At 43.1% G+C, this 288,358-nt stretch overlaps 4 protein-coding genes, 3 long non-coding RNA genes, 1 other non-coding gene and 1 pseudogene across 10 annotated transcripts in view; 6 read left to right on the top strand and 3 right to left on the bottom strand.

Annotated features, from left to right (window-relative positions):
• Positions 1 to 21,915, bottom strand: part of IFT56 (intraflagellar transport 56) — a 36,434-nt gene extending 14,519 nt beyond the window's left edge. The window contains exons 1-10 of one of the 3 annotated variants that reach the window (XM_073809975.1): positions 21,785 to 21,915; positions 21,141 to 21,278; positions 18,712 to 18,804; positions 16,681 to 16,795; positions 15,159 to 15,208; positions 12,870 to 13,015; positions 11,777 to 11,948; positions 5,808 to 5,882; positions 1,941 to 2,043; positions 589 to 644 (exon numbers count right to left, since the gene is read on the bottom strand). In XM_073809975.1, the coding sequence (XP_073666076.1) occupies positions 589 to 644; positions 1,941 to 2,043; positions 5,808 to 5,882; positions 11,777 to 11,948; positions 12,870 to 13,015; positions 15,159 to 15,208; positions 16,681 to 16,795; positions 18,712 to 18,804; positions 21,141 to 21,278; positions 21,785 to 21,787 (951 nt within the window). In that variant the 5' untranslated portion in view covers positions 21,788 to 21,915. The remainder of the gene's footprint in view (positions 1 to 588; positions 645 to 1,940; positions 2,044 to 5,807; positions 5,883 to 11,776; positions 11,949 to 12,869; positions 13,016 to 15,158; positions 15,209 to 16,680; positions 16,796 to 18,711; positions 18,805 to 21,140; positions 21,279 to 21,784) is intronic. The other 2 variants (XM_019948177.3, XM_073809976.1) reach the window with 2 other exon arrangements.
• Positions 9,645 to 11,372, top strand: LOC117313545 (large ribosomal subunit protein eL36 pseudogene; annotated as a pseudogene).
• An 88-nt stretch (positions 21,916 to 22,003) lies between the features above and the next one.
• LOC109549254 (uncharacterized) lies at positions 22,004 to 23,908 on the top strand. Its single transcript, XR_002175485.3, has 2 exons — positions 22,004 to 22,446; positions 23,615 to 23,908. It is a non-coding gene; the product is annotated as an uncharacterized lncRNA (long non-coding RNA).
• A 7,120-nt stretch (positions 23,909 to 31,028) lies between these two features.
• Positions 31,029 to 34,014, bottom strand: LOC141279582 (uncharacterized). The gene is made up of 2 exons (XR_012334100.1): positions 33,904 to 34,014; positions 31,029 to 33,317 (listed from the first exon to the last, which is right to left on the bottom strand). It is a non-coding gene; the product is annotated as an uncharacterized lncRNA (long non-coding RNA).
• Positions 34,015 to 34,936: 922 nt separating this feature from the next.
• On the top strand, positions 34,937 to 102,141 carry ZC3HAV1 (zinc finger CCCH-type containing, antiviral 1). The gene is given in 16 exon segments (XM_019948846.3): positions 34,937 to 35,347; positions 35,349 to 35,608; positions 57,151 to 57,184; positions 57,186 to 57,233; positions 57,235 to 57,288; positions 62,345 to 62,597; positions 70,859 to 71,623; positions 72,429 to 72,527; positions 74,924 to 75,047; positions 76,874 to 77,048; positions 82,541 to 82,661; positions 86,178 to 86,280; positions 88,971 to 89,061; positions 89,892 to 90,022; positions 90,396 to 90,526; positions 98,008 to 102,141. Coding segments are annotated over 16 exon segments (2,700 nt in total). The 5' UTR covers positions 34,937 to 35,299; the 3' UTR covers positions 98,271 to 102,141.
• On the top strand, positions 94,851 to 94,957 carry LOC117313703 (U6 spliceosomal RNA). The gene has a single exon (XR_004528286.1). It is a non-coding gene; the product is annotated as a U6 spliceosomal RNA (small nuclear RNA).
• Positions 102,142 to 103,885: 1,744 nt separating the features above from the next.
• On the bottom strand, positions 103,886 to 105,398 carry LOC117313623 (uncharacterized). The gene is made up of 2 exons (XR_004528188.2): positions 105,262 to 105,398; positions 103,886 to 104,449 (listed from the first exon to the last, which is right to left on the bottom strand). It is a non-coding gene; the product is annotated as an uncharacterized lncRNA (long non-coding RNA).
• On the top strand, positions 104,704 to 117,084 carry ZC3HAV1L (ZC3HAV1 like). The gene is made up of 4 exons (XM_004316052.4): positions 104,704 to 105,609; positions 106,596 to 106,731; positions 110,918 to 111,176; positions 112,370 to 117,084. The coding sequence occupies exons 1-4, from the start codon at positions 105,230 to 105,232 to the stop codon at positions 112,504 to 112,506; spliced, it is 912 nt and encodes a 303-aa protein (XP_004316100.3). The 5' UTR covers positions 104,704 to 105,229; the 3' UTR covers positions 112,507 to 117,084.
• A 19,509-nt stretch (positions 117,085 to 136,593) lies between these two features.
• KIAA1549 (KIAA1549 ortholog) lies at positions 136,594 to 287,585 on the top strand. Its single transcript, XM_033863337.2, has 20 exons — positions 136,594 to 137,049; positions 196,935 to 199,628; positions 200,733 to 200,821; positions 202,123 to 202,300; positions 204,185 to 204,315; positions 206,535 to 206,718; positions 207,822 to 207,881; positions 209,081 to 209,229; positions 217,212 to 217,389; positions 220,374 to 220,561; positions 229,935 to 230,131; positions 231,860 to 231,975; positions 243,337 to 243,539; positions 246,173 to 246,396; positions 247,341 to 247,494; positions 253,368 to 253,685; positions 264,153 to 264,199; positions 270,053 to 270,213; positions 274,854 to 274,999; positions 283,372 to 287,585. The coding sequence occupies exons 1-20, from the start codon at positions 136,881 to 136,883 to the stop codon at positions 283,621 to 283,623; spliced, it is 5,838 nt and encodes a 1,945-aa protein (XP_033719228.2). The 5' UTR covers positions 136,594 to 136,880; the 3' UTR covers positions 283,624 to 287,585.
• Positions 287,586 to 288,358: the final 773 nt, after the last annotated feature.

The following is a 288,358-nucleotide window of genomic DNA, read 5'->3' as shown; positions in this document are numbered from 1 at the left end:
TGTTCTTTAATAGATACTCTCCTTAGCTTTATCAATTTTTATGTGGGTACTATTTTTATTTAAGAGGGCTCATAAAAAGAACAGAAGATGCTGAAGCCTTTAATACACTGGAGAAATATACCTGTTTAGATCTAGAAACAGTTTTCAGTCAGTCTTTCACTCAGTGAGTGGGATGCCTACTATGTGCTTAGTATACATAGTGTTGGAGATGCAATACAGACACAATCCCTGACCGCAAGGAGCTAACAACCTAACAGGGGACAAAGACATAGTACAGACAATCATACTGCTGACATAAGTTTCTATATCTAGTTTCATCAGAATTCTAGATTTCAGTATTTTCAAACATCAACCCTTTTGAGGAGATGACCACATATACAGGAGTTTACAAATATCAAAAAGCCCAGGATATTCATTCTCATCTCAAAAGTCTCACATAAAAAAAAAAAAAGTCTCACCTAACATTCCTAGATCAATATATACGATCTTTCCTGAGATTCTACAAGCAAGAATCGTCTCTAAGATGCCTTCTGAAATTCCACTTTCAACAGAACTTGGTTAGTAAAAATGCAACACATTCGCAATTACCTGAGGAGTAGTAGGTTCCAGATCCTTAATTAAGTTGTAAGCTTCTTGTACATCATCTGAAATATAAGAAATAAGTAGCTATACTAATCTGTATCCTAGCAAACTCTTCTGAAACAGTCTCCCAAACGATAAGATCCTTCAAACATTCATGGGAAGTATGATTTGTTTTTTTTGTCTCTTAACTCTCCATCAAGTTCAATGTTGAGTAGTAGATAATCAAGTATCTGTAGGAAACCCATATTAAGCCATGGAGCACCTAAAAGTTCAAGCCAAAAATAAGGAATGGGGAAGTATATGCCAATGGCATTGTAATTATATAAGGAAAACAACCATTTTTTTAAAAGATATATAAAGTATGTAGGAGTGAAATGACATGAAGTCTGGGATTTGCTTTAAAATATTTCAGCAACAAAAATGGGAGAGGGAGGACAAATGAAAAAAGACTGGCAATATCTAGAAGACTGTTGAATCTGGGATGCATATTTGGGTGTTCATTTTGGATGTTCATACTATTAACTTGTTTTGTTTATGTTTGAAAATTTTTAGAATAAAAATTAATTTATAAAATATATAAAGTGTTTCTTTAATTCTCGTCCAAAAGCATATTTCTTTGTGCTTATATATCAAATTAGAGAGAACTATTTGCAAGTTCATGTTCTTATGCTAATAAACACTTACATTTTCCTCGATGAGGAATATGTTGTCTGGTTGGTTTCTACCATGCACCTAAAAAGGCCCACACTGTTAGTCCGAGGTCCATGACAGAGTGCCAGCACCACTGCATGGTAACTCCTACCCTGTACTCACAACTGTTAGATAAAAGACTGTTTTAGGCATGTGTCTAACAATTTTATCCTTACTTAGGGGAAACAAATATCACGTTCTCTTTGCATCATACTATTTCTCATGAGAAGCTGGGGGTACAAATAAACAGAAAGGCAGACAATTAGAGCAAATAAAAAACAATTAATGATGAAAAAGAAAAGACTCAAGAAAATGCAGATGTACATTACACATAGGGGAACACAAGAAAAAGAAGAAACAAGGGAGGGGAAGAAAAAAAAACAGAAAAACTGAAATAGAATGAATAGAGAACAAAGGGCAGAAAAATAAGAGGAAAAGAAAAGAACAGAATGAGTGAGAGATTGGAAGCAACAGAACAGGAAAGAAAGAATAAAGAGAAAAGGCACGACAAATAAATACCAATAAATTTGTTCTGTCCTACGAACCTGTTGCAAACATATTTTTGGAAGTACTATGAATTGATTTTAAAGATTAAGCAAGTAGTTCAGTTAGAGATTAAATGTTCTAAAATATCTTAAATAGGCAAGACCAAGACACAGTTTTCTTACCTTGACGAAGGTAGTAAATCACTAAGTTTAGCCTAGCTTCAGGAATGACATCAACCAGGGGAGGCAAAACCTGCAAAGCCCCTTCACCTCCTCGGAAAACAACCTAAAGACAGAGAAACTCTGCATTATGGCAAAAACTATGAGTTCACTTATTGGTAGAAATGTGTAAGCAGCTGACACAACAGTTATTCTTTGAAAGGATGAATATATTTTTGAAGCCCTCTCTATAAACACATGACCCTGACCTAATTAAAACCATCCTAAATTATAAGAAATAGAATAAAGGCATAACCTTATTGCATACATTTCCTTCTCTCCTCGTAAGAACTGTAGAAAACTCATAAAGTACCCAATAATTACTGAAACTTTTTTTCTAGACAGATATTCTCTATCAAAAACTCCATGAAGGAATTTATATACTCTTTCTGAGACCGTTGCCTCACCTCTAAATGGCATTAGTAATGTCTACCTTTCAGGGTTATCATGAGGATTAAATGAGTTAAAGTGGGCTAAATGTGTGGCTCATAGTAGGTAATATTTCATTTAGTTTTTCAGTAAATATTCATTAGCACTTACTATATGCTTGGTATTGTAATAGCAGGGCTACATCAGGAACAAGTCACGCCCCTGTCACTATATAGGCTATACTCAGGTGGGGAGAGACCCTCAAAGAGCAAACTTAAGTATGCTGTCGTATGATAATAAATGCTACAGAGAATAGCTAAAACAAAAGCACCATTCATGAAGGACAGTTTTGCATACTGTTCTGTACTCAGAGCCTAGCACAGTATCTGGCACACAGTTGTTTCACAAATAAATATACAGAAATCAAGGCAATCAGGCATAAACTACCTAATCTCTTTGTTCTACATCAAAATATCCATATGGTCACCTTATTTGCTTCCTCCTTGTCTGAGATACTCCCTTCTCCTGCCAAGATTAATTCCTACATCTATCTTCTTTGATGTCATAACTTCTGACTCCATCTAGATCTTGTTTCTGCATTAATCAATCATTCTATTTCATTAATCCCGGTCCCATTTCTCAACTTCAAACATGCACAAAGGTTTCTGCTCTCTTGAAAAATCTTCCACTTGGTGCCACTGTTCCCTCTGGATAGCACCTTATTTTTCTCCTTTCTTTCAATGCCACACTTTAAAAGTATGTAGTTCCCTGCTTCAACTTTCTTCTCATCCTCTCACTCCTTAAGTTCCCAGAAAACTTGCTTCTGCTCTCTGCACACTAGTAAACTCACTCTACAAGTCACAAATTAACCCCTTTGGCCAAATTCAATGGACTATTCTGTCCTCTTGCTCCATGACATACCTGTAGTTTTGACACTGATGGAATAGCATGACAACAATAGCACTGTCTACTATATGCTTACTATATGCTGCATACTGCTTGAGGTACCTTATACACATTACCTCATTTCATCTTCACAAGGGAATAAGGTAGGTACTGTAATTTCCCCTATTCTACATATGAGAACATGGAGACTCATCAATGTTTTGTGACTTACCCAATGTTACAAAGCTAGTACATGGTATAACTTGATTTTGACCTCAGATCTGACTCCAAAAGTAGATGTTAATAACAACAATTTATATTGCTTAATATTTTTCAGGTTTTGTTTTAGACATTAAGGTAATCTGTATTCATTGGAAAAAACTTACATATACTATTAACAACAGGAAAAAGGAAAATTTCCATTTTTTCACTTTTCTCTTTAATCCCACCCTCCAAGAATAATTCCTATTGCTAGCTAATATGCATCTCCCAGTTATACATACATATAACAGTTCTTTATTCTGGCTGTATATTATGTCCACTTGGGAAACTTTTAAGAAAAGTACTCATGGCCGAACCCTAGCCAACCATTCAGTAAAAATCTCACCCATCATTATTTTAAAAAATCTCCCAGGTGATTAAAATGTGTACCTGTAATGACATTACAGTTAGAAGCAATCTAAGTGTCCATCAACAGATGAATGGGCAAAGAAGATGTGGTCTATATATACAATGGAATATTACTCAGCCATAAAAAAGAACGAAACTTTGCCATTTGCAGCAACATGGATGGACTTGGAGGGCATTACGCTAAGTGAAATAAGTCAGACAAAGAAAGACAAATACTGTATGATAACACCTATATGTGGAATCTAAAAAATGCAGCACACTAGCGAATATAACAAAAAAGAAGCAGACTCACAGATATTGAGAACAAACTAGTGGTTACCAGTGGAGGGTGGGGCAATATAGGGGTGGGAGAATGGGAGGTATAAACTACTGGGTGTAAGATAGGATACAAAGATGTATTGGTACAATGCAGAGAACATAGCCAACATTTTGTAATAACTGTAAATGGAGTGTAACCTTTAAAAATTGTATAAAAATCAGAAAAAAATTTTAAAATGACATTACTGTTGACCCTTGACAACGGTGGAGCGGGTGGTTTACAGGCACTGACCATCCACACACTTGAGAATCCAAGTATGATTTATAGTCAGCCACCCACATCCACGGTTCCTCCACATCCGAGGATTCAACCAACCTCAGACCGTGCAGTATTTACGACTGAAAAAATTCTGTGTATAAGTGGACTCATGCAGTTCAAACCCGTGTTGTAGAAGGGTCAACTGTACATTCTAGGTGCTTTTTCTCGCCTGCCCTTTCTTGAGATATTTTCTTATCTTCCTTCTTCCAGCCACTTAAATACAAATGCTCTCCTGGAGCCATGTTTTTCTCTGTTTTTAACCCTTTCTTCAACTATCACTACTCTTAAGAAAACTCTTAAACCTGTTCTCTGGTCTTAATCTCTTTCCAAGTTTAATTTCCAGACTACTACCTCTAACACATCATTTTCCACAAAAATTAATCTGTCTTTAATTTGTAAGCTAGACTAGAAGTGAAAAGATTAGAGGCAGAAGCTTATAATAAAAAATAACCACAGAAAATGCTATCTGTGATGGAGGTCTGAATTAGAGGAGGAATGGAATGAATATAAGACAATACCAACAAAGAATTAATAAGATTAAGTGACTGAGTAGCTATCAGAGATAAAGGGGAAGAGAAGTCTAAAACAACTATAGTTTTCAGCATTCATACTCAGAGACTTGGTGCCAAAGAAGGTACAGAGAAATCAGAAGGAAAAGTAGTAGTCATTATTATTGCCATTTTCAGATGAGGAATCTGAAACTCAACAATATTAAATAATTTTCTCAATGTCCCGGGTGTCTGAGTTGAATGCAGCTGCTTTGCACCCACTCTACTGCATAGTCAATGGAATCAAACTTGAAACTGCATCTGAATGTTTTTTTTTTTTAGCAATGGCCATCACAATCCAGTCCTAAACCTAACCCCCTTTTTACTTTTTCACTAAGTAAAACTTTAATTTTTCACTGTGCCCCAGTACACTTTCTGTTCTAGTAAATTCAAACTGCTCACAACCTATCACATATGTCTTCTTCATTCATTCATCCATGTCCCTGCCACAAATGAACCCTATAAATCCCAGCCATCTTCCAAAGACCAGCTCAAGTTTTACTTTCATCAGAATATCCTTCCCATTTATTATAACCCAAAGGGATATGTTCCTTTGTCTTTGCCAACAAAATGAACACGTGGATCTCACTGCCTTACACTTCTTTCTAAATGTTATGTATTACTGCCCTCCCAATAAGGATTTGCTTGAGGAAAGAACCTGATACCTTAAACTCATTCTCTCTCCTCCACAGCAAGAAAGAGTTTACTTAAAGTAGAGAAATAACTTGTTGAGATAACTCCCTTCATTCATCTTTCTAACCACTGTGATGTACCAAAATAGGGTAGGCCTCAAGTCAGTCAAGACTGCAAACTATTATTCACCAGATTGTGCCTGATGAGCTCTTTAGCAAATTCAAAGGAAGAAGAAGCGTTGTCCATCAAGCTTTTGAGTTCTGCCTGAAATTAAAAAAGGAAAGCCTTATGAAAATGAGAACTGTATAGTTCTTATATCACATATAAAATGTTACAACATTTTATAGTTGACAAAGAATTTAACATGCTGTTCCACTTGTTCTGCAGGACTCTAAGAAATGATCAATGTAATTACTATTATCCTCATTTTACAGATGAGAACATTGAGGCTTATAAACATTAAGTGACTGAACCTTACACTAAGTAGCAAGTCTGAAACTGGTGAACCCAAGTTTGTAGACTCACAGAGTTAGTCTTTTCTTTCAGGTGACAAACTTTTAACAACTAAGGTTGATTCTTATAGCTGACCATTCCACCTATGTCTTGAATTTTCATACTATCTTCTTCCTGCTGAATTGGCCTTAATTTACATGATGCAATTAACATAAATTCTCCCCTCTATGTTATTATTTATTAGACCTATCAGATCTCTTCTGTATTGTCGTGCATCCTTAACTTCCCTTAGAAGAAATGGTCAGCCATTTCCACAGCGTCTTCACTAATGTCCTAGACTCACTTATCCCCTTCCTCAGCTTTCTGCTATTCCCATCTTGCCACTCTATAATTTTTTTTTTTTTTTCCCAGCACGCGGGCCTCTCACTGTTGTGGCCTCCCCCGCTGCGGAGCACAGGCTCCGGACGCACAGGCTCAGCGGCCATGGCTCACGGGTCCAGCCGCTCCTTGGCATGTGGGACCTTCCCGGACCGGGGCACGAACCCGCGTCCCCTGCATCGGCCGGCGGACTCTCAACCACTGCGCCACCAGGGAAGCCCCGCCACTCTATAATTTTGATTAAACCTCCTCACCTCCTTTTTCTACTTCCATCAGTGGGTACCTAAGTTTTTCCGGATAAAATAATTAAATCCTTGATTATTCTCACTAAGCACTACAAACTTTTTCTACCTGATGTCACGTAGGAATGCACACTTATTCAGCAATCCATTTACTAATCTCCTCTCTTGTCCACAGCAGTAATTCCAAAGCCTTGGGTCAGGGGTCCCCAACCTTTTTGGCACTGGGGACCAGTTTCGTGGAAGACAATTTTTCCACAGATGGGGGGCAGGGGGATGGTTCAGGCAGTAATGGGAGCAATGGGGAGCGCAGATGAAGCTTCGCTCGCTTGCCTTCCACTCACGTCCTGCTGTGCGGCCCGGTTCCTAGCAGGCAGCGGACCAATACCGGACTGTGGCCTGGGGCTTGGGGACCCCTGCCTTGGGTAATATTAGGCTAGTTCAGCAGTTTTCAAGCTTTTGGATCTCAAGATCTTTTTTAAATCTTAAAAATTATTAAGGATCCCAAAGAGTTTTTGTTTATGTGGGTTATAGCCATTCATATTTATTGTATTAGAAATTAAAACAGAAATTTTAAGTAATCAATTAATCAAAAGTAGTAATAAACCCACTACACATTAACACAAATAACATATTTTTCATTAAAAAAACTGTATTTACCAAAACAAAAATTTAGTGAGAAGAGTGCTGTTTTATATTTTTGCAAATCTCTTTAATGTCTGGCTTAACAGATGACAGCTGGATTGACATATCTGTATCTGCAATCAATCTATTTTGAAATCATGTTGTCCCTGGAAAACTTCACTGCACACTTGAGTGAAAAAACAAAATCTTTTAGTATTATGATAGCTTTGATCTCAGGCAGGGCCAGCCAGGAATAAAGGTGAGGCAAGTGAGCTACCTAGGGCGCAAAATTTAAAGCAGCACTCACTGCACATGAAAAGATGTTCAACTTCATTAGTTATCAGGGAAATACAAATCAAAATTACAATGAGCTTCCACTTCACATCCACTGGTATAGCTAGAATAAAAAAGTCAGATAAGAAAAAAAAGTCAGATAACAACAACTGTTGGCAAGGATGTAGAAAAATTGAAACTCTTATACATTGCTAGTGGAAATGTAAACTGGTGCAGCCACTCTGGAAAACAGTATGACCCAACAATTCCACTCCTAGGTATATACCCAAGAGAAATGAAAACATGTTCAAAACATGTCCAAAAACATGTATACAAATGTTTACAGCAGCATTATTCATGATAGGAAGAAGGTGGAAACAATCCAAATAACCATCCCCTGACAACTGGAAAAATAAAATGTGGTATACCCACACAATGGAATATTATTTGGTCATAAAAATGAATGAAGTACTAAAACATGCTATAACATGATGAACTTTATAAACATTACGGTAAAGTAAAAGAAGCCAGTCATAAAAGATCACATAGTATATGATTCCTTTTACAGGAAATATCCCAAACAGGCAAATCCATAGAGACAGAAAGTAGATTAAGTAGTTGCTTAGGGCTTGGTGAATGGGGGTTGATAGCTATAGGGTATGGAGTTTCTTTCTGAGGTAATGGAAATGTTCTAAAATTGACTGTGGTGGGAATTCCCTGGTGGTCCAGTGGATAGGACTCCGTGATTTCACTGCCGAGGCCGAGGGTTCGATCCCCCATCAGGGAACTAAGATCCCGCAAGCCTCATGGCACAGCCAAAAATAGAGGGGGAAAAAAAAAAGAAGTGCTTAAAAATAAATAAATAAAATTGTCCATGATGAAGATTGCACATAGTGGTGAATATACTAAAAACCACCGAATTGTATACTTTAAAAGGGTGAACTGTATGGTATGTTACATATATCTCAATAAAGCTGTTAAAACATAAAATTATAAATAGAAGATGTAGGTCATCTTATAATATGTTAGAGTGAAAATGACCTTTCTAAAAGCACGACAACTTGATAGAAATCATGTAAGAAATATTCCTCATGAAACATCAATACGTGATTTTACGTTCAAATTTTCTGTGTCCTATATTAGGGTTTTGTCTTTGCAATCTAATTCATCAATCTTTGTCTTTAATTGAGAAATCAAACCTTTTAAATGTAATTACAGATAAGCTGGATTTGAAAAAGGCAAAACAATAGGTGTTTAGAAGCCTATAAATGTGACTGTGTTCCAGCCTATGAAATCTTTGATAATTGCTCCGTTCGCTGAGAGTTTACAATGTATATGAAGGTAAGGACTTTGCAGACATCACAGAAACCTACAATAATGCAGTACTATTAGCTTGCATATTTTGCAGATAATGCTTAAGGAGGTTAAGTAGTGCACTGAAAGCCACATAGCTGGTAAGCTAGGATTGGAATACGGTCTATCTGATTTCAAAGCTCCTGCTCTTAATCACTACCGGAGCCCTCCCAGTTTGAGAGGATAAAATTTCTTTATCCTCTGAAACCAGTTCTTCTTCCTTTTACCAGCATCCTATATTCACTGCTTCTACTTCTTCATCATCTACTTGTCATCCCTCTGCCATATCCTTCAGGACAATTCTCAACCCAAGTGATTACTCATTCACTCTTTATCTCCTTGCCACCTAGCTTCAACACCCAATAATAATGATACCCTAGTCAGAGTAGGAAACCCCAGTTAGGAAATCCAATGGCTTTTTCTCAATCTGCATCTTTATTGACTTCTTTTGAACCTCCTCCTTCTTCTAATGTGATTCACCCTTAATTTGTTAGTCATATTTTAAATTTCTCATTCAACCATTACTTAGTTGGCAGCAACTTTGTGTGTGCATTGTGCCAGGTCCTGGGATACAAATGTCAAAGGACAGTCTCAACCCTCAATGAGCTTGTCTAGATTAAAGATAATTAAAGCAGGTTAATGAGGCCTTGCTCAGGTAGGATCCGCCACCATCTGGACCCTCAGGGCCCCAGTGCAGCTCAGGGCCATGGCTCTGTGCTGGCCCATGGCCATTGGCCTCAACAAAGGCCACAAGGTGACTAATAACATGAGCAAGCCGAGGCCTAGCCACCGCCACGGGCGCCTCACCAAGTATACCAACTGTGTGTGAGACGTGATCCAAGAGGTATGCAGCTTTGCCCCTTAAGAACGGCGGGCCACGGAGCTGCTCAAGGTCTCCAAGGACACGTGGGCCCTCAAGTTCATCAAGAAAAGGGTGGGGACACACTTCCATGCCAAAAGGAAGAGACAGGAGCTGAGTAATGTCCTGGCAGCCAGGAGGAAAGCAGCAGCCAAGAAGGATGGAGCTCCCTCCCCTCAGTGCGTAATAAAACCTCTTCAGAGAAAAAAAAAGAAAATTAGGCAACTACCAAATAATAAGTATGATTTTATACATAGATATAAAATCATATATAATAGCCATATTATTACCAATTACTTGTTGGTAAGATATAATAACCATATTATTTGATTACATTTAAATAATCATGCTTATTACTTGGTAGCTATATTATTATGTATATATATAAATTAAGAGCAAGAGGAATGTACACCTAAGTTTGCAGTAAATTTTAGTGGTTAAGTCTCTGGGCTTTAGAGTCAGGGTTTGAGACCTGAATTTCTCACTTGTTAGTTGTATAACCTTGGGTAAATTGTTCAAAGTACTTTAAGAATTGAGTGAGGGCTTCCCTGGTGGCGCAGTGGTTGAGAGTCCACCTGCCAATGCAGGGGACACGGGTTCGTGCCCCGGTCCGGGAGGATCCCACATGCCGCGGAGCGGCTAGGCCCGTGAGCCATGGCCACTGAGCCTGCGCGTCCGGAGCCTGTGCTCCGCAACGGGAGAGGCCACAACAGTGAGAGGCCCGCGTACCGCAAAAAAAAAAAAAGAATTGAGTGAATCATTACAGATTATTTCATGTTTACTATAGAAGATCAGAATGCTTTGGTGTCTGGGGAGAGAATGAACTATACAATATAGAGCCCATTATAAAAATTACTAGAGGAATGTCTGCTTTTAAATGGTTTAATAAAATTAACATAGGTAAACACAAACTATATCCTCTCGCTACCAAAAAAAAAAAAAAGCTTCTTCAGGTACCTTTGACATAGTCATCTACTGCTGGAGAACTTTACCAAATCAACATGCAATCTACATGGACACAATTTCAAATGAAAAAGCATGCCTTTAGTGCAGTCTGGTATCCTGACATGGACACCGTCAGACCTACAGCAGATTGGTTAGCCATGCCACCCATACCAGACTCTGGAAAGAACATGTGCGGACAAATTGTAAACATGTAATAGGTTGGACCTTATACTAAAATTGGCAAGGTCCCCAAGACTGACTCAAGGTAGAAAGGCAAGAATACACTTCTCTTCTTTCATTTATTCTAAACAAAACTCTAATGAGATCAAATTGCAAATCCAGTTTACTATTAAACTGCTGATGCTGGGAACTAGCCAATTAGGCAGACTCCAGGGACTCTAGTTGAAATGAGTATTCCAAGAATGTATTTTATATAATATCGATATATAAATAGACCACTCCATTGCATATTAAGCAATTTAATTGATAGGCATTTCTTTTGCCACAACTGACCACCTTTATCGACATAAACCATGAAAAGTGAATCTGGGCATATGTTAAGGACGTGTTCTCCAACCACCAGCTGCTAAACACTGTTTTACCCAGCAGTTGAATCTGCTGTTGGTGTAAAGTATGTTTACATACTTTATAGGGAAATACAGGGTAATTCAAACTGGAATTAAGTAAATTAAGAACCAATTATGGGACTTCCCTGGTGGTGCAGTGGTTAAGAATCCGCCTGCCAATGCGGGGGAAACGTGTTTGATCCCTGGTCCGGGAAGATCCCACATGCTGTGGAGCAACTAAGCCCGTGTGCCACAACTACTGAGCCCGCATGCCACAACTATTGAAGCCTGCGCACCTAGAGCCCGTGTTCCACAAGAGAAGCCACCGCCATGAGAAGCCTGCGCACCGCAACGAAGAGTAGCCCCCACTTGCTGCAACTAGAGAGAGCCCGCGCACAGCAACGAAGACCCAATACAGCCAAAATAGAAATTAAAAAAAAAAAAAAAAAGAACAAATTTCATCACTACCTCAGCAGCTTTGCCATTGTAAAGGCGAAAATGATTACAGGCCTTAAGATTGAGTGCGATGGTACTATCAGGAATTTGCTGAAGATAAACAGCCAGAACTTCTTGAGACACATCATAGTAATCCAGCTTGTAGTAACACAGGGCCACATAAACATTGAGGGCAAGGTACTCCCTATTAGATGAAAGAATTAAGGATTAACAATTTAAGTCTACTTCATAGAAATGTTGTCAAGCTACAGACCTTTTTAATGGCTCAAATGGACAGCAAGGCAAAGAGGACATTTCTTCTTTTAAAGAAAAAAGAAGAATATAATCAGTGTAGCATCTTTCTTTTTGTATTATAATATTTAAGTGTTTTGACATAAGCAGAGTAAAAGATGACAACTAGAGGAGAAAGGGAAAAGTTCAACTACTACCTATTCATGTTTAAAAAAACTTACATAATCAGTAATCGAGTATAAACTCAAATAAGCAGGCAAGGCAAGTAGATTTGACGACTGAGAATGGGAATGGGTGGGAGATTGTGACAGTAAAGCAAAGGAAGGGAGAAGGGAAGTGTATGAGATATTTTGGGGATGCAGGAGAGAAGCCAAGTGGTCAGTGATAGAGTTGGAACATTAATTCTTCAGAATGATTTGTTTCCAATTTTGTCAGCAAGTTACCTACAGTGTAACCAAAACACTGAAATTGATACACCTAGACCATGCATTTCCAACAGGTGTGATATCACCCACAAAGGGGCAAAAATTGGTTCTTATGGAGAGGTGGAAAATCATACTCATTTTATATATAAAGCATAGATATACATGCAGTACATAAACAGATATACAATATATCTATGGTACTGAAACTTCATGGGAGGGCAATTAACGGGAGAAAAATCTAAAAAGCCTCCTTGGTAGGTCAATAATGAAATAAAGGTGGAGAAACCCTGATCTAGACAATAAGGAGTTCTTAATCTCACCAGATTATTAGCTAAATAGATTTGAACACATGGTGATATTAGATCCAAAGGACACTAGGTCCTCAGCCAAACTAGGTACAGAAGAAAGTAACAAAATGAGATTTCAAGGAGGCATAAATGGACACAGACCTGTTATCTAGCAGTATTCGCTTATAAATATCAATAGCTTCTTGGTAGTGAGATCGCATATAGTGGATTGAGGCCAAACTGAGTTGATCTTCTGTGATATCCTGAAGATTCTGATGAAAGTTCATCAATTTCTTCTCATCATTAAACTAAAATTGTAAGACAGCAAAAGACGTGTAAAGATTCACATTAGAGTACGGTTACAGAAATCAACACCTACGTAATGGATATTTTAACTTCCCCTTCTCCTTCAGCCATTTGTCTCTGTTCTATTTCCCTTCAGCTCCTGGTGGTCTTTACCTCTCCTTCAGAGAAAGAATAAAAATAGTCTCTGGGGACTTCCCTGGCAGTACAGTGGTTAAGAATCTGCCTGCCAATGCAGGGGACACGGGTTCGAGCCCTGGTCCAGGTAGATCCCACATGCCGCGGAGCAACTAAGCCTGTGTGCCACAACAACTGAGCCTGCGCTCTAGAGCCCGTGAGCCACAACTACTGAAGCCCGCGCGCCACAACTACTGAGCCCGCATGCCACAACTACTGAAGCCCATGCACCTAGAGCCTGTGCTCCGCAACAAGAGAAGCCACCGCAATGAGAAGCCCGTGCGCTGCAACGAAGAGTAGCGACTGCTCGCCGCAACTAGAGAAAGTCCACGTGCAGCAACAAAGATCCAACGCAGCCAAAATAAATAAATAAATATTAAAAAAAAATTTTTTTTAAATAGTCTCTGGAGGCAGAGCCTTAACAATGGAAAGCCTTTAAGTTACAGCTCATATTAATTACTTGACACTCTTCTTCTTACCTTCTTTTCTTTTCTATTTCTTTCTTTATATCTTCTCCCTTTCTTTTTTCTCTCTGTCTCTATCTTTTTTACATGCTGTTTATAAGAGAGACATTTAAAATAGAAGGACACAGAAAGATAGAGAGTGAAAGGATGGGAAAAGATACAATAAGCAAACACTAACCAAAAGGGAGCTGGTGGAGCTACACAAGTACGACAAAGTAGTCTTTACATGAAGAGAGATTTTTGGAGATAAAGAGAGACATTTCATAATGATAAATGTTTCAGTCCACTAGATGGACATAACAATTCTAAATCTGTAACACTTAATGATAGTCTGCAAAACATGTAAAGCAAAAATCGAAAGAACTAAACAGAGAGACAGATAATTATAGCATGAAGGTTTTTTTGTTTCCCCCCGCACTGCCTGGCTTGCAGGATCTAGCTCCCTGGCCAGGGACTGAACCCGTGCCCTTGGCAGTGAAAGAGCAGAGTCCCAACCACTGGACCAACAAGGAATTCCCCAAATTTTTAAATGCACCAAAAATAATTATTTTCAAATACTACCTTTGCACAATTAGATAAACTTCCTGTAAAATAATTTAGTACTATCAATTAAAAGCTTTAAATTTTTATTGTTCATACTCAGTAACTCAGTAAGTCCATTTTAGGATGTTAGAATCACATTTTTATCATTAAAATTAAAAGCAATCTGGAAGTTAAATAACTAGAAGTGTTGAATGAATTGTGGCACATGCATATGATGGATTGTTATTTTAAAAAGTCTGGTTTTTAAGACTAGTGACTCAGGGGTACACTCGTACTACAAAGATAAGTTAAAAAAAAAGCAGAATACAAAAATATATATTTAACATGAATCCCATTCTGCAAAACAAATGAACAAAAATACAAATATGCATATAAAAAATAATTACCCCAAAAGGAGATATGCCAAAACGTTGAAATTCAGTTAGCTTTAAATATGGTAGATGTTATATCCTTTTATTGCATATTTATATTTTGCTTAATAGAATGTGTAATTTTATAATATGAAAAATGATTTTAAAAATTATTTTATGACATGATCAAAATTATTGCTATAAGGCAATTCTGAAAGGTATGTATTTACTTTCAGGAGTCAGGACAAGGTGTCTTTGATTCTGTTTCCTAAGAGACAATAAGATGGTGGAAACAAACTAATCTTAAATGACTACTGCTTAAGAAGAACTAAAACCTAACATTTCTGAATAAATAAACAGAGTAAAAAAACATTAATGGGGGAGAAAGTCCTATAAAATTAACACCTGTATTCTACTTGTTCTAGAAATACCATTAACGAGACTTTCTACTTAATTTTCTTTCACCCTTGTTGGTAACAAGAAGAAAGAGAAATATATTTTAAAAACAAAAAGTGTGAAGTCAATTACACGTCAATTAAAAAAAGATATACATAAAAAATTTTTTTTAATCTTACCACATTAAAACAAAAAGTGTGAAATAGGAACGGAAGTACCTTGTGAGCCAAGTGGAAGAGGAGGCGGTTTTGAAGTCGGCTTTTTGGAGCTGTGAAAAAAATCCAAGGTGCTTATTAAAGAACTCAATTGTCTATGGCACTTAGTCCCTTGCAGGAATGACACGAGACAGATAAATCTTCCCAAATCCTTACCTACTGGATCCTGCTACGTCTCTGCTATAATATATTAATGTATTATTTTAGTCTAGTCCTACTGCAGTAGCAGCGACATCACCAAGAACCAGAAGGAAAATGCTCTAAGGTTCCGCTCTTGCCCACACTTCTTCCTCCTCACTCTATGGTGCTGAAGCACAGCACGGCACTCCTCCCAGTTCCAGCAGCAGCCCACCCTGTGTAGTTCACACACTGAAGCAAACACCGGAAGCAAATGGTTACGGTCATCTCAGTACATGTAGGAATCCACTCTCATTCAGCTGGTCTTCCAGTGTTCTTTGTCGATTCCTTCTGAAATCCCCTTTTCATAATTACAGTGCCATATTTTCCTAAATACTAGCCCCGTCTCCATTTCATAGATCTTCTGGCATGATAATCTACCATCTAAAACAGGGAGCCAAGCAAAAAGGTGAACACCTCTTAAGTTCCAGATGTGCTCTTGGAGAATTTTCCTAATTCTAGACACTCAATCTTATATCTCTTTACAACAAAAAGTCATACTTCAATGTATAAAAAAGAAAGACATATATAGAAAGAGAGATAGCTACCTTGATCACCTTACATGTGTCTAACTGTTCTAGGCATAGATAAAGTCTAGAAACGTGAGATAAATAACTCAAAGACCTTTATAACTAAATTAGGAAAATTAGAATTCCATGACTCTGAACTAGAATTCTATCTAAATATGTATATATCAGTTAATTCTCTAAGATTTCTACCCTGAAATACATTCTTCCCTAACATATTTCCTAACAAACATTCTTTTGCCCACTTTCTCTACTTTTCTTTGAATTTAATTTGATTCATACTCTAATTATTCTTAATCTTTCCTCCCATAGTTCCCTTTTGCCCTACTCTATTTGCAAATTTGAGTCCAGCTCTCCTAAGTTGACTGTCCTGGTAAGTAAAGCAAAAGGGAAGAAATCTGGATTCTTCAAGTTGAAATTACTTGGCTTCTCATTCAGAAGCAGGAAAAGAAGCTATAAAATGCACATTCGTAACAGCTTGAACAACTATACCCAACTCCTACCAACAGCATGAACTTCCTACCACAGTGGAGCCTAAGAAAGGCACCTTGCCCTTTTTCTTCTCTCATCCTTCTGCTTTTTGGCTTTAGCTTCTGAGGAGGTGAACTGGGGAGGGTAAGTAGCACACAGATTAACTCTCTTTTTAAACATAAAGTTGCTAAGATCCAATAGTCTTTCAAGAGTAAAGCTTTTTTTTTTTTTTTAGCTTTCTAATGTCACTTGATTTTCCTCAATAGAAAAAGGAATTAAATAAGTTTTAAAATCTTCAAAATGACTCTTACTATTAGTGAGAATACCAGATATTAAAAGGGCCCATTTACCTTTAAATCCAGCTGCTTCGGCTTGTTTATACATTCCAAGAAAAAAGTAGGTACAGGCTAGGTTCACCCAGACTTCAGGATTGCAATTTTCCTCTTTCGTTGCATTTTCATATTCCTGAAACATACATTAAGCAGTGATCCCTTTCAGCAGTAGGGTAATCAATGGGCCATTCCTTTATGTATAATGGAATAGGAGTTCTTACTGTGACTGGGCAACTTCACATTTAGGGACTTCTATATGCTCCTTACCTATTCTATACCTGTAATATTAAATACTGAAGCTGGGCTTCCCTGGTGGCGCAGTGGTTGAGAGTCCACCTGCCGATGCAGGGGACACGGGTTTGTGCCCTGGTCCGGGAAGATCCCACATGCCGCGGAGCGGCTGGGCCCGTGGGCCATGGCCGCTGAGCCTGCGCGTCCAGAGCCTGTGCTCCGCAACGGGAGAGGCTGCGACAGTGAGAGGCCCGCGTACCACAAAAAAAAAAAAAAAAAAAATTCTGAAGCTAAGGCTCAATCCTACCCATGCAGGGCTGTTGTCCACATAACCTTACACTTGTTTTCTTTTTCCCCTTTTAATATTGACATGGGCTAACAAACTGCAGAAATGAAAAGCAACTAAAACAATTTTTTTGCTAACTTAAAAAGACATAAAAAAGATGCCTTATTAAAAATGCATAGGTTCAGTTAACTTAAAATCTGATAACCTTAATACCCCACAAATTTCATTTCATTCTAATTGTTCTCTGGCTTTGTTTATTTGGCTTTCCACTTTTAAAATTTGGTGTGTTCTTCTGTTTTTTTTCCTTTTAAGGACAGTTTCTGAGATTCATTTTATTTTTAAAATAAAAATAAAATTTATTTTATTTTTGGCTCCATTGGGTCTTCGTTGCTGCACGCGGGCTTTCTTTAGTTGCGGTGACCGGGGGCTACTCTTCGTTGCAGTGTGCAGGCTTCTCATTGTGGTGGCTTCTCTTGTTGCGGAGCACGGGTTCTAGGTGCACGGGCTTCAGTAGTTATGGCACACGGGCTCTAGAGCGCAGGATCAGTAGTTGTGGCACACGGGCCTAGCTGCTCCGCAGCATGTGGGATCTTCCCGGACCAGGGATCGAACCCATGTCCCCTGCGTTGGCAGGCAGACTCTTAACAACTGTGCCACCAGGGAAGTCCCTCCATAAACTCTTTTACTATTAATCAGTCTTCCCCAGATGCCCTTTTTCTTTCTTACTCTGTTTGGGCTACTCTCTTTTCTCCTTTATCTTTCACATATACTACCAGCTCCTATTCTGCCCTTTTCACATCTTCACTTTTCCTTCACTGATTTTGTTGCTTTTGTTCATATCACTTCCTCATTACCTGATCTTGGATACTTTTCATTTTAGTAGTGCAGGTTATTTTAATATCCTTAGATTACACTTTGATAGTAAGAATATGTGGGAAAGTTCCAAACAATTTCATTTATGAATTAAAAATTATTTGACATAAGGCATCTACAATTTTATCTAGATCCATAATTCCATAGATTGTTAATTACATTGCAGGGTTTACAATGACCAAGAAAAAAAACTTTCAAAGCTATACTTAAAAAATATAAAGATAATATAATCTTTCCTATGTCTAAAATTAACCACACAAAACAACAATGAACTTCTTTTTGAGAAAAGAATCGTGAAATTTTTTATCAAAAGGGCTTATTTTTCTTCTCCTGAAGACTTCCTTAAGAAAGACTAATATTAATATATTGAACAATCTCATTAGTATATATTTAAAAGGAAAAAGTAAACAGACATAGATAAATATGCTTGAACATATACAGAAGATTTCTGAGGCAACACATCAAAAAAGAGCCAATGGTTACTTCTGTTAACAAAGAAATAGGATTGAGGAAAGCATACAGGGTGACTTTTTTTCCTTTTTCCTTTGTTTCGTTCTATATTGTTTGAATTTTACCATTAGCGTGTATTATTATAATACAAAGCTTAATAACTTTTCAAAACCCTTCTGTTATAAAAAGAAAAGTTTCTTTAAACTAACCTCTAAAGCTCTCTTGTAGTCACCCAGATGAAAAGCACAGTATCCAATCCACAAATTAGTGTCCTCTTCTTGTTCCCCAACATGACGTTTGAACTTCACGTTAAAATTTCATGAAAAAAAAAATCATGAATACTTTGAATAGTACACTCTCTGTTAAACACTGCTATGTTAAGTTATTAATGAACAATAGGAAATCACAAATTGTAGAAGCAAGGTAATCTCAGTTTAATTAAACTGATACCTACAGAACTCAGCACAATTACCTTTATCTCAAATATTTCACAATTGTTTTTCTGTGTTTACTGACACCCTACTCCAGAAAGTATTTAAGAGTTATCCTCATAACAATTCTGGGTGATATATAAGGAACATAAGAATTATGTGAAATATTTAATGCCAAATAACTGAAAGTTAGTGAAATTAAGTGATGGACTCAAGGCCACATACAGCCAGTAGGTGTGGTGGCAGGGACCACCGTAGCCCATGGACTCCAAAGCCCATGTTTTCACCCCTCCATGCTCTACCCCGCATTCATCTTCATGCTTCAAACCTGCCCCGTGAGCACACACGTACATTTATTCATAGGTTATAACCTTTCACTGAGGACAAGCCATTAAATCATTCTATTACCCTTCAACAGGCTTACCAGGGCCTGCAAGAATTAAAGATGTTTAGAAGACCACCTAATCATTTATGTCCATTATGAAAAAATATTCATGAATTCATCAGCCAATGAAAGAAAAGCCCTGTTTTGGAGGAAAGGAGTGAGACCTTGAAGGAGGAGTCTGAATGACCATGGCAAGGTGAGATTTTTTTTTTTCACTCTATATGGTGGTAAGTCAAAAACATGGGTAAAAAAAGTAAAAATTAAACAGATCATCATTAACTGTGGTGACCTAAATAGGAAGGAAATCTAAAAGAGTGGATATATGTATACATATAACTGATTCACTTTGCTGTACAGCAGAAACTAACACAACACTGTAAAGCAACTATACTCCAATAAAAATTAATTTAAAAATAAATTAAAAATTAAAGAAAAACAGATCATTGTTACAAAACCTCAGGTGCCTCGACCATTACAAGATGAAGACATCTGTTGATACTTTCTTGTCTGAATAAGAACTTACTCCTGTAGCTAACTCCATAATATTAGAAATTCTCCTCTCACCAAATACTGTGAATTTGAGTACAGTGCCTTAAGTCTGAAAAAATTCTTATTTGAGGTCTCCCTGAATTTGCCCCAGGAATTCCCTGGAGCCACAGGAGAGCTCACGACACCTCCTCATCCTAAACCACGGCAGTTCCCATTCCCATCCATCATGGCACTTTGGCTACCTAAGAATGAAAGCGTAGCGCAGAACCTCCCTGACAACTTACAGGCAGCGTGGGATTACACAGTAAGGAAAGTGTGGTCACTGCCTCAAAGAAAAGAGAGAAGAGAAAACAGACTGACAAAAATTACACATGCATCTACCACTCAGTCCACTGATTTACAGAGCTAGATGGTCCTTCCAAGTCAACTCCCCCACTTTAAAGATGAGAAAGCTGATGCCAGAAGAGTTAAGCAATGTGCTCAATACCAGAGCACTGGCAAGAAACACAGGACTATACGTGAAAGACTGAGAAAGATACATAAAGCTAATTAAAACACTTATTGTTGATAGAGTAATAAGGCTGTTGTAGTGCTTTAGAGAAATGATTATGGAACAACACAGCCAGGCTGTGCTGTCAAAACTCTTCATCTCTTCATTCTTTGGTGTACCCTTTCATTCTTTTATAACATATGCTTCCCAGAAAGCCGTTTCCCAAAGTGCAGCATCTTTGGAACATCTACATCAGAAGCACTTAGGCTACTTGCCCAAAATACGGGTTCCTGAGAACCACTGTAGGCTGATTCTGTAAAGAATCAGAATCCCTAGGGCAGGAGTCCAGGAATGTACATTTTAATAAGTACCCTAATTCTGATGCATATTAAAAGTTGAGAACTACTGCCATAGAGATTTGAAATATCTTCTGAAGATACAGTATTTTTAGACAGTAAGCATGCAACATGGTAGAATTATTTAAATTTGATCAGAATGTTACAACATATAATAGGAATAAACCATAAATTGGTCAGGGGGTGGAATGAACAACATGTGAACTGACACTGTATTAAATGTCTCTCTACATTTTTAGGCTGGATTCATCATCAGTGGGACTAGATATAATTAAAACTGTCCCTCGAGAAATAAGTCTATCATTTTAGTTCACCTTTAATCAGGTTTATAGTTAACTTGGAATCTGGAATCTGGGCCTGACAAGATTTACAGAAAGTCCCAGAAGGCACCCACCTGTTCCAACAGCATAGCAACCAGCATTCACCCATGCATTCCTCTATATTCTGGTTTTTCACCTCCTAAGAAGCAACCTTCTTTGGACATTACCTCCAACAGGGTAATAGCTCCAGTGAAATCTCTTTGTGAAAGTAGCTCCTCTAGTTTTGGAATCTTCCTACCTTTCTTCTTTCTTTTGTCAGTATGCGGTAGGTCCCTGCCTACAGCAGGTTTGGCCCTTGAAAGCATCTGTGAAAGAAACAACAAAGACAGCTGTATGATCCCATTCCGATGGTCAATATTAAACTGAGAGTGACGGCTCCAGGATTTATAAGTCAAATCCGTAACAACGAACCCCAGGTAAGCGTATTCAAATTCTTTCTGTAACATGTTATTTTACTAAAAGGGCCATCACCCTGTGTTTGAGCTAACGAAACTGCTACTCCCTAGTTCTTTATCTCCCCCAATTAGAGTGAGGTAAGAGATGCTTTCGCGCAGCTGCTGTCATCTCAGCCTTCCCTCGGTCCGCTTTCCAGCCCACGCGCAGCTCAGGAGTGGGGAAATGGAGAAGCAGGAGGGAAGAAAGCAACGATGTATTTACAACTGCATCCCTGTCCCCCGTGGGAACACGGGGAGGGCACAGACACCATCCTCTGCTGACAATCCTAGACTTAACCCAGAAGTATGTCTGGAACCTCTAATCTCCAGTCCCAGGACCTACTCAGAGTTCTCCCTCACTGTTCAAAGCCACTAACCATCTTGGCGTCAGTCTTATGAATCCCCTCTGCAGACAAACAGAAGGCCGGGCCTCAGCGCGCCTCGGCATCCACAAAGCTGGCTCGGTCTCCACAGCAACCCCGCTGGGGGACTGGTCCGTGCAGGAGTAGCGCCCGCCGGAGAACCGGTGCCCTCCACGTCTTGGTTCCCCTAGGCTTTCACCGCTGCAGGAGTGAAAGTTTCTCCGGAGGAGAGCGTTGTTCTCTGTGCTGACAGCGAGAGTTTGACTCTATCTCCGTGAGTTTACTTTAGGAAAAAGCGAATTAGAATGGCATTGTTTTTCAAATACAAGTTTCCCGGGAAAGTAATTTTCAAGGACCACTTCCGGTTTGGATCGCGTTGGGCTCCTGAGCAACACCGGGCGCTGACTGGCACGTGATCGCCGTCTCTTGTGCAGTGCCTGAAAGCTTAGGAAAAAAATTCTGCCGAACCGAGGAAGCCGATGTTTGGAGGCGGGAGTTCACCAGAATACGGTTTCTTATTTCCATAGAGAAAGCTACCCTTGTGATGTGACGTTATATTGTGATTCCTGCTCATAGAATTTAGAATAGAACCTCTGATTTGTTATAAATAGGAAAACCCAACATGGAGTCACAGTGGCCAGTGTGGCACCCATCTTGATTGTTTCTAAAGATCTGATGTAAGATTTGGAATATGTAAATTAAGATAACTGGAGTGTGAAGTCAAATAAGTAAATTGATTTTTTTTTTTTTTTTTGGTGGTGGGAGTTGGCTGTGTCACAGGGCTTGTGGGATCTGAGTTACCCAACCAGGGATCAAACTCAGGCCCTCGTCAGTGAAAGCCTGGAGTTCTAACGGCTGGACCACCTGGGTCCAGTAAATTGTTTTTAAAGGTGTGGGGAAAGACTTAAAGAAAGATGCATAACATGAGTTGTGCGTTTAAGTTTTATTCGGGATCTTTCTGAGGACTAAAGCCTGGGAGACAGCCACTCAGTAAACTGTGGCGACTACTTGGTAGAGGTAGGGGAGAAACCAGTTTATACATGATTTTTGGCCAGGGCATACCTGAAGTCAAGCATATATCTTGGTAAGATTACTACTAATCGTAAAGAACAGATGTCTCCAGTTAATCTTTTCAGCTTTTCTGTGTATGGGAACATGCAAGAATCTAGGGTCATTAAAATTCTTCCTGAGATATACATCTAACTATCTGTGGGACCTGCCTGTTCGTGTGCGTCCAAAGCACAGATGCCTCATTCTGTGTTCACCTTAAATTCCTCTAAGAGTCCTACTGTCAGTCAGCAACTGCGGTGGGTTACAACTGAACTCTTGTGGAAATGGGTGGTGAGCAATGCTCTTTGTCTTAGCGATCCTAATTTTTCGGGGTCCACCCCTGTATGTTGACTTTAAAAAATGAACAACCTAAAGTTGACAGTTATGTTTTATTTGGGGAACCTTACTAAGGACTATAGTCCGGGAATTAGCTTCTCAGATGGCTCTGAAGAACTGTTCCAAGAGGTGAGTGAGGAGCCAGGATATATAGGAGTTTTTTGCTGGGAAAAAAAAAATGTAGTCAGACTTCAAAAGATTAGTGCTAATTACAAAAAACAGACATCTCAAGTAAAGGGTTTAATGCTTTTTCTATGTATGGGAAGATGCAAGTGTCTGGGCTCATTGATATTATTCCTTTGATATGCATCTTAACTAACTAGGGCCAGTACCCTCTTTTTCTCCACCCTGAATTCCCCTCAGGATGCACTGTCAGGGCAGCTGCAGTGACCGTTGGCTTGATGGCAGACAGCATTTTTTGTTTACTGAAATAGCAGGCAACATCTTTTTTGTCCACAGGTAAGGCTCCTTGCTGCTGGGGTTGTAACTTTTGCACCCTAGGGATTGTACCTCACAAAGACAGGGTCTGAGTGCAGTTGCTGGAGAAGGGTCTCGATGGACCGCATGCACTACGCTCGCTGGAGACTGCCCGTGTCAGAAGCTGCCGGAAGTAGAAGGTGATTGCTGAGAAAGCCAGCGCCATGCAGGTTGCCGCTGCCTACATCTAGAACCCGTGCCTGCCATTTGCGTTGAGGATGCCTCCCTTCCCCTATCTCTCTTCAAAGTGGTTCCTTAAACCCTTTATTTTCTTTACTGTTGGGTGTGACTAATTTGAGTGTGTTGAGTGCAATAAGCCAAGTGATTTTAGCCTCTTATACAATTGGCTTATGACATGTTTTACGACTTCTCAATCCCACCATTCTTCCCTGGCCTTGTTGCTTTGGCTTGTGGCCAACACCACACCACAGTAAGGAACTATAATATGTGCTGGGTGGATGACTTAATTTATCTGTCTTACTCCTGAACCCAGTTAACACAGATGCAAGGGTAGTCTAAAATCACCGAATCATGGAGTACTAGAGCTGGAAGGGACCTTTTAAAGGACAATCTAGTCCAACCCTCAGAATTAACAGACTAAGGAACTAACATCTGGAGAAGTGAAGTAATTCTCCCAAGTGTATAGATAGTTGTGTTGTAGTCGAATTACATTACATACCCCCTGAATAACTAGCCCTGTAGAGACTCAGGTGTACCATAAGCTCATAGAAGGCAGGTATGACTTCTTAGATTCTTTCTCATCCTCCTTGCACTCTAGCTCCTGTCCCCGCCCCTCACCCTCACCCACAATCACTTGGAGAGTAAATGGGTGACTGCATATCTTCATTGCCAGATGTATACACTTTTGTATACATGCAAACATGGATAAAGACTCATACCACAGGCACATGAATAGTTTCCCCTCCGGCCCCCACCCTCTGGGAACCACTAACCCATCTTCTCTCCGTGTGGATTTGCCTGTTTTGGACATTTCGTATAAATGAAACCATACAAAGAGAGGTCCACACACCGGATGTCTAAATACTGAAAAATTTAAAATCAGCCTAGCAGACTGTTAAAATGTTTTATCCTCTTGCCTTGACAAATACACCATCACGAAGAGGGTCACGTTCCAATTTAGAATTCTCAGACTTCTTGGAATGCTGTTGGGGGAGGTGGCAGTGTGGAGAGAGCTACCCCCGGTGCTCACTCAGCCCACGCCCTTCTCTTTTCAGCCCATCTCTTCTCTTCTCCATCCTGCACCATGAGAGGCTCTGCATGTGTGTGGCCACCCAGCCCCCAAGTGCAAGGGTAGTCACCCGCTCTCCAGTGAGCAGTCACCCCCAATAGCCCTAAAGGGAGGACACACGCTGGGAAGAGACTGGCTCAGGTATGGAAACAGGCTTGGGGTGGTATGGGCAGGGAATTCCGAGTCCTGGGCACCGTAGTGTGGTGCGGAGGGCTGCAGGAACCCCTCAGCTCCATTGCCTCTTCACACCTGGTGCAGGGTGCAGTCAGGGCACCGAGCCCAGGGCAGGGACCCCTTTCACCAAGGTCTAAGGGCATTGTTGCTTATTATGCTGTATACAACTTTGTCGATCTTGCTAAATCCATTAAAATGATCTCTGGGGCTTCCCTGGTGGCGCAGTGGTTGGGAGTCCCGCCTGCCGATGCAGGGGACACGGGTTCGTGCCCCGGTCCGGGAAGATCCCACATGCCTGCGGAGTGGCTGGGCCCGTGAGCCATGGCCACTGAGCCTGCGCGTCCGGAGACTGTGCTCCGCAACGGGAGAGGCCACAGCAGTGAGAGGCCCGCGTACCACAAAAAAAAAAAAAAAAAAGGATCTCTGATTTCCAGTAGTTTGTGATACTGCTTTAAACCTCTAAATCCCTGTAGAAGCTGTTTGAACTGTAGCTGTAATTATGAAGGGCAGAATATGGCATTGAGAGTACTTGAGAAGAAGCTATTGTTCCCAGCTATAGCTCTAAGAATCTAATGTGTTACGAAACATGTAATAACATAGACACACAAAAGCTGGTTGCACGGGTAAGAGATAAAGTTGGAATTTGGCAACTTTATTGCAGTTGCAATAGAACAGCAGTTTCTGAAGAATTGTTAAAATGACCCAGGTTGTGATGATGGTTGTATGCCTATGTTAAATTTACTGAAAAACTGATTGGTGGTTCAACTGATATCACATAGCCTGATGTCACGCTAATGTGCCCCGGTCCGGGAAGATCCCACATGCCGCGGAGCGGCTGGGCCCATGAGTCATGGCTGCTGAGCCTGCGCGTCCGGAGCCTGTGCTCCCACAATGGAGAGGTCACAACAGTGAGAAGCCGCATACCGCAAAAAAAAAAAAAAAAAAAAAAAAAAAGAAAATGTAAATTATCTATAAATTTATAACCACTTATTAACACCTGTTAACATTTTGCCTTTTAAAAAGTGATTTAACCAGTACTAAAGGATAATGTAATCATAGCTGAACTACTGATAAATTGGAGAACTATGTAATAAGAAATCTATAGGTGATAATTGTTGAAGCTAGGTGATGGGTACATGAGTGCTTATTATACCATTCTATTTTATATAGAAAATTTCCATAATCCAAAAATAAAAAAGAGGTACCTATTTGAGAACTCGCAAATTTTTCTGTATGGCCAAATTTTTAACTGAAATGAATTAAAAACATAGGAGTCAATATTTATTTCAATATAAAAGTTAACTTGCATTTATCCTAGTTAAAACTAAGTCTATGTGAGGATACTGAGCAAACGCATTTTCAACTTCTGATTTGCTAATGTAATTGTTTATTTGGTGAAAAGATAATTGGAAGATGAGAAAGCAATATAGACATCATAACATGTACACAGGAAAAGTACTAGGTGTTGCAATCCCATGATTCCTAAAAGAAGAAGCTTCCCTGTGTCAGCCCGCTGCTGAGGTGCGGATCCTCGGAAGGTCCGTTTTAGTTCATCCCCTAGTGCTGAAGGCAGCTGCCAGCAAGAGCTGAAGGTGACATAGAGTTGTGTGCTTTGAAGTCAGCAAGTCCTGAATTTGAATCCTGCCTCCCCTGCTCCTACTGGTGTGAGCGGGTTACTTAATTCTCTGAGGTGAAATAGAGGTACTGTAAATAGAGGTACTAAAGCCCGCCTCACTGATTTGTTTACGATTCACCTGAGGGCTTCCCTGGTGGCGCAGTGGTTGAGAGTCCACCTGCCAATGCAGGGTAAGAGGGTTCGTGTCCTGGTCCTGGAAGATCCCACATGCCGCGGAGCGGCTGGGCCCGTGAGCCATGGCTGCTGGGCCTGCGCGTCCGGAGCCTGTGCTCCGCAACGGGAGAGACCACAACAGTGAGAGGCCCACGTACCAAAAAAAAAAAAGATTCACCTGAGGTCATTTATAAGTGAAAGGTGATATAACATAATGGTTAAGCCTGTAGCTTCAGGAGATAGACTGCCTGGGTTCAGTTCTTGGCTCTAGTACTTGCTTTAGCTGTGTGACCTGGGCAAATCACTTAACCTCTCTGGGCTTCAGTTTTCTCACCTGTAAATGGAAGATGATAATAATAGTTCTTACCTCCTAGGTCCATTGGTTGTGAAAGTTAAGCAAATTATACACAGAAAGCATTTAGAACAGTGCTGGGCACAAGGTCAATGCTATTACATGTGCTTCCGTCTTCGTATTATTTTTTATTGAGATATAATTTACATGCCATAAAATTCACTACTTTAAAGTGTACAATTTAATGGGGTTTTTGTATGTTCACGAGAATGTGCGTCACCGTTAATCTAATTTTAGAACGGTTTCGTTACCTCCAAAAGAAACGTGTGCCCGTTAGCAGTCACTTCCTATTCACTCTTTTCCTGGCCTTCCTGACAATCATCAGTCTATTTTCTGTCTCTGTGGACTTGCCTATTCTGGACATTTCATGTAAATGGAATCATACAGTGTATGACCTTTATCTTTACCTTCATGCACTTAGCGTAATGTTTTCCAGGCTCATTCACATTATAGGATATACTAGTAGTTCATTATAGGATATACTAGTAGTTCATTCCTTTTTTTTTTTTTTTTTGTGGTACGCGGGCTTCTCGCTGTTGTGGCCTCTCCTGCTGTGGAGCACAGGCTCCGGACGTGCAGGCTCAGCGGCCATGGCTCACGGGCCCAGCTGCTCCGCGGCATGTGGGATCTTCCTGGACCGGAGCACGAACCCGTGTCCCCTGCATCGGCAGGCAGACTCTCAACCCACTGCGCCACCAGGGAAGCCCAGTTCATTCCTTTTGATGGCTGAATAATGTTCCATGGTATGAATGCCACATTTGTTTAAGTCTTCATATTATTTAAAGCACTTAACACATAGTAAATGCTTAGGGCCTGGTGGTCTTGTCAGCATCCCACCCAGTGCCATAGGGTTCAGGGCACAGCCCCAGTCCTATTCTATCCCAAGGGGAATAGTACTCAAGGAAGAAGCCCAAGCCATGAAAGGCCACCCTGATGCAGCCTGCTGTGGGCCTCTCTCTGTCTGCCCATGCCCAGCCATGTCTTGACCTTCCATAAAGTGGTATCAGAAATCATGAGTTCCCCGTTGTCTCTCCCAGTCACACATAACCTGATAACCTGTTGTAATTCCCACTCTCTCTCAACTGCTTGTTTCACTTAATCTGTTCTTTTATTCCTCCTCTGGACCTGATTACCTCCCCAGTTTCCTTACACAGTGCACATTACTTTGTGTTTTGGACCTTGGTTTCTTTGTGTATTTGGGGATGTTGTATTAATTATCCATTGCTGCATAACAATTTACCCCCAAGCTTAATAGCTTAAAAGCAATCAATATTCTTATCTCCCATGGTTACTGAGTAGCTCCCATACTGCTGAGTAGCTTAGCTGGTGGCTCTGGCTCAGAGTCTCTCCGAGGTTCAAGTTGAGCTGTCAGCTGTGGGGATGTAGTCCTTGGACCTCTTGGCTGGAGCTGAAGGATCCCATTCCAAGGGCTCATCCACATGCCTGGCAAGGTAGTGCTAGTTGTGGACAGGAGGCGTTTGTTACCTGTCATATGGTCCTTTCCATAGGACCTCTTGAGGGTCCACACAACGTATCAACTGGCTTCCCTACGGTGAGTGATAAAAGAGTGAACAAGGAAGTCACAATGTTTTTTATGACCTAGCTTTGAAACTCACGTTGTCATTGCTGTCATATCTCACTGATTACAGAGATCAGTCATATGCATTGTGGGAGGGGACTATACAGGGGTATAAATACCAGGAGGTGAGACTTGCTGGGTCCTAGCTGGCTGCCACATCGAGCCATTGTCTGCATGCCTGTGGCCTGTGCCTTCAGACGAGTGTTATCGAAAGGTGTGCAGCCTGAAGTTCCTCATTTTAACACCACCAAAGCAAAGTATAAATTCATCCTCGAAGAGGGAAATGACCCTTCTCACTCTGAAGTCAACCCCTCCACCTGTATACTCCAGCTTCATCCCGTCCCAGTTCTCTTCCTCCCAGGGAGCCTTGTTGCTGCCAAGTTCAATGTCAGAAGATCCCGTCTGCCTGCTCCTCACCTCTGCCCTCCCCTGTCTGGCTGACTAATGCCCCCTCTGACTCCCATATCTCCTGGAGAGCATCTGTTTGCCATGGACTTTGGACATTCCATCTGACTCAATCCTCCAATGTTTATGTACTTTAAATTTCTATGACTCAGCATAGCTAACTCGTCACTGCCTTGTGTATGTTTTGCTTCCCTCCCTGATTGGTGGTTCAACTGATTCGCATAGCCTGATATCACGCTAATGTGTCCTAGCAACTGCAGCTTTGCACTCTCCCCAGATATATTTCTTTGAAACTTTCAAATATGCCCAGATCTTCCAGTAAAACAACAGCAATAAATAAGCAAACAAATAAACAAAAAATCTCTCTAGCTACCCAAGTAATTCCTCTCTTCTCCTTTCCTTGTCAATCCTCTAAAATGAGTGCTGTATTTTGATTTCCAACCTGAGCATTCTGAGAACTCTATCGAGTAAGTTGGAATATAAGATTGTACACAGAAATTACTGACAAAGGAGTACTGTCTCAGGATACAGGATTTAGGGGGTACAAGGAAACTGTATGAACAAGTAGCCCAGATCTCCATGTCACTCATTACACTTGCACCAGCACCCCTCCACCAGCTTATACCTATGGCCATATGAGGCGGGTCCCATGTAACCAGTAAAGGAAGAAGAAAAAGACCAAGCTGGGAGTATGGCTGAGTCCCTCAGTATGTGGGTACAAGCTGAAAATGGAAGGCAGCTACATTACAGTCATACTTAGGGGAGGCCTTGAAAAATGGTGGTGAAGGAAAATCTCCCCAAAGGAGGAGCTTTCAGATGTGCACTAGGTCATCTGCGTTGTGTGGAAGGAGAATGGCCCAAGGTCAGAACAAATGTGGACTCGTGGACAGTGATGTGTGGCCTGGCTGGTGTCTAGAGGGCCTGAAAGAAAAAGATTGTAAAATCAGAGACAAGAAGAGCTGGAATTGAGGCACATGGATGAACTATAGGAGTGGATGCAAAGTGGGAAGTTGTTTGTATAATGTTTTAAGCCCACTAGTAAATATCCATTACAAAAGATGTACCAACTAGACAAAGTAATTTGGCCAGTTAATGTAGCCAGCCTTGGTCAGAGCAGCTGTCCCACCCCAGCTACGTGATGGGTACCAAAGAGCCTACGGTGGCCAAAGAGACGGAGGCAATACAAAAACCTACAGCGTGGACTGTCATTTACCAAAACAAATATAGCTACTGCCGCCTCTAAATGTCCAATGTGCCAGCCATTAAGACCAAGGCTAAGCACTGTTCCTTAAGGAGACCAATAGGATACTTGGTGACCAGTTGTGACATTGTGACATCTTTTTTCCTGAAAGGGCCAGAGGTTTACTGTGTCAGGAATAGACAGATTCCAGGTATGGGGTTGCCTTTCCTGCCTGCAGAACCTCAGTAGCACCACTCTGGAGGCTTAAAGATTGCCTGATCCACAGACATGGGATCCCACATAACACAGTATCTGACCAGAAGATTCTTTACAGTAAATAGAGGAATGGGCCCATAAACATGGGATCTACGGGTCATATCACACACAGTGTAATCCCAAAGCTGCTGGTTAGATAAAATACTGGAATGGTCAGTTAGAGGTGCAGCCGAAGCTCCAGCATGGAGGCAATACACTGCAGTGATTATATTTCCTCCAGGACATCGGAGTATACTCCTTCAGGCAGATAACGCAGGTGTGTCTTCCACAATGGGTGGAAGCATGAGTGGCCCCAGTTAGCATCATTCCAATGACCCAATGGGGAGGAAGAAATTTTCCTCTACCCTTCCAGGTTCTTTTGGCTGGTCAAAAAATTAAATTGACATGAGACATTAACAGAAGAAAATCAAAGTTTAATATCATGTATACATGGGAGAGATGCAGGAAAACTGAGTAAGTCCCCCAAATAGCTGAATCGCTCACCTTAAATACCATCTTCAGCTAAAGACAAAAGAGCATGTTGGGGGGGTGGTTTGGGACTTCAAAGGGGAAGAAGGCCATTCACACGGAGATGGAAAAGCAAACGTTTGGTAAATAAATGTTTGCTGGGTCAGGCAGAAACAACGGGACACAGAGTGGACTCTGATCTCTAGGCCCTGTTTAGTGTTTCCCCTACCACCCCTAGCCCATATTCTTTGCAGGTATCGCTGGTGATAGCTCTATTTGGGAACAGACCCTCTATCTAAATTTTTTTTAGGCAGTTGTGGGAAGGTCAGAGTTTCTTCCTGAGTCTTTTGGGCCTTGATTATTTTCAGCTGGAAATAATCAACATGCTAAAGTGATATTAGGGGGCGGCAAGTTTTGCTCTCCTACAAATCCACTGAGCTTCCCTGTCCCCACAAGTCCGGGTTCTGCGAAATTAGAAGTCTTGGTCCCCAAAAGGGGCACATTCTTGCCTGGGGATACAGCAAATATCCCATTGGATTACACGTTATGGCTGTCACCAGGCACTTTGCCCTCCTAGTGCTGAGAGACCAGCAGTAAGACAAGGAATCACTGTCTTATCAGAGGTAATTGACCTGGTCAGCAGGAAGAGGTAGGGCTGCTGTTAGAGGGGGCAGAGAGGAATATGTGTGTACTCCAGGGACCTATTTGTGTGTCAGTTGGTACTCTTTTGCCCAACTGTGACTGTGAATAGACAAGACAAGAGCAGCAACAGTGGTCTGAGAAGGTGCTTGGACCTCTTAGGAATGAGGGTTTGGGGTGCCCACCCAGGTGATCTACTGAGACCACCTCAGGGTGAGGGGAATTAGAAATGGATAGTGGTACCATCATCGAAAAGTCTAGAAACAACAAATGCTGGGGAGGGTGTGGAGAAGAGGGAGCCCTCCTGCACAGCTGGCGGGGATGTGAACTGGTGCAGCCACTATGGAGAACAGTATGGAGGTTCCTGAGAAAACTACAAATAGAGCTACCATATGATCCAGCAATCACGCTCCTGGGTATATACCTGGAAAAGATGAAAGTTCTAATTTGAAAAGATACATGCACCCCAATGTTCTTAGGAACACTATTTACAACAGCCAAGGCATGGAAGCAACCTAAGTGTCCATCAGCAAATGGATAAAGATGTAGTATATACAATAGGATATTAGCCATAAAAAAGAATGAAATAATGCCATTTGTAGCAACGTGGATGGACCTAGACATTATCATACTAAGTAAAATAAGTCAGAGAAAGACAAATACTATATGATATCACTTATATGTGGAATCTAAAAAATAGTACAAGTGAACTTTTTTACAAAACAGAAATAGACTCACAGACACAGAAAAAACTTATGGTTACCCAAGGGGAAGGGAAGGGAGGGATAAATCGGGAGTATGAGATTAACAGATGCACACTACTATATATAGAATAGATAAACAACAAGGATTTACTGCATAGCACCGGGAACTATATTCAATACCTCGTAATAAACAACAATGGAGAAGAATCAAAAAAAAGAATATAGATATATACATATGTATAACCGAATCACTTTTCTGAACACCTGAAATTAATACAATATTGTAAATCAAATATATTTCAATAAAAAAAGAAAAGAAATGGATGGTTGTGGAGGGAGTGATGAGGGCCAGTTGTGGTCCTACAACCAGGTGCAATGACAGAAGCCGTAGGTTCATTCCATTAACTTCCCTCTTCTAAGTTATTTTTCAGGAAGAGTGGCCCATCGGAGTGCTGAAAAAGCTGTTTCCCAAGCACAGATGGAGAAACAGATCCACATGGCACGAAAGGTGGACTAGAGTGGACACAGGGCGTCACTCAGATTCCCTTCAAGGCAGGGCTTGCTCCCCAGCTGCAAGGAGTGTGTTTAGCTGAGCGCCTCCAGCTGTAGCTCCTTCAGGATTCACCTCAGTGACTAAGCTGAAGTCAGGCACTGCTCCAGCGGCCCCTGCCAATGAACATCCAAAGCAGTGGTACAAGGGCCTAGGCTTTTCTGCCCGAGGCTAGTCTCTTGCTCCCAGTCAGGCCAGCGGAGACCTTGTGAGGTCTGCATCGTGGTTTGACAGCCCTCACAGACCAATCCTGCTGCTTCCCCTGACTTTCTCTGGCGTTACACTCCAGGAGATCTGTACTCTCAACTCCATATCAGTGTCTGCTTCCTGGAGAACCCAACCTGTGACAACACAAATTTCCTAAATCTCTGCTTTTTTCCTCTCCACAACCCCTTAAATTGTTTCTCAGGGCCTCAAATTGAGGGGAATTTTAGATCTCTAATCCCAACCACTCTAGCCAAACTGTACTCTTCTCCAACCTCCTTTATACCCCGTTGCAGCACTTAACCACGGATTCCCTTATGTTTTAATGTTTTCTCATGTCTTCCCAAACATAAGCTCCTTAAGTGCAGGGACTATTTCTTAAACTTCTGTATGTTCAGAGTGACTAGCTAAAGTAAGGGCCACACAGAAGATACTGTGGTGAATTTAATTGATTTGATATTGAAAGCCCAGTCCCTGGGAACCTGTCAGACCACAAATCAGGCCAAGTGGATTAAAGGAAACTATAAAGTAATAGCTAGAGGGAACCTAGCTTTCGCTGGTTTTCATACCAAAGTACTGTATTCCTAAGAGACTCTGATCATCAACCATGAATCACCAATCTGAGAATGCCCATTAATCATTTTGAAGAATTTCTAGTTTGACAACTGAATTCTATCATTTAAAAAAAGGTTTATTACTTATCCCATCAATGACCCATTTCACCTGGGAGTGTTGGGAGGAAAACCTTTTGCCTCTTCCAATTTGAGTCCAGCGATTGGGTCCTGCAAATTAACTGACAATAGACAGATTAAAAAGAGAAAAGACAAGATTTATTTAGCATGGGGGGGGGGCAGTTTTCAATAATGGAAACCTCCTGGAAGAGCCTGAAGTAACTTTATATATCTCAATTTAACAAAAGGGGGGTTTTTAGGACTTCCGTGGGAGAGTATGGAAGGTTCTACTGGCTTTTTGATGCTAATTGCAATGGACATTCTGGTCTCCAGGGCAACTGAATTAGCAGGAAACTCCCTTGGAAAGGGTTGAAAGGTAGCTGTATTTCAGGAGGATTTGCTTTAGTCAGATTAAGAGAAACTCAGATAAAATTTCTTTCTGTATCTTCTGTAGTTCAAATGTTCTCACTTTATACCAACTCTGGGGGTCCAAGTGAGTCCCCACTGAGGGAAAAGGGCTTGTCCGAATATCCAAAGAGAGGAACTTATCTGAAGCCTTGGGATATGTCTAAGCGCGCCTGCCCGACTGTGATTACTATCAGGGATTAAGCGGTGTCTGGGGCACCTCTGTTAGTGACTATAGACAGGCAAGAATGTGTCAAGAAGTGGTTCTTCAAAGAGCTCATAAGAAGGCAAAAAAGAGGGAGAGCAATAATACTTGTCCTTTGAGAAGGAAGGGTGGTGTGAGAGAAAGTTCACATTGGTCCTGGCCAGGCGGACCACGATCTGGGGCCCAGATTTGGGGAACCTCAGGTTCCCAGGCTCCAGCTTGTAGGCTGTGTTTACTCAGATTACTTCCTCAAGTAGAGTGAGATGACAGTATCTAACTCGTGGAGTTGTAAGATTCACTAATACCGGAGGCAGGGCGCCGGGCTCGGAGCAAGCGCTCACTTGGGTCTGTTCTTTCCGGGAACGGGTGGGGTAGAGAACCTAGCACTCCTCAAGAAAGCTCCCAAGACTCGCGTCATTCGTCACTTTGGCTGGTTTATAAAAACTGCACCAGAGCCCCGAGATCAGTTTTTAGTTTCCCTTCTTTCCGGAGAAGCCTCTCGGTGCCCAGCTGGGGAACCTGACCCTCGAGGAGCCGTCCGGTGTGGTCGCCGCGTCGCCGGCAGATTAGCCCGCGCTTGTTCACCTCTTTCCACTAGGTTACCGTCGCGATTGACTTTAAGTCTGACACAGGACGGTGAGATTTGGCCTCTCGACCCAAAGACCAGCGGTTTTCGGTTTACTGGGAAACCGAAACCACTGGTCTCTGCGAGCGGCGGCGGAGAGCGCACGCTCCCTCGCCCCGGGCGCGCCCAACCCGCGCCCGCCCCCGGGACTCTTAAGTTTCGATTCTCCCTGGAGCAGAGTCCCGCGCCGCGGCCAGGCCAGTACAGCGCGCCATGGCTGACCCGGGGGTATGCAGCTTCATCACCAAAATCCTGTGCGCCCAGGGGGGGCCGCATGGCGTTGGAAGCGCTGCTCGACGAGGTGCAGCTCTCCGAGGCGCAGCTCTGCGAGGTGCTGGAAGAGGCCGGGCCCGACCGCTTCGTGGTGTTGGAGACTGGCGGCAAGGACGGGGTCATCCGGTCCGTGGTGGCCACCACTCGAGCCCGGGTCTGCCGTCGCAAGTTCTGCAACAAACCCTGCGGAAACCTGCACCTCTGCAAGCTCAACCTGCTGGGCCGGTGCCACTATTCGCAGTCGGAGCGGTGAGTGCCCTGGGAGGGAGGGGCGTCTCGCCGGTCCCGGTCTGGGAGGACTGTCGCGGCTGCTGCTCCGTGAGGGGCGCGCCCTCGCGGGGACCTCGCACCCGATGACTCTTCCTCCAGCTGCTCACCTCCTCTGCTTCCCTTCTTGCTGGGCCCGCGCTTCTGCTCTCGAAGGTTCCTTCCCTCCAGCGCCTTCAGACCTTCCTTCGAATATGGCTAGCGCGCTACTGCCCCGGTGAAGACTACGATTAACTCCGCACCTCCATAAGGATAAAGTACTTTTGGGCAAGCCAGGGCCTAGACAATTTGGATGCAGGTTTGGGAACGAAAGAAAATGCCTCCATTCTCTGGAATCTTGAGTCTTCCCCTCTCTGCTACCTTACCCCCTAGGTATTGTGTGGTCTTCCCAGCCCCCCAGCCGACTCGATCCCGGGATATGTCTCCATCGCTGCGAGCTGCGGGTCTCTGCTTGGCCTTCCTTTCCAAGCGCCTCCTTTCCCCTCATTATCACTTTTCTGATATCTGACTCTAGCCCGCACCACCAAGACCAGAATGGTTCTATTCAAGGTTACCAATGATGGGCCCTCTTCCAGAACTCCTTTCCCGTGGGCCCCGCGGTGGCCTGCACCGCTGACCGCCTACCTTTGGGACCACTTTGAAACAGTGTGCCTTATCTCCCAGGTAGCTGCTTCTGTGTTCCCACTTGTTCTTTTTTTGCTTCCTGCATATAGGTGTGCCCCAAGGTTTCAGTTTAAGCCTTTTGATGTACCTGTATTCCAGGTCTCTCCCCGAGAGCCCTCACTTCCTTGGGTTTAGTCGTCACATCTATAAAAGATGGCTTCCTTGTGTACATCGCTGCCCCGGCCTTCCTACTGACTCTAGTTCTTCATCTCCAGGGGTCTGAGGAGCATCTACACCTGAATATCCTGCCAGGCTTTGTCGAACTCATCTTCTTTCCCCCCAGCGCAGGGTCTGTGACACTCCCCCCCAACCCCCAAACTCTTCTTCCTCCTTCATAATACCTTAAAACACCAAGTTCTTTATTGACCAATCCCGTCCCTTCCCTGTCTGGTTCCTACTTCGCATCTCACTTCTAAATGAATGCCTTGTTGAATTAATGAATGATTTTCTCTGACCATGGTCTTTCTCCCCATCTTTCCTATCCGTATGTACTTTTGCTAAATTATTTTTCTTGATATAGTACTTGTCACACTTCCTCCATCCTTAAAAACTTCAAGTGGTGTCTTAGTGTCCAAAATGGTGGTCATCAAACTTTCCAGCATGCGCTTATGAGTGAAAAACTTTAGATTACTCACTCGCAATACCTGTCTGATAAAAACATACAAAAGACAGATGTTTTAAGTGGATGTGGTAGATGAGATAATTTTTTTAAAAATTTGTTTAGAGCAAAACTAAAATTTTAAAAATATGCCCCATTGTTATTAAAAATAAATATTTATTATGTCGTGAGACAAACAATTTGAAAGTCTATTTCTGAGTTGCAGGAAGTTATGTGTATGGGAGTCATCTAAGTCGGCAAATAAAATCAGGAAGGAGGAAAAGAGGGTAGAGAACAGAAAAAAGGAAGGAACATTCTAACACTCTTCCAAATAACAATGGAGATGGAAGACTTTGTTATCATTTCTGTTGTGAAAAATTCTTCACCAGTTAGTGTTGGCTGTTAGTTTTAAATACATAGGCTTCTTATCTTTTAATTTTTTACTATGAATATTTTCAACATACACTAAAGTAAAGAAAAGAGAATGATGAACCCCTATGTGCCCATCGGTTCAACAGTTTTTCAAAGTACAGTAAGGCCAGTCTTGGTTCATTTATTCTCCCCTCCCCATCCCTGTCCCCATCTCAAACGTGTTATTTTAAACCAAATGCCAGAGATTATTTGCTTGTAAATACTTTAGTAGCTCCAAAGGTTAAAGACTCTATTTATTAGTATAACCACAGTACAATGATCACTTTTTTTTACGATTATATTTTCTTTTATAAATTTATTTATTCATTTATTTATTTTTGGCTGCGTTGGGTCTTTGTTGCTGTGCATGGGCTTTCTCTAGTTGTGGGCAAGCGGGAGCTACTCTTTGTTGCGGTGCGTGGGCTTCTCATTGCAGTAGCGTCTCTGTTGCGGAGCACCGGCTCTAGGTGCGTGGGCTTCAGTAGTTGTGGCGTGAGGGCTCAGTAGTTGTGGCTCACAGGCTCTAGAGCACAGGCTCAGTAGTTGTGGCATACAGGCTTAGTTGCTCTGCGGCATGTGGGATCTTCCCAGACCCATGCTGCCTGCATTGGCAGGCAGATTCTTAACCACTGTGCCACCAGGGAAGTCCCTATGATTATAATTTTAATATCACATACTATCCAGTTAGTGTTCAAATTTCTCTGATTGCCCTATACTTGGACTTTCATTTTCAGGGAAAAAAACCTACACAGTCATAGTTCATAATGGTTTCAATATGTTATATATTTAATATATTTAGAAACTTTTAATTTGTTACATGCAGTAGGTTTAGAAACTTTAGTTTTATTATTGTTGTTATTAATTTGTTGTTGTTGTTTTGCAACTCAAAACCATTTTAAGCTCATAAGCTGGGTAGTTAACCTGCACTTTTTTATATTTTAAAAGAGGAATAATATATTCTGTATGAATAATATGGTCTATGCAAGTTTGGGTGGATTCTCTGGAGAATTCATTAAAGTTATTATTACCTTTTTTTTTTAGTTGGGTGTTAAATTCTTATTTCTTAAATGTATGGGTCCAGTCTTATTTTTAAAATCTTTTTATGTAACTTTTGAGTTTGGGAATTACAAATTTTAATCCATTAATGTACATTGTGTCCTCATAATAAGGACCCTTGGGAGAATTCTTTTTCTTTTGCCTAAAAGCCTAGAAAATATATTTTTTTTCCCAGGTATATTTTAAAATATTTTCCCTTTCTTAGCAACTTATAAATCCTCATCTTCTAATACTTGACACGTGGGAGTCTAAGGGCTTTCTTTGTGGATTATAGGTTGGTGGGCGCTGTTGACCAGTTGATACCCATGTTGAGGTTACCATTCAGTTTGGTAACTGTTCTCTGTTTTGCATAGGATAGCTTGCCTTTTGCTGGACTTCTACATTTTCCTCTGTAGTACTATTATTTATAGATGGGCTTTCTCCTATCAGTTCTGCTGTTCCAGTCTTTTCTCTTATGTTGCTTTTATTTTTAAATTTTTGGCTGTTTTGGGTCTTTGTTGATGCGCGTGGGCCTTCTCTAGTTGCGGGAGCAGGGGCTACTCTTCATTGCGGTGCGTGGGCTTCTCGTTGCGGTGGCTTCTCTTGTTGCGGAGCTCGGGCTCTAGGCGCACGGTCTTCAGTAGCTGTGGCACACAGGCTCAGTAGTTGTGGCTCGCGGGCTCTAGAGCACAGGCTCAGTAGTTGTGGTGCATGGGCTTAGTTGCTCCCCGACATGTGGGATCTTCCCGGACCAGGGCTTGAACCCGTGTCCCCTGCATTGGCAGGCGGATTCTTAACCACTGTACCACCAGGGAAGTCTCTGATGTTGCTTTTAACTATACATTTTAGTTGACAGCAGGGCTTGCTTCACTATTGGATAATTAGTTTTGGTCCATCATTTTGGGTATTTCTATTTGCTTTGCTGAAATATACGCCCACACATGGAGTTCTAATCCCAGTTCTGGCACAAATAATAACTACCATTTGTTGAACAAATAACTGTCTACCAAGTACTATGATAAGCACTTTAGAGATGGTATCCAAGTTCATCTCTACTATGATTCCTGAAGTAGGTGTTGTAAGTCCCATCTTTTTTTTTTTTTTTAATATTTATTTATTTAATTTATTTATTTGGCTGCCTCGGGTCTCAATTGAGGCATGTGGGCTCTTCGTTGCAGCTCGTGGGCTTCTCTCTAGCTGTGGCGTGACGGCTCCAAAGCATGCGTGGGCTCAGTAGTTGCAGCTCGCGGGCTTAGTTGCCCTGCGGCATGTGGGATCTTAGTTCCCTGACCAGAGATCTAACCCATGTCCCCGTCCCCTGCATTGGAAGGCGGATTCTTTTTTTTTTTTTTTTGCGGTACGTGGGCCTCTCACTGCTGTGGCCTCTTCCGTTGCGGAGCACACGCTCCGGACGCGCAGGCTCACGGGCCCAGCCACTCCGTGGCATGTGGAATCCTCCCGGACCAGGGCATGAACCCGTGTCCCCTGCATCGGCAGGCGGACTCTCAACCTACTGCGCCACCAGGGAAGCCTGGAAGGCGGATTCTTAACCACTGGACCACCAGGGAAGTCCCTAAGCCCCATCTTAATGTAAGGTAACTCAGGCCTAGAGCTGTTTAGAATTTTACCGAAAGTCACAAATCTGATAGCTGGCAAAGTTAGTGTTGAACCGAGATCTGCATGACTTCTTAACTTAGCTACTGGTGTCGTCAAGTAGCTCTATGAAGTGTGATCTCTCATTATTCAAGGTCAAGATATTGTTTTGCAAGCCTGATTTCTGTTTAACTGTTTAGAGCAGGCTGTCCCTGGCAACTAGCTTTGTGGTTTCTGCTAATGTGGGTGTTTCCTCTGGGTTTTTTCCTGTTTGTATGCCTTTTTCATTTGCATAACTGAAAACTTTGGGTGGGGGTGGGTAGATAGGAAGAAAACTAATTGACAATTTCATAAATTGGAAAAAAAAAAAAAAACCAACCAAAAAAATGCAAAGAGTAGGGCTTCCCTGGTGGTGCAGTGATTGAGAGTCCGCCTGCCAATGCAGGGGACATGGGTTCGTGCCCCGGACTGGGAAGATCCCACATGCAGCGGAGCGGCTAAGCCGGTGAGCCATGGCCGCTGAGCCTGTGCGTCCGGAGCCTGTGCTCCGCAACGGGAGACGCCACAACAGTGAGAGGCCCGCGTACCGCAAAAAAACAAATAAAAAAAAATGCAAAGAGTAGTACAAAAAGCATCAGAGTATATATATTCTGAGTATATAATGAAAGCTATACTATATAAAAGAATATATAGTATAATAAGCTTATAATTCACCTCCCAGAATAAATATTTACATTTCTATTTTTGCTTTTTTTATTTTAAAATAAAATAAATACCATAACAGGCCTAAGGTTATTGTTTTTTTCTCTTCCCTAGTCTCATTTCCCTCTTTCCCCAGAAGCAACTTCAGTCATCATTTTGGGGTGTGTCCTGCCCTTCCATGATTTAAAAATTTCCTGTCATATATATTTGTATTCATATACAAGATGTAGTATTGTTTTATGTGTTTTAGAATTTTTACCCAAAGTTATATTTTGAAGATCTATTCATGTTATAAGGATCTAGTTTATTTATCTTAACAGCCATATAGTGTTTCACCATATGATTTACACCACAGTTCGGCACCTATTCCTGCAATAATGGGCATTTAGAATATTTCTAAATTTTTTGCTACAAAAAAGCAGGCTGCAAGACTATACATTCTCTTGGTGCTCATGGCAAGCGCTTCTCCAAGGTAGATCATTAGGAAATGGAATTGCTGGGTTCAGTTCTTGCACCACTTCAACTTTTCGGGATTCTGACAAATCAGTGTAGTAAAAGTGGTTGTACCCATTTACATTTTCATGTTTGATGTCTCAGTTTCCCATTTTATAGCCAACTAGCACTTAGTATTATCAGATTTTTTTTGATATATGCCGATCTGAAGGGTATACAATGGTATCTTATTTTTTTTATTTTAAAAGAATTTTCTCATTAAAGTTTTTATTATGTGATATTTAAGTCTTACGAGAATGTATAAAACATACAGTGAATATCTGTGTACCCACAAATCAGCTTCAGAAATAAAATATTACACAGTTAAAACCCCCTGAAATCTCACCTTTGATCATCTCCCCCATTTTAGAGGTGATAACTAGAGATTAACATACCAGGTTTAGGTACAATTGACTAATAAACATTGTTTATATTTAAGGTGTACAATGTGATAGTTTGTTATATGTATACATTGTGAAGTGATTCCCTCAATCAACTGATTAACCTATTTATCACCTCCTCTATTTACTCCCATTTTTTGGACGGTGAGAACACTTTTTTTAAAATAAATAAATAAATTTATTTATTTATTTTTGGATGTGTTGGGTCTTTGTTGTGTGCGGGCTTTCTCTAGTTGCAGCAAGCGGTGGCTATTCTTCATTGTGGTGCACGGGCTTCTTCACTGCGGTGACTTCTCTTGTTGCGGAACATGGGCTCTAGGTGCGCGGGCTTCAGTAGTTGTGGCACATGGGCTCAGTAGTTGTGGCTTGTAGGCTCTAGAGTGCAGGCTCAGTAGTTGTAGAGCATGGGCTTAGTTGCTCTGCGGCATGTGGGATCTTCCCGGGCCAGGGATCGAACTCACATCCCCTGCATTGGCAGGTGGATTCTTAACTACTGCACCACCAGGGAAGTCCCTGGTGATTAGAACACTTAATATCAATGCTCTTAGCAAACTTCAGGTATACAATATTTATTATCAACTATGGTCACCATGCTGTACCTTAGATCTCCAGAACTTATTCATCTTATAACTGAAAGTTTGTACCCTTTGACCAACATTCCCCCCTCCCCCACTCAGATCCCTGGCAACTACCATTCTATTCTCCTTTTCTACGTGTTTGACTTTCTTAGATTCCATGTATAAGTGAGATCATGCAGGTTTTTGTTGTTTTGTTTTGTTTTATCTTTCTGTGTCTGTCTTATTTCACTTAGCATCATGTCTTTTAGGTTCAAGCATTTCACAAATGGCAGAATTTCCTTCTTTTCATGGTTGAATAATATTTCATCTTATACATATAAACCACATTTTCTTTATCCATTCATCTGTGGATGGACACTTAGGTTGTTTCCATATCTTGGCTATTGTGAATAATGCTACATTGAACTTGGGAGTGCAAATATTTCTTTGAGGTACTGATTTCATTTCCTTTGGATATATACCCAGAAGTGGGATTGCTGGATCATATGGTGTTCTATTTTTAATGTTTTGAGGAACTCCATATTGTTTTCCATAATAGGCATACCAATTTACAATCCCACAACACTGTTCTGCATTCGATATTTATTTTTCCCACACATTTATTATGTTTCTGCATGTGTTTATTTCTTTTATAATTTTAATTTTTTTTTAAAAACATTTATTTATTTGGCTGTGCTGGGTCTTAGTTGCGGCACACGTGATCTTTGTTGCTGCGTGAGGGATTTTCGTTGTGGCATGTGGGGTCTTTTTTTTGGTCGCAGCATGCAGGATCTTTAGTTGTAGCATGTGGGATATTTAGCTGAGGCATGCAGGATCTTTTAGTTGTGGCATGCAGGATCTAGTTCCCTGACCAGGGATTCAACCCACACCCCCTGCATTGGGAGCACGGAGTCTTAACCACTGGACCACCAGGGAAGTCCCTACACATGTGTTTATTTCTTTTATTTTTATTTTATAAATTTTATTTATTTATTCTTGCCTGCATTGGGTCTTCGTTGCTGCGCGCTCGCTTTCTCTAGCTGTGGCGAGTGGGGGCTACTCTTCGTTGCAGTGCGTGGGCTTCTCATTGCGGTGGCTTCTCTTGTTGTGGAGCATGGGCTCTAGGCACATGGGCTTAAGTAGTTGTGGCATGCAGGCTCAGTAGTTGCGGTGTGTGGGCTGTAGAGTGCAGGCTCAGTGGTTGTGGCGCACGGGCTTAGTTGCTCTGTGGCATGTGGGATCTTCCCGGTCCAGGGATCGAACCCACGTCCCCTGCATTGGCAGGTGCATTCTTAACCACTGTGCCACCAGGGGAGTCCCCATGTGTTTATTTCTAAGCAACATTTGGGAATATTTTGCCTGTTTTCAAGCCTATAAATTACATCAATACTAGGTATGCAAATACTTGCTTTATTTTGCTCTTGTTTGCACAGCATAATGTTTCTGAGACTCACCTCTAATATAGAAAGCCCTGTTTCTGTACCATCTTGAGGCCTGGGCAAGATGGACTTCTGCCCTGCGCCCTCTGCTTTACAGGTCCTATTCCAGCCCAACTGTATACCTACTCACTTATTGAGGAGTCTGGGGTTAAGGAATCGTGCTCATTTAGAACCAGTGGCCTCCATCTGTGGCCCCTACCCCTGTTTTAGACTATGCTCTGGGTTCCCAGGACCCTAGAATTCCCAAACCTACTTCCAGGGCCTGAGTGGGCTTCTTCCCTGGGTCTTCCTACACGTGGAAGGAATTTGGATGTACAGGTTGACATGTTCATTGCCTCTGTATGATGGTGCTGGCAATGTGGGACAGAGCCTGAGGGGGAGAAGAGAAGAGGTGGGCTGGAGTTGGGAGCGGGGGCTGTCTTCCTTTCCTCATCTTTTTTTTTTTTTTTAACTTTTTGGCTGCACCACACAGCATGCGGGATCTTAGTTCCAGACCAGGTATCGAACCCGCGCCCCCTGCAGTGGAAGCACGGAGTCTCAACTGCTGGAACACCAGGGATGTCCCGGGGGCTTTCTTTCTTCATTTTACTACATCCTATTCATAGAGCTCAAAGGAGTCTGAGCATTCTAATTCAAACTTGGCCTTCCGGGTCATTATGAAAGTATGTTTGTCAAGATAGGAAGAGAGAATACATATATATGTACGTACATACATACATGCATACATATATATATATGTATATATATATATTAGAACATATTTTATTGAACCATTTCTTAGCTTGACTAATTACTTTGAAGTGTTTAGATATTTGGTGCATGGGCCTCCATTTTATCATGCCTCAAACCCCACAAGTTTTAGGAGAGGAACTGCTCTAGTTCTTTCTTTTATAAACAATAGCTTTCTTTTGTACAAACGTACGCAATTTATATATCAATTTTCTTGTTATTAAAATATAGATTGTTTTCAGTTTTTTTGCTATTACAAACTGTAGTATTTTGGTACATCTTTCCTTGTGTAAACGTGCAGAAGTTACCTAGGTATCTAGTACCAGAATTCCCAGATTTAAGCTTTAGGAGACAATACCAAATTGTTTTCCAGGTTTGTGTACCAAGTTTTACTCCCACCAGAAAATTATGAGCATTCCTGTGTTTCGTATCCTTGCCAATTGATGTATGTCATCAGCCTTTTACAAATTGTACCAATATAAGGAATGTGAAATTGTGCCTCATTGTGTTTTTATTTATTTATTTATTTTGGCCATGCTGTGGGGCACGTGGGATCTTAATTCCCAGACCAGGGATCGAACCCGCGCTCTCTGCAGTGGAAGCGCAGGGTCTTAACCACTGGACCACCAGGGAAGTCCCTCACTGTGGTTCAATTCTTTATATATTCTCCGTCTCTGGCCCTTTTAAGTCATGACGCTTGTTTAAAGTTTTAAAAATAGTTTTTATATACAATTTTTAAAGTTATTTTCCATTTATAGTTACTACAAAATATTGGCTGTCTTCCCTGTGTTGTACAATACATCCGTGAGCCTGTCTTACACCCAATAGTTTGTACCTCCCACTCCCCCACCTCTATATTCTCCCCCCGACCAATGGCAACCATTGGTTTGTTCTCTGTATCTGTGAGTTTGCTTCTTTTTTGTTATATTCACTAGTTTGTTGTATTTTTTAGACTCCACATATAAGTGATATAATAGAGTATTTGTCTTTTCCGTCTGAATTATTTCACTTAGCATAATGCCCTCCAAGCCCATCTATGTTGCTGCAAATGGCAAAAAATCATTCTTTTTTATTGCTGAGTAGTATTCTATTGTGTATATATTCTACATCTTCTTTACCCATTTATCTGTTGATGGACACTTCGGTTGCTTCCATATCTTGGCGATTGTAAATAATGCTGCTGTGAACGTTGGGGTGCATGTATCTTTTCAAATTAGTGTTTTTGTTTTTGTCAGATATATACCCAGTAGTGGAATTGTTGGATCATGTGGTAGTTTTATTTTTAGTTTTTTGAGAGACCTCCATACTGTTTTCCATAGTGGCTGTACCAATGTACATTCTCACTAACAGTGTATGAGGGTTCCATTTTCTCCACTTCGACACCAACATTGGTTATTTGTGTTCTTTTTGAAAACCATTCTGACAGGTGTGAGGTGATATCTCATTGTGGGTTTTTTTTTTTTTTTTTTTTGCGGTACGCGGGCCTCTCACTGTTGTGGCCTCTCCCATTGCGGAGCACAGGCTCCGGACGCGCAGGCTCAGTGGCCATGGCTCACGGGCCTAGCCGCTCCGCGGCATGTGGGATCTTCCCAGACCGGGGCATGAACCCGTGTCCCCTGCATCGGCAGGCGGACTCTCAACCACTGCGCCACCAGGGAAGCCCTCATTGTGGTTTTGATTTGCATTTCTCTGATGATTAGCGATGTTCAACATCTGTTCATGTGCCTATTGGCCATCTCTGCATTTCCTCTTTGGAAACATGTCTATTCAGTTCTGCCCATTTTTTTATTGAGTTGTTTGGTTGTTTTTTTTTGATGTTGAGTTGTATGAGCTGTTTATATATGTTGGATATTAATTTCTTATTGGTCATATCATTTGCAAGTATTTTCTCCCATGCAGTAGGTGTCTTTTCGTTTTGTTGATGGTTTCCTTTGCTGTTCAAAAGCTTTTAAGTTTAATTAGGTCCCATTTGTTTATTTCTGCTTTCATTTCCTTTACTTTAGGAGACAGATCCAAAAAAAATTGCTGCAGGCATAATGCTTGTTTTATTTATTTATTTATTTTTGGCTGTGGCGGGCAGCTTGTGGAATCTTATTTCCCCAACCAGGGATCGAACCCAGGCCCTTGGCAGTGAAAGTGCAGAGTCCTAACCACTGGACCGCCAGGGAATTCCCAGTGCTTGTTTTTCAAGTTTGTCTCATGTGGTGTCTAATTCTGACTTGTTGCTTCTGTTTGCATTTTTCTTTTTCTGTCCTCTATTTTTGTCTATAATTACCTTAACTATATTTAATTTTTTATCATAAAGTGTACAGTTCGATGGCAATAAGTACATTCATGATGCTGTGCAACCATCACCACTGTCTTGTTCCAGGACATTTTCATCATCCCCGAAAGAGGCCCCACACCCATCCACAGGCACTCCGCATTATTCCTTCTACCAGCCCCTGGCAACCTCTAGTCTTCTTTCTGTCTGCATGGATTTGCCTATTCTCGGTGTTCCCTCTAAATGGAATCATCCAGTATTTGTCCCATTGTGTTTGGCTTCTTTCACTTAGCAGATGTGTTCAAGGTTTGCCTTTTACTCTTGCATGTTGCTTGTCATTTGAGGGGGTGTATTTACCCAGGTATTTACCCAGGAGGAGTCTTCTTGGACGTCTCCTTTGTTCCTGATTGTGCTGTGTCCATGGAGTCTCCTTGTCAGGCTGATGCCCTTAGAGACAGGCTGCTTTCTGTGATGTCACAGCACGGAGGGGTGTGTGCCCCATAAAAATCATTTGGGAATTTTTGCTCTCCTTTCAGATTTGCTTCATATTTATTTGAATTTGATCAAATTTGACTTTCAATTTCTGCAGCCTTCTGCAAAAATTAAACTAAGAAACTTAATAAGTGATACTGTGAATCAAGATAAACAATCTTAAGTGACAAATAGGCATCTGATAACAATATATTTTCTACTTTTTACATAATGTGGAGATGGCAGAATTAAAGATTTAAAATAAGTATAGATTTGTTTTCCATCCATAAAAAGTTTCTGATTTGATTACTGCTCCTGATCACATTTATTTCCAAACTGGCATCTGTGATCCTTACCTACAGGCTACTTTGGAATTGACAAGGGCCCCAAGATGGTGGTGGAAAAGGAGTAAAAGAATCTAGAAGAACCTAGGATTTCAAGTCCATTGAGAAATCAATGTAACCAAATTGGGGCACGAGAGTTAGACTCAGTTTGAGAGAAGAAAGTGGAGACCTAATTCATGAGCTTTTAATGCTTCCCCACTAAGAAGAGATTTTAAGCTGTTACAGACCAGCGACTTCCCTGGCGGTCCAGTGGTTAAGACTCCATGCTTCCACTGCAGGGAGCATGGGTTCCATTCCGCATGCCTGGTGGCCAGAAACAAACAAACAAAAGAATGTTTTAGACCAATTCAGAGTTTCAGGTTAAGAGAGGTCATCTGGGGAAGTAGTTTCCAAACATTTTGATTCCTCACCCCTGTCATTAGAGAACATTTTCAGCATGTACTCCTATTATGTATCTATTTATTTAAAAACCATATGATATATAACTCTTACTTTTTGTATTAAATATTTATTAATTTGTTACCTTTTAAAAGAACTTTAAAATCAACTTTTGAGGTATGATTTACATACAATAAAATATACCCATTTAAAGCGTACAGTTTGAAGAGTCTTTGAAGAGTCGTAACAAACGGATATACCCATGTAACCATCATCATGATCAAGATGCAGAAAATTTTCATCAGTCCTAAAGGTTCTCTTATGCCCCTTCTAAATTAACCAATTAATCCTCCCTAATCCTTCACCTCTTTCAGCCCAGGCAATAATGTTTTACTTTCTTAGATACAAAATAAATATAGAGTTGTAACATTTTTTTCCCACACCTTGATGGGTCGATTTTGGGTTGCCCCTGTGCTATAGTAGGTACCCAGCTTTGCAGCAGTACTTCTCAGGCTTTGATGTATATCTGAATCCCTTGGGGAGAGTTTATTAAAATGTGGATTCCTAATCACACAACAGAAATTCTGGTTCAGAAGGGATGAATGGGGGCCTTGGAATTTGTGTTTAACCATCACCCTAAGGATTCTCTTGCAGGGGTTCAGGAACCACACTTTCAGAAACAGTATCTGCAGATGCGCTTCCTGGAAGATTGCAAATGCAAGTTTTATGTGGCTTTAGAGTTTGAGGGAGTCAAAGAGAAATGCATTCTTTAGTGCTGAGTGAGCAAACGATGAAAAAAGTGTTGCATTCCTCCAAGGTTAGGGTGACATGTCTCTTACTCTTATATGATAGAACCACAAGGCATACAGGAAACCTCAGACATTCTACCCACTATGTCAACAAATATTTATTGTGTCACCAAAAGTAGGCTATTCTAGAAGCTTCTGCCCCTTTCTCACTGAAAGAATCCTCAAACACCATTAACCAGTTAATTCATCTTTCTCCCTAGTTTAATATTCTTCTTAACTTCCAAAGGGATTTATGTTGGGAAGTGTGACAGAGGGAGAAGAGGCGTGTTCAAGGAGAGGAGCCTTGTGTGACCTACTGTCTCTAATCAAGATTTTGGTGGGAATTCCCTGGCGGTCCAGTGGTTAGGACTCCATGCTTCCAATACAGGAGGCAGGGGTTCGATCCCTAGTCGGGGAACTAAGATCCCGCATCTCCTGCGGCATCTCCTGTCCTTCACTCTCTTCACTTCCTGTGCTTTTTCTCAGTCCTGATGTGGACTTAGGGCCATGGTCCCAAACTTTTCCTGCACACTGGAATCCCTTGAGGAATCTTTTAAAAATACTGATGCCCAACTCCTACCCCTGGACATTCTGATTTAATTGGTATAGGGTATGACTTGGGCATCAGGGTTTTAAAAAAGTCTCCGGGTAGTTCTAATGGGCAGCAGAGTTTGAGAACCACTGATTAAAAGGACCAGAGAAATAAGTCAAACTGGGGAGATTGTCTACAATATTGTGGCACCTGCATCGTTTGCCTTACTCTTGGTACAGTTATAGGTTACAATCAGGTCCTCGGCCCCCCACCTCTCCCATCCTCAGCGGGCCTGGTCCCCTCTTGTTGCCCCCTGCAGCCCAGAGTCTTGCAGCCTACCAGCTGCATTCCCCTCGCCTGGCCGGGGCCCTCGGCCATCTGCACCTGGGGCTAATCGCGATCAGCAGTCAGGGGGCGTCGTCTTCGCGCATAATGTGTTCTGGGTAATACAGTTGTGGTTGAAGCAGGTCGATTTCTTCGGCTTCACCCTTTCTCTTCCCAGACATTGTTCCTCACCCTGTTCCTGTGCTCTCTGCTGGTCTCCTCTGGTTCTCCTCCATCTGACTAGCGGTTCCAGATTCAGTGAACCATCCCTGCCTCTAGTAACTGGCAACTTAATCTCGAACTTCAGAAGTACAAACATATAGACGATAGGAGTCTCATGACCAATACTTTTCAGGGTTGGTTTTGATTGGTGACGTTTTATTCTTTAGATGAGTGCTCTCTAGATTTTATCTTTCACACATCCTGGTTTCTTTTTTGCCTGGCTTGAATCAAGATGAGCTATTTCCTGTCTTCTGTACAAATTGACTAGCTCTTTGATTTTGTCCACCCTCCCACATGAGGTGTTGGGGAACCGAGCAGGTGAGTAGGAGAAGAGAAGGGGTATTTTGATACAAATGACTGTGAAAAAACAAGACTTTCCTTAAGGTTATCTTTTTCCCTCTGGTCTGATTGTGGAGCCCAGGGTTGGCCCTATGTTTGCTGACTCGTGAAGTGCTAGAGTTCACACGTGTGAGTGTCTAGTTCAGGAACCCAGCTTAGAATTTCATCTGACGGGCCCGGCCAGCAATCCCAGCCTGGACTGCACGTGGGAATCATCTGGGGTCTCACGTCCTGTCAAATTAAATCAGTCACTGAGGGTGTGGCCCAGGCTTAGGTATTTCTAAGCACTCCCCGGTTGATTATTATGTGTAACCAGGGATGAGAACCACTCTGCAGGCTAGACTTCATCTGTGATTGGGGGAGCATTTATTGCCAGGGTTAAAGTAACATTTTGTTCTGTGACTGCAAGAGAAGAGTGAAAAAGTCATTTGTTCTTAGGCTTTTGGCTTGAGATTCCTGAGAGACATTCCTGCCTCTTCCAAGGTCATCTTCGCTCTTTTTTAAAAAGTTATCAGCTCTTATCCCAGCTCATGCTGTTTTAAGTTTATCTGCTCCAAGTGCAAGCAGCATTCTGCAAACACTTGTTTTCCCCTGGGCAGTTCATAATGGTTTGTGGGCAAGCTCTTTCCCGTGCTGCGAGGTGGGGAGTCCCTACGGCCGTGAATCAGCCTTCTGCCGAGCCCATTGTTCTCCGTCGGAGACGGTAGCCTTGAGCATCCTTGCTCCAAGTGTGCTCATTGGGCTAGCGGCACCAGCATCACGTGGGAGCCTGTTAGAAATGCACATGCTCAGCCCTCACCCCAGACCTGCTGATCAGAAACTCTGGGGGTGGGCCCCAGCAATCTGTGTTCTAACAAACCCTCTAGATGATTCTGATGTGAGCTAGAAGGTTGAGACTCACCCAGCAGGTCTGGGATGGGGCCTGAGAATTTGTATTTCTGACAACCTCCTAGGTGATGCTGATCAGGGGACCTCACTTTGAGAACCACTGGCTTTGAGAACTCCCAAGAGGCCTTGGGAGACTTTCACACTATTTCCTGGCTAAATCCTCCTAGCGAATGTTAGGGACCTGGAGCTGGGACAGAGTGATCAGAAGAAAGTGAGAAGGAAGCTTCTGCATCTTAAACCTTAACACGATCTCCATCCAGCCCTGACCATGATGAGTGCTGCTGCCTCCGCAATGCCAATCATAAGAAACGGTTTCTTTTCTTTTTTTGGCCTCGCCATGCAGCATGCAGGATCTTAGTTCCCCAATCAGGGATCAAACCCGCGCCCTTGCAGTGGAAACATGAAGTCTTTTTTTTTTTTTAACATCTTTATTGGGGTATAATTGCTTTACAATGGTGTGTTAGTTTCTGCTTTATAACAATGTGTATCAGTTATACATATACATATGTTCCCATATCTCTTCTCTCTTGCGTCTCCCTCCCTCCCACCCTCCCTATCCCACCCCTCCAGGTGGTCACAAAGCACCGAGCTGATCTCCCTGTGCTATGCGGCTGCTTCCCACTAGCTATCTACCTTACGTTTGGTAGTGTATATATGTCCATGCCAGTCTCTCGCTTTGTCACGGCTCACCCTTCCCCCTCCCCATATCCTCAAGTCCGTTCTCCAGTAGGTCTATGTCTTTATTCCTGTCTTACCCCTAGGTTGTTCATGACTTTTTTTTCCCTTAAATTCCATATATATGTGTTAGCATATGGTATTTGTCTTTCTCTTTCTGACTTACTTCACTCTGTATGACAGACCCTAGGTCTACCCACCTCATTACAAATAGCTCAATTTTGTTTCTTTTTATGGCTGAGTAATATTCCATTGTATATATGTCCAACATCTTCTTTATCCATTCATCCGATGATGGGCACTTAGGTTGTTTCCATCTCCGGGTTATTGTAAATAGAGCTGCAATGAACATTTTGGTACATGACTCTTTTTTTTTTTTTTACATGACTCTTTGAATTTTGGTTTTCTCAGGGTATATGCCCAGTAGGGGGAAGCATGGAGTCTTAACCCTTGAACCACCAGGGAAGTCCCTAAGCAACAGTTTCTATCATTTATTGTGTCCCTTCTACACGGCATATGTGATTTATATGCACTGTCTCTCCTCATACCCTACTCTCAATTTTCTACTTAGTGGTAGGGAACAGTAGTTTGAATAATCCAGAATGGCTTTTTTTTTTTTTTTCTTTCTGGTTTGGAAAAATTTCAGACATGTCTGTTTTTGTTCATTTTTCCAGATTATGTTTTTATTTGCTTTTTGAGATCTGGGTTCAATGATCAGCTCTTCCTCTTATTTGAGTCACCTTTGATTTCTCATTTTACCCAGCCTCAGTTTCCCAAAGTAAAAAGTAAACTGTTTCCTCGTAGGTTATAAATAACAGATGCAAGTTCCTGTCACTTAGTAACTATGTAATAAATGTTAGTGTCTGTGCTTCTGGTCTCACTCCCCAAATAGGTGAGCACAAACTGCCCCACCCTGAATACTATGTTGAAATTAGGGTGGAGATAAAGCCTCTAACAAGTTTGGAAAAGTCTAGGGAATGTGGGAAAACTGAGCAGGGCCTCCGAGGGACAGGGCTGCAGGTCAGAACTCAAGGCTAGATATGACATGCTGAGTTCAAGGTGAGTATTATGGAATCTAGAGGAACGAGCAGTTTGCCTGAGGATGGAGATGAGAAATGAAAAGCGATCTGGGCCCTCAGACGGGCAACGTCAGGGACCCAGCCAGCGCAGCGTGTGCTGGGCGGGCTCTTCCTACAGGCATGAGTGTCTTGGGTGAGGTTGGCAAAGCCTGGACACTCAGGGCTCCAGGCAGAGGGGCTCTTATTAGACTTGTCTGGCTGCCTTCAGTTATTTAGAGGAAATGTTGACTTCCAGGACCTTGGAAGTGCCCCACTGCTCCTTGGCTAGGACAGAGCAGGCACAGGACAGATACGACCGACGCTGTATCTTGCTGGGACCTGGAGAGGAACTGGGTCCTCATCTGTGACCCTAATCTGGCCACAGGAGAGGTACCATAGTCTTGGCTCTGTGATCACAATGTCTTGGACTGGAGCTCAAAGGGCAGAAAGGTTCTTAATTCCTCCCAGTTGTCAGATATCTCCGAGCCAGAGGGTAGGACCTGCCTAGCAGCAGGGTGTTTCAACAAGGTCATTTTCTGTTCCGTATCAAGAGGATCCTTAACGTCGGTACCCGGTGGAGTGAGAGGCCTTGTGAGGTCATGAAGCTCGCAGGTATCTGGTAAAGCTCTAATGGAGGGATTTCCTGCTTTGAGTAGGAGGCTGGTCCCCTTCCTGCTGTAGAGTCTCTTCCCAGATCGCCCCTCCCGTGGTGGTTGGAGGAGTGTTAAGGTGGAGTCCCAGCCCAGCTGCTGAGGGCTCTGGGTCGTGGTGGCCGCTGGGGAGCAGTTATCTGAAAGCACAGACCCCAAGAGCAAGTGGAGGGCTGAGGTCAGCTTTATCAAGGAGTGCCAGACACACACTAGAAGCCAGAACTCCTGGTAGAGAAAGCCAGGAGAGAGCACACCTGAGAAAACGGCTAAGATACAGGCTGTTGCCGGAGCCTGACCGACTGCCCTTGAATTGTGCATGAACCAGGGTGCGTGGGGAGGGCTGGCTGGGTTTTAAGGGCTTGGGCAGTGGCTACCATGGTTGTTGATTCTGATTTTTCTCATGAGGTTCCACGGCTAGATAAGAAGGCAATTCTAGAATGCTTCAGAAATGCCTTACACGCAGACAGCGTGGATCGTGTGGGACTCTTAAAAGTCACTATTTGAATAGTGGCTTTTAAAGATTAATTCTTAGAGAATAACTTTTATGTAGATGTTTACATTTAAAAAATCATTGTCGGGCTTCCCTGGTGGCGCAGTGGTTGAGAGTCCGCCTGCCGATGCGGGGGACGCGGGTTCGTGCCCCGGTCAGGGAGGATCCCACATGCCGCGGAGAGGCTGGGCCCGTGAGCCATGGCCGCTGGGCCTGCGCGTCCGGGGCCTGTGCTCCGCAGCGGGAGAGGCCGCAGCAGTGAGAGGCCTGCGTACCGGGAAAAAAAAAAAAAAAAAAAATCATTGTCAATTTCAATAAGATAATTTTGCAGTCATTCGCATTTCTGTTTACTACTCACAAACAACTAAAACATAATAGTGGCAACTGATTCATGTTTAATATTTGGGAAATGAGAGAACTATTAAAAGAAAGATTTTAATTCTCAGTAAGAAAAATAGAATAAGACTTGAATAAATGGAGAGATATTTTCTGTTCCAGAATCAGAAGATTTAATGTAGTTAAGATGTGTAATATCCAATCTGATGTATGGTGTTAACACAAATTAGATTCTCAGTATGATCTTTTGTGGAAAGTGACAAAGCCAGAATAAAATTTCTATAGAGGAAATAATAGTTAAGCACACTAAAGAGATTTTTGAAAAGGAATAAGCCAATAATAATAGGATAAATTATTCTGTTAATATTTAAAATACAGTGCAAAGGACATTTTAGTTGTATGGTATTGGATTCAAAGTAGAACTGTAGATTGATAAAAACATAATAAGGATTCCAATAGTTCTAAATTTGCTAAAAAGTTAACAAACAATAGTCCTCTATAACAAAATAGTAAGAAAGTCCAATTTAATAGACGTTATTGAGAAAAGTTGATATAAAGCACTTCTGTCCTCCTCTGATGCTGGTTGTCAAAATAAGCTCCAGATATTTTAAAGAATTAAAGTTGAAAATATCTCTTTTAAAGGTGAAACAAAATGGTATAGTTATCTAGCTGTGGTGGAGGAATTAATTTCTCAAGTATTAAAACAGTGGGCTAAATTACGAATGGCGAATTGGAAGGATATGATTGTATAGAACAGCAATCAGATTGTTGAACAACAACCTTAATAAGTTCTTGATCAAAAGGGAAAAATCCAAAACTATTTGAAATACACAAGGCTGGTAAAGATTAGTATTAAAAAATATAAAGAACAGTTATAAATCTGTAGGTTAGTACTCATTCTCCACTAGATAAACAGTTAAAAGATATGAACAAATACTATAAGTAAGAGGAAATGCAAGCATCAAGCCTACATTTGGGAATATTTCAGTCTTGCTAATAATTAAAGTGCAAATTAAAAGCATAAGTCTATTTCTTTAATTTTCTTTTTTGTTTTGGCTACACCATGTGGCATGCGGGATCTAGTTCCCTGACCAGGGATCGAACCTGGGGCCCCTGCATTGGGAGCAGGGAGTCTTAACTGCTTGACCACCAGGGAAGTCCCCCATAAGTCTATTTCCTACTTACCGAAGGAGCAAAAGTGATAAAACTCTATGTTAATGTGCTGGCGGGGAAATAGACATGCTCTCAGATTGCTGGTATGTTTTCTGGAGAGTAGGAGATCAAAATGAAACAGAAGCTGCAGGGAAACTGATTGTGTCCTTTGAGGCAATACTCTCAAAGGAATAAATCTCAAGAAATAATGTAAAAGAAGAAAGGTTGTCTGTACAAAGGTTGTAATGTAGTGAAAATCTGGCCATTACCTAACCTCCTGACAATTTGATAACGGTTGAGCAAACCAGAAACTATTAAGATCCCATCATATTAGCAACTGTTAAAACCATAAATCCGAGGACGTTGGCGATATTATAGGGAGCGTATGTAAGTTAAGAAGTCGAACGAGTTTGTTAGCTGAACATTGATGACTGTCACATTATGTTTGTCTAATGAAAACATCGGTACTGTCTGGGTTTCTCAATGGTCTAAGTCAGTGCTTGTGGGACTTCAGTGTGATTAAATCATTTGGGGATCTTGTTGAAAGACGGATTCTGATTCACTAGAACTTGGGTGGGGCCTGACATTCTAAATTTGTGACAAGCTCCCAAATAATGGTGAAGCTGCTGATTCTCCCGCCACATTTTGAATAGCAAAGATTGAAATCTCTGCCATGCAGTATGGTAGCCACTAGTCATGTGTGGCTATTCAAATTTAAATTAATTAAAGTAAAGTAAAATAGAAAATTTAGTTTCTTAAGTCTTATTACCTATATTTCAAGTGTTCATTAGTCATGTATGGGTTACATTTTAGGAAGCTCAGATTATAGAACAATTCCATCATCATAGAAAGTACTATCAGACCTACATCATCAGTCTTAAAGTGAAGAGGATTTTTATCTCTTTGTAGAGTTGTTTGAAATGTACAATTATGAGCTTGTTCCATTCCTTTGTAGTCACAAATCATATAGGTATACACTGGTATGTAAGGCATAGAAGAGAGAAAGCAAGGAACAATTTCATCTAATTTAGTTTGTTCAATGGAATTCTCTTCTCGCATTGATTTTATTATCAATCCATAGATGTGTTATCCTAATTATTCTTTGTCTCTCAATGGGCAGTCATTTCCACTAAATTTGTATCAGTTTCTTTGCCATTTTTCCTCGTCCTACATTATTAATGTATACTAGAGGACACATTGTTTGAAGAAGTATTGCAATAATTTAAAGTATACATGTGTGGGGCTTCCCTGGTGGCACAGTGGTTGGGAATCCACCTGCCAATGCAGGGGACACAGGTTCAAGCCCTGGCTGGGGAAGATCCCACATGCCACGGAGCAACTAAGCCCATGTGCCACATTACTGAGCCTGTGCTCTAGAGCCTGCGCGCCACAACCACTGAAGCCCACGCACCACAACTATTGAAACCTGTGCGCCTAGAGCCTGTGCTCGGCAACAAGAGAAGCCACTGCGGTGAGAAGCCTGTGCACCGCAACAAAGAGTAGCCCCTGCTCGCCGCAACTATAGAGAGCCTGCGGGCAGCAACGAAGACCCAATGCAGCCAAAAATAAATACATAAAGTATACAAGTGTATAATTTGTGAAAATAATCCTCATATTCCCTTTTCCCATCTAGGTGTTCCATCAATTTACTTATTTATTATTTTGTGGTATGCGGGCCTCTCACTGTTGTGGCCTCTCCCGGTGCGGAGCTCCGGACGCGCAGGCTCAGTGGCCCAGCCGCTCCGCGGCATGTGGGATTTTCCCGGACCGGGGCACGAACCCGCGTCCCCTGCATCGGCAGGCGGATTCTCAACCACTGTGCCACCAGGGAAGCCCATCAATTTATATTTTTAAAGTGTACTCTTGAAGCAGGACCAACCTGTATTAGTTACCAAAGGATATGGGCATTGATTTTCATTGAAAGTTCCCTGGATGATTGCTTTTTCTTTACTTTCTGTGAAGTGGAAACACTGACCATTGTCATTTATTTCCAGGAATTTATGCAAATATTCTCACGAGATTCTCTCAGGAAGATAACTTCAAGGTCCTGAAAAATCATGCACTCTCTGGACTGAACCAAAGAGGAATTAGCCGTGCTCCTTCTCCAAAATGACCCTTTTTTTATGCCAGAGGTAAGTTCTAATTCCTTAGTTTGAAAAGCAGGGAGAGTGCTGTTGGCAGCGTGGCATCGTGGGTGTGTTGGAATGGGAGCAGAGAAAACTGAGCACCAGGGACTGCAGGTGGCTGTCAACAGGTGATTGTTGCTGAGTTATCTGAGAGATTCCAACAATTTCCTTCCTATTAGAAGTTTTACAAGAATTGGAGTCAGCAATGCTTCCCCCGCAGGCTGCTAGGGACCCTGTGACCTCCTGGAAGAGGTGGCTTTGAGGCAGGGTTTTGAAGATGACAGGGTGTATTGGTTGAGGCTAAGTTATTGGAACAAAGAGACCTCAAAGTGCAGTGATTCAAATAAAATATTACTTTGTTTCTCTATCACTTGACAGTCTGGATTGGGGGTCATTAAACCATGGTCCATGTCCAAATCCCACCTGCCACCTGGTTTTTGTAGTTTTAATTGGAACACAGCCACCCCCATTCGTTTATATATTGTCTATTGCCACTTTCTCATGCAAGAGTGAGTTGAGTATTTGCAACAGAGACTGAATGGCCTGCAAAGCCTAAAATATTTACCATTTGATCCTTTACAGAAATAGTTTACTGACTTTTGGTCTTGCCCAGATGTAGGCAGGTAGGTATCCGATGGTCAGGCAGCTGGATTCCACAGTGTCACGCAGGGACTCAGGCCAGTAGGTCAGCCTTATTATCTTATATATAATATATCCATTCTATTTTTGGACCAGTAGATAATCTCTGTTCTCTTTTAACATGTGGCTTCCTCCTCCAGGTACAAGGAGACTCTTCTCACTGTCATCATTTCTAACAACAGGAATGTAGAGAGGGAGTAAGTGAAAGGCAAGCAGCTTTCTTTTTTAAAAGATGCAACTTGGACATTGTAAAAAAGCGCATCTGCTCCATGTCATTTGCCAGAACTTATCACATGATCACACTTAGGTAGAAGGGAGGCTGGGAGATGTAGTTTCTGGCTGGGTAACTAGGTGTCCAGCTAAAACTTGGAAGCTTCTATTATTAGTAGAAAGGTGAGGACAATGGCAGATAATTAACAGTCTCATCCACACAGGACTATTGACTTGAAAATCAGAGGGTGCTGTTTAAAGAATGGTATCTGACCTGAGAAAAACCCTTGTGTAGAGAAGTTAGCTTCACACTGAAAGAGAGGCACAGAAACATAATGGAAGGCTCAAGTGGAATGAGTGGAAGGGACTGAGATTAAGATAAGCAAAGGTGGGGACTTCCCTGGTAGTCCAGTGCTTAAGAATCCGCCTTCCAATGCAGGGGACTCAGGTTTGATCCCTGGTTGGGGAACTAAGATCCCACATGCTGTGGGGCAACAGAGCCCGCACACGCCACAACTAGAGAGAAGCCCTCATGCCGCAACTAAGACCTGACACAGCCAAAAATAGATAAGTAATTAAGTAAGTAAATAAATAAATAAATAAATAAATAAAATATATATATATTTTTTTTTTAAAGATAAGCAAGGTTGAAATTCAGATGTGCTTTTATTTATGGCAAGATAGCTATTAGGGATATCTGGGGGGTTAAACATCTTTTGACTCTAAGCTCAGTGTGTTTCCCTGAGGACTTAGAAACCTTAGGACATGAGGGGTGATTTTGAGTTGATCACTGAGCTCAAGAGAGATAGGAGTGCAAGGCCGTCTATAAAAATGTCTTCAGAGACGGAGAGAGTGGAGGAGGACTATATATGCCATTTCTGCAGGCATTCTTTCATTTAGGTACTTGGATTTCTCTCTCTCTCTCTCTCTCTCCGTTTCCAGGAGCCTAGGTTTAGAGGTCTTGTCTTGGGATCCCTATGGCCCTTGGCCTGTGTGCCAGCTCAGTCCCTCCAGGCTACCAGCATGGGGAGACGCCTTACACACCAACTCGTTAAAGGTCCCGTTGACTAACAGACCCACCCCGTCCTTTTCCTTTCATGTGAAGGGATGACGACAGGTGAAGTCTTGTTGTGACCCTTGAGAGGAGTGTCCCTGGGGTCCAACCTTAGTCTAGTGTTAAACTTGGAAGTTTGGAAAAGTCACTCATCAGATTTGCTGTCTGCTTCTGTTCTCCAAAATCACCAAGGACTTTCTGTATCACGTCCCTGGAGAATAAGGGGAGTGACAGCTCTTCCTTTCTCTAGGGAAGAACCTACTAGAAGGTGGTGTTGCTGATGGATCCCGGAAAAGCCCATTGACAGAAGAGCTGGGAGGGTCCTCGTAGGAAAATGCTGTTGTCATCCTTTATCACACAGAGTCTGAAGTGTCATCTGAGGTTCCCTTTCCCTTTTAATAATTCAGTACCCATGCTTAGTGGGTGGGGTGGGAAGGTGTGTGCTTGAAGTTTATTTTTAGCCAATAACTTAATTTACTACTTGTCAGGGGTAGGATCACAGACTAGCAGACTGCACTGTTTCCTGAACCAGAGGTCTGAGGCGCTGGTTCCTGTAGTGGAAAATCGACCAGAGCATCGATAACATAAGTCTCTATTTGACAATTTGGGGCAAGAGTAGTCTCTCAAGGAGTGTTTTATTTAACTTGGGTGAGTAGGGCAGAATATTTTCAAGGTTTTAGCAGGAGGGGCTCAGCCAGAGTTCAGCTAGTTCCAAGGATAGTCGGTCAACGATGGTCCTTCCATGTGTCTCAAAGTCCTGACTCTGCGACTAACCACCTCTGTGGTCCTGGACAAGGCATTTCATCCTTCTGCATCTCACTTTACTTATTGTTTGTTTTGCATTCATTCAACTAACACTCAGGAGTTCCTACAAGGGCAGGCTTCTGAAGGCAGCAGTGGACAAGACACACTGCCTGCCCTCAAAAACTTAAAATGTTCACACTCTTCCACTTTGCCTTGACCTGCGAGAACATAAAAGCATCAGGCAAATCTGACGTCCTTATATAGAAACTTGTGTAACTGAGATGTATTTATTAAAAGGAAGAAATGATTTCATTTGTTTTGGCAGGAGCGTTCTTACTTAAACATCAGCATAGAGCTAGGAATGTTAACCAAAGTATCATTTGTGAAGTTACTAATTATTCTTGTTTCACTCAAGCCTCTAGAACACTGGTTCTCAAGCTTTAAATGTGTGTCAGAATCACCTGGAGGGTTTGTCAAGCCCAGATTGCTGGGCCCTACCTCTGGCCGTTCTGACTCTGTAGATACGGGGAAGGGCCCAAGGAGTTGTATTTCTAATAAGTTTCCAGCTGGAGCCGATGTTGCTTGTGCAGGGACCACACTTTGAGAACTGTTGGTCTAGAGTCTTGAATCTGGATCATAGGCTCTATCGCAATGGTATCTATTTGCATCAGGTTTAGAAGTTGTTTATATGGCTTAAGTCATTGTTGTTAGAGTCTGAATCCATGTCTTTGCCACTTGGATACATCACAGTGGCCCGTGTTGACCTGGTTTGCTCAGAGTCTATTGAAACAACTTATAAACGTTTTCATCTTTAAGCTTCTTCATGTAATGATTCAAACATTTGCATCACATTTCATATTTTGCACAACACATTTACATATTTTATTATTTAATCTGCTCAACAACTTGGTTAGGTGAGGAGAGCAAATATTTTCCTTCTTTACAGCAAAGGAAAGAGAGGCTGGGAGCAAGTAGGTAATTCAGATGTGAGGTCACATGTAGCTGCTTCCAGGGCTGCAGACTTCAACCAGCATCTTCTAGTCCTGCATCACCTGGTCTGGCCTCAGTGACAGTGTTTCTTCTGCTCTCCTTTCAGTAAGAACTACATCTCTGTAGAGCTAGATATGTAGGTATACCTATTTACATAGGAATATACAAATTATCTGCTTCAGTTGATCTTTTGAGAAACTGACATTCTGCCTAGCTGAGACTAGATTCTAGACTCCCAGCAGTTGTAGGTAAGACCCACATGTCCTCTTTTGAAAAATTAATTAACTAATTAATTAGTTTGGTTGCACTGGGTCTTAGTTGCAGCAGGCAGGCTCCTTAGTTGCAGCATGTGGGCTCCTCAGTTGCGGCTCACAGGCTCCTTAGTTGCGGCACACTGGCTCCCTAGTTGTGGCATGCTAACTCTTACTTGTGGCATGGTGCGGGATCTAGTTCCCTGACCAGGGATTGAAGCTGGGGCCCCTGCATTGGGAGCATGGAGTCTTAACCACTGTGCCACCAGGGAAGTCCCCACATGTCCTTTTTGTTGGCTGCACTGCACGGCATGTGGGATCTTAGTTCCCCAACCAGGGACCGAACCGCGTGGAGTCTTAAACACTGGACCGCCATGGAAGTCCCTCCACATGTCCTTTTAATAGAACAATGAATTGATATCCAAAGACAGGCCTTCCTCTTTGGGGTTCTTTTATAATGTAGGGCTCCCTTTGGGTCCCGTTTGGTTCTATCTGTAGCTAGCCGTCTTATGTTGATTCTTCCAAAGGAGGTTAATCAAATTCAAGTTTCCTTCAGTTAGTTTGTAGGCCTCTTCTGCTGCAAATAAGTCATTGCTTGAAAAGAACTCATCAAAGATTGTGGAATACACATGCATTTTTTTCCTTTGATATATCTCTGCTTGCTTCTGCTTTTTTTTTCTTATCAGGAAGTAAGAAAAGCTGCGTTTTAATTATTTATTTATTTTTTATCGGCGTATAGTTGATTTACACTGTTGTGTTACTTTCTGCTGTACAGCAAAATGAATCAGTTATACATATATCCACTCTTTTTTATTTTATTTTATTTTTATTTTATTTTATTTTTATCTTTTTGCGGTACGCGGGCCTCTCACTGCTGCGGCCTCTCCCGTCGCAGAGCACAGGCTCCGGACGCGCAGGCCCAGCGACCATGGCCCACGGGCCCAGCCGCTCCGCGGCATGTGGGATCCTCCCAGACCGGGGCATGAACCCATGTCCCCTGCATCGGCAGGTGGACTCTCAACCACTGCGCCACCAAGGAAACCCCTATCCACTCTTTTTTAGATTCTGTTCCCATATAGGTCATTACAGCCGAAATTTTTATATACACTTTCCTTAACGTGTGGCACATAGAGAAACATGTTTTATCTCTGACTATTGTTTCTTTGTTCTGTAGATATGCAAAAATTATAAGGGAGAGGGTGGAAGACAGATTTGTAACCAGCAGCCACCGTGTGAAAGGCTCCACGTTTGTGAACACTTTACCCGAGGGAACTGTGGTTATGCCAACTGCTTCCGGTCCCATAACCTGATGGACAGAAAGGTGCTGGCCATCATGAGGGAGCACGGGCTGAGCTCACGTGTGGTCCAGAACATCCAGGACATCTGCAACAGCAGGCACCGCCAGAAGAAACCCTCTGGGCGGAGAGGTAAATGCGGTCTACTTTTTTTTTTTTTTTTTTTTAGTGGTACGCGGACCTCTCACTGTTGTGGCCTCTCCCGTTGCGGAGCACAGGCTCCAGACGCGCAGGCTCAGCGGCCATGGCTCACGGGCCAGCTGCTCCGCGGCATGTGGGATCTTCCCGGACCGGGGCACGAACCCGTATCCCCTGCATCGGCAGGCGGACTCCCAACCACTGCGCCACCAGGGAAGCCCTCAGTTTTTTGAGTATATACCCTGAAGTAGAATTGCTGGATCACATGGTAATTCAGTGTTAAATATTTGAGGAACTGCCATACCGTTTTCCACAGTGGCTGCACCATTTTACAATCCCATCAGCAAAGCACTAGGGTCTCAATTTCTCGCCCTCCTCACCAGCACTTGTTACTTTCTGTTTTTTCTGGATAATAGCCATCCTATTATGATCAGTGAAGTGATCAGTACAATTTCTTAAGCATTTTGATGTTGTTTAATGGAATTAACACTTGCATTTTTTAATATCTTTATTAAGCGGATATAGAGGAGATGAATTTTATGAAGCAAGTAGAATATATAACTAAGATTCTGTGAGAGAATCTTTTAATATTTGAGAAATGCTTTATCATTTACAAGGGACTTTCACCTAAAATATCTCATCACTGTTCCTCACAGCAAAACTGTGAAGCAACGCAGGTGTATTATTGGCCTCACTTAATGGATAAGGAAACTGAGGCTTGGAAATGTTAAGTGACTATTTTTTAAAATTATTTATTTGGCTGCGTTGGGTCTTCACTGCTGCGCGTGGGCTTTCTCTAGTTGCGGCAAGGGGGGCTACTCTTCGTTGCAGTGCGCGGGCTCCTCATTGCGATGGCTTCTCTTGTTGCAGAGCATGGGCTCTAGGCACGTGGGCTCAGTAGTTGTGGCTCGTGGGCTCTATAGTGCAGGCTCAGTAGTGGTGGCACACGGGCTTACTTGCTCCACGGCATGTGGGATCCTCGTGGACCAGGGCTCGAACCCGTGTCCCCTGCTTTGGCAGGTGGATTCTTTTTTTTTTTTTTTTTACATCTTTATTGGAGTATAATTGCTTTGCAATGGTGTGTTAGTTTCTGCTTTATAACAAAGTGAATCAGTTATACATATACATATGTTCCCATATCTCTTCCTTCTTTCGTCTCCCTCCCTCCCACCCTCCCTATTCCACCCCTCTAGGTGGTCACAAAGCACCGAGTTGATCTCCCTGAGCCATGCGGCTGCTTCCCACTATCTATCTATTTTACCTTTGGTAGTGTATATATGTCCATGCCTCTCTCTCACTTTGTCACAGCTTACCCTTCCTGCTCCCCATACCCTCAAGTCCATTCTCTAGTAGGTCTGTGTCTTTATTCCTGTCTTACCCCTAGGTTCTTCATGACATTTTTTTTTCTTGTATTACATATATATGTGTTAGCATACGGTATTTGTCTTTCTCTTTCTGACTTACTTCACTCTGTATGACAGACTCTAGGTCCATCCACCTCACTACAGATAACTCAATTTTGTTTCCTTTTATGGCTAATATTCCATTGTATATATGTGCCACATCTTCTTTATCCATTCATCTGATGATGGACACTTAGGTTGTTTCCATCTCCTGGTTATTGTAAATAGAGCTGCAATGAACATTTTGGTACATGACTCTTTTTGAATTATGGTTTTCTCAGGGTATATGCCCAGTAGTGGGAATGCTGGGTCATATGGTAGTTCTATTTGTAGTTTTTTAAGGCACCTCCATACTGTTCTCCATAGTGGCTGTATCATTCACATTCTCACCAGCAGTGCAAGAGTGTTCCCTTTGCTCCACACCCTCTCCAGCATTTATTGTTTCTAGATTTTTTGATGATGGCCATTCTGACCGGTGTGAGATGATATCTCATTGTAGTTTTGATTTGCATTTCTCTAATGATTAACGATGTTGAGCATGCTTTCATGTGTTTGTTGGCACTCTGTGTATCTTCTTTGGAGAAATGTCTATTTAGGTCTTCTGCCCATTTTTGGATTGGGTTGTTTGTCTTTTGGATATTGAGCTTCATGAGCTGCTTTTAAATTTTGGAGATTAATCCTTTGTCAGTTGCTTCATTTGCAAATATTTTCTCCCATTCTGAGGGTTGTCTTTTGGTCTTGTTTATGGTTTCCTTTGCTGTGCAAAAACTTTGAAGTTTCATTAGGTCCCATTTGTTTATTTATTTTTTTATTTCCATTTCTCTAGGAGGTGGATCAAAAAGGATCTTGCTGTGATTTATGTCATAGAGTGTTCTGCCTATGTTTTCCTCTAAGAGTTTGATAGTTTCTGGCCTTACATTTTGGTCTTAAACCATTTTGAGCTTATTTTTGTGTATGGTGTTAGCGAGTGTTCTAATCTCATACTTTTACATGTAGCTGTCCAGTTTTCCCAGCACCACTTATTGAAGAGACTGTCCTTTCTCCACTGTACATTCCTGCCTCCTTTATCAAAGATAAGGTGACCATATGTGCATGGGTTTATCTCTGGGCTTTCTATCCTGTTCCACTGATCTATCTTTCTGTTTTTGTGCCAGTACCATACTATCTTGATTACTGTAGCTTTGTAGTATAGTCTGAAGTCAGGGAGCCTGATTCCTCCAGCTTCATTTTTCATTCTCAAGATTGCTTTGGCTATTCGGGGTCTTTTGTGTTTCCATACAAATTATGAAATTTTTTGTTCTAGTTCTGTGAAAAATGCCAGTGGTAGTTTGATAGGGATTGCATTGAATCTGTAGATTGCTTTGGGTAGTAGAGTCATTTTCACAATGTTGATTCTTCCTATCCAAGAACATGGTATATCTCTCCATCTATTTGTATCATCTTTAATTTGTTTCATCAGTGTCTTACAATTTTCTGCATACAGGTCTTTTGTCTCCTTAGGTAGGCTTATTCCTAGATATTTTATTCTTTTTATTGCAGTGGTAAATGGGAGTGTTTTCTTGATTTCACTTTCAGCTTTTTCATCATTAGTGTATTGGAATGCCAGAGATTTCTGTGCATTAATTTTGTATCCTGCTACTTTACCAAATTCATTGATTAGCTCTAGTAGTTTTCTGGTAGCATCTTTAGGATTCTCTATGTATAGTATATCATGTCATCTGCAAACAGTGACAGCTTTACTTCTTATTTCCGATTTGCATTCCTTTTATTTCCTTTTCTTCTCTGATTGCTGTGGCTAAGACTTCCAAAACTACGTTGAATAAGAGTGGTGAGAGTGGGCAACCTTGTCTTGTTCCTGATCTTAGTGGAAATGCTTTCAGTTTTTCACCATTGAGGACAATGTTGGCTTTGGGTTTGTCATATATGGCCTTTATTATGTTGAGGAAAGTTCCCTCTATGCCTACTTTCTGGAGGGTTTTTATCATAAATGGGTGTTGAATTTTGTCGAAAGTTTTCTCTGTATCTATTGAGATGACCATATGGTTTTTCTCCTTCGGTTTGTTAATATGGTGTATCACATTGATTGATTTGTGTATATTGAAGAATCCTTGCATTCCTGGAATAAGCCCCACCTGATCATGGTGTATGATCCTCTTAATGTGCTGTTGGATTCTGCTTGCTAGTATTTTGTTGAGGATTTTTGCATCTATGTTCATCAGTGATATTGGCCTGTAGTTTTCTTTCTTTGTGACATCCTTGTCTGGTTTTGGTATCAGGGTGATGGTGGCCTCGTAGAATGAGTTTGGGAGTGTTCCTCCCTCTGCTATATTTTGGAAGAGTTTGAGCAGGATAGGTGTTAGCTCTTCTCTAAATGTTTGATAGAATTCGCCTGTGAAGCCATCTGGTCCTGGGCTTTTCTTTGTTGGAAGATTTTTAATCACAGTTTCAATTTCAGTGCTTGTGATTGGCCTGTTCATATTTTCTATTTCTTCCTGATTCAGTCTTGGCAGGTTGTGCATTTCTAAGAATTTGTCCATTTCTTCCAGGTTGTCCATTTTATTGGCACAGAGTTGCTTGTAGTAATCTCTCATGATCTTTTGTATTTCTGCAGTGTCAGTTGTTACTTCTCCTTTTTCATTTTTAATTCTATTGATTTCAGTCTTCTCCCTTCTTTTCTTGATGAGTCTGGCTAATGGTTTATCAATTTTGTTTATCTTCTCAAAGAACCAGCTTTTAGTTTTATTGATCTTTGCTATCGTTTCCTTCATTTCTTTTTCATTTATTTCTAATCTGATTTTTATGATTTCTTTCCTTCTGCTAACTTTGGGTTTTTTTTGTTCTTCTTTCTCTGATTGCTTTAGGTGCAAGGTTAGGTTGTTTATTAGAGATGTTTCCTGTTTCTTAAGATACGATTGTATTGCTATAAACTTCCCTCTTAGAACTGCCTTTGCTGCATCCCATAGGTTTTTGGTCATCGTGTCTCCATTGTCATTTGTTTCTAGGTATTTTTTTATTTCTTCTTTGATTTCTTCAGTGATCACTTCGTTATTAAGTAGTGTATTGTTTACCCTCCATGTGTTTGTATTTTTTACAGATCTTTTCCTGTAACTGATATCTAGTCTCATAGCATTGTGGTCGGAAAAGATACTTGATACAATTTCAATTTTCTTAAATTTACCAAGGCTTGATTTGTGACCCAAGATATGATCTATCCTGGAGAATGTTCCATGAGCACTTGAGAAAAATGTGCATTCTGTTGTTTTTGGATGGAATGTCCTATAAATATCAATTAAGTCCATCTTGTTTAATGTATCATTTAAAGCTTGTGTTTTCTTATTTATTTTCATTTTGGATGATCTGTCCATTGGTGAAAGTGGGGTGTTAAAGTCCCCTACTATGAATGTTTTACTGTCGATTTCCCCTTTTGTGGCTGTTAGTATTTGCATTATGTATTGAGGTGCTCCTATGTTGGGTGCATAAATATTTACAATTGTTATATCTTCTTGGATCGAACCCTTGATCATTATGTAGTGTCCTTCTTTTTCTCTTCTAATAGTCTTTATTTTAAAGTCTATTTTGTCTGATATGAGAATTGCTACTCCAGCTTTCTTTTGGTTTCCATTTGCATGGAATATCTTTTCCCATCCCCTCACTTTCAGTCTGTATGTGTCCCTAGGTCTGAAGTGGGTCTCTTGTAGACAGCATATGTATGGGTCTTGTTTTTGTATCCATTCAGCCAGTCTGTGTCTTTTGGTGGGAGCATTTAATCCATTTACATTTAAGGTAACTATCGATATGTATGTTCCTATTCCCATTTTCTTAATTGTTTTGGGTTTGTTTTTGTAGGTCTTTTCCTTCTCTTGTGTTTCTTGCCTAGAGAAGGTCCCTTAGCATTTGTTGTAAAGCTGGTTTGGTGGTGTTGAACTCTCTCAGCTTTTGCTTGTGTGTAAAGTTTTAATTTCTCCATCAAATCTGAATGAGATCCTTGCTGGGTAGAGTAATCTTGGCTGCAGGTTTTTCTCCTTCATCACTTTCAGTATGTCCTGCCACTCCCTTCTGGCTTGCAGAGTTTCTGCTCAAAGGTCAGCTGTTAACCTTATGGGGATTCCCTTGTATATTATTTGTTGTTTTTCCCTTGCTGCTTTTAATATGTTTTCTTTATATTTAATTTTTGACAGTTTGATTAATATGTGTCTTGGCATGTTTCTCCATGGATTTATCCTGTATGGGACTCTCTGTGCTTCCTGCACCTGATTAACTATTTCCTTTCCCATATTAGGGAAGTTTTCAACTCTAATCTCTTCAAATATTTTCTCAGTCCCTTTCTTTTTCTCTTCTTCTTCTGGGACCCCTATAATTCGAATGTTGGTGCATTTAATGTTGTCCCAGAGCTCTCTGAGACTGTCCTCAGTTCTTTTCATTCTTTTTTCTTTATTCTGCTCTGCAGTAGTTATTTCCACTATTTTATCTTCCAGGTCACTTATCCGTTCTTCTGCCTCAGTTATTTTGCTATTGATCCCTTCTAGAGTATTTTTAATTTCATTCATTGTGTTGTTCATCGTTGCTTGTTTCATCTTTAGTTCTTCTAGGTCCTTGTTAAGTGTTTCTTGCATTTTCTCTATTCTATTTCCAAGATTTTGGATCATCTTTACTATCATTATTCTGAATTCATTTTCAGGTAGACTGCCTATTTCCTCTTCATTTGTTAGGTCTGGTGGGTTTTTATCTTGCTCCTTCATCTGCTGTGTGTTTTTCTGTCTTCTCATTTTGCTTATCTTACTGTGTTTGGGGTCTCCTTTTTGCAGGCTGCATGTTCGTAGTTCCAGTTGTTTTTGGTGTCTGTCCCCAGTGGCTAAAGTTGGTTCAGTGGGTTGTGTAGGCTTCGTGGTGGAGGGGACTAGTGCCTGTGTTCTGGTGGATGAGGTTGGATCTTGACTTTCTGGTGGGCAGGTCCACATCTGGTGGTGTGTTTTGGGGTGTCTGTGGACTTATTGTGATTTTAGGCAGCCTCTCTGCTAATGGGTGGGGTTGTGTTCCTGTCTTGCTAGTTGTTTGGCATAGGATGTCCAGCACTGTAGCTTGCTGGTCATTGAGTGAAGCTGGGTGTTGGTGTTGAGATGGAGATCCCTGGGAGATTTTCGCCATTTGATATTACGTGGAGCTGGGAGGTCTCTTGTGGACCAGTGTCCTGAAGTTGGCTCTCCCACCTCAGAGGCACAGCACTGAGTCCTGGCTGCAGCACCAAGAGCCTTTCATCCACATTGCTGCTGATCTAGGAGAGTCTCCTGGAGAGCTGGGGCGGCTGTGCTCACGCTGGGGCATGGGCACTGGGGGCAGCCATATTCGGGAGCTCTGGCAGGTGGATTCTTAAGCACTGCGCCACCAGGGAAATGCTTTAAGTGAGTTCTGTTGCGAGCAGCCTTAAATCATTTTTAGAAGAGTGAAGAGTAATACTATGAATTAAGAAAAGTAATGTTTTCAGGGCCTCACAGGACTCGAGAGGAGCAGAGCTCGCATGTTCTGATTCCACATCTCGTGTTTTTTCTCGTGCACGACGATGCCCTCTCGACAGGGGAATATCTGGAAGGACGGGGTTTGGTGTAGCTTCTCAATATAAATTTGTTGTATGCGAGAGGGAGTTTTCTTTGTTGTCACTTCTAGTTAATCTACTTAGTTGATGGGAGGAGGATGCTTGCTTGTACTACATTCCTGCTGCCCCCTGGGTTTGGAAGAGAAAGGACCTCTCTTCCTCCTCTTTCCCACACACAATAGCACAACTCACACACCACACACACACACACACACACACACACACACACACACACAGCCTCCAGCCACATGCACACAAAAACAACCACTTGCATACATACATACCCCACACATACACAAACTTCACACACGCACAACATGTGTAACACATGCACAGGACACACTTCACACATGCCACACAAACACATGCAATCACACCACACAGACAGACTTCACTTGCGCATGCCGCATACACCATACATGCATATCTCACCAACTGACACATGTCACACACCATGCGTGCAACCACACACACACACACACCCGTCACATGTATACCACACGTGCCTATCACACACACACACACACGTGCACACACTTCATGCATGCACACACACCCAGCACAGCACACCCCACTTATAAACATCACACGCATGCACACCGCACTTTGTACGTACTCACGAACACACATGCTCACCCCCCTCCCTCCTGTCTGCTTCCCGGGGGTGTGACTTACTACGTTTCTAGAGAGAGGCCAATTTTTCTTTTTTAGCTATTACTCATTTAAGCTTGGGCATTTGGGGGGCTGGACGAACAACTCTGGAAAATTCTCAAGCTTCAGTGAAATCAGACCTCTGTTGTAGTTTCTTTTGTTGTTGTTGTTTTATGTGTCATGAATCCGTAACTTAGGTACACCTGTATCACAGGTGTGATATGGGCAAACTCTAAATGATTTCGGGGAACTCCTCCCTGATTTGTACTCGTCTGTGTCTCCATTTACCCTAGCGGTGAGTGACTTGAACTAGAGAATTGTGGACAGCCCCATCTAAGAGTGTGGGCATTTGGGGGCTACATCTAAGTCCCACGAGAGAAGCCAAGCAGAGCCAGCGTCAGTTCGACCTTTATCCTAGGTCATAGGTGGTGTTTTCTGCAGGGCTGGCAGGGTGACAGATTCCTGCATTGTCATAAGCACCTTCTCGAGATTTTCACACAAAAGTAATTTGATAGAACTTCGATAGCAAACCTGGAGAAGCTGAGGCGGAACAGGGCAGGGAAGTTAGTCACGTTAACACCAACTTCCGTTGTTTGGTTTTTCTTTCCCAGCTCCTCCTTCACATCGCAGAGACGCGGCACACAGAGGCAGAAGCAAGAGCAGAGACCGGGGCAGCGGGGACTCTTTTCCATCTGCTGCAGCTTCTGCCCAGAGGTCCTGCCCCCCCAGTCCAGATCCCACCGGCCGCGGGTCTCCCCCGGACGATGGGCCTGTCAAGGATCTTGCCCACAAGTTCACGCACTTGGGAAGTCAGGAGTGCCCTCCGCCTTCCTCAGGCTCGTCTGCGGCGTCCAATCTTGGAGGAACCGGTCAAAGGGGAGCAAGCCAGAGGTTTGCAGAGAATGGCAGTCCAGAGGATCTTTTCTATGGGAATCACAGCAATACTTACGTCACTTTTGATTCGACATCATCTCCCAAGTGGAAGGGCCCTGCATCCTGGCAGAATGACCAAGACACTGGTAGAGAGAGTTTGTTTTCTTCCAGTCAGGCTGTCTCCTTCTCGCCTCTTGGTTCTCCACAGATACCTGAAACCGTCACCACCAGAAAGAGCACGGCCATCCTTTCCTCGGACTGCGTGAACACGGAGGGCAGACGTGGGAATCAAGACAGCCAGCATTTCCCGCTTTTTAATAATAACGTCGATGATATGGCTACAGATGCCACTTCCATGAGATTGTTAAATCATAAAACCACAGCCAGTAGGCAGAGAGAAAAATCTTTACCTAGGGGTCAGGACACCGGAGTGACTCGCAGCCATCTGCAGCCCGCTGGCCAAATGACAGCTGCCAACGATGGGGCCACGGCCTTTGTTAATGGTAAACACACAGAGGAGACATTCTGGGCTAGTCTGTCCACAGTGCCCCCAAATGGCTCTAGTAAAGTGATAGATGAAACTACCGATGTAGGTAAAACTGATGCCACTAGTTTGGGCTTCATGTCGGCAGTCAGTGGGGAGAAAGACGTGTTACGCTCTGAAAGTCAGAGGCTGACAAGCCAGGTTCCGCCCACACATGGGGAGACCACTGCCCCGACACAGAGCGGCACTCACTCTGCCCAGGCTCCCTCATTTTACACCTTCCTTAAGCAACAGACCTGCAGCCTAAGGGACCCATGGTCGGAACTCTGCTCAAATGTCTGTTCCCCCTGCCAGCGAGATTACAACAAGGGCTCGGGCTGGGCTCTGTGTGAGTCACTGAGGGACAGAGAGGGGCCCCATGTCTCATGTCTGCAGCACAGCAGCTAGGGCTAGTGGTTTCTCTTTGCATGTCCCTTAGCAGTATTAAAGGGCAAAGGGGTTTTGGTTAAGGAGCACTTCTGATGAGGAGATTGACATATGAAGATGGAAGGACCAACCCTAGAACTGTATAGAATAAGTGCTACATTTATTCAGAATAGGAATAGTTCAACTGTGGTTTAAGAAATAAACATAACTCTCAGGTGCCCCAGATGTTCATGTTTGCTTTCATGTCTGGGCTCTCATTAGCAGCAGTACATGAATCATAAGCATTTTCTTGAACGTGGCCCCCATTTCAGATATGCTTCCCCACTGTAAGGCCAGATATCTTGATTTTCGGTTTAAATATTAGGGTCAGCATACATGCATCCTCTTTTGTTTTGTAGATTCCGTATCTGACGTTGCGAGTACCGAATGTTCTACGAGGGATGAACATGGCTCAAACGAAATTTGTCTTGACCATCTGTATAAGGGTTGTCAACTTAGTGAGTAACTTACTTAAGGACTTTCTAGAAGCAGAAACTTTATTAATAGTAATATGGCTAACATTTCCTGTGTACTGTGTGTCAGGTGCAATGCTAAGAATCTTACATTCATCTCCTTTAAACTTCACATCAACCCTAGGTTCTGTTGTTAACCCATTTCGCAGATGCACAAACCACCCACTTCACCACTGCATGATATTATGCGTTCTCCTTTTACAATTCAGTTTTAGGTGATCTCTTACGCTTACTCAGGGACCCATCTTTCTGCACACAAAAAGCAAACAAAAGTATCCTAGCAGACACATTTTCAAAGTTTGTGTCCTGTCGTGATTTAGGCATTGCCTCTCTTCTGGGCCGTGGGCTCGAGTCGCCCCTCAACGTGTGTACTGAGGGACCCGTGCTCTACACGACCGACATCTTGTGTGTCGTTGCAGTCAATGAGCCACCCCTGTCCACACTGTTGCCTCCCACCAGGATTCCTGCAGAAATGTTTCCCACGGGGCTGCTTGGGACACAGAGCTGCCCTCTCACTCTTACACCGCTCTTTCCCTTTCATGCCTCCACCCCAGGCCTAGGCATCATGTCTGATTCATTTGCTTGATTACTTAGTGGTCTCGGACGCATTCACCTTGTGTCTGAAGAGGAGATTCTGCCCTGCGTTCCTTAAATCAAAAATCTTTAACTTTAAAATATTTTCTTTTTAATTATGGTAAAATACACATAACAGAATTTACCATCTTAAATATTTTTAAGTGTACAGCTCAGTAGGGTTCATTCGTATTGTTGCACAACCAATCTCCAGAATTCTTTTTATCTTGTAAAACTGAGACTCTGTACCCATTAAACAACAACTCCTCCTTTCCCACTTCTGGCAGGGAAGCCCCTGGCAGCCGCCATTTTGGTTTCTGTCTATAAGTATGACTTCTCTACGACCCTCGTATGAATGAACTCACACAGTATTTGTCTTTTTCAGACACTGGCTTATTTCACTTAGTACAGTGTCCTCAAGGTTTATCCATGTTGTAGCTGTTGTGAGACTTTCCTTCCTTTTTAAGGCTGAATACTATTCCGTTGTATTCTATCACATTTTGTTTATCCATTCATCCATTGATGGGCGCTTGAGTTGCTTCTACCTTTGGCTGTTGTGTATAATGCTGCTATGAACACAGGTGTACAAGTAACTGTTTGAGATTTGCTTTCAGTTCTTTTGGGTATATACCCACGAGTGGAATTGCTGGATTATATGGTAAATGTATGTTTAAGTTTTTGAGGAACTGCCACACAGTTTTCCATAGCGGCTGTAGCATTTTATATTTTCACCAGCAATGCACGAGGGTTGCAGTTTCTCCACATCCTTGCCAACACTTGTTAATTTGTTTGTTTGTTTGTTTATAGCAGCCGTTCTAATGGGTGTGAGGAAGGTTATACTTTTCGAGTCAGCCAAATCCCAGGCAGTGCCACTCTGGATTTCCTTGTGATGTCTAAGCCTGCCTCTTTTTATTCTAAAGTAGTAACACATCTTTTAGACATTTCAAAACGGTTGAAACATAATGCAAATTGTGAAAAATAGAACTGTTTTCTGTACTCCTGTATTATGGACTTCTAACATTAATTCATTCTTCAGCAAGCATTCATTGAATGGTCATCTTTTTCATGCCCAGCCCTCTGCCAGTGAAGCAAGGGAGAAGTAAGCTAAACAATGATGCAGGCCTTTTTTCAGTGAGTTTGTTGTTAAGATGGGGCATCAAAACAGCCACAAATTTGGGAGCTCCCTGGCTCCCTGGCAGTGGTTAGGACTCCGCACTCTCACTGCCGGGGGCCCGGGTTCCATCCCTGGTCGGGGAACTGAGATCCCACAAGCTGCGCGGTGCGGCCAAAAACAAACAAACAGAACACGCACAAATTAGAAAACTGCGTAAAATGAGTAAATACGTAAATAAAGAACAAACTGAGTCCCGAGCACTGGCTGAGGGAATACAAAACACAAGTCAGTTCAGAAGAGCACGAGATTAGTGAGGGAATTCTTCTGGGAGAGATGAATTTTAGGTCAGGGCTTCAAGGAAACACAAAAGCAGTTGCCTATGCTGGAGAGCAGTTTGTCTCAGTAAATCCACGTGTGGGGTGCAGAAAGGGTAACTGTAAATTTATAATGATCTCAGATTTCCATGTGGGTAACATGGCTTTTTGGGGAGCAGAGAATTTTGTTTTCTGATGAGTCTCCATGGGTAATAATGGAACCTGGAGTTTGGGGCAATGCAGGTAGGGGCCAGCATGAGCACAGGTGTAGCTGGGAAATGTGCCTGCAGGGCAGGATGGGAAAGGTGGGCCGTGAAAGGATGGGGAGAGTCAGCAGTGAACTTGGCCGAATCGCTGAGACTTCTTTTCTGTCTTTTTAGAGAGGTGCAACAAAGTTCACTTCCACCTGCCCTACCGGTGGCAGATGTTACTGGAAAACATCTGGATGGACCTCCCGTTCATGGAGGATGTTGAGAAGGCCTTCTGTGACCCCCAAGTCTGCAAGTAAGTTGGTGGCCGGTCTGGCTTGTGAGATGCACAATATCATCAGAAGAAAGCCCAGTGCTATGCTTATGGGAAGAAGAAAAAGCAGTTTTCCTTCAGAATCCCATTCAGGTTAACTCTTGAGATAAAAATGGCAAATGCCTGCTGAGTTAATGAAGAAAAATACATAAGTGGGGCAGGTTTGAAGTCACTCAGAGCCTGGCTATTACAAGGGACTCTGGGAGTATTTGCTAACTCAGGTGAAATAAACAGGGACACAAATATGTGTTTAGTTAATATTTGTCCGTGTGTCCCGCAGAACAACACAATGCGTTGGTCGGTTTGTATTCCTATCAGCTCATCGTAGGACTATTACAAGTACTAAATGATGAGCTCAGAAGAGCTTTGACTTAATTTCATAGTTTGAGAAAATGATTTGAGTCATTTCATATCGTTCTAGGGCAGGATTTTGTTGTATACTTTAGCATTTTATACCTTCCTCTGTGTTCGCTATTTCCTCTACCCTGGAGGTTTCTAAGAGGCTACCTTATATTTCTGCTTCTATTAGGGCTGATATGGGTGATACCACCCATGACCATATTTATAAGCTGCATCCTGTTTTACAAGGACATTCTTTGGGGGAAAAAATATGGATGTGTCGTCGTCTGCAAATTTAGTGAATTTTTGGTGGAGATTCTGTGTTGCAACCTTTTGCCACTAGAGGGTGGCGTCAGCTGTTTTGCTTCTAGCTGTATTTCTCCCCCCAGGTATATCTGAAGCAGTGTTTTTCAACCTTAGCGCTATTGACTTTTGGGACCAGATAATTATTTGTTCGGGGGGGGGGGGGAGGGCAGTTTAGCATCATTTCCTGGCTTCCACCCACTGCATGCCAGTTGTGATAAACAAAAACGTTTTTCGACATTGTCAAATGTTCCCTGGGTCACAAAATCGCTCCTGGTTGAATATCACTGAGCTAGGAGGTGTTTCATAGAGCAGTAACTCTTAAACTTTTTGGTCTCAGGAGCCCTATATAGTCTTAAAATGTATAGAGGATCCCAAAGAACTTCCGTTTATGTGGATTATAGCTATTTATATTTACCATATTAAAAATCACAACTGAGAAAAATTAAATATTTACTGATACATTAAAAATAACAATAAACTCATTCATGTTAACATAACATTTTTTGATAATTATATATCTAACTTATATACAGTTATATGCATATATAACTGTATATAAGTAAAACTATAAAAATAACTTTTCCAAAACAAAACAAAACCAAATTCACTGAGAAGACTGAAATTGTTATATATTTTTGCAAATCTCTTTATTGTGAAATCAAACATCATGTAGCCTCTGGAAAACTCCATTGTGCACCTGTGAGGGTATGAAGGTGAAAAAGACAGGTGATGTCTTAATATCATTATGAAAATAACTGTGACCTTGCTGGCTCCCGAAAAGGTCTTGGACCACACTTTGATAACTATTTGAATAATAATTGAAAAAAACTGACCTACTGTGAGTTTCTAACTGACTTTCTAACAAACATTGAGCCAATCCATTGTTTTGTGTGGGCACAGTTGTCTATGGGGGATATTTTTTGAGGGAAGAACACATTCTGTGACACCGTTGAATATGTGGGGCAGGCAGGTTACATTACCTCTCTGTAGTTCAGTTTTTTCTTTTATGTGTAAGACCAAAAGCTGTATAAGGGAAATTCAGAGATCCCTTTCAGCTCTCAAGGTTTAATTCTATCCTCTTATTAGGGAAGACCAGAGTGTAGAAAACAGAAGCATTCTGTTTCAGTGAAGCATTTTGTTAACACTAAACTTTTCCCTCTCAGCATTTCTATTGGAAATTATAAAATCAGTTTCCAGAAGATGACTTGTGATTATAAACCCATCCGACGTCTCTCCACGCCTTCCTCTGTCACAATGCCGGCCGGTTCTCTCTTCACCACAAAATGGATTTGGTACTGGAGAAATGGATATGACAAATGGGTTCAATATGGAGAGAAGGTGAGTACCATTCCTCCTTGTGGACGCTCTTGTATAAACTTGCCAACTTCAGAAGAAACTAGTAGTACAGTGTCTGACACCCACGTGGTTCCCCGTGGAGCATGGACATGGTAGAGGAAGTGGTGCTTTTTTACATGATGCCCAGCAAGCATGGACTCCGATTGCATCATAAAAAATTATAATTATTTTTAAGGAACTCCTTGATCCATGAGCCAGCCAATATCCTTCTTTCCTTGCTATTGGGGCCTGGGCTGGAACCTTGAGCTAGCTTTCTATGTACTAGTACGTAAATGTACAGAGACTACTGCTTTCAGCCAGAAGAGGAGGCAGGACTGAGAAATCAGAAGACTGATATAGGTGGTTACTAGGATGCAGTCAGAGTCTGGATTCAGATGGACTAGAAGATTCTAGACTTACCCGCACAGGGACATAGTAAAGGGAGAGAAGTTTATTTTTTTTAATTTAATTTAATTTAATTTTTTAAAATATCTTTATTGGAGTAGAATTACTTTACAGTGGTGTGTTAGTTTCTGATTTATAACAGTGAATCAGTTATACATATACATACATCCCCATATCTCCTCCTTCTTACGTCTCCCTCCCACCCTCCCTATCCCACCCCTCTAGGTGGTCACAAGGCACCGAGCTGATCTCCCTGTGCTATGCGGCTGCTTCCCACTAGCTAGCTATTTTACGTTTGGTGGTGCATATATGTCCATGCCTCTCGGGAGAGAAGTTTAGATAAGCAGAGCTTCTGTCTAGTATCCTTTCTTTCCTTTGGTTCATAGGATTAGAGAGAGAGGGAGGGAGGGAGTGAGCTTAAGTAGGCAATGAAATCAGAGTGATGAGAAAGAGAAAAGAAAAGCAAGAGATGGAAATGAAGCCAAAGTAGGGACGAGGAAATGCCAGCGTCGGATTCTCTAGGGTTAGAAGTGGACGGGCTACACATATGGCTCTGCGCTCCCTAGCTGTCAAAGCAAGCAAAGAAACACTATGTTATATGGTCCCCTGTGCCTCCATTATATGTTATATGGTCCCCTGTGCCTCCATGAAAAGACCATTCCAGTTACTCAGGAGAAGCACGGCTTTTTCTCTGTTAGTGAGGCCTGAGAAAAGGGTCTCCTACGGGGCCACACAGAGGGGACCTTGTGTGCTGTGGTGAGTGAGGTCCTCAACCTTGGTCCCACCATCCGTGCAGTACATGGCGGTTTCCCAGTGGTCTTAGCGGCAGATACATGCTATCAAACAATCTTTCACAGAACCTAAATGAGCGAACTAGGGTGAAGCAGAGGTGCCCTGTGCAAAGAGGACGGGGCTCAGGGCTCTTTGCTTTCCCCTCCTGCGGTGACCTGTCAAGCACCTCGGCGTGAAAACCCCTGTGATATTTAGCTTCGTACGGGCTCTTCTTATATTTAAGCCAAGGATGGTGTCAAAGTGCAGTTCCATAAAGGTGATTCCATGAGGTGCCTGTGGAAATAGAAATTATAAACTCAAATTCTTTAGCCTTGGTTATTAAATAAAATAATTAAATAAAACGAAACGAAACGAAATGAAATTAAAATAGTAAACTATAGGTCTCAATGGTTCTTATGTCAAATACTTGCAATTTTCAGTAAGATAGGGGAGAAGGCTTAGAAAATATTTGTATTCTAGTGACATCATGATCCCAGAGACCAAAAGGAACTTTAAGGGGTAAAAGATCATATTTAAATTTACACAGGTTCTGTCACTCATGTCCCCTAGTAAAACATCAAGAAACTTCCTGATAAAACTTCTTTAATATGAAGTTCTCCCTGGGATATTCAGTCTGTGTTAAATGCACAGTTCTAGAATGTAACTTTCTACCTACGAACACAAAAAACGTTATAGTCATTGAATCTGTGGCACTTGTCTGTTGTAAGAAATGGAATGTGTTCTTTGAGAATGTGAATAAACTCTTACTGTCTCATATTAGTTAGACCCATCATTATATAAATTGAGTGGGCACTTCTGTTATAAAAGAAAAAAAAAAAAAAAAAGAAAGGAAGGATGGGAAAACAGGCCCTGGGTTTGGTGTTTTCCTTGCTGGTCATCCAAGTAAAATAAAAATGGTGGTACCGGGAGATCTGAAACACAAACATAAGTTGCAGCCTGGTTTCTTTCATAGTTCAGTGTATTATGTATTATGGTCCAAGTTTACAGCTGTTTGATGACCTGGTTTGATCCAGTGTACAGGTTAGAATATTTAGAGAAAAGAGTGGACTGAATAGCTTTCAGACAGAGCCCTACGGTTTTTATTTCTTGCAACTGAATTTTTAATAAGAGTTGCGCATATATGTATAGCTGATTCACTTTGTTATAAAGCAGAAACTAACACACCATTGTAAAGCAATTATACTCCGATGAAGATGTTAAAAAAAAAAAAGAGCTGGGCAACTGAGATTTCTGGGTTAGGAACCTCTCTGGTAGGAACTGGGAGAAATAGAAACTTTTGCCAACAAAGGGTAGATGCATATGTTTGACAGTGAACCCTCTGGAAGGTAGAATTGATATATGGCAGTTCAGGTGCTTAACCAGGACTTGTACCTACATGGATGGTGGACCAGGAGAGGACGGTGGGCAGCAATGGTGCAGGATGGAGTTACAGCAGGAGTGACTGGAGGGCAGAGCCAGGTAGCAGTCATGGGCTTTGCATCAGTCAGGGGGTGCAGATCCAGACCCTCAAGATGTTTACCAGCAGATAGCCAAGCTTAGTAGCTGTGAAAGCTGGCCTTTTGGGGCAGGAGTCCATGACCTGAGGGAATTGCCCAGGACAAGGGCAAGCCATAGCTCTAGAAAGCCGAGATCAAGGCAAACATGTAGGCACAAGACAAAAGCCGAGACCTGGTAACTGAAACTGAGGTATAAATTCAAGTCTTCTGGGAGAATGCATAATTGAAGGCTCTACCATTCATTCATTCATTCACTCACCCATTCAGAACTGGAGTACAGTGAGGGCAGAGCCAGAGGAATGTCCCCGTGAACCATGAGAGGCTGTGCAGATGCTCAGACACTGACTTAATGGCCTCGTTCTGTCCGGTATGCCAACCACTAGCCATATGTGGCTATTTAATTTTTTTTTTTTCCCCCAGAGAAGGAAGGATTTATTACTTGCAGCAAGGAAGAACACTGGGGATCTTTCCCAAAGCAATGTCTCTGGGGCTATTTAATTTTAAACTTAAATTAGTTAAACTTAAATAAAATTAAGAATCAGTTGTTGTCACACTAGTCACACTTTAAGTGCTCTACCAGCAGCTGTCCCAGCAGCCACATGTGGCTCGTGGCTACCGTATAGGACAACACAGAAATTTCCATTGTCAAAGAAAGTTCTAGTGAATATGGCTGAATGGACCCTAAAGCCTTGCTGGTCAAAGTCAGGTCCGCAGACCGGCAATGTCAGTGTCATCTGGGAGATGTTCAAAATGCAGGCTCTGGGGCTTCCCTGGTGGCACAGTGGTTAGGAACCTGCCTGCCAATGCAGTGGGCACGGGTTTGATCCCTGATCCGGGAAGATCCCACGTGCTGCGGAGCAACTGAGCCCGTGCGCCACAACTACTGAGCCTGTGCTCTAGAGCAACTAAGCCTGCGAGCCACAACTACTGAGCCCACACACCTCGAGCCCGTGCTCCGCAACAAGAGAAGCCACGGCAATGAGAAGCCTGTGCACCGCAAGGAAGAGTAGCCCCAGCTCGCCACAACTAGAGAAAGCCCGCTTGCAGCAACGAAGACCCAATGCAGCCAAAAATAAAATTAATTAATTAACTTTAAAAAAATGCAGGCTCCAGAACTCTTCCCCCACTTCCCCTGAATCATTATGCAAATTTTAACAAGATCTGGGTGATTTGCATTTACATTCAAGTTTGAAAGGCTTTGACCTAGAGTTTGCAGATTCCTTCCAGCCAGGAACAGGGTTCTGCAGAGCTGAGCAGGCAGTTGAGGGGTACAGGACTTTGGGGATGGGAAATTAAGGCAGAGATTCAAGTCATCAAACCAGGGTACCCAGGGCCCAGTGGTCCAGTGGTAGGATGCTGCACTTTCACTGCTGAGGACATGGGTTCAGTCCCTGGTCAGGGAACTAAGATGCTGCAAGCTGCGTGGTACAGCCAAAAAAAAAAAAAAAGCACAAACAAAGAAAACCCCAAAAAATCCAGGGTGCCGAGAGGTGATGGCTGCCTTCCCCCACCCTTGCTCGCAGGTGTTTGCCCACTTAAGCCATTCTTTGGGGTCTGAGGAAGGCATACGGTTTCCCAGCGAATCATCTAATCATGGAAACTCAGTTTCCTGCTGCCCACCCTGGATGGCAGTCTCTTTTACAATCATCCCGATACATGTCCCAGCAGCCGTTGCAACGAACATCGTTGTGGTATGACGTAATTGTTCATGACTGTAGTTCAGAAAGTTCTGCTGAAGTTAGCCTTCTTGTTCCTTCCTCCCATTTGTCCTGGTTCTACCTCCAGAAACACATCAAGTTTATTCCTGCTTTGCACTGTGTGCAAATACTCGAACCCAGTTTTCCTGTGCCACCATGTTCTTCTCCAGGCTAAGAGACCTCTCTATCTGGGACGCCTTCCTTGGAAGCTTTCGTTCTGGTTCTCCCCCTTTACATCCTGCAGACATTTCCATTAGGGAAGGGGAATGCGATGGATGTAGCGGAAGCCTGCAGAGTCTGGCCTGTCATTAAAGGGACTGGGAGCCCCTGCCCACCACCGGCTGCCAACAGGATCTTGCTGTCATCTTCCATTCTAGATCACGAGGAACAAGAACTCCTTACCATTAGATATTGGGAACCCCTGCTCTTGGGGGCTTATATCTGGTCTGTCATCCCTGACATAGGGTGGGGACAATGGAATGGTGGCCTAGTCTGCCCGCTTGCTAGGATGACACACTTCCCTTTACTTCCCTTTCTGGTGTTCAGACCCATCCTATGTGCCTTGAGGCTGGAGATTATATCGTTCCATTTTGGGGGTGCCCCTTTCATTATAGCCGGAGGAGAAGGGCTAGGTCACTCTCATTTGGACAGCAGTACACCTATTGGAGTTTTACATGCCTTCATACCAGCTTTAAACTGTGCTTTCTCATCGTGTGATGGGCTGATAGCTGTGATGTTCTACTTCATGGCAGGATGTTGGATTCTGTTAGACATCATGTCTGCACGTTGGGTACCAGTTGCTCTGTACACTTGAGTCATATTTTATGGAAGGTGTAAAAGACTTGCAAAGAGCTTTGTTTTTCAGGCCTCCACCAAGGGTATGGTCAGTTTCTGCAGTGTAGAGCGTGCTCTCAGCCCCGCGGTGGAGACTACAGAAGGGTGTGACGTGGTCCCACCCAGGAAACTTGGCAGTCTGATTTGAAAGGCAGGGTGCATTCCAGTTCAAATCCCACGGCTAAAATAAAGTTATATAAAATATCATAGTAGAAATTTCTTAAAAGCCTACCCTGAAGTCTTTACCTTTTTTTTTTTTTTTTTTAATTAGAAAGACAATGAGCACATTTCAAACATCGACTCTTCATACCTGGAGTCTCTGTTTCTATCCTGTCGCAGGGGAATTGTGCCATTTCAGGCGGGTTCACAAAACTACGAGCTGAGTTTCCAAGGTAAGTCTTTGTGTTTGGCAGTGGTGCCTGTTGCTGGAATCCGGCCTGTGGCATCCGCGTGGGAGTGGGAATGGAGTAGCCCGGCGTGCTGCGCTCAGGACCCGGGTTCTTTTTAGCAAGGCAGGCAGTTCCGTGGGTGGGAGCCAGTGGCGGTCAGAAGACCTGTCCTCTGGAGCCTCGGCTCTGACGCAGAGTAGCTGGGGACAGCACCGAGCACCCTGTAAAATGGGGGCATTGGATTACGTGGTCTCTGGGGGTACTTCCGGCTCTGCCATTCTTAATTTCTGACTCTAGGTGGGCTGCTTCCCAGACTGAGGCAGAATTCTCAGGTGCTGATGATTGCAGTAGAGACCTTGGGCCTGTGGGTGCCTTCTGAGTTTTATTTTATTTTATTCATTTATTTATTTATTTTTAAATTTATTTATTTTATTGTATTTATTTTTGGCTGTGTTGGGTCTCGGTTGCTGCGCGCGGGCTTTCTCTAGTTGCGGCGAGCGGTGGCTACTCTGTTGCGGCGCAAGGGCTTCTCATGGCGGGGGCTTCTCTTGTTGCGGAGCATGGGCTCTAGGCGCGCGGGCTTCAGTTTGTGGCCCGCGGACTCACTGTGGGATCTTCGCGGACCAGGGCTCGAACCCGTGTCCCCTGCCCTGGCAGGTGGATTCTTAACCACTGCACCACCAGGGAAGTCCCCCTTCTGAATTTTAGAACCTTGCTGTTCCTTTTAGGCTTCATCATCTAGGTCAGTGGTTTTATCCATCACCTTTTCTAAAGACTTTGCCTTCCGCCATGTTTATTTGAGCCTCCATAGGAAGATTTTCTGGTTACCTTCTACCCATCTGTCTGTTGTGTTTAGTAAAAAACCAGGGCAGAAACTGCTCTCCCTCTGAATGTACTGTCCCATCGGCTGCATCCGTGGGACACCCCTTGCGTGTGGTCAGATACTTGCCTTTCCAGGACCCAGCCCTATAGGTGCTTTGAAAGAGGTAAAGGAGATTTTGTCAGGTCTTTGACATTCCCAGGTTGTACCTGAGATTTGGGTCCTGTACCAGTTATGGTGTGTTAAGTCATATAGCTTTGAAGGGCCATTATACCAACTTCTGTGGAAAGCAACCTGGCAATACATATCAAGAGATATTAAAATATGCTTGCTTTTTTATTTTCTCAGGAATCTTTCTAAGGAAATAATTCACAAGAAAAAAATAAGCTATAGGCATAAAGGTCTCTGTTAAAGCCTTACTTATAGTACTGAAGTAGAGGAATAGCTTGTGTACCACTAAGGTAGTGACTGAACACATTAAGGTATTAAATTTCAGTGGAGTATTGGGCGGTTGTTAAAAATTATGATTATGAAAACTGTGCAGTAAAAGCAAAATTTGATATTGTTAAATGAAGAAGACAGAACCCCAAGTTTGTATTTCTTGTACTTTTTGGGTTTTATGTTATATTTAAAACAGAAATGAATTTTTTAAAAATTTAATGTGCATGATAAGTGCAGGAATGTATGCATGTGGACCATGACTAGACGGCAATAGAGAAAAATAAAAATCTCCTCTGTTGGATGGTCAAATTAAAAATGTGCTTAAATTAAAAAAAATTTTTTTGGTGGTATTCTCTATGGTGAAATGTGGTGGAGAGATGAGAACCAATATACCTTGTTCCTGAGTCTGAACAATTTTAGCTCCATAATTTTGTTCACTTGGTTCATAGAAACCAGTTCAGAGAAGTTTGCAGTGTTCCAGACTACTTTCTTTCTACTTCTTATTTGCTCTTATTCATTAAACTAGTATTAGAGTGTCAGTTGTGTGTTAGGCCCCGTTCTGGATGCTGGCAAACCAGGCAACTTCAGAAACTAATTACAGCTGCGGGGAAAATGAAGCAATGTGATGAGGCAGAAAGAGGATGGAGGAATCACGGGAGAGAGCCTGCTTTTATCTGAGGAGGAAACTTTAGAAGGGAGGGGGCAGCCCATGCACATGGGAAGGAGGTATGTAAGAGATGAGAGAAGACATTGAAACTTAAATATTTTATGAGCTGGAAACCTCGAGAAGGTTTTGAGCAGGGCTGTGGCATGATCTGATTTGCTCTTTCTGTCATTGTTTGTTTTGTTGATGTTGAAGTAAAACTGTACTGAGGCGTAATTGCTGCAATAAGATGCGCCCATTTTAAGTGTGCAGTTGGATGAGTGCTGACAAGTGAGTGCAAATACTATTCTAATCAAGATCTAGAACGCTCCCATTGATCCAAAAAGTTGCCTTATGCCCCTTTGCAATCGGTCTCTCCTCTGCAACCGGTTTACTTTGTCACTATAGATTAGTTTTATCTGTTCTAGAATTCCATATACATAGAACGTTGTAGTGTGTACTCTGCATATGGCTCTCTTCTCTCACTCAGAATACTGTTTTTCACTCATCTATGTTGTTGCATATAGAGTAGTCCTTCCCTTTTCACTGCTGAGTAATATTCCATTGTAAGGATATACCATGGGGCTTCCCTGGTGGCACAGTGGTTAAGAATCTGCCTGTCAATGCAGGGCACACGGGTTCGAGCCCTGGTCCGGGAAGATCCCACATGCCACGGAGCAACTAAACCCCTGTGCCACAACTACTGAGCCTGTGCTCTAGAGCCCACGAGCTACAACTACTGAGCCCGCACGCCTAGAGCCCGTGCTGTGCAACAAGAGAAGCCACCGCAATGAGAAGCCCACGCACAGCAACCAAGAGTAGCCCCTGCTCGCCACAACTAGAGAAAGCCCTCGCTCAGCAACAAAGACCCAACACAGCCAAAGATAAATAAATAAAATAAATTTTTAAGAAAATGGATATACCATGGTTTGTTTAGCCATTAACCTGTTGATGGGTATTTGGGTTGTTTTCACTTTTTGGTTCTTGTAATAATGCTACTAGGAACATTCAAACACAAGTTCTCGTGTGGATGTAGCTTTTCATTTCTCTTGGATAAATACTAAGGAGTGGGATTGTTGGATTGCGTGGGCAGTGTATGTTGAACTTTATAAGAAACTACCAAATTGTTTTCTAAAGTGGTTGCACCGTTTTATACTTTCACTAGCAATGTACGATGATTTACTTTTTAAAGAGCTCATGCTGCCTGCAGCTTAGACTTAGGTGTACAACATGTGTGAATTGAAAATGACATTTCACATTTGAGGAAGGAAAAAACTTCTAAGATATAGCTACCACGTTCCAACCCATAATCGTTGAAGCCTGTCATGGGTGACGTAATCTGGCTGCCCTGGCTCTCTTTACCACCTGACTTTGATTTAAAGATTAGATTAATTCAGGAGTGCTCATTTACCTCTTTGTTTTCTGGGTCTTATACTAAGGGCAGTGAAGAATACAAGTTTTTATCATGAGTGATTTCCATCCAAAAGGATTTTCTCGATTCTTACATGTACAGTTGAGTCATGAATATTTGCTGTGTTACTAGCCTCTGAAAAATAACAATAAATCATTTCCTAGGACTGATTCTTGATTTGTGTTTTGTTTTTTCTGTCTAAAGGGATGATTCAGACAAACATAGCTTCCAAGACCCAAAAGGATATCATCAGAAGGCCGACGTTTGTGTCTTACTGGGATGTGGAGCAGGTGAAACATGGACAAGTGTGAGTGTCTGGAACGCTGCTTGCCGGCACACGTTTGAGATGTTAACACGTTGACCTCGTTGAGTCGCTCATGAATCTGGACCCTGTTTTCTGAAATGTTCCTGCTCACATAACACTGCAATTTCCTTTTGCTTTAACGATGAGTGAGGTACTTGCTAAGCGGTACAGCGTGACTGAAAGAATTCTAGAGCAGGAAGTCTGTCTTTCCCTCCAATTCCTGGGGGACTTTGGGCAGATCTCTTACTCTGGGCTCAGCTTCTTCAGCTGGGAACGGCTGGTTGTTCCCAGGAAAGAATCAAATGCACAATTACTGGGTTTTTGTTTTGCTATGGGTTCTTCTGGATATCTTTAGTTTTGTTGAGTGCATTTATAGGGGTGGGAGGCTGAGAAAGAAATGCAGAGAAAAAAAGGGATGTGGTAGCCGCCTGAGCAAAGGCTTTGGGGAAAGATAAAGTTGATGAAAGGGGATTTGCAAAGGAAATTTTGCTGTGGGGATTCAGTGTGACGCCTCTGTCTGCTCATGAAACTCAGTCAAACCTACATTGCTCATGAACATTTTTGACATTGGATTTTTTTTTTCCTGGGTGATGAGTGATTATGTAAAACAGATGTCGAGGCAGGTGTGAAGTCTGTGTTCTAATTAGGTCCTTTTGGTTGTAAGAATTCAGGTATTCCATGGAAACGGGAAGTTACAAAAGGGATAAACGTGGTGTAGTAGGGAAAACAACGTTTTACAAGCCAAGGCTGGGGAGCTGAGCTCTCTGAGGGCCTTAGGACCGGGAGTTGGGTCCAAGTGCTGCTTTAGGGCCTGAGCAGCCTGGGGTCACAGATCTTTGCCTGTGACCAGGTTAACGGCCGGACTCTGGAGCTACATGTCTAGGCTCAGCTTCTGCCTGCTGCTTATTAGTTGTGTGCATTTGGACAAACTAATCACTCTGCATCCCCCGCATCTGTAACATGGGCTTGATCCTAGTACATTTGTCAAGTATATCTTAGCTGCTTTTCTTCTTATTCTTATTCCCCTGCTAAAAGACGCAGCAACCTTATCTGTATCTATGTGCATATCTGTCTTTATATCTCCTAAGACTTTTCTCTGGCTAATGCTTGACAATTTTAACCTCATTATTCCAATCTTTTTTTTTTTTTTTTTTTTTTGCGGTGGTACGCGGGCCTCTCACTGTTGTGGCCTCCCCCGCTGCGGATCACAGGCTCCGGACGCGCACAGGCTCAGCGGCCATGGCTCACGGGCCCAGCCGCTCCGCGGCATGTGGGATCTTCCCGGACGGGGGCACGAACCTGTGTCCCCTGCATCGGCAGGTGGACTCTATTCCAATCTTTATATCCCTTCAGCTGTACCTTCTGCCGCTACTACCCAATTTTCTCTGAATTTCTTAATTCCAACTCCCAAGAATTAGAATCGGATCAGCCTAGCCAGCTAAGCTTCCCTCCAGTTCTTTTAACATTCAAATGAATAAAGTAAAAATATCGCAGTGTTGAGAGGCGTCAAGTACACTCCCACCTGTCTCCCCTAGCATAATCCTCCACCTCTTCCCTCCCCTCCACAAATATCAGCTCCTCAAAGCTCTTGAAATATTCTGTATGATGAATGGTACGTAGTGATACTAAATAGTCAGCTAAGTGAGTGAGTGAATAAAATGAATTGAGAAAACTGTTCGTGGGCGGCTGTGGAGAGAACCAGCTTGAATCTTGCTGTCATGAGCCCAGAGGGGACACACTGCTTTAGGACAGACTAAGGGCTGTGAGTATTATTCTGAACAGTCCAAAGAGAAATGAACTATAGCGTTGTTGATGAGCACCTTACAACGTATTAATTGAATTTGTTCTGCACTATACTAGCATAGTATGGAAATCAGAGCTTGAAATATAAATTGGGGCCAATTTCTTTCATGCCAAAAGAATCTTCATTTTACAGAAGGCGGTATTTTTTTTTTTTTTTTTTTTGCGGTATGCGGGCCTCTCACTGTGGTGGCCTCTCCCGTTGCTGAGCACAGGCTCTGGACGCGCAGGCTCAGCGGCCATGGCTCACGGGCCCAGCCGCTCCGCAGCATGTGGGATCCTCCCAGACCGGGGCACGAACCCGTGTCCCCTGCAACGGCAGGCGGACTCTCAACCACTGCACCACCAGGGAAGCCCCAGAAGGGGGTCTTTAAAGAGTTTTTTTCCTTAAAGCATTTTTAAAAATTTAATTTTCTCATTATGGAAAATTTCAAACTTAAAATTGTACAATAAATCCCTATGTATTGTACATGTTAGTAGAGAACACCCACGTGTATGGTTACTCTGAAATACAGTTCATCCAGGAAAGGCAGGATTCTTTCCCCTATACCCCTATTTTAGTGTTTATCACTTGACAAAGAAACTGTAAGACAAACTTAATGCTAACACATTAGGACCTTTGAAGGTTAAGCAGAAATGTAAAAAAGAGTCAAGGCTTTTACATTTTAAATCAATGGGAAAATAACAATTTACCAAATTATGAATGATTACCACCTTTTTTAAAAGCATGATTACTGATATGTGTGTACCAGGAATATGCAGGGATGTAGTCCAAAGAAGATACAAAGGGGAAGTTTTCTGAGGAACCTCACCTTCGTTGAAGTTAAGCACAGAAGGTGATTTGGGCACATGAAACGGGGAGCCAGGTGAATTTCTTTCTGTCTTGTTTGCAGCCATCAGCAGGTGAGGACCCAACCAGAGCCTTTCACCTCGGTATTTAGTCCTCAACGGGGCACGTGCACCTCATCCTCAACTGGCTATGAGGTACTTGGTTTTTACTTTTTAGTGGGTGAATTGTTTAAAGATGGGACAAAGTACTTTGCTACAAATGTGTGTATTTGAATGAATGAATGAGTGAAGGAGTGAGTGAATCGCTTCTGCAAAACCCTTGAATCAAGATGCAAAGGCTGACATCTAAATGGTGATTGTGTCATGTGCCACTTTCCCAGAGAACAAGTCTTCTCCAGGGCACGTCATTGTTTCCAGAGTCCAGGCATACACGATCTCCTTGGGATAGATCCTCACAACAAACTTGTAAAATAGATATTCGATTCCCTACCTTACAGATGAGAAAACTGGAACTCACAGTAAAAGCGACTTGTCGTTAGTTGGAGTTAACAAACAAGTTTCTATGGGAGTTGAAGTGTGCCTTACCTCATCACCTCGCCTGCTTGGGGCGAGACTCTTCCTGGATCATTTAGCCTCCACATCAGACTCCAGCTTTGGGTGCAGGCAGCTCTGCTTGGGCTCCTTGGGTACCTCCAATGCCTCTGCCCCTGCACTGGCCTTAGGCAGGGAACTCACCAGGTCATTGGACTAACTAAGTCACACACCTGGGGATGGGGTGGGGACGCTCCGTTTGCCTTCAGGCATAATGCTCTGTTAGCCTGAAGTCAGCCTGAACAGACGGGCTCCATGCCATCTAGTTCATCACCGGAATGGACTGCCAGATGTGGAAGGCCTCAGCCAGCTTATCCCATCTGCTGTCAGAGGCCTGGCAAGGATACTCCGTGGCACAGGCAGCCATACATATGGACATATCATGCCTTAAATGTTTCCTGCTTCACACTCATATATTTTTAAATTTTTTTTAGTTGTTTGAGATCAATAATGACTCTCTGGAATATGCCAAAGTGAGTGAGCATTTCAAAGCTTCCATGAAAAATTTCAAGATTGAAAAGATAAAGAAGATCCGGAACGCAAAGCTCTTGAAGGCTTTTGAGAGGTTGGTGGCCACATTATCAGGTGTCTTGACATAAAGTTTGAATGGATTAGTGAAGATCTGTCTTTTAAGATTTACATTCACTGGTTCATTTTAGTAGTCAACAGTTTCTTCAATCTTTACTTGTGTTTTCGTTGTGTCCACTCAAGCTTCTCTCTTTCAGCTGCAGCTTTACAATTAAATGCTTTCATGTGTCTATCATTTAAAAGTTTTCATATATTTATTTTTTACAGCTGTTGCCTTAATGTTAGTAGCTCCATTCTGAAAGCTAGCAGAATAAAATTTTAAGATGATTAGACTTTGGTTGGGATTAATGTTATTAACGGGAGCGGAGGAGGAATGTTCCCGATACTAAGTCTCACATTTCTTATATTAGGAAGAAAAAGGAGATGAAGAGAGACGAGCGAATCCTATTTTGTGCAGTGAGACGCACCCATGTAGAGTCTGTCTGTGCGAATAATTTTGACTGGGTCATACATGGAATTTGTGACACCAAATATGGAAAAGGTTTGTATGGGATAGAGAAGCCGAACTAGTAGAAACCATCGCTCAGGCTCTACACATGCTCCTGTTATGAGATATATGTAATTATTTTGTATTAACCAGCACATCCAGGCTTTTACAGTCATGGAGAGAAAATAAGCTCATGTTAACCTGAAATGTCCAAAGTAGAGTGAGAAATTGCCGTGGGACTTGATCACTGCACCTTAGCCCTGCTTCCCTCCTGTCATTTGTGTTTTGCGGGAAGGGCAGGGCGGGGAAACCAAGGCATCTCATACATCTTGCAAGGTACTCCCCCTTTTTGATGACTTTGTCTACCATTGCTACTCAGTACCGGCCATGGCTCTTCCTGACCTATGCCCATCCTACTGCCACTGCTAGGTTCTAATCAAAGATGGGAGATGAGGCCTCTCCCATCTCAGGCCACACCGGTGGTCACACAAAATCTTTTCAGCTCTTTCTTTTTGTTCCTAAATTCCTTCATGCAACTCAAAAACCAAAAACCCAAAAGCCAACCAAACAAAAACCAAAGAATCACTCATCTTTTTTTCTTTCTTTAAAAAAATTTTTTTTTCGGCTTTCCTGGTGGCGCAGTGGTTGAGAGTCCGCCTGCCAATGCAGGGGACACGGGTTCGTGCCCCGGTCCGGGAAGATCCCACATGCCGCAGAGCGGCTAGGCCTGTGAGCCATGGCCGCTGAGCCTGTGCGTCCGGAGCCTGTGCTCTGCAACGGGAGAGGCCACAGCAGTGAGAGGCCCACGTACCGCAAAAAAAAAAAAAAAAAATTGTTTTTGGCTGCGCTGGGTCTTCGCTGCTGTGCATGGGCTTTCTCTAGTTGCAGCGAGCGGGGGCTACTCTTTGTTGTGGTGCGCAGGCTTCTCATTGTGGTGGCTTCTCTTGTTGCAGAGCACAGCCTCTAGGTGCGTGGGCTTCAATGGTGGCAGCATGTGGGCTCAGTAGTTGTGGCTCACAGGCTTAGTTGCTCCTTGGCATGTGGGATCTTCCTGGACCAGGGATTGAACCCGTCTCGCCTGCACTGGCAGGCAGATTCTTAACCATTGCACCACCAGGCAAGTCCAAGAATCACTCATCTTAAGGGAACAAGTAATAGTTTATCACATTTTCAAAGGGGGCTCAACTCATATAACTAAGATTAAATTCAACGCCCCTCCCCCCCAAAAGCAAGAAGCCAATCAGTCAGTGAACAAATATTTTTGAGTGCCTTCTATGTGCTACATGCTGGGGACACAGTGGTGAACAAGTTAGACATGCTCCCCCCACACCATTATTTTACATAATTTAATGATTGCAAATGTTCACCTGCTGTAGATGAAAAGAACAGGCCCTGTGGACACCTGAACAGGTTGGAGAGGTATTCCTAAGAACAGGTGGGGTTCACCAGCCTCATAGAGTCAGGAATAATTGGTCCAAGACATGGCCACGCAATAGACTTGACCCCAGGGCAGGGGAAGCTAATGAAGGGTTTTAAGCTGGGGAATGACTAGATGAGCATTTCTTAAGTTTCTTAAGTTTAAACACATCACTAATACCTACTGAGAAATGTTTGGAGATAGCGGAGTAACCATCTTGAGTGAAATATAACAGGTGTGACATTTAAACCCATCAGTTTCCCATGAGTCTCTTTTTTTTTTTTGTGGTACACGGGGCCTCTCACTGTTGTGGCCTCTCCCGTGGCGGTGCACAGGCTCCGGACACGCAGGCTCAGGGCCATGGCTCACAGGCCCAGCCGCTCCGCAGCATGTGGGATCTTCCCAGACCGGGACACGAACCTGTGTCCCCTGCATCGGCAGGCGGACTCTCAACCACTGCGCCACCAGGGAAGCCCTCTCATGAGTCTCTTATGTCAGAAGTCAAACAAATATTTCTCCTAGAGAATGGAAATACGGTATATATATATATATATACGTGTTCCCGGGTCTTGGCCATAACTGGCTCTAATGGTGACATTCTTGGATGCTTCGTCTGTTTCTCCTCTTTTATGAACAGAAGAGTGCTGAAACTCTCTGAAATGTATTTGGATGGCTTGACAGTGTTACTCACTGGCTGTCATTCTTCCTTTAACTTGGTGAAAGGGGAGAGTTGTTTGTGGCCAAGTATATGCCTTTGTGTAGCATGGATGCAAGAGGCGAGGAGGGTGCCTGCAGTTCTCTGGACGTGCAGGGTGTTCCTCAAGGAACCTTTCCCCATTCCACTCTCCCTTGTGAAGGTCAGGGAGGGGTCCTGCTCCTTGGCCTGTCTCTTGTTACATGGAATTAGGGGGTGTTTTTGTTCTGTTTGTGTTTTTTGTGGGTTTTTTTTTCAGCATGCGGGCCTCTCACCGCTGTGGCCTCTCCCAGTGCGGAGAACAGGCTCCGGACACGCAGGCTCAGCGGCCGTGGCTCACGGGCCCAGCCGCTCCACGGCATGTGGGATCTTCCCAGACCAGGGCTCGAACCCGTGTCCCCTGCATCGGCAGGCTGACTCTTAACCACTGCGCCACCAGGGAAGCCCCTGTTTGTGTTTATTTTTAATGTTGGCTTTCCAGTCCTGCCTCCCATGATGCTGTTAATATGGTCTAGATAGACTGGTATGAACCACTGGACCCATAATCTTGAAAAGATCAGGCAGTTATCTTAAAAGAGGCCAAGGAGCAGATCTCAAAGAGATGGCTACTCTCTGAGGGAAAAAAAAAAAAAACCCTGTTGCACACGTGAAACCCCTCTGGATAGGCTGTTGTCTGTGTAATTTATACATGATTATGTGTAAGAGGTGGTAAGACATGCCTGGAAGGATAGAAGGGCTCTGGGTTACATCTTGATAAACTGGAGTTGGAAACCAGGCATGTAACAGGACGTAGAGGAGAAGAGTGGAAGGCAGGTGAGTAAGCAAGTTCCTACAGGCTGGAAGGTGGCCCAGAACTGATCAGACTGGATTGAGGAGAAGAACTGCAGCAGTTAGGTGAAAGCCACCCACCTTAACAGCAGAGGAGATTATAAAAACTCAGATTTGGATAAAAAGCAGAAGCAAAGTGAAATTAGAAAAAGCACTTGTTTGGGGGGCGGCTAAGCAAGGAAGGACCTGTCCTGATACCAGCTGGATTCAAGACCCTAGACGGGTCATGTATATGGTCAGGGAACATGTTTAGGATCCAGGGTGCAAGATTCTGCCACCCAGGTACCTCAAGATGCCAAATGGTTAGAAAGAAGGAAACAAAAATGTCAAGATAATCTGAGTGTCTATGTAGAAAACTCCAAAGAGTCTCCAGGGCATTGGAATGTTGGTGTTCTACCGGGGAGTGCGACACACGCATTCCTCTGCTCCTGGACTCCCCTGTCATCTCTGACTTTTAGCCACTGACCACCCTCTGGGCCCAGACCCTAGGTCCCTGAAAGACTGAGTCAGAGGCAAGTTGGCCCTTTTTGACTCTCAACTGGGAGAGGGTTCCTTCTCCTGGTCTTATTCAGAGTTCTTTCTAGTTAACAAAGTCTGCCATTTTTTGCCATGTATTTCTAGATCCTGCTTTGGTAATCAAAAGCTGATCATAATTCTTTCTCCTTATATATTCCTTCCAAGATTCTAATTCTCTTTGAGGCAAAGTATGTGTCTGGCTAAATGAAGGATAGTTGTGTATAAAGAATTGGAGGGAAAAAAGCATAATATTTTTGACAGTATTATCCCATTATATCAGTTATACTGAATGAATGAAAAAATGAATCAAAGCAGACTCTAGAAAATCAGCACACTGTGAAGTCTGAGTGTGATCTCTAGGACAAACAAAAGCTAGCTATGCAAAAAAAAAAAAAAAAAAAGTTGAGAGAAGAGTGTTTATGAAGACGAGAGATTGACAAAGGCCAGGGAGGCTGTGGACAGCACAGCACAGCACACTTAAGGTGTGGTGAGAGTGACGAAAGATGAGGTGGTAGCCGTAGGTTGGGGTCAGATTCTTAAAGACCTTGCAAGCCATGCTAAAGGGATGATGGATTTTATCCTGAGGACAACTGCAAACCACCAATGGCTTTAGGAAAGAAATGACATGTCTCTGGCTACAGTGTGAAGAGAGGATGGGCAGGACCAGGATTGCAGGTGGAGAGAACAATTAGGTTGTTTCAGGAGTCCCGGCTAGAAATGAGGGTGGCCTACAACCACGCAGTGGCAGAAGGAGGGAAGAGGATGTTGGGTTTCAAAGGATCTGTTCCTTGAAAGGGGTATTTGCAACAGGACAGAGTCCAGGTCTTAGGAGAGTGGGCTAAAAGGTCGGGTCTTTGGTTTGGATCATTTAAGCTTATGTAGACTCCAGATTATATAAGCATGATTTAAAAACAACTGATGCTGTGCTCGCTTCAGCAGCACATATAGTAAAATTGGAACAATACAGAGACGATGAGCATGGTGCCTGCTCAAGGATGACACGCAAATTCGTGAAGCGTTCCATAAAAAAAGAAAAGAAAAGGAAAAAAAGGAGAAAAAAAGCCGGATGCTTTCTTCTAAAAATCAGTTATTTAGGGTGATGGTTACTCTTTTCTCAATGGAGAATGATAACAATGTCCTCCAAAGATCTATAATGCCTGTATAAAGAGTCATTCTTCATTCAGTTATCATTGATAAACAAAAATAATCATATTAGCACTCAGACTTTCTTAGAAGATAGAAAAAATTTAATTGAACAACTGTAAAAAAAAACTCAGTGCCATTAAGACATATGTACAGCTATCCCTGAATGTCGAAAATAGGTTTTATGGTTAATTCCGATTGCTTTAAGTCCAATCTGTTTTTACCAGTAATTCCATACTATTTACACCTTTTACATGCATAACTGGAATTCACTTATCTGTAAATGTTAGCATTCTGGAATGGCACTCAGGGTCTGAAAGAGTGAACAACTGTGTATAAGTAGCCCATGTTGCCATAAAATTTCTGTGCCAAAGATCATGTATGTTTATCCTCGGGAGCTCCCCAGAATCCATTTAGTCTTATGCCAATAACAGTGTTTTCTTTCTCAGCCCAGCACGTGTGTGGAGTGGGAATAAAGAGATACTAGAGGCAGGCAGCAAGAAGGAAGTTAATAGCTGTTAAGTGGAGAAGGAGGAAAAATGATCTGCAAGGCACAAACACAATTTTTTTTTCTCATGCTGGAGTCATTAGTATAGGAGAAAACAGCTCTATCCACCTTAGTAACTCAACAGGGCATCCCTCTGTTATAACACCATATGTCAGAATTAATATCTGCATCTGAGGTATTAGTAAAATAAAGGGTAAAATGAGTTTGTTCTGTTTTTTTTAAAATCAGAGAGGTGTGTATGCTTTAGAAAGATTTCATTCCAAAACAGGTTGAATTGTTTAGAAGTTCTAGAAATTGACATATGAGGAATTGCTCTTTGTAGACACTTAGGAAATGAAGTATGGGGCTTCCCTGGTGGCACAGTGGTTGAGAGTCCGCCTGCCGATGCAGGGGACACGGGTTCGTGCCCCAGTCCGGGAAGATCCCACATGCCGCGGAGCCGCTAGGCCCGTGAGCCATGGCCACGGAGCCTGTGCTCCGCAACGGGAGAGGCCACAGCAGTGAGAGGCCCGCGTACCGCCAAAAAAAAAAAAAAGAGGGCACAGCCTCTAGTCCTAGTTTGCTTGCGGAGGCTATAACAGAGCAGTACAGAATGCAGCTGAAGGAGCATCTTTGGCACAGAGAGGAGTGGGTGGCACAGTAGAAATGTGGTGGGTTGACTTTTGTTTGTATCCCTGGTCATTTTCCAAGTACCTATTGGCTCACTGCATAAGACTGTAAAAAGATCTTGATGGACCTACTAGTTCTTGAATTTAAGCTTGTTTTGGTCACATATCGGTAAGACAAAGGCAATACAACAGGAAAAAAAAAAAAGATGAAAAAGCAGTTCAGAGAAAAAAAAGATGAAAAAGCAGTTCATATATTGGCATATATGAAATATGCCAGTAAGCATATGAAAAGATGCTGAGTATATGCTAGTCTTCAGAAAATGCATATTAAAACCAGATCTTTTCGCCCAGTATATTGACAAAAATTAAAAGGACAGATAATATCCAATGTTGGCAAGGATGTGGAGAAAACAGGATTTTATTATGGGTGGTATCATTTTTAGATGACTTTTAGAGGGCGGTTTGTGATATCAAACTTTAATATGCTCATATCCTATGACTCAGCCACTATAGTTTTGCAGTCTGTTCTACAGAAATATTTACATGGGTTCTCAAAGGTATATTTACTAGGATATTTTAGCATTTATGTAGAAGGATGACTGGTAATAGACAAAAAAAAGTGAAACCAACCTACATTTTCGTCAGTTAATTTCAGGATTAATTAAATTAAATTATGACGCATTCTTACAGTGGAATCCTATACAGCCATTAGAAAGAATGAGTTGGGGTTAGATGTACTGACATAGCAAGATTTCTTGGACTAAAGTAGGAAAAAAAGTTGTAGAACAGTTCATATAGCATGATCCCATTTAGGAACAAATAAACATAAAACTTATCAGAGTTTATGTACATATGTGTATGTAAATACATAGAAACAAGTGTGAGAGTATTCCCACCAGGCCATTAACTGTGTTTGGGAAGGAGAGTGGGAGTGTAAATGGTAGGTCAGTAGAGCCAGACTTTTAGTTTTTAATTCTAAATATAGCTGGACATCATTTACCCAGAATGGCCTGTATCTGACTTATTCAGGATAAGCAATATTTCTGGAATTCAAACATCTTAATTATGGAAAAAAAAATCAATAATAACACCAAGCAAAAGAAAAGAAAAATGTATTAAACGTGTGTCATCGTAAATACAGCAAATTCATTTTACTTATTAATTTTTGCATAGAAAATCAGAATTTGCAATATATACTCCTTTAAAGGGCAGAAAAACATTGGGCAATAATAAAAATAAAACCAGGAAATTTTAATTTGTCAGGAAATGGTTGTTGATCTGCTGCGTTTGGAAACATCAGTGATTATCAGAGGTTGTTTTAGAATTGAGGCGATGGATCAACTGTCTGAAGAGCCCTGCCAGGGTCGGTTGTTTGCTCGTGCTACATCTCGTCCCCGTTTTCCCTTTTTCCAGAACCTTCCCATAGTAGTAAATGACTTTTCCTCCTTAGAATGTACACAGTATAATACTCTGTTAGAGTATCTTTGGTTTATCAGTTACAGTTCAACTTGCCTTGCATGAATTGGGCCACTGTGATATCAGCAGTTGCTCATGGTATCCGGTGGCTTAACCCCATACCTGTGAATCCTGCGGAGTAGCAGATGTTTCTGTTATTTCAGTAGGGTTACACACTGTATTCAAGTTTACTTGCATAATGAACATTTTTTTAAGTACAAAGGAAAGTTATAAGTATCAGTAAGCTATTGCTGACATATATACTTGGTCAATGCCTATCATGGGATTATGTGTAAATAATCTTATAAACTGTATATCTTCTTTTATAATAATTCTTAACCTTTTTCTTTTCCTGATTATTTCTAGGAAATTACTTCACAAAAGATGCCATTAATTCCCATAAAAATTGCCTGTGTGATCCCAAAAACATCGTTATGTTTGTAGCCCGAGTCCTGGTTGGAGATTTTATTGAAGGACATAAGGCTTACATGAGCCCTCCTCTGCGGTATGACAGCTGTGTGGATACAAGGTTGAATCCCTCTGTTTTTGTCATCCCTCAGAAAGATCAGATTTACCCAGAATATGTGATTGAATATACGGAAACTGACAAAGCCTGCGTGATTAGTTAGAAATGTTGGTTACAGCGTCATAAAGGATGCCATAACTATTCTGTTCACTTATAGAACCAGACTGCCCCAGATAATAGTTAAACTTACATTTCCTCTCCTATAAATGCCTTTGATCAGTGGTTCCCAAACTTTGCTGCACATCTGAATCATCTGGGAAGCTCTAAAACATTCCACTGTCCAGATTTCACCCCATTCCAACTAAATCACTTTTTCTGGGGATGAGAGCCAGGAAGAGGATTGAAACGTGTCTAAAGTTTGGGAATCACTGCCTTAGATGTAACTGATACAGGCTCACTTCTAAAACTTCTGTAATTGCAGCAAACTTTCTCTCCCAACTACTCTTTTAGTTTATTGCATGACATGGTTTTGTTTTGGTTAAACTGAAAGAAAATTAATTTGGGAAATTTGAGAGAAATTTAAAAATGCCTATTGAAATAAAGAGATAAGACAGTACAAGCAAATCTTGGATGGAAGATTGTGAAAAGTTGGCAGAAAATTCTTAGGGATACACTGGGGAAAAAAATGTAAGGGCAATTTAAATGCTAGCACGGACATAACTGCAGTATTATACCTTTTCTTTGTGGTGAAACTGATTTGGGGGCATGCATCTCTTTATCTCTACGTTTATTTAGGACACTCCATCCAGGTTGACTCTTTCTGAAATTCAATAAAAAAAGCTGCTCAGTGGGGCTCAGAGAGAAGCAACCAACTGGAGTTAACTGCCCATTTGGGCTCTACGAAATGACGGCAAAGTAGACATTTATATTCTAACTAATACGATTACAGAGAAGGCTTTTTTCAGGTCAGACTTTCATGAAGTGTTGGTTGGTATCTTGGGGGACTGAGTTGCAGTAACCAGATTCACACAAGCACGACTGAGAGATCTGAGAGCTGTTGTAGTCGTTCCCTGTGGCAGTTGAGGCTCGTCAGGAAATGAGGAGCAGGGCCCTCTGCTGAAGGATGGGCCCCTAAGGAGGTGAGATGAGTTTCCTCGTGAGACAGAATCAGAACGAAGAGAACAGTGCCCCAAACAAGGCTCGCACCTGCTAGGGGCTTCTTTTTCTAAATATGACGGATTGTGTGGAATTGCAGCACAATCAGTTTTTAGAGCAGCTGAGGTGCCTGGAACAAGAGTTCCTTTCTTATTACGAATCAGGGTTTTCCTTCTAATTTTCGTTTTCAACATTGCATAGGAGTCGCCAACATTTCCTGTTACAGTTCCTTCCAGCAGGTATGTTATAAAAATTAATTAGCATTAGAGTTGATTTTATATTAGATTTTAGAGCAGTGCAGAGATCTCTACAGCTCCTTGGCTTTTAAAGAGCTCCAACAGTAACAAATGTATAAGATACGTTTTAGGGTAGGGTTATTTTTTGAGAGGCTTGCCGAAAATATTTTCATTTGCTTATTTTTTTCATTGTAGCTTCTGTTTTGGAGTTTTCACTTCCTGATCTTGACCCTCACATGGTAGAGATGCTATGTATCCAACTCTGTCCGACTGCCCACTGGACATCTCTAGCTGGATCTTTCACAGCCGTCTCTAATTCAGCATGTCCACAATTGAGCTCTCCATCTGCCTATCTCAAACAAATCAGTTTTTCCCCCAGAAAAACATCTGCTCAAGCAGAAATGCAGAAGTCATCCTTTCTTTCCCTCCCCCTGCACATCTAAGCAGTTCCCATGTTTTCCTCTTTAAATATCTCTTTGTCGCCTTTTAAGTTGTTCTTTGCTTAGCAGCAAGAATTTAAAACTTCTTACTTTCAAAACACAAATCTGATCATGCCTTTAGAATAAAGTTCAAAATCATCATCATGGCTCCAGAGGCTCTCTCCCTTCCCTATCCTCTCATTTATTTTCTTTCACAGTCACCCTGGCTTTCTTTCAGTTCTTCGGTGCCCCTTTTAACCTAGCTCGGTGGTTCTCACCCAGCATTCCTGCCTTTTTTTTTTTTTTTTTTTTTAATGACAAATACTTTGTAACATCCTCTTCATTATCCTCAACATGCAATTCAGTGGTAATATACTCTACCTATAAACAATTTTAGAAGGAAAGTAAAAATTAAATAAAATTAATATCAACATAAAAGGGGATGAAAGGTACATAACTTGGGCACAACTATACTACAAGACCTCATTAAGTAGTCAGACGTTTACATCTACTTATAAAGAATAAATTTGAACTTAAAAGAAGGTAGGAGATCAGAAGCTATTCTGCATAAAGAAGTATGGGAAAATAAAAAAGCAGGGATACGAGTGGACATTGGAATCAAAACTAGTGATACAAAAAAAAAAACAAAAAAAAACTAGTGATACAGTAACTTATCTGCATATGATAATACTTATTTCTATAAGAGAAAGAACGAACCCACCTTAACTGAAATGAAGATACTATGCAAGAAAATATAGGGACTTCCCTGGTAGTCCAGTGGTTAGGACTCCATGCTTCCAATGCAGGGGGCAGTAGTTCGATCTCTGGTTGGGGAACTAAGATCCCACATGCTGTGTGGTGCAGCCAAAAAAATTTAAAAATTAAAAAAAAATAATAAAATAAAATAAACTTAAAAAAAGAGAAAATCTACAGATTGTCGAAATGGAGAAAATGAGGAAATAACTATATTCTTGCAGGCGAGCTCTAGGTCATACACGAATGTCTAGTGAGACATTCAAAATTCGTATAGCATGCAGAATAATTACTTATTGTGAGGAGCTGTCCAACGTATTGCAATATATTCAGCATACTTGGCTCTCACATACTAAATGCCAGTAGCGCCCTCTCCCCCACTGCCACTATGGTGGCAACCACAAACCCTATCAGATCTATTCACCTCTTTCAGAGCAATTTGTAACATCCCCTTCGCTGTCCTGAGATGATTCAGATACTACAATCTACATGAATTTCTTAAGAAATGAATTTACTGCCCTATCTATTATAATGGAGAAACAGAAGGAAAGAAGTTTGTAATAAAGATAAAATGAATATCAATGTGTAAATGCTTCAGCATGACCACGCTATACGACATCATGAAACAGATACCTACTTCTACTTATAGTGAATAGGTCTGGATTTAAGAGTCGATCAGAGGCTATTTCCTGTAAAGAAGTACAGGAGAAGGAAAGATTATTAGTATGGGTGACACCAGAATGAAAACCAGTATTAGGGTAAGTCATAACAGACCATATACCTTCTCTGTATGTGGGAAGGGAAAGAGCGTAGTTACGTTAATTGAAATAAGGATAATAGGACGAGACAAATTACAGATTGTCTAAGAGGAAAAAAGGAATTATATTTTCTCAGGCGAGCTGTAAGTCCTACATAAATGTCCAACAGGACATTAGAAAGTCGTATAGGGTACCGAATAATTCTTTGTGTGGGACTAACCCATACACTGCAGGGCATCTGTTTTCCCTAGCTACACCCACTCAATGCCAGTAAAAGTCCGCAATTATTGTGAAGCCAACAATCCGTCAATTTCTAAAATACCACAGTGAGAACCACTCAGTTAACACCTAGCATCTTTAGATTAGCTTACTAACCTCCATAAGGAGTCTGTCTATAGATTAAATTGGATGCTTGCGTCCCGGATCTCTGGTTTTTAAAACACTTTGCGCCTTACTTTGTTCATTTTAAGCATCTGTCCAACCTGGCGTTGTCTGCTTTCCGCATTAGAATGTGAGCTCCATGAGAGCTGAGTCACCCTGTCTTGTTCACTGTGCCACCCCAGATACCTAGCTGACTGCTTGATATGCTGATACATTGGATAAATTTTGTTGAATAACGTAAGCTCAACTTCTTATAATTCAGTAGTTGTATTCCTTCCTGTTCTTCTCCAAGCTCCATTTGAGATTATCTAATAAAAGGAAATAAATATTAATTTTGGCTCTGCTGCTTTTATTTGCTCTATTTCCAGGTATCTCCAAAAAGATAATCAATTGCAGACACCCGTTTATTCAATGGGGGATAGAGGATGTGTGTTGCCCCTTCCAGCTTCATCACTGCAGGACTCAATGACCAAGGAGCCTTTAGCACACTGCCAGGGGAAGGTGGGGTGGCTGTGATGCAGAAGCCTGCAGTTGGTTGGCACATCTTTTGTCTAAGGGCTGAGACAGGGAGACGCTGGAAACTGCTGACGCACCTTAGGGGTGGGAACAGGGCCAGGCTGAGGCACAAAAGTTAAAAAAATGTAAATGATCTTCAGCAGAATTGTCCTATCAGTCACTCCTTCAAAAGCCCTTCTCCACTCTTTTTTTTAAAAATAAATTTATTTATTTATTTAGGCTGTGTTGCTGCACGTGGGCTTTCTCTAGTTGCGGCCAGTGGGGGCTACTCTTCGTTGCGGTGCGCGGGCTTCTCATTGCGGTGGCTTCTCTTGTTGCGGAGCACAGGCTCTAGGCGCATGGGCTTCAGTAGTTGTGTCACGCGGGCTTCAGTAGTTGTGGCTCGTGGCCTCTGGAGTGCAGGCTCAGTAGTTGTGGCACACGGGCTTAGTAGCTCCGCGGCATGTGGGATCCTCCCAGACCAGGGCTCAAACCCGTGTCCCCTGCATTGGCAGGCGGAGTCTTAACCACTGTGCCACCAGGGAAGTCCCCACTCATTCGTTTTTATTTATTATTATTATTATTTTTTTTTTTTTCCGGTACGCAGGCCTCTCACTGTTGTGGCCTCTCCCGTTGCGGAGCACAGGCTCCAGACGCGCAGGCCCAGCGGCCATGGCTCACGGGCCCAGCCGCTCCGCGGCATGTGGGATCTTCCCGGACTGGGGCACGAACCCGTGTCCCCTGCATCGGCAGGCGGACTCCCAGCCACTGCGCCACCAGGGAAGCCCCTCATTCGTTTTTAATCATAAAGCTTTGGATGGAGAGAGAAAACCTTTATATGGCAACATAGATATGATTAAAGTGAAGGTAAAATTTGCCATTTGATATGGACTTCAATGTAAATAAAACAATGTATAGCCAACCCATTGCTGTCAAAAACACCTACATTCAAATATACAAAGTGGCATCAAACCAAGCATGAGCAGATGTTTGAGTTTTTCCACTTAGTCATTTGTTCCATTTGTTTATTTACTTTGCCGTAGCAGGCTCTCAATTTTTCAGAAATGTTTGATGTTGCTACTCCCCAAGGTTCTATCCTCCCATCTCTGTTCCTCACTTTATTTGTGCTGAGTGACCTTATCAACTCTCACAGCTCCAATTACTAGTACTCTGATGTCACTCAAATAGATAGTCTCTTCAATCTTTCTTAAGCTCTTGACTTGTAAATACACCTGCCCACTGAGCATCTTCTCTTGGATTGCCCACTGCAAACAACACCATAAAAATTGAGATGATAATCCCTCAACTCCTGTTTCTCTTCTGTTATTCCTTATCCTGTCCTGCTTTTCTAGAAATCCATTCTCATTACTGCCAGGGATCTTTCTAAAACACCTATCCTACATTAGAAGTGTTAAGGAAAGTTACAGTTAACTTTTGTTAATTATGAAAATGATGTTAGGATTATGTAGGAAAATTTACCATATTTAAAAGTCATGCCTACTGAAGTATTTAGGATTGAATTATCTGGAAATTGAAATTGAAACTTACAAGTTCTCAGCCAAAACAATCAGGCAAATAAAATAGGACGAAGTGTTAAGATTTTATAACACGAGGAAATAGATATATATGGGTGCTTATTTCACTGTCCTCTTAATTTCCTGCTTGAAAAATTGTCTACTACAAATTTTTTTAAAAAACAAAAACAAAATAAAAAACACCTATCCTACAATATAGCCAGGCACTGTTTTTAAGTGTTGGGGATACAGCAAGGAGTAAGACACACAAAATTCCTGCTTTCACACGTTTGAATTCTACAAATATATAAGTAAGAAGAAAGACATGAGTGATAAGTTCCATGCAGAGACCTGGGTGCTACTTTAGGAAGGGCCTTGCTAAAGAGAAGACATTTAAGCTCAGAGTTGAATGACAAAAAGGAGACATCTAGAAAGGGGTGCGGGGGAGCATTCCAGGCAGAGGGATCCCCGTCACTTGCCAGCGGAAATTCCTTCAGTAGCTTCCCAAAGTCTTCCGTAAATCCAAATTTCTTAACACGGCAGAGAAGGTCTTCTGGCATCTGGAAGCTAAAGTGGCCTTCCTCTTTGGCTTCTTTATGTGACATTAGCTCGTTTAATCCTCACAACCGCCCTGTTAAGACAGCAACTCGGCTAGTTGAGTTCCTCAATTATGTTTTATTCATCTTTATACTCTGTTGCTGCATTAGCGGTTGGCTCAAAAATAGTCATTAAATCAGCGTGGTGTTGGGCAAAAAGATAGTTCCTTAGTAAATGTACAGGTCTAAACAGGTGCTGTCCAACAGAAATATAAAGTGAGCCATTTTACATTTTCTCATAGCTACATTAGAAGTAAAAGAAACAGATGAAATTATAATAACGTTTTATTTAAATATTATCAGTTTAACATCATGAATATGAAGCTTACACTCTGCATTCTAAAGTTTCCAAATCCGGTGTGTGTGTATTTCACACTTGAAGCACGTTCCAACTCGCACTGGTCACATTTCAAATGCTCAACTGTGGCTGGTGGCTAGGTCCTGAGGTCTTCCTCTCCCAGCTACCTAACGCCGTCCAGCTAGGCAACTTCTACCACATTCCCTGTTTCATCTTCTTTGTAGCCCTTACCAGTATCTCAGATTCCCCCCGACTCTACGAGCCCCTCCAGACGAGGACTTAACCTTGAAGGGTGCCTGGCGCAGAGCAGGCGCTCAATCAAGTCTGTCCCCGCCCGATCCGCGCCCAGGGTGGACCCAGGCCCCGGGTCCCGCCTCTCTGCGCCGCGGCCCGCGGGCGGCCGCCCCTCGCCCACCCTCCCCCCCGGCCCGCCCCGGGAACGGGGTTTGTAGTCGTGGACGTGACTGGGAGGAGTCTGCCCGCCTCGGATTTCCGCACAAGGAGCCGGGCCGCGACCATGGCGGAGCCCACGGTATGCTCGTTCCTCACCAAGGTGCTGTGCGCCCACGGCGGCCGCATGTTCCTGCAGGATCTGCGCGGCCACGTGGAGCTCTCGGAGGCCCGGCTGCGGGACGTGCTGCGCCAGGCCGGGCCCGACCGCTTCCTGCTGCAGGAGGTGGAGGTGCGGGAGGACCCGTGGGACGCCGAGGCCGAGGTGGCGGCCGGCGAGGGCTGCGCGGGCGGCGGCGGCGGCGGCGGCCCCTCGGCCTGGCGGGTTGTGGCTGTGTCCTCCGCGCGCCTCTGCGCTCGCTACCAGCGCGGCGAGTGCCAGGCCTGCGACCAGCTGCACCTCTGCCGCCGCCACATGATGGGCAAGTGCCCGAACCGCGACTGCTGGTGAGGCTGCGGACGGGTCGGGGCGGCGGGCGGGACGCGGCGGTCAGGGCGCACGGGCCGCGGGCCTGGCCTGGCCAGCCGGAAGCGGGACCCAGCTAAGCAGTAAGAAAAGGGGTCGTTGGTCCGGGCCTGACACCCCCCTCCGGAAGGGCGGAAGGAAAGCCCCGGGAAGGGGCCTCTCAGGGTCCTTCGCTGGGAGGCCTCCCCGCGCTCCCAGCTGCGGAATGAGGCGGAAGATCGTCGGGACTTGGACTTCTCAACAGCTTCCCCCGCCCCACATTGCAGCTTCTTCCCCCCCCCCCCCCGCCCCCCGAGATCTTCCACAGCACGGCCGGAATAAACAGGTTGGGACTTTTGCGTTCATTTCCACCAGTGGCCCTTTGGGGGCCATTTGAGGACCCCATGAGATTCATGGATCCTTTATCCAGAGATCGGCCCTTCCCACTTGAGCACAGTTTTACAGACGCGAGTCTGTGCTCTCTAGGTTTAGAAAGAGCGGTTTACTTTGCCTCCCCCGCTCCAGGAAACTGAGGGCTGGATGATTTGGAAGAGGTCGTTAGAGGTGGCCTCCTAACTCCAGTCTTCCTCGGTTTCCTCTAGCCCCCCAAAGCGGAGTGGGGGGAGGAGGCATGAGGCATGCTTTCTGTTTAAGGTTGGTGGATGGTGGGGTGCGCAGCCGCTTGGGGTGGAGAAGGCCCAGTGCGGTCCTCTGCAGAACCCACCCACGGGCACCCTCTGTCAAGGCAGATGACTGGGGGAGGGGTCCCTTTGGCCTTAAAGCATCCTCATTCAGAATTAAATGGCTCTGGGAGGGGAGTTGCTTCATCCCAGCTTTCTTATTATCAGAGCTTATTAGACTGTAGTATCCATGGGTTCATGGAAAATTGCATAACTTCACCTGCAAGTTGAAAGTGACCCTAGGGAAGGGATTTGACAGTCTGGCCCCTCCTTCATCTGGGCCTCTGATCTAGACCTTTGTGTTCTAGGTCTACCTGCACCCTTTCTCATGATATCCACATACCTGTCAACATCCAAGTCCTGAAAAACCAGGGACTGTTTGGTCTCAATGAGGCCCAGCTTCGGATCCTTCTTTTGCAGAATGACCCCTGCCTTTTACCAGAGGTGAGTCACTAAGGAGTCACCCTCATATTGTCTGCACCTTGAAAAAAGTCAGGGGAGAACATCAACAATCTGCTTACAGAGGACAGCCTGAGGGGAAGGGGGGGTGGGTATGATACAGTGCTGGCCTTTCTGCAGTCTATGATTTTATTGGGCTTTTATACACAAGAAGTGTGGTATAGAAATAATAATAATGGCTACTGTTTTTTTTGAGTTCTTACTGAATGCTGAGTAATTCGTATACCTTAGCTGATTAATAATAGCCTATGAGTGAGGTATGCCTGTCCCCATTTTACAGGGGAGGCAACTGAGGCTCGATTAAATAACTTGCCCAGGGTCACATAGAAAATGGCAGATTTGAATTTAGTTTTGTCTGATTACGAAGCCTGTGTTCTGTGAATTACCTGTTTATACTTTTGTTGACTTTTCTATCCAGGCGTTTGTCTTTTCCTGTTAATTCATAAGATGTCTTTAACGATACAGATCCCTTTTTTGGTCACATTTGTTACAAATATCCCCCCCATTTACTTTTTGGGGGCTTTAGATATTAATTTGGATTGTTTTGGAACTACATTATGTTGTTCCAAAGGTACCCATTATAACTGCTATAATGGCAGAATGAGTACATTTGTATCTGTTTAGCTATACACAAAGAATTTTTTAAACGGAAGGGTTGGAATCCCCAAAGAAAGTATTACGAGAGATCTTGGCAGGAAGGGAGAGGAGGATGCGGCAGCTATAGGGGGGCGGGGGGGGCGGTCTGTTTTGTCTCAGAGAGAAGGGGCAGTGCAACTTCTGTTTACCTTTAGTGTTGATGAGTTTTTTTGACTTATAGAAGCTTAACATTTTTCGGTTGTTAAACTTAATGCATTTTTTTCTTTATGGCTTCTACCCGAGTACCCTGGGTCCAGCCTCATCTTGTCATACTAGACTATGTCAGTGTTCTGTGAGCAGTTGATGGGTTAGCTGCATTTAAGATAGGAGCCTGCCTTCGGTCTAATCATCTGGAACTGGAGGTGTGTGGCATGTGGCACAAAACACGGCCACTTAGGCAGCAGGGACCTTGGACAAGCACAGTGGATGAGGCAGGAGTGGTACCTCACGTCTCGTGTGTGAAAATGCCTGGTGATTCCTTTCTGCCACACTCCTAAAGATTCAGTATGTAATATAGGTACAGTACACATAAAAAATCAATAAGGGGCAAGTATTGTGATATTGTGATTTATAATAAGAAATATATATTTGGTCTTTGTCTCTGCCCCTGGCACAGAGTTCCTAAGACCCTTGGAATTTCCTAAATTATTTTTTTAACTTTTTATTTTATATTGGATTATAGTTGATTAACAATGTAGTGATAGTTTCAGGTGTACAGCAGAGTGATTCAATTATACATATACATGTATCTATTTTTTTCATATTGTTTTCCCATTTAGGTTGTTACATAATATTGAGCAGAGTTTCCTGTGCTATACAGTAGGTCCTTGTTGGTTATCCATTTTACTTTTTTTAAAAATTAATTAATTTATTTACTTATTAATTTCTGGCTGTGTTGGGTCTTCGTTGCTGCGCGTGGGCTTTCTCTAGTTGTGGTGAGCAGGGGCTGCTCTTCGTTGCGGTGAGCGGGCTTCTCACTGCAACGGCTTCTCCTGTTGCAGAGCACAGGCTCTAGGTGCGCGGGCTTCAGTAGTTGCAGCACCTGGGCTCAGTATTTGTGGTGTGCGGGCTTCAGTAGTTGTGGTACACAGGCTTAGTTGCTCCGTGGCATGTGGGATCTGCCCGCACCAGGGCTCGAACCCATGTCCCGTTGGCAGGCGGATTCTTAACCTCTGCACTACCAGGGAAGTCCCTGGTTATCCATTTTAAATATAACAGTGTGTACATTTCAAACGTGAGAGCGATAAAAAGTGACTTTTGTTATGTTCATATGGTGACTTTTGGAAAGCCTCTAGGTAACCTAGGGATGGGAGCTGGTTTCCCTAATAACCAGTCATGTGATTAGAAGGTTGGAACTTTCAGTCCCACTCCCACCTCCTGGGAGGGAAAAGGGCCTAGAGATTGAGTTCAATAACCAATGGCCCGTGATTTAAACAATCATGCCTATGTAATGAAGCCTCCATAAAAAACCCAAAAGGATGGCTTTAGGAGAGCTTCCAGGTTGGTGAACATGTGGAGGTGCCGGGAGAGTGGCGCCCAGATAAAGCATGGAAGCTCCACACCCTTTCCCACATACCTTGCCCTATGCATCTCTTCCATCCAACTATTCCTGAGTTATATATCCTTTTATAATAAACTGGGCATAGAGACTCAAACCATCATATCTTAAAATATAAACTACTTTCATTAAACTGTGTGATACTGGTTCCAGAATGTACAGGAGATCAAAGAAAACAGATCCTAGACCTAGCCCCCAAGTCAGAATAATCTATTGCTTCAAGATTTACTAGAGCTGAGCAATTAAGACCATATGTGCTTAATACTGTCTTGTAGAAGCCTTAACTTACACTCATTTTGTGAGTTTTTTTACATTTTTATTTTAATGCTTATATTTTTCAAAAAACTGTTCTGGCTTCCTGTTTCTTTTTTTCATTAATTGATTCTCACTTCTTTCCTTTTTCAGATGAGCTTTGGAATCATTCAAATTCCTAAAACTATTTTATAGGAATTCTTTGGGGGAGGTAGGAATTGCACTAAAATTATGGGTTCATTTTAGAAAATTGGCATCACAATCACAGGCAGCATACCGTGTTTTGGCTTACTGATTGAAGTATAATTGATGTGCAGTATTATGTTGGTTTCATATGTGTGACGTTTAAATACATATGGAATGATCACCATGGTAAGTCTAATAATCATCTGTCTGCATACAAAGTTATTACAGTATTATTGACCATATTCTTTATGCTGTATATTATATCACCATGACTTTAAAAAAATTTTTTATTGGAGTATAGTTGATTTACAATGTTGTGTTAGATTCTGCTGTACAGCAAAGTGAATCAGTTTTACAAACACATATATCCACTCTTCTTTAGATTCTTTTCCCATGTAGGTCATTACGGAGTATTGAGTAGAGTTCCCTGTGCTATGCAGTAGGTCCTTATTAGTTATGTTTTATATATAGTAGTCTGTATATGTCAATCCCAATCTCCCAATTTATCCCTCCTCCTTTCCCCTCTGGTAACCATAAGTTGTTTTTTTTTTTTTACATCTGTGACTCTATTTCTGTTTTGTAAATAAGTTCATTTGTATCATGTTTTTAGATTCCACATATAAGCAGTATCATATGATATCTTTGTCTTACTTACTTCACTCAGTATGACAATCTCTGGATCCATACGTGTTGCTGCAGATGGCATTATTTCATTCTTTTTTTTTTATGGCTGAGTAATACTGCATTGCATGTATGTACCACATCTTCTTTATCCATTCCTCTGTTGATGGACATTTAGGTTGCTTCCATGTCCTGGCTGTTGTAAATAGTGCTGCAATGAACATTGGGGTGCATGTATCTTTTCGAATTACGGTTTTCTCTGGATATATGCCTAGGAGTGGGATTGCTGGATCATATGGTAGCTCTAGTTTTAGTGTCCATACTGTTCTCCATAATGATTGTACCAATTTACATTCCCACCAACAGTGTAGGAGGGTTCCCTTTTCTCCACACCCTTTCCAGCATTTATTTGTAGATTTTTTGATGATGGCCATTCTGACAGGTATGAGGTGATACTTCATTGTAGTTTTCATTTGCATTTCTCTAATAATTCGTGATGTTGAGCATCTTTTCATGTGTCTCTTGGCCATCTGTATGTCTTCTTTGGAGAAGTGTCTATTTAGATCTTCTGCCCACTTTTTTTTTTTTTTTTTTTTTTTTTTTTTTGGGGTACGCGGGCCTCTCACTGTTGTGGCCTCTCCCGTTGCGGAGCACAGGCTCCGGACGCGCAGGCTCAGTGGCCATGGCTCACAGACCCAGCCGCTCCGCGGCATGTGGGATCCTCCTAGACCGGGGCACGAACCCGCGTCCCCTGCATTGGCAGGCGGACTCTCAACCACTGCGCCACCAGGGAAGCCCCCATGATGATTTTAATAGCCACTGATGATCAGAAGGTGCCATTTAGAGAAGCTGTCCTTTATTGGCTTAAGAGATACAGTGAAAATGAATGTCCTAAGTGTTGCTTCACTTCTGTACCAGGTCTGTTTGCTCTACAACAAAGGTGAAGCCCTGTATGGTTACTGCAACCTCAAGGATAAATGCAACAAGTTTCACGTGTGCAAGTCCTTTGTCAGGGGAGAGTGCAGGCTGCCGAAGTGCAAGCGGTCTCATCAGCTAATTCACGCTACATCCCTGCAGCTGCTGCAGGACCAAGGATTGAATATTCCAAGTGTCGTTAATTTTCAGATAATTGCTACCTACAAGCACATGAAGCTGCACAAGATGCTTGAAAATAAAGGTGAGACTCTCAGAGGTAGACAAAACACTGTCAACAGTGTAGTGCTGAGCTGAGAGTGAGTCTGGGGAAAAAGCACTTCCTAGGTTAATTGCTGCTCTGTCCTTGGGGAAGCTTCATCAGTCAACATTCTATGATATGGAGCTGTGGTTCTAACCAAAGGAGGGAAGGGATGGAGTTTATTTTCAGCGCTGCCAGCTAATAGCCTCTGCCCAAGTGTTTGAACAGTGTAGCTCCTCGGTAAGTTGGGGGTCAGGAAGTAGGAAGAACAGTCTTAACCGCTTTGGTAGGTGAAAAGAGGAGGGAGGTGGGCTAGTGACTAGAATCTAGGTAAGGATAATGTAGGGATGGCTTTCTTTCATTAAATTGAGTTAAAGTTTTTTCTTAAATTTTTAGGAAATTTTAACGACATTACAGAAGAATTTGGAAAATAGAGAGTAAAAATAAAAATCACATATGACTCCACTCACTCTAATCCATAATAATTGGTACTATTTAATTATAGGCCCTTCAGTCCTGTTACTAGAAAATACTAGTCCAGTGGTGGTCAAAGTCTGCATTAGTTTAGTATCTTTCGTTTTCACGTTCTACTGCATCATAAATATCTTCTCATATTGCCACATAGTCTGTCCTTTTTTAAGGTCTATAAAGTGTGGCTTGGTTTTCTTAAATCACAATGCAAGAGTACTTATTCCATTAGATTTGCTTATAGCTGAAAATCAGTTTCATTGGGTGGTGGGCTTTGGAGAATTGCTGATAGGAAAACCAGATCATCAAAGTCAGAGTCCCTAAGCTTTACTATGGAATTTTCTTGTGTTGGGATGGTAGTGGCCGACTATGAGTGGTGGTTTGAAGGTAGGGAGGGTTCTGCATGTACCAGTGTCAGAGGCTGTGTAGTTGTGTCCCTAAATGGTGGCAGGGACATTCTGCCCTGTACTGTGGGTAGGGCCTGTTATTCTCTTGATCTGGTCTTGTTTAGTGGGTCTCTCCTAGCTATGAAATGTGACTTTCTGCTTGCTGTTGAGATATATAAATATATATGTATATTTTACTCCGGAAGACACGAACTCTCCAAATACAAAGTGTTGGGAATTTTATCGGTGATCTGATTAGCTGGGCTGATGATCCCAACGTAGAATGAAATTTAGAGTAAAGGGGTATGTCAGGAAACCTCATCTTTTTCTTCTTCTTTTTAGATAATTCAGCTTCTTCTGCTGAGCATTCCCAGGGCCTTGAGAAACAAGGAGTACACGTAGCTAGGGCTGCAGAGGCTGGTCCTCTGGTCTCTGGCCCTGCTGCGTCAGCCAAGAAGCCATGTGCAGGTAAACCTTAGAGGATGTCAGCGAAATAAGAAGAACGTTGTCCAATTGGAAGGTCTGAAAACAAAGCTTCTGTTGAGATTTAATTTGTAACCATTCACTCATTTAATCGTTTATTAATAATAGCCATAATGATACCTACCTCACAGGTGGTGGTGAGAATTAAAGAAGATGGAGAAGGAGAAAATACCAGATTGGGAGGATAAAATTGGGGGTGCGTGGTTGAGGATGAGGTTAGACATTGAACAGGCAAAGGGAGAGTAAAACCTGAGAGTAGATGAGGTCAGTCCTGGGCAAATCCTGCAGTTCCTGAGAGCTTTCCCCGGGCTGGCCGGCCAGAGCTCTTAAAGGGGCAGGCTCCTGCGGACTTGTTCTGAGACCCAGCCAAGTGCTTTTCTGTACGCCCATATACATAGTTTTTACATTGTGGTATTCAGGGACTACATACACTTTATGCTCTTTTTTTTTTTTTTTTGCTTAATATTCCATAAGCATCTCTCCATATTTGTTCACATTTATCATGTGTAATCATTTTCATGCACAGATACACTAATGTATCATCGTTTGCTTAACTAGTTCCATTATTCTGGGATATTTTGATTCTAACAAATTTTGAATATAACTCTTTTTTTAAAATCCACACAATATTAAGTTTTTACGTTATTCTTTACTTTTGCTTCACGTATAGTTGCTGAATGATACTCTTGATTTTCATTTCTTTAAAAATACATGCGGGAATTCCCTGGCGGTCCAGTGGTTAGGACTCTGTGCTTCCATTGCAGGGGGCATGGGTTAAAAAAAAAATATATATATATATATATATATATATATATATGCAAGTAAATATTCTTCCGTATGTCTTCTTTCCATGTGTCTTTATTTTGTGTAGTTTGTACATGCCCTTTAATTGCTGGGGCCCTCCTCTGTGCTGATGTGACTTGGCCTTTAATAGGCTCCTTAATTTTCGTAAAAGCATGTTGACTGGATATGATATGATATCCAACTCTCGTGGATCCATCCTTGGCCGACACTGCAGAGTATATAACTTACGGGTGCTCACCAGAGACTTCTACCTCACTCTGTGTACTCTCCATTTCTTTTACCAAAGTCTCAGATTCCTGTAGTATGAAGGATGCGTAGCTCATACATTCCTCTAAGTCGTATCCATTCTTTCTGTGATCAGGATGGACCATCAGAAATCTATATACCTCGCCCATTCCATACTGACTTCTCCCTTCCCCCCTTCTCTCTGCCCCCTGCCCACCCAGCTGTCTCTTTTTACTTGTACCTGGTGTTTATTTCCTTGTTTTCATCAAGGGGTACCACAGAGAAGCAGCTTTGTGAAATTCTTTCCTGTGGTTGTTGTATTAATAGCCACAAATGTTGGTGTGTAAAATTTTTTTTCTTTTTTTTAATTTAACTGTCTGACAATAACATAACATTTGAGAAATAGGGCCAACGTAGTGAGCTTTTCATCAGGCTAAATTTATTTAACTTAGATTTTTTTTTTTTTTTTTCGGTACGCGGGCCTCTCACCGTTGTGGCCTCTCCCGTGGCGGAGCACAGGCTCCGGACGCGCAGGCTCAGCGGCCACGGCTCACGGGCCCAGCCGCTCTGCTGCATGTGGCATCTTCCCGGACCGGGGCACGAACCCGTGTCCCCTGCATCGGCAGGCGGACTCTCAACCACTGCGCCACCAGGGAAGCCCCTAGAAAGTTTTTAATCATGAAAACTTTTCTTTTCCATTGGGGGAGGTGTGCAAAACTGTCCTTTTTAAAGTGAGAAGGTGCTGTGTTTTCTCCTAATGGACAGTAAGAGCCACGCAACTTATGTTAAGCTCTTCATTTTGCTTGCCAACAACAGTATTTCTGAAAGCTCTTACGTTTTGCGTATTTGCTTCTTTTTTCTTAGTTACAATTTCTCCGGTGCTAATTAAAAAATTATCTTTATATTTTATTATTATTATTTACGTTTTATTCTTTTACTGTTATATTTCTTTTGTAAGCCATGTTAAATCCTTAATGGAAACAGTATAGTGTATAAATGCATATTCTTTACATTAAAAGACTTAGTAGATTTTTACATTATTGTGTTTTATATATATATATATATATATATATATTTTTTTTTTTTTTTTTTTTTTTGGCCGTTCGCGGACCTCTCACTACTGTGGCCTCTCCTGTTGCGGAGCACAGGCTCCGGACGCGCAGGCTCAGTGGCCATGGCTCACGGGCCCAGCCGCTCTGCGGCATGTGGGATCTTCCCGGACCACCGGGGCACGAACCCGTGTTCCCAGCATCGGCAAGCGGACTCTCAACCATTGTGCCACCAGGGAAGCCCCTCTTTTTATATATCTTATAATTATGCCTTTATATATGAAGTTGTTGACCCTTTGTAATCTTTGTTGCAATATTTTATTCAATTCTATAATATTGCATTTTAATCTTAGTTCCATTGGTATTCATCCTATAAAAACATTTTATGTAATCATACCTGTCTCTTATTTTAATTTGATGGTTCAGCTGTTAGAGAGTTATCAGATTAGAATTTCTTTGGCAGTTTATCAGGGCTTATGAGATGAAGCTGCACATCTGTAGGCTTCACAGATTCCAAATACCCTAAATTGAATAACTGACTTTCCTCCAGACTTGTTCCTCCTTTTGTTCTTTATTTTGGAGTGTCAGCACCAAATGACTTAAGCCAAAAACCTGCAAATTGTCCTATACTTTTCCTTTCTTCTTATTCCCTGTGTCAGATTGGTTACCCCGTGTTGCAGAATTTTCCACTTTAAAAATCTTGCAAATTTTTATCCTCTCTACCCCTTTCTTTCCATCCCCAACACACTGCCTTTTTCTAAACCCTCATCACCTCTTGCATTTAATTTACAGATTCATAACTCAGTGGTTTTCAAGTCTGTCTTGGGAGAGTTTTTTGTAGGAAGTGCGAGATGGACCCCTGTTCCACTTCAAGGATGGTACCCCCATCGTAATTTTTAATATAATAGGCTTTTGTGGATGTCATTGATCTGCTTACCACCCTTCTCTCCCCCTGCTGCCTGGTTGACCTTTTGAAATGCAGACCTAATCGTATTGCTTTTTTCTGCCATAACCTTCATTGGTCCCCATCACGGAGGATAGAAGTCATAAAACTCAAATCCCTACAGGGACTAGAAAGTTAAGATAAATGGATAAAGTGAGGTGGATGTGAGAGGAATGGGGGAATAGAGGAAGTGCCGTGGCAAACTGTCCCATCTAAAAGGGACAACTGCCTCTTGCTTCCACGTGGGAATGCGGGGCCCAATTTGACGTATCATCCAATTTGTCAAAAGCAGCCACAAATCCAGAAATTTTTATGATAAATTTTCTGATTTTAAAATATTGACTTTTAATTGAGTTCTTAAAATGCAGCCCAATATTGCGTGTATTGACCTACTTGCAGTTTTGGGGATGTGCCATTTTATCTTGTGACTCTATTTGCAAATGATGCTCCCCGTAAGTGCCACTCCTTCCCTCCTCCTGCCTCAAAACCTGGCAAAATTAGATTATTTAAAATGTCAGGTTAGCCTTTCCTGACCCCAAGACAGGCAGCTCTCCTAGTGTTCTCAAAGCTCTAGCACTTCGTACATTGCATTGCAATGCTTTTATTCCCCGGCTTTGAGCAAAAACATTATTTACTTTTTTGGTAATTATAACACTTGGTAGTTAAATAGTTTTTGCCGTATAATGAATTAAACTCTGCGTTTGAATCTGTTGATTCAGTATCATATTGCTCTCGTTGATTCTCTTTCTCCTCACATGTTTTTAGTATTCAAAGGATCTTTTTTCCCTGAGGAATGTGTTATATAAGGTAAACATCATTTTGATGCTTCGGTTTGAATTGTCTAGGTCTAAAATTAATTCTTTATGACTTATGTTTATGATACTAACTCTTTCCATCAAGGAATTAAGTCTTCATTATTGACGTATTTCTTGATTTCTTTCATTATAATTTGTTCATGTTTTTGTCTAGGTCATGAATATCCCTTATTGCATAAATTCTTTCTTGGCTAAATATATCTGTATTGCTACTAAGTATGGGAATCTCTGTCTTCACAATGCTATTGATTTTCAAAATATTTGTCTTTAGGTGAGTTGTCTTTGTTCTAACAGTATTAGATGGCTTGTCTGGTTTTTTTTTTTTAAATATAAAATTGTAGCTGCAAAAATATTTGTCTTATGTATTTCTATTATATCTTTTTGTTAAATAAAACTGTAATAAGATATTTTTGGATATTTCCTCATTTAATATGAAGTTAATTATTGGTTTTAAACAAATATTCTCTATTATAATAAGGGAAATAACATCCTTTATTCTTGTTTATTAGAAGCTTTTGGTAGGAATTGGTATCTTTTGATATAATCATATAATGTTAATCATTTAAGTTACCTAATATGATTATATTCATGGTTTTCATGATACTAAAACATCCTTAAATTCTTGAGTAAGCTCCACTTGATAATGCCATGTATTCTTTTAATGTATTTTTTATCCTATTTGGTAACTTTCAAGTGTATGCATCTAAACATTCATAAATAAATTTCATTTATATGTTATATGTGTATGTAATAATTGCCTTTTTATTGCTATATTCTCAAAATATAAATTTTATTCTAGGTACTGTTTTGAATTTTTGTAAATTGATTTGTAATGTTATTATAATTTTTTTTTTTTTTTGCGGTACGCAGGCCTCTCACTGTTGTGGCCTCTCCCGTTGCGGAGCACAGGCTCCGGACGCGCAGGCTTAGCGGCCATGGCTCACGGGCCTAGCCGCTCCGTGGCATGTGGGATCTTCCCGGACCGGGGCATGAACCCGTGTCCCCAGCATCAACAGGCGGACTCTCAACCACTGCGCCACCAGGGAAGCCGTATTATAATTTCTATTAAATTTTCTTTACAGCTTTATTGAGATGTAACTGACATATAACATTGTGTAAGTTTAAGGTGTACAAGGTGATGATTTGATACATCTGTATACACACATATATTGCAAAGTGTTTACCACAATAAGGTTAGTTAGCACATCCATCCCCTCACATTCATTATTAGTTTTAAAATAATGTATTATGTATCCTTGAATTACCCTTATTATTTAGGAATATTTTTCCAAAAGAATTTTTTTGGGGGGGGCAAATACAATAATATTGTAGAAATTTTGGAGAATACAGGAATTAAGTATTAAGAAGGAAGTCATATAATCGCCCATAATATGACTGTGTAGAGACAATCACTGTTAATAATGTAGGATATTTCTTTCAGTCTTTTTCCATGCACATATTCTTAAATATTGAGAGTATACTATAAATACAATTTCATATTATACTCTTCTGGATTGATATTGTTTTGTAAGTATTTACCCACATAATTGAAAGCATTCACAATTATATTTGATAGCTGCATTATAGTTTTTAATGTATCATTTATTAATCATAGTCCTATGGTTGGGCATTTATTATTTGCTACATTTTAGTACACTTGATTTTTTTTTTTTTATTTGGTTGCGCTGGATCTTAATTTTGGCAGGCGGGTTGCTTAGTTGCAGCTCGCCAGCTCCTTAGTTGCAGCATGCAGCCTTCTTAGTTGTGGCATGTGAACTCTTAGCTGCAGCATACATGTGGGATCTAGTTCCCTGACCAGGGATTGAACCCGGGCCCCCTGCATTGGGAGTGCGGAGTCTTAACCACTGTGCCACCAGGGAAGTCCCACACTTGAGTTTTTTAGAGTAGTTTTAGATTTATAACAAAATTAAGAGGCAGGTGCAGAGGTTTCTCATATACCCTCTGCTCCCACAAATGCATAGCCTCTTCCATTATCAAGATCACTCACCAGAATGGTGTATTTTTTAGCAAGGATGCACCTACTTTGTTTTTTTTTAGATGTTTATTTTTAAAGATTAAAAAAATTTATTATTTATTATTATTTTTTTAAGGCAAATCCATTTATTCATTATTTTTGGCTGCATTGGGTCTTTGTTGCTGCACGGAAGCTTTCTCTAGTTGTGGTGAGTGGGGGTTACTCTTCGTTGTCATGCACAGGCTTCTTATTGTGGTGGCTTCTCTTGTTGTGGAGCACAGGCTCTAGGCACACAGGCTTCAGTAGTTGCAGCACACGGGCTCAGTAGTTGCGGCGCGTGGGCTCTAGAGTGCAGGCTCAGTAGGTGTGGCACACGGGCTTAGTTGCTCCGCAGCATGTGGGATCTTCCTGGACCAGGGCTCAAACCCGTGTCCCCTGCATTGGCAGGCAGATTCTTAACCACTGCACCACCAGGGAAGTCCCAGGATGCACCTACACATCATTATCACCCAAAGTCCATAGTTTACCTTAGGGTTCACTCTTAGTGTTGTATATACTATGGGTTTGGATAAAAATATAATGACATATATCCATTATTCTAATATACAGAGTATTTTTACTACCTTAAAAAGTCTCTGTGCTCTGCCTATCATCTCCCCTCCCCTGCCCGGCAAACACTGATCTTTTTATTGTCTCTATAGTTTTGCCTTTTCCAGAATGTCATATGGTTGGAATTACACAGTATGTAGTCTTTTTTTTTTTTTTTGCGGTATGCGGGCCTCTCACCGTTGTGGCCTCTCCCGCTGCGGAGCACAGGCTCCGGACGCACAGGCCCAGCGGCCATGGCTCACGGGCCCAGCCGCTGCGCGGCATGCAGGATCCTCCCGGACCGGGGCACGAACCCGTGTCCTCTAGCATCGGACTCTCCCCCGCCCCTGCAGGCGGACTCGCAGCCACTGCGCCACCAGGGAAGCCCCTGTAGTCTTTTTAGATTGGCTTCTTTCACTTAGTAATATGCATTTAGCTTCCTCCATGTCTTTGGGGGCTCATTTCTTTTTGGTGCTGAATGGTATTTCATTGTCTGGATGTACCACAGTTTATCCATTTACCTACTGAAGGACATCTTGGTTGCTTCCAAGTTTCGGCAGTTATGAATGAAACTGCTATAAATATCCATGTGGATATCCGTGTGGACATAAGTTTTCACGTTCTTTGGGTAAATACCGAGGAGTATGATTGCTAGATCATATGGTAAGAGAATGTTTAGTTTTATAAGAAACCACCAAACTGTCTTCCAAAGTGGCTGTACCACCCTTTTCTTGTCTTGTTGCATTAGCAAGGACTTCAGTTCCACGTTGAAAAGAAGAGCTGAGAGGGGACAACATCGTTGTCTTAAAGCTTTGAGTTTCTCACCGTGAAGTCTGATATTAGTTGTACTTTTTTTGTAGATAGTCCTTATCAAGTTGAGAAAGTTCCCCTCTACTTCCAGTTCACTGAGAGTTTTTATCACTAATGAGTGTTGGATTTTGTCAAATGCTGCTTCTGCATCTATTGATATAATCATGTGGTTTTTCTTTTTCAGTTGGTCAGTGTAATGGATTATGCTGATTGATTTTCAGATGTTGACCCAGCCTTGCATATCTGTGATAAATCCTACTTGGTCATGGTGTATAATTCTTTTCAGACTTTTTTGGATTCGATTTGTTAATATTTTGTTGAGGATTTTTGTACATACGTTCATGAGAGAAATTGGTCTGTAATTTTCTTATTATGTCTTTATCTGGTTTTGGTATTAGGGTAATGTCAGCCTCATAGAATGAGTTAGGGATTATTCCCTCTGCTACTGTTCTCTGAAAGAGATTGTAGAGAATTGGTATAATTTCTTTCTTAAATGTTTTGTAGAAATCACCCATGAACCCATCTCAGCCTGTTGCTTTCTGTTTTGGAAGGTTATTAATTATGGATTCAATTTCTTTATGATCTATATGATTTAAAAAATTAATTACAAGTATTACTTTGATAAACACAACAATATTTTTTAATGTGAAATTTAAAAAAAAACCAACAAATTTCTAACAATGCTGGCAGTCACTGTCTACTGAGCATGATGAACTAGATGTTCACAAATAGGACACGGAGATTTATCCCAGTGATTTTCCTTGCACAGTTCAATAAAGATCAATCTGATATTGACCAATTACTGGTAGAAGTTCTCAGGGAAAGAAACCTGAGTAAGTAGGTGGCACAAGGAGCCAGTTCTCATTTGCTACCTTATTGAGGAAACTAAGACTGTTCTTAAATGGAAAAGAGCTGAAAACATTTTCCATAACATTTGCCTCATTAAAGTGAGGCTAACTGCTAAACTTTGCTTCTTGGTTCATATTTCATTAATTAAAATACTTTACAGATAAAGATACTGATATAATTATGTCATTAAGAAGAACAGTACATTAATGATTCTATATTTGTTTTTTTAATATCAAAGGTTATTCATGTGAATTGAAGGTTTCTAACATGGTTGATGCCCTAAATGTAAAGTCACATTTTTGGAGCTTGTTTCTAAGGTGTAAAGGATGACCTATAAAGTGTAAACACACTTTTTTGTAGTATCTACTGGAACTGCCAAAATCCTCTAAAATACAAATGAAAGCATCTGAAACAAAAGCTTCAACATCAAAAATCAGTAGAAAAATACTCACAGAAAGAGGAATGGGAGAAAATAGCCTGAGACCAATAAAAAAAAATGTAATAGTACAAAAAGAACAAAGCCAAAACCAACTGTAGAAATACAAATTTCAAGCAGAATGTTAGATCTGCTTGGGATCTCTAGAAGAGATCTAGAGGAAAAACAGATTAGGATAAAACTACTTTAATGTGTTTGTAAGTGCTATAAAAATTAAGATAATACTTAAATGTTTTATGCTTAGTAAAAGTATATAACTATATAATTAAGTCTATACTATAGCCAATCAGTAATGCCAAAGATTAATTGAAAAATCAAATTCAAGACACGGAAGGACTGAGTAAGAGAGTTATGGTATTACCAGCACAATTATTGACCTAAGCATTAGGACACGGCAATACAATTGTAGATTTTTTTTTAAACTTTTTTATTGGAGTATAATTGCTTTACAATGGTGTGTTAGTTTCTGCTTTATAACGAAGTGAATCAGTTCTACATATACATACATCCCCATATCTCTTCCCTCTTGCGTCTCCCTCCCTCCCACCCTCCCTATCCCACCCTTCTAGCTGGTCACAAAGCACTGAGCTTATCTCCCTGTGCTATGTGACTGCTTCCCACTAGCTATCTATTTTACATTTGTACATATTTGGACATATATACACTACCACTCTCTCTTTGTCCCAGCTTACCCTTCCACCTCCCCATGTCCTCAAGTCCATTTTCTAGTAGGTCTGCATCCTTATTCCTGTCTTGCCCCTAGTTCTTCATGACCCTTTTTTTTTTTAGATTCCATATATGTGTGTTAGCATACAGTATTTGTTTTTCTCTTTCTGACTTACTTCACTCTGTATGACAGACGCTAGGTCCATCCATCTCACTACAGATAACTCAATTTTGTTTCTTTTTATGGCTGAGTAATATTCCATTGTATGTACATGCCAACAACTGTAGATTAAAAAGAATTTCTGAGGAAGTACTAGACTAGCAGCTTAATCAGGGTTGTAATGAGGAGCATTTCCTAGAATTGGAAACAAAAATAAGCCGAGCTTGAAGTTCAAAAATGTTCCCAGTGTCCTGTCAAATATTATCGTTTAAAACAAGAAATCTGAATAAATATTTTAAATTGTTGAACTTTAATAATAAAGAACGTTTTTGGCAACCAAGAAGGGATAGTTAACATTTAAAGAAATACCAAATAGAATTATTTTGGAACTTGGAATCTACATAAAAGGCCATAGGGCTTCCCCGGTGGCACAGTGGTTAAGAATCCGCCTGCCAATGCAGGGGACAAGGGTTCGAGCCCTGGTCCAGGAAGATCCCACATGCTGCAGAGCAACTAAGCCCGTGTGCCCAACTACTGAGCCTGCACTCTAGAGCCCGCGAGCCACAACTACTGAGCCCGAGGGCCACAAAAACTGAAGCCCACGCACTTAGAGCCCGTGCTCTGCAACAAGAGAAGCCACCCAATGAGAAGCCCGCACACCACAACGAAGAGTAGCCCCCGCTCCCGCAACTAGAGAAAGCCCGCACAGCAACAAAGACCCAACGCAGCCAAAAATAAAAATAAATTAATTAATTTAAAATAAATAAATAAAAGGCCACAGGGACTTAAATCAGTATCCTTAAGATACATAAAGCTAATATGTCTCATCAATGTTGAGAAATCGTGATAATTATAACAGCTTCCATTCACTGTACCTTACCTGTGTGACAAGTACAGTTCTAAGTCTTTTTACTCATTTAATTATCAAAACATAGATGAGTTAGATCAGTACTGCCCTTAGACCTGGGCAAGAGGGCTCTGCCTGGGCCTCTAGAAGCTTCTCTCTGCTCATAATTTACACCATTTAGGCACCAGGGAAATGCTTCTCCACATCACTTATACTATGTCCTCAACACAAAAGGTGATCGCTTCAGAAAGCCGTGCCGACATTGGAAACGTGGTTTTAGACTTTGCAGAGGATTTCACTGATGTAAACATGCAGGTAAACAAAAACAAATGAACTTATCAAGTCCTGCCTTTCAGATAGCGTGGATGCAATAGAATCTTACAAAACGAACTAGCTTTTTCCCAGTATTTCCAGTGTCCATTTTCCCTCCTCTTTGTGTTCTAATCAGTAGTTCTGGAGATACTCACAAATTATATAACTTCAACATTGCTGCAGGTGCACATGGCAGCTGGGGAACATTTTTCGTTATTAAGCAATTCATACTCCTCGACATTTATATAAGTAGTTTTCCATTTTGCACGTCAGAAGCAGGATATCGATTCTTTCTGTTAGCACATTGAATGTGGGTATTGGATAGTTTGATGTTTTGCTTTTATAAAAAGATCCTTAAGATTTCATTAAAGTTTCAAAAAATTAAATGGGGAGCTGTACTTCACCTCATGATGTAGGAAGTCCCAAGAAAAAGCTAGGTAACCTACAAAATCATAACTTTTCTTGAGCCCAGGAGAACTGTGGTCACAAGTCAACCAACGTCACTGAAGTCCAAAGAGTGGCAAGATTCTGCAAAGAGAGATGTGACCCCAAAACGATTTCACCTTTGACAGAGCATAGGGGTAGAGGCGGCCCTTACGCAAATGGGTAAGATGAAATCAGGTAAATTTTAATGAATTCTTAAAGACCAAGTGTGGGCTAGCATGTCAATTTATAATAGGTATAGCAGAGGACAACACAAAAATTATTCAAGAACAGCCAAAGTAAATAGACTCAAATGATTAATAGGTAATCTCCCCCTAACACACACTTTTGAAGACATGACTCCATATTATAGCAGTGTTTATGAACACAACGAAAGACGAAAAGAAATTATAATACCCAGCTGGACAAGCGGTCTGAAGGCTGACATTCTCATGCACTGCTGGAGGAAGGGTCTACTGAAGACAAGTTGGCAAGATCGTAAAAATATACATCTCTTTGATCGAGTAATTCCAGTTTCAGAAATTTATCATGTGATGATAATAAAAATATGTAGAGGGATTTACTTACAAAATTGTTTATATTTGTTAGGGTCCTAGCAAGAAACAGATGGCACACTTAAACTGGATAAGTGGAGAGAATGTAACGAAGGACTATTTCCAAAGACATGAGTCAGATTCAGGGAAGCCTACAAGGGTCGGTGGAGTACTTGGGCTAGCAGTGATGGGGGCGCCACCCTACGCATGAAGGTGCAAAGGAAGGGACTGTTACAGGAGCCCAGGGAGAGTAGCTGTAGGACAGAACCTCCCACCAGATGAATTCAAGTTCTTATGTTCATGGACACCACCATCTAGTAACCCTTCAGGGAGGACCTGGGGAGATAAATACGCTTGTGTCCCTCTTCCTCTGCTGTCTGATTTCTTGCTGGTACCTCCCATTGATCAAACCCACAGGAGAGGGAGGAAGGTCAACGATGCAGTCTTGCAAAGGTCAGCTTCCTGAAGCAAATAGCATGGTGGAGACGGGTAGAGGATGAACATGGGCTAATAAAATATCTAGCACAATGTCTGATGCAGCACTACTTATGGTGGTAAAATACTGGAAACCACCTATGTGTCCAGCATTAGGGAATTTGCTGAACAACTTAGGATAGGTTCATATATGGGAATACAACGCCACCATTAAAAATGATGTCCTGGAAGTATTTACTAAGGTGAGAAAAGATGCTCATAATATATTGTTGAATGAAACAAAATTTTATGTACAGTCTGGTTCCAATTTTATATCAGTATTCTGTGTGTGCGTGCATTTATGCATTTGAAGTATCTGGAAGAGCGTATGGTCTAATGTTAACAGTGCTTCTTTTGGAGTGGTGAGATTACAGATAATTTTAATATTCATAACTTTGCTTCTTGGTATATTCTGCTTTTTTTTTTTTTTTTTTTGCGGTACGTGGACCTGTCACTGTTGTGGCCTCTCCCGTTGTGGAGCGCAGGCTCCGCGGCCATGGCTCACGGGCCCAGCCACTCCGTGGCATGTGGGATCTTCCCGGACTGGGTCACGAACCCGTGTCGCCTGCATCGGCAGGCGGACTCTCAACCACTGCGCCACCAGGGAAGCCCCTATTCTGCTTTTTCTACAATGTGTAATAAAAAAAATTAAAGCTCCTTTTTAGAAAAATGAGAAATACAGCATAATCCCAACTTAATTCTGTGAGTTAAATAGGTGCTGTCCTTAACACTGACAAGGAAAAATCCTTAAAAATTCTATTAGAAGCCAATTTCATTTTTGAACATAGTTACAAAATTCTTAAATGAAATTCCAACAAAGAATTGAGCAATAATAATTATTGTATATAATTAGATGCCAATTATAATACTGAGTGACTTACCTGGTTATCTAACTTTTTCATACAACACTATGAAGTAGGTATTAACATTTCCATTTTTAGGCGGGAAAACCAAGGCTCAGAAAAGTCATGACCAAAGTTACATGGCTATTAAACGATAAAACAGTATTCAAAGTCTTAAACCCTGTCTTTACCTAAACCCTGTGTTGTCAACCACAGTGTGACTAAGCCGAACTTATCTCCAAGCTTACAGGATGAGCAGATCACAAAGAAAACTCTGAATATATTACTTCATGTCAACAACAGAATGAATGGTGAACATCAGAAGATTATAGGCACTGCACAGACATTGTATAATATTTAACGGACTCTCAGAAGCTAGAAGCAGGTAGATACTTTATTAACTTGGCATCTGTATCTTTAAAAACAAGTTAACGTGTACATCAACTATACTTCAATTTAAAAAAAGGTCATCACACTAACTATAAATTAACTGGTCACTGTCATAATTATTTAGAATACTTTTAGGGATTACTGTCATTGCTTTAAGATGGCAAAAGTGGTTAGAAAAAAAAAAAGATCAAAACATTTGTCTAGTAGCCTGATGGAAATTCAGTCATTAATTCAGTAAATATTTATTGGGAACATACTGTGTGTCAGGCACTGTACCAGGCATTGACCAATTAATGGCAAAGGATAATAATAGCTAACATTAAAGTAGAGCTTGCTATATGCTAGCTTTTTTCCTAAGCACTTTAGATATACCAACTTGTTTAATCCTTATACAACCCCAGGAGGCAGGTACTATTACAATTGTTCCATTTCATAGATGAGGACACTAAGGCACAGGGGCTAATGCATCATAGCTAATAAGTGATGGGGCTGTGACCCAAGATACAGATAGTCCTAGCCTAAGGGTCTAAGCAATTAACCATTGTGTAAATACCCCTCTCTAAACAAGAAGTAATGGTCTCTGTCCTCATGGAGATTTATGATTTAATCGCAAACAAAGACATGAAACCAAACACAAAATTAAATACACAGTTTCAAATAGTAAATGCTAAGGAAGAAGAGACTAACAGGAATCGCTTACTTAGGTGGGGGCAGGGCAGTCAGGGAAGACTGGGCTGAGGAGGAGCCCATCAGATGAAGGGTGGGTGAAGGGCCAGGGCCAGTGGGAGAGCCCAGTAGGGGGCCCTGGGACGATGCCTGGAAGGATGGTCCCAGCGGCTGGATGTCCCTGCAGGAGTCTGTGAACATTTGCAGGTCATGCTGAGCAGCTGGTTTTATTTGAAGAGTGATGGGGAGCTTTTGAAGTTTTGTTTTTTTCGTTTTTGTTTGTTTGTTTGTTTTTTGCGGTACGCGGGCCTCTCACTGCTGCGGCCTCTCCTGTTGCGGAGCACAGGCTCCGGATGCGCAGGCTCAGCGGCCACGGCTCACGGGCCCAGCCGCTCCGCGGCATGTGGGATCTTCCCGGACCGGGGCACGAACCTGTGTCCCCTGCATCGGCAGGCAGACTCTCAACCACTGCGCCACCAGGGAAGCCCTGAAGTTTTGTTTTTATATTAATGAAGTGTTTGTTTTCACTACAGATGTTTCATCTGCAGACGTCTTTTATTTTTTATTCACCTGATGGCTAATCCGTCCTGCACATGGGACTCACTCCAACATCTTCTGTGGTCACGGGTGATGGCGCCTGAGTTCCGCTCTGGCCTGAGTCTCAGGCAGACAGGCCCTCACACCCAAACCTGGATTTCAAGTTGATTCTCAGAAGTTTAGAGGGACACAGTACTGAGGGTGGTATGACGTAGTTACTATTATAATTATTCCCATTTTGCAGATGAGGAAACTCAGGTACAGGAAGTGGTGTTTGCCATAGATATCATCAAATGGCCATCATAGACCAAGTCCAGGATTTATTATTGAATCGGAATAGCGAGTTCTACATTGGCAGTTTCTGTATACTTAGTTTACCACACGGCAGTCATTGTACTTTTATTTCATGGTCAAGCTGTGCGGTCCAATATGGTGGCCACTAGCCACATGTGGATGTTCAACCTTAAATTCATTAAACTTAAACAACATTAAAAATTCAGCTCCTCAGTCACACTGGCCACACTTCGAGTGCTCATAGCTATTTGTGTCCAGCAGCTACTTCACTGGACGGCACAGACTTACAGAACAGTTCCATCATTGCATACAGTTCTTCTGGACAGCACTGATCTAGAAATGTCTTAATGTGCTCTTTTAAATGGTGAATGAGCTCCACACAGAGCTGTTTGTGGGCAGGTAATTTTATCATCCAGCTTCTCACAATTTTCATCCAGAGCCTATAAAATTCAAATTTTGTAAGCATATTTTATTCTTTGGAGATTGTCATTTCCTAAAGGGCAGAGATTGGTTCTTTCTCTTTTTCCGTGAAGAGCCTTTAAGTTTATTCACTAAATTTAATAAACTTTTGCTGATGCCAATTACTATAGCTTAACAAACTCTGCACGAGGCTGAGCTAATGTCATGTCTGAAGTGACCTTTTATGTTTTTTCTAAAATAAATTTATTTTATTTTTGGCTGCATTGGGTCTTCATCGAGGTGCGCGGGCTTCTCTTGTTGCGGAGCACAGGCTCTAGGCGCACGGGCTCAGTAGTTGTGGCTCACGGGCTCTAGAGCTCAGTCTCAGTAGTTGTGGCGCACGGGCTTAGTTGCTCCGCGGCATGTGGGATCTTCCCAGACCGGGGCTCGAACCCCTGTCCCCTGCATTGGCAGGCGGATTCTTAACCACTGTGCCACCAGGGAAGCCCCCTTTTATGTTTTTTGAACAATCTCTTTTATTTATTTATTTTTGGCTGTGTCAGGTTTTAGTTGCAGCACGCGGGATCTTTCGCTGTGGGTCTTGGGCTCTTCGTTGCAGTACGCAGTGTGGCGTGCGATCTTCAGAGTGCGCGGGCTCATTAGTTGCGTTGCAGGCTTAGTTGCCCCACGGCATGTAGGATCCTAGTTCCCTGACTAGCATTGGAAGGTGGATTCTTAACCACTGGACCACAAGGGAAATCCCTTTAAGCAATCTCTTGTTGCTAGTTCATACTATATAGCACAGGAATCAGCATTTCTTGACATACTTTGAAGTCTGAGATGTTACTCTGTCAGTGTAAGGATGGATAAGTAGATGCCAGGGTACATTCTTCTGGCTCTGGTACCAAAGGACTATGGACAAACTCATGTTCCCCTAATTAATTAATTAGCTTAATTGTTGATGGGGGCAGGGATGGGTGAGGTGAGGAAAGAGACTGGCTTTGAACTTGGTTCTTGTACCTCCAAGTATTAATTGAGCCCCACAACCTGCCAAGCATTGCACTAGACACCCAGGAATAAAGGGGTGAAAACAAGAAGGTCTCTGCCCTTGAAGAACTTACAAACATATGAAGATTTACTCCACATGGACAGTGCAGTGACCAAGGTATCCCAGGGGCTGTGCACAGAGGAAGGGCAACACACCCAGGTTGGGGAGGTCAGGGATGGATGAGTGGAGAAGTGATGCACACAACTACAGGGGCTCAAGAGCAGAGATCTCTCCTAAGAAGGGTATCCCTCTAGGGATCTGAGTGAGGAAAGAGTTTTCCAGAAAAGCAGGGAGGTTAAGACATATCCATAGAGTGGGTTTGGCTTTCCTTATGCATGTAATTGATCCGCACTCATGACCAGAGGGAAGAACGAGGAACTGAGCTAGGGTATCATCATTATTCTCCTTCTGAACTTGAGCCAGAGTCCATGAGTTTTAGAACCCAGTCAGATGTGAGTTGCAGTTAGTAAAATGCCAGAGAAGGAGGGTGATTCTTTCACCAACTGCTGCCACGATTCTCCTGTGGATTTTTGGCACGTCTTAGGAGAGCTGCCCGTGGGTTTGGGGCTATATTAGGAAATGGCCATGGAGGGTGTGGGCAGAGGATTGAGCCAGTTGATCTGTGACAGTTTGTGTGTGTGGCGGGGAGGGGATTGGGGGAAGGAGGTAAGGGAAAATGCAACAGAGAGGTGAGGCCTGGAAACCTGCTTCAGGAACATTCTTACTTGCCATTAAGGCCACCAGACTGTGCAAGACGGACAGACGTCTCCAGTCCAATCCATCCAAGACAAGGATCTTGGTTTTAAACCTTGTATCTTCGGTCATGGGCACTTTGTGGATCTCTCTCTTTCCATTGGCTTCCCTTTTTTTTTTTTTTTTGCGGTACGCGGGCCTCTCACTGTTGTGGCCTCTCCCGTTGCGAAGCACAGGCTCCAGACGCGCAGGCTCAGCCGCCATGGCTCACGGACCCAGCCGCTCCGCGGCATGTGGGATCTTCCCGGACCGGGGCACGAACCCGTGTGCCCTGCATCGGCAGGCGGACTCTCAACCACTGCGCCACCAGGGAAGCCCCATGGCTTCCCTTTTGATAGGCAGGAGGTCGTTCTTAGGGATTGAGGTAAATCGAGGTAGTTATTTGGTTTGTATCATGGCAGGTCTAAACTCTTTGCTTGCTACAATCTGACCATACTTGCTCTTTTCCCAAATTTCTCTAAATAGCTCTTTCTCCAGTTAAGCAAGTGGCCCCATCCTGTGCCCACATTCTGTTCATTTCTACCTTCTTGCCTTTGCAATTTCTACCTTGCCTTTCTTTGCCTTGTCTCCCTACCTTTCTTTTCTCTGCAATACCCTCTCTCCTTTTCTTCCTCTTTCCTTTCGCAAACTTTACCATTGTTCTGATTGTTCAAGACCCAGCTTAAGCCCCATGTAGTCCATGAAAACTTCCCTACCTACTCTAGGCCACGCTGATCTTTTCCTTTTTTTTTTTTCAATTTTCCAAAAAAAAAAAAAATCCCAAATTTATACTCCAAATCCTGCCAGGTAACACTGAGACTTAGGGTGTTGAAGAGGGAGAAATCACTTTAAAGACCACCTAAGCCCTTCATCTTGCCCCATCATCATCTGTCCTTTCCTCTCTTCTCTTGGAGGAAGACTTTTTTATTTTTATTTTTTGCGGTACGCGGGCCTCTCACCGTTGTGGCCTCTCCCGTTACGAAGCACAGGCTCCGGACGCGCAGGCTCAGCGGCCATGGCTCACGGACCCAGCCGCTCCGCGGCATGTGGGATCTTCCTGGATCAGGGCACGAACCCGTGTCCCCTGCAGCGGCAGGCGGACTCTCAACCACTGCGCCACCAGGGAAGCCCGAGGAAGACTTTTTTATTGAAAGCACAAATATAACAACATCAAAGGACAGAATGCTCATAATCTCATCATCTTAATACAGCAATTTTAAGTTTTATACAATTCCTTTCAAGTCATACTCATTGCTTTGTCAATTCATAAACCATTTTATATTTAGTTTTTCTCCATTTAACCCAAACACATCTTATGTTTCCTCACAGTTATTGTAACAGAAACATAACGTTGCCTCTTGTTACTGTAATGTAATTAATTGCATCAAGCCACTCTCCTGATACTGGGCCGCGGGTTACTGGCTCTACCTTTTCAAAAGAATTACATGTTTCTCTTAATTCCATCTCCTCTGACCTCTGAGAATTTACTCTGTCAATTATCTTTCCCTTGCATTTTTTAAAATAGATTTTATTTATTTACTTATTTATTTTTGGCTGTGTTGGGTCTTCGTTGCTGCGCTCAGGCTTTCTCTAGGTGCGGCGAGCCGGGGCTACTCTTCGTTGTGGTGCACAGGCTTCTCACTGCGGTGGCTTCTCTTGTTGCGGAGCACAGGCTCTAGGCGCATGGGCTTCAGTAGTTGTATTTCACGGGCTCTAGAGCTCAGGCTCAGGAGTTGTGGTGCATGTGCTTAGTTGCTCCGCGGCATGTGGGATCTTCCCTGACCGGGGCTCGAACCCGTGTCCCCTGCATTGGCAGGCAGATTTTTAACCACCGCGCCACCAGGGAAGCCCCTCCCTTGCATTTTATTCTCTCGCTGTCTTCAGACACCTTCTGTTGTACCTACGGGGATGTTCAGGCTTATCTATCCTAAAACATATCTCAACCCTGCCAGATAACCTTTCTCTGTAGCCTCCATTATTTCCCAACCAGCTCATTCTTTTACTCTTGTTATTACCCTTCTCCATCCCCCATTTCAACAGAAAATTTCTTTTTAATGACCATGTCATCGAGTCCAAAGAGATCTTCTCAGTCCTATTGTCCCTGACATTGACCATGGCCTTCTGAAACGGCCCTCTAGGCCCTTGGTGACATCACATTTCAGTCGTTCTCCTCAGCTTTCTCTCAGAGTCTTTCCCTGCCTTTTTCATTGCCTCCTCTTCCGTTTTTTCAACATGAAGGTCTTTCTCAAGGGCCTGTCTTCAGCCCTCTTCTCTGCTTTCCTCTCTTCCCAGGCATACTCATTCACTGTCACATCTTTAGCTAATAATTCTGTGCAAATGATTTCCATATCTGTACTTTTAGCCCTACCTGCCTTATCTCCCAAGCCTGAGGCTCACCTCCACCACCCACCACTCGTGCTAACATCACTCCCTGGGTGTTGGCCCAGCTCCCCGCAGCACATTCAACACCCAACCTTTTTCGTCCTCCACCCCAGCCTCTCCACTGGCTTCCTTTGATCTACCCTTGAACATATGGCCTCAAAACCTCTGAATCATCTTTTATTCTTTTCTCTCCTCATATTTCATGAGCTGATTTAACATCCAGAATGTGTCTCATCCATTTTCTGATTTCCCCTCAAACTCACAAAGTTTTTAGTTAAAAAAAGTTTAAATACAAAAGCAGTATGCTTGTGTTAAAAATGCAAATGATGTAATATTATTATAGTCAGATGCATTCAGATATAGAGTAACAAATGAATGTTCCTCTCCATGAAAGTGAACATTTCTCTTCAAATATTTACTCCTCAACCCCTCTCCCAATTCTATTTCTTTTCCCACTGGGAAAGTGGATTTCCAATCAATACTTTTTTTTTCATGAATGGAATTACACTATACTGTAATCTTGCTTTCTCCCCTCCCTCATGTGATAGATAGATCTTACAGGGAACAGAATAGAAAGTCCAAAAATAGACCCACATGTACATTGTAATAAATTTTGAAAAAGTATAAAATTGATTCAATGGAGAAATGATAGTCTTTTCAACAAATAGTGCTATAATAACTGGACACCTTATGCAAAAAGTTAACTTCAAACTTTATCTAGCAAAATATATAAAAGTTGACTCAGATGAGTTGTAGAGCTAAAACATTACATTTCTAGAAGGAAACATAGGAGAAAATATTTGTGACCTTGGGTTAGATAAAAATTTTCTTAGACAGGACATAAAAAGCATAAGCCAAAAAAATTTACAAATTGGACTCCATCAAAGTTAAAAACTTATGCTTTTCAAAAGATACTATTAAGAGAATAAAAAGATGGGCTTCCCTGGTGGCGCAGTGGTTGAGAATCTGCCTGCCAATGAAGGGGACATAGGTTGGAGCCCTGGTCCGGGAGGATCCCACATGCCGCGAAGCAAGTAAGCCCGTGCACCACAACTACTGAGCCTGCATGCTGCAACTACTGAAGCCCACGCGCCTAGAACCCGTGCTCTGCAACAAGAGAAGCCATCGTAGGGGCTTCCCTGGTGGCGCAGTGGTTGAGAGTCCGCCTGCCGATGCAGGGGACACGGGTTCGTGCCCTGGTCCGAGAAGATCCCACATGCCGCGGAGCGGCTGGGCCCGTGAGCCATGGCCGTTGAGCCTGCGCGTCCGGAGCCTGTGCTCCGCAACGGTAGAGGCCACAGCAGTGAGAGGCCCGCGTACCGCAAAAAAAAAAAAAAAAAAAAAAAAAAAAGAGAAGCCATCGCAGTGAGAAGCCCACGCTTCACAACGAAAAGTACCCCCGCTCGCCACAACTAGAGAAAGCCCACACGCAGCAGCGAAGACCCAACACAGCCAAAAATAAATAAATAAAATAATAATTTTTAAAAAATCTTAAAAAAAAAGAGAGAATAAAAAGACAAGCTATGGGGACTTCCCTGGCAATCCAGTGGTTAAGACTGTGTGCTTCCACTGCAGGGGACACAGGTTCGATCCCTGGTTGGGGAAATAAGATACTGCCTGCTGCACGGTGTGGCCAAAAAAAAAAAAAAAAAAAAAGACAAGCTATGGACTAAGAGAAAATATTTGCAAAAATACTTATCTGAAAAAGAGTTTATATCCAGGATATGTAAAGATACTTACAACTTGATAATAAGAAAACAATGCAATTATAAAATTAGTAAAAGATTCAAACAGGCACTTCAAGAAAGAAATATTAATGGAAAGTAAGCACATAAAATGTTGCTCAACATCATTAGTCATCAGGAAAATGCAAATTATAGACCACAACAAGGTATCACTGCATGGCTACTAGAATGATTCAAATTAAAATGACTGATAAAACCAAGAGCTAACAAAGACGTGGAACAACCAGAACTCTCATACGTTGCTGGTGAGAATGTAAAATATTATATCCACTTCGGAAGACAGTTTGGCAGTTTTATATAAAGTTAAACATACATTTGCCACATGACGTAGCAATTCGAATCCTAGGTTTTTACTTAAGAGAAATGAAAATGGGCTCACACAAAGACCTGGAAGCAAATGTTTATAGCAGCTGTATTCATAACAGCCAAAACAAAACAGAATTGAAGACAACCCAAATGTCCATCAGTTGGTGAGTGGATAAACAAATGGTGGTATAGCCACTCAGTGGGATACTAGTTAGCAATAGAAAGGGACAAATTACTGATGTATGCAACAACTTGGATGAATCACAAGACATTATGCTAAGTAAAGGAAACTAGACACAAAAGGCTACGTACTGTGTTATCCCATTTATATGAAATTCTGGGAAAGGCAAAGCTATAGAAACAGAAATCAGATTGGTGGTTGCCAGGGATTGGGGTAGGGGCAGGGGATAGACTGTAGGCTGGCACAAGGGAACTTTTTAGGGCAATAGGAAAGTTCCATATCTTGAATGTAGTGACAGTTACTCATGTCAAAACCCATTGAGCTGTACGTACACTTTAAAAAAAGGTAAATTTTATCTGATTGAATTATTTGGCTGAATTTACCTGTCTGAATTAAGCCTGGCTAAAAAGAAAAGAAAAGAAAGAAGGAAGGAAGGAAGGGAAAGAAAAGCAAAAGCAAAAGCAAAAAAAAAAATATATATATATATATATATATATACATATTGAAGTGGAATTTTCTGCACCAGATGGTGAGCTGATTTTAAATTCTGATAGATAAGGCTAAATCATCCTCCCAAATGGCTATACCAATTTACACCTCCACCACTAGAATCTGAGAGTGCCTATTTCCCCATACTCTGGCACAAATGGATATAATCAATTTTTTAAAATGTCTATTTGATGGTGAAAAACCTTATGATTCTTGATACTTCAGTCATGCACTGCTAAGATCTTATCCTAATTGGGTCTCTCCACTTGTAGTCTTTTCTCTCTCCAAATCATCTTATATATTGTTAATAGAGTAATCCTTCTTGTGCTTAGTTCTAATATCTCCAAAAATTATTAATGATACCCCATTGCCTACAAAGTTAAATCTAGACCCTTTAGCCAGATGTTTGAGTCCTTATTCTATCGCAGCTTCCCTTTTCTCTCTTCTCTACTTCACCTAAGTGTCTGTCTTATTTTTCTAGATCAGGATCTTAGTTCCCTGACCAGGGATTGTACCTGCGACCCCTGCATTGGAAGGCAGAGTCTTTACCACTGGACTACTGGGGAAGTCCCCTGAGCTCCATGTTTTTAGATTTCATAAATAAGTGAGATCATACGGTATTTGTCTTTGACATATTTCACTTAACATAATGCCCCTAAGGTCCATCCACGTTGTTGCAAATGACAGGATTCTCTTCTTTTTCATAGCTGAATAATATTCCTCTGTGTGTGTGTGTGTGTGTGTGTGTGTGTGTGTGTGTGTGTGTGTACTACATTTATCCATTCACCTGTTGATGAGTGCTTAGGTAGTTTCCCAGTCTTGGCTATTGTGAGGAATGCTACACTGAGCGTGGGAGTACAGATATCTCTTCACAATAGTGATTTTCTTTGGATATTCACCAAAGAGTTGTGGTGCACGGACTTAGTTGCTCCGCGGCATATGGGATCTTCCCGGACCAGGGCTCGAACCCGTGTCCCCTGCATTGGCAGGCAGATTCTTAACCACTGAGCCAACCAGGGAAGCCCCTCAGCCATATTCTGAGGGAGGGCTATTTCTGATTCTCCAAGAATCTTACCACCAGGCAAGAAGCCTAGTTGGGCTGACGCTGCAAGGCTGGGCCCAGCAGGGCAAGCGGACTGGAGAGCAACGTGCATCCTTTTGTTAATGTGGATGATTCACATTTTCCACTGTCCACTATAGCTTCCTGGCAATACCATAGTGTCCCCAATTCACACCTTTCATAACCTGATTGGTGCAAGCATTCCAATGGGATGGCGATATCCAAAACTGCCAATTCCATGTTCCTAGGCCTTTAACCCCCCCCGGGCGTCCTCGGAGCTCGATGCCCGGCGCATAGCAGGTACTCGACAAATGTTAACTCCCTCCGTTGCTTTCCTGATCCCAGCCACCCACCCTGAACTCTACCCCGCCAAATGCTGATCCTTTGACACTCTCTTCACCTCCCAAGCGCGTTGCTTTCCCTAAAAGGGCCTAAACGTGTGTGGGTCTCTCCAGCTCTGCTTCAATTCGATTCTGCAGGCGCCTTCTGCAGGCCTACTATGTGCGCGGTTTGCGGGTTTCCCAAACTCAGAGCATCCTGCATGTTCCTTTCCCAATGACCTGGACAGGAGGCAAGACCTCTAGACGGGAGGCAGGATGGGTAGAGCTGTGTGCGCCTTTTCTCGCCTCCTCTACTGCACGTCGAGCTCCTGGGAAGGGAACCCGACCTTTCCCTCGCTTTGTCCCCGAAGGCTGTCCTACCAACGCAGGCGCCCCACTCACACCTGCTGCCCCGCACAGACTCAAGCCAGAGGAGGAGCGAGAAGCCCGTCACGTTCGCGCCGGCCAGGTTTTCCGGCTCTGACCCCTCCTCGTGGGCCTCCCTCCCGGCGGGCGCCCCCGGGGGCGGGACGCGCCGGGCCATCAGGGCGACGGACCGGGTGTTCCGTGCGGGTCGGGGCGGCGCCGGACGCCGGCCGGGCCCAGGCCTCCAGCGTCCCGCGCGTCCCCACCCAGGAGGCGGATCCCGGGGGCGGGCCGGGCTTCGACCCCGCGCCGCGCAGCCCCCGTGCGCCCGCGCCCCGCGCCTGCCGCTTGCAGCCCCGCAGGCAGGAGCCCGGCCGGCCGGGAGGTGGTGCTCGCCTGCCCGCGCCCGGGCCCGCGCGTTGCCGGGCAGCGGCTTGGAGGCTCCGAAGGGGGCGGAGCGGGGAGGCCGGCGTGCGGCTGGCTGCCCCCGTCCGTCCGCGGTTCCGGCCCCCGGCCAGCCCCCGCCTCGCCGGCCTCCCTCCGCGCCGGTGCGGGGCACCCCGTCCCAGCAGTCGCCGCCGCAGCGGCCGCCCCTCCCGGGCCTGAGAGCGCTGAGCCGCGAGGCCGGGCCGGGTCGCCGACCGGGACAGCCAGAGGCGCGGCGCCGACGCCGAGGCGCGGCCATGGAGGGGAAGACCCGCGCCGGGGTCGCGCTGGTCCCGGGGCCGAGCGACCGCGGGCCTTCCGCCCGCCGCGCCCGCCGCCGCCGCCGCCGCCGCCGCCGCCGCTCGGGGCTGCTGCTCCCCGGCCTCTGGCTGCTGCTGCTGGCCCGGCCGGCCTCGTGCGCCCCAGGTAAGCACCGCGGAGACCCTCCGGCGCGACCCTGCCTTCCTTCATTGCTGCTATTTTCAAAATCCGGCTTTCCCCGCCCATCCTCTTTTATTCTCCACCGCTCCCTCGCCCTCCTTTCTTGAGATGCTTTTCCATTCTTGTTGGGCCCAGCAAATAAAGACACGCAGAAAATAATACGAAAAAGCAAGCGGGTTCTGGCCAATCTTGCTGAAGGTCTGCAAAGCTATTCTGTTATCCAGGGAGCCTGTGGCGGGTCTGGTGGCTTCATCTCAGAATGTGCCTTTATTTTCCCTGCAAAACGCAGGCACTGGAATTGTATTTGTGCATGGCTATATGAATATGGTTACATCAAATTTTTGGAAATACTTTATTGTCGGGGCGAAGGGGTACATTCGGTGTGTTTGCTTGAAGACAGTATTGCATTACTCTGGGTGGCCCTGCTTCCCCCCGATGCAGGCAGCTGGCGGTGTCCCCCAGTGCACCAGGACACAAAGAACATTCAAAGAGTATCTCTTGGAAAGCGCCCTGGCCATGGATCTTTCCAGGGAAATAGCTATTGCTGTTACTTCTGCAAAGGCATTAATCCAACAGAATGTGAAAATATTGTGATTCTTAAGTGTCAGGGCATGAAAGGAGTAAGGGTTGTTTTTATAATAGATGCAGTTTACTGACTGTTAGCGTGGAATTAGGAGGCATGATTTATGAAGAAGCATGTGGGCGGGTTTTGTTGTTGAGGAAATGATTTAATTCATATTGCTTCTCTGAAATGTTTATTTGTCCACCCCGAGCCTACACAGAGGATGGTCTGGAAACCATCTCTGAGATGACATGCTGCAAGCCAGTGATTGCCCCAGCACACACACACTTGACCACTTTGGGGGCAGGAAAGGTGGAGTGAGCAGTGCGCAGAGCTGCTGCACACTGAACAAAACCAGAAAGCCATGGAAGCCACTCCAAATCCTCCCTTCTCATGGGAGCAGTGCCAGAGGACTGGCAAGTGGCTTTGGAAGGAAATGGAACACATTTGAAGGTGTCCCTGGACCTCACTGTCAGAATTATACCCAGTGCCAGATAGAGGATGGGACAAAAAAGCATAGGAAGGGACTTAAGGGATCATAGAATGGAACTGCTCCTCTGACTGAAGAGGAAACTGACAGAGAAGTGACTTGCTCAAGGTCACAGGCTAGTTGGTGCAGACTCATCTCTTTTCCATTCTCCTTACGGCTCTTAACCCGTGGACTTCTGCACACCTGAGACCTCCTCATAGATTTCCCATAACTGGGTAGAGCCCTGCTCAGGGAGTCACACCAGAGCTGGGGGGACAAAATGGGTCTCTTTCATGCAGTACACAGAGAGTGTAAACAGCTTTGTCTGACCTAGCTCCTCAGCTCCCAGTCCTGCCTCTGAGCGTTCTAGCCTGTGTGTCCAGAGGAGTGGAGACCCAGAGCTTTCCACGGGAAGAGGTAATCATGAAGAGGGCTCTTGGCGTTAGTCAACAAAGCAAGCCCATCTGATACTCATGGATTCATCTGCTGGGGGACGTGGCAAGCTAATTGTTCCCATTTACGGAGTGCTTGCTGTACGCCAGGTGCTGCATTTTACTTACATGATCCGATCACACTCATTTTACAGATGAGAAAACTAAGGCTTCAGGAGTTTAGGTTAGTTTGACTCCAGACTCTACGCATGTAACCTCTCTTCAGCTTCCCCATGTGAACATGGCCATCTGGATTTGCTGCAGATGTTGTGGATAATATAAGTAATTCTCTTGATAAATTTAGAATAAATGGAGCTGTTTGTACTGTTCCTCCATAACTTTCTCGTCGGTGCAAGTCTGTTCCTGTTCCCCCTTAAACCCCAAATACAAATATTCAACCTGGTGACTTGAAATTATATTTCCGCTCTAGAGCTGACAGCACGGAAGCAGAGACTTCTTCATGGGTTGGTGTATTGGGCTCCCCTGGTTGAGGCACGCAAAAAATAATAACCATAAAGCTGCTTCTAGTCTGGGTCATAGGATAGGAACTGAGAAGGGGAGGGACACAGCGCCGGTCCCCAAGGATCCAGGTGGAGACCCAGAGCAGCGCATAAGCAGGTGCCGACCCCTGCACGGACTGTCCCCGGATAGGAGAGGCAGTGAGTGAAAGGGCTCCTTAAGGAAGACCTCTTAAAGGTGGCCCCGATCCACTTGAAGGCTGAGAGGAGTGATATTGGTGGAGGGTGGCTTCCTGATGTAGGATAGCTGGGCATGGTGAGTGGCAGGTGATCCCGCTGCATTTCAGTCCACGTCTTGTCTCTGTGCCACCAGGACCCTCTGGCTCCTCTTCCTGAGTGTTGTATTTTCACCATTGGAGCGGGGCTGGGGAGGCTTTGCCGAACATGCCGTGGTAGTTCTCTTTCTGAAGAGTAAGTGGTATTAGTCAGAAAGTGGCATGTCTTACTCCTGCCTTGGGTCTCCTAGATGAGGCTGTAGTCCCTTCTGTGGCTGTCTGCAAACTCGCGTCTCCTTCCGCAGGTTTGTCTTTCCTTGTTAACTTTTGTTAAATGGAGTCCACCCTCCAGTTGCTCCCCTTATTTCAGTCTTTGTTTAAATTTCTATGTTTTATTGATTTCTTGTCTATTTCTATTTCATTCAGCATTTTGATTGTGCCCTTTTTTGTTTGCTTGTTTAAACATTTATAAGTCTGGTCTTGTGGAAACAAATTGTAATATTTTGGACTTATTTTTGAATGGAGTCCTTTTAGGAGATCCTACATCCACAATATTAAAAGAAAGGGTTGTGCCCATTTCTTCATCTTATTCAGGGATAAGTCTTTCTTAAAATAATAGTTATGAAATTGATAACTTCGGAAATTATTGGAAGGTACAGAAAACAGGTATCCATAATCCCATAACCTATAGCTAACACTGTAAATAATTTTGTCTTTCCTTTGTTAACGTTAATAAAAAGAAAACTGAATTATATGTATTTACTTTTTTCACTCAATATTTAACTTAAGCATCTCCCTATTCATTAAATATTGTTCAAAAACAGTTTCCATCCTAATAATTTACTTAATTATTCTTTTATTATTTCCAGCGTTTTCTGTTGTTATAAATAATGCTATGATGAATAGCTACGTAGGTAAGGCTTTGTCTATATTTCTTTGTGCGTGGGCTCCGCTGGGTGCCTAATACGTGTCTCAGTAGGTGGTTGTTGAATGAATCAACTTTTTATGTAAAGCTGTAATGCTGAAATTAACCCAAGCAGTTTATGCAGTTCACTGTTTCACTTCATCATAACCAGCATGGAATATTATTTTTAAAACTCTTGTTGCTTTAATTTTTTATTACTTTTGAGTTGAATTTTTTAATATAAATTTATTTCTTTATTTATCATTTTTGGCTGTGTTGGGTCTTTGTTGCTGCACGCGGGCTTTCTCTAGTTGTGGCGAGCAGGGGCTTCCCTTTGTTGCTGTGTGCGGGCTTTTCATTGTGGTGGCTTCTCTTGTGGAGCACGGGCTTTCTCGGCTTTCGGTGCATGGGCTTCAGTAGCTGTGGCACGTGGGCTCACTAGTTGTGGCACGCGGACTCTAGAGTGCAGGCTCAGTAGTTGTGGTGCAGGGGCTTAGCTGCTCTGCGGCATGTGAGATCTTCCTGGATCAGGGCTCGAAACCGTGTCCCCTGCATTGCCAGACAGATTTTTAACCACTGCTCCATGAGGGAAGTCCCTTGAGTTGAATATTTTCTGTTTATTTTGTATTTGTATTCTGTGAATTTTCTGTTTTTGCTTATTTACCTGTGATATATATATATATATATATACACACACGTATATATTTAAAATTTTTCTTTATGTATTAAAGATAACCTTTTTTTCCTCCTTTTTGTTGTGTTCTCCCCTTCCAAATGGATTTTCTTTTAAATTTTCTATAATCTTGAAATTTGATTATTTTGATTAGCAAAATCTGCCATTTTGTTTTTCTTCATTGCGCTTCATGGCATGTTAAATTTTTATCTTAATGCACTATTTTATTATTAGCTTTTTGAGGTGAATATTGTTACACTTTTTGAGTGGTTTAGTACCTATAAACAAAGACTTAGATAAATGTTTCGAAGGTGTGATTCCTCGAGCCTCTTGGGGACGTGTGGGTGCTTGTTAAGAATGTAGATTTCTGGGCTTCCCTGGTGGCGCAGTGGTTGAGAGTCCGCCTGCCGATGCAGGGGATACGGGTTCGTGCCCCGGTTCGGGAAGATCCCACATGCCGCGGAGTGGCTGGGCTCGTGAGCCATGGCCGCTGGGCCTGCGCGTCCGGAGCCTGTGCTTCGCAACGGGAGAGGCCACAGCAGTGAGAGGCCCGCGAACCACAAAAAAAAAAAAAAAAAAAAAAAGAATGTAGATTTCTGGGCTCACCCTTGGCCTACATTAGAATCTTCGGTGGGAGTAACTGGGAATCTTCCTTTTTAACAAGTTCACCGCTGATTTTTAGGCACCTTCACCTTGGAACCAATGATCCAGATACCATAAACCCCTAATTGAAAGTTAATGGCATTTTGGGGATATACCACTTAATATCTTGCAATTGTCTTTTAACTGTTAGAACAGTTGATTTAAAATCGTGACATTGAAACTGTTTTTGGTTATATCTTGTTTGCTTGGTTGTCTTTGGGTTGAGAATCAAAGGGCATAGAGGATGTCATTTTAAATCCTCACCTCCTGGCCCCTAGGGAACAGCTGCTGCGGTCTTTGTCAGGAAATGCCTCATTTAATCCTGAAAACAAAACCCAGCAGGGTTGTGAAAAGTCACGGGGGACCTGGGAGCCACAGGTTTTTTTTCTCAGTGCCTTGGGTGCTAGAGGCAGCTAATTACTGTAATTATAATTACACTAGGTTGATTTTCCCAGATAGGAAGATGCTGTTCTCACTGATCTAATTTGTTTCCAAGTTGTGACCACCCACCTTTCATCTGCAGCTCACTGTGACATGATTTCTCTCTCATGTGCTTAGGCAGCATGATTTGTTGGAAAGCACATTGAATTGTGAGTTAACATACCTGAACGTGCTCTTCTCAGCCAGTGACTTGCTGTGTGACTGTGGATAGGTCACCGTGTCCTGAGTTATTTCATCAGTGTAATAAGGGGTCGCTGAGATGATCTCTAAGTTCCCTTTAGCTCTTATATTTCAGGTCCACAGGTTGGATACCTTGGAATGCACTTGTTATAGCAACTGTCCTACTTCTACTGAATGTTTGTGAGTGTCACTGTCTCACTGTCCTGTAGATGTCCTAGCCCAGTGACTTACTGAAGGCCATTGTATTCAATACTTCTTTTTTTAAAAAAATCCTCCTCCACTCTTCCCTCCTGCATCCCCACCCCCAGGACACCCACCGTGTCCATTTTCTCCTGATCCCTTGCATCCTAGATCCCCACTCCCACCCCACCTCATAAACCTAGTCCCAAGAGCACAGGCTGTGGAGTCAGACTCGGAGGTCACGAGAACCACGGGAGCCCCTGCAGGTGGTTAGGCAAGAAGGAAGTGACGTGACCAGATTTGCCACCTGTCACTTCATGGTGGCGTGGGGTTGATGGAAATTTTGAAAACATGTATAGACTTGGTCATGTTTATAGGCTTCAAGGAACAATCAGTAAAGATACAGTGGTTGAAAATTTAAGAAAGAGTAGAAGTAACTGAAGGGTAATTCCTGCAAAGTGAAGAAGCTCCCGTGGGCAGGCTGGCGCACCATAGCGAGTGGGGGAGAAATAATGGGGGAAGGAATCGGGGGGGGGGGACTGCTGGAAGGTTGGGAGTGAAGCCTAAGGTGATGGGAGAAATCTGTAGTGTCGCCAGTGCATATGTGATGCCGTTTGTCCTGTAGCATCTGACTGGCCGTGTGTGGCCAGGGAACGTGGGCGGTTGGCTTGAGTCAGGTTTGGGAATCTTGGGCAGACGCGGTGAAGGGCCGAGGGCAGTGGAGGGATCTGTGGTGGGGATGCCGCCGTGTGGAGTCTGGGCTGGATGAGGAAGGAGGGGGAAGCAGTGGATGGAGCAGTGGGAGAAGAGCGGGGATGTAGGACATGCGGGCGGGAGCGGGGACTAGGACGTGGCGGGTGCAGAGTATTCAAAACGTTGGTGCTGAAAAGGGCCAACAAGAGGGGGAAGTGAAAGGATTTGAAGCCTGAGACTTGCCCTCCTCAGATCGAGGCTCAGCCGCAGAGAGGCTGCTTTTCAACTCCAGTTTGTGCTTCGTGGTAACCGGCCGGCAACTGCCGGAGGGCCGAGTCCTGCTTTGGGGGGTGCTGTGTCTGTTCACGGGGGTGAAATAAGGCAGGACGTTAAGGGAGGGTGAAGGGGGAGCGGCAAGTAGGAGTCCCTGGGGCCGGTGAGGAAGGGGAGGAATCGGCCAGTACGGGGTGGGCTGGAGGAGGAGACAGATGTGGCTGGAAGGGGCGGCAGTGAGCGCCGGAGCGAAGGCTCCCGGGGGTTTGGAGGGTATGAGACCCAGGGAAGAGTGGAGGAATTTACTTTATTTATTTATTTTTAAAATAAATTCATTTATTTTATTTATTTTTGGCTGCATTGGGTCTTCGTTGCTGCGCGCGGGCTTTCTCTAGTTGTGGCGAGAGGGGGCTACTCTTCGTTGTGGTGCGCGGGCTTCTCATTGCGGTGGCTTCTCGCTGCGGAGCGCGGGCTCAGTAGTTGTGGCTCACGGGCTCTAGAACGCATGCGCAGTAGTTGTGGCTCGCAGGCTCTAGAGCGCAGGCTCAGTAGCTGTGGCGCACGAGCTTAGTTGCTCCGCGGCACGTGGGATCTTTCTGGACCAGGGCTCGAACCTGTGTCCCCTGCATTGGCAGGTGGATTCTTAACCACTGCGCCACCAGGGAAGCCCTGGAGGGATTCACTTTAGGCTGGAGGAGAGCAGGAGGAGGCTAGACCTGGGGGCAGAGATGGGCTGAGGGGCTGGTGACTGACCCCCCCGTTCGTGGGGATGGTGGACGAGGCCCTCTTCTGAGAAGAAGGCAGCTGTGAGAGGGGCTCGGGAGCGTGAGGAAGGAGACCACCACTGGTCTCCGGAGGAGATGAAGAGGAGGTGAGTGGACGAATCGCCGGGCGGTGCCCGGCCCGGCTGCAACTGGGAGGCCTGTCTCGGCAGCAGGCCCGGCAGGCGCGCTCTGCTTGCCTTTCCTGCGGCCCTGGTGGCCCAGAGCCTGGGCAGAACGTGAGGGGGTGACAGCCGTCCCGGGCGGTGGGTGGCACGTCTCAGCGGGAGGTCGGGGCTTGGGGGCCTCCTGCTCGTGGTGATGGGCAGGTGTTTGCGGCCCTGTGGAGCCAATGGGAGACTCTCCCCGCTCCTTTCTTTGTTCTCGTGTTGGGGCCTGTGGAAGGAACCCTTCATTACCGTGGTTTTGGGTGCTGGGATTAACTTTGGAGCCAGACAGCCTGAAGGGCTGCTGTAAACGCTGGGGAAATCCTGCTGGGAGCCTTCAAAGGGGGAAGACACACACACAGACACACAGACACACAGACACACACAGTCTTCCACAGCCATCTTGTAGGAGAACTTGCACTGAACCCAGGAGATAGGTGTGGACGGGGTGGGGGAGGGGAGGGGAGGCGGCAAGGCCTTTGCACGTGCTGCGTGCTGCGTGCTGCGTGGAGCAGCCTCAGGAGCGCATTAGGAAGGCACGCACCCAGGTCCCGCCCGGATCTGCTGAATCTACATTTTAAGGGCCTGCCTTGGTGAGTTGTCTGCACACTAAGGTTTGAAAAGCTCTGGCCTAGGCAGTGTTTCCTTGAGGTTGGGTGCGTTTCCAAGACTTTTGGTTGTTGCCTGTTAGTGGGGAGTCTTCAGCTCGTAAACATTCAGGTTTCAAGTTGGTCGGGAAAACTGAGCGAAGGGGCAGCCGCGGGTTCAGAACTGGGCTGGCGTCTGGTGGGACACGTCGCTTAGAGAACTGCTCCTGCTGCTGTTTGCCCTCGGCCTGGGCGTGTTGGGAGGCCTTTCGGCCAGCCCTGCATTGCTCTGCAGCGATCTTGGTGGTGACAGCTGAGGATTACAAAAGCACCTGGAGGCAGCTGAAGCAAACAGGTGTCAAAAGTGAGGTGAACGTGGAAGCAATTCAAGTGCCCGTCAACAGACATGAACACAATGTGGTCCGTCCATACAAGGGAGTTGTTATTCCTTCTTACAAAAGAAGGAAGTTCTCATATAGGCTGCAACATGGATGAGCCTTGACATTAATGCTAGGTGAAGTAAGACAGTCACAAAAAGACAAAAACTGTATGACTCCAGTTATGTGGTATCTAGAGTTGTCAGAATCACAGAGACGGAAAGTAGAGTGGTGCCCGCCAGGGGCTGAGGGGAGGAGGGAAGAGGAGTTAGTGTTCAATGGGAGCGGAGTTTCAGTTTTGCAAGATGAAGAAAGTTCTGGAGATTGGTGGCACGACAATGTAAATGGACTTAACGCCACTGAACACTTAAAAATGGTTAAGACAGTAAATATTATGGGGGTTTTAATTTTATTTTTTAAAAACATTTATTTATATTTTGGCTGCGTTGGGTCTTCGTTGCTGCGCGCGGGCTTTCTCTAGTTGCGGCGAGCGGGGGCTACTCTTCGTTGCGGTGCGCGGGCTTCTCATTGCGGTGGCTTGTTGCGGAGCACGGGCTCTAGGTGCACAGGCTTCAGTAGTTGTGGCTCAAGGGCCCTAGAGCACAGGCTCAGGAGTTGTGGCGCACGGGCTTAGTTGCTCCGCGGCATGTGGGATCTTCCTGGACCAGGGTTCGAACCCGTGTCCTCTGCATAGGCAGGCGGACTCCCAACCACTGTGCCACCAGGGAAGTCCCTTATGTGGGTTTTTTAAAACTACGGTTATTAAAAAACCAAAGTGAGGCAGAGTAGGAACTAGCTGGTTGGGTAGCAGGAATGAACATTCATCAGAGCTGGGAGCCACTGTGGCCTGGGGGCAGGGCAGGAACACAGGACAGGTGCTCGCTGTGGGAACATGCCGGCTGAGGCAGCTGACAGGCTGGGATGGAAAGGCCTCTGCAGGCCATCAGAGGCCAGATCTGATGGGGGCAAGTCGGCAGCTGGTGGCTAGGACAGCAGTCACATTTCCTGCACTTGGCTCTGTGGCACCATCAGGGATCTCCAGGCCTCTCAGCCTCAGGACCACTTCACCTCACATCACCTCATCCCTCATCCCTCACTTCTAACCTCACCTTTCACCTTACACTTTATCTCTCACCTCACCTTTCACCTTATGCTTTATCTCTCACCTCACCTTACCTGCCCCTCATACATCACTTCTTACCTCACCTCACCTCACCTGTAGTGTTGAGAAAGCCATTTGATGGAGGATGAGATGGGGCTGGGGCTGGGGAAGGGGACTCTAGGAAGGGGCTGGAGTTTTCATCCTGGGCCTGAATAGAGTCTTAAGAGTTTATAAAACCAGATTCTTCTTCCTTGCCCTTGGAATCGGGCTTTTACATATTTGGATGCATTTTCAGACTTACAATAGTTTTATTTTTTTTTCTGATTGTAAAAATGGTATGTGTTCCTTCCACTAATGTGTACTTACTGTTCCCTCTGCCTAGAACATTCTTATCTCAGATGCGATCTCCATGGTTTACTGCACCCCTTCTTTCAGGTCTCTGCTCAAGTCTCACGTCATCAGAGAGGCCTTCTCTAACTCTATTTTCAAGAAACAGCAGCCCCTCCGTAATTCCTTGCACCTGACCCTGATTTGTCTCCACGGCGCTTATCACCATCTTACACGGGTCTGTTTATTCTCCGTCTCCCTCCACTAGACAGTCAGCTCCTCCAGGCCAGACTTGATCTGTTTGGTTCTGAGTTGTTTGTTTACCTGTGCAGCAAATCTTTCTGGAGCAGCCTTCTCTGGGCCGAGACTGTGCTGGGCCCTGGGGATGCAGCAGTGAACAAAGGTCATTACATGATGATGTAATTACCTTTAGGTGATAAATGCAGTGAAGAGGTGGAGGAGTAAAGGGCTTGGGGGTGAGGGGCTGAAGTGTGAATCTGGGTGGTGCGGGAGGCCACGTGAAGAGGGTGCCTGTATTAGCTGCTGGGGCCTCCATAATGAAGGGCCACAAACCCGCGACCTAAACACCAGAAGTTTATTGCGGCAGCGTTCTGGTCGCTAGACGTCCCAGCTCAAGGTCTGCAGGGTCGAGCTCCCTCTGAAGGGCAGTGGTGGGGAGGGTCTGTCCAGGCCTCTCTCCTGGATTCTGGCAGGCCTTGGTTTGTGGCAGCGAAACTCCAGTCTTCACGTGGGGTTCTCCCTGTGTGCATGTCGGTGTTCAGATTTCCCCTTTTTATAAGGACAGTCATTGGATTAGAGGCCCACTCTACACCGGTGTGACCTCGTCTTAGCTACCTACATCTGCAGTGACCTTATTTCCAAATAAGGTCACATTCTGGGGTATTCGAGGTTAGGACGTCAACCTATGAATTTGGTGTGTGTGTGTGGACATGGTTCAAGCCATAATGGTAACACTTACTCTTAAGATTTGAAGGAGGCCGGAGGGTGAGCCAGGCAGGTCTTTGGGGGGTGGTGTTCCCTGCAGATGAAGCAGCCAGCGCAAAGGTGGGAGTGTGCCCGTGTCGGGGGATGGGAAGGAGGCCAGTGTGCCCAAAGCAGAGATGGTCGGGGAGGGGAGTGGGAGGAAGTGGGTGCTGGGTGGGAGTATCATAGGTGTCACGGGACTGGTCGTCACCCCAGGTAAGGTGGGAATTAGAACGAGAGGAGTGACGTGACGAGGCTTAACACGTCGGATTTGTTGCACATTTAGTGAATTCCGATGGTACAAAAAGATGTGAGTTAGAAAGTGAAAATCACCCCAGATCCTTCCACTCAGATATAACCACTATGACATTTTGGTGTTTCTCCTTTCAGACTTTTTTTTCACACGTATAAGCGCACACACATACACGTGAAGGAACGGTGCCGTCTTCTACGTGTTGTTTGCTGACTTGCTTTTTGTCACTTCACACTTTATCCTAGAGCCTTTCCCTTGTCAGCAAATATAGATCCACATCATGACTTTACTCAGTGCTGTGGATGTTCTGCACTTTATTTACCCGGTTCTCTGTTGATGGATAATTATATTGCTTTCAACTTGTGCTGTGATAAAAAAACACTGCTGGGCTTCCCTGGTGGCGTGGTGGTTAAGAATCCGCCTGCCAATGCAGGGGACACAGGTTCGAGCCCTGGTCCGGGAAGATCCCACGTGCTGCGGAGCAACTAAGCCCGTGCGCCACAACTACTGAGCCTGCGCTGTAGAGCCCGCGAGCCACCACTACCGAAGCCTGCGCACCTAGAGCCCGTGCTCCGCGATAAGAGAAGCCACCGCAATGAGAAGTCCGCGCACAACAACGAAGACCCAGCGCAGCCAAAAATAGATAAATAAATTAATTAAATTTAAAAAAAGAAACTAAAAAAACCCCACTGCTATGGGCATCTTTGTACATCTAACTTTTTTTGTTTTTTTTTTTTTGCTGTACGCGGGCCTCTCACTGTTGTGGCCTCTCCCGTTGCGGAGCACAGGCTCCGGACGCGCAGGCTCAGCGGCCATGGCTCATGGGCCCAGCCGCTCCATGGTCCCGGACCGGGGCACGAACCTGTGTCCCCTGCATCAGCAGGCGGACTCTCAACGACTGCGCCACCAGGGAAGCCCTGTACATCTATCTTGGCACGCTTTTCCAATTATTTCCTTAACATAAATTCCTGCAAATAGAACTCTTGGACTAAGCAGCATTCATGTATTAAATTTTGGTATATGTTGCCAAGTTGCTCTCTAGAAAGACTGAAGCAATCAACATTCTCTCTAGCAATGAATCTGAGTGCCAGTTTTGCTTCTACCTTTCCATAATATAGGCTGTTACCAATCTGTATTATCTTTGCCAAACTCACAGGTAAAAAATATCTACTTTAAAAAATCTCTTTTGGGGCTTCCCTGGTGGCGCAGTGGTTGAGAGTCCACCTGCCGATGCAGGGGATAAGGGTTCGTGCCCCAGTCCAGGAAGATCCCACATGCCGTGGAGCGGCCTGGGCCCTGGGCCCCAGGCTTCAGGGAAGCCCTGAAATTTTTAATTTTTAATCTGAAGTAAAACAAAATGGCACTTTCACATAATACCCTAACTTTCAAAAGCCTGCTTCCTTCATTTCTCTTAATCAATATTTGGTGAGCACCTTCTTCTACGTGCCCGGCCTTGGGTGTGCCTTCACAGCCAAGACTTCTGACACACGCAAGGGGCTGGCGAGGGGCCACAGGTGGCTCTGACTGAAGCTCTGGATCCACAGAGCTCACTCTACCAAGCGAGCAAAGCCTGTGAGTGGGCATTTCAATGGCAGAGTTCATGGAGTCATTCTCTAACATGGACCCAGAGCGAAGGAAACTCCCAGGGCGAGGACTCCTCCCACTAATTGTGTGACCTTAAGCAAGTTTGTGAACCTCTCTAACCTCTATTTTCCTCATCTGTAAAATGGGGATAACAGTAGTGCCTACCTCATGGAGTTGCTGTATGGATTAAACATGATACATTGCGCCTAGCACAATGTTTGGCACACGGCTAGCGCTCTGTAATTGTTGGGTATTATTATTCCCAGGTCAGCCCTGAGATTTCTGCAAGGGAAACCAGAGAAAGGAACACAAAGGGGACCTCAATCAAAGGTCTGAGTGCCTACTAACAAGCAAGGAAATGCAAAGGAGATTTTTGGGGTTTTTTGGTTTTTTGTTTGTTTGTTTTTTGATACACGGGCCTCTCACTGTTGTGGCCTCTCCCGTTGCGGAGCACAGGCTCCGGACGCTCAGGCTCAGTGGCAATGGCTCACGGGCCCAGCCCCTCCGCGGCATGTGGGATCCTCCCAGACCGGGGCACGAACCCGCGTCCCCTGCATCGGCAGGCGAACTCTCAACCACTGCGCCACCAGGGAAGCCCTCCTTGTGGTTTTGATAATATTTCTACTTTGTTTCAACTGTACTATTTTTCTGTAGCTTGTTCCTGACAGCAGAGTGTGTGGTTGTGATACATCCTCTTTATTAATGAACTGGTGTATACCACCGGTTTAAAAATCAATTTCTCATTAACTTTGAAATTTTGGTGGGAGGAAGTCGATACCTTAAAATAAATACATTCTTTGAATCCCAACCAGTGCACCAAGCTGTCCTACTTCCATTGTTTATATGCCCCTTGAGCCTTTTTAGTTCTTCATAAAACACAGCGTCTTAACACCTTGAATTCTTGCCTGGATCTGGTGTTAAAGTGTAACCTAAATAATTTCCAGAAATCTTAGGCCTGAAACTGTTCTTTTTTTTTTTTTTTTTTTTTAATCACAGTGTATATAGACTTTGACCATTGGCATCCTTCAAGTTCCTCTTCTCCCTCTTCCAATTCAGGGTTCAGCTCCTCATGAGAACAAAACAACATGTAATTGTAGAATATGTATTCGATCACTTACGATAAACTAGTTGTGCTGCAGAAACAACCCTCAAATCTCAGTGGCTTTCAGTTTGTGGCTTCTGGCTTCACCATGCTGATCTTTCCCTTTATCTCTTTCCTGTACCTTTTGAATCCGGTTCTTGAAATTTTGCTTTCTTGGATCCTATGGTTTCTTCCATATTTGTCTTGGGTTTCCAGTGCCAGAATGCATGTCTGCAGGTAGACCAGATGTATGGAGGTGCCATTCATTCACACATGCATGCATCATTCAGCTAACACTTTTTGAGCACTCACCACCACTTGCTGAGTGCGATGCTGGATGTGGGGATACTAAGATAAACATGGCAGTCAGTCATGGCCCTGAAGGAACTCAGTCCAGTAGGAGAGATAGTCCTATACATAAATAACTGTCCAGCAGTATGCTAAATGTTATAATAGAGGACTGCAGTGGTGATATAAAGTAGTAAATGTAGGATGGAAGAACTGTGTGGTATATTTTGTTTTAAGATGGGATGTACGATGGAGCATTCTTTTAGTGCTGAAGGGGAACATTGTTTCAGTTATCTGTTACTGCATAACAAATTGCATCAAGATTGAATGGCTTAGGTGGGAGGGAGGGAGACGCAAGAGGGAAGAGATATGGGAACATATGTATGTGTATAGCTGATTCACTTTGTTATAAAGCAGAAACTAACACACCATTGTAGAGCAATTATACCCCAATAAAGATGTTAAAAAAAAAAGATTGAATGGCTTAAAACAATAATGATATTGTATTTCTAGTGGTTCTGTGGGTCAGGAATTTGGACAGGGCTCAGATGGGTGATTCTTCTGCTCCATGTAGCCTGGCCTGAGGTCCCTGACTTGGCTGAGTGTGGTTGGTACTGGGACTGGGCTGGAAGGTCCACGAGGGTTTCCCTCACATGTCTAGTGTCTTCGTGCTCTTCCACGTACCTTCCCTCTCTCTCACCATGTGACTGTCTTGGGCTTTCTCAAAGAGAAGTGGTCTCAGGGTAGTAGGTTGTCATATTTGGCTTCCAAGAGGGACGAAGCAGAAGCTGCCAGTTCATTTAAGATCTGGGGCTTGAAAGTTCCCCTGCTGCATTCTCTTGGTCAGAGGAAGTCACCGGCCAGCCCAGATTCAAGAGGCGGGAGGGACTAGGATCTACCCATTGGTGGATGGAATAGCATGTGCTTATGAATTGATGGTTGGTCATCTTTGGAGATTATCGACCACAAACACAAATTGGTTGAAAATAATGGGGAAAAAGATACAATTACCAGGGCAAGTTCTCAGAAGAGACAGAAATAAATGATAAAAGCAATAGGAAATATAATAGCTAACCAACTTTTAATGTGCACTTACCACATGCCAGGCATTCTTCTAGCCACTCGACATGTATTAATTGTATTAACTTATTTCATTCTGGCAACAACCCTGTCAGCTACAATTATTAATTCCATTTTACAGATGAGGAAACATATACAAGGAGGTGAAGTAGCTCGCCTTAGGTCACACAGCTAGTAACTGGGACAGGAGGGATTCAAACTCCGGAGCATTCTTGGACAGGAAGAATGGTGCCTCTTCCACTGAGACAGATGGGACAGAGGGAGTGATGGGTGCAGGTGTGGGTGGGTGCAGGTGAGGGGTGGGGGGATGATGCCACTGAGGAACTTAATGTCTGGTTGCCTCATTTCTTTTGGACAGTAGGGTGGTCATCACTTCAGTGCGATGGGGCAGGGGCAGGTTGAGCTTTGTGCAAGGGGTGGTTTATAACTGTAAGGTCAGTGGACCATAGCAGAAGGAGTAGAGCCGGAAGCTGTAAAGTGATGGTGAATGGTCGAGGGCCCACGGAGGCGAGGGTCATTTGTGTACAGCAGCATCCTCCCTGAGTCCTGTGGGGATTTCTGCAGCAGGGTTGTCAGGTAGAGAAGCTACATCTTGGGACTGGTTCCGTAGTGGCTCTTTCAGCCCATAAGAGTATAATAGATGTATTTTTTTTATTTTAATTTTATCTTGCTGTATAGTTGATTTAATAGATCTATTTTCTATCCAGCTGCTGCTATGATTGCTTCAGTCTTACAAGATTTCCCTGGTGGCTCTCAAAAAGCAGCATTTCCATCAGTGATTTGAAAAAAATCCCCCTGCATTGACCCTAGAGATGTTTCTTGCCCTTTAACTGGGTGCCTATTTAAAGTACCCTTCAAGTGCCAAACTTCAAGTCTTGAGACAGCTTTTAGGACAACTTAGAAGTGGATTTCAGCCACCTGCTGTGCCCCCAGAAGAGACTCTGCTCTTTTTGGTGGGCTGGGGGGTGTGGGCATTGGCTGTCACCCAGGTCACAGGGAGGGGGAGATGGCTTCCGCTCTTCAGGTCGTGCTGATGGCCTGCATGGGGCCCGTCTGGTTATGAAGGCACTGAGGGAGAGGCTGCATTTTGTGTCCATCCATTCCCTCTAATTGCCCTTGTTGTGTGGGGTCTGTAGTGCTCTTGCAGTTTCCCAGCACTCCGACCAATTACGTTCCTGGAGACTTTGACTGATTTGTAGGAGTATATCTTCCTAATAGTTTGATCGCTTTGGAAGGTCCGGAAGGCACCTCCACCTGTCTTCTTAGTTCTACGTGCCTTAGAAAGCGTTTCTTGAGAAAAGCACATTCCATACGGGAGAAACAGCTCTACCTCCAGGAGGGCTCTAGATAAACTCCCGTGAGGTGCCTGCCACTGCTGCCTGGGCTCCAGCCTGGGTGTCTGGGAGGTTCAGCCTTCTGCTGGGATTGGAAACATTTTAGTGTGTATTTTCTGACACGTCATCTGTACTATTTCCCATGCCACAGAGTTCCAGGGGTTAATTCTGTTTCTCCTGGACTCTAGTAGCCCCCCTCAATTGGTCAGCCTTTGAGCAATTGAGCCTGGGACATCACTCTAATTCCTGCTTTGATTCACCCTATCTTGGATTAACTTTTGAAGCTTCTGACCAGACCAGATTTTATCCATGTCAGGAAACTGGCAGTCTTTTCTATCTTTGTCCTCTAGTCCTGAGCACTGACCTGATACAACACAGCCATGACATTTGGAGCTGAAAATTATTAGTCCTTGAGTGTTTGAAGACAGATCATGTCTAGCTCAGAGACACAGTTCCCTACACAGTTGCTCTGTGATCATCACTTTGACCCTGCAGTTTAGCTCTTTGGAATTTACTGACTTATAACTCTGACAGTAACATTTACATAATTTTATAAAGAGATTTGTTAATGGATCATCTAATCAAGAAAAAAATGTTTCTAATTTAACGTAAATTTAAATCTTATTTTGTAACCAAACATTCAAGACATATTTCCTGCTGAAATAATTGATAACCAATGTCAACGTTAAAAATGATCATAACAATGATTACATTTTCTGCATTTATAAAATCTGGGTTATAATTGCAGGCTTTTTATGGGAAATAAATACAAAGACTCTTTGCCCTGTGCAGTTTGGGCCTCTCGGCCGCACACCTTCATTCCCTTTTCCTATGGTGGGGTCCCTGTTAGGGTCACCTGTATTCCACAGTGCCCAGCACTAGTAAATGAGTGAGTGAATGGATGGATCAATGGTACTTTTTCTAGTTGTTTATGGTCATGATTTCTGGTAGTCTTTTAGTTTTGATTGTTGGCTAATTGCCAAGAGGGAATACCTTAATATACACCAGGTTTTTATAATACTACTGCGGTTGTTTGATTAAAAAATTATGGGTTAGAACTTTTGGCCACAGTGCAAAAACAAATGTGTACTTCTCTAATAGTGTAACTTACGCACCCACCTGAACAGGAACAGTTTCTGAGCTCTGCCCCATCGTTTGGGTCATATTGGATTGTTGCTGAGTGATCCAGAAGTGTCTGCCGTCCACATCAGTTAAGGGTGACTAGGCAGAAGCCGGTCCTCTCTGGAGCTGGGAGAGGAAGAATAGCTGGTGGGAGAGTAAGGCAGCGAGAAACTGAACGGGGGAGGGAGAAACAGTTTTAAAAATAATCCCAGGCAAAGCCGTCGTCATGAGAAGTGTGTGACAGGTTGTAAAATAGTTCCTGAATCACAGAACTTTACAGCTGGGAAGTTACGTAAATGTTCATATGTGTGTGAATTTCTACTTCTGTGGCCCTGACAAGATGCCCCAGGACCCACACCTTCAGGATCCAGGCTGTAGAAGTCGGAGACTGTTCCTTTAGGGCACAGCCAACAGGATGGATTTCAGCCTTTATTATTATTCTGTTCAAGATTCCAATTCTGGGGGGAGAGCCTGGGGCTTGGGTTAGGTGCCCATCCCTTGACCATGAGGGAATGGGCATCTTGGGTGACAATGGTACCTCGATCATGGTGGAGGGTGTGTTCCCCAAAGCAAGACTGGGGGAGTGGGTACCATGCAGGCTGAAGTTGCAGATGCCCACTCCTGTGGCCTGCGTGTGCGTCACACGCCCACTCATGCTCGGCACGTCTTTTCACCTGTATACACACACGTACTCACAGGGAAACATGCGTGTACGCACACCCAGAGGAAGACATTCAGGCAAAGATGAGGAAAGACAGGAATATGTATTAACAGGCATTTTCACAAATACAACATACGCAAAGACACGCGAGTACACAAAGAAGCCTCGTGCGTACAAGTATACAGGTTAATAGCAGTACATACACCGATACGCCTATAGATAGATACATGGAAATAAATGTTTAATTTTACAGACAAACTCAGGAGTCCATGCCTTTAGCAGAGTGCCTGGGTGCTTGGAGATAAAATGCACTGGGGAAGGAAGGCTGAATGGTAGAGGGTGGAAGAGGGAGAGAAAATAGAGGGACAGCAGAGATAAGGTCAGGGCAGTGAGTGACATGGGATGTGAATGGGCTCCAGAGTTACATGCGTTAACAACGTAGTTGGCTGAGATTTCTCAGTTGACTCTGGGTTTCTGCTTGTGTTTTCGTTCATGGGCCTCTTGGCTCTGTTCCTAGTCAGCGTGTTCACTAAGTTCATTTGATCAGAAGGGCAGTGTGATGCCACAGATGGCAGTGTCCTTGGTTTGTTCAATCTTCATTTTTCTCAATCTGCCTATAATAGTGGAGCAGCCTTTCCCCCCTTTCCTGCCTCTCCACCACACTGCTCTGGCCATATGGTCATTATCCTAAGCGGAACTACACTGAGTTTTTTTTTTTTTTTTTTTTGCGGTACGCGGGCCTCTCACTGTTGTGGCCTCTCCCGTTGCGGAGCACAGGCTCCGGACGCGCAGGCTCAGCGGCCATGGCTCACGGGCCCAGCCGCTCCGCGGCATGTGGGATCCTCCCGGACCGGGGCACGAACCCGTGTCCCCTGCATCGGCAGGCGGACTTTCAACCACTGCGCCACCAGGGAAGCCCCTACACTGAGTTTTTTATGTCTCAGTGCCTTTGCACATGCTGTTCCTATGCTGTTCCTTCTGCTAGAATGCTTTTTCTCTTCCTCATTTGCCTGATTTTTCTCCCTCCTCAAAAATCTCAGCCCAGATATCACCTCCTTCAGGAAGCCTTCCAGAAATCCCAGAATGGTTTAGACGCCATCGGTCCACATGCACCCCTATGATGGCACTGACCACTCTGAGCAGTATTTGTTTCTAATTAGATCGGAAGCTTCTTGAGGGTAGAAAAATGGTGCAGTTTTTGTCTTTGTGTCCTCACTGCCTAGCACCATGCCTGGCCCTCAGTGAAAGTTTGTTGACTATTTAAATGCGTGATTAAAGAAAAGAATGATCCTGTCAATGAATGATTGAATGGGTACCTGATTGTATGAGCGACTGAGTAATGACTCAGTGAATGCAGTATCCTGGATTCATCAGCTGCTTCTGAAAGCTAGACTTTCTTTTATCTTTCACTGCCGCTCCCTCCTCCTGAATCCTAAATCAAAACTTTTCACACCCTCTTTTCTTTCTTAAAGATTTTAGTCAGTATCTTGGCCCTAGGAGTCACCTCTATACATTTGAGCCTCAAAACTGCGTCTTTGTCCCAGACCTAGTTCTTGAACTTGAAACCCCTGTGGATGTTAAATGTCATTTTTTTTTATTATTATTATTTAAAAATTTTTTTTGCGGTACACGGGCCTCTCACTGTTGTGGCCTCTCCCGTTGCGGAGCACAGGCTCCGGACGTGCAGGCTCAGCGGCCATGGCTCACGGGCCCAGCCACTCCACGGCATGTGGGATCTTCCCAGACCAGGGCACGAACCCGTGTCCCCCACATCGGCAGGCAGACTCTCAACCACTGTGCCACAAGGGAAGCCCAAATGTCATTTTAAATTTAATACTGTCAATGTCCAAGTTTCCTGCATATCGTTGACTCCTTCTGTCTTGGGGTAAGAAAAGTTTATTTATCTCTGATTATAAATAATACCCATTTATATATTCTTTGGAAAATATGGAAAATATATTTAGAAGAAAATAAACACCTTTATTTCTATCATCTAACAATAACTGTAGGATTTCATGAACAGTTTGATATGCGTCTTTCTCATCTTTTAAAAAAATGTACATACAGGGGGCTTCCCTGGTGGTGCAGTGGTTGAGAGTCCGCCTGTCGATGCAGGGGACGCGGCTTCGTGCCCCGGTCCGGGAGGATCCCACATGCCGTGGAGTGGCTGGGCCCGTGAGCCACGGCCGCTGAGCCTGCACGTCCAGAGCCTGTGCTCCGCAACGGGAGAGGCCACAACAGTGAGAGGCCCGCGTAACCAAAAAAAAAAAAAAAAGTACATACAGGTATATATTATAGACTTTTTCATAAAATGGGATCATACTATCTGTATAATTTTCCATATTGCAGTTTTCATTTTCTTATAAACATTTTCTATGCTATTACATATTCCTTAAAATATTTCTTGATGGATGCATAATAGTCCTTTGCAGAGCAGAATTTTTCAAGCCATTCTTGGTTTGGTGTCTACATTGGTAACTCATCCTTTGCCATTTTATACAATGCTCTGATGGACCTCTTTGTACATAGATCTTTGAGCTTCTGGTTATTTCCTTTAGGATGGGTTTATAGAAGGAGAATAACTGGGTCAAAAAGGAAGAGCTGTGTGTGTGTGTGTGTGTGTGTGTGTGTGTGTGTGTGTGTAAACCAGAATGCTTTCCAGAATAACTATTCCAAAATATGCCCTCTGTTTGGGGATTTTTAGAAACAGATTTATAGCTTGTGTAGTTCAATTTTCCAGAAGGAGAATACCTGGCCAGGACTATTGTTTCTTCCCAGCGGTGTTGTCTGGTTATCTTCTATTTCATCTCATCATGAACAGGTGCTCACCCATAAAGGGGTCACTACCCCATGCATACCTTTCAAGATCCGTAGCCCAGGAGTCAGAGGGTGTTTGGCAGTGGGAATCTTGGCCACACCGGGGATGTGATCCTGGGGGACTGAGGGTATGATCTGGGGGTGGGAGGATGGGTGCTGGAGGAACACAGGCTCTTTTCTGGAACATCCCCTCTGCTCAGCCTTCAGGGTCCAGCCCCAGCTGTCTTTCCTTTGTTAAGCACCTCTTTCCTGAGCCTTCTTTGTGCCACAGCTGTGTTCATTGTCTCGGTTTGACTGTTCCCACCGTGTATTACAGTGATTGATTGGTTATCGTCGTAAGAATACATAAGATTTACTCTTTAACCGTGGTTAAGTGTAGTTTTTCAGGGTATTAAGTGCTCCCATTGTGGTGCAGCCATCGCCACTGTCTAGCTCCAGAACTTCTCATGCTCTCACACTGAAACTCTTACAGCGACTTATTTTTAATTTTGTTTTTACTCTCAGACTAGGAGCAATTTGGGGACAGGGACAGTGTCTCCAGATCCCAGGAGTCCGGTGCTGTCTCTGGCACAGGGTGAGGGCCTGTCAGTGTCTGTATGAAGGGATGGAGGAGCCACCCGAGGGCGCTTCAGAGGAGCGCGGCGTGGGTGGTGACTTAATGAGTCCTGGCTGATCTGTTTGGGGGTCTTTCCTGTGGCGTCCTCAGCCTCTTGGGCATCACAGCTCGAATGCTCCAAGGCTCTGTTGTCTCCCTGTTCTCGCGCCGTTGCTGGATCTGCCTTCCATCTGCAGCTCCTCCTTTTCCCCACCTTAGTCCCCCATCTCCTGCTCACTTTCTTCTGCACTACACAAATCTTCCTGCGGTTCTTGCTTTTCTCTTCCGCCAGAGTTCCTCTGCTGTTACTTGAAAGTTTGTTTATTTATTTATTATTGTTTATTTATTTTGGTTGTGCCAGGTCTTAGTTGTGGCACGCGGGATCTAGTTCTCTGACCAGGGATCGAACCCAGGCCCCCTGCATTGGGAGTGCCGAGTCTTACCCACTGGGCTACCAGGGAAGTCCCGGGTTCTTGCTTAAGGCCATCTTTTCCCCAAAATTGAGGAGCTCTGCATGGTCCAAATCCCTTCCTGGAGAGGCAGAAGCTTCAGTGAGCCAGGAAGGGTGGTGCAAGACCACATCTGGAGGGGAAGCGGAAGTGGAAGACCCACTCTGGCATCCTTTGGGAATAGAGGGGCCCAGAGGCAGAGAAATTCCCTGAAAGACGTAGGGAGGAAGCAGACCATTTTTGGCCAGAGGGCAGGCACCCGGGGAAGTTCTTTCGGCTGTTGCCTGCGTCTTGGCAGGGACTGGGTGTTAAGGATGCCAGGCCAGCTTGTTCGATCAGTTCCAAACTGCTTAGTCTAGCAGTTCAGGTCCTCAAGAGTCTCACCCCCTCTTCAACCCTGTCTCCCATTACATGAACGCCTGAACTGCCCACCTGACCCAGGTTAATTATGCCCCAGATGGGCCCTCTGTGTTCTGCGTTTAACATCGTACTCATGCTGTTTCCCCCAGAGGCAACACCTGCCCAGGCTTCCCCAGTTTGCTAAATTCTATCTTCAGAGCAAAGTTCAGTGCTTATTTTTTACTGACAGAGTTCAATTGCACACATGTCTTCTGCTTCATATTCTTTTAGCAGTTTCTGTTTATTACATCCATATTACATACAGCCCCTTGTTAAGAGCTAATTTAAATTATTATTAATCTAACTTCCTCTGCATACATCCTATCTCTGTGATTAGATTATTGGCCCCTTGCCTTGCACAGAGTAATATTATTTCTGATGACTAGTATAATATTTCATTGAAGGATGCCATCAAGAGTGCGATGGGCCAGTTATTTTCTGTGCCTCTGAGGAAGAGAAATCATGAAGAAAGAACATTGCCACTTAAATGACGGCACACCCTTGGTTGCAAATGCATCCTAATTTCAGATATCTTAGAATGTGGAAAAAAACGCTCCTTTGAATGGATGAGTCATAATAGATGTGAAATAAGTGCTTAGTTTATTTTGTTTCATGTGTGTGTATTTGTGTTGTGTGGAAGATAGATGAAATTACAGGAAAAGGTCTTGAAATTTTATTTCTTGAAAATTTTAAATTAAAGTCCCATGGATTCTCTTTTTGGGAATGTGAATCACGTAACCTCCCCCCCTTTTTTTTTTTTTGCGGTACGCGGGCCTCTCACTGCTGTGGCCTCTCCCGTTGCGGAGCACAGGCTCTGGACGCGCAGGCTCAGCGGCCATGGCTCACGGGCCCAGCCGCTCCGCGGCATGTGGGATCCTCCCAGACCGGGGCACGAACCCATGTCCCCTGCACTGGCAGGCAGACTCTTAACCACTGCACTACCAGGGAAGCCCGTAACCTCCCCATTTTTTTTTTTTTTTAAAAAAAAATATTTATTTATTTATTTTTGGCCGTATTGGGTCTTCGTTGCTACGCGCGGGCTTTCTCTAGTTGTCGCGAGCGGGGGCTACTCTGTGTTGTGGTGCACGGGCCTCTCGTTGCGGTGGCTTCTCCTGTTGTGGAGCATGGGCTCTTCGGCCCATGTTGTAGTTGTAGCACACGGGCTCTAGAGCACAGGCTCAGTAGCCGTGGCACACAGGCCCAGTTGCTCCACTGCATGTGGGATCTTCCCGGACCAGGGCTTGAACCCGTGTCCCCTGCATTGGCAGGCAGATTCTTAACCACTGCGCCACCAGGGAAGCCCTAACCTCCCCCCTTTTGAATGTAGCACTGCATTCTTTCCTAAGGTGGCTTTCCTCATTTTATTTCACTCACGTTTTCTTTCATTTTTTTGTTTTTCACTATGGATTTTTCAGCTTGTTTGTTGTGAGGTTTTTTTTTTCGGGGGTGAGGGTGTGCAGTGCTTCATGTAGGAAGGGTGACTTTTTTTTTTAAAGCCTTATAGGACCTTTTAAGAACTCTTCTTCAAGGAACCAAGAATCTTCTCAAGATTATCACAAAGTGACAGAAGTGATAAGAGTTAGTGTCTCTCAAAGTGAGAGAGTGGTAGTGTATATATGGACATATATACACTACCAAATGTAAAATAGATAGCTAGTGGGAAGCAGCCGCATAGCACAGGGAGATCAGCTCGGTGCTTTGTGACCAGCTAGAAGGGTGGGGTAGGGAGGGAGATGCAAGAGGGAGGGGATATGGGGATATATATATATATGTATAACTGATTCACTTTGTTATAAATCAGAAACTAACACACCACTGTAAAGCAATTATACTCCAATGAAAATGTTAAGAAAATAAAAAATAAAAAAATAAATTACCACACACACACAAAAAGCGTCTCTAATGCCAAGTGCAAATTTCAGTGGGTGAAGCATACATTTCTAGACTAGAGTATACATATTTTGCTAAAGTGGCCCATTAGGTGATTATTATATTAGTGGCTGGTTAGAGCTTCAGGCCCTGGGAGTTCACACCAACAGCTTACGGTTCTTACTCCTTTACCCTAAGTGAGCTTCACGAACATCACTTGATATATAGAGTCCTTAACTTATTCCTAAGCACGACAATTTTCTGATTTTACTAGCTGAGAAGAGCAGAACAAGCCTATCTTCCCTTTCAGGTTCCTGATGATGAAAATGCTCACTTGCCTTAGCCTGATTCTTTTATGTGCTTCATCTTTTTTTAAAAAAATTAATTAATTAATTTTGGGCTGCATTGGCTCTTCGTTGCTGCCCAGGGGCTTTCTCTAGTTGCGGCGAGTGGGGGCTACTCCTCATTGCAGTGCGCGGGCTTCTCATTGTGGTGGCTTCTCTTGTTGCGGAGCACAGGCTCTAGGCATGTGGGCTTCAGTAGTTGTGGCTCCTCGTAGGCTTCTAGAGCGCAGGCTTGGTAGTTGTGGTGCACAGGGTTAGTTGCTCCATGGCATGTGCGATGTTTCCAGACCAGAGATCGAACCCGTGTCACCTGCACTGGCAGGTGGATTTTTAACCACTGCGCCACCAGGGAAGTCCCTGTGTGCCTTACCTTGTTTAGCCCTAGAGCCCCGGATTCTTCTTTCCCCAAGCCATGTTATGAATGATCATACTGAGACCTGGCATTTTGGCGGGATGGCTTGCCACGTGTTTGTACATTGGTTCTTGACCTTGTGCACATTAGAATCATCTGCAAAGTTTCAAAATTCCAGTGTGTACCCAGAAAGTTCAGTCAGAACCTCTGGGATTGGGACACAGGCATCAGTATTCTGTTCAGAGCCGCAGACGATTCTGATATGCAGCTAAGGGTCCCTTGCGTTGTCTTAGTCTATCCAGTGACACTCTGGAGTGTGTGTTCTTTTCTGCATTTTATGGATGGAAACACTGAGGACAGGATTGATCAACCCAGCGTTAGTGGAGATTCAAACCCAGTTTGTCTGATTCCAGAAACTGTTCTTTCAATACATATTAGTTATGCTTTGGAGCCAGGCTGTTTGGTTAAAACAAAGCAGTGGGGCTTCCCTGGTGGCGCAGTAGTTAAGAATCCGCCTGCCAGTGCAGGGGACACGGGTTTGAGCCCTTGTCTGGGAAGATCCCACATGCTGTGGAGCGGCTAAGCCTGTGTGCCACAACTACTGAGCCTGTGCTCTAGAGCCCGCGAGCCACAACTACTGAGCCCGTGTGCCACAACTACTGAAGCCCGTGTGCCTATAACCCATGCTCCCCAACAAGAGAAGCCACTGCAATGAGAAGGCTGCGCACCTTAACGAAGAGTAGCCCCTGCTCGAGGCAGCTAGAGAAAGCCCGCGCGCAGCAACAAGGACCCAACACAGCCAAAAATAAATTAATAAAATAAATGAAAATTTAAAAAAAATAAGATAAAAGCCATGGCATCCTGCAATATTTACAGAGGTAACTCTGTAACATCAGTTCATCAGTACTTTTAAATTCCTGGCTATTGTTCAGGCATCTATATTGTGTTCCTTTTTCCTGTAGTTTGCTCATCAGGACGTATAGAATTTCTGTCATTTCAGGAGTGTTTTCCGATTAGCATTTGATTAACTCAGTCCCTGAATGATCCCAGAGGGATGATTTGTTCAGTTTTTGGTACTTTGTTAAAAGGTGTACTTATTTGGAGTCAGTTGTTCTGTGGAGAGAGCAGGTGTTATCATCTAACGAGTGGGTTTATAGCTTAAGCCCGTGCAGTTGCTCACTTGGGAGCTGCTTGAGAAACTGCAGAGATGGACGTAAACTGTCCCCTGGGCCAGCCTCGTGAGTGCAGAGCTAACAAAGAGGAAGTGCGGGGAGAGGAGGTCAACTGTGCATTCCGGGAAATGCCCAGGGAAGGGAAGGGCAAGAGAGAAATAGTGCCCGGAGCAGCAACAGGGTTAAGGAGACAATGTTCCAGGGAGAGAAGGCCTGTGATGTTAGAAGGCGAGACGGGAGATCTGAGGAAAGGGAGAGATGAAGAAGCCGGTGGAGGGAATGTCCTTCGGAGCCTGCATTCTGTGATGCCATGTTTGGGGTTCAGGTTATTCAGAGGAGAAGATGTGTAGGTGGGGGAGGGGAGAGGCACACCTGACCTTGGGGATGAAGGAGTGATAGGGAGGTAACTGTGGCGACGGAGTGGGCTGAGGTGAGGTTGAAGGTGGCAGGGACCTCGTGTGATATGCTGCTGATAGTTTCAGCAGAGTAGGAGAGGTTATCTGATGGGGGTGTGAGGTTTCAGCCCCAGGGGAGGGCAGGAGCACAGCAGCTGTGTTGGGGACCGGATCGCCCAGCAGTGACATCAGCACAGTATTGGGCCTGAGCTGGGAGGCCGAGGCCTTCTCAGTGCAACCAGGGATGGGGGATGCTGCACAGGAATATAAACTGGAAGCGATTATTCTTGCATAGTCTTTAAATGATGAGTCCCCTACGGTGTTCAAATATAATTCCGATCCCAGAGGTAATTTTCATACAGCTTTTTGAGAATTCATCTCATAACCCAAATTTAAGCTCACAAAGTGTATTCTCTTTTCTTGAAGACTAGTAAACCTAGACAGAGGGAAGACTGTAGGCAGCCTTTCCTTTTTCTAACAGTTTAGTTGAGTGGCTTTAAGTGAGCGGCTTAGTGTGAGTGTTTGGATCTGTTAGAAGTGTTTTAAGGATTTTACAAATTTGATAGAAACTTAGCCTTTGAAATTGTATTTCTATCTCTACTTATCTATCTACACCTTTACTTGTAACTAAAAGTATAATGTTTACACAGAAAAGTGCTCTTAAGTGTAGAGCCCGACTGCACAAACAATACAGGCATATGCAACACTGAGCTCAAGCACCAGAGCATCACCTGCCCTTCAGAAGCTCCCCGTGTGTCCCCTTTCCCCAGGGTAATCCCTATCCTGGTCTAAGAGCTGAAACAGTAAATTAGCATGTGCACTCACGTCATACACAAATTTGGTTACAGCTTGTTTTGCCAGGGTAACTAGTTTTGTGCAGATCTTGAAATAAGATGGCCTCAGCTGTCTTCTTGCAAATGTGGCGTCGGTCAGGAGGCTCATGGCTAGGCACAGGCCGTCGACTTCAGATCTGTTCCTTGCACTTGTGAACTTGTACAGGTTGTCCCCACGCCCCTCTGGGGGCTGGCTTAGCTGTGTTAGCTTGATGTGTGCGACATACCGATGGGTCTCTAGGAGCCTGGTGTGTTACAGGCGGTTCTGGGATCTGTCCCATATCCTGGGCGCCCCTGGGCCTCTGCATTCATCGCAGGGAACACAGGTGATTCTTAGGTAACTTTAGGAACTCTTAACTTGATGCAGACATCTCCTGGTACTCTGCCTTCGAGCTGGAGCCTGGCAAAGTGGTTTCATTGGCTTGAAGATTTATTTATTTTTTCTAAATGTTGAAAGAACTGTCAACATTTAAAAATCGGGAGATTTCACATCAAAATGTAGATTTGTCTTGTCTTGGAATGACTGAATACCTGGCCTCACCAAGCCTGCTTTCCTGAATTGCGGCGCTGGGCCCAGGATGAATCTCTGTGGCCCCCTTTCCTTGACCCTGTGCCCTTTATTTTGTGAGGCTCACTCCTGGACCTCTTCTGTCCCTTGCTTCTCTAGGCATTTGTGTTTAAGAGTCTCCTAAGATTGCAAATGGAGAACTTTCAGAATCTCTGCAACTTTTAAAAAATAAATTTCTTTATTTTTGACTGTGTTGGGTGTTGCTGCGCGCGGGCTTTTTCTAGTTGCAGCGAGCGGGGGGCTGCTTTTCGTTGCGGTGCGCGGGCATCTCATTGCGGTGGCTTCTCTTGTTGGGGAGCATGGGTTATAGGCACACGGGCTTCAGTAGTTGTGGCACACGGGCTCAGTAGTTGTGGCTCACGGGCTCTAGAGCGCAGGCTCAGTAGTTGTGGCGCACGAACTTCATTGCTCCACGGCATGTGGGATCTTCCTGGCCCTGGGCTCGCACCCATGTCCCCTGCATTGGCAGGCGGATTCTTAACCACTGCACCACCAGGAAAGTTTTTGTATCTTTGACTGTGGGTTTTCTTAGTACCAGTGACTTAACTATTTTCCAGTAGGTATATTATCTAAAGTATGGATCCCAGGCTTCCAGCCAGAAACAGCAGGCATACTATTGTGTTTTGTTTAAAAATTTAAAAAATTAATCTAGCTTTTATTATGTCATACTTTCACATGGTTCAACATTTACTAATGGAGTGTGTCACCCCATCAGTTTGGAGACCACCGCCTGGACTGTCTGACCAGAGGGATCAGAGGCACAGGGCTGGAGGCCCGCATGCAAATCCCAGTTCCGCGGCTTATGGAACAGCTGGCCTTTGCAGGTTCCCTGACCTCTCTAGCTTCAGTTTCCTCGTTTATAAAACGTGGTGTTGGGGAGATTAAGTGATATGATACCTGCAAGGCACAGAGCTTGGTACATAGCAGGCAGTCAACAGATATTAGCTCTCATTGATTCTCCAAGTGAATGCAGTGCTGTGGTTTTCTTACACTGGTTGGCAATGGGGGTACCGCTGTGGGTGACTTGGGGGTTTACCACCCTCCCCAGGCCTCCCCAGTGAAGATGCAGCACATGACAGTAGTCCTTAGCTGGGCCAGGATCACTGCAGGGACATTTGTTGTCATTGTCGGAGTGGGGTGAAGATTACAGACAATGGGTGGGGTCAGGGATTCCAAAGAACTGGGGACCTCCAGGTGCCTCTAACAGGACTGCTATAAAGCCTTTATTTTCATTTTTTTAAAGTTAAAATTCTGTCTTAGGGTATCTTTGGTCTATGAGAGACTTTTTGTCCCTATAGCCAAGCAAAAGAAGGAGTGATTGTATCATGACAGTAGAGTGGTTTAAAGTTCTCACTGAGGATGCCCTGTGTTCCTTATTTAAATAGCATCAGTAATCAAGAGGCTTTTTCTTTTTAGAGGCCACTGATTCCTCTAGAGAAGTCATCCAAGGCTTACATACAAGAAAAATAAAGTTTTTTTTTAAAGAAAAAATTGTAACTAGTGTTTAAAAGCAGAGAATAGAAACCTCCCTCTGTAAATGTAACAATGAACATACTTTATTATTTGGTTTCAAATTCTTATGTGAAACCAGTTGAGGAAAGGGAGAAGATGAGAGGCAGATAAGAACACAGGACTGGGGAGAGGCTGGCAAAGGATGGAGAGAGGCTGGGGGAGGGGCAGAGTGTGGTGGGTTAGTGAGCTCAGAGATGGGGGAACCAGCTTAAATGTGTTCTTCGCCACGTTTGCTGTTGAACTAGACTGTGGATATATTTTAAAACTGCCACTTACATATATTAAAAGAAACCCTTTATAATTTTATGTTAAGATTGGTGTGTTTTGAAGGATTTTAATATGCCTGCCTAGAAGAAAACATGTTAGCAATCTGGTTTTAAAGTGGGGATAGTCAGAAATCAAACACAGTCTTTGGGTAAGATGGCATGTGTGAGTTCATGCTTTAAATATGGACAGTACTTTAAATGCATAACATTGGTAGATGAAGTACAAACACAGAAACCCCGAAAGTCTCATCAGCCTCAAAAACAGGATAGCCACCTCTGTGGACCAGAAGTGGAACAGAAAAAGAACTTCAAATAGTGGGGGCCAAGGTCAGCTTCTGCCGGGGGACGGGGCGTCTCGACTTGGAAAGTGCAGCTGAGCGCTAAACACAGCAGATGCTAATGGCTCAGAGGTGGTACCCAGACAGCAGCTGCCAGCAGGTGGGAAGGGGGTGATTAACGCTTTCCTTTTGAGAAGCTTCAGCAACTGGCTTACTGGCTGGAGGGACAGGGATGGGAATCTTAGAGGTGGTGCTAAGGCACTGGGGCACGTGTTAAACTGTGCATTTCTGAGTCCCGCCCCCTTGGAGAGGCCTGGAAATCCATATTTTTAAAGGATCTTCAGGTGATTCTGAGAGCAGGACCACTCTGAGAAACACTGCGCTGGTAGAAAGGAAAGACAGCTTGAGGATAATGAGAACTTACCAAAGGTAAATTGGGATAAGGATGTTTACTTTGCACCAAATACAGATGTTTTTGTATTTGAGCCCTGGAATTGGTTGCCTTTTTAAAAAATTGTAGTAAAATGCACATTACCTAAAATTACCATTTTAACCATTTTAAAGTCTGCAGTTCAGTGTCATTAGGTACGTTTGCAGTATTGTGTGCGACTACCATCACTGTCTAGTTCTGTTGCTCTCTCTCCAGCCCCGGCAACCGCTGATCTGCTTTTGTGTCTGTCGGTTTACCGATTCTGGATATTTCATGTAAATGGAATCGTAATAATATGTGTTTTTGTGGGTGTGTCTGGCTGCCTTTCACTTAGCATAACGTTCTCAAGGCTCATCTGCGTTGAAGCGTGTATGAGTACTTCATTCTTTTTTTATGGCTGGATAATACTGCATCATATGGATGTACCACACTTTATCTGTTGATGGATATTTGGGTCGTTTCCACCTGTTGGCTATTGTCAGTAGTGCTGCTGTGAACATGCCTGTACAAGTTCGTGTTTGAACACCTGTTTCCAGTGCTTTTAAGTATATACCTCGGAGTGGAATTACTGGATCCTATGGTAATTCTATGTGTGTGAAACTCTTTACCACAGTGGATGCACTGGCAGTGTATGAGGAGTCCAGTTATTCCTCCTCCCCAGCACTTGTTTTGACTTTTCTTTCTTTCTTTCTTTTTTAAATCCTGGCCATCCTAGTGGGTATGAATCGGTGTCTCACTGTGCTTTTGATTTGCATTTTCCTAATGACATTGAGCATCTTTTCTTGTGCTTTTTGGCAGCTCTATTGCTTTTAAGTTAAAATGTGTTCAGATGGGTGTTGTTTTCTTAATTCAGGGTCACAGTTTTGTGTGTCGCTGGTGCTGGAGGGTCCTAGTCCCGACTCTTGCCAGGCTTTGGGCCAACTAGAGCTCTCCATGCCTGCCTTTGGTGAAACGGCAATGCTGACAGTACCTTCCCCGCCTAGGGCTTTGTGACCATCAGGAAGGACCCATTAAAGCATCCGGGCACACAGTGAGCACTCTGGAGCTATTGTCCTCATCATTGTCACAAGTGGGAAGATCTGTCATTATATCCCTGCTTCTTTCTTGTGGGTCTAGCAAGCTGCCTTAGCTTCCTCAACATTGAGGGTAGGCAACCCGGAGGGACACACTGTAGTTGCCCATCTGCTCTGTGAGGCCCCGGGGAGCCGTTTCTAGATTGCTGGGGGTAGCGGTCCTCTGTATTCATTGCTTGAGTTTTCCTGCTTCCAGCCCAACCTCCAACTTACCCTGACAGGTAGGGGCGTGAATGTGTTACCAGCCCAAAGCCGAAAGCCTGTCAGCGGGAAAGTTGCCGTGGACCTGAGCAACCGTTATCAGTTACAGGTCCTTCCGTGACAGCGCCTTCATGCGGTCCTGATGCAGAGCTGACCCAGGAGCTAGCTTCATGCCCCTGTGGATTTTGTGTCGAGATGTTATTTTTCCTGTGTGGTTCTTTTAAATATGGTGGAACGCCCTCCAAGTTGACAGGGCTGTATTGGGGTGCAGTGAGCATAGTTTTCTTTTCACATTGGGAAGCCATTTTTCATATATAGAATTCTGGTTTGCTGTGTAATTATGAAGATTTTTGTGTATAGCTGTTCAAGGATGATGATTAGAAATGCCCCCTGAAAACTCTTGGGTGCAGTTCAACAGACCTCCCCAGAGAGGCAGCGTGGTATTGTGAGACAGCAAGGGGCATAGGCGGCTTCCGGATCCAGGTTCAGATCCAAACCACGTAGTAATTGTGGGCCTTGAACAAGTTAGTTCATCTTCTGGAGCCTCGGTTTCTTCACCAATAAAGTGAGAAGGATAAGATCCTAGCGGCTGTAACACAGTGGTGGTTATTGTTGACAAGAGCCTGTAAACCTCTCAGTTGACCATTGCAACATTTTGTTTTATTGTGGTAAAGTATACGTAACATAACAGTTACCATTTTAATAGTTTTAAAGTATACAGCTCAGTGGCAGTCATTGCCACGTTTTTTTAACCTTGCTTTGCGGAGATAAGGCTCTCTCATCATCCTCCCTGGAGGTCACACCTGGGGACAGGGTGCCGTGTCCTCACCCCTCCCGATCGCCCCAGGCTGGTGAAGTTCCGTGAACTGCACGTTCCATAGCGGAGGGAAATGCAGGCACCCTGGGAGGCTTGGCTGTTAATAGAGGCTTTCTCAGGGGCATTAAATGATTCTCCAGATGGTATTAACTCTCATTGCCAGTTTTGGAGGTGGGGAGGGTTCCTGCTTCTGTCCACACAGGTATTATACTGTTTATGAACACCTCTATGAGTATGGAATAGGGAAGAAAAAGATTCAGATTCTTTTTGGCTGTTTTCTAGAAACTCTAGTTTAGAGCTTTGGGAAGAAGTAGAAATTGAAACTGTTTAACCATCATGTCTTTTTTTTAAAAAATTAATTTATTTTTGGCTGTGTTGGGTCTTCGTTGCTGCACGCGGGCTTTCTCTAGTTGTGGTGAGCGGGGGCTACTCTTCACTGCGTGGCGCAGGCTTCTCATTGCAGCGGCTTCTCTTGTTGCAGAGCACGGGCTCTAGGTGCGCGGGCTTCAGTAGCTGTGGCATGTGGGCTCACTAGTTGTGACACGCGGGCTCTAGAGCGCAGGCTCAGTAGTTGTGGCACACAGGCTTAGTTGCTCCACGGCATGTGGGATCTTCCCGGCCCAGGGCTCAAACCCGTGTCCCCTACATTGGCAGGCGGATTCTTAACCACCGCGCCACTGGGGAAGCCCAGCCATCATGTGTTAAGGTTATTTTAGTACTTCATTAATCTCTCCTTTGGAAAGGGACTGAAATAAATGTACTGCTTTGGGAAATATTCTGCCATTTCTATTTCCTCCTCCCCTGCTCCTTCATAATTGGCGTAATTGCCAAGATTTCCTTTATTCCTTATTCACTATCTTTTTGGAACTTTGAACTCTAGGGAGACAGACAGACAGACAGACATAGAGCTTTAGTCTGTGCAAAGTCAGTGATTTATAAGTAATCCTTCTAAAGAACAGTCTAGAAGTCAGCATCTTTGTATTGAAATCCTAATTAGGTGACTTAAGAAATGTTCTCAAACACACACAAATACGTTATTGTTTCAGATACCAAATAATAATTATTCTTTCTGTAATCATATGTCTGAGCATTAGGAATATCTTCAATTAAGGCAGGGTTAAAAATCCCAACCTCCCTCATGAAATGACGGATTTAAGCAGTGATCATCTTGACTGCTTCATCATTAGGTGAGAAGATGATGGGAGCTTTATAATGACTAGAGCAGGCTGTCACCACCTGAAGTCCCCAATAAACGTTAGTATCACTCGGAGTGGGACAGCCAGGTATTAGGCACCTCCTGTGGTGATGCAGTGACAAGTGCAGAGGACCACCTGGAAAGTATTCTTGATAAAAACATTGATCCTGAATCTAATGAAGCCTCTTGATGTAACACCCAGTTTATAGAGAATCCGAGGTTTGGAAGAACATGTTAAATGACACCATGAGAATACAGTCAGCCAAATATAGAATGTGGGCTATCTACAGGGACAAACGGCCTTTTTCTCTCGCAAGTAAACAGTGAGAGCTTAAAAAAAGAAAAAAAGGAGGGGAAAACTGTTACCGAATAAGAGACTTGGGAGATACATCTACCAAAGAAATGTGTGGCCGGTTTTGGATCCTGATTTGCAAAAAGTAGTTGTACAAAAATATTATGAGGCCATCAAGGACAACTAAGTGTGGAATGGATAATTAGATGATCTTAGGAATTACTTTTAATTTTGTTGGCTGTGATAATGATTGTAGTTATGATTTTTTTTTTTTTTTTTTTGCGATACGCGGGCTTCCCACTGCCGTGGCCTCTTCCGCCGTGGAGCACAGGCTCCGGACATGCAGGCCCAGCGGCCGTGGCTCACGGGCCTACCTGCTCCGGGGCACGTGGGATCCTCCTGGACCGGGGCTCGAACTCGCGTCCCCTGCATTGGCAGGCGGACTCCCAACCACTGCGCCACCAGGGAAGCCCGCACTGTAGTTATGATTTTTAAAAGTCCTATAAGTGATACTGAAGTATTTACTAGTGAAGTAAATGGTGTCTGGGATTTGCTTTACTTTCATTAAAAAAAGAAAAGCTGGGGGGGTGGTGTAGATGAAGTGAGCATAGCAGAAAACTGGTGTTCACTCATGCTGGGTAATGGGTTCCAGTCTTTGAGCTTTTGTGTATGTCTGAAAATTTCATAATAAAAAGTTAAAAATGCCAAAATTGGTTTATTGGTGGCATTTAAACACTTCACTTTAAATAGCAAAAACAAATATAGAACTCTCCAGGCTGGTAGAAACCTCAGTTTTGGAAAATGGCCTTTTCGCTTATCTGCATATTTGGTTTGGTTAGTTTCTTGGCAAATTAGTATTTACATTAACTTCATGTTACTCCTCATCCTGAAGTCCCAAGGAGCCCTCAGATAAACCAAGACAGGTCATAATTACAGAAACTTAGAGAGTTAACACTGTGGATGATTGCTAATCAGTAGGCTCTTCATACCAATAAACAGGCAGAAAAGGGGGTTTGGGGCAGACTGTCAGTGAATGGAAATAAATGAAGTAAAGATGAGAATAATTTGTGTGCTCGACTGAGTTAGCTTGTAGAAGTGTATGTAAACAGCGCTCTATTTGGTGTGATTGCCAAAGGTGGCCCCTTCAGACTGCTGTAGAATACGGGGCTCTCCTGCCACCCCTTAGATGAACGTAGCACCGTAGAGTGCGGCGGTCAAACTTTGTTCTCTCTCTCTGCCTTGACGGAGTCGTTTGATTTCACTTACCATCTTTCTGCAGGTAATCACCAAATCTGTATCCTTGGCCCCCATGACTCTGCTGGGCACCAGCATCGCATTTCCACCCACCTGGACTTGGTTCCCTGCCTTCCACACCAGCCTCGCCTGAGCCAGGCCCCCCTTGCTGGCTGTGCACCGTTTCCAGCAGCTCTTTTCACATCTCTCCAGATCTTTCCTGCACCAGGCCTTCTGTACATGCCATCCCCTCCGCCTGGAGCAGTCTCCCACTCTTCTTCTCCTGCCTGCTCGTTCTTTAGGTCTTGGCTCAGACACGCCCTCCTCAAAGTCATCTTTCTTAACCTTATTTGCCTGTCATCCTCAGCCGTAGCACCTTGCTTGTTTCCTCAGCCATCTTCTCAGTTTATAATTATTGTTTCCTTTCTCCACTGTGAGGTCCGTGAGCAGGACACCTTTTTGTCCTGGTTGACACTTCGCACCCAGCACTTAGCTTCCATGACCAGTAGACATTTGTTGGATTTATGAATGAATGATTGATGAATGAATGGACACGTCAGGCCTTGGGCTAGACCTGGGAGGCAGACTGGTGAAAGATACAGTTTTTTCCTCCAAGCAACTTATAGTCTACTAGGGGAGGGAGATGAACAAGCCAAGTGTTGCCATTTAAGTTTTATGAGAAAAGCACACGCAGGGTTCTGGGGATGATGGAAGAAGGAAGTCTGGGAGCATGATAGGAGTTAGGGAAAGGAGGGATGGGTGTTTCCAGGAGAGGGAACAGCCTTTCCAAAAGCGTGGTGGTCAGAGAAAATGCTGAATGGTGGGAGTGTGGGCTGATTTGGGGCAGGTGACACCAGCAGGACAGGCAGTGACCGGAAGATGAGGGCTCTTGTGTCACAGCTGAGGACTTTGGATTTCTGAAGGCTCTTAGGAACCCGTGGAGGATCTTAAGACTGGAATGTCATGGAAGGATTATTTCTTTCCTTCCTTTAGATAACCCTCAGATATACAGAAATGGATTGATCGTTTCTGCATGCCAGAACACTCTGGATGGGTTGGAGGCGCTAGAAGAGGCTTAGGGGTTTAGGGGTTTAGGGTAGGTTATGGCTGGTAGGGAGAGACCACAGCCTCGACTGATTTCCGTGGCCAGGAGCACACTTCTGATCAGGGAGAATTTCCTACAGTTACAGCATTTCCTAGCACAACTTCCCTTGGCCCTAGAGCCTTAGGGGCTGGGGCGCATGGGAGGAGGTAGTCACACAGCTCTAGGGACGCTGTGCACGAATAGAAAATTGTCATGTTGGAGGTGCCCAGCCCTTACTGGGCCACCGCCCTTTGCACTGGGGTGTACCACACCACTCAAGAAGCACTTATCAAAGCAGGCTCTTCCGTGTCATTGGGAGGACTGTTTATGGATGCTCTGGGTTTTCCTGGTTCTTGAACCAGACCCAGGGTGAGCAGGGAAGCAGGGTTGGTGTCCAGGGTGTCAGAACGTCTCTACGTCCTGTGCTCTGCAGTACCTTGGAAAGCCCATCTCCTCACAGAGGCTATGAGCAAGCAGTGGTAGGGGCCCAGACTTCGGTAGTGGTGGGGATGAAAGGATTTGAGAGTTAACTACAAGAAGCTGACTGTGAGAAGGACTTATTAACTGGCACAGAGAGGGAGGATCAGGGTTTTTTAGGGGCCTGTTAGATACTCAAACGGAATTGTCTGTAGCGGGCAGTTGAATCTGTGACTCAGAATCTCCTTGGACTTTTTTCTTCTTTTCTTTCCCCATCCATCTCATCAGTAGCTAATTTTATCACCGGCCTGCTGTGCAGACTCTCTTGTAACATCTTTCCCATGCCCATCTGGTCATACCCTCCTCATTCCTTGCCCCGTCGCCCGTGTACCTGTGTGTGCGGTAGATCGATGTTTTGTGCTTTGCTCTGCCAGGTTGATTTCTCTGCAGTGTAACTTTGATAAGAAGCTTTGCCCCAAATATCCAGTGGCTCCCCATTGTCCACCAACATTCTCACGCTCCTCAGCCAACTTTTCTAATATTCTCTCCAACCAAGTGGACCCACTACTGTTTGTTATGCAAACACACTCCACATTGTGCAGACGCGGAGCCTTTGTCCACGCTGCTGCTTCCAGCCGGCATGGCCCCCTCTCTCCTTTAAGCCTCCTGCTCCCTTTGATATAAAATAAAAGCTTAATTTAGAGCTGAATTAAGGAATTGAGCCTGTAGCATAAGCTCCTGACTGTTGGGAGGAGAACCACCCAGGAGGCATTGATGTCTCCTGGTCACTTGGTCTTGGGCTTGTGTGTTTGTGTGGAAGCTACTGGCCTCGGGCTCCTGTGTCTGGGGGCAAAGTGCCTTCTCATGCTTAGTCACTGGACGTCGTGTGCCATTCCAGCTCGGAGTGTAATTGGAGACGGAAGGTTATCTTGAAGCTGGTGGTATCCTTTTCCCTGTTGTTATGGGACTGTGTTTTGAATTAAATTATTTTAGAAACAGATGGCTGACTGAGAGTTTTTTCGCCTTTGTTCTTAGTGAATTGAGTATTTAGTTTAGTTTGTTTTGGTTACTTAAAGGGCTGACAGCCTTGCTTTCCAGGTTGGTAAAAGAGGATTGCATTTTATTTAGAAGAGCATAAAACAAAGCAAAGCGCAACAGAACATCTTCCAATAAATACTCTGGAACATGCTTTGAATGAAACCAACATTTTAATATCCTTATCTCCTCAGATGAGAAAATTGTGCAGAGATAGTGTCCCAAATCCCAGCGGGAAGCTATCCTGGTGTTTTTAACTATAATAGTATGAGTTGTTAAAAAGCTTCATGGTACCATTATTTCAGTATTGTTTCCTTGCAGTTGTTGTTTTCTGAAGTTGCTCATGAGTTCTCTTCATGGTTCAGTGAAGTCACTAATTGTTATCTGTATCGCCATCTCTAGAGGAGGAAATGGAAGGTGTGACTAACTGCAAGAGATTTCTTCAGGGGAACCGAGCAAGTTTGATATAGAACAGGATGCAGTTCTGTTATCTGTGGAAGGTTCTGGAGCTGTTGTCTCTCTCTCTCTGACTGGGATTGTATGCTATGCTTTGCTTTTTATTAGCTATTAGCTTTTTATTAGCTATTAGCTTTTTATTAGCTTGGATTTTTCCAGCTAAAACTGAAGCCCCCCCCCCCCCCCGCTACTGATGTAGTAGCTATTTGTCATTTTGGGGATCACTCTTTCCCCTTCTGGGGAATCCCTATCGTGTGAGGGTCATAAGGCTGCAAGATTGACAGGCAGTGTAGCATGTGACCTAGGCGTGGCTAGTGGGACACTCCCAGCTGGCCTTTGAACTTTGTGGGAGTGATGCTGTGAAGCAGAGGCCTGGAAGGTCTGTTGGCAGCTGTGCCCGTGGCAGTCCCAGCTCAGTGTGATCGGCAGATGCTCCCCGCAGAGACCCTGGTGAGCCCCTCTGCTGCCCAGCCTCCCTTGGTTCTCGACTCTGTTCTGAACCTGAACTACCTTGTCCGTTCTGTGGCCCCTCTGGTGTCCTCCCATTGAATCCCCTCCTGCTTATGTAGCCAGAGTTGTTTATACTGCAGCAGAGAATCCTGACTGAGAAGCCCTTACAGAATAAGTAAGCGTAGGGTCGCATGTCAGGCCTGTGCATGGAAAGTCCACACTTTAACACCCATTTTTCAGGTAGCGATTTTCAGTAACCCTGTATCTTATGAGCAGAAGAGGGACCTGAGACTCAGGAATGGGCAGTGAGTTACTCAGGGTTGGCAGTTAATGAACTTGTGGGAGAGCAGGGCTGGACCCGAGGCCCGCAGGCTCTTGTTTCCTGTAATCTCTAAGCCGTCACAGAGCTTCTTGCTTGAACCAGGAATGAAAGATGTTGTCTTGGTCACTCGAGCTGCCGTAGCAAAATGCCAGACTGTGTGACTTAAGCAGAAATTAATTTTCTTCATTCTGGAGGCTGGAGGTCTACGATAAAGGTGCCAGCAGGGTTGGTTTCTGGTGAGGCTCCCCTCCTGTGCTTAGGGATGGTGTCTTCTCGCTGTGTTCTTACGTGGCCTTTTCTCCGTGCAAGTGCACCCAGGGCCAGCGAGCTCTGGTGTCCCTCTTCTTATGAGGGGGCAGGTCCTGTTGGGTCAGGGCCCCACCCTCACGACCACATTTAACCTTCATTATCTCCGTAAAGGCCCCATCTCCAAACACAGTCACAGTGCGGGTTAGAGCTTCAACGTAGAATTCTGGGAGACACAATTCAGTTCGTGACAGATGTGAACTGTAGCGATCAGACAGTTTAATGTTGTCTGTGACTTGATAAAAGTTGAGAAACAAAGGATGTAAAAGGAAGATTTCTTTTTTTTTTTGGCCGTGCGGCATGCGGGATCTTAGTTCCCTGACCAGGGATTGAACCTGTGCCCTCTGCAGTTGAAGTGTGGAGTTTTAACCACTGAACTGCCAGGGAAGTCCCCAAAGGAAGATTTCTATAAGAAGTTTTTACATAGTCCTGCGGTCTTAAAATACTGGGGATAGGCCGTCAGTTACTCTTCTTTCGCCGTGGGGTTGATTCTTTTCTGTGCAGAGAGCTCTTTAGTGATGGTTCTTTGGCTGAGTCCCTGTATCCAACTGCAGCTTAAAACACTGATTTGGGAACAACGGTTTTCCTCGCATGGGACCTGGGAAGCCTGCTCTCTGGTTTCAGGCTGTAGCTCCCACTGTAGAGCCTGGCCATCTCATTTCATGTCTGGAGGCAACCCCTCCCCTGTTTGTGTCACACATTCTCCACTGTCCTGGTCACTCTGCCGTCCCCACCCTGGACCAGAATTCCCTTAAGTTCTCCTCAGCAACTCTGTGCGGTGTGTCCTCTCTGCCCTCACCCTCTCCTCCAGGCGAGGATCAAAGGCCACGTCCCCTCTGGATGCCATTTCCATCTTCCTTCCCTGCCGCCTGGGCTCATCACTCATCCTTTGTCTCTTCCACTTCTTCCTCTCTTCTGGATTGTTCCATCAGCATTGCTCCTAATCCAACCCTTTACAAAGAAAGGTCCTTGTACTCAGGTTAGAATTACCCATGGCGTGGTTTAAAACACAGATTCCATGACAGTAGGAACAGCAGCAAACACAAATACCCACACCGAGTCCTGAGCCCCAGGCCCAAGCTGCCGAATGAGAACCTGAGTTATTTTAGATTTTATTTGGAAAGCGTTTTAGACATCTAGCAAAGTTGCAAAATTAACAGAGTTCTCATAAGCTGGTTACTCAGCTTCCCCTGATATTAACATCTTATAAAATCATACTAGAGTTATTAAAACTAAGAAATTAACATTGGTACAATATTGTTAACTAGATTACAGACTTTACAGGATTTCACCCCTTTTTTCTCCACTTTTTCTGTGCTGGAATCCAGTCCAGAGCCCCATTGCATTTGGGTGTCCCATCTCATTAGTCTTCTCTAGACTGTGACAGTTTCTCAGTCTTTCCTTGTCTTTTATGAGCTTGAGATCTCTTTGAAGAGTCACATCTTTTTTTTTTTTTTAATTAATTTAATTTTGGGTGCGTTGGGTCTTCATTGCTGCGTGCGGGCTTTCTCTAGTTGCGGCCAGCGGGGGCTACTCTTCCTTGCCGTGGCTTCTCTTGTTGTGGACCATGGGCTCTAGGTGTGCGGGCTTCAGTAGTTGTGGTGTGCGGGCTCAGTACTTGTGGCTCACGGCCTCTAGAGCACAGGCTCAGTAGTTGTGGCGCATGGGCTCAGTTGTTCCACGGCATGTGGGATCTTCCTGGACCACGGCTCGAACCCGTGTTCCCTACATTGGCAGGCAGATTCTTAACCAGGAGAGTCCAAGAGTCAGGTCTTTTATACAACGTCTCTGGGTTTGTCTGATGTTTTCACTTGTTGAGGTTGACGTTTTGCATTTTTAGAAGCACCTTTCATGAGCTCTTTGGTGATTCTTATCTATTGTCTAAGAACCAAACAACCTTCCCTGGACTCTCCACTTGCCATGTCTTCCCTCCCCTGTCCTACACAGCTAAACCACTCAAAAAGTTGTTTGCACATAATCCCGTTTCCTCACCTGTCATTCACTCTTCAACCTGTAGCAACCTGGCTTCTGCCACCACAAGGCCAAAGAACCCTGCTGTCATATGTAGGGGGTGCTTCCTTTTCTTGACCTCTCAGGGCCATTCCACACAGGTGACCCTGCCTGGCTCCTGAACACCTTTGCTCTTTTCTCGTCCTTGCACGTTCCTCGTTCCCCCACCTTTCGGACTTCCCTTTCTTACTTTTTTGCAGGTTTATCTCTAGATGCAGATATTCGCTTGCAAACTTGATATTTCCACATGGATTTCTCTAAAATAAATCTCAGGCTAGTGCCTCCCACTGTAATGGGCACACAAATCACCTGGAGCTCTTGTTAAAAGCATTTTTGACCCAGTGGGGTCTCGATGGGCCTAAGATGCTGCATGTCTCAACACTGCAGGTGATGCTGATGGTCTTCAGGCCACAGTCTGAGTAATAAAACTCTAAAAAAAAACCCCCACCATAACCTAAGGCACCATCATCTCAAGCTTCAACTGCTGTGATCGCATAACTGATCTCTCCGCATCTCCTTTTGGCCCTGGTTAACCTGTTCTTCACGCTGCAGCAGGAGGGACTTTTAGACCATTATTCTGATCGCGTCATTCTCATGCTTTTATTTATTTATTTATTTATTTATTTATTTATTTTTAACGTCTTCATTGGGGTATAATTGCTTTACAGTGGTGTGTTAGTTTCTGCTTTATAACAAAGTGAATCAGCTATATGTATACATATATCCCCATATCTTCTTCCTCTTGCCTCTCCCTCCCACCCTCCCTATCCCACCCCTCTAGGTGGTTACAAAGCACCGAGCTGATCTCCCTGTGCTATGCGGCTGCTTCCCACTAGCTATCTATTTTCCATTTGGTAGTATATATAAGTCCATGCCACTCTCTCACTTCGTCCCAGCTTACCCTTCCCCCTCCCCGTGTCCTCAAGTGCATTCTCTACGTCTGCATCTTTATTCCTGTCCTGCCCCTAGGTTCTTCAGAACCATTTTTTTTTTTTAGATTCCATATATATGTGTTAGCATATGGTATTTGTTTTCCTCTTTCTGACTTACTTCACAATGTATGACAAACTCTAGGTCCATCCACCTCACTACAAATAACTCAATTTCATTTCTTTTTATGACTGAGTAGTATTCCACTGTGTATATGTGCCACATCTTCTTTATCCATTCATCTGTCAGTGAACACATAGGTTGCTTCCATGTCTTGGCTACTGTAAATAGAGCTGCAATGAACATTGTGGTACATGACTTTTTGAATTATGGTTTTCTCAGTGTATATGCCCAGGAGTGGGATTGATGGGTCGTATGGTAGTTCTATTTTTTATTTTTTAAGGACCCTCCATACTGTTCCCCATATTGGCTGTATCAGTTTACATTCCCACCAACAGTGCAAGAGGGTTCCTTTTTTTCCGCACCGTTTCCAGAATTTATTGTTTGTAGATTTCTTGATGATGGCCATTCTGACCGGTGTGAGGTGATACCTCATTGTAGCTTTGATTTGCATTCTCTAATGGTTAGTGATGTTGAGCATCCTTTCATGGATTTGTTGGCAATCCGTGTATCTTCTTTGGAGAAATGTCTATTTAGATCTTCTGCCCATTTTTGCAGCTTTTTTTTTGGAATAATTCTTTATTTTTATTTATTTATTTTTGGCTGTGTTGGGTCTTTGTTTCTGTGCGAGGGCTTTCTCCAGCTGTGGCAAGCGGGAGCCACTCTTCATCGCGGTGCGTGGGCCACTCACTATCGTGGCTTCTCTTGTTGCGGAGCACAGGCTCCAGACGCGCAGACTCAGTAGTTGTGGCTCACGGGCCTAGCTGCTCTGCGGCATGTGGGATCCTCCCAGACCAGGGCTCGAACCCCGTGTCCCCTGCATTGGTAGACAGATTCTCAACCACTGTGCCACCAGGGAAGCCCTTCTGCCCATTTTTGGATTGGGTTGTTTGTTTTTTTGATATTGAGCTGCATGAGCTGCTTGTATATTTTGGAGATTAATCCTCTGTCAGTTGCTTCATTTGCAAATATTTTCTCCCATTCTGAGGGTTGTCTTTTCGTCTTGTTTATGGTTTCCTTTGCTGTGCAAAAGCTTTTAAGTTTCGTTAGGACCCATTTGTTTATTTTTATTTCCATTACTCTAGGAGGTGGGTCAAAAAGGATCTTGCTGTGATTTATGTCATAGAGTGTTCTGCCTATGTTTTCCTCTAAGAGTTTTATAGTGTCTGGCCTTACATTTAGGTCTTTAATCCATTTGGAGTTTATTTTTGTGTTTGGTGTTAGGGAGTATTCTAGTTTCATTCTTTTACATGTAGCTGTCCAGTTCTCCCAGCACCACTTATTGAAGAGGCTGTCTTTTCTCCATTGTATATTCTTGCATCCTTTATCAAAAATAAGGTGACCATATGTGTGTGGCTTTATCTCTGGGCTTTCTATCCTGTTCCACTGGTGTATATTTCTGGTTTTGTGCCAGTACCTTACTGTCTTGATTACTGTAGCTTTGTAGGATAGTCTGAAGTCAGGGAGCCTGATTCCTCCAGCTCCGTTTTTCTTTCTCAAGATTGCTTTGGCTATTTGGGGTCTTTTGTGTTTCCATACAAATTGTGAAATTTTTTGTTCTAGTTCTGTGAAAAATGCCATTGGTAATTTCATAGGGATTGCATTGAATCTGTAGATTGCTTTCGGTAGTATAGTCATTTTCACAATGTTGATTCTTCCAATCCAAGAAGATGGTGTAGCTCTCCATCTGTTTGTATCATCTTTAATTTCTTTCATCAGTGTCTTATAGTTTTCTGCATACAGGTTTTTTGTCTCCTTAGGTAGGTTTATTCCTAGGTACTTTATTCTTTTTGTTGTAATGGTAAGTGGGAGTGTTTCCTTAATTTCTCTTTTGGATTTTTCATCATCTGTGTGTATGGGAATGCAAGAGATTTCTGTGCATTAATTTTGTATCCTGCTACTTTACCAAATTCATTGATTAGCTCTAGTAGTTTTCCGGTAGCATCTTTAGGATTCTCTATGTATAATATCATGTCATCTGCAAACAGTGACAACTTTACTTCTTCTTTTCCGATTTGTATTCCTTTTATTTCTTTTTCTTCTCTGATTGCCATGGCTAGGACTTCCAAAACTATATGTTCAATAATAGTGGTGAGAGTGGGCAACCTTGTCTTGTTCCTGATCTTAGTGGAAATAGTTTCAGTTTTTCACCATTGAGAACGATGTTGGCTGTGTGTTTGTCATATATGGCCTTTATTATGTTGAGGTAAGTTCCCTCTATGCCTACTTTCTGGAGGGTTTTTATCATAAATGTGTGTTGAATTTTGTCGAAAGCTTTTTCTGCATCTATTGAGATGATCATATGTTTTTTATCCTTCAATTTGTTAATATGATTTATCGCATTGATTGATTTACATATATTGAAGAATCTTTGCATTCCTGGGATAAACCCCAGTTGATCATGGTGTATGATCTTTTTAATGTGCTGTGGATTCTGTTTGCTAGTATTTTGTTGAGGTTCTGCATCTTTGTTCATCAGTGATATTGGCCTGTAGTTTTCTTTCTTTATGACATCTTTGCCTTGTTTTGGTGTCAGGGTGATTGTGGCTTCGTAGAATGGGTTTGGGAGTGTTCCTCCCTCTGCTGTATTTTGGAAGAGTTTGAGAAGGATAGGTGTTAGTTCTTCTCTAAATGTTTGGTAGAATTTGCCTGTGAACCCATCTGGTTTGTTTTTGTTTGTTGGAAGATTTTTAATCACAGTCTCAATTTCAGTGCTTGTGATTGGTCTGTTTATATGTTCTATTTCTTCCTGGTTCAGTCTCAGAAGGTTGTGCTTTTCTAAGAATTTGTCCATTTCTTCCAGGTTGTCCATTTTATTGGCATAGAGTTGCTTGCAGTAGTCTGTCATGATCCTTTATATTTATGCAGTGTCAGTTGTTATTTCTCGTTTTTCATTTCTAATTCTATTGATTTAAGTCTTCTTTTTTTTCCTTGATGAGTCTGGCTAATGGTTTATCAATTTTGTTTATCTTCTCAAAGAACCAGCTTTTAGTTTTATTGATCTTTGCTGTTGTTTCCTTCATTTCTTTTTCATTTATTTCTGATCTGATCTTTATGATTTTTTTCCTTCTGCTAACTTTGGGTTTTTTTTCTTTTTGTTGTTCTTCTCTCTCTGGTTCCTTTAGGTGTAAGGTTAGGTTGTTTATTTGAGATGTTTCTTGATTCTTGAGGTAGGATTGTATTGCTATAAATGTCCCTCTTAGAACTGCTTTTGCTGCATCCCATAGGTTTTGGGTCATCATGTTTTCATTGTCATTTCTTTCTAGGTATTTTTTGATTTCCTCTTTGATTTCTTCAGTGATCTCTTGGTTATTAAGTAGTGTATTGTTTAGCCTCCATGTGTTTGTATTTTTTACAGATTTTTCCTGTAATTGGTACCTAGTCTCATAGTGTTGTGGTCAGAAAAGATACTTGATACGATTTCAATTTTCTTAAATTTACCAAAGCTTGATTTGTGACCCAAGATATGATCTATCCTGGAGAATGTTCCATGAGTACTTTAGAAAAATGTGTATTCTGTTTTTTTTGGATGGAATGTCCTATAAATATCAGTTAAGTCCATCTTGTTTAGTATGTCATTTAAAGCTTGTGTTTCCTTATTTATTTTCATTTTGGATGATCTGTCCATTGGTGAAAGTGGGGTGTTAAAGTCCCCTACTATGATTGTGTTACTGTCGATTTCCCCTTTTATGGCTGTTAGCATTTGCCTTATGTATTGAGGTGCTCCTATGTTGGGTGCATAAATAATTACAATTGTTATATATTCTTGGATCGATCCCTTGATCATTATGTAGTGTCCTTCTTTGTCTCTTGTAATAGTCTTTATTTTAAAGTCTGTTTTGTCTGATATGAGAATTGCTACTCCAGATTTCTTTTGATTTCTGTTTGCATGGAATATCTTTTTCCATCCCCTCACTTTCAGTCTGAATGTGTCCCTAGGTCTGAAGTGGGTCTCTTGTACACAGCATATATACGGGTCTTGTTTTTGTATCCTTTCAGCCAGTCTATGTCTTTTTTTTTTTTTTTTTTTGGTGGTACGCAGGCCTCTCACTGCTGTGGCCTCTCCCGTTGCGGAGCACAGACTCCGGACGCGCAGGCTCAGCGGCCATGGCTCTCGGGCCCAGCCACTCCACGGCATGTGGAATCTTCCTGGACTGGGGCACGAACCCGTGTCCCCTGCATCAGCAGGCGGACTCTCAACCACTGTGCCACCAGAGAAGCCCTGTGTCTTTTGATTGGAGCATTTAATCCATTTACTTTTAAGGTAATTATTGATATATATATTCCTATTACCATTTTCTTAATTGTTTTGGGTTTGTTTTTGTAGGTCTTTTCCTTATCTTGTGTTTCCTGCCTAGAGAAGTTCCTTTAGCATTTGTTGCAAAGCTGGTTTGGTGGTGCTGAATTCTCTTAGCTTTTGCTTGTCTGTAAAGGTTTTAATTTCTCCATCGAATCTGAGTGAGATCCTTGCTGGGTAGAGTAATCTTGGTTGTAGGTTTTTCCCTTTCATCACTTTAAATATGCCCTGCCACTCCCTTCTGGCTTGCAGAGTTTCTGCTGAAAGATCAGCTGTTAACCTTATGGGGATTCCCTTGTGTGTTATTTGTTGTTTTTCCCTTGCTACTTTTAATATTTTTTCTTTGTATTTAATCTTTGATAGTTTGATTAATATGTGTCTTGGCATGTTTCTCCTTGGATTTATCCTGTATGGGACTCTCTGTGCTTCCTGCACCTGATTAACTATTTCCTTTCCCATATTAGGGAAGTTTTCAACTCTAATCTCTTCAAATATTTTCTCAGTCCCTTTCTTTTTCTCTTCTTCTTCTGGGACCCCTATAATTCGAATGTTGGTGCATTTAATGTTGTCCCAGAGGTCTCTGAGACTGTCCTCAGTTCTTTTCATTCTTTTTTCTTTTTTCTGCTCTGCAGTAGTTATTTACACTATTTTATCTTCCAGGTCACTTATCCGTTCTTCAGTCTCAGTTATTCTGCTATTGATCCCATCTAGAGTATTTTTCATTTCATTTATTGTGTTGTTCATCATTGTTTGTTTGCTCTTTAGTTCTTCTATGTCCATGTTAAATGTTTCTTGTATTTTCTCCATTCTATTTCCAAGATTTTGGATCGTCTTTAGTATCATTACTCTGAATTCTTTTTCAGGTAGACTGCCTGTTTCCTCTTCATTTGTTTGGTCTGGTGGGTTTTTACCTTGCTCCTTTATCTGCTGTGTGTTTCTCTGTCTTCTCATTTTGCTTAATTTACTGTGTTTGGGGTCTCCTTTTCACAGGCTGCAGGTTCGTAGTTCCAGTTGTTTTTGGTGTCTGCCCCCAGTGGCTAAGGTTGGTTCAGTGGGTTTTGTAGGCTTCCTGGTGGAAGGGACTGGTGTCCGTGTTGTGGAGGATGAGACTGGATTTTGTCTTTTGGTGGGCAGGACCGTGTCTGGTGGTGTGTTTTGGGGTGTCTGTGGACTTATTATGATTTTAGGCAGCCTCTCTGCCAGTGGGTGTGGTTGTGTTCCTGTCTTGCTAGTTGTTTGTCATAGGGTGTCCAGCACTGTAGCTTGCTGGTCATTGAGTTGAGCTGGGTCTTAGCGTTGAGATGGAGATCTCTGTGAGTGCTTTTGCTGTTTGATATTACATGGAGCTGGGAGGTCTCTGGTGGACCAATGTCCTAAACTTGGCTCTCCCACCTCAGAGGCACAGGCCTGACACCTGGCTTGAGCACCAAGACCCTGTCAGCTACACGGCTCAGAAGAAAAGGGAGAAAAAAAGAAAGAAACAAAAAAGTAAAGTAATTAAAATAAAAAAGAAAAAGTAATTATTAAAAATAAAAAATTAAAGTGTAATGAAAGAAAGAAAGAACAACCAAACCAAAGAACAAATCCTCCAATGGTAATAAGTATGAAAAATATACTAAAAAACCCCAAACAAAACAAAAACGGACAGACAGAACCCTAGGACAAATGGTAAAAGGAAAGCCATACAGACAAAATCACACACAGAAGCAACACATACACACTCAGAAAGAGAGAAAAAGGGGGAAAAATATATCGTTGCTCCCGAAGTCCACCTCCTCAATTTGGGATGATTCGTTGTCTATTCAGGTATTCCACAGATGCAGGTACATCACGTTGATTGTGGAGATGTAATCCACTGCTCCTGAGGCTGCTGGGAGAGATTTCCCTTTCTCTTCTTTGTTCGCACAGCTCCCAGGGGTTCAGCTTTGGATTTGGCCCCGCCTCTGCCTGTAGGTCGCATGAGAGCGTCTGTTTTTCGCTCAGACAGGACGGGGTTAAAGGAGCCGCTGATTCGGGGGCTCTGGCTCACTCATGCCTGGGGGAGGGAGGCGTCTGTATGCGGGGCGAGCCTGCCGTGGCATAGGCCGGCGTGACGTTGCACCAGCCTGAGGAGTGCCATGCGTTCTCCCGGGTAAGTTGTCCCTGCATCACGGGGCCCTGGCAGTGGCGGGCTGCACAGGCTCCCGGGAGGTGGGTGTGGAGAGTGACCTGTGTTCGCACACAGGCTTCTTGGTGGCGGCAGCAGCAGCCTTAGCGTCTCATGCCCGTCTCTGGGGTCCGCGCTGATAGCCGCGGCTCGCGCCCGTCTCTGGAGCTCCTTTAAGCGGCGCTCTGAATCCCCTCCCCTCGCGCACCAGAAACGATCTCTTGCCTCTTCGGCAGCTCCAGACTTTTTCCCGGACTCCCTCCCGGCTAGCACTAGCTCCTTCAGGCTGTGTTCACGCAGCCAGTCCTCTCCCTGCGCTCCAACCGAAGCCCGAGCCTCACCTCGCAGCCCCGCCCGTCCCGTCGGGTGAGCAGACAAGCCTCTCGGGCTGGTGAGTGCAGGTCGGCACCGGTCCTCTGTGCGGGAATCTCTCTGCTTTGCACTCCGCACCCCAGTTTCTGCGGTCTCCTCCGTGGCTCCGAAGCTTCCTCCCCACCCGTCTCTGCCAGTGAAGGGGCTTCCTAGTGTGTGGAAGCTTTTCCTCCTTCATATTACGTTCTAGAGGTGCAGGTCCCGTCCTATTCTTTTGTATCTGTTTTTTTTTTTTTTTTTCTTTTGCCCTACTCAGGTATGTGGGGAGTTTCTTGCCTTTTGGGAAGTCTGAGGTCTTCTGCCAGCATTCAGTATGTGTTCTGTAGGAGTTGTTCCACATGTAGATGTATTTCTCATGTATTTGTGGGGAGGAAGGAGATCTCTGCGTCTTACTCTCACGCCATCTTGAAGGTCTCGGCCATTCTCATGCTTTTAAATGGCTTTGATGGCTTCCTGTTGCATTTATTTTATTGTTCATTGTCTTCAGCATCGTGGCTACCAAGCCTTACATGTTCTGATCCCCTACCTCCCTCTGACCCCATCTTGGAGCTCTTTATCTTTCCTTCCTTTCCCTCCTAAATTCCTGCTCTTCTCTGTGTTCTTCAGTGGCCAGTACTGCCCCCACGCACCCCCCCCCCCCAACCTGGGCCTCATGCAAATCCCGCATCCTCTGCCCAGAAAGGACTGCGCAGTGAGCTGGCCTGCAAACCCTTGTTTCCATCCAAGTTAAGATGAGGAGCTTAGACCAGAGCATGAATCAGCCCCTCATGGAACATGCTGCCTGGTTCAGCTGGCATATTTTTGTAGCACGACCTACTCTCTGAAGGAGCAGTGCACACGCGCGCGCGCGCACACACACACAGACACACGTGTGCGCGTGCATGCATGCACCTTATACCTCAAGGCATGTTTGGCTTTAAATGAGAGAGGCAAAACCTTAAAACTTTCAGGAGACAATATATAGGAATATCATTCTGGCTTTTAGTGTAGGGAAGAATTACTTAACCTTTCCATCTTAATACACACACAAATCTCAAACAATAATAGAAAAGATTGATAAATTTGACCATATTAAAACTGAGAACTTCTGTTCATCAAAAGACCACATAAAGAGAATCAAATAAGCCACAAACTGGGAGAAGCTATAACTGACATAGGATTAGTACCTAAAACCTATCAAGAATGCCTTTGGATCAGAAAGAAAAAGATAGACAACCCCATAACAAAGTGGGCAGTAGAACTGAAAAGACACTAGAAGAGACAACGTGAGTGGCCAGCAGATAGGACAAGGTGATCAGTCTATTGTAATTAGGGATATGCAAGTTACAACCATAAGGTTTCATACTGTCCAGATTAGTAAAAATGTGAACATCTAGGAGTATTAAGTATCGGTGAGGATTTGCAGCAGTCAAATGGGAGGATAAATTTGTTCAACTACTTTGAAAGATTATTTGGTATTATTTAGAAAAGTTTCAGATGACCATATCCTCTGACCTGGCAGTTCTCATGGGTGCATACACATGTACATATATGTACACACATTAATACACACTCCTCATACACATACCCATACATATGCACCCACACCCCTCATGCATACACATACACACAAATACACACATACATGTATGTACCTGCACCACACACATGCATGTACACACACATATATACCAACACAGAAACACACACATAAATGCACATATATACACATGAACATACATAATACTTTATATATACATATGTGTACCAGGAGGTGGGTGAGAAAGGTCATATAAGAAATGTCTGGAGTAATGAAAATTGGCAATAGTCCAGCTGTCCATCAACAATAGATAAATAAATTTTGGTATATTCATATAATGGAATTCATGTTGAAGTGAAAATGAATGACTTATAGCTTCATGCCAAAAAAACCCACTCACGGGTGAAAAACAATATGGAGTGAAAAAAATAAGTTGCAGTAGAATATATGCAGTATAATTCCATCTTGATAAAGTTTGAAAACATACAAAGCTGAAGAATATACTCTTTAGGGATACATACATATGGTAAGACTATAAAGAAAAGGATATGAGAGATGCATAGTTCCAGATGGTGCTTCCCTCAGTGGGAAGGGAAGAGATGGGAAGGGGTACGTGGGGGATGTCAGAAGTAAGGGTAATACTGATTTTCTTAAACTGAGTGATGGGAACTCAGGTGTTCTTTATATTATTATATATACTGCCTGATAAATATATCTTTATAAATAGTAGTTCCTATCTACTTGATATTTGACAATAAAAACAGTACCAGTTGGAGGAGAGAGTAACCTTCCTGGTAGAAGGTATTTAGTATACAGTTGGGGTTGGAGAAGGAATGAGAAGAGAGACACTCTTTTCTAAACCAGGGAGATAAAAATGAAAAGTAGGAAAAGGAGAAGGATGGTGTTAATAATGGCACTGAAATCCTACTTTGGACAACCTGAGAACTAGAAGGATGAAAGTTGCTGAAGATTTGCCAGATTGGGTATTGGTTTAATTATCTGATTACTTTTGTTAGTTTGTTTTAATATTTACTTATTTTGGCTGCCCTGGGTCTTAGTTGCCTCATGCGGGATCTTTGCTGCGGTGTGCAGGATCTTTCGTTGCGGCATGCAGACTTTCTTAGTTGCAGCATGCGGACTTCTTAGTTGCAGCATGCATGCAGGATCTAGTTCCCCGACCAGGGATCAAACCCAGAACCCCTGCATTGGGAGCGTGGAGTCTTACCCACTGGACCACCAGGGAAGCCCCTGACTACTTTTGTTTTTAAACACCTAGAAATTCAGACGGGCTCTTGTTTTGTAGTAGACTTAATATCCACAGAGTTGAGATGACTCATCATGTTTTGAAAACGTCACAGTTTAGCAGAGAAGCAAAAGTAATGGTTCTTCTATTTGGATTAAAGCTCTAGAGATTTTTTTATATATATATTTTTATTTTATTTATTTGGTTGCACTGGGTCTTAGTTGTGGCTCACTAGCTCCTTAGTTTTGGCACTTGGGCTCCTTAGTTGCATCATGCTAATAACTCTTAGTTGCAGCATGCATGTGGGATCTAGTTCCCTGACCAGGGATCGAACCTGGGCCCCCTGTATTGGGAGCGTGGTATCTTACCCACTGGACCACCAGGGAAGTCCCTCTTTAGAGATTTGTGATGCTGCTGTCCCTTGCTTTTCCAGCCCAGCCCTCAGAGGACATTTTGTTTTCTGAGCGCCCATGCCTGCAACTGTGAGCTGCCCCATGTGGACGGTGGGCCCTCACAGTTCACAAAGCGTGCCTTGCATAGGTTTTGGTAGCACAGAATTTAGCATATGCTTTCAACTCATTTATAACATAACTTAGCATGTTTTTCAATGTAATTTATTCACTAGCAGTCTTAATGAAATGGGCTGATGTGACTTCACATGGTGTGGTGTGAAGAACATTCAGCCACTGAGGACTTATGAACCTGCCTTTCTAGCCTGGCTCTGCCTTGATGCTATTTTTAGCAAGTCAGCTTACACTCTGAGCCTTGTTTGCATTGCGAGGGGATTGCCGAGGTCTTAAAGGATCCATTCAGCTTGAAAAGTTCATGATTCCATGATCGACTACTATATTTAGGGAAGATTTCCAGATGGAAAAATATGACTTTCAAAAAGGGTAAATATCAGTAAAACACCGAATTCTGCATTGGGAGTGAGACCAAAACATTCCTAGAGACAGACATCTCCCTCATGAGTTTTTAAAAAAAGTTTTATGGTTTTTTTTTGTTTGTTTTTTTAAGATTTCATTATTTTTAAAGAGCAGTTTTAGGTTCACAGCAAAAGTGAGAGGAAGGTACAGCGATTTCCCATATACTCCCTGCCACCACCCATGCTTAGCCTCACCCATTGTTAACATCCCCACTAGAGCAGTACATTTGTTACAACGAATGAACCTGCGCTGACACAGCATTGTCACCCACAGTTTGTAGGTCACTTTGGGGGTTCACCTTTGGTGTTGTACTGTCTGCGGTTTTGTCTTGTGAAATTTTAATCACTGTGAATCTGCATGGCACCAGGGCAGTTCCTGCTCTGTTACATAGAGCATGGCAGGGACCTAGCAAAGGAGGAGGTACAAGGTCAGCACTGGATACGTATGTGTTGTACCATCTATACAGGAGAAAGTGGCTTAGTGCTTGCTACTCAGAGTGTAGTTAGGCCTGGCCCCGCCGGGAGCCATGCAGAAGCTCAGCGGAGGCCCCCCCCAACCCCAGCCCTGCTGGACAGTGCCTACATCTTAACAAGATATCCCATCACGCGTGTATCATCCCCATTCCTTTCTCTCTGTCGTCGCAGAGAACTTTTCACTCTTGTCTGACCTAATGCTTGAGAGCTTGAAAATTGATCTCCAGAGCTTGAAATTAGAGTCTTCAAAGCCTTTTCTGCCGGGAGAGACTCACCTGGGTTTTCTAACCTCTTCCTGAATTAACTACAGAAGTGATTCCCATGGTATTTCAGCAGCTGTCTCTTTAGAGTTGATTTCTCTTTCCTGGGGCTTGGCCAAAAGGAGGGGGAAGAAAACCTTCACAGCTTGGCTTACCTCACAGTTCTTAATAGAAGATTTTGTTTTCTCAGTTTTACTAGCTAGGAGAATTTTTCATTCTTTTGATCACTTTGCCTTCCCTATTCCTTGTCCTTTGTAGGCAGAATTGATTGAATTCTCATTTGCATCAGATACTTGGGCTCATAAATTAGCCACTAAACACTCCTTTCTTTGCTATTTTATCTCTGGCAGTTTTCCAGTGCACTTACGAATATGTTTCTGATTCATTCTAAAAGGGATCTTGCTCTCTGTTCAGGTCTTGTATTTCAAAATAAATCCTATCATAGCAGAGTTTTAAAACAGACACATAAAATAATTTATTCTTAGGAAAACTTTAAAATCTTTATGCTACATAGTTGTACATATTGTCATTTTATTCTCAAATTTATAACTTTTTAACCTTTACTGTAGAGAAGAACAGCTGCTACTTTGCTGTAGTTGTAATAAGTACCATCTTTACTTTTACCCATGCTTGGAATGTGGCAGGTAAATAGTAAAAACACATGGACGAGAAATCCTAGAGCCAGGCTGTATGGAAGACAACAAATGCCTAATAATATTGCCATGAAATAACCTAAAATCTCTGAGAAATGGTTTTCTTCTTTTATTATCTATTCATTTTTAAAAGTCATATTCCATATGAAGGAGTGTGACCCTTTAAAGTAAGCAGCTTCTAACATCTACCCTTCTGAAACTCTTCCAAAAAATTACAGAGGAAGGAACACTCCCAAGCTCACTTTCTGAGGCCAACATCACCCTGATACCAAAACCAGACAGAAATGTCACAAAAAAAGAAAACTACAGGCCAATATCACTGATGAACATAGATGCAAAAATCCTCAACAAAATACTAGCAAACTGAATCCAACAACACATTAAAAAGATCATACACTATGATCAAGTGGGATTTATCCCAGGGATGCAAGGATTTTTCAGTATCTCCAAATCAATCAGTGTGATACACCACATCAACAAATTGAAGAATAAAAGGAATATGATCATCTCAATAGATGCAGAAAATGTTTGACAAAATTCAACACCCATTTATGATAAAAACTCTCCAGAAAGTGGGCATAGAGGGAACCTAACTCAACATACTAAAGCCCATATATGACAGACCCACAGCAAACATCATTTTCAGTGGTGAAAAACTGAAAGCATTTCTTCTAAGATCAGGAACAAGACAAGGATGTCCACGCTTGTCACTATTATTCAACATAGTTTTGGAAGTTGTAGCCACGACAGTCAGAGAAGAAAAAGAAATAAAAGGAATCCAAATTGAAAAAGAAGTAAAACTGTCACTGTTGGCAGATGACATGTTACTATACATAGAAAATCCTAAAGATGCTACCAGAAAACTACTAAAGCTCATCAATGAATTTGGTAAAGTTGCAGGATACAAAATTAATGCACAGAAATCTCTTGCATTCCTATACACTAACAATGAAAGATCAGAAAGACAAATCAAGGACACAGTCCCATTTACCATTGCATCAAAAAGAGTAAAATACCAAGGAATGAACCTACCTAAGGAGGCAAAAGACCTGTACTCAGAAAAGTACAAGATACTGATGAAAGAAACAAAAGATGACACAAAAAGATGCAGAGATATACCATGTTCTTGGACTGGAAGAATCAATATTTTAAAAATGACTATACTACCCAAAGCGATCTACAGATTCAGTGCAATCCCTATCAAATTACCAATGGCATTTTTCACAGAACTAGAACAAACGAATCTTAAAATTTGTATGGAGACACAAAACACCCCGCATAGCCAAAGCAGTCTTGAGAAATAAAAATGGAGCTGGAGGAATCAGGCTCCCCGACTTCAGACTATACTACAAAGCTACATTAATCAAGACAGTATGGTACTGGCACAAAAACAGAAATATAGATCAATGGTACAGGATAGAATGCCCAGAGATAAACCCACACACATATGGGCACCTAATTTTTGAGAAATGAGGCAAGAACATACAATGGAGAAAAGACAGCCTCTTCAATAAGTGGTGCTGGGAGAAATGGACAGCTACATGTAAATGAATGAAATTAGAACATTCCCTAAAACCATACTCAAAAATAAACTCAAAATGGATTAAAGACCTAAATGTAAGGCCAGATGCTATAAAACTCTTAGGGGAAAACATAGGCAGAACACTCTGACATAAATTGCAGCAAGATCTTTTTAGATCCACCTCCTGGGATAATGAAATAAAAACAAAAATAAACAAATGGGACCTAACAAAACTTAAAAGCTTTTGCACAGCAAAGAAAACCATAAACAAAATGAATAAACAACCCTCAAATGGGAGAAAACATTTGCAAATGAAGCAACCAACAAGGGATTAATCTCCAAAATATACAAACCGCTCATGCAGCTCCATATCAAAAAAACAAACAACCCAATCAAAAAAATGGGCAGAAGATCTAAATAGACATTTCTCCAAAGAAGACATACTGGCAGCTCAAAAGCACATGAAAAGATGCTCAACATCACTAATTATTAGAGAAATGCAAATCAAAACTACAATGAGGTATTACCTCACACCAGTTGGAATGGCCATCATCAAAAAAATTTACAAACAATAAATGCTGAAAAGGATATGGAGAAGAGGGAACCCTCCTACACTGTTGGTGGGGATGTAAATTGGTACAGCCACTATGGAGAACAGTATGGAGTTTCCTTAAAAAAAAAACAGGGCGCCATATGATACAGCAATCTCACTCCTGGGCATATATCCACAGAAAACCATAATTTGAAAAGATACATGCACCTCAGCGTTCACTGCAGCACTATTTACAATAGCTAGGACATGGAAGCAACCTAAATGTCTGTCAACAGAGGAATGGATAAAGAAGATGTGGTACATATATGCAATGGAATATTACCCAGCCATAAAAGAGAATGAAATAATGCCATTTGCATCAACATGGATGGACCTAGAGGTTGTCATACTGAGTGAAGTAAGTCAGACAGAGAAGGACAAATATCATATGATATCACTTATATGTGGAATCTAAAAAAAGCATACAAATGAACTTATCTACAGAACAGAAATAGAGTTACAGATGTAAAAAACAAACTTACGGTTACCAGGGGGGAGAGGGATAAATTGGGAGATTGGGATTGACACATACACAGTACTATATATAAAATAGATAATAAGGACCTACTGTATAGCACAGGGCACTCTACTCAATACTCTGTAAAGACCTATATGGGAAAAGAATCTAAAAAAAAAGAGGATATATACATAAATATATGAATGATTCACTTTGCTGTACACCTGAAACTAACACAACATTGTAAATCAACTATATGCCAGTAAAAAAGTAAGCAGCTTCTATCTGCTGCAAGTTTGTAACTTTCAGATGCTAATGGAACTAGCTAGAAGTATTTCTTCTATATAAATATATGACTAAATATCAGTTACAGAGTTTGGTGTATACACACAAAATCTGTTCATAGAATTTTGTCTTAACTCTTGATTTTCATCTCTGCTAGTGAGTCACAAATTCCTCTGGACGCCCCCATTTCAGCTTCTGTGCAATGTAACAAGCTATTTTAACTCTATGTTGCGTCTTTTGTAACCTTACAAATTACGTAGTATTATTGTTCATTTATACCATCAATGTTTGTTTAGATTTAACCATATTTTTATCATTTGTTTATTCTCTGTTTCTTCCCAGATCTTCCCTCTGGGATAATTACCTTTTCTTTTGAAGTATCAATGTATCCTTGTTTAGAAAGACTTCTTCTGTTGGTATAACCACTTTTTTTAAATCTGAAAATGTCCTTTTTTTTTTTTTTTTTTTTGCGGTACGCGGGCCTCTCATTGTGGCCTCTCCCGTTGTGGAGCACAGGCTCCGGATGCGCAGGCTCACTGGCCGTGGCTCACGGGCCTAGCCGCTCCGCGGCATGTGGGATCTTCCCGGACCGGGGCACGAACCCGTGTCCCCTGCATCGGCAGGCGGACTCTCAACCACTGCGCCACCAGGGAAGCCCTGAAAATGTCCTTATTTTAACAAATGGAGAGTATTGCTGTTTATTCACATCTAGATGTCAGTGTCTTCTCTCAGCACTTTGAAGATGTTATTTCATTGTCAGTTGGCCCCTAGTTCTGTGAAGTAGTTATCTCATCGTGTAATTGCCATTCCTTTTCTCTGACTGCCTGTACAATTTCTCTTTGTCTTTGGTGTTCTGTGGTATCATCATGTGTGTAGGTATGGGTTTTTTTTTAAAAAATTCACCTGGTTTGGGATTCTTTGTCTTCCTGAATTCAAGGATTCATGTCTCCTACTGTTTTGGACAGTTCTTAGCACTGTCTCTTTGAATATTGTCTCTGCCCAATTCCTTCCATTACTGTTTTTTAAAACTTTGATCAAATATGTGTTGGACTCATTCTGTGTTCACATCTCTTCTCTTTTTTACATTTCTCCTCTTTTTGTTTCTCTGTGCTACATTCTGAGTAATTTCCAGGTCTGTCCCCCAGTCCACTAAATCTCTCTTCAGCTGTGTCTAAATTTCTGTTTATTGTGTATTACATATTGTATATTGAGTTTAAAATTTTTAATTATTATATTGTTCATTTCCAAATATTCTTTTGGTTTTTCAAATCTTTCTGATCATTCTTCATAGCCTCTTGCTCCTTACTCATGTTTTCAGTCCCTTCTTTATTATTTTAAATGAATTAAACACACTTTCAAAAATGTATCCTAGGGCTTCCCTGGTGGCGCAGTAGTTGAGAGTCCGCCTGCCGACGCAGGGGACACGGGTTCGTGCTCCGGTCTGGGAAGATCCCATATGCCATGGAGCGGCTGGGCCTGTGAGCCATGGCCGCTGAGCCTGCACGTCCGGAGCCTGTGCTCCGCAACGGGAGAGGCCACAGCAGTGAGAGGCCTGCGTACCACCAAAAAAAAAAAAAAAAAAAAAAATGTATCCTATAATTCCAATATCTGAAGTCTTTCCACATCTGATACTGTTTGTGGGGGTTTCTTTGTTTTTACTTTCTGGGGAGGTTTCTCTTGACTCTTTTTCATAATACCTTGTTTCTTAGGTGTTTTGTAAGTTTTAACTTTGCAGTCATGCTTGAGCATCAGGCTGTCTGGCCCAGTGTCCCTCTAAGCTCTCTGTTTCAGTGTTCCTCTAGGACCTGTGCCCTGGGCCTTCATCAGGGATCTGGGCCATCACATTTCCTGCCTCTCTATACAGTGTATCTGAATTACAGATGGAGATACCTAAGCCACTTAAAGGGTAGTGACAGCTGTCACAAGGATGAAGAATATGAAAGTTTGAGAGGATGATGGGATGCTTTTGGCACATATCAGAACTTGGTCCTCAGACACCATTCATTCGTTCATTGATGTGTTCATTCACTTAACAGATGTTGATCGAACTCTTAGTATATGTCACTCACTGTGCTAGGCACTGGGGAAACAGATCAACAGTTTCTGTCCTCAAGAATCTCAGAGTATAATGAGCAGACATTTCATTTCAGTGGGGCACGATCAGGGATGTGACAGGTAGAACCTAGGGAGAGGCACTAACCCAGCTTTGGAGTAACGAGGAGGGAGGTGGTATCTGTGCTGCATCTGCAGGGCCGGTAGGAGTAATCCAGGTGGAGAGCCAGGGAAGGGCATCCCAGGCAGAGAGAGAAGAATGTGCAGAACACCAAGCCACAGAGAATCTGGGTAGCTCATTCGGCCAGAGTATGGTTGGGAAGGCATGAGAGTGGAGCAGGGAATGATGAGAGGTGAGCCTGGAGGTAGTCTGAGGTCTGGAGGTGGAAGGTCCTATGACTAGGAAACTGCTGAACCCTCTTCCCTGGGTAGTAAGTGATGCTGTCAGAGTGGTCACGATCATTTCTCGTAAGAGCCAACTCTTATGGAAGAAAAAGGACATGGGCTTGGGAGTCAAGGCAGGCTTATGCGCAGATCCCAGCTCCACCTCTGTCCGGGTGATCACGTAATTGATTTAGTTACCTTCTCTGAACCTCTCTTTCTCATGTGATAAATGAGAGAGAACAGACAAGACAGGCCCTTAAGGTCTCTTCCATTTATAGTATTCTGTGGTGTTGCTAGAAAGTAAGAGAAACATGTCAGTGTGTACACGCACACACACACACACACACACACACGCTTAAGTAAAAGTGCTCAGATGTACGACTGTTCGCAGGTATTATGCTGACAGTAACGGTGGCAATTTCTGACTTCCAGTTGGTTGTTTAACTTCTAACTGTGAATCGTGGCTGTTCACAGTGAGTGGATATCTGTTGATTGAGGATATCTTTATATCTGAAACAAAATGTTAGCAGTATGACTTTCATTGCCTTGCAGCTAAACTCAGCTGTTATTTTCTTTGTAGATGAGCTCCCTCTGGAACAGCACAACCTTTCTTTATCCTCCTTGGAGTTCATGCCAAGGGAAAGCACCGAGCACAGCACTGCACACGTGGCCTTAACAGAAACCGCTCCAGGGTCCCAGCAAAGCAGTTCTCTCCACGTGAGATCATCTCCATCTGCCAGTACTTTTGATACAAACTTTTTTAACCAAGGAAAATGGACCCAAAGTACAGCAGATCACAGCATCTTTGTGGCAAATTATGTGTCAGTGACGAGCAACGAGGTCATAGATGATGACGAAATGGATAACTTTTTGCCAGAGACTTCCTGGACCACTTCCCGCGTGGTTTCTCCCGTACGATACGTCACACTCGGTCTGCCAGGGCTGCTCAAAGAAACGTTAGACTCCATGCCGACTCCATCGTTACCCATCATTTCTCTACAAGATGAAGACGTGACATCAGCCTGGCAAAACACAGTGCAACAGCCAACAGTGTCTGCTGAATCCCCCAATCATTTCAGTGCTTTTCGGTCAGCTTTTCCCACTTCCAAGGGCATAATTCCAACTCCTAGCAGGAACTTGGTGTTTTATCCTACTGACGCTTACGGGCACGTTTCAAGTAGGACTTTGCCGGAGATCATGGCTTCAGGAGCAGAGGGCGCAGAAACCCTCCTCAGCTCGCGGTATTCCGAGCCTCGACCGCCACGTGATGGTGTCACTCAGCAGCCTCCTCCCCCGTCAGGGCAGGTCTCACCGCCTCCAGAGGATGCTCTGGCCGCAGGTACAGACAGATACTCTGATGTGACCACCGCTTTGGGTCGAAGTCTGGGTGAAGCCGCCTCTCCAGGCGCTCGCGGCTCTGCGGCTCTGTCCCAGATGGCCCTTGCCTTTGGCAGCAGCAGTGCACGTTTGGCTTTGTTTTCAACTCCTCTCGTGTCTGGATTGTTCTCTACTCAATCAGCCGGTGTTTCATATAACCCCTGTCTTCCCGCCAGCTCCAGTGAGGCATCAGAACTGCCTGGCCATTCAGTGGTCCCAAGTGGTGCGGGTGACACTCACGTCTGGAGCCCAGTGTCTTCGTTCAGACCGTACACGTGGTGCGTGTCGTGCACTGCAGTGTCGCCTCGGCCTGTGCTGTCAGCGAGCCTCACGGAGAAGGACGTGGGGTCCGGGGATGGTGCCGAGACCCTGTCCCTGACCCTCTCAGAAGTGAGCAGCATCTCTCCACCGAGCAGCGTCATGGTGGACTTCTCTGAATTTGACGAGGGCCCGCGAGAATTTCATACACTTTTCCCCTCAAGACCGATGGTTCCCCTCTCTTCTCCATCTCTGGAAATCTCAGCAACGAGCGTCGGTATTTCAGCTGAGGGGGAAATGAGTAGTGTGATGACCGCACAGATGTACCCTCCCCAGGGCCACCTCTCTGTGCCTGTGTCACCTGACGCTGCTGCTTCTGCCTCCTCCTCTGTCGCCGAAACTCAAGTAATGCCATCCAGTGTGACAGCCGTGCTTTCCTCGGTCACCCCAGGTGCTCTCCTTGACTCTTCTTTCCCCATCACAGCAAATAAAAACACCCCATCGCTTGCCGTCAGAGGCCCAGGTCTTCTTACGTCTTACAGTTTGGACCTGTCGGCACAGCCTTCGCTTTTTCCTGACAGAGAACCTGCCGGTTTTTCCCAACGTGAAAGTGCAAGTATTGGGGATTTTACATCCAGCTTTTTCTCCACTCCCCCACTGGAATTCAGCAGCTGGGTCTCTCCATCTTCAGAAGTACTTGCTTCTCCGTCTCCGAGGTCAAGTGATCTGTCCACCTTCATTTCTCAGGCATTTTCTACCTTGGTTGCGACACTTTCGTTGACCAACTCTGTCAGTTCTCGGTCACCTCAGCTTTCTGTTCCCAATTCCACAAACCTCGACTTTTCTCAGCTCTGGCCAAGCTCAGATCTTCCTTTAAGCAGCTTCACTCTTCTCCCTAGTTACTCTGAAATGTCACTACCCTCCAGCTTTCCCTCCAGTTCTCCAAAGTTTTCTGAAGCACCCACAGTGTCACCCACAGATGCCGAAGCTCATTTTACCTCAGCTTTCACTGCAACTACCTCCTATTTTGAGTTTTCACTCACGTCCCATGAATCTGCAGTCACCACACTGGTGCCCTCCAGTTCTGAGCCCATTTTGACTGCTGAAACTCACTTAACATCACTTCTGACTGCTGTTCCTACTACACCCGTTTTAACTGAATCTTCTGTCTTTTCAACCCTGACACCTTCTGATGATGGTATCAGTGCTATGAACGATCCCACGTCCGTCTTACCCTCTTTCTCTGAAGTCATCCCTGTCACCACAGTGCTGGTCAGCACTGGGTACCTGCCATCAGCATCCTCGTTTCTTCCTGAGGTGATCCGCTCGCCTCTGCCTACAGAGCCAGGTGGTACGCGTGGCCCATCGTTCACACCCACAGATTTACCGAGGAACGCCTCCACTGAACTGAGCACGTCTGATACCAGTGCTGGCCCTGAGAATTCTCTTCACACCACCCTGAACAGCAGAACTGTGGGTCAGAACCGTCACGAGGGCAGCACGGTTCTCCCCCCGCCATCCCTTCATCCCGCGACCACCCCCGCTCCCGAAGCGACGGTTCATACTCCTGCGCTGGTCACCACCAAGTCGCCGTATGTGTGTGATATTACGGTTCCTGATGCCTATTTGATCACAACTGGTAAGGCCCTGCTTCACGTCACTTCTCTGGGTTGGGGTGATCTTCCAAAGGTGTTTATACGAAATGCTTATGTGATATATGGCATTGTGGCAAAGAGTGTAGGCTTTGGACCCAGACGACTCCTGGGTTGTAGTCCTTCCTCACTGCTTTGCCAGCTCCCATGAGTTCTCCGGACAGTTAGGCAGTGAGGCTTCTCTAAGCCTCAGTTTCCTCAACTGTTAAGCAGGGATGATGGTAGCACCTCCTTCTTTGGGTTATTATAAAGATTTAAATGCATTAATGCATATAAAATATTTAACCCAGTGCCCAGCATATAAGAAGCGTCCACAAAATATTACAGATTAGTAGCAATGAAAACAAAGGAAAGATTTAAAAGAGCCTTAGAAATGTTTGCTGGGATGTTTGTCTTTGGAGCTCATAACCCATTGGATGCGTAGATGACACGGGTAAAGCAAAACGCCTTCACGTTTCGTTCAAGCAGTCAGTTGGGCAAATGTGTAAGGGCCACCATTGCAATTTCTTACTCATTTACTGTTCTGACTTTTCCTGGAAAGGAGGGGCCACTTTGTTCTTATATAGTCCTGTAAATGTCACTTGGAGCAGAGGAACGTGGAGGGGCTCAGTATCCTCTGAATTGGGTCACAGCCTTCAACCTTCTCCCCAGCCTGCAGTCCGAGGCACCAGCCGACAGGCAGCAGCTTCCCTTGCAGCTGCCGGCTGCTTTAGTCCCATGAAGCTGGAATACCTTTGATGTCATGTCTGAACAAGTCTGGTGACTGTGGCCCCTTGATCAGACTCTCCCACTTGTTCCTCCTGAGAAGTGGCAAGTTGCGCATAAAGTCGGTGCCCTGTTCATATGTACTGAAGTACGGCATGTGGCTGATCAGTGACCTGGCTCTGTGTACTGGTGTCGCTGGGGATGGGGGACAGAAAGGAAGAAGGGGGAGAAGGTGGCAGGAGAGGTGGAGCAGGAATGCAGCGGACGGACAGGGAAGGTGGAGGGGAGGAGGGAGGAGAATGCGCTGGGTCTTTTTTCTCCATGCTGAGACCAGGGAGGGCCGTCGATCCTCTGCCTGTTCATAATGACGCTGAGCTGATTTGCAGTGCTGGCCCGCAGAGCTGTGCAGGAGTACATCATTATGTCCATCAAAGAGGTGTTGAGGAACCACTTCAACCGTGTGGTGGAGCTCAAGGTGGGTGCCTGCGGCATGGAAGTCTGGTGGGGGAGTCCGAGTCGAATGCACATCATAACGGGAGTGGGACATTTGCTTTCCTCTCCCCCCTCCCTTCTCCTGGTGGACACCTACTCGTCCTTTGGATCTCTGCTCAAACATTGCTTCTCCAGGGAAGCCCCTTCTGTCCCCAGATGAGGCCAGGTTTAGTCCATCACGGGGATGTGCTGGCAGAGCTGGAACAAAGGGCTCTAAGACCAGAGTTTGGGGTGATGACCTAATGATCTCGCTTCCCTTTATGTACATGGAAGGGCTTGGATTAGAGTTTAGAGTGAGTGCGTATGTATGTTTCTGTACATCGAGTGAGATAGAGATAGACTTCTAGATGTTTTTTGCCGGACGTCTGCTGGTGCCTTCTCTCTCCTGATAAGCTCAGAAAGCCCCGCTCTAGGCCTGCACCATCCCGAGCAGAGCCGTGAGCCACGTGTGGCTGTTGAGCATGTGAAATGGGGCTTGTTCCAAGTGAGATGTGCTGTCAGTGCAAAATACACACCAGATTTCAAAGACTTAGTGCAAAAAGGAATGTAAAATAGCTCAATAATTTTTTGCATTGCCTACAGTTGAAATGACATGTCAGATATATTGGCTTAAGTAAAATGTTTTTAAAATTAATTTCACCTGTTTTTTTTTTTTTTTTTTTTTTTTTTTTTTGCGGTACGCGGGCCCCTCATTGCTGTGGCCTCTCCCGCCGCGGAGCACAGGCTCTGGACATGCAGGCCCAGCGGCCATGGCTCACGGGCCCAGCTGCTCCGCGGCATGCGGGATCCTCCCGGACCGGGGCATGAACCCGCGTCCCCTGCATCGGCAGGCGGACTCCCAACCACTGCGCCACCAGGGAAGCCCCCACCTGTTTCTTTTTATTTTTTTAATGTGGCCACTAGAAATTTAAAAATTGCATATGTGCCTCACATGTTTCTTTTGGCCAGCTCTACTTAGTAGAGTAAGTGCTCCTTTTTATGGGGGGTAAGTACAGTAAAACACCTTGAATTCTCCTTAGTTCCTTATTCAGTTCATATTATTGACTCTTCTTTTGCACTGTCCTTGCTCTTGTAATTTTGTGCTGTTTTTGAGAAAGTTGACAGATATGTAAGACGCATAACTAAAATAAAATTTTAATTATCTCTGAAGCAATACCCCTTCATTTAAAACTATTTATTTTTTTAACTTTATTATTTTTCTACTCAGTATGATTTCCTTTAAGTTTGAATTATGGTACCCTCAAATTTAATAATTATCATCTTTTGCATTTTTTATTTTCATAGGTTTATGAACTGTTCGCTGACTTCACTTTTCTGGTAACATCTGGTCCGTTCGTTTACACAGCAATATCAGTCATAAATGTACTTATAAATAGTAAACTTGTTCGTGACCAGACTCCTTTAATCTTGGCTGTGAAACCCTCCTTCCTTATGCCAGAGTCCAGGTTCCAAGTTCAAACGGGTAAGAAAATTGAGCATAGTTGTTTTGATTTGTAAATAGAATTTCACTTTATTTTTTGTGTTTCAAAATAATTTGGGGAGGATTATGTTAAAATTTGTTAAATTTCAAAAAACTTCATAATTATGGAGAATTTCCAGCATGTACAAAAGTACACAGAATAGTTTAATGCATCCCAGGTACTCATTGTATGGCTTCAACAATTTTCAACTCCAAGCCACTTCTGTTACATCTACACCCCCATTGACACTCCCTCCTCTCATGTTATTTTGATACGGCATCATGTCATCTCATTCATAAATATTTCAGCCTGTGCCTCTAAAAGATAAGACTATTAAACATATATACACACACACGTAACATATGCACATACATACATATACATACACATACATATGTCCACAATATCATTATCACACCCCCTAAAATTAACAGTGATTCCTCACTGTCATTTAACTTTGTTTTTGGCTGTGCTGAACTGCATGTGGCATCTTAGTTCCCTGACCAGGGATCGAACCCATGCCCCCTGCAGTGGAAGCGTGGAGTCTTAACTACTGGACCGCCAGGGAAGTCCCCTCATTTAACTTTTTATCATGGACGTTTTTAAACATATACAAAAGTAGAGAGAATACCATATTTAGCCCACCCATGCCCGTACAAACTTTAAAAATTATCAGCATTTTCCCAATTTTGTTTCATGTATCTCACACAAACTTTTTTTGAGGAAGCTAGAGTGTTTTAAAGCAATACCAGGTATCATGTCGTTTCACCCATAGATACTTAAGAATTCATCTCTGATGAATTTATTTCTATTTGAAATGTTTCAGTGTTGCATCTTTTGATGCTCCAATTATTATCTTAGATATTTTTCCATTTTAAAATGATACAAGTCACCTTCACCTTGCGTGTAGTCATTTGGTACAGTTGGCTTGCTACATTTCCATGATATGATACATATAAATAACATATCATAGACCCTCGTACACTGTTGGTAGGAATGTAAATTGGTGCAGCCACTATGGAAAACAGAATGAAGGTTTCTCAAGAAACTAAAAATAGAACTACCATATGACCCAGCAGTTCCACTCTTGGGTATGTATTAAAAAAAAAAAGAAAACACTAATTTGAAAAGATACATGCACCCCAGTGTTCATAGCAGCATTATTTATAGTTGGCAAGATATGGAAACAACCCAAGTGCCCCTCAACAGATGAATGGATAAAGAAGATGTGGTACACACACACACACACACACACACACACACACACACACACACACACACACACACACACACACACACACACACACACAATGGGATACTACTCAGCCATAAAAAAGAATGAAAATTTTGCCATTTGTAGCAACATGGATGGACTTAGAGTGTATTATACTAAGTGAAATACGTCAGACAAAGACAAATACTGTATGATACCACTTATATGTGGAATCTAAAAAATAAAACAAGCTAGTGAATATAACAAGAAACAGACTCATAGATACAGAGAGCAAACTAGTGGTTACCAGTTGAGAGAGGCAAGGTGGGAGGGGCAATATAGGGGTAGGGGATTAAGAGGTACAAACTACTATGTATAAAATAAATAAGCTTCAAGGACATATTGTACAATACAGGGAATATAGCCAATATTTTATAATAACTATGGATGGAGTATTACCTTTAAAAATTGTGAATCACTGTGTTATACACCTGAAACTTATATAATAATGTACATCAACTATATCTCAATTAAAAAATAATAACACACCATAGTACTTAATCCTGTACTGTGGATCAGAGTTCATTGATTTACACACTATTTTGTCCCTCTCCTCGTTACTTAATACTAAAGAAACACCTTGTTCATGGGACTGTGATACTGTCCTTTTCAGTACTGCAGTTTGTGCCTCAGAGTGTGGATACGGGCTTCTGCAACTTCACCCAGCGCATCGAGAAAGGCCTGATGATAGCTCTCTCTGAAGTGAGAAAACACCACCAGGGGACGTATAACCTCACAGTGCAGGTGAGAATAGCACTGAATGCAGGACAAGATGCTTTATCTTTTAAAGAGGAGCTAGTTTCATAATGTTTTGTTTAAGACACACTTAACTCTTACTAATTCCCTCCAGCAGAGGAGATTTAGTTCACATGGATTAGAAATCATCTCTTTCCATGGCATGGAGTCCACAGAGCATGAATAGGCTAAGTATATTTGAACATTGTAGAGGAGCCCAATAACCAGGGAGTTCAGATATGGTGAGCTGAAGAGAGATGAGCCCATGTAGGAAATGCAAGAATGTTCCGGAAAAGAACTTAAATATCAACTTTAAGTATCAACTTAAATATCCAAAGAGGGAAATGCCTAAATACACTAGCGTTTCATATTATGGAATTTCGTTTCATGGAATACCATGAAATGCAGTTCTTCACTCTAAAAACAGAATACAGCTACGAATCAAAGGATAGGTTTTGTATGTATTACGTGGAAACTGCTGATGTTGTTACATTTCTTTGATATTTATCCCTCCATATTCTTCGTTCTCTCTTTCTCAAATTCATTTTAAGTAGATTTTGGTGATCCTGGATTCACCCTCCCTATTTCTTATTTTTTCCATTTCTTTTTAAAATTCCCTATTTTAACAGATTTCTAAACCTTGTCCTCTAAGTTATTAATTTAGTCTAGTCTTCAGATGTGTTCATTATGTTATTCAATCCCTCTATTGAATTTTCTTTTAGCCATCATTGTTTTTTCATTTTTATTTGCTCTTTTTTCATTGCAGCCTTTCGTGTTACGATGCAGGCTTATCTTGAATGATGATACAATATTTCCTTGAAAGTTTCTGGAGACATTAATTAGTATTTTTAATATGTTGTCTTCCGTGTACTCAGTTGTCTCTGTTTGCTCTGCATTCTTTGCCATTGTTCTGTGTTGATCTTGGTCCTTGACTTTGGTGCTGTTAGGTTTCTGTAATCACCTGTAGACCATTGGTGGCTGTCTCTAGGAATGAGGAAGCAGGTGGTTAGTTTTGGCACCTTGTTCATCTTTCCACTTCAGCTGTAGAGTGTGTGTCTACATAAGCCTTGTCTCCTGATGGGAGGATTCATTGGAGGCCTGGGTACCAGGCAATGTGTGGTCATGGACAGCCAGCGTGGGCACCCCTGCCCGCCGTGTGAGATGAGGAGGCTGTACCCTGGGGATGGAGTGAGTTAGTGTGTCTTTCGTGGCAGAGCTGCTCTTTCTTTCACTCTCTTTCTTTCTTTGTCTCTTGTGTGCACTGCAGTTAACTCCACCCACCTTCCTGCCTAGGGGGCCATGCCACCCTGGGTCTTCTGTCCTCTTAGGCAGGGAGCTCATCTTCCTCAGGCAGCAGTTCTTTGGGCTCCTGGGGTGAAGGTGGAGCTGCTGGCACTTCTGAGTTGGCCTGGGTGTGAAGTTGGAAGGGAGAAGGGAGGGAGACAACCGACTCAGCTGTTGGCACTCAGTGTTTAATTAGGGACCCGGATCAGGGTCTCAGCTCCTGCAGATCTCTGCACTGGAGGCCTCCTGGGGCCCCTGAGGGAGACCACTCTCAGTCTACTGTGGTCTGTGCCTGTGTGTGTTTGGGGTCTCGGTTCCCTCTGTTCTGGTTTGTATCAACATGATCCCACCCTGTCTCCATCTTTCAGTAATTTGACAGAATCTCTGGTTTTCTTCCATTCTCAGTGCTGTTGTGGATTTATTCCCCTTTGTTCATCTTGTTGTTATTTCAGTGGGATTTGGGGTGGGAAAGAAAAGGGGAGGGACTATAAATACATGTGCTCAGTTCCCCACTTAATGTAAAAAACATTTTCAATAAACTAAGGGTTTAAGAGTATTACAAAAGGGAACCAGGTTGTGAAGCCAATTACTCTTCCTTTAAAAATGCACCTTTAGGGCTTCCCTGGTGGCGCAGTGGTTGAGAGTCCGCCTGCCGATGCAGGGGACACGGGTTCGTGCCCCGGTCCGGGAAGATCCCACATGCTGCGGAGCGGCTGGGCCCGTGAGCCGTGGCCGCTGAGCCTGCGCGTCCAGAGCCTGTGCTCCGCAACGGGAGAGGCCACAGCAGTGAGAGGCCCGCGTACCACAAAAAAAAAAAAAAAAAAAAAAAAATGCTCCTTTAAAAAGACCTTGGTGAGGGAAACTGTGAGAGCAAAATCATAGTCAGGCTTTTGGCTAGACATTTTAATTTATTTTAGAAGCTTATTCTGATTTCTTTCTTTCAGATCTTGAATATCACCGTGGGGTCTTCAAGGCTGGCTCCTCGCCGGGGCCCAGTGAACATTGTCTTTGCTGTCAAAGGCTCGCAGGGGTTTCTGAATGGGTCTGAAGTGAGCGAAATGCTAAGGAACTTGAGCGTGGTGGAGTTCAGTTTCTACCTGGGATACCCAGTGCTGCAGGTTGCCGAACGTGAGTGCTGCTCTCCTGGGGACGCGGCTGCGAGTGCTTGTGTTGGTGGACCTCTTCTTTTCAAGGAAAATAGCTAACAGAAATCTGGAATATAAATTGGAGCTTCTCAGATCATGCCAGGGTGGGCCTCCAGAACCCTCCTCTCCCACTGGGCTTGCTTTATTATTCTCTTCAGAGAGCCAAGGGCACTATCAAAGATTATACTGGTTCTGAAAAAGGTGAAACCAGAGAGACAGAACAGATTTGTGGTTTCCAGGGGTGAAGGATGCGAGGAAAGCAATTTTCGGGGGGGGGATGAGAATGTCTTGTATTTTTATTGTGGTGGTGGTTCCACACGTCCATGCATTTGTCAAAACCCATAAAACTGTACACCAGAAGGAGTGGGGTTCACTGTGTGTACACTTAAAAAGAAAAAAGAAACAGAAATGAAAACAAACAAAACTTTCCTTCCTGGTGGAAGCGATTTAATTCACAGTACAAATGGAGTGGAGGTAGGGGAAACGTTTACTTCAAAACGTTTAAAATACAGTAGATTCCAGAGTTGAAATCAGGCAAAAAAGATATCAAATTCTTTTTCAGAATGGAGTGGCCAGAAGGTTTAATGGTTCTTGTCGTATTTTCGTGTACTGTTAATTAAATGGAAAGGAATAACTTGTAAAATAAAAGTAGACAGGGGTAAAATGGTTATTTACAAATAGCAACTTTCAGTGATAGAAGATTGTCACTTTACCCTGCCTGAGTCATTGCTGGGAAATTCCAGGGCTCTGAGGTGCACGGCGTGAAAAATTCATTGCTCTGGAACAATGACATTTCCCTTGAAAAAAGCTTACGGGTGAGCTGTCTGTGAAGTAGTGTCCCATCGTGTTACTTGAGTAAGCCCTTTCTTTCTATTTCTCCCGTAGACTAAGGTGCTCAGGACCCTCCCACTGACCCTGCCTTCCCCCCAGCCTGGAACTTTGTTCTTCCATAGGCAGAGCTAATTGGTATAGGAGAGGCAGTGTGCTGTGACTTACCCAGCGCTCCCTAGAACACTCACCTTTCTGACTGTTGCAGACAGGTTTTTTACGTATCTTTCTCCCTTTCTCACCCTTTCCTTTTTGTAGCCTTCCAGTACCCACAGCTTAACTTATCGCAGTTGTTGAAGTCCTCTTGGGTAAGAACAGGTATGTTTAACTTACGTAATGTTTTTGGGAACTGTAAGAGTGAGAAGTCTGTGGTGGGGGGGTATTGAGAAGGATACTGCCTTGCCTGTTTCTGAGTCCTAAATTCAGGGCAAAATGTACCTTAGATTCTTGGCAAAGAATGAATGAGAAAGGGATTCAAATTTGGCTGTGGGAACGTGTCCCACTGAGTTACGGCACAAAAAGGACTGGCTTTCTTTAAAATTCATACATCAAGTTCAGGGCAAAGTCTAACAGGAATTGACCATCTTCTGACCAGAATAGGACAAGGTTCTGAAGCAAGGATCTCTTTTTTTCCCTAAAAGCCTCATATGTCTGGTTTTATAAGGACAAATAAGGTAACTTGGTGAGCCAATAAGAAGCATGTTTTAAAGTCTTGTGGGCCTGGGTCAGATACTTATAGCTATGGCGTTGCAAATAAAGGCTTTCTAACTTGGTATGCAGAAGTGTAAAAGATAGTTGGATGCTCAGCGGGTACCCAGCATGTAAGCAGCGCAGTGAGTAAGCAACTGGTCGTGGGGAGGAAACTTGTAGAGTGGGGATAGTCACCACTGACAGGTTCCTGGACCCCGCCAGCTCTCGTTGCTTCACATGCAACATCGCATATAAAGGGTCCACCTCTTTGCATGGTACAGTGGCCTTATTTTCCAGATAATTGTCATAGTGGTTAAGTGACTTGCCCGTGGTCCTATCTCACAGGGGATTTGAGCCAGTTCTGGCTGGAAAGCACAAGCTTTTTTCTCCTGTAAAGGCTGACAAGATGTTGTCTGTTTAGATAACCTAGATGTCTGAAGACAGGCCTCCTTATCTCGAGTCAGTTAATGAGTCTAAATTTTGAGTCAAGATAAGATATGAACTCAAACCATTTCCAGAAATTTTGCAATACGTGCAGACAGAACGTTTGATCTTGTGTAGGAGCTCTGAGCTGCAAAGCTCCCGCACGGCCGAGCTCCTGGGGCTTCTGGCCACCGGTCTTTGTAAACTTTAGAGATAAGGCCTGTGGGCTACCCTCCCTGGACTCTCCCGCACCCCGTTCAGCTTGCCTCTTTCCCCTTTTAATGTCTCCTCTCTGGGAACTGGCATTTTACAGTAATCCTGCGTTAATTTCTCTTGTGCACACATCCTTTTCTCTCCGCTGCCAACTCGTTTTGGGGCCTGTGTGTGTTTCACCTTAAATGTAGTCCTCCTGGGTGTTGTTGAGAAGCAGCTCCAGAATGAAGTGTTTCAAGCTGAGATGGAGCGCAAACTGGCCCAGCTGCTCAGCGAAGTTTCCACCAGAAGGCGGATGTGGAGAAGGGCTACCATCGCTGCCGGGAACAGCATGGTACAGGTAAGAAGAAGAAGGCCAAAGGAGTGGGGAGGGGAAGGAGAGAGAGCCGTCTAAAAATGGGCTGTATCTTCATGCAAATGGAAAAATGCTGCTAAATAGACTGATTGCTATCATAGGCAGCCACGGAACGTGTCAGCGTTTCAGTTCCACTGGAGTCTAGACAGATGTTTCCCGAGTCCTTAGTAAGGGTCCGTACAGCAAATGGCCTTGTGGGGACCACAGCAGAAGAATATATAAGTGGGTTGCCGTACCATTGGATGACCCGATTTTTCAAAGAGTAGTTTTTTAATTACCAAAAATGTAGTCAGTTTTATGGAATGGTAAGCATTATTGATAGCGTCATAGAGACAAATGGTTCAGCTGGAAGAGACCTTGAGAGGCCGAAAGAGGAAAATGTTCTGCCCTCTATTCTGGCACTCTGTCCTCTCTGCCTCCTGCCAGCCCTGCTTGTCTCATGTTACCCAAATTGCCTTCACTACGTAAACTGGCAGAAAGTTACCAATGACAGATTCATTTGAATCCCAAAGTGACCCCTTTAAAAATGCACACACTCAGAGAGAGCTGGGGGTTGGGCTGTAATTTCTTCCCATCTCCATGTGAATTATATTATTTTGGATTTTTTTCTTTACCAAATGCTGACTTGTAGAGCTAGGAAAAGGGGATATTTAGAGCTATGGCGTTTCAGAGACAGGAAGCCAGGGTGAAACCCTGGCGTGCAGGGGTGGGGAGGTCGGCGGTTTAGAGGCTTTAGAGAGAGAGATGTGAAGCTGACACTGGGTAGGGGAGCTGGGCAGTTTGTGGAGAGCTGACATCATCATCATCCCTCGACCCTTTTACGAAGTTCTCCCCTGTAAGTGTTGCTCTTTATTTTCCCTCCCAGAAAGGTGGTTGTTAGGTTTCTATAATAGTTCCTTTGCCGGATGCAGTAGAATATAGGGAAATTTAAAAACTCATTAAAAAATTGAGAGCGATATTAAACAAAATAACTATAAAACTAAGAATAAAAATGAAAATGAATTACAAAAGCCTTGCTTTATTTAGGAGCTCTGGCTTCACAGAGCCCAAGGTCTGGGTGGAGGTTAATTTCTGCACATAAAACAGTTATAGAGTACCATAAAACTTGATTAGTTCTGCAAGTTCCCTGAGATAGAAATGCGGGATTCATGGAAGCTAACTAAGCCATCCCAGACTAACGGTGCCATCTGATGGATTGCTTAGAAACCGTTCCCTACGTCTCTTCCCCTTTAGAGTGACCAAGCACGAAGATGTAGGTAATTTATGTACAACAGTACAGGACTCTTCATCAAAACATAATGTGTAAAAGTGAAAGTATTGGAACAACCTAAATGTCCAGCAATTTGGAGAATGGGCAAAAAAATTGTAGTGAAATCTTTATATGTTGGAAAATCCCATTATCAGTTTTTTTTTTAATTAGTGAGGGAATATAGAAAAAAGCTCAAGTAAAGAGAGGCTACAAAAGAATGTGTGCAGGGGCTTCCCTGGTGGCGCAGCGGTTGAGAGTCCGCCTGCCGATGCAGGGGACACGGGTTCGTGCCCCGGTCTGGGAGGATCCCACATGCCGCGGAGCGGCTGGGCCCGTGAGCCATGGCCGCTGAGCCTGCACATCCGGAGCCCGTGCTCTGCGGCGTGAGAGGCCACAACAGTGAGAGGCCCGCATACCGCAAAAAAAAAAAAAAAGTGTGCAGTATATCCAAATATTAATATACAAATCATGAAAAAAATAACAGGAGGAAATATGCTAAAATGCTTACAATGATTTTCTTTGATTGAATTTCAGGTGATTTTTGTTTTATTCTTTATAGTTATTTTTCATGTTTTTCAAAATTTCTCCAATGAACATATAGTTTGTATAGTGAACACGTGATTTTAATCAGAAAATATTTAAAAAAATGAAATTGAGGGCTTCCCTGGTGGCTCAGTGGTTGAGAGTCCGCCTGCCAACGCAGGGGACGCGGGTTCGTGCCCCGGTCCGGGAAGATCCCACATGCCGCAGAGCGGCTGGGCCCGTGAGCCATGGCTGCTGGGCCTGCGTGTCCGGAGCCTGTGCTCCACAACAGGAGAGGCTGCAGCAGTGAGAGGCCCGCTTAGCGCAAAAAAAAAAAAAAGAAATTGAAAATGTTGCCCCAAATGATGACTCCATTATACCATGGTTTTATGGATTCTATATATGAATCTGATGAAAAGTCATCTAGAAAGGATGCTGGGATTAGATTTTACTGACTGTTACTTTCAGATTGGAGAAGCTTATAGAATTTTTTTAAAAAAATATTTATTTATTTGGCTGTGTTGAGTCTTAGTTGCGGCATGTGAGATCTAGTTCCCTGACCAGGGATCTAGCCCGGGTCCCCTGCTTTGGGAGCATTGAGTCTTAGCCACTGAACCACCAGGGAAGTCCCTAGAATCTTTACTCAAGGTGGCTATCATTGGATATTTGGGTATATGGTTTCTGCAAGAAGAAGCATTTCTAAAACTTATCAGAACTTTAAAATGGAATAAATAGGCATGTAGGTAGAGGAACAGGTGGATATAATCTATTGCTTTTCAGTAGCCCTTTATAGTATTCCATTCTGAAGGCTAATAAAAATTAACCACTGCAGCACAGTTCCAGGGAAAGAAGTAGGTGGTTAGGGAGCAGAAGTGGTCAAGGAACTAGCCTAGAAACAGCAAACAGAGGGCTAGACAGGCGAGCCGTTATCAAGATATAGAGTTGTAAAGAACAGGGCTTCCCTGGTGGCACAGTGGTTGAGAGTCCACCTGCCAATGCAGGGGACACAGGTTCATGCCCCGGTCCAGGAAGATCCCACATGCTGCGGAGCGGCTAGGCCCGTGAGCCATGGCCGCTGAGCCTGCGCGTCCGGAGCCTGTGCTCTGTAGCAGGAGAGGCCACAACAGTGAGAGACCCGCGTACCGCAAAAAAAAAAAAAAAAAAAAAAAGAACAGATTCTCCAGGGATGAGAGTTTGGACCCGTGTTAAGGATCTTTATACATGATCTGGAAGTAGGCGTTCACAATGAAATCATGAAATAGTTGATTTGCCAAAAGTTTCCAGTGGTAAAGAAGGAGGCCAGCAGCTGTGTCCAGAGCACAGGGCACTATTACAGTTCTGTACATGTGGCTAGAAAAGTAGCAGCTGCATTTTGCCAATGGCAAATGTAGAGACCAAACATTCAAATTACGTGTACAAAATAGAGGGCTTGGAGTTATCGTTGATCTTTTCTCTCAGAACGTCAGTCCACCATTTTGTTGCAGTCTAAAAGGGGCCATAAAGTTGTTGCGTATTACTAAGAGAAATAGCAACAAAATAGAAAGCTATATTTATGCAAAACAGTGATATATCGAGTGTACTAGATTCTAAAGTACTAATGTAAGAGTACTTCACTGTTAACACCAGAGGGATATAAATTTTGGGACAAATCAGAGTACTGTTTGACCCAGCAGATTATGAATTTATGAAATTTTTTCCAGCTTGATTGTGATGTAATTGACACATAACATTGTGTAAGTTTAAAGTGCACAGTGTGTGGGGCTTCCCTGGTGGCGCAGTGGTTGAGAGTCTGCCTGCTAATGCAGGGGACACGGGTTCGAGCCCTGGTCTGGGAGGATCCCACATACCGTGGAGCAGCTAAGCCCGTGAGCCACAACTACTGAGCCTGCGCGTCTGGAGCCTGTGCTCCGCAACAAGAGAGGCCGCGACAGTGAGAGGCCCACGCATCGCGATGAAGAGTGGCCCCCGCCCTCGCACAGAAACGAAGACCAACACAACCAAAAATAAATTAATTAATTAATAAACTCCTACCCCCAACATCTTAAAAAAAAATAATAAATAAAGTGTACAGTGTGATGATTTGGTATATGTATATATTGTGAAATGATTATCACAATAAGATAACATATCCATCGCTCACATAGTTATCTTTTGTGTGTGTGTGGTGAGAACTTTTAAGATCTACTGTCTTAGCAGATTTCAAGTATGCAATACAGTATTGTTAACTATAGTCACCATGCTGTACTTTAGATACCCAGAACTTTATGGCTGGAAGTGTACCCCTTTTGACCACCATCATCCATTTCCCTTACTCTCCGCCCCTGGCAACCACCAGTACACTCTTTCTGTGAGTTTGGCTGTTTTAGATTCCACATATGTGTGAGATCATACAGTATTTGTCTTTTTCTGCTGGACTTATTTCACTTAGCATAATGCCTCCAAGGTTCATCCTATGTAGTTGCAAATGACAGGATTTTCTTCTTTTTTATGGATGAATAATACTCCATTGTGTGTGTACGTGTGGGTATGTATTATGTACCATACCGCATTTTCTTTATCCATGCGTCCATAGATGGACAGTTAGGTTTTTTTCCATGTCCTGCCTGTTGTAAATAATGTTACAGTGAACATGGGGTGCAGATATGTTTTCAAGATAGTGCTTTCATTTCCTTTGGAAATCCCAAAAGTGGAATTGTTGGTCCATATGCTAGTTCTAGTTTTAAATTTTTGAGGAACCTCCATACTGTTTTCCATAGAGGCTGTACCAGTTTACATTTCCACCAACAGTGCATGAGGATTCCCTTTTCTCTACATCCTCACCACCACTTATCTCCTGTCCTTTTGATAATAGCCATTCTGACAGGTGTGAGGTGATATCTCACCGTGGTTTTGATTTGCATTTCCCTGATGATTAGTGATGTTGAGTACCTTTTCATGTACCTGTTGGCCATTTCTGTATCTTTGGAAAAATGTCTGTTCAGATCCTATGCCCATATGTTACCCAGATTATTTTTTTTTTTTTGCTATTGAGTTATATGAGTTCCTTAATATATTTTGGATAGTAACCCCTCATCAAATAATGATTTATAAATGTTTTCTCCCATTTCATAGGTTGCCTCGTCATTTTGTTGATTGTTTCTTTTGCTGTACAAAAGCTTTTTAGTTTGATGTAGTCCCATTTGTTTATTTTTGCTTTGTTGCTTGTGCTTTGGGTGTCTTATCCAAAAAATCATTGCCAAGATGAATGTCAAGGAGCTTTTGCCATATATTTTCTTGTAGGAGTTTTATGGTTTTAGGTGTTTCCATTTGGAGTTAATTTTTGTGAGTAAGATGGTATCCAATTTCATTCTTTTGGATGTGAATATCTAGTTTTCCCAACAACATTTATTGAAGAGACTATCTTTTCCCCATTGATTATTCTTGGCTCCTTAGTCACCAGGGTCTTTTGTGGTTCCATATGAATTTTAGGATTGTTTATTTCTGTAAAAAAATGCCATTGGAATTTTGATAGGGATTGCATTGAATCTATAGATAGCTTTGGATAGTATGGACATTTTAACATTATTAATTCTTTTGATCCATGAACATGGGATGTATTTTCATTTATTTGTGTGTTCTTCAGTTTCTTTCATCATGTCTTATATATTTCAGTATACAGATCTTTATCTCCTTGGTTAAATTTATTCCTAAATAGTTTATTTTTTTTGAGGCTATTGTGAGTGGGACTGTTTGTTTCTTTTTCAGATACTTTGTTATTAGTGTATAGAAATACAACTGATTTCTGTATGTTTATTTTATATCCTGCAACTTTACTGAATTTACTTACTCATTCTGATAGTGTTTTAGTGGATTCTTTAGGGTTTTCTAGATATAAGATCATGTCATCTGCAAACAGATGGTTTTACTTCTTCCTTTTCAATTTGGATGCCTTTTATTTCTTTTTCTTGCCTGATTGCTCTGGCTAGGATTTCTAGTAATGTGTTGAATAGGAATAGTGAGAGTGGATGATCTCATCTTATTCCTGATCATAAAGGAAAAGCTTTCAACCTTTCACCATTGAGTACAATGTTAGCTGTGGGTTTGTCATATATGGCCTTTTCTATGTAGAGGTATGTTCCTTCTATACTCAATTTGTTGAGAGTTTTTATCATGAATGGATGTTGAATTTTGTCAAATGTTTTTTTTGCATCTATTGATATGATCATGTGGTTTTTATCTTTCATTTATTAATGTGATGTATCATATTTATTGATTTGCATATGTTGTGAATCTCACTTGATCATGGTACGTGATACTTATAATATGCTGTTGAATTTGATTTGCTAATGTTTTGTTGAGAATTTTTGCATCTGTATTCCTTCGAGATATTGGCCTGTAGTTTTCTTTTTTTATAGTGTCTTTACCTGGCTTTGGTATTAAGGTAATGTTAGTGTCGTAAAATGAATTTGAGAGTGTTTCCGCCTCTTCAATTTTTAGGAAAATTTTGAGGATTGGCATTAATTCTTCTTTAAATGTTTGGTAGAATTCATCAGTGAAACCATCTGGTCCTGGGATTTTCTTTGCTGGGAAGTTTGTGATTACTGATTTAATTTCCTTACTCATTATTGGTCTGTTCAGATTTCCTATTTCATCATGATCCAGTCTTGGTAGGGTGTATATGGCCAGGAATTTATCCATTTCTTCTAGGTTGTCAAATTTGTTGGCATGTAATGTTCATAGTAGTCTCTTTTGATCCTTTGTATTTCTGTGGTATCTGATGTGATGTCTTCTCTTTCATTTATAGTTTTTGAGTCCTATCTCTTTTTATTGGTTAGTCTAGCTAAATTGTCAATTTTGTTTATCTTTTCAAAGAACTGACTCTTAGTTTTGTTAATCTCTTCTATTGTTTTCCTGTTCTCTATTTCACTTACTTCCATGCTAGTCTTTATTATTTCCTCCCTTCTGCTAACTTTGGGCTAAGTTTGTTCTTCTTTTTCTAGTTTCTTGAGGTGTAATGTTAGGTTATTTATTTGAGATCTTTCTTTTTTCTTGATTTCATTTATAGCTGTAAACTTTCCTCTTGTAAGTGCTTTTGCTGAATCCTGTAAGTTTTGATATGTTGTGTTTCCATTTTAATTTGTCTCAAGATATTCTTTAAATTTCCCTTTTGATTTTTTTGTTGTTGTTGTTCACTGGTCGTTCAGGAGTGTGTTGTTTCATTTCCAAGTATTGGTGAATTTTCCAGCTTTCCTCCCATTATTGATTCTAGTTTCATACCGTTGTGGTCAGAAAAGATACTTGATATAATTTCTGTCTTTTTGGAATTGTTGAGACTTGTTTTGTGGCCTAACATATGATCTGCCCTAGAAAATGTTCCATGTGCATGTGAGAAGAATGTGTATTGTGTTGCTACTGGATAGAATGTTCTATATGTTTGTTAGGTTCATTTGGTCTATAGCATTGTTCACATCTGCTGTTTGCTTATTGATTCCTGTCTAGATGATCTATCCCTTTTTGGGAGTGGGATATTAAAGAATTTATGATATTTATTATTTCAAGAGCAGTGGTTCTCAACTGGGGATGACTTTGCCCCCCCAGGGTACATTTGGCAGTGTCTGGAGACATTTTTGGTTGTCACAACTGGTGAGGAGGGGCATGGCTGTTGCTACTGGCATTGAGGGAGTAGAGGGCAGAGATGCTGCTAAACATTCTACTATACTTGGGCTAGTGCCCCACATCAAAGAATTATCTGGATCAAAAATGGCAATAGTACTAAGGTTGAGAAACCCTGCCCTAGAAGAACAGGGAGAAAATGCTAATAGATTTGAGAAAGGATTGGCTAGAACCATCAATAGTTTCAGAGAACCAGGGATGTACCTAACTGTTATGGTTGATGTTGGGAGGACAACAGTGCCCTCCCATGACCTGTTGGAGCTGGTTGGTGGCTATTGTAGGCTGGACTTGGTATGTTCTCTGTACCCTGCTTGCCCCTTCGTCTCAGAGAAGACTTCGAGCAAGACAAAGCACATTTGTTTTTCTGCACAGAGGAACTTTCATTTTGACTGTTATTCCCATCAAGAGAGCGTCTTGGGCATTCTGGGATCTGGAATGGTGTAATGACCTTATTAGGGATAGGAATAAATCCTGAGTAACACAGTTACTCAGGCGTCTGGAAACATGAGCTTCTAAAATGCTAATAGTTTCTGTTATCTTTCAGGTGGTAAATGTGTCAAGGCTCGAGGGAGATGATAATCCCGTGCAGCTCATCTACTTTGTGGAGGATCAAGATGGAGAAAGACTCAGTGCAGTCAAGTCTTCAGATCTGATTAACAAGATAGATATCCAGAGAGCAGCCATCATCTTGGGTTACCGAATTCAAGGAGCTGTTGCCCAACGTAAGTGCATGAGGTGTGGCCCCTCACAGTCATCTGTGCTGTGCTGGAGTCAAAAGCCAGTCTTTTTCTGACAATAAACTCTGAATTTAAAGCATTCTTACGTTCGCATAGTAGATATAAGAGGTCAGTCATTAAAATTAATTTGCCAAGACCTTCTTTATTTTGATTGCATGCAGTTGTAGCATTCGCTGTTCTTTTTCCTACCCAGCATTTTATATTCATAGTGTTATAGTGAGTTTTAGTAGCTTGAGTTAACTTTAATAATTTTCCCCTCCTCCTGTACTATTTAAAAAAATTTTTGTCTTAGGTAAAATAATGTGTTTTCTCTGTATATATTCCAAACTCTTACATGTCATATTTTGAATGTTGATGGGGACAGTGAGTCACGCAGGAAGCTGGGAGGCACCCTCTGCATTTATTGGCTTCCTTCTGGGTCTTTTAACACAAAGAAGTCCTTGATTCTTACCCTTTTCAATCCTGTTTCTCTCCCACCCTGTCCTCATATCACTCATAATTTAGAAAGAGGTATTTTGGCATTTCTTTATTATTGTTGGAAGAGTCTAGGCTCCTGCTCCCCTGGCAATGGCTACTCTCAGTGCCGTTGTTCCCCAACTCATAGATTTGGGGTATTTAAAATTGAAAAGGAGAGGCATGGAAGAGTATATTTCTCTAAATATACCTTTATGAATCAGACTACTATTTTGATGTGGGTGTTTTTCCTTTATAATCCTGGGAGCAATCCTTGTAAGAGCTCAGAGAAACTTGCTCCCAACAGTAAAGGGATAACTACATGTTCAGAAGGAATTTAGCATCAGAGAGTGTTGCAAAACTCCCGAGAAACTTCAGCGATGAAGGCAGTTTGTAACAAATGACAGCTTTGAAATTATCCTCCATGATGGAATGTCCTTTGTAAGAGCTATACTTGACCCCGGAAACTAACCAGGATGAGGGCCATGGGCACACTTTCTCCATTTTATAGGTGACGATGGGAGAGTTGAAGCAAGTAACCATTGGTGCTTTGTGTTTGCGTGTTTGAGATATGATTGTATATTAGTGTGTTCTATTTCAAAGCAGTGAGAAAAAAAATAATGAAGCGTTTACTCGTATTTCTTCATATGTGACATTTCTGATTGTCGGAGGAGTGCCCCACTCCAGTTAAGCACTTCACTTTTCAGAAAAGGTTGCTTTCAGTAGGCTCTGGGCACCTTTCAAGACTACTTTCATCTGCTTTTGCACTCCTCTTGCCTCAGTTTCATGCTGAAAACCAACAGTCCTGGGATTGGGAGCCTAAGCCAACACCAGGGCCAGCCCCAAAACGGCTGCGGACTTGATGTCAGGCCCTCGTTTTGACGAGTCACAAGGTTTTACTAGGTTAGAGCTAAGCAGAGGACCCAGTTGTCTCAGCTCCTCAGTTTGGTTGTGTCACTCCTCTATTGTCAGCTGTTTTCATGCTAAATGAACTACATATACAAACTCTATTCAGGTCAAATTAAAAAATGCAACATTTTAACACTTTGCCACTTTCTCCATTTCCCGCATAGTCGTTGCTTTGTGATTTGTGCTGCTTTCACAGCGCTTGTGCCTGAGAGGGCTTGCGCCCCTCCCTGGTCACTCTCCAAGAGGCCTAAACCCAAACTTAAACCAGCACTAAGCATCTTTTTATTGTTACATCTCTGAGTAAAAACATTGTGATCCCATAGCACGTGTTAACCATTATAGGATATGAAAAGAGCGTAAGAGTTAGTCCCTGCCCAGGAAGACTGATATATATTTGAAGAGACGAGGCTTAGAGTCAGGACCATATTAATGAGCAAAGTGGTATAGTATACCAGGATGATACATTTATGTAATAAAGTGCATTGTAAAAGAATAACGAGGTACCATTTACAAGACCAAGACAACCAAGGACAAAAGAACTTGGACAAGGGGAATCTAGTGCGGTCACGGAGAGGTCGTTGTGCAGTGGCCCCAGCGGATGAGAGGGTTGGGCGCGGAAGGGCGGCATTTTGGTTTTCAGAGCCTGGTGATTGGAACCTGAGCTTTAAGAGGACCAGGGAAGCAGTTTTAAGAAGAGCTGAATCTTGCGAGAGGATGAGTACGGAATGAAGAGGATGAGGGCCCAGAACTGGGAGGCCGGGTTAGGGAGAGGAGCTGGTGAAGGAAATTAAGGAGGACAGAGTAATTGAAGCATGATCGTCCAAGGCCATGAAAGATGGGGGGCTGAGGCAGGGGAGGGGGTGGGGAGGTTGGGGAGTGGAGGATTCAAAATAAGTAAGTTGATTTAATGTAATTTTAAAGTTGACAACTGGTATAGCAGTTTCAGTTAAAAGTCATGGTTTTTTTTTTGCGGTACGCAGGCCTCTCACTGTTGTGGCCTCTCCCGTTGCGGAGCACAGGCTCCGGACGCGCAGGCTCAGCGGCCATGGCTCACGGGCCCAGCCGCTCCGCGGCATGTGGGATCTTCCCGGACCGGGGCACGAACCCGCGTCCCCTGCATCGGCAGGCGGAGTCTCAACTGCTGCGCCACCAGGGAAGCCCAAAAGTCATGTTTTAATTGAAGGGTTGAGGGAGAGATCTGGGTAAGGAAATGAAGGCAGTGCTCATAGATTGCTTACTGTGACGTTCTAGTTTTTGGTAAGGCAATATTCCTGCAGTGAGAATTTAGGGAGGGACCTGGTAGAATAAACTGGACATCAGGAGACGTGGAATAAACCTACTTTGCCATTGAATTAGCCATTTCCCTTTAGACACGTCATATATGTTGCTGTGATCCCTACTGTATTGTAGATGGAATGTGTCGTGTTTGTTTACTGTGTCCCGTTCCCTGTCATCAGGAGACCATAGTCTCTCCCCAGTTGTCTTGAGCTGAAATGACAGGAACTTCCGTGGTTTCTCATGGAAGAGGGCACATTTACTGCCCAGAAGGGCTGTCCAGTAAAGGAGTGCGGAGGACTCACTGAGAGACCTTTCTTCCTCGTCTGCAGCTGTGGACAGGGTGAAGAGGCCATCATCCCCTGAGTCCCAGAGCAGCAGCCTCTGGGTCATTGTGGGCGTGGTCGTGCCAGTGCTGGTGGTGATGGTGATCGTTGTCATCCTCTACTGGAAACTCTGCCGCACGGACAAATTGGACTTTCAGCCTGACACCGTGGCCAACATTCAGCAGCGTCAGAAGGTAAGGGACAGACTCCTGCCCTGCGTTCCTGTGAGCGTCCTGTGGACTGGGGTAGGGCAGGTCAGGTTCCTGGTACTGAAGGACATGGGGGAGAGCTGGTCAGGAAATCTTTTGGCTTTAGTGGTGGTGTCCCTTTGCCTCCATGTTTGCTTAGAAACCCAGGTCTTCTGTAGTATTAAATACATGCCCAGAAAATGAAGCCATGTGAAGGCTTAGCAATGCTGTGGGCTCTGAGTTCCACTGTGATTTTATTTTTGAGATGTTCAGTTAGAAGATAACATCCATTCTGTGTATGAATTCTGATCTATTTTAACCCTGGATATTTTCAGAGAACAGGAGCCAAGGAAGATTTTCTTTGATCTATGTATCGATTTCTTTCATACACAACTTGGCTGGCCGGCTCCTTTGTTTTCCGTCCACCATATTGAAAGCCTACTTGTCCACCTTGATCAAGACCACATAATCATTAAAAAATGGTAATACATGCCTTAAACATTTTAACTTTATATATATATATACACACACACACACACACACACACATATACACGCACACATACATATATACACACACACATATACACACATACATATATACACACATACATATACACACACATATATATACACACACATATACACACACACATATATATACACACATATATACACACACACATACATATACACACACATATATATACACACATACATATATATACACACGCATATATACACACGCATATATACACACACATATATACACATACATATATATACACACACATACACACACACATATATACACACATACATATACACACACACACATATACACACACATATATATACACACATATACACACACACATATATATACACACACATACATATACACACACATATATATACACACATACATATATATACACACGCATATATACACATATATACACACACATATATACACACACATATACACACACATATACACACATATATACACACACGTACATATACACACACACATACACACATACATATATACACACACATATACACACACACATATATATACACACACATATGTATACACACACATACATATATATATATACACACACACACACACACACAGACATACACTATATAAAATTAGTCTTTACTTGACAATCTTTAAAAACAATTTGGAGTATTAGTCTATCGAAAGGAATTCTGTGTGGTCTTTCTTGTGAAGAAACAACGCACGTAAGGCATCAGCTGCAGTTTCCACTTTGGGTTTCTCTAGGGAAGAGCAAAGCAACCTGAGTACAGAATTTTCTAGATGTTTTTCAATATCCCCCCGCCACCCTGCTCTGCAGTCTTTTAGAGTTAATTCTCCTGCGCCTAATTTGTCAGCAGTTTCTTTTTTCTTTCTTTCTTTTTTTTTTTCAGCAGCTCCTTTTCCATGTGTTTCCAAGGCATTCAGTTCAGTTTTTATGGTAATAGCAGTTCCCTTGTCACACTTAGGTTTCGACAGTTTCTGCAGTATATGTCACGTACCAGTTTCAGAGGAAGACATAGCCTCTTGGTCAGTATCCAGCTCCCCTGGTGAGCAAGAACATGCCAAGTAAGAGAAGAGCTCATTAGGTGCAAACACTGAGCTCAGCGCGCAGGTCAGCCACACCCAGGGCGTGGGAAGTGGTGCTCGCGGACTCTGTTTATTAACGTGTACCCACTACGGGTCTCACGTATTTACAGGACTCACTCGACTCTAAAAGTTTGCTAAGAAAAAGCAAGCCCGAGGCAGAAAAACAAGAAATAAAGGATCGCCCTGTTAACCTTTTAATTTTACTCTCATTTTCTGGGTATAAAAAAATTCTGCACATTATCAACCTAGACCTGATGGAGGAAACAAATAAGTATTATTTAAAAATTCATTTTGTTTGTAAAAGTAAATGAAGAGCATTCTTTTTCTTACGAATTAAGTAAGAAATGCAAACTCTTGATTACATTGCAAGCTTATGGTTACCCAATATTTTGGAAGCAGTTTCTACTAAGGTTATATTTATTACCTATCTTCATTTATTATTTACATAGTCTGCTAAAGTCGTTTTGTTGGTAGATTGGTGAATAGCATGGAAAAAACCTGGAAAAAAGTCCTTACTATACTACGTGATTCACAGTGTGAATTTCATCGTAATGAGATCAACAGTAGGTTTGGAAATGCTTTTGTTCTGGTCAAAGAGTGTTGTTACAGAGAGATTTAACCAGTGTAGATGGTTACATATTTAGGTCAGTAATGTGCCGTGCTTCCTCACATAAACACTCCTGTGGAAGCCCATCCATTGTCTGTTACTTCAGTAAACTATCAGAGGACAGCATCCCTTGAGTTCACAGCAGACTATTCCGCAAGCTTTCGCCTTCTCCCACTTTTACTTCTGAAGGAGTCTCACGTCCCAGATGTTGTTGTACATCAAAATGGACAGTTTCCAATAGAACTTCAAGCCTTTGGAGTCCCTCTTCTGCAAGTGCTGCCTGGATTTGTGCATTCCCTTTTACAGCATCTTTGCACGAAGGGCCTTCTGCATGGAGGACTCCCTGACAGAAGAGGTGTTTTCTGACCCTGTTAGGAGCGTAGCAGGGTCTTTGTTTTGCTGGCAAAGGCACTCACCATATAGATCTTGTCATGTTTTTATAGTGAGAAAATGATCATTTCTATTTAGTTTAAAAATAAATATCTCTACTTCATAAGCGTTTCTTCTAAGATTATCTGGCAATAGTGAAGGGCCTCCAGCCTATTCCTTGGAGCACTTTGCAAAGATGCTGTCTTCCCTGTGACTGCAAGAGCTCTTTTTCCTTCTTGTGCGGCTCTGTGTTTTCTCTCTACGCTCTGCTCACCCCGCCCCCTGACGGCGCTTCACCACGACTCTCTGAAATCTTTTAGCAAATCCCAGAGCTGCAAACATCTGGAAACGATAAATGTGCTGACCCAAAATCCACACCCCCTTCTTCTTGTAACCAGAAGGAAACCTCTTCATATTGTCTGGGAGTAGGTTAGTTTTGAAATATGATGAGAGAGGCCATTCTGTCTTATTCTGAAGCAGGGTCTTTTAAAATTTCTAATGAGAAAGAAAAAAACCCCTAACCCATGTCTTCCTTTTATCTGTATTCCCTTTAATCTGTAGCCCAAAGGCATCACTTTTTTACTGCTCCCAGTAAAATTGCAGCTTGGACCCGCCTCGCCCTGCTGAGGTTCTATTTAAAGACATGAATGGCATTGGCTAGATGCTGCCGGCCCTGTGGAAACTTGTTCCTTCTGCTGGGGACAGTCCACACCCGCTGGTTGGCCTAGGACCCTGGTTCTTAGCCGGCTGGCACTGTGGGCAGCCAGATGGAGCTGCCTCAGCCACTGCCTGTTCATTCACCCAACACTGAGCACTTGCTCTCAGACAAGCAGGGCTGGGCTGGGTGACAAGCACAGATAACATGCGATCCCTGCCTTTGAGGGCTTTCATAAGGGAGAAAGAAGGACAAGCAGCTAAAAGCTGACACGCAGCAGCGTAAGTCTGTCCAGGGCACTGAGGGAGTACAGGCAAGGGGCAGCCACCCCTGCGTCTGGAGGTTGTGGAGGTGAAGTGGGCCCAGGCAGGAAGGATGGAGCAGAGGTGAGTGCAAGGAAGGGCACAGCCAGAACCGAGGCCACAGAAGTAGGCAAGAGCCATTCTTGGAGGGGTTTATGGGACACGTCAGGGGGCGGAGGTGATGCTGTAGGCCCTGGGAGCCACTGAGGGGGTCTCGGGGTGGGGGGGCTTGGACACATCTATGTTTGGAACCTCCACTGAAGGGGCTCCACGGGGTGAAGCGAAGTTGCAAGAGGGTTTCTTCCATCTGAGCCGAGTTCATCTCCTCTCCCTCTGCAAGGATCCTGGTAACACCTAAAGTGTTGGTAGTTTCAGTGTACCCGCGTGATTTGCTGCGGCCTGGGGGCGGGAGAATCTTGGAGGACTGCTCGCCACCTCCTAGACCTCAGGGTGACCAGCGGCCCCATGCTGGGCTGCAGTGGAGACCCGCAGGTGGCAATAGGTGCGCCTTGTCTTCACCTCCTGAATGGAAGCAGCGTGGTGGCTGTAGTGACTTTTCACACACCGCACCCATCAAATAGCAAATGCTTAAACAATGGCTCTCTCTTCAAGGCTGCACATTTTTATTCAGCCACTTTGGGGATTTGCTCTGTGGTTTCTCTTGTCATCTTAACTTCTCCTTCCCAGGGGTTCAGGCTAACCCGAGTACTGGGGACTTCACTGTGTCGTGTTCCATCTGGGTCGCATTATATTTATGGCTTACATGTTTTAAAATTCATCAGGCGTCTCTCCTGTTACTTGGCTGACCTGCTCTTCCAGCCCACCCTGACTTGTCAGCGACATATTCCGATGAGATACAGACAACAGGGTCTGTCTCTTCTGTGATATATTAAAGAAAGAAGGAACAAAAGAGCCGTCTTTCCTCAGAAAACCTGGGTCCTAATGGGAATATTGAAGGCACTAATGAATTGTGACTCTTTTATAAAATGCTGATTGACACTTATTCTGCATGTGGAGGCTGGAGGCACAATACAGCCAAACTTAACTCTAGATTTTTTTTTAAGACCTGGAAAAACTAGAAAAAGTGTTCCAGAAAATAAGGATGAAACAAAAGGAGCCAATTCCATAAGTGAGGAAGACAGTGTTTTCTCTATTTTTTTCCTTCTGTGTAGACGGCTTTTGTTTTGTGTGTAAGCAAAAAAATTTCTATTGTTTATAGAAGGAGGTGACTCACCCATCCTGAGAGAAGTCAGGGATCTAATGAACGTATTTAAAGGTATTAGTCAGGGGGCTTCCCTGGTGGCGCAGTGGTTAAGAATCCACCTGCCAAGGCACGGGACACAGGTTCGAGCCCTGGTCTGGGAGGATCCCACATGCTGTGGAGCAACTAAGCCCGTGTGCCATAACTACTGAGCCTGCGCTCTCGAGCCCGTGAGCCACAACTACTGAAGCCAGCACACCACAACTACTGAGCCCGGGTGCCACAACTACTGAGCCTATGCTGTAGAGCCTGCGAGCCACAACAACTGAGCCCACGTGCCACAACTACTGAAGCCCATGCGCCTAGAGGCCGTGCTCTGCAACAAGAAAAGCCACCGCAATGAGAAGCCCGTGCACCGCAACGAAGAGTAGCCCCCCGCTCGCCGCAACTAGAAGAAAGCCCGTGCACAGCAATGCAGCCAAAAATAAATAAATAAAATATAATAAATAAATAAATAACATAAAAGAAAACTAACTGCATTTCCATAAAGACAAGCAAAAACAAAAACACCAAAACTTACCAAAAAAAAAAGATATTAGTCAGAATTAACAAAAGCCAGCAGGACTTTAAGGCTATAACAGATGTATATTTCATATGACATCTACCCTTTTCTTGGTTCCCCACAAAATCCAGTAAGTTTGGTGCTTCAACTGACCTTTTTGAAATTCATTCAGTCATCAGATATTTATTGAGGGTCTACCACGTGTCATGTCCTGTTGCTGAATTACAAAATTTTGTATCTAAATTTATATCTATAGCTTTATCTGGTCTCTGAGAACTCTCAGCTGACTATATTAAGTGCTTGATGTTTCACTGACCAGCAGCAGTAACATTGCTGTCAATCTCATTTGCGTGGTGCCTTGGCATTTATGAAGCATTTTGACTTTGTCAGGGAGGAAGAAATGTTCTAGGTTTTCCTGGCTGGTCTACAAATTAAATTGACCTGAGACAGGTTAACAGGAGGAAATCACAGAAAGGTTTAATAACATGTATACATGGGAGAGACGCATGTATAGAACTGAGTAACTCACCAAAATGACCAAAACCCTCACCTTAAATATCACCTTCAGCTAAAGACGAAAGAGGATGTTGGTGGTGGTTTGGGACTTCAGAGGGGAGGAAGGCAGTTCACATGGAGATGGAAAAGCAAATGTTTGCTAGACAAATGCCTGCTGGGCCAGTCAGAGACGGGACGCAGAGAGGAGTGGTGATAGCTCTCTTTCTGGAGTAGGTAGGTCCTCTGTCTGTATTCTGTTAGGCAGTTGGTGGGGGAAGGGAATATCAAACTTTCTTCCTGAGTCTTTTGGGCCTTGATTGTTTTCAGCTTGAAATAATCCACATGCCGGAGAGACATTTGGGGTAGCACATTCTGTTTCCCTATGACATATACATATGTACAATATGTTTCTTACATGAACCTGAGATCGTGTCAGGGAAGGCATTTAGTTCCTGGATTTGGGTACAGACTGCACCAAGGAAGCAGTGTTGTCCATATTTTTCCCGTATCAACTTTGAAGACCTTTGCTTAGAGGAGGCAATCTGGGGCTCCTCCTTCAATTTTGATAAAGCAAATCATCTAAGTTGCAAAGGTGGTGATGTTGATGATTAAATGACTGTTGATTATATCTGTTATTCTTTCATTTATTTATTTAAATCTTTATTTATGTATTTTTGGCTGCGTCCGGTCTTAGTTGCAGCGCTTGGGCTTACTTGCCCCGTGGCATGTGTTATCTTAGTTCCCCGACCAGGGATCGAACCTGCACCCCCCTGCATTGGAAGGCGGAGTCTTAACTACTGGACTGCCAAGGACGTCCCTATTGTTTCATTTAGAGGCACCTTATGGAGCTAAAATGAGGTGCAGCTGGGGTAAAAGCAGACACACGGATGACGGGTGTGCTTCTTCTATGAAGTGGGAGAAGGATTCTTCAGAAAGGAGAAACCAAAAGTTCATATACAGAAGTTGTCAGTTTGGAATTTGATTCCTTTGAAAGGGCCACATGCCCCTAGGGAGGTATACACCCGCAGAGATCTGGGGAGCCCAGCTGAAGGCGGCTGGTAGGTCGGGGGGAGTCACGGAGCTGCAGGTCTGGGCTCATTGTTTGGGCAGCAGCGTTTGTGAGCCGAGAACTGCATGCCACTCACAATCTGTGTGGTGAAGTAGACTGCTGGTAACACGATATCGTTAACTTAGAAAATACGGGCACGCCAGTCTTTGCCTTTTGTTTCTGAGCAGTGTGTTTGTGAACTCTATTTCTAGTAAGTTCTGTCCCCCTCTGCTGGTGTAAGCCATTATTGCAGGCTACTTTCCATCTACCCATCCAGCCTAGATTTTTAGTGCGAAAAGACCTTAAGAGATCACAATCGAAGCCATTGACATTGTCACTCATCTGTGCATAAAGTTGGCACAAATACGCCGAAACCTTTCACTTCTACGTGCCGTATATTGTCTGGCACAGCTCCTTAGATGGGTTAGCCTTTGTCTTCTGACTGATGGGACTCTCTGTGGGTGTGGAATTCAGCCCGATGGGATTGCAGGTGGGGCTCCTCCCAAGGAGACCCTTGGGACAACTACTAATATGTGGTTTATTTTCCTCTACTCTGTAAGCTTGAATAAAGGAAACGGTTAACACCCACCCCTGGCACTTTCAGTGTCACCAAAACAGTGCCTCACCTTTATTGCCCACGTTTCTGTTCCTCTTCAGACCTCATTCTGTCTTAGCACAGGCCTAGAAGCTGACCCTGGACTCTGTGGCCGCAGGGCTCAGAGGGTTTTTGTTGTGGGTTTGCTGTTGGTACCGGGTATCCCCTGGTAGGGCTTCTGCATCCACCAGTGTGAGGGGTACACTTGAGAAGACTCCGCTCTCCTTCATCTTTGTTACTTCCGTTACTTCCGTTGGCCACTCCTTTCTAGAAATTCTTTATTCCCTTGGCTTCTGTTACATTGAAGTTTCCAAATTCTTTTTTCTTTGAAGTCGCCTATTTTGTTCCTGGCTTCCTTTTCCTCCTCTTAGCCGCAAACTGTTTGATGTTCTCCAACATTTTATCCATAGGCTCTGTTTTCATCTTGGAAAATCTCAACTCCCCTACGTGTCACCTTCTATACAGATGCTCTCCAGGTCACACCTCCAGCCTGAGAGTTCCCCCAAGCTTGTCCTCTGTTTCCAGCTATGCTGAGCTAGCTACTTTTCCTTTTCTTTTTTTTTTAAAGGTCAAATTTTTTTTTGTTTGTTTTTTATAGATTTATTTATTTATTTGTTTATTTTTGGCTGCATTGGGTCTTCGTTGCTGCGTGCGGGCTTTCTCTAGTTGTGGTGAGAGGGGGCTACTCTTCGTTGCGGTGTGCGGGCTTCTCATCGTGGAGGCTTCTCTTGTTGCAGAGCACAGGCTCTAGGCGCACGGGCTTCAGTAGTTATGGCACACAGACTCAGTAGTTGTGGCTCACGGGCTCTAGAGCGCAAGCTCAGTAGTTGTGGCGCACGGGCTTAGTTGCTCTGCGGCATGTGGGATCTTCCCGGACCAGGGATCGAACCCGTGTCCCCTGCATTGGCAGGCGGATTCTCAACCACTGAGCCACCAGGGAAGCCCTGAGCTACTTTTCTTTGGAGCTTTTCCTGCCATCTCAAACTAAGCATGTGTGGAGCGAAACCTGTCTTTCTACCTCTTCGTCATCATTCCTTTGCAACTCACCTTTTTCTTTTAATGTCACGTCTACTGTTTGGGATACCCTGAATGTAGCTTCATGTCAGCACTGGAGTCTTTCTCCCCTTTGCCTCTCGAGTCTGTGTTCAGCTTCCGTGTGCTTCTGCCTGGTCTCTAGAGCTGTTCATTCCTTCCCATTTTCCAGAGCTTTTTATTTCTTCCCATTTTCATTGCTGAGGTTTGGGCCCAGGCTTTCGTCATTTCGTGCACGTAGTACTGTTGGGCCCTCTGACTAGTCTCCTTTTGTCCTAAATGCTTGCATTTTAGAAATCTGCCTCTTTAGAAACATTTAGTGGTTTTCTGCTCTAGAAGCTGGCATGTGGAGTCGTCTGCATACAGGCTGGCCTTCTCTCATTCCCCTACATCCTGACCGTTCTAGTGCAGTTAATGTAATCTTTTCCTAAGCCTGAAGTCTTCTCTGGACCTTGACACAACTTAGAACAATCTCTGTGTAGCCACCTCTTTTTATTTCCAAGTTTGGCCTGTCCTCTGAGGCCTGGCACAAGTCCCCAGTCTCTAGGAAGAATATCTCAGCCACGTCAGCCTCTGGAATTGTGTAGCTGCTCTGACAGCAGTCAGGGATTGTCTTGTGATGTCTTTTGTGTTATGGTCTAAATATCTAATCCCTGTACTTGAATCTGTAGCAAGTATCTGTCTTGTCTGCAAACTCTAGGTATAAACCCTGCACAGGTCAGTGCTTTAGAGATGCATGTTGAGCTGAATTGCAAGCACACTCCTGGATCAGAAGCTGGCACTCACAATCTTGCCAGCCCTCACAATCTCATCTCATATTCCTCAGATTCAGATTAATTTCCTGTGTGTGTGTGTGTGTTTGTGTATGTCTGTTTCAGTTGCAGATCCCTAGTGTGAAGGGCTTCGACTTTGCTAAGCAGCATCTGGGTCAGCACAATAAAGATGATATACTGATCATTCATGAGCCAGCCCCGCTGCCAGGACCTGTGAAGGACCATGCCACGCCCTCTGAGAATGGAGATGTGCCGAGCCCCAAGGCAAAGATCCCTTCCAAGAACGTCCGTCACCGAGGAAGGTTCTTACTGGGCTTTCTGTATTTTTCTCTAGCGTGGCATGCGTTTCTGTTTTCCATTTGTCAGTTTCCAGTAGCAGAAAGGCTGATGGTGAGTGTTGTCTGGGTATGCAGCTTGGAAGGCTGACAACATTTGCCCAAAGTCAACGAACCTGATGGCTCTTGATCCACTCTAATGGACTCTCAAAGGAGGCCTGTGTGCTTTCCTTCCCCAAAGTGTTTAAGATTAGAAATCACTGTCCATCATGGTTTGGTGATCCGCCTGGAACTTCATTAGGGATTGACCAGCTCTAGGGTCCATATTGTGGGGTGACCATGCCAGGCCCTCTGGAGGTGATATTAGGAATAATGTATAAAAAAATGCATGGCCTGTGATACACAGTCAGCCAGTATCAGCTTTGCCCTTGCCCGTTAATGCCAGCCACTGGAGCTGTGGCTTCCTTGCTTGGTCTGCAGGTGACCTTCACCATATCCTTCTCTCCTTGCTTGGCTTTTCTCCATGTGCTCCTCTTGTCCCCCATGTTAGCATGTGTGCATGGATTCTTCATCGCCTCCCCCTGCCCAGCTCCCCGTTCCCAGTTAATTCCCATTCCACTTATCAAAATTAAGTGCAGAGAGAACTGCTTGCTAACAGACTACCTAACATCACCCGGTGACCCTGTGAGATGGGCTACAGCTGTGTGAAGACACGGTTCAGAATCAGGTTTTATTAACTTGACTTTAGATCAAAGAATGTTCAGGCTTTGGTATTGAAGCCTCAGATTATCAGCTTTCCTTTGAGCTTTGGAACTCTAAATCCTGATTTTCTGCTGAGAAGGGGAAAGTGTATGATCATACCAACGTTCAAAATGATCTTATTATTTCTGACTTAACAGAAAACCTACTCCAGTGTTTCTGGCCTAGTTTTAAGAATTTAACGAATGTTAGAACACACTCTTTACAAAAGAAGATGAATAATGTAGAGAGATATCATTTGCTTAATTACTTTGCAGAGTGAGAGTAAATCAAATCATTAAAGATTATTGAATATGCTAGTACAGTATAGCAAAGTCTTTTTTTCTCCTCTGGTAGCTTCATCCTAAACATTTAGTCACAACATCTTAATGTTCTGCGTGGTTAATATCATATTTTAGCATGTCTCAGGGGCACCAGAATGTCTCGGCATTTCAGGAAGCCCAAAGAGAAGGGGTGTTAACTGATTAAGGATTTTCACTAGCCTGGTGCAACCTGGGTTCTGTGACACCCTTGCTCTTTATATATAGAATCAAATCTCAGCGATAATCATTGCCTTTGTGTTGCAAGTGTAGGCTTCTTCCAAAGATTCGGAGTTATATGGGGTGACTGCAGAACTACCCTGGCTTCTTAGGAATTCTGCAGACCCAGCTAACGCCTAACCAAGCTTGAGATCCTCTAATCCAACCCACGCCAGCCCCAGACTGCCAGTCCAAGCCCAGGGAGCTTGGAGACCATCCTCCACTGGGTACCTGGTTTCCTACCATTTGTTGAAATGAGCCCACTGAGCCATTTAGTCGCTGTGTCAAGCTGTCTTCACAAGGTGACTGTGTGCTATTAATGTGTTCCTTGAAGATGCCATGCCACGAAACAATGTTTTGGACTGTTTGATTTCTCCCAGTTTTGCCTGGAAGCCTGACTTCCACATCCAAATGAATGTGACCTTTCCCCCACCTTTCTTTCTTTTTCCTAATGTTTGTATTTGTTTTGTGTCTGCAGAGTTTCTCCCTCAGATGCTGACTCTACAGTAAGTGAAGAGTCCAGTGAGAGGGAAGCAGGGGACAAGACTCCAGGAGCGGTGACCGATGGCAAGTCCCACAGAGCCCTACAGAGTGGTCTGTGACCCTTCTTGTTCTCCACTTTAAAAGTAGTAATTATGAGGGAATTCCCTGGTGGTCCAGTGGTTAGGACTCCGTGCTTTCACTGCTGAGGGCTGCAGGTTTGATCCCTGGTCAGGGAACTAAGATCCCACAAGCTGTGCAGTGTGGCCAAAAAAAAAAAAAAAAAGTAATTATGAGGTTCCAATAGACTAGGGTTTTATACTACTTCAAATGCAGAACATTAAAAAAAAACCCCAAAACCTGTGCAGTAGAATATTCATCTTTCATTTAGTGAATTTCTCAGATTGACTGTCACCATCTAACACTGTTTTTGTGTCTGCATTGGGATGGGGCCATGCTAGAAGCCAGAGATTCACTGATAAATTTTGAGGTTAACAGTCACCTTCTACTCTAGTGGTGGCTTCTAAGGATTTTCCTCTCCGAAGGACCAGGAGGAACCAAACTAAAGAGTCTCAAAAACTGCATCCAGGATTCAGTGACCTTTTTGGGAGCCTGTTCAAGTATTTCACAGTTGTCACTGTTAGAAAGTCGATTGTTTCTCATAGGCCCAAGTGCATTATATTTGGTCCTGGCCCTAGATCTGTCTCCCAGAAATAGTTGAGTGTGATTAGATGGTTTAGCCTATATTTACATGTGTTGTCAGACGCTGTAACTCCTTAGGCCAGGTATGAAATGTACTTCACTCCCCTTCTAAAGAGTATTGTCATAAAACTTATGCCCTGCAGTAGAACTAAGCCCATAGGTCTTAGTAGACTTGGAGCATTTTTTGGCCTGATGACAAGGTAGGTTGGTTTTAGTTGAATTGATTCTGTTAAATGTGCTAGTACAGCTCTTATACTTGCTGGTGGTTTTTTTTTTTTTTTTTTTTTTTTTTTTGCGGTACGCGGGCCTCTCACTGTCGTGGCCTCTCCCGTTGCGGAACACAGGCTCCAGACACGCAGGCTCAGCGGCCATGGCTCACGGGCCCAGCCGCTCCGCGGCATGTGGGATCTTCCCGGGCTGGGGCACAAACCCGTGTCCCCTGCATCGGCAGGCGGACTCTCAACCACTGCGCCACCAGGGAAGCTCTGCTGGAGCTTTATTGATGCTTCAGGGTTGTGTTTTAGCAATGCAAAGAAAATTGGGGTGCCTCAGGATATCATTTTTATTTTAATTAATTTATTTATTTGGCTGCACCACTTGCAGGATCTTAGCTCCCCTACCAGGGATTGAACCCAGGCCCTTGGCAGTGAAAGCGTGGAGTCCTAACCACTGGACCACCAGGGAGTTCCCAGGATATCATTTTTAATAGTACTTTTTATACTTACATTTTCATCACAAATTTCTTTGTATAAAGATGCAGTACAGAGTGAACCATATTCTATAAATGAATAGATTCTGGTTGGAAGCTGGAGGGCCTGTTCTATCACTGTCATGTTTGTGACTTTGTATGTCCCTGAGTCTTTGGGGCTCCTGTGGGATTAAACTAGCTGGTTTTTGAGATTCCTTCCAGTTGTTTCTTTTTTAATGTTACAAAAATACCCCTTAGGGCTTCCCTGGTGGCGCAGTGGTTGAGAGTCCGCCTGCCGATGCAGGGGACACGGGTTCGTGCCCCAGTCCGGGAAGATCCCACATGCCGCGGAGCGGCTGGACCCGTGAGCCATGGCCGCTGAGCCTGCGCGTCTGGAACCTGCGCTCTGCAACGGGAGAGGCCACAGCAGTGAGAGGCCCGTGTACTGCAAAAAAAAAAAAAAAAAAAAAAAAAAAAAAAAAAATACCCCTTAGAATAAGGGAAGAATAAAGAATTTTTTCTTTAGCTCTAATTTCATAGAATCTTAAAAATTATTTAGCGTTATGGTAACAGGTGTACTGTTTCAGATAGACAGGATTAAAATCTAATTTTGATTCTGGTAAAGAAATATTGGGGAAAAAAAATCAGCTCTGGAGTTTCTTAATTTCTGTTAATTGCATATCTGAGAAAATCTTGCTTTCAGTTCCTGTTTTTAAGTCCTTACTGTTAGTATTAGAACCAGTATATTCGACATGGCTAACAAAAATCAAATATCACTCAACATATATTTAAAATCCAAGTAGTAAGCATGTCAGTGTTGGGACTCGACTCAGAGTTGACCATGGAAGGAGACAAGAGGGCTAGATGTTCTCCTGGGTCCTAGAAGCTCAGATGCCGCTATTTTGATTTGAAAATGCACCAGAATTTGTATGTTATTTTCATGCTTTAGAAAGATGGTTTTCTCACTACAAATATCAATTCACCTGTAAAACTTTATTTACTTCTTAAAAATTTTAATGCTGCCATAAAGGTGTTTTATTCCTTGCCTAGAACTTAGTTAAATACCCTATAAAACTATTCTGAATTTTTATTCATAGCTTTTAAATTATTTTGTAATTCACATAAAAATCCATCTTGTGTTGCAAATCCTAATGAAATACAAATTAATGGAGGCGGAAGGTTGCTTGAGAACCATTCTGGGTTACTCCTCCAAGCTGCCCTGGGACCGGTGTTGCTGCTCACTACAGCGGGTGGCATAGCTGCTGGGTCTCTTTAGACTCCTTGGCAAGGCTTTCGATGGCTGTCACAAGTCATCCAGCATTTTCAGGGCCCACCTTGCAATGGAAGCTGAGAAAAGACCGTTGTTTTGGTTTTGGGTCAATTCAAGGTTGTACTTTATTCTTTCCCAGCTAACCATTTTTGGAAGGTGGCTAGACCGTGATGCATACCTTTACAACCTTCGAGACCCTTATGAGATTATTCACGCTGTGTTCAGTGTCCCTGCGTTCACAGTTATTGCAGTTTTAGAATAAGTCACATCATTACCACTGCTTCCCCTTAGCAAAGTTGTGAAGACGGCTGAGGTTTGGAGTAACACATGTTCCTTACGTGAAGGCAGCTACGTTCAGGCTACCAGTGCTGTGTCCAGGCATAATTCTAGTCTTCTCTGTCTCTTCTTTATCATCAGGAATAAACCACGTAGGTAAGGATGGCTAAATGCTGAGTATTTTCTTTATGCTCTCCGTAGGTTGCATGTATGCAAGGCTGTGATTTTCAAGTATTTAGAACTTCATTAATTTGAATTCAGCAAGTCCAGGTTCTGGAATCTCACATAGGAACTAAGCTGACATTTACTTTTGCACATGCTAAAGAGTTTGCAAAGCAAATTAAATTTTTAACAACAATGTAGGGTGACTATTTTGACTACATCTAACATCAGAGTTTTTCAAGTAATTGTGGAGGACACATTTATAAATGATTGAGACCATAAATTATAACTCTCCTCTTTTCATTATAGTGAATTCCCAGAGTAGAATTTTATAAACTTAGTTGAGATGGCTAGTCATTTACTCATGCAGTTAGCAAATGTTTACTAAGGGCCTGTGATGGGTTAGGTGCTGGGATAGGATGAAGACGAAGAGACAGATGTGATCCCTGCCTCACAGGATACTAATGTGGGTCACAGGCCTTAGTATTAATGCAGTGTGATGTATTTACCAATAGATAATGAAATTAATATTTCTTTAAAAATGTTCTGTTGCTTTGGTATTTCAGTAATTCAGATTGCCTTTTCCTGTGTCATTTTGCTTTGTGGACATTATCCTGTACTGTAGTTTCTATCATATATATATATTTTTTTTGTTTGTTTGATAATATTTGAAGAGAAAGGACTTTAATCCAAAGTCCCTACTTGCCTTAAGGCAGGATTCACACAGTATTGATCTCTACGTAGGCCTTGTACTTTCCATTGGTCGTTATTATCCAGGTAGTTTTTTAAAAAAAAAATTGTGCAATGCGTAGCAAACAATAAAAATAACTGTGTTTATAATATGTATTATATATATATTTCTATGTATAATAACCCAGTTTGTTTATGTATATGTATGGAGATATATGTATGTGTGTATATATAATATGTGAATATGACAGATAACAAATTGCTCTTTTCAGCCTTTTGGAAGAGCTGGGTTCCAGGCAGTATAGAGGTTGAGGGTTTTCTGCATGTCCCCTGCTTCTCCTGTTGCAGTTGGTGAATTATAGAGCGAGGATCCAGGTGGGGAGTGGGATGGGGCATGGACAGGAGTGAGACACAGGCCTGCAGCTCCCTGGACCCGGGCAGGCAGACAGCGCAGGGGGGAGGGGCCTTTCTTCCTGGTCACCTTTGCACCCTGATCTTGTTACCATCCTGGAGGAAAGCAGTCTCAGCCTTAGGTATCAGTAGCTTAATGGGACACCCTTGTGACATCTGCTGTCACTTTAAAAGTTTGGGTTAGCAAGGCTAGCCTTATCTGATGAAGCTAATTATCTCCTTCTAGGCTTCTTGCCTGTAATTTGAGTAGCTGAAGGGATGAATGGTGGTGTCTGGCTGTGCTTGTATTGTGCAAATGGTCAGGCTCCCTCCAGGCAGGGAAAGAAAGCTGGAGAATAGCCTGAATCCAGACAAGTCTGCCTCCTGGACAAGAGAGATGTCTTCGTTCACAGAGCTATGCACATAATTTCTCATCACTTGGGATAGCAAGTGAATATAATTCAAATTAAGAGGAAGTACAAAGATGTACGTACCACTGATGTGCGTTCCTTCTATACAGTATCAACTACTTACTCCTTACTGCTTTGCTCAACACTTCTTTTTTTTAATTTAATTAAAAAAATTTTTTTATACAGCAGGTTCTTATTAGTCATCAATTTTATACACATCAGTGTATACATGTCAATCCGAATCTCCCAATTCATCCCACCACCACCCCCCCAACACCACTTTCTCCCCTTGGTGTCCATACGTTTGTTCTCTACATCTGTGTCTCAATTTCTGCCCTGCAAACCAGTTCATCTGTACCATTTTTCTAGGTTCCACATATGTGTGTTAATATATGATATTTGTTTTTCTCTTTCTGACTTTATGCACTGTGTGTGACAGTCTCTAGATCCATCCACGTCTCAACAAATGACCCAATTTTGTTCCTTTTTATGCCTGAGTAATATTCCATTGTATATATGTACCACATCTTCATTATCCGTTTGTCTGTTGATGGGCATTTAGGTTGCTTCCATGACCTGGCTATTGTAAATAGTGCTGCAATGAACACTGAGGTGCATGTGTCTTTTTGAATTATGGTTTTCTCTGGGTATATGCCCAGTAGTGGGGTTGCTGGATCATATGGTAATTCTATTTTTAGTTTTTTAAGGAACCTCCATACTGTTCTCCATAGTGACTGTATCAATTTACATTCCCACCAACAGTGCAAGAGGGTTCTTCCCTTTTCTCCATACCTTCTCCAGCATTTGTTGTTTGTAGATTTTCTGATGATGCCCATTCAAACTGGTGTGAGGTGATACTTCATTGTAGTTTTGATTTGCATTTCTCTAATAATTAGTGATGTTGAGCAGCTTTTCATGTGCTTCTTGGCCATCTGTATGACTTCTTTGGAGAAATGTCTATTTAGGTCTTCTGCCCATTTTTGGATTGGGTTGTTTGTTTTTTTAATATTGAGCTGCATGAGCTGTTTATGTATTTTGGAGATTAATCCTTTGTCCATTGATTCATTTGCAGATATTTTCTCCCATTCTGAGGGTTGTCTTTTCATCTTGTTTATGGTTTCCTTTGCTGTGCAAAAGCTTTGAAGTTTCATTAGGTCCCATTTGTTTATTTTTGTTTTTATTTCCATTACTCTAGGAGGTGGATCAAAAAAGATCTTGCTGTGATTTATGTCAAAGAGTGTTCTTTCAAAGTTTTCCTCTAAGAGTTTTATAGTGTCCGGTCTTACATTTAGGTCTCAAATCCATTTTGAGTTTATTTAGGTGTATGGTGTTAGGGAGAGTTCTAATTTCATTCTTTTACATGTAGCCGTCTAGTTTTCCCAGCATCACTTATTGAAGAGACTGTCTTTTCTCCATTGTATATCCTTGCCTCCTTTGTCATAGATAGTTGACCATAGGTGCATGAGTTTATCTCTGGGCTTTCTATCTTGTTCCATTGATCTATGTTTCTGTTTTTGTGCCAGTACCATATTGTCTTGATTACTGTAGCTTTATAGTATAGTCTAAAGTCAGGGAGTCTGATTCCTCCAGCTCCGTTTCTTTCCCTCAAGACTGCTTTGGCTGTTGGGGGTCTTTTGTGTCTCCATACAAATTTTAAGATTTTTTGTTCTAGTTCCATAAAAAATGCCATTGGTAGTTTGATAGGGATTGCACTGAATCTGTAGATTGCTTTGGGTAGTATAGTCATTTTCACAATATTGATTCTTCCAATCCAACAACATGGTATATATCTCCATCTGTTGGTATCATCTTTAATTCCTTTCATCAGTGTCTGACAGTGTTGTGCATACAGGTCTTTTGTCTCCCTAGGTAGCTTTGTTCCTAGGTATTTTATTTTTTTTGTTGCAATGGTAACATGGTAATGTTAAATGGTAATGGTAAATGGGATTGTTTCCTTAATTTCTCTTTCAGATTTTTCATCATTAGAGTATAGGAATGCAAGAGATTTCTGTGCATTAATCTTGTATCCTGCAACTTTACCAAATTCATTGATTAGCTCCAGTAGTTTTCTGGTGGCATCTTTAGGATTCTCTGTGTATGGTATCATGTCATCTGCAAACAGTGACAGTTTTACTTCTTCTTTTCCAATTTGTATTCCTTTTATTTCTTTTTCTTCTCTGATTGCCATGGCTAGGACTTCCAAAACTATGTTGAATAATAGTGGTGAGAGTGGACATCCTTGTCTTGTTCCTGACATTAGAGGAAATGCTTTCAATTTTTCACCATTGAGAATGATGTTTGCTGTGGGTTTGTCGTATATGGCCTTTATTATGTTGTGGTAGGTTCCCTCTATGCCCACTTTCTGGAGAGTTTTTATCGTAAATGGTGTTGAATTTTGTCAAAAGCTTTTTCTGCATCTGTTGAGATGATCATATGGTTTTTATTCTTCAGTTTGTTAATATGGTGTATCACATTGATTGATTTGCATATATTGAAGAATCCTTGCACCCCTGGGATAAATCCCACTTGATCATGGTGTATGATGCTTTTAATGTGTTGTTGGATTCTGTTTGCTAGTATTTTGTTGAGGATTTTTGCATCTATATTCATCAGTGATATTGGTCTGTAATTTTCTTTTTTTGTAGTATCTTTATCTGGTTTTGGTATCAGGGTGACGGTGGCCTCATAGAATGAGTTTGGGAATGTTCCTTCCTCTGCAATGTTTTGGAAGAGTTTGAGAAGGATGGGTGTTAGGTCTTCTCTAAATGTTTGATAAAATTCACCTGTGAAGCCATCTGGTCCTGGACTTTTGTTTGTTGGAAGCTTTTCAATGACAGTTTCAATTTCATTACTTGTGATTGGTCTGTATTTTCTGTTTCTTCCTGGTTCAGCCTTGGAAGGTTATACCTTTCTACGAATTTGTCAATTTCTTCCAGGTTGTCCATTTTATTGGCATAGAGTTGCTTGTAGTAGTCTCTTAGGATGCTTTGTATTTCTGCGGTGTCTGTTGTAAGTTCTCCTTTTTCATTTCTAATTTTATTGATTTTAGTCGTCTCCCTCTTTTTCTTGATGAGTCTGGTTAATGATTTATCAATTTTGTTTATCTTCTCAAAGAACCAGCTTTTAGTTTTATTGATCTTTGCTATTGTTTTCTTTGTTTCGATTTCATCTATTTCTGCTCTGATCTTTATGATTTCTTTCCTTCTGCTAACTTTGAGTTTTGTTTGTTCTTCTCTCTCTGGTTCCTTTAGGTGTAAGGTTAGATTGTTTATTTGAGATTTTTCTTATTCCTTGCGGTGGGCTTGTATAGCTATAAACTTCCCTCTTAGAACTGCTTTTGCTGCATCCCATAGGTTTTGGATTGTCGTGTTTTCATTGTCTATTGTCTCTAGGTATTTTTTGATTTCCTCTTTGGTTTCTTCAGTGATCTCTTGGTTATTTAGTAACGTATTGTTCAGCCTCCATGTATTTGTGTTTTCTACGTTTTTGTCCCTGTAATTCATTTCTAATCTCATAGCGTTGTGGTCAGAAAAGATTCTTGATATGATTTCAGTTTTCTTAAATTTACTGAGGCTTGATTTGTGACCCAAGATGTGATCTATCCTGGAGAATGTTCCGTGTGCACTTGAGAAGAAAGTGTAATCTGCTGTTTTTGGATGGAATGTCCTATAAATATCAATTAAATCTATCTGGTCTGTTGTGTCATTTAAAACTTCTGTTTCCTTATTTATTTTCATTTTGGATGATCTGTCCCTTGGTGTAAGGGGGGTGTTAAAGTCCACCACTATTATTGTGTTACTGTCGATTTCCTATTTTATAGCTGTTAGCATTTGCCTTATGTATTGAGGTGCTCCTGTGTTGGGTACATATATATTTATAATTGTTATATCTTCTTCTTGGATTGATCCCTTGATCATTATGTAGTATCCTTCCCTGTCTCTTGTAACATGCTTTATTTTAAAGTCTATTTTATCTGATATGAGTATTGCTACTGTAGCTTCCTTTTGATTTCCATTTGCATGGAATATCTTTTTCCATCCCCTCACTTTCAGTCTGTATGTGTCCCTAGGTCTGAAGTGGGTCTCTTGTAGACAGCATATATATGGGTGTTGTTTTTATATTCATTCAGCAAGCCTGTGTCTTTTGGTTGGAGCATTTAATCTATTCAAGTTTAAGGTAATTATCGATATGTATGTTCCTATTACCATTTTCTTAATTGTTTTGGGTTTGTTTTTGTAGGTCCTTTTCTTCTCTTGTGTTTCCCACTTAGAAAAGTTCCTTTAGCATTTGTTGTAGAGCTGGTTTGGTGGTGCTGAATTCTCTTAGCTTTCGCTTGTCTGTAAAGCTTTTGATTTCTTCATCGAATCTGATTGAGATCCTTGCCAGGTCGAGTAATCTTGGTTGTAAGTTCTTCCCTTTCATCACTTTAAGTATATCATGCTACTTCCTTCTGGCTTGTAGAGTTTCTGCTGAGAAATCAGCTGTTAACCTTATGGCAGTTCCCTTGTATATTATTTGTCGTTCTTCCCTTGCTGCTTTTAATAATTTTTCTTTGTCTTTAATTTTTACCAATTTGATTACTATGTGTCTTGGCGTGTTTCTCCTTGGGTTTATCCTATATGGGACTCTGCGCTTCCTGGACTTGGGTGGCTATTTCCTTTCCCGTGTTAGGGAAGTTTTCGACTACAATCTCTTCACATATTTTCTCTGATCCTTTCTCTCTGTCTTCTCCTTCTGGGACCCCTATAATGCGAATGTTGTTGCGTTTAATGTTGTCCCAGAGGTCTCTTAGGCTGTCTTCATTTCTTTTCATTCTTTTTTCTTTGTTCTGCAGCAGTGAATTCCACCATTCTGTCTTCCCAGTCACTTATCCGTTCTTCTGCCTCAATTATTCTGCTATTGATTCCTTCTAGTGTAGTTTTCATTTCAGTTATTGTATTGTTCATCTCTGTTTGTTTGTTCTTTAACTCTTCTGGGTCTTGGTTAAACATTTCTTGCATCTTTTCGATCTTTGCCTCCATTCTTTTTCCAAGGTCCTGGATCATCTTCACTATCATTATTCTGAATTCTTTTTCTGGAAAGTTGCCTATATCCACATCATTTAGTTGTTTTTCTGGGGTTTTATCTTTTTCCTTCATCTGGTACATAGCCCTCTGCCTTTTCATCTTGTCTGTCTTTCTGTGAATGTGGTTTTTGTTCCACAGGCTGCAGAATTGTAGTTTTTGCTTCTGTTGTCTGCCCTCTTGCTCAACACTTTTTTTACACTGAGGGGAAACCTGTATATTTTTCACTTATGCTCGAGGTTTCAAAACTTAGGCTTTTGTTTAAAAATAGTTTTGGCATGCGTTCACTTCTTCTCTTGGCCTGTTGGCCATTTATTTTCAAGCAGTGTCCAGAGCGTCTAGAGGTGACCTGTGGCTTAGAGGGAGGGCATGTGGGATCTTAGTGTGTCTAACTGGAGAGTTCTTTCCATCCATTCAGCCCCTCTTCATCTCTTTCTTTGCCTTTAAAAAAAATTTTTTTTTTTAATTTTATTTTTGGCTTCATTAGGTCTTCATTGCTGCACGCGGGCTTTCTTTAGTTGCAGTGAGTGGGGGCTACTCTTCGTTGTGGTGCGTGGGCTTCACTTTGCAGTGGCTTCTCGTTGCGGAGCATGGGCTCTAGGCGTGTTGGCTTCAGTAATTGGGGCACACGGGCTCAGTAATTGTGGCACGTGGGCTCAGTAGTTGTGGTGCACGGGCCTAGTTGCTCCGCGGCATGTGGGATCTTCCCCAACTAGGACTCGAACCCGTGTCCCCTGCACTGGCAGGCAGAATCCCAACCACTGCACCACCAGGGAAGACCCTCTTTGCCTTTTTAAAATTAAAGTTTATTTGGATTATTTCTATTATAAAAGTAATACTGACTAGAGAAAATCCACGTTACAGAAAATACAAGAAATTGGAGAACATTACTCATACCAAGATCCAGTCTCTGTTAAAGTGTTTTTCTATCTTTTTTTCTATACATTTAAATATTTTTCTTTTTTGCAGTTCCGGTTACTTAAAATAATTACCCTTTTAACCATTTTTCAGTGTTCTCTTCATCTGTTTTTTTTTTTGCGGTACGTGGGCCTCTCACTGTTGTGGCGTCTTCCGTTGCGGAGCACAGGCTCCGGGCGCGCAGGCTCAGCGGCCATGGCTCGTGGGCCTAGCCGCTCCGCGGTCTCGGACCAGGGCATGAACCCGTGTCCCCTGCATCAGCAGGCAGACTCTCAACCACTGCGCCACCAGGGAAGCCCCTCTTCATCTGTTTTTAAAGTGGGAACTAATTCCATGCAGGCAGTAGCTTTTTCTTCTCCTGACTCTTCATTTTCTTTCTTCATCAGAACTGAGAAGGCAGAAGCCTTAATCATTCACTGGTACTTGCCAGCAGGTCCACAATCCCCTGGTCTTCTGTTATCTCAACAGTGTAATTGCCTTGCAACTAAATTTATATCACTTCAAATGAGCATGGACATTCAGAGCTGCCATAAGTGTTGTCCTCCAAGTTCTGTAAATTGCTACTGGCCTACCCACGTCAGGCTTCTCCTGTCCTTTACCCTGTCTTACTGAAGACTTTGAAACACCTTTAGACAAAACAGGGCCACTTGGGGCACATAATGTCGTAGTGATTTTCATATCTTGCCTATGGATATTTGTAATTTTTAATGAGACTGAAGGAGACACTACTTATCCCAGACAATTTAAGTTCGAATAGTGACATTTCAAGTACTCTGCCTTGGAGTTGGGGATGTGTTTTTGGTCAGGGGCCCATCTGACGATTCTTTAAGAAATCCCTAATTGTGATGATTTGCTCTTTCTTTACAATGACTTTATTTCTTAATTTTTCTTTTCCTTCTGTTCCAGGGGCAGCACCCAGCTCGGGGAATGAGCAGCATTCGTCAGCCTCCATCTTTGAGCATGTGGACAGGATCTCCCGCTCCTCGGAGGCCAGTCGGCGGGTCCCCAATAAGATTCAGCTGATCGCCATGCAGCCCATCCCGGCACCCCCAGTTCCACACCCCATCCTGGCCGACCGAGTGGCCGAAACCAACAAAATTAACAAAGAGGTATTTGGTTTTATGAAAAAGTACATTAATAAAAAAAGAAAAACCTTACATTCTCATTTGGTCACTGCTTAAAAATGAAGTTAGTGTCAAAAATATGAGCTAAAGTTAGGAGCTGCTCACAGATGTTCTTAATTTAAAATCTGGTACTCAGTGTTTTTAGATCACATACCATTCAAGGACACTAGTAGGCACACTGGTGGATGTGCAGATTAAAGACCAGGGGTGGCTATCCTGAGAAAGTCCGCCTTAGCCCGTGGCTGGGGTTTGGGGATTTGGATCTTGGAAAGATTCCCACCATTCCCAGAATGGAGTGGCTCGCTGTGCCTAAACTGTTTGTACAAGCAACATGATTTTTGCTGAGCAACTCTTTCTTCTGGGAGTCTGGAATTTTGGTACATGCTAGGCAGAGGGTGCCTATGTGACCGGCCTCCAGTAAACATCCTGGGCATTGAGTCTCTAATGAGCTTCCCTGGTAGACGTGTCGCATGCGTTGTCACAACTCATTGCTGGAGGAGTTCACATCCTGCGTGACTTTTCTGGGAAAGGACTCTTGGAAGCTGTGCCTGGTTTCCTCCAGACCTCACCCTATGTGCCATTCCTCTATGCTGGTTTTGCTTTGTGTCCTTTTGCTGTAATAAATTGGACTTACATTCTGAGTCCTGAGAGTTCTCCTAGTGAATTGTTGAATGTGGGGTAATCTTGGGACCACAGTAGACTCTGTGATGCCTGATAGATCTGCTCTGGCCCCAAACATCTAGGTAAGTCTTGGAAAGAAACTGTATTTCCAGTGACTCCTGGAACAGTGAGATAGATCTGCTTTCCTCCTAAGATTTGGGGAACCAGAAGGCCGGGTCACGTCACTGTTAACTTGAACTTGAGGAGTTTGGCCTGGTCTGGACCATGAGTGGAATGAATGCTGTTTAGGGTCGCACACATGGTGGCATCATGACTGTCAGTTTCTTGCCTCTAAGAAATACCTGCTGCTGTTGTGAGTTCTGCCAGGTGAACTAATAATTGATGCAGTTCAATCCTTAAAGTGGATCATCTTACAGAAGTCTTAGCAAGAGTTCTTACACATTCTCCTCTCCACACCTCATTGGCTCCTTGCCAAGGCCATGACCAGAAGAACGTGTGTCATGGGTTCAAGGTGACACATGCTGTCCCTTCTCACTGATGCTCAGGAGCCCTGACCCTGCATGACCCCGGTCCTAGCCTAGACCTATGACCCCATCAGTCCTGTGTGTTGCATGTGCCTCACATGGCCATGAGTAAGCACCCTGGAGTAGGTTCTCCGTGTGGCCAAAAAAAGAAGAGAATAAGCTCACCAGGCCTCACAACTGGATAGCACTCATCGCCACTTTTTTCTTTTACTATCTTTAAAATGTATTTGATGCATGCGTATGGTATAGGAAACATATATATTGATTATAAAGCATAAAGTGAAAGCCCAACTTAAGAACAAGAGCATTATCAGTACTGGTGCACCTACCGGTAGGCTCCATACATCTCAGTGGAAATGTTTTCTTTTTAGGAGGTTCTGGTGCACATTCCTAGCATGTCTTGGTCCTCCTGTGGGGACCTCACATATTTTAAAGAACAGTTAGATCCTGATAGAGTAAGAGGGGCTTCCTGAATCATCCTGCTGGGAAGTTGTCAAGAATCTCATCCGCCTGACCCTCAAGCAGTCGCAAGGAGCATGTGGCTCCTCGTCCACTGTGGCGTGGCCAGGAGCGTCCCACCTTGTCTTAGACGTTGCTCCTGCTCTCTTCTCCCAGTCGGATGCCTAGTTTGGTTTCCCTTTTTCCCTCTGTCTCCATCTCGCTTGCTGTTAAGTCCTCTGAAGCTGGGCTAAGGGCTTAGAAAACAAGGGGAGGCACCTCCATGAAGGAAAGCATTCCCCGTCTGCTCTCCCTGATAGCTCAGCCGACCTGCCGCTCCCGGAGCTGTGGCCTCGTTCCCCCAGACCTGCGTCTGCATTCCTGCTTCTGGCCCTCAGCACCTTGGTGCCTTCCCTGCACACCCTCTGCCCACTTCCCTCCCTCCCCTGCTTCAGAACCAGCCGGCTCTTGGAGACCTAGTTCAGGCCCCTTGTAGCCAGCGAGGATGTGTTTCCATACGTGTCGATTTTCCACTTTGAGGAGGGGTGTCTCATGGCTGGGGGCTTGTTTTGGTAACACTAAGCATCATTAGTAAATGGGTATTTTATTGTATAATGCAAATATCTTCTTTCACTCTGTCTTAATTTAAAAATCTCTAAAGTAGTGATATTATTGGGTATGGAAAATATTTACTCTTTTCTCGGGTCGTATGACATATAGTTGTCACTGTCTCTCAGTATCTTCAAAGTTGCCACTGGCCTGTTTCCCGGGTTTGAGTTCTTTTGCCCTGTTTGGGGGCCGATACCATGGCTTCCTGCGTCCCACCCACCACGTGGAGTGTGGGGATACAGCTCCGGATGATGGAGGTTTCCCACGCCCCATGTGGGTGTGCCTGTCCCTGTCACCCCTTCGGGGCCTCGTGGGCACCTAGGACAGCCGGGGGCGGGGGGAGGAGAGTCGCAGGAAGGCCTCCCAGCTGCTTTCTCTGCGTGGTCCCAGAGACCGTCAGAACGTTCCGTCTGTCTCGTTTCCCAGATCCAGACAGCGCTGCGGCACAAGTCGGAGATCGAGCACCATCGGAACAAGATCCGGCTCCGCGCCAAGCGCCGCGGGCACTACGAGTTCCCGGTGCTGGACGAGCTGTCGTCGGGAGACACGCGGGAGCGGCACCGCGTGTACCGCAGGGCGCAGATGCAGATCGACAAGATCCTGGACCCCACGGCCAGCGTGCCCTCTGTGTTCATAGAGCCCAGGAAGAGGTGGGCCCCGAGCCGGGCCGGAGGCCCCTGCTGCAGGGCTACGATGGCTTGGCTGTGGAGGGGGCAGGGAGAAGTCTCTGCAAGCGACTCCAGGCTGGGTAGGCTGGGAGGCCGCCATCCCACCTGGAGGTCACCTGTGGTGAAGGCTGCATTCATTCCACCCCAGTGGCCCCGGAGCACCTCCCTGGGTTTCGTGTCTCCTGGAATTCAGACTTCTGAAAAGGTGGCGCCGTCCTCCTCAGAGGGCTCCAGGGCTCCCTCTCCCTGCCTCTCTTCTTCAGCTCTCACCCCCAGCATCTCCACCTCCCGTGCTTGGTCACCAGTTCGGCCGGGCGCACAGCCGCTCTCAGAGTCTCGGTCTCTTGGTCTCCCAGGCCCTTGCTCCCTAATGCAGAGGCATTTTGTGTAAGATCAGCTCTCGTTTGTGTCTTGCTCTGCTCACACCTGTGCTGGCTTGGGCTGCCTGCCGGGTGGACCCTGGACTCCTGTACCTAGCGGGGCACTGCCTTTCACCCAGCTGCTCCCCACTCCGCCCAGCAGCACAGAGGAACTGCCGCCCCCTAGGCGGTGGCCTCATTGCCCCCCAGACATTCATCTGCATTCCTGTTTCTGGCCCTCCACACGGTCCTGCCTGCACCTCACACTTGCCCCACTTCCCTGCCCGTCCGCAGATCCTACTCATTTTTCAAGACCTAGATCAGGCCACAGGTAGCCAGCGGTGATATTATCCTCTGTTGTTCCGTGTGTTTAGTATAGTCTGCCCTGGTGGACTGTGAGCTTTCTTAGAGCAGAGACTGTGTCTTACACACTGTTTACATCCTGTGGGGTGTTTACTACAGTGGCTAGCAGGTCCTGGGTACGCAGAAAATACTTGGCGTTTAGTTGATGAGCCCATGGCCGGAAGGTTATTTCCTATGAAGATAACCTCTCTTTTCTCCTGGCAGCTCCAGGATAAAACGTTCTCCTAAACCACGCCGGAAACATCAGGTCAATGGCTGCCCCGGAGATGCTGAGAAGGATAGACTTATCACCACAGACAGCGACGGCACTTACAAACGGCCCCCTGGTGTCCACAACTCTGCCTATATTGGTTGCCCGGTGCGTAATGTTGAGCCTTGCTTCTGGTCGCTCTTAGGGAGAGGAGAATGAGCAGTGACGGCTGCTGCCCTGGGTGATGCTGATGCCCAGTAGGGGATGCTCCAGGGCCAGCTAGGTTGTGAGGCGCGTAGGGTGGGGAAGGGGTGGGCACTTCCTTTGAAGAAGGACTCGAGTCATACAGACCAAGGGGCTGCTGGGGGAGCCCTCTGGAAACACAGTGTTTTTACTTCCTATTAAGCAAACCCTGTCCTCTCAGGCTTCAGAATGGCAACTTCCCGAGGTTAATTGGAAAACAGAGAGAAGCGTCCAGAAAGTTTCTTTTTTCTTCCCTTCATCAGAGAGTTGTTTGGGTTTCATGGTGGGAGGGACATTTAGGGTTTTGTCCCATCGTCTGTTCTTGGAGTGCTAAGAGGATATTACATTTGCTACTATATATATCTAGTTTTAAAGGAAGAAAGAGCTTAATGGAAGTTAAGAAATAGGGAGTTAAACAATTTTTTCCAAAGGAAAGGGGCACAGAGTTGCTTGTAGTGTTAAAGCAAACGTTGACAGCATTAAGACACATACAGACCCCACTGAGCAGGGAAGAAAGGGCCAGCCTCCCCAAGGGGCCGTGAGAAATACAGACACAAAGACACCCCAAGACAGAGCAGGAGCCCCACGTTCACAGTGTGTCTGGCAGCACCGGGACACAAAGTGCACGTCTGTAGCCCTGTGCCAGGGTGAAGCCCTTTCTCGTTGCCCAAGACCACCTTTCTCCTTCTGGAGACAAAGTTACAGACCCATCCTTTTTAGAGAGAAATGAGCAAAACACATTCTTGGAGAAGGAGTTTGTGATGTACATGATCACTCAGTTAGAGCTTATGTAACCAGTGATTTCTTATTTGAGTTTTATATTTTATCTCTCAGATTACACAAATAACTAACACTGAGAGGCACTAAACAGAATTAGACATACGTGCCAAATACCATACTGACATTGGGGCTAAATATAATTGTCGTGATCATCTGAAAGAACCAGGGTTCTCCTTTGGAACTTGCTGTGTTTCTGGTGTCCTGAGACTGACCGTCCCTTCGTAACTGGCTCATGAGGATTGGTGTGATTCCCGTGGGTTGGAATGTCTACAAATTAGGCTGCCTTGCTCCCCAACAGAATGAATGAATCCTTTCTGAAGGCTGTGAATGAATTCCTCGGGTGGGGGAACCTCAGGCAGTTCTCACAGTAGGTGGCGCTCCTGAGCCGCTGCCGTGTTTTTGGACAGGTGTTTGGGCGTCTGTGGTGTGTGGCTTGATCTGGGGAGGGCTGTTCCCTTGACTCCCCAGGATGGTCCCCTGGAGCTTTCGTTTTTGTTTCATCCGGGATCTCAGAGATCCTGTTGTGTGAAACCGATGAGCAGAAGAAGGGGGAGCATTTCTTCTTCCCTCGTAGCTTCCAGAGCCCCAGGGCTCCTTCTCTGCGACAAATCTGTAGGAGAGCCTCTGCAGTCCCGCACGTTCTTTTTTCAGTAGCCCTGAGTTCCATCGTCCAGTGCCATTGAGTTTTGTGAGGAAATAACCTGTCCTCCCCTTGCCCTCTCAATGACCATAAATCAGGCCTCTTTCATGGTGGCCCAGACTATCCTTCTTCTCCTTGCTTTTTTTCTTAGGAGAAAGCATAGAGGTTCCTCCCTCAGCTGGTGGGAAGAAGCCCTTCCCTGGAAAACACTAACTCAGTCAGCTGCTTCATCCCACGTGGCTCCATTTTTCAAAGGTTCCCTAATAAGAAATTCTTCCTCAGATGGACTTTTTACTTTCTCTCCCTAAAAATTCTGAAACGTATATTTTCTTTTTTTTAATACTTATATTGTATGATTTTTGTTTATTTTTTAATTTTATATTGGAGTATAGTTGATTTACAATATTGTGTTAGTTTCAGGTGTACAGCAAAGTGATTCAGTTATACATATACGTATATCTGTTCTTTTTTTTTTTTTTTTTTTTTTTTTTTTTTTTCCGGTACGCGGGCCCCTCACCGCTGTGGCCTCTCCCGCTGCGGAGCACAGGCTCCAGACGCGCAGGCTCAGCGACCATGGCTCATGGGCCCAGCCACACCGCGGCATGTGGGATCTTCCCGGACTGGGGCACGAACCCGTGTCCCCAGCATCGGCAGACGGACTCTCAACCACTGCGCCACCAGGGAAGCCCCATATATCTATTCTTTTTCCGATTTTTTTCCCATATAGGTTATTACAGAAGATGGAGTAGAGTTCCCTGTGCTGTACAGTAGGTCCTTGTTGTATATGTTAATCCCAACCTCCTAATTTATACCTCCCCCCACCTTTCCCCTTTGGTAACCATAAATTTGTTTTCTAAGTCTGTGAGTCCGATGAAACACATACCTTCACAGATAATGCCTTTTTGGGAACTCACCTTTTCTTAGGTAGTATTTCATCTTGAAGATTATACTAGACATACATTTTTTTTTTTTTTTTTTTTTTTTTTTGGGGTACGCGGGCCTCTCACTGTTGTGGCCTCTCCTGTTGCGGAGCACAGGCTCCGGACGTGCAGGCTCAGCGGCCATGACTCACGGGCCCAGCCGCTCCGCGGCATGTGGGATCTTCCCGGACCGCGGCACGAACCCGTGTCCCCTGCATCGGCAGGCGGACTCTCAACCGCTGCGCCACCAGGGAAGCCCTAGACATACGTGTTTTTGAACTGTCTTGAATTATATGCTTTCGCCTCAAAATATCTTCTTCTTGAGAGCTGTCTTCTCCTGAGGTGAAAGAAATATTTCTGGACTTCTTGTAACTAGGGCTACCATTATAATTCAAGCCTCAGCAAACATTGACCCTCAGGCAAATCCGGCCTGCTGTCTGCTTTTGTAAATAAAGTTTTATTGGAACACAGCCACACCCATCATTTTTGTGTTATCTATGGCTGCTCTTGCTACAGTGGCAGAGTTGAGTAGCTGTGTGGCTCACGAAGCCTAAACTATTTACTCTCTGGCCCCTTATGGAAGTTTGTCAATGCTGATATAATTTATTATCCAAGCCAGACACTTGTGAGGGTGAAAGGAGATGCTGTTAATTATACTGGGACAACAGGCGTGAACTGAGCTTGTCCTGGGCCAACCATGGTGCGTGATCACTCATTCTTATAATATGAAGGATTGCAAAGAGGCACCAGGATACATCGTCTCTGATGACTAAAGGTAAAAAAGTTCTCATGTATTTCTGAGGAGTGATAGGTGAACATGTATCTGTGCAAAGGAAACAAGTTGAATATCAAAGTCATCAAACTTGGGGGCTTCCCTGGTGGCACAGTGGTTAAGAATCTGCCTGCCAACGCAGGGGACACGGGTTCGAGCCCTGGTCTGGGAAGATGCCACGTGCCATGGAGCAGCTAAGCCCGTGCGCCACAACTTCTGAACTTGCGCTCTAGAGCCCGCGAGCCACAGCTACTGAAGCCCGTGCGCCTAGAGCCCGTGCTCCGCAATAAGAGAAGCCATCGCGATGAGAAGCCTGCGCACCACAAGGAAGAGTAGCCCCTTCTCGCCACAACTAGAGAAAGCCCGTGCGCAGCAATGAAGACCTGACGCAGCCAAAAATAAGTAAAATAAATTAAAACAAAGTCATCAAACTTGGATTCAAGAGAATGGAATTCAAATTCCAACTCAGGGATCCTGGGTAAATCTCAACTTCTGAAGATCACAGTTATTCATTTCTTATTAAGTACCATCTACATGTGAAACACTGTGTTGGATGTTGGGACATAGGAAAATGAACAAGACCTCTTCTTGGCCTGCAGGTTGCTAATAGTCTAGCCTGCGAAGTGTGGAGGCAGCAAGAAGACCAGAGAACAGGAAGCTCTGACATCACGGCTCTGTAGTTCTTTGCCGCCTTGGCAGGATTCATGGGATCAGTGAGACTCCAGGGGGACCTCACTTCACACCTTCACAACATGTCTCTCTTGCTGTCAAAGTTAAACCTTCTTTAGAGTTATGACTACTGAGGGTGAGACTGGCAGTGGCTATAGCTCTTAAGGACTCTCTTCAAGTGTATGTAGGGTTTGTCCCCCACCTTGGAATCTCGGTTTAGGCTGTGGCCACACTGCTGTCTTCCCTGCAGTGCGGTTACCCAGTCAGCTCCTGGAACCGCCATCAGGAACATCGCTTCTGGCTTCGGAGAGACCCTCTTACTTACCAGTAGGATGTTTTTACAGACATGCTTATCCTCTTCTCCATGAAGTGTTAGGTTGGGGGCTTTCTACTGACTACATTCTTCTCCATCTGCTTCTCGAGAAAACCAGGAACAGAAGAAGGGCATGAGTGTGGGCCGTTTTTTGCACCTTGTAAGGAGAGGAACACAGAGTCTTGCCAATGCTACGTCATAAACCAGAGACCTTTGGGGCCCCGAATCTTTACCTTGATGACTAAGTCATTTAGTAGAACTTTACTGGGATATTGTGTTTCGGAGAAACAGTCTCACAGGACTAAGTGTGTATTGTACCTTGGAGTGAGACCGTCCACTCGCTGTTGTGAAGGGCAGAGCACCTGCCCATCTCAGGGGGGCAGTCTCTACCTAATGGCACTTGTTTCTGTCGAGGGTGAGGGCCCAGTGATGCCAGGGCTTCCAGGTCTGCCAAGAGAATCCAGAACTCTTTGAGTTTTAGTAGGAAATTTTCAGATTTTTAAAATATTGCCCATCTATTTTTTAAAGACTGGTGTGGCCTAAGCAAAACAGGTCTGTGAGCTGTTGGTGGGTTTGCCAGTACGTTATCTGGTTTTCTTTCTGTTTGGAGTTAAGCAGCTGCTGCTGTTAAGTGTTTGACACTGGTGTGAATAATAACGGATCATTGCTGGACAGACCATAGTCACTACGAAGCATTTTAGGCAGTTGGCTAAGAGGAAGGACGTGCCTCTGCAAGAGAGATTTTCTTTGTAAGAGACTCACTGATCCAAAGCGATATGGGAATGCCTTCCTTTGGGCCTCATGTAGAGTGATCCAACGAGGGGTCACCAGCCCCTCGAGCAGAACCTCTTCTCTTTTCAGTGTGTCAGTTGTAGTCATTGTGATGTTTGGGCTTCTGGGGCCACTGAGACCAGGAAGGCCTCTTCTTCCATTGGTTCCTTGTTTTGTTTCTTACAGTTTACCGAGTATATATTATGACAACACTTGGCTCAGAAGGTAGTATCAGGAAATAAGATTTTTTAAAAATCTTAATTGTTACTTATGTCCCTGCCTCTTTGACAGTGGGTATAGAATATAATTTAAACTTTTCTTGTTGACTCATGTTATCCAGGGATACCACCATTTAAAAGAAGTTAGTTTCTGAACAAATAATTGACACTATTTACTGTTTGTAAAGAGTTGTCGTAATAGGTATTAAAATGGTTTATACACACGTAGTTGTAATATCGTGGTGCCTTTGAACTTTTCTGCGGGTGTTTAGGGCGAATACACCTATACAACAATAGGTGTATTCTTCCTATTTTTAATAGTCAATAGACTGCTTTAGTTTTGGGTTTCTGTATCTGGGGAAAGTCAACTAGGTATTTTAATATATAGACTCTGACACATGATTTTTGTTTGCTAGGGGCTTTCAGGAAAACATGTGCACTTCCAGGTACTGAGATACATTTCAGGGAGTTGATTGAGTTTTGCTGGACAAATGACTGGAATAATTTTACTTTTTTATTTCTTCTGATTCAAACTTTTTGCCTCCATGAAAGGTAATGCACATTCCTCAGCTGTGATTTGAAAAATTCTTATGGTAAACCCATTCCTCAATGTCAGTGAAAATTGTTAAATTCTTTTTTAGTCCTAGAGTTTTGTTTTTGGGTCTCCACAGAAGCTCGTGTCTGATTCTTCACTTTGCTGTTTCCCCCACTGTAGTCTGATCCCGACCTCCCAGCAGATGTGCAGATGCCGTCTTCAGCTGAGCTGGGGAGGTATCCAGGCCTGCCCTTCCCGGCCTCCCAGTATATCCCGCCCCAGCCATCCATCGAGGAGGCGCGGCAGACCATGCACTCCCTCCTGGATGACGCTTTTGCCCTCGTGGCCCCCAGCAGCCAGCCCCCTAACACTGCAGCTGCAGGCCCTGGGGTCCCAGCCGGCCTGCCTGTGAACAGCACCCCTTCCCGGGAAGAGAGACGAGCCACCCAGTGGGGGTCCTTCTACAGCCCAGCTCAGACGGCCAACAACCCATGCAGTGTAAGTGTGGACCTTCTAGAATTCTCTTATGGGCAAGATGTCGGAGCTTTGTTGCCTGACTGCCTCGTTTTCAGGATCCCTGCAATACTCTTGTTGGATTTGATTGGAATTAAAGCTTGGATGATGAGTCTTAGTTTTTATTATCTTCTAGGTTAATACTCAGTGTTGAAAGCATTCTTTTGTGCAACTCAGGTGTTTTGTGGAGGTATCTTCCTGAGCTCCCTTTGTTATCATGAAATAATAGGTGGAGTATGTGTCAAAATATATTCTCATTGATGTCTCCATAAGAGGTACAGTTAAGAATGTACTAGAATCATTAAGTTTCTTTGTGTAGGCCACCTGGGACTGAAGAGGTGAGGTGAGGGTCTGGGTGTAGGCAGCTAGTCCACAAGTAGCCAAGCAGTTCTTTTCAAATACCAGATTTCCATCTTGGGAGTTGACATTTCAGTGTTTCATCTGTCTTTGTGATCCTTTATTTTTTTCATATTCAGTCAGACCTTTCAAATGTACCTTCTCAAGTCACGGAGAAGAAGTAGAACTCAAGGATGTAGCATTAAATATTATTTTTTGCTAATTTCAGATTAAACGATCAGACTGAAACATTTGACTCTGGAAAGATGTTAACAGGTTACAATTTAAATTTCTTCTTCAAGGAGTGTTTATACAGGGTTCCTCTAATTTTGTTAATCATATTAAGGTTAAATTGGGTGGTAATAAACATGTTAAAAGAATTTTCATCTCTGAAATTGGTATGAATTTTGAAAGTATGCTCTTCTCAATAGATTGTTTCCTTCAAGACATGGTGGGCCTGAGGTATAGATAACGGCTACCATGCAGGGGAAAAATATTCAATCTAGTCATTGTTGTTTTAAATATAAAAATATAGATAGTTTCAACAATAACTATTAAACTACTTCATAATTACAGTTGGTATATAATTGTAACTGGTAGTTTATAATCTTTAAGGAAATGGATGATACTGAACAAAACTCGGTGATAAAATGAATTTGCCTATAGCTGCTGTCTGTTTAAGCTTCTCTCATTTGTTTATTCATTCAAATATATTTATGGAGCACCTGCCATGTTCTGGGTGCTCGGGATACAGAGGTGCATGATGACTCCAGCTCTTACGTCCCAGTGCGGGTATGTGGACAGTTGAAGCAGTAGCTTAGTATAGCACGGTGTGGCAGGTGTCATGGCAAGAGGAAAGTATGTGGGGGGAGCCCTTGACTGAAAGTGCTTGGGAAGGATTTTATAGACAAAACGAAATCTAAGTGGAAGTCTGAGGGTCATTAGTGGTTATCAATTAAAGAAGAATATTTCAGGTAGTGGGGAAGCTATCAGAGACACAGAAGTGAAAGTGTCTGGTACAGACTCCCTCTTCTGGACAAGACGGAGGAAAGGATCTAGATTTACCTTCTCTCCAGAAACAACTAAAGTAACTGAACAAAATATATGGGTTTTCACAACGTTGGACGTTAGAGATGAGTAGAACCCTACAGTCACCCCAACTGTCTTGAGAGAGTTTCTAGTCTTGAGAGAGTTTCTAGCTACGGTGCAGGGTGGAAGACCCCAGGCAGAGCTCAGTGGTCTCCCTGAGTTGAGAAAACAGAGTTGAGAGTCTGGGGAGGAAAAGGCAGCTAGAGTTCACAATAGACAGTGCAGGAAAGCAGAGAGATGCACAGAGAGATAATTCCAGAGAGCTGCATGGAATCTTCACTTGAGTACTGACCAGTTTTAAGTACAGAACTACTCCCAAAAGATTAGCGGGAACAATCCTCAGAGCTCACATAAGCGTGGGAATATGTTCCTGCTGTGGACTGAATTGTATTTCCCCCAAGTTTGTATGTTGAAGCCTAAACCCCCATGCGAATATATTGGAGATAGAGTCCTGAAGGAGGAAATTAAGGTTAAATGAGGTTATAAGGTTGGAACCTTGATCTGATAGAACTGATGCCCTTAGAAGAAGAGAAGGAGACGCCAGAGCTCTCTCTCCACCATGTGAGAACACAAGAAGGCAGCTGTCCACAAACCAGGAAGAGAACTCTCACCAACAACTGAACCCTGCTGGAAACTTGATTGTGGATTTTCCAGCCTCCAGAACTGTGAAAAAGTAAATTTCTGTTGTTTAAGCCACCCAATCTGTGATATTTTGTTAGGGCAGCCTGAGATGACTAATACAGTTTCTTTTGTACCAGTGTGAAAGACCTCATAATTCATGGAGCCTCGATTAGAGCACTCAGAGCTGCTCTCATTCTACCTAACACAGAAAAAAGTAAGACCTGAACCTGAACAAAGCTCAAGGATATTTATAAAGAAAACCAAAACTATACAGTATCCAGCAAGGTCAACTTAATACTCAAAATCTGGCATCCGATCAAACTAACCAGACCAGCAGAGAAGCAAGAAAATGGCATAGATGGTAGCATTAGTAGACAGAGATATTAAAAGAATTATAATGGAGTTCTGTATGTTCAAGAAACTAGAGGAAAGAGTGAACATATTAATTAGAAGCATTGAAAATATTAAAGGATACAAATCAAATTTTGAAATGAAAACTATAATGTCTGAGATGAAAAATACGTACTGGATGGGATAAATGGCAGATTAGATTTGCAGAAGAAAAGATTAGTAAGCCTGAATGCATAGTAATAAAGACTATACAACATGAAACAAGGAGAGTAAATATTAGACCAAAAGATGAATAGCTCATTAGTGAGCTGTGGGACAACTTTAAGTAGACTAATATACATGTAATTGGAGTTCTTGAAGGAGCAGAGAGGGTGTCAGAAAAAAATAAAGGAATAATTTTTTCTGAATTGGATTGAAACTGTAAATCTGCAGATCCCCAAATTTAATGAACCATATGCACAAGAAATATGAGGAAAACGACACCAAAAATACGATGAAGTTGCTTAAAATAAGTGATAAAGATCTTTAAATTATCCAGAGAAAAAGGGCAGATAACATACAGTGGAACAAAAGTAAGGATGACAGCAGAATTCTCATTGTCCAGAAAACAGTGGAACAAATATTTAAAGAACTGAAAGAAAAAACTGTCAACCTAGAATTCTATATCCAGTGAAGACCTCTTTTAAAAACTAAGGTGAAATAAAACCTTTTTCAGACACACAAAAGCTGAAAGAATGCATCACTGGCAGACCTGCTTTACAAGCAATGTTACAGAAAGTCCTTTAGGCAGAAGTAAAATGATACCAGATAAAGATCTGGACCTTCATAAATGAATGAAAAGCACTAGAAATGTAAATATGTGGGTAATTATAGGAAACTTTTTTCTTCATTATTTAAATCTTTTAAAAAGGTAATTGACTGTTTAAAGCAAAGTAGTAGCAAAGTATTGTGGGGTGGAAGTAAAATGTCTGAAAACTATAGCACCCAGACCAGATGGGGAGAAGTAGAAGGGGACTGTTTTAATGTTCTTACACCATGCGCAAAGTGGAATAATAGCACTTGAAGGTAGACTGTGATAGGTGAAAAATATATAACATATACCCTAAAGCAACCACTAAAAAAAAAATAATTGTAGCTAATAAGCCAACAAAGGAGTAAAAATGAAATAATAAAAAGGTAGTCCAAAAGAAGGTGGAAAAAGAGGAAAAGGGGAACAAGGAACAGATGGGACAAATAGAAAGCAGGTACCAAGATGGTAGATTTAAATCCAGACCTGTCGGTAATCATATTAAATATGAACAGTTTAATATCCCCATTAAAGGGCAGAGATTGTCAGATTGGATAAAAAGCAAGATCCACTTATCCGCTGCTTACAAGACACCCACGTTAAATATAAAGGCACGAGTAGGTTAAAAGTATGAGGAAGGATATACCATTGCTAACGCTCATCACAAACTCTGGAGTGGCTATACTGATATTAGCCAAAATAGTTCTCATAGTAAAGAATATTAACAAGGATAAAGAGGATTATTTCATAGTAATAAAGTGGCCAGTTCATCAAGAAGTCATAAAAATCTTCGAAGAGACAACCCTCAGAATGGGAGAAAATATTTGCAACTGACAAAGGATTAATCTCCAAAATATACAAGCAGCTCATGCAGCTCAATATCAAAAAAACAAACAACCCAATCCAAAAATGGGTGGAAGACCTAAATAGACATTTCTCCAAAGAAGATATACAGATTGCCAACAAACACATGAAAGAATGCTCAACATCGCTAATCATTAGAGAAATGCAAATCAAAACTACAATGAGGTATCACCTCACAGCAGTCAGAATGGCCATCATCAAAAAAATCTACAAACAGTACATGCTGGAGAGGGTGTGGAGAAAAGGGAACCTTTTTGCACTGTTGGTGGGAATGTAAATTGATACAGTCACTATGGAGAACAGTATGGAAGTTCCTTAAAAACTAAAAAGAGAACTACCATATGACCTAACAATCCCACTACTGGGCATATACGCTGAGAAAACCATAATTCAAAAAGAGTCATGTACCACAATGTTCATTGCAGCACTGTTTACAATAGCCAGGACATGGAAGCAACCTAAGTGTCCATCGACAGATGAATGGATAAAGAAGATGTGGCACATATATACAATGGAATATTACTCAGCCATAAAAAGAAACAAAATTGAGTTATTTGTAGTGAGGTGGATGGACCTAGAGTCTGTCGTACAGAGTGAAGTAAGTCAGAAAGAGAAAACCAAATACTGTATGCTAACACACACACACACACACACACACACACATATATATATATATATAAAATCTTAAAAAAAAAAGGTTATGATGAACCTAGGGGCAGGACAGGAATAAAGATGCAGACATAGAGAATGAACTTGAGGACATGGGGAGGGGGAAGCGTAAGCTGGGACGAAGTAAGAGAGTAACTTTGACATATATACACTACTAAATGTAAAAGTGATAGCTAGTGGGAAGCAGCCGCATAGCATACGGAGATCAGCTCGGTGCTTTGTGACCACCTAGAGGGGTGGGATAGGGAGGGTGGGAGGGAGACGCACGAGGGAGGGGATATGGGGATATATGTGTACATATAGCTGATTCACTTTGTTATACAGCAGAAACTAACACAACATTGTAAAGTAATTATACTCCAATAAAGATGTTTTTTAAAAAAGTGTAAATAAAAAGAATTTTAGAATAAATGGATCTTTTTACACAAAACAAAAAAGTCATAAAAATCTTAAATGTTTATGTGCCTAGTAATAGAGCTTCAAAATACGTGAAGCAAAAACTGACAGAACTGCATGCATGTATAAACAAATCTACAATTCTGGTCAGAGATTTCAACACTCCTCTTTCAGTAATTGATAGCAGGGATGCAGTCAACCCTTGAAATTAGTTCTGGGGAACTAATGGGAAGTGGGAAGTAAAAGTGGTGAGATGTGAGGGAGGAGAGGGAAAGGAAGAAGCGGAGAGGTTAGGAGCCTAGACCTCATCCTGAGGGCAGTGCCTGGATCCTGAAGGGTTTTGAGCAGGCTAGAGACATCATTAGGTGTGCCTTTTGGAAAGATTGCTCTCATTTTACACTGGAGAGTGGTTTGTCACAGTGCAAGAGAGGAAGAATCAACATGGCTTCAGCATGTTTAATTGCTGATGGCACTGAGCCAGTGTAGGAGGAGAGCTTGCTGATACAGGAAAGGGGATCCAGAGTACTGGTGGAGGAATTATCTTCAGAAATGAAGGGATATATTTCTTCCAGTTTAATGGGAGGGAGAAAGAATTGGGTGCAAGTACAATCCGGTTTGTAGTTGGGTGGCAGTACATTGCAGGACCACCCATCTCATGGTTTCTATTCTCACAGTAGAGAAAGCAGAGTCATATGTTGAGAATGAGACAAGTGTGGCAAGGCAAGGCAAGAGGGTTGAGGGAGAGTAGAAATTTGAAATACTTATCGTGGAGAATGAGAGAAAACAGATTAGGGATGGAGTAATTACTTAGCATTGAGGCCGCTGTTCAGACTGACGATCGTGAAATTATAGTGGCACAGATTAAAGTCCTGTAGTTTTGTTTATCAGCATTCAGATACCCAGGTGTAGACAAGGAGAAAACAGGCAGTTGGAGTGATCTGGAGCTGGGGCTTTATCAGGCATGTGTGATGAAAGGACAACTGGGAAGAGATGTGCAGATCAGAGGGTGCATTTGAAGCGATGATAGACGATACACTGAAAGGGAAAGTAGTGGGCAAGTAAACATGCTGGAGCTTTGTAGATTCTTCCTCTCAAATCTACCCACTGCATTACACTGGTCGGAGCCATCATCATCTTTCACCAAGATTATTGGAAGGTTTCCTAGTCGTCTCCCTGCCTGTGGTCTTGAAAGTAGGATGTCAGGGTGGTGGCTGACAAGTGAAATGCTGTTTATTGGTGTTGAGCAGCCTGAGAAGCTGAGAGGCTAACACCGTAGATGCATCCTGTGGGTGACAGGAGGACTTGGAGTGAAGAGGGAGACCTTCCAGGAGCCTTTTTGCTTAGTCGCGTTTTTCCAAAAGGAGAGCTCTCATCTCACTTCCCGACCTGAACTTGTTTGCTGCTGGCATCTCCGTGTTGCTTCTCTTTGCTCCTTGAATTGTTCAGCGCAGAAATTTGTGGCCATCTTAATCTCTCCCTTTCTGATAGAAGATGTATATGTCATAGCCTCTAGGAAGCGTAAATAGTTCTTGGCATTCAACCACTTTTTCGGAATCATTTTCCGCCCTTAATAACCAACGTCCATTTTATCTTTGGATTCAGTTCTTTCATTCACTTCAGGGAAACTTTCTTTTATTTTATTTCTGAAATAGTTGTCTTACTCTGTTCTATTTATTGGAGTTGAAGGTACCAATTATTTTTATGTTGGCTCATCTTGGTCCTTTTCTGTATCTATCATTTATCTCTAGTTGCTTTAGCTACTTTGTTCTTTTTTCTCTGCCTTCAATTATGGTTATCGTGGGCCTTTTCTCTGTGGCATTGATTTGCTTTGAAACCGTATCTATTCTTTTCCCCATTAGTTGATTTCTTAAAGTCATACTGGCATTATTTTGGTCCTCACATTATTTCCATAGTTCTGTGGTCTCCCGTTGTGTTGTTTTATTACCACATCTTTGAAGTTAGAAAGAGGAATGGCTATTCTTATTAAGTTAGGGGCCACACTGTGCTGCCAGGATCTTTCTTTCCCCCCTTGGCCACTGCTTTTCTCGGTTTAGGGCATATTTTACCCACTTGTTTACTTGCTTGGTTTCTGCTGATCAAGTGCAGCAGTAATTTTTGACAGATCTGTATTACTATTTTTATTCTTTCCTCATTGTTCATGCGTGTTGCAGATTAACGATTCCGTGATAATGCCTTACGCCTCCATCTTAACCAACAACGCAGACCCATGGCAAGATTTTTATAAATACTCTTATCGAGTGGTTTGGATGTGAACTTTTGATGTTACCCTTCATATTTTGATGGGAGTGGTAGCAACTTAATCTAGTGGAAAATCAGAATCATTGGTTGTATTTGGGCATCTCTAATGTAACTTCACTGTGTTTATAAATTGGTTGTAAAGTTACTGTTTGTTGGCAAGAGGAACCTGATCACCGTTTATTTGCTCCTGCTGACTGTGGTGAAAAACCACAGGAATGTGGATTTCAGGGTGCCTTCAGTTACCCCATGAACCTTTATTTACCATCTGATGACATTTTTAATTCTTTTCTTGCCAGCGTAAAGATGTTAGTTATATGTTGGTGAGTCAGGCCGCTTAATAGGTGGTATTTCTGCTTTCCTGAGTAAAGTTAACCTCCGTGGAGTTGTCCTCTAAGTAGCAGGTGTGAATACCTGAGCTAAGATATTTTACGAGCAGACCTTACCGTCTGGTTGCTTTACCTCAGGCCCCTCCAGACTCCACTCACCACTTGCCTTTCTTGCTCTCTTGACTTGTTTTATACTGTATAGAAAGAAAGGATGCATTAAAAAGGGATTTTTATTCGCCTAGCTGATTGAAACCTTAAAGTTCTCTTTTGTCCTCCAAACTTTTTTACACGTGTGACCCACTTAAAGGAAATGCCTGCCGTCTGTCTGCGATTTTTTTTACAACCTTTTCACTGGGGGCATGTAGTCTCTAGAAAAATAGTATCCTTTTTTTTGCGGTACACGGGCCTCTCACTGTTGTGGCCTCTCCCGTTGCGGAGCACAGGCTCCGGACGCGCAGGCTCAGCGGCCATGGCTCACGGGCCCAGCCGCTCCGCGGCATGTGGGATCCTCCCGGACCGGGGCACGAACCCGTGTCCCCCGCATCGGCAGGTGGACTCTCAACCACTGCGCCACCAGGGAAGCCCTAGTATCCTTTTTCTGACTATAATAGATTGGAAATGCCTAGCACTACAGTAATAAAACAGTTAGAGTAGATAGCTACTTTGCATTGATTTTCTTTTAGTTTATCACTTATTAGGTCTTTTGAAATCCTGATAGGTAAACTGTTAAGACTTGATCCTTGTTTTTGGTTTTATTTTGCATGTGACTATGTTTAAAAAGTCCAAACTGTGCTGAAAGCACAAGGGCCACTGTAAATAATCTTTATCCAGTCTCAGATTTCTGTTTAATTATTTGCAAAAGGAATTGACACTTCTTTTCATCCTATTTCTTTCTTCTTCCATAATCCCCTTTGGCTTTTTTACCTCAGTTGAGGAACTCTACAGGGTTCTAATCTTTGTCCCTTTGCCAAGGGAGGGGAAGCAGTGAGGGTCAGAAGTGAAGTAATTTGAGCAGTTTCATGTCTAATAATCCCTTCAGAACTCTGTGAGGTACAGAGATTGTTCTGTACTTCTTGGCCTAAGGAAATATACCAAGAGAAGTGGAGTAGTTTGGTCAGTGTGTCTGACTCCAAAGCTCCTACTCCCCACCCGCCCTGCACCAAACCCTGCAAAGTAGCGATTTATTCAGGAGGGAAAGTCTGGTTTTAGGAATTATGGGTGGTGCAGCCCAGTGGTTAAAAGCATTTCAGAAAGATAAATTAGGAGGAAATTGTTTAACTTCCTTGTATGTTGGTTTCATCTGTAAACAGAGATAGTGAGCACTTCTTTGTGTTGCTGTGGGCCTGAGTTAGTGTTCATACAGTGCATAACAAAATAATAATTCAGTAAATGGCAGCTTAGAAAAATAAAGATCTAATATTAGAGCAGGTCCAGAAGCAAGGCTGACTTACTAACTTAACTTGGAGCTCCTGATCCTGGACCACCTATTGGTTTAAACTGACTGGAGTTGGATGGATGCTGTCCAGAGTTACTGTCCTGCTAAAATACCTGATTCCAAAATAATGGTTCATAGTTGTTGAAAAGAAGTGTTAAAATCCGAGTCCCGCGTATGCTAGGGTTAAGATATGTTGATTTCATGAGGAATGCAACATAGGTCTAGGTTTCTTTAAATCTGGGAGACTTCCTTGGTGGCACAGTGGTTAAGAATCTGCCTGCCGATGCAGGGGACACGGGTTCGATCCCTGGTCGGGGAAGATCCCACATGCCACGGAACAACGAAGCCCAGGTGCCACATACTGAGCCTATGCTCTAGAGCCCAAGAGCCACAGCTACTGAGCCCACATGCCACAACTGCTGAAGCCCGTGTGCCCTAGGGCCCACATGCCACGACTACTGAGCCCGTGTGCTACAACTACTGAAGCCTGCATGCCTAGAGCCTATGCTCTGCAGCAAGAGAAGCCACCGCAGTGAGAAGTCCGAGCACCGCAACGAAGAGTAGCCCCTGCTCGCCGCAACTAGAGAAAGCCTGCGCACAACAACGAAGACCCAACGCAGCCAAAAAAAAAAAAAAAAATTCTGGTGCCCTCTTGCTTCAGTGAAAGAGCACTTGGTTAGTGCAAGTTAGTTCAAGTAAAAAGAGTTGATTGAAGGATACATGGACACCTTATGGAATTTAAGGGCAGGGAGTATTGGCTGGGCCTCCTTGGTACTAGAAAACTGTCAGAAACTGAAGGTGTTCACTTCACCCTTTAGGGTCTAACTTATGGTTCTCTTTATATTCTTTCTCTTTTTATAGCATTCTACAACATGGTACAGCATTTGCATTGTTTAGTTTCTTGAGTGTATTTGAATTGCTGTTGGGCACCCACTAGACCTGGTGACCATTGTGGCCCATGTTGATAGAGTCATTTGTACTAAATGTGGCCATTTAAGGACCACCTTTTTAGCAGAAGATACAGGTTTGTAGAGGATAAGCCTACAGAGAAGAGCAGGTGCAGAAACCCTGTCTGTTATTAATATTTTCACAAAAGAAAGAAAGGTCTAGAAACTAGTTGTGTGTTTATTAGCCCAGTTCCCCAAACTGAAACTTCTAGCATTACTTGATGGCAGAATGCCCTGATAGCATGCTAACTTTTTATGAGAAAATAATTCTCTTGGAAGTTGATCCTGCAAATCTAAATTTGTAAGTTTGCTGTTGTCACTTTATAATAAGTATTGAATGTTAATCTTCATCTTCTTTTGAATTTCTTCCAGAGATATGAAGACTATGGAATGGCTCCCCCATCAGGCCCATTACCAAGGTAAGGTTTTTAGGAGAAAATGTATCAGGACTTTCTCACATATGCTGTTTCTTAACTTTTGCAGATTTGTTTCTTTTAGCTAATGTGAGCAGATGAAAAACTCTTGAGTTGTGTGTTATCTTGATCTAACCAGAAGAGGGGGGAAAAATGTTGGAATTTAAGTCCTGTTTCCAGTAGTGACAGACTAGATAATTTGCTGATGATAACTGGAAAAGCTAGACAAGATTTAAAAATAAAAGCAAAAAACCAGGTGGCTGACAGGGCAGTGAAGCAGTATGGGGCCAAGATCTAGCAAATCCAGAGAGATGAGCCCTGCCTTTCTCCCGCGGATACCTGCTGATTCCAGAGGAGGTGACTGAGAAGCTGAGCAAAACTTTTGACGGACTCATGAGGCTTGCTTAAAAATGCACCATATTGAAAGTTGTGTGGTACATGTAAAGCCATGTTAGTGGGGCACTTTGATGCCTTGAAAGAATCAAAATATATTTGAAAAGAAAAATGGCTGAAAATCAATAATCTAAGTGTCTGTCTCAATGTTAAAAAAAAGACCTAATAAACCTAGGGAAGTAGAAGGAAGGAAATAATAAAAATAAGAATAGAAATTAATGAAGTAGAAAACAAATACCATACTAGAGAGGACCAACAAAGCTGAAAGTTAGTTCTTTGAAAAATTCCTAGAAAGAGAAAACCTGAATAGTCCTATAACTATTGAGATTAAAGTCATTATTAAAATTCTTCCCACAAAGGAAACTTCAGGGCCAGGTGGCTTCAACAGTGAATTCTACCAAACACTGAAGGAGTAAAAGATACCAATGTCATACAAACTCTTCTAAAGAACAGAAAAAAGAGAAAACACTCCTCAACTCATTTTATGAGACCAGCATAACTTTGATACCAAAGACAAGAAGGACAAGGACATTGTAAGAAAGGAAACATTAAGGGCCAGTTTCACTCCTGAACATAGATGCCAAAAATTTGAAACTATATATTAGCAAGTATATCCAGCAATATAATCAATAGGATATCTATCATATCATAATCAAATTGGATTTTTTTCCAGCAGTGCAAGAGTAGTTTAAAATTTTTAAAAATCATTGTAATTCTCCACTTTGCGGTGAATAAAGGAGAAAAATGTTCTCATTTCAATAGATACAACATTTGATAAAGTTCAACATCCATACATGGTAAAAATCTTAGCAAACACAGGATGGGAGCAGACTGATAGTAATCTGATAATAAGGTATCTTGGCAAATATTGCTTAATGGTGAAATGTTAAAAGCTTTCCTCTTGAGAGCAAGAGCGAGACAAAGAGGCCGGCTTGCATCACTTCCATTCGGCATTGCCCTGTGGGGTCCTGGCCAGTGTAATAAGGCAAGAAAAAGAAACAAAAGGAGTAAGGAATTCAAAGAGAGAAATAATACTGTTATTATTCACAGATGATATAATTTTGTAGCAGAAAAAACTAAAATGTCAACACATGAATTGTTAGAAGTAAGCGACTTTAGCAAGATGGCTAAGTAGCAAGATAGTTAAATTACAAGGTAGCTGGATACGAAGATTACAGAGATCAGTATACAGCATTATAAGACCAGTATACAAAAATCTGTTCTGTTTATGAGCAGTTACAGAAAATAAACAATTTTAAAGATACTGTGTAAAATAGCGTTCAAAAATATAAAACATTGTAAAGCAATTATACTCCAATAAAGATGTTAAAAAAAAATAAAAATAAAAAAAAAAAGAAACAAACTCTGAAAAAAAAAATAAAATAAAATAAAATACCTCAGGATAAATCTAACTGAAGATATTCAAGCCTTCTAAAGAAAGATATTCATGGATTGTGCAACTCAGTATTTTTTAAATGTCAATTCTCCCCCAGTGAGCTATAGATTTATTGCTGTCCCATTCACAATCCCAGTAGTTTGTTGGGTTTTTTAATACCTGGAAATTGACAAACTCACTCTGAAATGTATGTGGAAATGCAAAGGGCCAAGAACAGCCAAGACACTTTGAGAAAGAAGAATAAGATGTTAGGATTGTTCTAAATGTTATAAATTACTGTCAAGGAATTAAGAGTGTGGTATAAAGCAAGACAAATAGACCATTAGAACAGAAGAGAGGGTTGGTAATTCAGACCCACATGTGAATAGACAGTTGATTTATTTCAGTGAAGGAATTATAGATAAACAGATTTAGTCTCAGAAATCATATTCAACTATCCCTTTAATGATCGGAAGTCACACAGAAGTAGGAATGTTATCTGCTTCCTCCTTACTTTTTCTTTTTTTAAAAATTTATTTATTATTTATTTATTTTTGGTTGCATTGGGTCTTTGTTGCTGCGTGCGGGCTTTCTCTAGTTGTGGCAAGCGGGGGCTACTCTTTGTTGCGGTGTGTGGCTTCTCACTGCGGTGGCTTCTCTCGTTGGGGAGCACGAGCTCTAGGTGCCCGGGCTTCAGTAGTTGTGGCACGTGGGCTCAGTAGTTGTGGCTCGCGGACTCTAGAGCCCAGGCTCAGTAGTTGTGGCGCACGGGATTAGCTGCTCCACGGCATGTGGGATCTTCCCGGACCTGGGCTCAAAGCCGTATCCCCTGCATTGGCAGGCGGGTTCTTAACCACTGCGCCACCAGGGAAACCCACTTTTTCTTTATTTTTCTTTTATTTGCCCTCATTTTCAGCAGGGTTTCTTTTATTTTTCCCCAACCCTCCTCTCCCACCAAGGCAGTGCTTTGTGGTCCAAAAGCAACAAAGGGAACAGGTGGAGATTAGGTGATCCTGGGCAGAAGCTAATGATAGGGGGACCAGGTGACCTGACTTGCCCAGTTCAGTCCTAATTTACAGCTGTTGTTCAGTGTAATTATTAATAAATTTCACTCTCAAAAGTGTTCTGGTTTGGATAATAAATTTTACGGTCACCCAAGATAAAAGATTCTAGAGTATTTGGAGTGCACTGAACTATCTGAGTACACAATTTAGGATTAAAAGGATGCAAATGTAGGCAGGAGGGTGCTTATTGACTGGGTAAAGCAGAAATAAGTAAAGGACAAGAGATAGTTCCTGGGTGGATGGTCCAGAGATTATGATTAGGTTAGGTGAGCTCCAGTTTACAGATCTGGAAGAAGGAGTGTGCATTGGCTAAGCTCTTAGATATGTAAGGCCAGAGAGGTCAGACATCTGTTTCCCAGGTCAATCTAAAACAGCAGCATTTATTTAAAGAGATTAATATAGGTAGCCTGAGTTTCAGTTTATGAGCTGTACTCCAGAAATCACAGTATAGGATAAGGGCAAGTTGGTGTACTTTCTCATCGAACAGGTATAATCTGTTAATTACTAGTTAACTGTCATTTGCAAGAAACTGTAATTAAATTATCATCTTTTTTTATTCTTAAATTTCTTTAGAAGAGTGTTTCTCAGGGTGAGATTCTTAGATCCCTAGAAGGTCCTTGAGAACCGTTCAGGGAGGTCTGTCAGGTCAAAACTATTTTTTATAATAATATTGTTATCTGACTTCTCTCATTCAGTTGACCCTTGCACCAAGGTGCGAAAGCAATGGTGGGTGAAACTGGTGCCTTAGCATGAATCCAGACGGTGGCACCCAGCTGTTGACGGACTCGCTCCAGTGTTCTTCACTGCTGGGCAATCACAGCTTTTTTTTTTTTTTTTTTTTTTTGGTACGCGGGCCTCTCACTGCTGTGGCCTCTCCCGTTGCGGAGCACAGGCTCCGGACGCGCAGGCTCAGCGGCCACGGCTCACGGGCCTAGCCGCTCCACGGCATGTGGGATCTTCCTGGACTGGGGCACGAACCCGTGTCCCCTGCATCGGCAGGCGGACCCTCAACCACTGCGCCACCAGGGAAGCCCCACAGCTTTTTTTTAAATGCCAGTTTTATGTTAGTATGTTATTGATGAAGTAGTAAAAATTAATTTTATTAAACCTAGACCCTTGAGTCTCTAACAGTCTGGGTGACAAAAGAGGGGATGCATATAAAGCACTTCTGCTGAATATGGCCTTTTGAAGAAAGGCACTTGTTCACTTGTTTGAGTTGAGAATTGAACTAACTGGTGCCGTGTTTTTGCTTGAACAAACAGCCAGCGGACTTGGGTGTTTGGCCTCGAAAATGAACCTGTCACTTCAAGGAAAACAACTGACAGCATTTGTTGCCAATAATAAAATTGAGCTTTCAGGTGAAAATTAGAATTTTGGAAACTTGTCTGCCACCGTGCAATTGACAGCTTCCTAGTACTTAAAGCCTTCTCTGATGAGCTCAATGGTGATATTAATGAATGTGATTTGGGGTTACTGTAAAATAAAACGTGTCAGTAAAATAAAAGTCTGCATAACTCATTGAACCAGTATTTTCTAAATGACCAATGTCGTAAAACCATGCATAGGTCTATTCAAAGTGCAAGAAAGACCAGTGGTTTTAATGTAACAGAGATGAAAAGTTCATTGATACTGTTTCAGAGTCTGTATTGCCACTCACCTTAAGGAAATATTGTTGAGTTCTGATGTGGTTTCAAAGAAGAATAATTAACCGAAATACTATTTGAATATTATCTGGAAAGGCTATTAAAATCTTCCTCCTTTTCCCAACTACATATTTATGTGAGGTGAGCTTTTCTTCTTAAAATAACTGATGGCAACTGATTGAATACAAAGTTTATGAGAATCTAGATGTCTCCTCTTAAGGACATTTTTTTTAAATGTAGAATTCTTCTCATTTAATTTTTTTTGAGGGGGGTGGAAAATATCGTTAATTTTATAAAAAATGTTGACATGTAATAGGTTTAATAATGTTATTTTTAAATGAATATTTAATTTTTTCAGTTTTAATTTTGAACATGAAAACTATCTATAGGTACGGTATGCATAAACAAAAGCTCTCGGGAGTCCTCATTTTTATGAACTAAATAGTTTGAGAACCACTGCTTTAGAGCACTGGTTTTTAGCCTTGATGAAGCTCAGGGTCATCAGTGGAACTTTAAAAACTACCAGTGTCTGGGTCTCACATCTAAAGAGTCTGTTTTCATTGGTCTCGGGTGCAGCATGGGCTCCCCAGGTAACGCTACCATGCGGCCAAGGTTGAGAACCACCCCTTTAGTTGGGCGCTGGAGGTGAACGGGCCCCGGGGCTTGAGCCACACCCTCTTTGGGTCTGTAAACTAGAGCATTTCTTCTTCAGTCATCCAGCGGATTGGACAAGCATCAGCTGTGTTCCGGCATGTATACTGGATGGCATATATACTTTTCATAGCCCTGGAGATTTGTCTGTGAGCAAATAGAGTCCCTGCCCTCAGAGGGCTCAGAGCCCATCTTTTATTTTCCTAGTTCATTTCCTTCCTTTGGAAGTCTGATGCTTTAATAAGAGGAGCCATTACATGTTAAATAATTTCTTTTGCTATTTTCTCATTTTCTGGAGAATATACAGTTTTATAATGTCATCAAATAACTAGTTTAGGCCAATTCCAAATTTGCGATAATTGATGGATAATTATCCAGTATGGTCTTTTTGGCAGTGTTTGTATTTTGCATTGTCTGTCAGTCAATCAACAAAACAAAGAATGTATCCTGATAGCCTACATGATTTCCCATACCTTGCAGGTGCTGTGCTTTGCAGTGGGTCTTGTCTCCCTTATTAATTGTTTTGTATTTGAACCTTGTTGCATAGCACTTATACCAAACAATATTCAGACATATTCATTTTTAATCTGGAGCCTGCGTTCTGGGAGAGGGGATGGATAATGAGCCAACAGACAAATAGGTCTTATTTTTCCTTAAGGGCTGAGGGTGGACCTAATAAAGTGCCGGAGTCAGGCAAGTGTGGTCCTGACGCTTGGGTGCGCTTCGCTTTCAGACCAGGTTTCGGCCCCGGTTTGCTGCAGTCTGCGGAGCTGCTGCCTGCCGAGCCCCAGCAGCCCCAGGCCTCGTCTGAAGCCACCTCGTGTGCTGCCCGAGGGATCTACCCTGACGAGGTGTCATCGGTGGCCCGGCCTCGGCCTGTCGGGGGCACCACAGGTACACGTGGCTATTTACCGTGCGTTTCTTTTTAGCTAACTTCTGCAGAGATCATTTTCGACTTCCCAGAGCATCAGCATCCCGTTACTGGCCTCTTCCGCCGGTAAGAGCCGTGTCCCCTCGGATCCCGGTAAAGATGTAGGGCTAGGGAGGTAGGAAAGGAGAGAGTGGCTGAGATCCCAAGACTGATGGCCTCTGGTTTGTTCCTGAGTAAGTGTCTCGAAAACAGTCCCTTCACATGGAATTCACACCCACACCTCTTCCAGGGAAAGCGTTTCTGAAGTCTTACAGTGAACTGAAAGACCTATTTCTGAGTGCTTGCAGTGGCACGAAAACAAGCGTTTATTTTAAAGAAGGCACTTTTCCAGTTTGTAATAAGCAACCTAAAAGTTGATGCAAAGTGACCAGAGGGAGATTTGTGTTTTATTTGGTCATTTCTGGGAGGGTATAACCACTGTTTTCTCCTTGAGCCTTACCTCCCTCATTTTTTCCCTTCTACCTTTATTAATAATCATCTTTTTCTCATTCTAAAGTGTCCTTGTCATTATCCCATGCCTCTATGCCTGTCCCTTCCCTGCTGTCACGCATGGGCAGAGTTGGCAGTGGAGGGCCTGGGGAAGCTGGTGGCCACATGGAACTGTTCTAGGTTTTTTTCCACCTCCTGTTTCATGTCATCATTAAAAGAACAATCCTAGTGTCATTTGTGAGTAACCAGTGCAGTCCTTTACTTGGCAGTTCAACAGTGAAAGGTCACATTTTCTGAAGTTGTCTTCTAATTCATTACTAAACTTTTAAGTCTTGGCACACTGCTTTTCTTTACTTTTAGTATTTAGGTTTGCTTTAATTACCTGTTGGAAGTCAAATAAAATCTATACCAGATTATCTCCACAGAGGAAATAAAAGTTCTCAGTTTATGTTCTTGAAAGAACATGAAGTGCCCAATTCCTGGAGCTCTTGAAGCCGGAGAGAAAATATGTTTTATTTTTAAAGGATTCTAAAATATATTTTAACTAGTTGTTTGGGAAACATTACACATAATGTGGTTTACTTGTAAAACTACAATATTTAGTATATTCAGTGTAAAGATACAGGGAATTTTTTTTCAGACCAAAATTAAAATTTTTTCATATATTCAGTTTTGCTTCTTTAGAAAAAGAGCTATAAATACCAATATTTTAACAATCTTTTTTGTCAGTTTTTGAGATGCATGTAGAAATTTGAGGAAAGGAAGAGCCCTTAGAATTTTGGTAAAGCAAAAAAGGTATAATGGTTTCTGAATTGAGTATTCTCAATAATTATATCCAGATTAGGAATAAATTTATTTTCAGAAAATGAGAAGAAAAGAAAAAAATACATTTGTCTCAGGGTCCCCTGGGAATTTTGTGATACTAGTTGAACCCACAACAAATCCTCATCAAGTTCAGTAGATACTTGACGTTTATGAGGGATTCATTCTGAGATCTTTGTAAATCCCCACATTTTCAAACACTGCTAGACCTCATAGTTGATTTCCCTAATCAGTCCAACAGAAGCGTAAGTGGACCAGCTAAGAGACCCTTTCCAGACCCATAATGAGAGACACTGCTGGTTGTTGACACACAGCACCCAGCACGGCTGAGCTGATATTCTGACAAAGCAGTTGGCCGGTCGGCCTCCACCAGGTTGCCTGAGACCCAATCTTGTGCCCCAGATTACAAATCACTGTTGCATGTCATGAAACTTCATCTCATGAATAGTTGATACTATGAACACTGATTTGTGCATATCACTCAGTGTTCCCCGAGCTCTTTCCATTTCTTTCTTTTTTTTTTTTTTTCTTTCTGTTTCTTGTACAGCTACTCTAAAAAGTCCTCAGAGTTCATTATTACTCTGTCTTACTGCATTTTATTAGCAGGGCTCAGAGCCCATCTTTTATTTTCCTAGTTCATTTCCTTCCTTTGGAAGTCTGATGCTTTAATAAGAGGAGCCATTACATGTTAAATAATTCCTTTTGCTATTTTCTCATTTTCTGGAGAATATACCGTTTTATAATGTCATCAAATAACTAGTTTAGGCCAATTCCAAATTTGTGATAATTGATGGATAATTATCCAGTATGGTCTTTTTGGCAGTTCTTGTATTTTGCATTGTCTGTCAGTCAATCAACAAAACAAAGAATGTATCCTGATAGCCTACATGATTTCCCATACCTTGCAGGTGCTGTGCTTTGCAGTGGGTCTTGTTTCCCTCATTAATTGTTTTGTATTTGAACCTGGTTGCATAGCACTTATACCAAACAATATTCAGACATATTCATTTTTAATCTGGAGGAATATAGAAATTATATGTATGAAATATTTGAAGAGGAAGTTATTTTCTAATAATTTGCCATAAGGGATTAAATTGTGTAAAAATTTGAAATGGAAAAAATACTAAGATATACTAGAAAAGTTACTTTTCTGACTCTGTAAAATTATCAAATATGTATATGTCTAAAACTTACCAAAAGCAAAAGGAAAGTAGTACCTAGGAAGATTTATAGCAGATATGACCAAGAGGTAATCTTATTATAGAGAATGGCTCATAAATTGATAAATGGGCAAACTGCAAAAGATAAACAGGCAAAGGACAGAAAGAAGGAATGCACAAAAGAAATGTGTGTGTATCATATGAAAGTAAACATTAAAAAAAATGTCCAGTTTTGAAAATGATTAAAGAAATGCAAATTAAAACCATGATGAGCCACCATTTCAATCATGAAATTGTTTTTATAATAATGTGATGTGGTGAAATTAGCGTTCGGTTTCTTTATCTGTACAATGGGGATAACTTTAGTACTTACCTCTTACGGTTATTTGATGATTGAAGAAGATAACAAATGTAAAGTGCTTAAAATAGTGCGTGGCATACAACAAATTTTAATAAATATTAGCGGCCATTATTATTACTATTGTATTATTTCCGGTGATGGTGTAAATCACTAAACTTTCGGAAAGCAGCTTGGCAGTATAACTTCATGAGCCTTTGATTTGATAAGTTTGGGAATATAGGCTCCCCTCACTGAAGAAATGCAAAATACTGGAGAAAAACTACATGTACAAAGATGTTTATTGGAGCCTTATTCAGAATAGCAAACTACTGTGAGCTCCCTCAGTACCCAGTTATACGGGCATCAGTAGTAAACTGTACAGCTATTGAAAATGAAGAGCTCAGATAGAGCCAGAAAAAGGGAATTTAAGATTTCCTGGTTGCCTCCTATGCATTTGGTACTTGACCTATTTTATCTCTTTTAATCCTTGAAATAACACTGTGAGGTAGACTTTTTAACTTCATTTGAAAAGTGAGGCGTTGAGGCTCAGCTGGAGTGATTACTGGGTGTCCGAGGTCACAGGACTTGTCAGTAGCTGAGCTGCAATGCAAACCCAGGCTTGCTCGGGGTGATGGGCCACTTGAATCATGGGGGAGCTTGTGCTGTCTCGCTAAGTGAACAAAGCAAGATACAGAATCCTGCCTGAACTGTGACCTCAACTACTGTTACAATTTTAACACAAAGGTATGCTTTTCTCCCTATGCAGCTGTCTGAACCTTTATAAGTGATGGGGAACACTGTGCTGCATTTCTGTTCTTTGCAACATTTGCTCAAACAATGTCTGTTGGGCAAACAGTACTGATAGTTCTAATAGTTTTAATACTGTTATGAATCTTCAGTAACTGACAAGCACTCCTGCAGAGTACGTTTTTAAAAATGTATTTGATTAACAGAGGCTGTTAATTAGGCAACTAGAGTAGGAGTAGACTTGAAGATGGAGGGGGCCACCTCCCTTATCTCTGTGAAAACCCTGAACCTTTGTGGGACCAGTCTGAGCATCACAGATGAATTAGATGATCCTAGGAGCATTTGTAAATTTGTATTTTATTTCACAGTGTTTAAAGATCTGTTTTTCCTCCCTCCATCTGTTGAAAAGAGGTATTTCCGTATGCCGAAGTTGATGGGGGAGAAAAATATGTTGTTTAAAGCCTGGCTTTCACAGCCACACAAGGCCATAGTGAGTCTGAGTGTAGAATGAGTGCTAGAGATCATCTGTCTTTGCTATCAGTATACCTCAATGAGAAGGCTGGGTGGGTGGCGTTAAAGTTTTAATTATGATATGACTAAGTTATGAAAACAATGAGAGTGTAACAAAAGTGTACTTTAACATTCTGAATTCACACTCTGCCTGTTAAGGAAACAAAAGCATATTGTATTTTCAGCCCCTTGTGAGTCTGAAAGCCATAAGCAAGAACCAGGTTTCAGCTTCTTCGTGGCTCCAACAGCTTTCACTCCTTTTTTCTGAATCGATAAGGTCATCCTTATTTGTAGCCTCTACAGAAATGAATGGAAGGGCCCTCTGTTATGCCGTTTATTCCCAGTCCTTTGATGTCTGGCTGGGAAAATATGAACATCACTATTAGCCACTGTATTGAAAGGAAGTAAAAGCCTGCAAACCCAGAAACTCATGGTCTGTTTTTCTTAGGACATGTCTTCTCTGGAGGTAGAATTGGTGCCACGTTTGAGCAATGCTCGTATCCCCAGGGCGTGCTGTGGTCAGAACCGAAGTGTCTTACTGGGCAGCCTCACCCCCCTACCAGTGTTCACTGGGCCACTCATTGTGTTCCTCCAGGCTCCCAGATCCAGCACCTGACACAGGTGGGAATTGCCAGCAGAATTGGAGCTCAGCCAGTGGAAATCCAACCAGGCAGAGGCAGCCAGTATGGAGGACCAGGCTGGCCTTCGTATGGGGAGGATGAAGCTGGCCGGAGAGAGGCTGTGAGTACCTTGTGTTGGGATCGTCATTGAGAATTCAGACATGATCACTTAGTGTAGCTGCTGCTGCTTCTGCTCGGGGGATCTCTTTTTAAAACCTACATAAAGTTTTAACTCCCCTCACTTTTTCCCCCCTTGAGTGTGTTTTTTTCTTGCAGTTTGTAGATGGGAAATTCCCTCTGACCAGAGTGGGAGAGTATTGGCATTGAAATTTGGGAAAGTATATAATTTTTCTTGAGGTAGCTTTCAGGCTTGAAGTAGTGAGTTTTAAAAAATAACTTAAGAGGGCGGAGTCAACATGGTGGTGTGGGAAGACACCAAGTTAGCGTCTCCTCACAACTAGGGCATCTGCTGGCTGCTGGTGGGGACCCTGACATCCAAGGAGATGGGAGGAACCCCCAAGTGAACCGGTAGGATGTGGAGGGACAGAGGGGGAAGGAGAAGTGGAGGCCAGGCAGGATTGGTGCCCCTGAGGCTGGGGAGAACAGGAGGGGCAGGCGGGAGGGGCCCTCCAGGAGGTGCGGGAGAGGAGTGGAGGGCGATTGCCCCGCCCACTTGGGCATGGGGAGCCTGCTGGACTACCATATGAGGTCCCCAGCCCTCTGAGAACAGGGTTGGGGGGCACGCCTGGGCCCCTTCTGTTCCTTGAGCCTAAGCCCTGCCTCCCACAGCCCCCAGGGCCTTTTCCAGCCCTGTGGGTCCTCAACATAGGCCCTGCCCACTTGCCCAAACCTAGCCCTTGCTTAGGCCCCACCCTCCACAGCCAAGGCCTTTTCCCTGTTTTTTCTTTTTTTTTCTTTCTTTCTTTCTTTTTTTTTCTCTCTTCTCCCTCCTCCTCTTTTTTTACTGTTGTGGTTCCATTGTACCTTTCGGTTGTTGATTCATCTATATTTTTATTTTTATATTCTTTCTAACATATCTGTTAGTTTCCTAGTCTAATTTTATTTTTTACTTTGTTATTGTTCTCTCTCTCTCTTTTTTTTTTTTGCCACCCCACGTGGCTTGCGGGATCTTGGTTCATGAGCCGGGGACCGGGCCGAAGCTCCTGCGGTGGGAGCTCCATGTCAGAACCACTGGATAGCAAATAACCTCAGACCCCAGGGAATAATCATTGGAGTGAGGTCTCACGGGGTCTCTCATCTCAGCACCAAGACCCACCTCTACCCGATAGCCTACAAACTCCAGCGTTGGAAGCCTCAGGCCAGACAACCAGTAAGACAGGATCACAATCCCACTCATTAAAAAAAAAAAAAAAATGAGACAGCCAAAAAATATGTCACAGATGAAGGAACAAGGTAAAAACCTACGAGACCAAATAAATGAAGAGGAAATAGGCAATCTACCTGAAAAAGAATTCACAGTAATGATAGTAAAGATGATCCAGAATCTCAGAAATAGAATGGAGGCACGGATTGAGAAAATAGAAGAAATGTTTAACAAAGATCTAGAAGAACTAAAGAACAAACAAACAGATGAACAACACAATAACTGAAACGAAAAATACATTAGAAGGAATCAGTAACAATAACTGAGGCAGAAGAACGGATAAGTGAGCTGGAAGACAAAATGGTGGAAATAACTGCTGAGGAACAGAATAAGGAAAAAAGAATGGAAAGAAGACATTCTCAGAGACCTCTGGGACAACAGTAAACGCACCAACATTCGAATTATAGGGGTCCCAGAAGAAGAAGAGAAAAAGAAAGGGTCTAAGAAAATATTTGAAGAGATTATAGTCGAAACTTCCCTAACATGGGGAAGGAAATAGTCACCCAAGTCCAGGAAGCACAGAGTCCCATATAGGATAAACCCTAGGAAAAACGCACCAAGACACATATTAATCAAAGTAACAAAAATTAAATTCAAAGAAAAAATATTAAAAGCAGCAAGGGAAAACAAAAAATAACATACAAAGGAACCCCCATAAGGTTATCAGCTGATTTTTCAGCAGAAACTATGCAGGCCAGAAGGGAGTGGCAGGGTATACTTAAAGTGATGAAAGAGAAAAACCTACAATCAAGATTACTCTACCCAGCAAGGATCTCATTCAGATTCGATGGAGAAATCAAAAGCTTTTCAGACAAGCAAAAGCTAAGAGACTTCAGCACCACCAAACCAGCTTTACAACAGATGCTAAAGAAACTTCTCTAGGCGGGAAACACAAGAGGAGAAAAGGACCTACAAAACCAAACCCAAAACAATTAGGAAAATGGTAATAAGAATATACATAATAATAACCTTGAAAGTAATTGGATTAAATGCCCCAACCAAAAGACACAGATACAAAAACAATACCCATATAAAATGGGTCTGAATGGATACAAAAACAAGACCTATATATATGCTGTCTACAAGAGATCCACTTCAGACCTAGGGACACATACAGACTGAAGGTGAAGGGATGGAAAAAGATATTCCATGCAAATGGAAATCAAAAGAAAGCTAGAGTAGCAATACTCGTATCTGATAAAATAGAGTTTAAAATAAAGACTATTACAATACAGAGAAGGACACTACATAATGATCAAAGGATCAATCCAAGAAGAAGATATGACAATTATAAATGTTTATGCACCCAATATAGGAGCACCTCAATACATAAGGCAAATGCTAACAACCATGAAAGGAGAAACCAACAGTAGCACAATAATAGTAGGGGACTTTAACATTCCACTTAACACCAATGGACAGATCATCCAAACAGAAAATAAGGAAACACAAGCTTTAAATGACACAATAGACCAGATAGATTTAATTGATATTTATAGAACATTCCACCCCAAAGTGGCAGAATACACTTTCTTCTCAAGTGCACATGGAACATTCTCAGGATAGATCACATCTTGGGTCACAAATCAAGCCTCAGAAAATTTAAGAAAATTTAAATCATATCAAGCATCTTTTCTGACCACAATGCTATGAGATTGGAAATCAGTTACAGGGAAAAATCTGTAAAAAACACAAATACATGGAGGCTAAACAGTGCTCTACTAAGTTACCAAGAGATCACTGAAGAAATCAAAGAAGAAATAAAAAAATACATAGAAACAAATGATAACGAAAACACAATGACCCAAAACCTATGGGATGTAGCAAAAGCAGTTCTAAGAGGGAAGTTTATAGCAATTCAGTCTCACCTCAAGGAAAATAAAAATCTCAAACAATCCACCCCTACACTTAAAACAACTAGAGGAAGAACAAAGAAAACCCAAAGTCAGTAGAAGAAAGAAATCATAAAAATCAGAGCAGAAATAAATGAAATAGAAACAAAGAAAACAGCAGCTAAGATCAATAAAACTAAAAGCTGGTTCTTTGAGAAGATACTTATCAAGAAAAAAAGGGAGAGGATGCAAATCAATAAACTTAGAAATGAAAAAGGAGAAATCACAACTGACACTGTAGAAATACAAAGGATTATAAGAGACTACTACAAACAACTATATGCCAGTAAAATGGACAACCACGAAGAAATGGACAAATTCTTGGAAAGATACAATTTTCCAAGACTGAACCAGGAAGAATTAGAAAATATAAACAAACCTATCACAAATAATGAAATTGAAACCGTAATTAAAAATCTTCCAACAAACAAAAGTCCAGGACCAGATGGCTTCACAGGCAAATTCTATCAAACATTTAGAGAAGAGCTAACACTGATCCTTCTCAAACTCTTCCAAAAAATTGCAGAGGGAGAAACACTCCCAAATTCATTCTATGAAGCCACAATCACCCGGATACCAAAACCAGCAAAAGATATCACACAAAAAAATTATAGACCAATATCACTGATGAAGATAGATGCAAAAATCCTGAACAAAATACTAGCAAACAGAATGCAACAACACATTAAAAGATTCATGCACCATGATCAAGTAGGATTTATGCCAGGGATGCAAGGATTCTTCAGTATATACGTAGATCAATCAATGTGATACACCACATTAACAAATTAAGGAATTAAAACCACATGATCCTCTCAATAGATGCAGAAAAAGCTTTTGACAAAATTCAGTTCAAAATTCATTTATGATAAAAAACTCTCCAGAAAATGGGCATAGAGGGAACCTACCTCAACATAATAAAGGTCATATATGACAAACCCACAACAAGCATCATACTCAGTGGTGAAAAACTGAAAGCATTTCCACTAAGATCAGGAACAAGACAAGGATGACCACTCTTGCCACTCTTATTCAACATAGTTTTGGAAGTCCTAGCCATGGCCATCAGAGAAGAAAAAGAAATAAAAGGAATACAAATTGGAAAAGAAGAAGTAAAACTGTCACTGTTTGCCGATGACATGATACTATACATAGAGAATCCTAAAGATGCCAGCAGAAGACTACTAGAACTAATCAGTGAATTTGGTAAGGTTGCAGGATACAAAATTAATGCATATAAATCTCTGGCATTCCTGTACATCAACAATGAAAAATCAGAAAGAGATATTAAGGAAACAATCCCATTTACCATCGCAACAACAACAACAAAATACTTAGGAATAAACCTCCCTAAGGAGGCAAAAGACTTGTACTCATAAAACTATAAAACACTGATGAAAGAAATCAAAGATGACATAAACAGATGGAGAAATATACCATGTGCTTGCATTGGAAGAATCAATATTGTGAAAATGACTATACTACCCAAACCAATCTACAGATTCAGTTTAATCCCTATCAAACTACCAATGGCATTCTTCACAGAATTAGAACAAAAAATTTTGCAATTCATATGGAAACATAAAAGACCCCGAATAGCCAAAGCAATCTTGAGAAAGAAAAATGGAGTTGGAGAAATCAGGCTCCTTGACTTCAAACAATACCACAAAGCTGCAGTAATCAAGACAGTGTGGTACTCGCACAAAAACAGAAATATAGATCAACAGTACAGGATAGAATGCCCAGAGTTAAACCCACGCACATATGGGCACCTAATTTACGACAAGGGAGGCAAGAACATAACAGTGGAGAAAGTACAGCCTCTTCAATAAGTGGTGTTGGGAAAACTGGACAGCTACATGTAAAAGAATGAAATTAGAACATCACCTGACACCATACACAAAAATAAACCCCAAATGGATTAAAGACCTAAATGTAAGACCAGACACTATAAAACTCTTAGAGGAAAACATAGGAAAAACACTCTTTGACATAAACCACAGCAAGATCTTTTTTGACCCACCTCTTAGAGAAATGGAAATAAAAACAGAAATAAACAAATGGGACTTAATTAAATGTAAAAGCTTTTGCACAGCAAAGGAAACCATAAACAAGACAAAAAGACAACCCTCAGAATGGGAGAAAATATTTGCAAATGAAACAATAGACCAAGAATTAATCTCCAAAATATACAAACAGTTCATGGAGCTCAATATCAAAATACAAACAATCCAATTAAAAAAATGGGTGGAAGACCTAAATAGACATTTCACCAAGGAAGACATACAGATGGCCAACAGGCATGTGAAAAGATGCTCAACATCACTAATCATTAGAGAAATGCAAATCAAAACTACAGTGAGGTATCACCTCACAGCAGTCAGAATGGCCATCATCAAAAAATCTACAAACAATAAATGCTGGAAAGGGTGTGGTGAAAAGGGAACCCTCCTGCACTGTTGGGAATGTAAATTGATACAACCGCTATGGAGAACAGTATGGAGGTTCCTTAAAAAACTAAAAATAAAGCTACCATATGACCCAGCAACCCCACTACTGGGCATATACCCTGAGAAAACCATAATTCAAAAAGAGACATGTACCACAGTGTCCATTGCAGCTCTATTTACAGTAGCCAGGACATGGAAGCAACCTAAGTGTCCATCAACAGATGAATGGATAAAGAAGATGTGGTGCATATATACAATGGAATATTACTCAGCCATAAAAAGAAACGAAATTGGGTTATTTGTAGTGAGGTGGATGGACCTAGAGTCTGTCATACAGAGTGAAGTATGTCAAAAAGAGAAAAACAAATACTGTATGCTAACACATATATATAGAATCAAAAAAAATGATGCTGATGAACCTAGTTGCAGGACAGGAATAAAGATGTAGTCATAGAGAATGGACTTGAGGACACAGGGTGGGAGGGCAAAGCTGGGGCAAAGTGAGAGTGGCATTGACATATATACACTACCGAATGTAAAATAGTTAGCTAGTGGGAAGCAGCAGCATAGCACAGGGAGATCAGCTCGGTGCTTTGCGATGACCTAGAGGGATGAGATAGGGAGGATGGAAGGGGGGCTCAAGAGAGAGGGGATATGGGGACATATGTATGTGTATGGCTGATTCACTTTGTTGTACAACAGAAACTAACAGTATTGTGAAGCAATTATACTCCAATAAAGATCCATTAAAAAAACTTAAAAATAATAAAAGCAATATTCATTATGAAAAATCTGCAAGAGGCCTAAGAAACAGTTACTTTTCCTACCATTTTTTTCAATTATGGTCAACATAAAATTTACCGTTTGAACCATTTTTAAGTGTACACCTCAGTGGTTTTAAATGCGTTTGTAATATTATGCAACGATCCCACCATCCATCTCCATAGCTCATTTCATCTGAAAAACTGAAATTCTGTACCCATGAAACCCAAACTTCCCATTCGCCGCTCCCCCCAACTCCAGGCAAGCACCATCCTACTTTCTGCCTCTATAATTTTGACCTTTAAGGAGTGTGTTTGAACCTCTAAAATCTGGACTTGATCTTTGGTGTGATCACTATATAAATATTCTTGATCTCACATACCTCCTTGCTCTCCATTTGAGCTTTATTGTTGGTTTGTTAATGTCATTTCCATTATAACCACCGTGAGTAGGTGCCTTTGCCGTAAGCAAACTGTTTGGGACATCGCAATACATAAGTCATCTTTCGGAGGCTTCTTATCACTGTGGTCACTCCTTGAAAGGAATGGAATCAATACGGGCACCGGTAATTTCTACAAATGCTTTCATTTTTCTCAAGAATTTTATACCGAAGGGGATTAAATTAATGAATTTGAAAACACAAACCAAAATAATATTTTTTGTTTTATCCTCATCACTCTGCCTCAGCTTTCGTTGCACTTACATGCTTTTCCAGCAGATACAGTACATTCCCTTTGTGACTGGTTGCTTTTACTCAGTGGAAAGAAATTAACTTTAGGATATAATGTTCCCCTGAAAGACACATGGCTATCCTTATAGTCTCAGGTCTCTGCTTTCCATTTGCTGACAGTTTGCTTTTTCTGTGCCCAGCTTAGTTTCCTGAGGTGTTCTGGGTTTTCCCGTCAAATCCGACATGCACTTTTAGAGGGCCTCTCGGTCATGATGTGGAGAAGTGAAATGTAGAAGTTTTTCTAGGGCTTGACTGTCATGTTTACCAGGCTATCAGGTTGCTCTTCGCACAAGTGAAACCACAGACGTAGTGTGTGTGTGTGTATGTAAAGAGATTTTTCATTGAAAAAATATGGAAAAAAATCACTGAAAAGTATAATTCTTTCAAAGGAATGCTTGATCTGTATTTTGCCAACGTCAGCAAAACTATTGTATGTTTTAGCGCAGATAGCTTTTTAAAGAAAAGTCTCTACAGAGCACTGATACACAGACACACGGACAGACAGGACGGAAGATGACTTTGTGATCTCGTCGCTGTCCCGTGGGCCCAGTCTGTGTTCTCATCACACCTTCCTTGGGCTCTGGACTCTGAGCAAAGGCAGTTGCTGTTCCCGTCGGTCCGTCTGCCAATATGTGCTTATCCCTTTGAGCAGACATCTTCATCCGACCTTCCCATCCGTGGGCTGCTCTGGCCTCCCTCTCTGTCCAGCTCTTTAGGGCCCTTCCTGGTTCCCCAGCAGCCCACTCACTTCCACACACGGCAGCGCAGGGATTAGCCAGTGAGGCCGACTGCACATTCATTCTTTCTGTCTGTCTTTAAGCAAGTGCTTATAGGCCCTTGTTTTCTGTTTTTTAAAAAAATATTTATTTAGGCTGGGCTGGGTCTTAGTTGTGGCATGTGGACTCTTAGTTGTGGCATGTGGACTCTTAGTTGTGGCATGTGGACTTCTTAGTTGTGGCATGTGAACTCTTATTTGCGACATGCATGCAGGATCTTGTTCCCCAGCCAGGGATCGAACCAGGGCCCCCTGCATTGGGAGCACGGAGTCTTACCCACTGGACCACCAGGGAAGTCCCTAGGCCCTTGTTTCATGGGCTTCTTTATTGTACTGCTCTCCCTCGAGCAATTTGTCTGCAGTTACTTCTCTCCGTCCCTGTCCTGGGAGGCTGAGTTGTTGGGTGGGAGATGGGCAGAGCATGTCCAATGCCAGTTTGCATCTGATCTTCCCTTCTGGTTTCACGTGGGAAGTACAGTAACGTTTGCCATGTTTTTCAGACACATGTGCTCGGACATCAGGAGTATTCGTCACCGCTGTTCCAGGTGCCAAGGACTTCAGGTCGGGAGCCCTCGGCTCCTCCTGGGAACCTCGCGCACAGGGGGCTGCCGGGCGCCGGGCTGGCCTACCCTGCCAGCTCCACGGAAGACCTCCAGCCCAGCCACTCCTCAGCCTCTCTCATCAAAGCTATCCGCGAGGAGCTGCTCCGGCTCTCCCAGAAGCAGACCACCGTGCAGAACTTCCACAGCTGATCGGCCCCACCTTGCAGATTTGCCAAGTATCCGCTTCCCGTGGAAGCAAGACTAAAAGGAAATCAACTGAGCAGGTGTCTGGAAGAGGACAAGCATCTCCTGGGCTGAGGGCCCAAGTAAGGGAACGAGTTGCAATTGTAAAAGATGCCATAAGTCACGTGACAGCTCATGATGCTTTTAATACGTTGGCAATTTTGTGACCACCTGGGTTCAGTTGAAATGTAAGTACTTTTGGCTAAAAGCCAGCAGCACTTCACGAAAGACGAACCACGATTCTAAGCTAATGAAGTGACTAAGTTAGTCTCTTTTTTAAAGGTGAAAGATGAAAATGTGTAGATGGTGTAGGGATTAAAGGAATCTAGTATTTCCGTGGGAAGATGTGATTCAGACTGGTTTGTACAATGAACCTGCTGCTTTGTTTTCTGAGGAAAGAGAGTTGAAGACATTCACAACTTTATTTCCCTCTTTTCCTCCATAGGAACTTATTTTAATAGTAATATTAACAACATGAATAGTAAGACTGTTTGGGAATTTAAAGAGCTACTAGTGAGAAACCAAATGATAGATTGTAGAGCCTGATGATTCCAAACGAAGCCATCGACTGCATTTTCCTTCTACTTCTGGTGCTACAGCTCCAAGAGCCCTTCACGTCGTCTGTGAAATGCAACTTTGGCTTTCTCAGTGGAAGGATATGTGGAAGGTTTCATTTTGTTCTAGAAAGGGGGAAAAAAAAAGCCTCCCAAAATGGAAAAAGCTTAATATTTATTTGGTTTTTCAAAATACATATCAAAGTTTAGATTTACATTCTTAATTGTATTTGTGGTTTGTGAATCGGACACATGCAACTGCTCATTGCATCTCATTTGAGTACATGTCTTCATCCAGGCCAGGCCTAAAGAAAGAGGCTTTCAGGAGGTCCTAATGGATCCTTGCACTTTGCTGATGAGTTGCTCCCAAATTATGTTTGAATGAGAAATCTTACATAAGCGAAAATGATCTGTCAGAATTCCTAGGACCACTGAATGGTTGGTTGTCTATGGATGCCTTCATGGTAATCACATTCCCTGTGTTCGAGACCTGGAAATGAAACTGAGTTCCGTTCAGCCTCTTCGTAATGAGTCAAGAAAGGAAAGAAGAGCTTTGAGACCACGAGGGAGAAAAAAATGTTCCTTCTGATTTCTGATTCTGTTGTCCCTGACTCCGTCTAGTGACTGTTAAAACCGTCTTTGGGCCCAACAGAGGGGTCCTCCCACTTGAAATTGACCCCTGAAGGAAACATGTCTCCCCTTCCCAAAGTGGAGTAAGGAATAGAGTAACAAGGGCTGTTCTGTTTTCTGGGACCTGAGTGAAATGAAGAAGAAAAACAGACTTAGAATTTCCATGAATCCTTTTTTAGTAGATCAACTAATATCTTTAACTAAATAACAGATACACAGGCAGAACACGGGGTTGTGACTGGTCAAAATCTGTGTATCTGTGTCAAATTTTAAGAACCCTGAAGCAGCTAAAACGGGTTCCTAAAGTGTAATCATTGGGTTTTCAGAGTCATGTTTCAGCCCTTCCTTAATTAAGCCTGTTGTATAGACCCAGAGTCTCACGATCCAGGGGAAGTTGGTTCTGGGAAGTTAAAATGTAGCCATTGTTCATCTTTGCACCTCTGAAAAAGGGGGAGTGCAGGAGGACAAGTCTCTTGAGGATGCTAAATAAAGGAATGGGAACTCCTTTTTAGGCGACCCTCACAGGCTCCAAAGAACGGGGGAGAGAAGACCCTGATCTGGGCTTGATTCTTACCTCTTGGTCTTGGTTAAATACCAGACTTGCCCAGAGTGGAGATTCTCCTTGCATGTCATTGAAAAATACCAGGTTTCTTGAATGTGTAATTAAGAATTTCAGAGATCCAAGCAGCATTTTATCATGGACACCTTACGGTGAATTCAGATTGAGTGCCAGCTGATGGGGTAAATGCTGGCCCCTCTCCTCCCATTCTGCTCTTTGTCCTCAGTGTTCACACGCAGATTGTACGAACATGATTACCTCCTTAGTACATGGCAGGAATGGGCCTCTGTTTTAAATGGGGCTGCAGTAGCAGTTTTGATGCCTTTCAAACTAGCATAAGGAGATTCTACCTGTATTTTTCTTCTTAGAACCGATACACTTTTAAACCGACGTCAAGACCAAAGATGACGTGGAATAAACAACCGCTGATGCGTGGTGGGTGTGAGCAGGCCGGTGGGATCCCCGGCACTCTTGTGTTGGCCATAAAGCATACTCAGTTTGCACTCAGTTTGACCATCACGAGACTCAGAACAGACTAGCTGTCATGGGGAGCACCACTCAGTGAACGGGATCTACGTAACGAAAGGTCCTTGTGGCAGTCACGCGTGGCTCTGGAGTTCCATTTATTGAAACACCACCAAATGAAAAGTTAAATTTTACGTCTGTTCTTTTTTCCTCTTTGAAAAGTTCTAGTGGTAATAACAAGAGCTATAAATGTGAGTCAGAGTTTTAGAGACGATTGTTTGGAGAAATGATCATTTTCAGAATCTACACAATCACTAACTAGCTGTGTCAGGTCCCTTCTCTAAGCCTCATTTTCCCCATCAGCCAAACGAGAACAGGCCTCCCCTGCCCACCTCCCAGGAAAATTCTCATTGAGAGAATCAGATGTGGTCACACGTGCACACGTCCCTTGAGGAGGGGGCACAAAGCACTGTGAGCATGTAGACTGTGTGATTGCGGTGGGAGGGGTGATCTGATCTGCTGTGGCCTCCCAGTGAGCGAGTTCCCGTGGAGGGAACCAGAGGAAAACTAGAGGCCCCGTGTGACTCCGCTTCCTCTCTCCTGCTTTGCTTTAAATTCACTTCCTTCACCGTTAACTCTCAATTATCATGCATCTTCCTGCTCCTGGCACCAAATAAGTCAATAGGAGCCCTGCCTTCTGAGATCTTAGAATCTGAATCAGACAATACCCATGGCTATAGAAGATGGAAGAAAAGGAAAAATAACGTGGTTTAAACATCAGTAAGATTCACCGAAAGGACACAAGTGCATTATGCACTCAGAAGGAGGAATGGAAGTTGCACATGGGGAAACAGTGGGACCTTGGGGAGAACTCAATGTCAGAAGCTACTTTAAGGAAGACAGGAGCTTCCCAGGCGCATGGTGAGATGGTGTGGGAAGAGCCAGATGGAGAAAGTGGGTGAAGCTGCCGTTGAAAATAACCTTGATCCTGATCTGCTCCGATATGGGGACGAAATCCCTAACTGCACGGTCGAGGGGGTTTTATAAGAGGAGGAAGTGATGCTATGAGGATACATTTGCAGGAACACAGCGAGAAGATGACCGGGCTTGGGAAGAAGGTCGGCGGAGGAAGAGGCCCGTTCTGAAGGGGAGGGGAGAGTCCCAGGAACTGCTGGATGACCAGTGTCAAGTGTGAAAATAGTGAGACTTCCACCGAGGTCTACTGCTTAGAGCAGATCTCAAGGGTCAGCCATTCGGCCACATTTAATCCTTTGTGGAGCATAGGTGGGTTATAAATAAATATATTTGACTTCTTTACAGCTGCCTACACATTTTCCTCCAGATTATACTTAATTTCAGAGCGTGTTTTCTTTTTGGTGGTACGTGGCTTTTGAGCAGCAGACTTGAGCTGTTTTTTGCCAACAAGATTTTTCAGGGCGTGAGGCCTGTGACGCAGGGCACAGGTGAAGGGACACCTGGAGGCTTCGGGCTGAAACAGGTAATTCTGTGCTTCATGGGCCTCCTGTTGAACTGTGTACAGGGTCAGCGTTTACTGCGTTTGCACAACTTAGTGCTCCAGTGGCCAGACCAGTCGCTTGGACACTGGTTTGCATTTGCAGCACTTCAGGAGTTAATCATTAAATACACTTCTCTATCCCTTTCATACGAGATTCCTAGACATGAATGAATCTGTTGGTTGGAAGGAGAGCTGGTTAAGGTTCTGGGTGGGTGGGCAGGGGGCTCCAGTGTTAAGTACCACGCCCGCTTTCACTGTAGATGTTTTAGCCATTTCATTTCTACCTCCAGAGCAAGTCCCCAAAGCCAGTCTCCAGAGCCCACCTTTGTTCCAGGCAGGAGCGTGAAGAAGTCTACTTCTGCACCTGCACGTAGACCATTTGAACACAAACCACGTTTTTTGGGTTTTTTTTTTCAAAGCACGTTTTTATGGGATGGTAACTTGAACTTCATTTTTACGTTTAATCCAGCACCGTCATGGATATTCTCGTAACAGGTGAGAGGCGTTTCTCTGAGCAACTGCTGTAACACACTTATAAACTGTATTAGGCTTACACTTGTTACCTAGCGTACAAGGAGTGTGTGCATTTCAGGTTTCTTTTGATATCCTTGGTGATGTTCATTGTTTAAACTAGGACTCCTTTCTCTAATTTTATGAAAAAGACTTGAAAACCGAAACCTCACGGTACGATCCTCATTCCATGCTGTGTGTGTAACAGAACACTTGACAATTTATCTTACCACACAGCAGCATTGACATTTAGGAAAAGAATATCAGATGCCTTGGAAACATGAAACCAAGTTGGGAACCAGTGAGCAAGTGAAAGAAGGGAGGAATGTCTCCCTCTGAGGCACTCTGTCCAAATTCCTTTCCCACAGGGTAGATACTCATGCAGGCTCTTTGCTTTTCCTTCTTCCTCTAGGTTTTTCTGCTCTGGGGCCACTTCACATTTAAAGAAAGAGTGGATAAGTAGAAGGG

This window comes from Tursiops truncatus, chromosome 9, assembly GCF_011762595.2.
Source record: "Tursiops truncatus isolate mTurTru1 chromosome 9, mTurTru1.mat.Y, whole genome shotgun sequence".
NCBI classification, from domain to species: domain Eukaryota; kingdom Metazoa; phylum Chordata; class Mammalia; order Artiodactyla; family Delphinidae; genus Tursiops; species Tursiops truncatus.
Note: the sequence above shows the minus strand (reverse complement) of the source record. Positions and strands in the feature narration are given on the sequence as shown.

Excerpts from the sequence above, each read along its gene's own strand:
- KIAA1549 (XM_033863337.2), top strand. The coding sequence starts at position 136,881 with ATGGAGGGGAAGACCCGCGCCGGGGTCGCGCTGGTCCCGGGGCCGAGC. Across the intron at positions 199,629-200,732 it reads TGCCTATTTGATCACAACTG|TGCTGGCCCGCAGAGCTGTG; the intron begins GTAAGGCCCTGC and ends GCTGATTTGCAG. Across the intron at positions 209,230-217,211 it reads CCGGGAACAGCATGGTACAG|GTGGTAAATGTGTCAAGGCT; the intron begins GTAAGAAGAAGA and ends GTTATCTTTCAG.
- ZC3HAV1L (XM_004316052.4), top strand. The coding sequence starts at position 105,230 with ATGGCGGAGCCCACGGTATGCTCGTTCCTCACCAAGGTGCTGTGCGCC. Across the intron at positions 106,732-110,917 it reads ACCCCTGCCTTTTACCAGAG|GTCTGTTTGCTCTACAACAA; the intron begins GTGAGTCACTAA and ends CTTCTGTACCAG. Across the intron at positions 111,177-112,369 it reads CAAGATGCTTGAAAATAAAG|ATAATTCAGCTTCTTCTGCT; the intron begins GTGAGACTCTCA and ends TCTTCTTTTTAG.